At 45.3% G+C, this 215,852-nt stretch overlaps 2 protein-coding genes across 15 annotated transcripts; one reads left to right on the plus strand and one right to left on the minus strand.

The window, feature by feature from the left end:
• Positions 1–52,000: 52,000 nt before the first annotated feature.
• On the minus strand, positions 52,001–67,036 carry LOC144229157 (uncharacterized). Of its 3 annotated transcripts, XR_013334368.1 has the most exons (4): positions 66,712–66,802; positions 64,359–64,411; positions 57,749–57,781; positions 52,001–52,637 (listed from the first exon to the last, which is right to left on the minus strand). XR_013334368.1 is itself a non-coding variant. In XM_077761148.1 (2 exons), the coding sequence occupies exons 1-2, from the start codon at positions 67,034–67,036 to the stop codon at positions 52,579–52,581; spliced, it is 384 nt and encodes a 127-aa protein (XP_077617274.1). In that variant the 3' UTR covers positions 52,001–52,578. The 3 variants fall into 3 exon arrangements, 1 of the variants encoding a protein (XP_077617274.1); XR_013334367.1 differs by lacking the exon at positions 64,359–64,411 and having other exon boundaries at positions 66,712–66,799; XM_077761148.1 differs by lacking the exons at positions 57,749–57,781; positions 64,359–64,411 and having other exon boundaries at positions 66,712–67,036.
• Positions 67,002–209,106, plus strand: PLEKHA7 (pleckstrin homology domain containing A7). 12 transcript variants are annotated; one of them, XM_077761136.1, is made up of 27 exons: positions 67,002–67,085; positions 112,874–112,957; positions 126,762–126,873; positions 127,621–127,725; positions 130,830–130,902; positions 132,281–132,381; positions 140,805–140,980; positions 155,967–156,437; positions 167,327–167,849; positions 168,329–168,415; positions 171,305–171,358; positions 178,024–178,104; positions 181,747–181,815; positions 181,995–182,075; positions 182,995–183,144; positions 183,766–183,867; positions 190,936–191,044; positions 191,211–191,437; positions 194,430–194,618; positions 194,717–194,834; positions 196,834–196,937; positions 197,508–197,708; positions 200,480–200,638; positions 202,853–202,986; positions 203,776–203,918; positions 205,445–205,555; positions 207,688–209,106. In XM_077761136.1, the coding sequence occupies exons 1-26, from the start codon at positions 67,003–67,005 to the stop codon at positions 205,543–205,545; spliced, it is 3,837 nt and encodes a 1,278-aa protein (XP_077617262.1). In that variant the 5' UTR covers position 67,002; the 3' UTR covers positions 205,546–205,555; positions 207,688–209,106. The 12 variants fall into 12 exon arrangements, with proteins under 12 accessions (XP_077617262.1, XP_077617263.1, XP_077617264.1 ...); XM_077761137.1 differs by having other exon boundaries at positions 196,834–196,925; XM_077761142.1 differs by lacking the exon at positions 67,002–67,085 and adding an exon at positions 91,298–91,382.
• The last annotated feature ends 6,746 nt before the right edge of the window (positions 209,107–215,852 follow it).

The raw sequence follows: 215,852 nt of genomic DNA on the forward strand, positions 1-215,852 counted from the left end.
TCCTTGTTGGGGTTTTTTCTCCTTTTTTTTTTTTTTTTTTTTTTTTTCTTTTAGGTAATAACCCTGGTTTCTCTACCAGAGCACTTGATGAAGGACCAGTGAGGGTAGACATGAAGTAGAAACTGTTCTAGAATGCTGAGTCAGAACTTTAATGGGGGTGGGGGGGACTGGGAATCAGCATTATTACAAGTTCCATGGGTGATTCTATGGACACTGAAAGTGAAAACATCTCAGAGCTTCAGCTTCCCCACGATGATGATATTGTCCAATAATGATAATGCTTTCTTTCTCAGTGTGATTGAAAATTTATTGAGAATCTAATGTGATGGACTGTCTGCAGCTCCTGCAGCACATGGTAGGTGCTCAGGTGTTGTGAGCCTTTTCATTTATAGGAGGCTCTTTATTGGAACTGATTGGATGAAGCTGGGGGAAGGGCCCTGAGAAGGTGTCAGTAGGTAGGCAGGTGTCTGTTAGTGCCTACCCCCTTGCCCAGAGGAGGTCCTTGACCCCTGGAGGTCCTCTGGTTTCCTCCATGGAGGTTGGGAATGTGCTGCCCTTTCCTCTGCCCAGACGATGCTGGTGGTCTTAGACACAGGACGTAGGGCTGGGCTTGTGGGTGACCACTGAATGGCGATTACATCTGCCTGGGGTGTGGGGTTGGCATATCCACATTCCAGAGCCCCATGACCACTTAGAGATCCTGCTGAGGGCAGAGGAAGGCCTGGAGTAAGGGGTGTGCTGTTCTGAGTGATTGGCATGGAAAGCCAGAGCAGGCAAGCAATTAAGTTGAGAAATGGGAATGTTACTTTGTGTAGGAGAACAAATGTGTCCCAGCAGACAGTAGTGATGATGAGGAAGTCATAGGGGTGTCTGGTGTTGCAGTCTTCCCTGAGCTGGTCCTGGGGGAGATGGAGTAGAGGCAGGATTGTGACTCGGTGCCATGAATAGCTCGCCAGCTCCTTGGGAACAGCGTTAGGCACAGAGCCAACACTCAACCAAATTGGTGTGGGTTGGTTGATCTGACATTTGGCATGACCTTCTTGACACTGGCAGACACACAAAGGAAAGAGGGCTGATTGGAGCTGAGAGTAAATTGGGGATGGAAACTGACCACAAAATCCATGATCACAGCCCCTAGGAGGGGAAAAGGTTTCCTTCTCTGACCATGAAATTGTTCAGAGACATTTTTTTTCTCAATGCATTTTGACCTGGGGATTTAAAAAAAAATAGATGAATGCTGTGAAGCTAAATATCTATAATCACTGCACCCATTAATGCATTTCTAAATGGAATTGGTGGTACCTGAAATTACATCCATTTACTGAGACTTTGAATAATTACATTTTTTTAGCCTTGGTGTGTGGGTGGGAGCTGGGGCACACTCAGTCGGCTCCTCTCAGCCTTCCTCACCTGAAAATGCGTAGATGTGTTTGTGTGTTTGGCACCAGATGGTTTATAAAACTCAGAGGGGATATTAATTCTTTGGGGGAGAGGAAAGTAATTGGCTTCCTATTCTGTGAATAGATAGATATTTAAATTAGAATCCAAAGCACACTCTTTTTATTTCAAAAGCTCCATGTGTCTGAGGAGCCTAGTGGTTTTAGATGTAATAACTGTGTTGTGCAGTGATCTTGCTGGGCGTTTTGAGGCTACTCCTTGGGGCTGGGAGGACTGATTGGTGCTGATTGCCTTCTTGAGTCCATGGAAAGGTTTGAGCATTTGTTTTTTTCTTTAAAGTCTATGTTGGATTTGGCTTGGTTTTGGGGTTCAGTAAGCTGAGCGCCAGGGCAGAGGGGCTGTCACACTGAGAAGCCAATTTGCTTTTGTTGAGTCCTTATTTGCTTATTTTACAAATGTTTATCTAGTGCTCACCACATGCATTGTTGTAAGGGCTTAACAGACATGAGCTCATTTAATTCTACTATAAACCCTATGAGGTAGGTACTATCTGATCCTCATTTTACTCACGAGGAATGTGAGGTACAGGCAGGTCAGAGAACTTGCAACACAGGTGTTAGGCGGCAGGGCAGGCACCATCCCCTACTGTCCTTAATTGGGAGTCCTCATGGTCCCTCCGAGCCCTGCTCGGCCTTTTTCCACCATGCTCCATGGTGGGCTCTGCTGCGGTAGATAAGGGAACTCTAGGGTTGAGGTTGAGCACAGAGGCTTGGCAGTCCACCTTTGTGGATGTGGAGCTCAGGCAAGTTAACCTCTAAACAAAATGGAGCAAATGCTGGTATCTGCCCTGTGGGTCTTTTGTAGTGATTAAATGAGAATAACACAGATAGTCCCTGACTTATACTGATTCAACTTACGATTTTTTGACATTACTATGGTGGGAAAGTGATGTGCATTCCGTAGACACCATACTTTGAATTTTGAGTTTTGATCTTTTCCCCAGGCTAGCAATAGGCATTGCAACACTCTCTGGTGATGCTGGGCAGCTCCTAGTCAGCTACGAGATCATGAGGGTAAACAACTGATAGACTTACAACTATTCTGTATTCATAACAACCATTTGTGTGTGTGTGTGTGTGTGTGTGTGTGTGTGTGTGTGTGTGTTTTACTTTTGGCATAGTATCCAGTACATTACACGAGATATTCAGCACTTAATTATAAAATAGGCTTTTTTATAAATTAGGTGTCGGACGATTTTGGCGATCTGTAGGCTAACATAAGTGTTCTGAGTACATTCAAGTTAGGCTAGGCTAAGCTATGGCATTGGATGGGTTAGATGTATTAAATGCATTTTTGACTTTGATATTTTCAACTTACAATGAGTTTATCAGGACATAACCCCATTGTAAGTTGAGGAAGTATGGACATGTAAAATACTCAGTTCCCAGGGCATAATATAGTTCAGTAAATTTTAGTAAGTATTTCCATGAATGCTTCTCTCTGCAGTGGCTGATTGGTCCAGCATATTTGGGTGATTCCTTGACTTCTATCTGACAGAGACTCTTACCTTCTGATATACACAGAAGGTAGTTGTGTACTGACCAGTTTAGATTCTCAGCTACAGGCATATTCTATATAGGTCATTGAACATCCTGATGCATTTAAAAAAATTTTTTTAATGTTTATTTATTTTGAGAGACAGAGACAGAGTATGAACAGGGGAGGGGCAGTGAAAAAGCTAGACACAGCATCCAAACCAGCCTCCAGGTTCTAAGCTGTTAACACAGAGCCCTATGTGGGGCTCAAACTCATGAGCTGTGAGATCATGGCCTGAGCCAAAGTTGGTTGTTTAACCGACTGAGCCACCTAGGTGCCTCTCTGATGCATTTTTTAATGTTTATCTTATTTTTGAGAGAGAGAGAAAAAGAGGTTAATGGGGGAGGGGCAGAGAGAGGGAGACAGAGCATCTGAAGTGATACTAGAGAGACCTATGTGGGCCTTGAACTCACTGTAAGATCATGACCTGAGGTGAAGTCGGATGCTTAACCAGCTGAGCCATGCGAACACCCCTGCTTGATGCATGCATTTTGGTGAGGGTTAAAAGTGTCCAACTCTACTTGCTGTTTTTAACCACAGCTATAGCCTAATTATGACCTTGGCTGTTACAACTGATGGATTTAAGCAATTTGGATATAGTTGCAGCAAAGGTTGTATCTGACCCAAGCTCTGACTTGCTTCCCCTTGGCAAGGGGAGAAAGAGCTCTGGTGATAATGGAAAAATGGAAACGGGAGTCTGGATTCAGTTTAACAGTTGTGTATCCATTTTTGCCCTGTACTGGCACCATATTTGTTCTGTTCTGGGGGAACATCAGGAAGCCTCGGGAGCTGGTAAAGCAAGATATCTGCACAGCTTTATGCGATAGGATGGTCAAGTGGTGTGTAATTAAGTGTCAGGTAAGTAGTGTGGGTGCAGCATGGAAAGGAATGTCCAAGAGGACACAATTCAGAGGTTGGAAGAGTCAGGAAAGACATGAAGGGTTTTGTGAATTGGGATTGGGTGGGGACAAGATGGGGAGTGGGTGCCTCAGGGGACCTAGCATTTGTCATTCAGGGGTCCCTTCATTTAGCAGATTTTACTGAGCACTGCGTGTGTGCCAAGCATTGACCTGGACACTGGATACCAAAATGAGTAAGCCAGAGTAGAGCAAACAGTATTGAGAGGCAGAATGGTCCAGTGGTTGGGAGCATGTTCTTGTACAGAATTGCCTAGGTTTGAATCCCAGCCCTGCCACTTACTAGCTTGTGGATCCTGAGCAAGTTATGTAATCTGGAGTGTCGGTTTCCTCGTCTGTAAAATGGAGATGATAATAATTGTGCTGGAGATTAAGTAAGTTCATATAAAGTATTCAGAATAGTCTTGAACATAGAAAGTATTGTCATGTGTTGGCTATTATTATCATTAGAATATGACCTCCATGTGGGCAGGAATTTTCTGTTGTGTTCACTGCTATATTGCTGGGTCTCAGAAAGTATCTGGTACAAAGTAAGCATTCAATCAATGAATCGAAGTGCCATCAGTGTCCTCCAGGAACTGGGGAGGCTGATCTCTTGTGGGAACAATGACTAGAGGATACTGTACAAATGATTTGATAAGGAAAGCATGGGAACTGGAGGGGCACAGAGGAGGGGTGGCCAGGGAGGGCTTTCTGGTGGGGAAGGGAAGCCTGAGCTAGACTTTGAGAAAGAAACAGGGATTTGTTGACAAGATAGAGTTTGAACATTCAAGGAAGAGGAAGCAGAATGGGCAGAGCTATAAGAGAACACAGCATGTTCAAGACATTGTGAGAGGGGGAGGAAGGAGGCTCAGAAAAGGGCTGCTCAGTGGAGCTTGGGCTTCTTCCTGAGGACAGTGTGGATCCAGGGCATAAGCAGGGGTATGACCAGGGCCCCAGCATTGTTGGGGGATAGGAGGGTGGGATATACTGGGAGTTCTGGGCATCCGCCATGGTGGGGCTAGAGAAAGTAGGTTGGAGCCTCTGAGGGATCCTACCGAGCAGGTGAGGGGTTGGCCTCCAAAGGAGAAGGCAGGTAACCCATACTACTGTCTGGCAGCACTCCTGCCTTAAAATAGAAAGAGACAGAGATAAAGAGTGGTTGGTGTGAGTGTCTGAGGGGTGATCTAGTTAAAACCTGACCCCTTGGAAGGGCAAGAGCCACCCTCACCCTCGCCCTGCTTACCTGGTCCTTCCTCAGCTCTGGGCAACACGCAGAAGCCCTGTCACAGGTGACCTCTGCCCCATCTGTCTTACAGGAAGTCTGGTTCCCAGGCTGCCTACTTAGTCTTCTGGGGGAAAGGGGTGGGCGTGGGAGTGCTGTAAGGGGAAGAAGCTAGAGTCAGGTTAATAGAACCTATGTATTTAGCAAGTATGATTGAAGACGACTTTGAGGAAAAACTCTATATTTAGGTTTTTGTTCCTCACAAAGTATCATAATTCCTCATAGATGTAATTGTCTGACAGATAGTAACACCCTTCCCTGTCCTTGTCTCCCAGCCTGGTTCCTGACTTCCCTAAAAGCTACTCAGAGTAGGAAAAAGTAAAAGTGGTGGCTTTCACTTTCTTAGGCCCCATTGCCTTATTTTCCTTTGGTCTGTCTGATTTCTCTGAGGCCTTCAGGACATTTCTGTAGCTGATAATTTCCATGCAGGATCTGCTGAAGCTCCTTGTGCAGGACTTTAAAAAATATCCTGGGGTTGTAGGATGCCTCGGTGGCTCAGTCGATTGAGTGCTGACTTCGGCTCAGGTCATGATCTTGTGGTACGTGAGTTCGAGCCTGGAGCCTGCTTCAGATTTTGTGTCTCCCTTTTTCTCTTCTCTTCCCCTGCTCACACTCTGTCTCTCTCTCAAAAATAAATAAACATAAAAAAGATTAAAATATCCTGGGGTTGTGAGTCTGACAAACTGAAGATGGCATGTGCATATGTGTGAAGTGGAGCCCTCTAGCCATTGCGCCTGGTGGTGTTTTCTGGTCTGCAATCTGATGTAAGGGGATGCCCCACGCTTGTTTCTGTAATCATGTAACCACCACTTATTCAACACCTTCTGTGTGCTCGCCGGCCCTTCATGATAGCCTGTGAGGCTGATGCCACCAGCAGAGAGATCCCCTGGATGTTAGAGAGCAGAAGCTGTCACAGAGGACCCATAGGTGCTGGTTGTTTCTAGTTAGCTGGAGCCTGAGGCCATGTGTAAGAAATCTTGCTGAGCCTGTGGGAGTGGGCGTCCGGTACTGAGCCCGACAGCAGGAGGTGAGTGAGCTGGGGGTCTTTCTGATGCCTCAGCTTCCTCTCATGGTGGGCAGGTGGGAAGGGTGGACAGAGTTGGCAGGGGCGAGGTGTTGGCATGGAAGAGGTTTGCTAGGATTAGATCAAATATCACTTACAAATATCACCAACATTTTTCACACATCATTTGCTTTTTAATTTTTTAAAAAATTTCATTAAAATTTTTAAATGTTTATTCATTTTTGAGAGACCGAGACAGAGCATGAGTGGAGTAGGGTCAGAGAGAGAGGGAGACACAGAATCTGAAGCAGGCTCCAGCATCTGAGCTAGCTGTCAGCAGAGTCCGACGTGGGGCTCGAACCCACTAACTGTGAGATCATGACCTGAGCTGAAGTCGGACACTCAACTGACTGAGTCACCCAGGCAACCCTGCTTTTTATTTATTTATTAAAAATTTTTTAAAATTTATTTTTGATAGAGAGAGAGTGTGTGTCTGTGAGCGTGCGCAGGGAAGGGGCAGAGAGAAAGGGAGACACAGAATATGAAGCAGGCTCCAGGCTCTGAGCTGTCAGCATGTAGCCCGATGCAGGGATCAAACCCATGAACCATGAGATCATGACCTGAGCTGAAGTCAGACACTTAACCGACTGAGCCTCCCAGGTGCCCCTATTTTTTATATATTTTTAAATGTTTTATTTATTTTTGAGAGAGTGTGAGGGAGGGGGAGAGAGAGAGGGAGGCAGAGGATCAGAAGCCGGCTCTGTGCTGACAACCTGACAGCAGTGACCCCATACAGGGTTCCAACTCACGAACCACAAGGTCCTGACCTAAGCTGAAGTTGAAGTCAAATGCTCAACTGACTGAGCCATCTAGGCACCCTCCCCCACCATTTTATAGATGAGGACCTGGAGCCCCAGGGAGACTCTATGTCTAAGGTCACACAACTATGAGTGGTTCGTGTGTTTTGATTCAGCTGTTGGCCAGCTCTTGTGTAGTACTCACTTAAACCTGATTTAAAGGATTCTCATTTGCACATGTGGCTCTGAGACCCAGACTCAAGTGACTTACCCAGTCACACAGCAGGGGGTGCTGCACCTAGAACTTGAACCCAGCTCATCAAGCTGCCTCACTGGCTTCCTTGTGAAGGAGTTCTCCTTCCACCTTGAGAAGCCAGGAGCAGTTTGCCACAAGCCTCCGAGCCCTTCAGAGGCTGGTGGTGAAGGTGAGGGGTTGGGGGCAGGGGGTGAAGGGTGGTGAGTTCTGTGGGGAGAGACCCCTCTCTTTGCACACAAACCTAGAGTCATGTGGCTTCCTGCCTGCAGCTCTGCAGTTGTGCAGTTTCCTGCATGTATGCCTAGACTGGGGCTCTGGAGACCAAATTCAGTTTGTCTTTTGGTTTCTCAGTACAAGCAACTGGTAATGCCCAGGACTAATTGGCATCAGACACATTTCCAGGGAACTTTTGTTTTTTAAATGTTTTATTTTTGAGAGAGAGAGACAGAGCACAAGCAGGGGAGGGGCAGGGAGAAGAGGGAGACACAGAATCTGAAGCAGGCTCCAGGCTCTGAGCTGTCAGCATGGAATCCGATGTGGGGCTTGAACTCATGAACCATGAGGTCATGACCTGAGCTGAAGTTGGATGCTTAAATGACTGAGCCGACCAGGCGCCCCTCCAGGGAACTTTAAAAATCCTGCCGTCTCTACTTTAAAATCTATCTAGAATCAGATTGCACTCATGACCTGTTACCACCTTAGTCTATGCCATTGTCATGTTGCAATACCCTCCTGACTCGTCCCTGTGCTTCTCTCCACCTCCCCCAGTACAGCAGCCAGAGACTTTTCTACACTGGAATTTGGATTATATCACTCCTCTCAAACCAGCTAAGGGCTCCCAGCTTATGCACAGCAGAGTCCAGGTCCTCACAGTGGCCCTTGAGGCTCTGTGTCATCTGTTCCCACCCTGTTACCTTTATGACTTCATTTCTTCCCGCTTTCCTGCTGCTCTACTCTGACCATGTTGACCTCCTTGCTATTCCTCAAACATGTGAGCACAGCCTTCAGCCTTTGCACTCACTGTACTCTTTTTTTTTCTAAGTTTATTTATTTTGAGAAAGAGAGCATGAGTGGGATAGGGACAGAGAGAGAGTGAGAGAGAGAACCCCAAGGAGGCTCCACACTGTCAGCACAAAGCCCCATATGGGGCTCAAGCCTACAAACTGAGATCACGCCCTGAGCCGAAATCAAGAGTTGGACACTCAACTGACTGAGCCACCCAGACACCCCTTTAAAAATTTTTTTAATGTTTCTTTATTTTTGAGAGAGAGAGAGAAACAAGAAATGAGTGGGGGAGGCACACAGAGAGAGGGAGATGCAGAATCCAAACTTGGCTCCAGGCTCTAAGTTGTCGGTACAGAGCCTGACACGGGGCTCAAATCCATAAATCACGAGATCGTGACCTGAGCTGAAGTTGGTCGCTTAACCGACTGAGCCACCCAGGCGCTCCTGAAAATAAATATATTTTATCATGCTTATCCACAATGACCACAGCAAATTAAAATGTGTTGGCTTACCAGCTAACCATCAGGAGTATTTGAATGCTTTAGAGTTTTCAAAGCCATAGAGATACTTGTTGTGGCCAGAGGAGATACCATCCAATACCTCGAGTTCTCCTGCAGAGTTGGATTTGAGCCATGCCCAGGGCAACAATGTGATTCAGAGCTGAGGGTGCAATAGACTGGAAGGAAAGAAATGAAGGTTGAGTGAACACCTATTGTGTGCAGTACACAGACACAATGTTTGTGTAGTTATTTCACATTTAACCATGTTTCAACTGTGAGGTTCACAATTGTATGCCCATTTGATGGGATGAGGAAATAAAGGCTTAGAAGTGATGGACCAAGACTTTCACTGACTTCAGAACCTTAGGAATAACTGGGAAGGGCTCCAAAGGGGAAGCTGCCACCAGGCCGTGAAGGACCATTAGTATTTGGGTCATGGGGACAGTGTGTCATTGGGCAGTGGCACAGATGATGAGATAGGAGTGCTCTATCTGGTGTGGCTTGGATAGTTTTGAGCCAGCCCGCTGGATGTGAATAGATGTATCTTTCTTTTTCTTATTATTAATTATCTGGGAACCAGGGAAGGATTTTTTTTTTTAATTTTTTAATGTTTTTATTTATTTCTAGGAGAGAGAGAGAGACAGTGTGAGCAGGGGAGGGTCAGAGAGAGAGGGAGTCACAAACTCTGAAATAGGCTCCAGGCTCTGAGCTGGCAGTCAGCACAGAGCCCGACGCGGGGCTTGAACCCACAAGCCGCGAGATCATGACCTAAGCGAAAGTCAGACGCTTAACCGACTAAGCCACCCAGGCGCCCCAGGGAAGGATGTTTTTAATAAAGCTCCAGAGAGCTGGGGCTGGAGAAACCCTGGCATCAGCCCTCCTTCACATAGGATTTATGCGTCTTGGAGACACCAGGGACCATCTCAGACAATGTTCATCTGACTACGTGCAGCTCAGCCAGGCTCTAGGAGCAGATAGGAGCAAGCCTTACCAATGTTGGAAGTCTCGTGGTTGGGGAAGGCAGAACATTGCCATGTCTCGGGTAGGGGAATAGCCCAAAGAAAGAACTGGGGACTATGAAATGGGCTTTCTTATATGTCCATGCGGGGTAGTGCTGGCCTGATTCAGTATGGTAAGCCCTTATGAGGTAAATGCTTCTTGCTACCCAGCTTGTGCTGGTGGAGTTGGAGCTATTAAAAAAGGGCAAAAGGGGTGCCTACCTTGTTATCAGTGTAATTAACTTGTTCATACAGTCATTCACTCATCAGCATTTATTAGCTCCTATTCTGTACCTAATCTGACACTATGCCAGATTCTGAGGCTATAAAGAAAGACAAAGATGTCTTCAAGGAATTCACAGTCCAGCGCAGGGAGAAACAAACTAAAGATGATATTGAATGGGTAAGGTCTGTGGGACAAGAAAATAGCCTTTGGCTGTAGCGTGGTGCCTAAGGCCACAAAGCTTTGGGTTGGCAGACTTGGGTTTGACTCTTATCCTAACTCAATCACTTAGAATTTTGACCATGGCACGTTCTTGGTCTGGGCTAGGTGCTTATATACATTGTCTCATTTATTCCTCAACTCAGCCTAGTGAGGAAAAAATTTTCCCCATTTTGTACTTGAGGAAATTAAAACTTGGAGAGAATGAATAATTTGCCTGAGTTGCTCAGTAAATAAGTAGCAGGACTAGGATTCCAACCCAGGTCTGACTCCAAAGTTCCTGTACTTTCTGCTCTATCCAGCTGAGGAGAATGAGTTTTATTCATGCTCCCACATGGCTGGTGCTCTCTGGGAGATGCAGCTCTGGGAAAAAGGAGTTTACTGGCCATGAATTCCATAGGAGTCAACAGGGTGATGTGACCACCCAGAATGCTTATTTTATTTTAGGCTGCATTAATGGAAGTATAGTGCTCAGAACATGGGAGGTAATGGTGCTGCTCTGCTCTTGGAGTAGGGGGGCCTATTCTGGGATTACCTTTCTAAGAGGGATATGACCAGTTGAAGTTCTTCTGAGGGGATGACTGTAATGGGCACTGGAAACCTTGTCTTCTTAGGAATAGCTGAAAGAACCATGGGATTTCGTGTGGGAAGAGGCGACCTACAAGAAAATGAGGGCTGGGGCGCCTGGGTGACTCCGTCGGTTAAGCATCCGATTTTGGCTCAGGTCATGATCTCACCATTCCTGAGTTCAAGCCCTGCGTCGGGCTCTGTGCTGGCAGCTCGGAGCCTAGAGTCTGCTTCGGATTCTGTGTCTCCCTCTCTTTCTGCCCCAATGCTACTCCCACTCTGTTTCTCTCTGTCTCAAAAATAAATAAACATTAAAAAATAATGAGGGCTGGTTGCAAATATCTGAAGGGCTGCCACATAGAAGAGCCTTATTTTCTGGGAAAGCTACAGAGAGAAAGGTTTTGGCTCTGTGTTTACAATAGAACTTTCTAAAATATCTCTGTATGTAGTGAGTTCACTGTCATCAGAGGTAATTATGCACACATGGAGGCAGTGGAGAGTGTGGAGTGAATGCTCTCAACCCTTCCTCTGCCCAGAGTTGCTGACTATGGCTCTGTCTCTGCTGCTCTGAGGTTGGCTCCCAGGAGTGGGTACAAAGTAGGAGGATTTAGATTAGGTCTGTCTCCAACCCAGATCTCAGCAGGGTCTAGGACTGCAAGTGCACCTTCAGGTGTGGCTGGGAGAACACAGGCTTAGGTTTGGAATGAGAAGACCTGGATTTGAATCCTAGCTCAGCTCTTTATAGCCCTGTGACCTTCGACAGCATGTTTGCTCTCTTTGTAAAAGAGGATTACATCAGTTCTTCTCCTGCTGGACTGTTGTAAAGTAGTGAGTGAGTAGGCTCTTTGCCAAGGAGAGAGGGTTCAAACACTGGAGATTAACAGGTGCTGCTCTGGTCACCAGGAGCATAATCAATTTCAAGGAGTTTGGCCTTCTAAACAGTATAGGAAACTTCACCCAATGGTATTGAGGACTTGTTAGGTGAAGAAGCTTTAGAGAATTGGCTCCAGGTTTGTGCAGAGCCTCTCTGAAATATTTTGTGATAAAGTAAGTTCCCCACCGCTAGCAATGAATAAGAGAGTCCCCTGCCCTCGAGATCTGTTGAGTGGAGGAAGCATGAGAGAATGGAACAGGTATTAAGAAGGGAGAGATCCAGGAAGGCTTCATGGGACAGGTAACATTTTAGGAGGACACAGACATTATGTAGGGAGGGGGCAAAGGCCTAGAGGAGGCATAGGCCACTGAGTACAAATGATATGGAGGGAGAGAATCAGATGCTGGGGTGTGGTATTGCCTGCCAGCTGGAAGACTTTTCCCTTCCTGACAATAGAGCTTGAAGCTCTCTGGTAGTTGAACGAGATCCAGGTTTACTGCAGTTTGCTGGTGAAACTTGGGTGATGAAGAGGCAGGGAGAGAAATTCCTGGGAGACTTTTTATATTTTCTACATTTCTCAGAGGAAGGTGAGACCTAAGATGGGAAGAGGGCTCCCTGGCCAGTATAGGGTAAGTTGAGGCTGGAACTCAATGCCTGATACCTCACCTGGGGGCTGTTTCCACTGTGCCGCATGTACGACTCTGTCCAGATTCCATTTTTCCTGGTTCTGCCTCCTGGCAGGCTGTTACCCTTAAGAGAGAAAAGGAGGAGAGAACAAAGTTGTATTTACCAAAGGGGCTGGTTGGGCAGGTCTTCTTGCTGAGGCCAGAGTCTAGGCCAAGGTCTGTTGGGCTGGCTCCTGGTGAGTGGAGGTGGGTGGAGTCAGGTGCTGGAGGGCCACTATCTGCGGGCTTTGGTTGGGGGTGTCTACTGGCAGGAACTGGGGTTTGTCCGAGGCATTGCTCCTGAGCACAGTGGGCTGGAAAGATTACAGCTCACACATTCTTGCTCAGATTAGGGCCATGGGAGATTATGGGATACACAGAAGGCTGTAGGATGCCTGTAAATTTCCCATTTGGGGCAATTAATTTGATGGATTGTAAAACAGCTCAACACTTCCTCTCCCCCTCCCTGTGCTGGGCAGTCAGACTGCCCAGAGAATGTCCCAGAGTCCTGCACTGCCTTCCAGGGCCCCTTGTTTAAATGTTCCCCGGGGGCAGGGGCTGGGTGTGTCCTTTTCCTGCCTCTCCTCTGGTTCAAGGAAGAGCACACAGTAGGTGCTTTATAGAGCCATGCAGAGCTGGTACCTATCTGATTGGAGCTTTTCCAGGATGCTGTTAGGGGTGGGATAGGATGGGACTTGTGGCAACTCTGGTTTATAGATGGGGAAGCTGAGCCCCAGAGGTGAGGTAACTTGCCCGAGGTCACTCAGGTCATTGATGATAGCTGGGACTCGAGCCAGATTTCTCCACTCCTGGTCCAGGGTGTGTTCTCCCCAGTTCCAGTGTGCTCAAAGTGAAAGTGAAATAAATAACACTGTCTCTGGTTCTCTCTCCTGAGTTCCTCCTTGCCCCCAGCCAGTCAGTGCTTTGGTGATTGTGTACAAGGTGTGAGACATAGTTTTACTTCCATCCACCCTAAGCAGTTTTGCAGAGTGTGCTTCTCCCACATACTCACAAGTGCGCTGTGGCACTTGGTGTCTCCCTTCTCAGTGAGGTCTGGCACCTCTGATGGGTAAGGAGTTCTCTGGTGCCTACTAAAGGCCCTGCCCTCACCAACTCACACTTGGGCTGGTGCAGTTGGTCCTGACGGTCATCAGGACTCCATCCTGTCTTCCTTCCAGGGATCCAAAGACTGCATCCTAATGTACCTCCTGATCAGAGCTGTCCCAGATATTCCTAACTTGGGGCCTCTCTCCACATGGTCTGCAAAGAGGCGTCTGCAAAGAGGCGAGGAACACTGGAATAGCAGGCTTGGTGGGGAAGTAAAATGGTCAGAGGAGGCCTCTCTGCAGAGGTAACATTGGAGTAGAGATGTGACGCCTACAGGTGACACTGTTCATCTTGGCCTGAATGCAACCCAACAACATCATATTGCTTATAGCACTCTCCTGCTTCTGTGCCTTTGTTTTTGCACTTTCTGTCCCCAGCAATGCCCCCATACCATCCAATACCTCCTGTGCATCCTTGAGGTACAGACATTACTTCAGGAAGTCTTCCCTGACCACCCTCCACCTGTGATATGCCTTCATTTGTGCTTTCATTCCTTTATTCAGCAACTATGTAACGGTGTTATATAAGTGCTGGGGAGTATAGCAGTGAGTGAAATGAAGGTGCTTGTGCTCATGGAGCTTACCGTCTAAAATTCTCTTTTGCCATGAGTCTCCTTAGTTTATACTAATGTTTCTGTCTCTCCCACATGAGCATGTGAGTTCTCCTGATGTTTTATTCATTCATCTCTCTATCCCTAGCACTTTGCACAGGCAAAGAAAATCTTAAAAGTTAATGTTGAATGCATGAACAGGCTTCCCAGCTCCTTGTCCCCTCTACCCCAGCTCAAGGATGTGCATATCTCGCTGCCTGTGTGCAGCAGCCCCGCCTTCCCCTTTGCACTCCTGGCACTGTGTGTGCTGCTCACATGACCATCCTGCTTCATATTACACCTTTTTGTGTCTACATCTTCTCTCTCTCCCTCACATGGTTGTAAATTTCTTAAAGGCAGGGTGCATCTCTAGTTCAGTTTTGTGTACTCAGAATTCCTTCCCTTCTTCATACTCAATAAAGCGATGAGTAACAGGTTGAAGTGGTGCAGAAAGAAAGAAAAATGTTAAGGAGAGGGGCGCCTGAGTGGCTTAGTTGGTTAAATGTCCAGCTCTTGATTTCGGCACAGGTCTTGATCTCACGGGTTCATGGGATGGAACCCCTGTCGTTGAACTCTGTGCTGATAACACTGAGCCTGTCTAGGATTCACTCTCTCCCTTTCTCTCTCTTCCCCTCCCCCAGTCTCTCTCCAAATAAATGAATAAACATTAAAAAGTTTTTTTTTATTTTTGTTTATTTCTAGAAGAGAGAGAGAGAGACAGCGTGAGCAGGGGAGGGTCAGAGAGAGAGGGAGTCACAGACTCTGAAACAGGCTCCAGGCTCTGAGCTGGCAGTCAGCACAGAGCCCGACGCGAGGCTCGAACCTACGAACCGCGAGATGACCTAAGCGAAAGTCGGACGCTTAACCGACTAAGCTACCCAGGCACTCCTAAAAAGTTGTTTTTAAATGTAAGGAGAGACTGAGTGCCTAGAGGTGAGTCAATTTCTTTAGAAACATCTGGAAGGCACCTTCTGTGTGCAGTCCTGAGCCAGGTGCTGGGCATTTTTATTTTATGGTTTCTTTATTTTTGAGACAGAGAGAGACAGAGTATGAGCAGGGGAGGGGCAGAGAGAGAGGGAGGCACAGAATCTGAAATAGGCTCCAGGCTCTGAGCTGCCAGCACTGAACCTGATGCGGGGCTCGAAACCACAAACTGTGAGATCATGACCTGAGCCGAAGTCGGACGCTTAACCGACTGAGACACCCAGGTGCTTCTGGGCATTTTTGATGAAAGAAGCAGAAACATCTGCCTTAGGAGCCCAGATGGAGGAACATGAGGACAGGTAGGGTGTAGGATGCCCAGATGCTTCCCTTTGGTGCCATCACAGAGTTAAAGGGGAGTGTCAGACAGCCCTGGAATTTAATCCCATCTCTGTCCCTGGGTATCTGGGTGACCTTGGACAAGTGAGTCAACTCTCCTTGAGCTTCTGTTTTGTCATCTATAAGAAGGGACTGGCAAGAACATCTCCTTTGTAGGGATGTTCGTGTGTTCATTCATGAATGATTGCTTATTGAGTTCCTACTCTGTGCCAGGGATTGTTCTAAATGCTGGTGATGGGATGGTGAACAAAAGTGTCTGCTGTCATGAAGCTTCCATCTCAGGGGGAGAAAGACTGGAAACAAAATGGTTAAAATACATAGTATCAAAGGATGGTAAGCACAGTGGAGGAAAAGAAGGCAAAGAGGCGAGGAACACTGAAAAGAGCAGGCTTGGTGGGGAAGTGAAATGGTCAGAGGAGGCCCTTCTGCAGAGATAACATTTGAGTAGAGATGTGATCGGGCATGTGGACATCTGGGGACAAGGCATTCCATGAAGAGGTAACAGCAAATGCAGAAGCCCTGAGGCTGGGGTGCACTTGGAATGTTGAAGGAATAGCAAGGAGGCCAGTCACTTAGTGGCCGGGACTAAGGGAGTAGGAGCTGAAGTTGAGAGAGAGAGAGAGAGAGAGAGAGAGAGAGAGAGAGAGTAGAGTGGTTTGCAGACCTTTGAAGGGACTTTCAAAGGGACAGAGTTAGGTGGTAGTCCTCACTTGGAGTTCTTTGAACAAAGGAGTGACATGATGTATCTTTCAGTTTAGGAGAAGGATAATTCTGGTTGTTGTGCAGAGAAAAGACACATCAGAGACAATGTAAGTAGTGTGCTCAGCACAGGGCCTGGCATGGAATAAAGCTTCATTAAGTGGTAGTGTTGATCTTGATGATAATGTTATTAGAGATTGGCCTGGATGCCTGCTGTCCTGGCCTGGGCTCTCATCCCATCTACACTCTGCCCTGTAGGAGCTGCAGCTTCCAGGATGCTTTCACCTGAGGAGGAGAGCAACAGGTCCTGGGCTTGGGAAAGAGGCGGGAGAAGGTGTCTGGTAATCACGGTGAGGCACGGTGGTGGCAGTGGTGATCATGCCAGTGGTGCAGGAGAGGAGGCAGGACAAAAGTCCTGGCCTCTGTAAGCCTAGACTGGAGAGCTGGACCTGGCCTTTGGGAGCTGCCAGTCAGTTGCATGGCCCACTCTAGGTAACGCCAAACCAGCTGCCCCTGGAAGGTCTGTCTTCTCCATCTCCGCTCCTTTCTTCCCCTGGTGGTCTAGGGTTCTCAGGAGAGGCTGGAGCTCTGCCCCCAGAGCTGCTCCCCTCCTCCCAGGACTTCACCATGAGCATCTTCTCCCTGCCTCCACCCCCAGAATCTCAGGCCTTTCTGGAAAAGTCTGGGTTCCTGATGTCTCCGATGAGGTTTACTGGCTCACTTCAGAATTGCCTTTGGCAATGTTGTTGATCACACTGCCTCTGATTGATTACTTTGGATAACAGGAGGAGTGCACCACCTGACAAGGCAGCCCCTCCATGAGTTATCATATCCTTATTGTTAGGAGGTTCCATTTGGAAGTTGAAATCTCTTCTGCTCTGACTTCCTCCTTTGCCTTTAGTTCTGGAATACAGGGAGTGAATTATGGTTCCCCTTGCCTCAGCTGTTATCCCGTACCCACCCTCCATTAGGCAAAAGTTTACTAGTTTCCCAAGAGGCTCTGTGTAGTTCTGGATCTGTTACTCAGGGATCAACTTGTTGGGGAGGTCAAGGAATGCTTTGTAGAGTACATGGTACAGCAGCGGGGTCTTGCAGGGTGAGGAGTTAGATCAGCAAGAGAAGAAAAGCCCTGAGGCAGAGGGTAAGTAGGTGTCTTTAAATAGTATGTAGGGTTCAGGAATCTTAAGCAGTTCAGTATCACCGGAACAGTAGAGAGTGGGGGGAGAAGGGAAGAGTGGGAATGGGAGGGAGAGGGAACAGAGAGGGAAGGGGAGGGAAGGAGAGAAAAGAGGGGGAGAGAGAGAGAGAGAGAGAGAGAGAGAGAGAGTAAGGTACTGGGTACTGTGAGGGAGGTAAAGCCTGAGAGGTCAAGTCAGAGCATACCAGAGTCAGAGCATGAAGGGCCACCTGTGACTTGCCAAGAGTTGGGGACCTAAGGTTCCATGACTGCCTGGGAGGATGAGTTTTTGGGGACCCACAGGTTTCTCGTTCTTCTAGAACTGATAAATGGGTTTCTGAGTATCTCTGACTCTCCTTTCTGCTGTGGTCTCTGGTTGCTGATTAAACCTGTCCTTCAGGCCTCTGCAGAGTGGAATTGGGCACAAGTCAGCACCCCGAATGTGCCAGTTGCCTTGGATATCCTGTTTCTGAGTTCAGCACACTGGACCCCTGCCTCTTGATTACCCCTTTCATGGGTTGACATGGAGGCCAAGATGCTGTAGCCATGGCTGGTCAGACTCACCTTGTCTCTGTCCCAAAATTGGCTGGACACGGAGGCCTGTCTCTGCCCTGTAGGGTGTCTCATTTATGCAGGGAGTCAGCATGACCAGTGTCTAGACTCCAAGCTCTTGGCCAAACATTCCAGATTCTTTGGCCGTAAACATTTTCTGTAGGGGCCTGGGACCCTTCCAGGGCTTGGCAGTTTCTATTTATGACCCCATGCACATAGCTGTTTGTATCTAATTTTTATATATTTCCCAAAGTACTTTTCCAGCATCCTGGGGGAGGCCCGTCTCTCCGAGCCTGGCCGGCTCCTTGGCCGGCTCCTTGGGAATCTTCTGGCAGACCCACCTCACACTGCCGGCTTACAGAGTGTCCTTCCCACCACTGTCTGTCCTTCCCTGGTGTCTTAGATGCCGGAGGGCTGACGGTGGAGTGGGGCTTTTTGTTTTGTTTTTAAATAGGGGCAACGTGGGTAAACAGAGCGGCATTTCTGGTGCTGTTGGGAGGGCCAGGACCCCACATTCCGGTTCCATGACGACAGCCTGTTTCGTTGCTGCTTGTCAGGCTGTGGGCAGCAGCAGTTTAGACGAAGACAATGGTGGCTCTGTTGAAATGCTGCCGTTGAGCTCCAGCAGAATGCATTTTAATTGAACACTTTCCACCCTGAAATCTGTGGGGATCTGGTGGCCCACTCCTTCTCAGTTGTTCGTTTTCTCTTTGCAACTCAAGAGCTGGGTTGTTATTGCAGTGCCTTTTCCCCTTAATATTAGTAGCCTTTAGGGGGGAAAATGGTGTTTCCAGCCGGGGGGGTGGGGGGCGGTAGTGGTGGTGGTGTGGTTTACCCTTGACTGACTTGGCAATAGGAAAAGAGAGGAGGGCTGGGGGTGAGGGCTGGAGGTGGCTGGGAGACATACCTGTAACCTGGTATGGGTGTCATCACAAGGCAGGGGATAGCAGGTCCTCCAGGAAGCTCTCCTCCCCCAGGACCAGGACTGTCCGGTGTTTAGGAGCACTGGGTCTGAAGTCAGACTGACTTGGTTGGAATCTTGGGGGTAACACTTCCCAGCTTAACCTCTCTGGACCTCAGTTTCCTCATCTGCAAAATGGGCATAAGAATAGTGTCTGACTCACAGGACTATTGTGAGAATTAAATGAATTCAATAATATCAAGTGTTATGGATAATACCTGGCACACAATAAATACCCACTAACTACACTTATCATTATGTCATTTTAATATTATCTCCTGATCATCATTAATATTACATTTTATCCTGTGAGAGTTTTATCTGAGACTACAAGAGAGACAGAGCAATATTCTTTCTAAAATGCTAATTTGATCTTTTCACTCCTTGGCTTAGAAAGCCTCAGTGAGTCCCCTTTGATATCTCTGCATAAGGAGTAAGGAATTTCTGCTTATTGGAGACCTACTGTGTGCTAAGTACTGGACACTTGGTGTACCTCTGCTCATTTACAGTAAGTCCAAAGTCCAGCCTGATATGTAAGACCCTTCTTCATCAATTGGGCCTATCTTTATTTTATTATTTATTTATTGAAAAATAATTGACATACAATATTGTGTCAGTTTCAGGCATGCAACACAGTGATTTGATATTTACATACATTTATGAAATGGTCCCCACAATTAATTATCATATGTTGCCATACAAAATATTACAATATTATTGACTACATTGCCTATGCTGTACGTTATATCCCTGTGTGTTATTTATTTAATATCTGGAAGGTTGTTCCTTTTAATTGGCCCTATCTTCCTTATCTTTTCTCCCCTACTCTGCTAAACCAAACCAAACCAAACAAAAACATAATGCTACCTCAAAGGATGGTTTGTTCTTCTCTGATGTCTCCTTGGCTTTCATCTCTATGCCTTTGTGTGTATTCTGCCTTCTGCCAAGGCATCTGGGGAAGTAGACTTGACTGGGGAGAGTTTGGAGATTCCCAAAAGCAATGGTGGACCCAGCCTGTGAGAGAGCCCACTGGCCAGTCTGACTTATAGGGGGCTGGCTCTGTTGAATCCTGCTCCCAACTGTGTGGCCCTAGATATGCCATACTGGTTGTGCCTATGTCACAGGTTTGTTGTGAGGAGTTAATCCACATTAAGTTTTTAGAATAATGTCTGACATACTGTGAGTGTCAACAGAGGTTAACTGTTCTGCTATTGCAATTCTTTCCACAGGCCTGATGTAATGTTTTTCTGTTTGGAGTATTTCTCCTTCTAGGCTCAACATTGGACTGGTTTTCCTTGGGGGAAAGAATTGGAGAGTTCAGTGGATCAGGGAGGTTTAAACAGGGGTTCCTTGTCCTACTTAGCACTTCCTGGGGCCTTTGGCCATTGCTGTGGGCCAGGGACTATTTGCCTCATTCCAGTCTGTCCTGCCCCTTTCTTCTCAGGCAGTGACTGTGCTCCTCGATGGGGCCATTCTTTGTGGTGACAGCTATGTAACAGACACAAGGTAGACTCACAAGATGTAGAGACCCTGTGTACACAGACCTGCTTGCTTATGGATGGATTTACCTGTCAGTGGATGGGCCACTTGTTAACCAAATGAGGAGAAATCTTTAAGAACCAAAGTGAATTGTTCTTTTTTTTTTTTATTTCTTCTTTCTTTCTTTATTTATTTCTAGGAGAGAGAGAGAGAGAGAGAGAGAGAGAGAGAGAGAGAGAGAGAGAGAGAGAGCGTGAGCAGAGAAGGGTCAGAGAGAGAAGGAGTCACAGACTCTGAAACAGGCTCCAGGCTCTGAGCTGGCAGTCAGCACAGAGCCCGATGCGGGGCTTGAACCCACGAACCGCGAGACCATGACCTAAGCAAAAGTCGGACGCTTAACCGACTAAGCCACCCAGGCGCCCCCCAAAGCGAATTGTTCTGATCTGAAATTAGCCAGATAACCTATTTCTGCTCAAGAAGGGTAGAGTATATGTTTTTTCATCTTGCTGCCTTTATAGGGCCAAGTTCTCAGAGACTGAGTATATCTTGTAGGTACCTCTCATTGAAACAATGAAACTAGTGAACTGCCTTAGAGCAAGGGAAACAAAGAGTGGGGGATTTCACTTCAGAAGCCTTGCTGATGTGATGTGACATTCGTGTCCCCTCGGTTCTCTGGTTATGGGGCTCAACAGTCAGGAGAGCTGGGGCTTTATCCTGGTTCTGTTGCTGACTATGTGACCTTCAGCAAGCTGGGCCTTAGATTTCTTATCTGTAAAGTGGGAATAACCATCTAACTAACTTTACCTGCCTCCCAGAGTAGTTTTTAGCAGCTAGAGGTCTGTGTTCTCGCATATTCATATTTGTTCACTCATTCACTTAACCTTTGCTAGACCTGCTGTGTCTCAGAGCCAGGCATCTAAGGATAGACAGAATATGAACTCCTTGCTCCTGGGGCTTAGAGATGGAGGTGAAGGTGGGGAAAGTGTGTGAGTGGATAGCCAGCATGAACGTGACCATCTGGCAAATGCTTTGCTAGAAGCACATAGAAGGTATGATGATTCTTAACTCTGGGAGGTCAGGGGAGGCTTTCCAGAAGAGGTAACACTTGAGTGGGGCAGGGATCAGAAGGGGAGGAGGTACAGGAGGTAGGCAAACACGGCTTGGCACTGTAGAAGCTGAGGTTATGGGCATGTGGGGGTAGAGGCCACCTGGGGATCAGCCTGGAGATGGGCCAGGGGTTGAGGCTGTGCCCTGGTGGTGTCAGAGGTGGGAGCAGAATGGCGTGAGGCTCTGGGGTGCAGAATCATTTTGGTATTTTACAAATCTCATTGTGGTGGCCCTGTGCAGGGAGACCTGCTAGCTGCCTGACCATGATCTCCCCTGACAGTCTAAGTGAGAGATGACGCAGGCCTGAACTGAGGCTGGGGTGTGGGCACAGGGGAGGACACAGGGCATATTTATGTATTTACGTCTGTATGTGTATTCATGTGTGTGTGTTCTGGGGAAGGGTAAAACCTTCTTTGTGCACACCTTCATTGCTTATCGAGATCATCAAAAGTACAGACACCTAGCATTTCCATTGCTATGGCTCTATCTTTCCAGGCTAGGAAGTAGACAAATTGCAGAGGGTTATGTACAGGAATGGCCACTTGCAGCTTTGTTTATAAAACTAAGAAATTGGAAACAACCTAACTGTCCATGAATTAGGAGTCAGATAACTAAATTATGGAGACATGCAACTGTAAAATGATGCTGCTGGCATCTGAACACAGCAAGATACATCTATCACATGAAAGAATAGAACATATGTGCAGCACTTAGCCTGCTACCCCTGTGGCATTATTTTCCACGTTTCAGAAACCCGTTGAGTTTAGGTTTGCTCTTTTTCCTTGGGTATGACTTTCTGTCTTATGTTACTTGATAACTGTTTTGTGTCTGGGTCTTTGTGAACAAGGACCATGCCTTGTTCTTGTTGCCTTGCTTCTCTTAAGCAACAGGAGTAGGTGGCCACTAATTACTGCAGAATTTAATTGAGGGATGTGAACAAAAGGCCTTGTTATCACCATTAAGTGATATTAAGCTGCAGGCTGATTCTCCCTCTTATAAAAAGAAACAGTGTGTCTGTCTCATAAAGAAGCATTTAAACTAAAGTTGTGTTAACAAAGACTGCTTCCAGAGACCTCCCTGCTTGGGGGGAGCAGGAATACATTCAGGCTTTGTTTCCTCTGTCTTAGAGAGCCAGCTGGAGGTGAGGGGAGATGAGGTGTGCTTGCTGTCCAACCGGTTTTCATGCACAACATCTGAGCTGGTGTGTTTTTGTTGGGGTGGCAAAGGGGCGGGGGAAACTTTGCCTTACGTCTCCTGGGTGCTAGCACCTTATGCTATCTTGTTTCATCTTCACTGCAGCCTGAAGATGAAGGAAAGACTCTACATGGTTTTGTAGGCAAGGCTATTAAGGATCTGAGTTGAGTAACTTGCTTAGGTTGCCCAGTTCGGAACTGGTAGAGAGTCAGGATTTGAACCCAGGTCTGTTTACCTTCAAACTGCTTTGCACTAGGTGCTCGTGATCCTAGAGCAGGGTCTGGCACTGGGCAGTTTGGCACTGTTGCTGTGTGGTTTGGCACTGCTGGTGGGCAAGGGGTGGGAGTGTCTGGGTTGGGCAGGATGAGTGTTAACTAGTCAGGTATTTATTTCATGTCTGCTGTGTATGCAGCATGATGCTGGGTATTGGGGGACACAGAGAAGAGGCCAGGATGACACTGTCCTTGTCTAGTTAGTGATCATTGAAGTCACTCATTCTTATTTGGGGAGATAAAGCAGGAGGTGGTGAGGGATAAATAGGGATGCAGGAAACAAGAGACAGAGGAAGTCTGAAGGGAAGCAGCCAGTGGGACAGAGGTGGGCTGGGAGAAGAGGATGGTGGAGTGTGAGCAACAGTGTAAGAATAGCAGGTCTGGGCTAAAGTGGGGGTTTCTTGGAGTTGAGGAGTGGGGAGCTTGGTTGGGAGGGCTTAGGCACTGGGCTAAGGAGTTTTGCATGATTCTCCAAGTAATGGGGAGCTATTAAAGGCTTTTTTTTTAAAAAAATTGAGATATAATTGGGATACCTGAGTAGCTCAGTTGGTTATGCATTCAACTTTGGCTCAGATCATGATCTCATGGTTTGTGAGTTAGTTCGTGAGTTCAAGCCATGTGTCACGCTCTCTGATTTCAGTGCAGAGCCCTCTTCAGGTTGTCTGTCTCCCTTTCTCTCTGAATCTCCCCTGCTTGTTCTCTCTCAAAAATAATTAAACTTTTAAAAATAGAAATATAATTGACATGCAACATTATATTAGTTCCACGTATACAACATGATTACTTGATATTTGTAGATTGTGAAATGATCACCACAATAAGTCTAGTTAATGTCCATCAGCACATGTAGTAACAAAATTTTTTTTTGATTCGAATGTTTTAAGATTTATTTTCTTAGCAACTTTCAAATGTACAATACAGTATTTTTTTTAAAGTTTATTTATTTTGACAGAGAGAGAGAGAGAGAGAGAGAGAGAATCCCAAGCAGGCCTCATGCTGCCAGCACAGACGTCAAGGCAGGGTCCATCCCACAAACCATGAGATCATGACCTGAGCCAAAACCAAGAGTCTGATGCTTAACCGACTGAGCCACCCAGGAGCCCCTGCAATACAATACAGTATTATTAAATATAGTTGCCATGCTGTGCATTACATCCCCAGGACTTATTTATTTTATAACTGGAAGTTTCTAGCTTTTGACTGTCTTCACCTGTTTCATCTTTCCCTTTCCCCCCACTCCCCCCCTGCCTCTGGCAACCACCAATCTGTTCTCTGTACCTGTAAGCCTGGTTGTTGTTGTTGTTGTTGTTGTTAGATTCCATATATAGGGGAGATCATACAGTGTTTGTCTTTCTCTCTTTGACTTACTTCATTATGTCCTCAGGGTCCATCCATGTTATTGCAAATGGGAAAATTTCATTCTTTTTTATGGCTGAATGATATTCCATTGTGTGTGTGCACGTGTGCATGCACATGCACACCACAATTTATTCATTCATCCATCAATGAACATTCAAGTTGCTTCCACATACTGGCTAGTATAAATGATGCTACAGTGAACATAAGGATGTATATATCTTTCTGAGTTAGTGTTTTTGCTTTCTTTGGATAAATACCCAGATTGCTGGATCATATGGTAGTTCTTTTTTTTTTTTTTTTTTCACATTTTATTTATTTTTGAGAGACAGGGAAAGGCAGAACACAAGTAGGGGAGGGGCAGAGAGAGAATGAGACACAGAATCCGAAGCAGGCTCCAGGCTCTGAGCTATCAGCACAGAGCCCGACATGGAGCTTGAACCCATGAACCATGAGATCATGACCTGAGCTGAAGTCGGACGCTTGACTGACTGAGCCACCCAGGCGCCCCTTGGTAGTTCTGTTTTTGATTTTTTTGAGGATCCTCCATATTGTTTTTCATAATAGTGGTACCAATTTACAGTTTCTACCAAGTAAGTACACAAGGGCTCCCTTTTCTCCACATCCTTGTTGCTTCTTGTCTTTTTTATACTAGCCATTCTGACAGATGTGGGGTTTTCTCACTGAGGTTTTGATTTTCATTTCCCTGATGATGAGTGATGTTGAGCATCTTTTCTTGTGTCTGTTGGCTTTCTGTATGTTATTGAAGGCTTTTGAGCAGAGAGCTGATATGGGGGAAACAGTCTTAGGGCAGTTCACCTGGCCATGGCATAATTTGTGGAGTGATGGAGGGAAACAGGGAGAGTTGCCTCACCTCTCTAGAATGTTTACCCATCTGTGAAAATAATGGTAGGAGGGGTAGTGATGTCCTGGCCGAGGTGGACTGGGTGTGTCAGATCTACTTTGACTTGGATATGTGATAGTCCTGACAGTGAGGAAAACAGACTCTGTGTTAGTCCAGGGTGTGTGTGTGACCACACTTAAAGAAGAGTTAGATTAAAGAACGGTTGGCATGCATGCTGAATGCAAACATTCATTCAGCAGTTATTTATTGAATGTCTACCATTGCATTTAAGCTAGGCATATGGTAGTGAGCAAAGTAGACATGATTCCTTCCTCAGGTCTGGCTTTAAAAGTAAATGTCATGTGAGAGGAAAAAAAAATGGACAGAAAAAACATCTGAGCTACTATAAGAAAACAATTTGCTCCATAGCCCATTTATTCCACTAGAGTGGAAACATTGCTTCTCACTACAGGTGAGATCTTAGAGAGGAAATTCTAGGACAGAGCTTTACTGGAGAGGTGGGGTTTTAGACAGCATCTCGTCCAACCCCCTTAACTTAGAGATGAGTTAAACAATGGGGCCTTCCAGAGGTTGGGGGAATTCCTATGAGCTGCACAGTACATTCCAGAAATCTCTGTACTTCTCAGCACTCCTGCCCCACACCATGCTGGTTCTCCTCCCTGGGTCAGCCAGGCTTTCCAGCCTGATTTGTGTCCTTAGCTGGGAGAAGGGGCTGCAGGAGAAAAGGGGGATAGGGAGGACATTAGAAATGGAACAGGACGAATCTTTCAAACAGGGCAAGCCACAGAGGAGAACCATCTCTTCTTCTGTGGGCTAATGAGATCAGAAGTTCAGAGGCTTTGGCTGGGTTCAATCTTTGCCAGTTGCCCCAGGTTCGATAGCTTATTTCCAAGGCTTGTTTCTGAAGGCTCAGGTGGTGAGGACCAAGACGACACTCACTTCTGAAGACCACATACCTAGAGAAACTCCAGTGGCTTTCCTTTGAGCCTTGGGGCTCAGGCCAAACAACCCCTATGGCTGAGGCCTCAGGTCTCTTTTTAAGTGCCTGAGGGCAAGGCCCAATCTCAGAAGTGCAGGACCTTTGGCTCAGTGAGGGGAGGTAACTTCTTGGAGTCAGTCAGTATGCCCCACTCTGTATGCTTGTAGGCCGGCACCCCCCCCTCCCCCGCAGGGGCTGCATGCATGCCTGCTCCCTGGGCCTGAGTGGCCCAGCCCTTGTGGGGACTCACCCAGATGAAAAAGGCCTTGCTTGTTTGATACTCACAGTGGCTGGGGAGGAAGACCCTGGTTGAGTAACTAGAGGGCAGAGCACTAACATGGGAAGGCTTGGACTTTGGACGCAAACAGAGTGGGCAGCAGCTCCAGCCATACCCTGTACTGGCTGTGAGACTCCAAGAAGTCACTTACATTCACTGAGCCTCAAGTCCTTACCTGGAAGCTGGGGCTAGGGACTATTAACACCATAGGATCATTGGGAGGAGGAAACGTGAGTGTGTTCAAAGCACAAGGTACAGGGCCTGGCATAAGGGGCAGGTGCTCAGTGTAAGTTTCGGGATGGATGTGCCCATGAGTCCAGCACACAGGCTGTAAGTGAGAACCTTCTGCTCTGTTTCCAGTCAGAGTGGAACCTCTCTCTTTTCACTGCTAGTCCACAGTCCACTTTTGTCCCACAGACCCATCTAGGTCCATGGATTCACTAAAGACCTTGGGGTTTTTGCCTCTTTGGGAAACCCTTTGTTTTATTATAGCAAGGTGTATGGTTACTGGCCAGAAGATTTCTGATGTTTCAGGCATTTATGAAAATTAGCTGCTCAGTGATAGCACATGTGTATTGGTGTGTTAATGCCCGTTCATCATAGTGCTTAGGGGTGTTGGGAAGACAAAGAGGCCAGATTTAAAAATATTCCTCTATCTGCATTTTTCCTGGCTTCCAGAGAAACATTTTCAAAAACCTAAAGTATTGGTTTGAACTTGGATATCTGACTGGAACCTGGGTAGTAATAGTAATCATGAGTATGACAGTAATAATAGCTTACATTTATTGAGTATATTCTGTAGTCCTACACTTGGAACTCCTAAGCTCTAAGAGTTGCTGAGGAGATTAACTATTTCTAGATCAGAAATCAAACCAAGCAAAAAACTCCTACCACTCATTGGTGATAATAATCATACAGTGAATTACTATGCATCCATTTAAAACAGTGCTGTAAAATATTAACTAATGATACGGAAAATATTTCCTGTTCCTTACTAGATAAAAGAAAATTACAAAACAGGTTGGCATTTGGAGGTTTTTAATGAATGTTTAAATCTGCATTCATACAAAGCAATACTATCACCTTCCTCATTTTATTGGTAAGAAAATTGACTTGCCTAGGGGACACATAGGATTTGGGGTTTGGGTTTTTTGTAAGAATCCAGCATTTTCCTTACTGTCTTCATCTGTTTCTATTTTAAAAAAATCAGACATCCTATAATCAACTAACTGCTGTATTCAGAGCAAAAAAGACAAATGTGGAAGGGAGACTGGTTTAAGGGCCACAATGCTTTGTTTCCATAGCTCTTAAAATTGGCAAAACACATTATAGTATTGATAGTATATATAACTTATTCCAAAATTTAAAAGGAATATGTATTTATTGCATAATTGGGAAAATAGAGAAAAGCCCAGAGGAAAAAAAAATTTATAATCTTTCAGGGATAGTCATTGTTAACCTTTTTTTCCCTCTTTTTCTTTGCAAATGTGTCATAAACTTTTATACATTTGCATTGTGTTCTACCTATAGTGTTGATTCTTGTTTCTTTCACTAATCTGTTGTAGACCTTTCTCCCAGCATTAATTGTTCTTCTACAGGATCTAGTTTTTACGAGTTATCCTCAAATCTTGGATGATAGTTATTTCCAATTTTTTTTTCATTATTATGCATGATGCTGTTATAAACACCCCCCTTCCTTGTCTTTATTAACATCTCGGGTCATTTCCTTAGGATAAAATTTTGGAAGAGTCATTGATGGGTCCTAGGACATCAACCTCTGATCATTCACTCTCCATTCACATTTTTGCTTTTGTTCCCTGAAATAACTCTCTAAAGCTTGTTTGTGAGGGATTTTTTATCTCCATTGTATAGATTGGAAGCTGAGGTTTATAGAAGTTGCAGTTTGTCACGATAAGAAACTACTTTGGAATGATAAAGGGAATCGCTTTAATCCATTGAGTTAGAGAGAATAGAGTAGGAGATGGGTTCACGTTTATCAGTTTTGTTGTACTATTTAGACTTTCTGGAAATTGCAGGTTCTGTAACTTCACCCATGTCATGGATTTGCCCTCTGGCCCTACATAGAACAAATTTCTTTCTTAACTATTCAAAGAGACTCCCATGTGGCCGTAAATGTGCCTTTTTCTGAGTTAAATCATCCTTGCTTGCTCATGAAGCATGGTTTTTCATTTATTCACTGTCTTTGGTAAATCTCTGGACATATTTTACTTTATCAGTAATCCTCTTAAAGTGTGTATTAGTCAGTACTTCAGGTTGGAGGTGACAGAAACCCAGGTCAAAGTAGCTTAAACAGTAAAGGAAATGTATCAGTTCTAGTAACTGGAAACTCCAAAGGTTGATCTGATTTGGCCTTGGCACTGTTGGACCCCAGAGGTCACAGGGACTTTTGGGGGCTCTGCTTTTTCTCCATCTTTCAATTCTACCAATGCTTTTGTCACAGAAGAGTGGTGCTAACTCTCCTAGGCTCTGTATATCACTTCTTAGAGAAGATTTTGATTGGCCCTGATTGGATTCTGGGCTCCCCCTTGGATGAGTACCCCTTGGGTAGCTGACAGCTGCAACCTGACAATGTGGGGAGTGTCACTGAAGAAAAGTATGTAAACAATGCATGCCTATTATACTGAGATATGTAGGATTGAGTGCTGTGTGCTAGGTGCTGTCTGGCCAGCTTAGAAGAGAGTAGAATCACCATCTGTTTTTCTCGACATTATACTTGTATTAACATAACCTAAAATCAAAATAGCTTCCCTGATGGGGCGCCTGGGTGGCTTAGTCGGTTAAGAGTCCAACTTTCACTTGGGTCATGATCTCACGGTTCGTGGGTTCGAGCCCCGCGTCGGGCTCTGTGCTGACTGCCAGCTCAGAGCCTGGAGCCTGTTTCAGTCTGTGACTCCCTCTCTCTCTGACCCTCCCCTGCTCACGCTGTCTCTCTCTCCTAGAAATAAATTTAAAAAAAAAAACATTTAAAAAAAAATAGCTTCCCTGTTAATGTGTAGTCATATTATATCAAGTGCTGCTGTTCAGCCTCTCTCTTCCCTCTTGTACTATTACTGCTGGGATATTTTAGACTCAACTTTAGATTTTTAAGCTTATCCCTGTTAGATTTCATGAGGCTGAATTGGGTCCAGAGAATCAGCCTATTGAGACCCTTTAACCCTAATTCTGTCAGGTGGCATACTAGTCTCCCTCCAGCTCAGTGCACTCTGCAGTCAGGTGATAGATGTGACTGACATTTAGTGAGGGGGGGGGGAAGAGGGGAGGAGATGAGGGAATGAAGTAGCTCCAGGCCATCAGCTGCATTTAAAGAGCTAGAATCTTCTCTTCCCTCCCTCCACCCCCAAACCTCTACAGATGTTGTTGTTGTTTTTGTGACTTATGAGGTCAGCCTTCAGGTTCATGGTATGTCAGAGCTTCCCAGGAAGGGCATCAGGCAGTTTGCTTTCCTCCTGAGGCCCATATGGACTTAAGTTGAAGTAGGAAGGATCCAGATTAGATATTAAGAACTTGTTGGCATGGAAGGTATACTGGAGAAAGCACAAGTCCATTTCCAGAGGCTGCGAGGCACTAGCAGTTTCCTGAGAACCCTTCAGTGGTGTAGGGTGGTAGCCAGGGGATTGGAAGTCCCTGTGAGCCTTGTGGAGGTGATAGGTTGATTGTGCCAGCCTCCTGCATGCAGGCATTCTTGGTGGTAAGGGGGTGGTATGCTAAGTGCCTTTTGGCCTCTGTTGCTCTACTGAAAGCTCCAAACTGTTGTTCAGCTGCAAAAACAGTTTTCTTCCTTGCAAGCAAGAAAGACAAAGCGGCCCTTCAGAGAGGATGGCTGGGCGTACAGCAGTTCTGGCAGTGTGTTGCATTAATCTGATGCAGCATAGGACGAACCACCCCAGATGGCCGGGCAAAAGCAGAGTTGGACAACAGCATCTGGAAGACCCCTGGAGAACAGAGGGCAGTGGGGGGAGCCTTGCCCTAGAAGGTTTTGAGTCCACAGATAGTGGCAGGCAGGAGCTAATCTAGGCACCTGTTTGCCTGTGAGTTGGGCAGGAATGACACTGGAAAAGAGCTTTTTCTGTGTGGCCCAGCGGGTCTGGTAGAGCCTTGTGTGTTGTGTCTTTGTGTCTAGATCTTAGTCTACGAGCAATTTTCCTTTTGGTTTCTGGGAGGAGAGGGAGGCAAGTCTCTCTGAGAGTGAGCGTTAGGGGTGCCTAGGGTCTCCTCACCTCAAGGTGGGTTTGCCAAACCACTCAATACTTTGGCAGCCTGTCCTCTTGACATCCAGGTGACTTCCTGTGACTTCCTAGTAGATCTCTGTCCCACTGCCTACACCAGATCCCTGTTGTACTTGGTTTTGGCTTGGACTGAATGGGGTTCTGTTTGTTTGTCCTCTCTCTTTCACTTCGTCTGTCTCCCACCCTCCATTCCTTTCCTTCCTTGTTTGTGTCACTTCCTTCCCCTTCACTGCATTTCCTGAGACCCTATTTCACCGCAAGGGAGGGAAGCGGTTGGTTAGACCAGGACCAACTTCCTCATACTTGGATGAGCCCCCCTTTCAGGTTCAATGAAGGGTTCAGAGTCCGAGGATGAGGCTGGCTGCTCAGGAGGGGGTTGAGGCAGCCATCTGGCAAGTCTGTGTGTCTAATGGAGGTGCCTAATCACTCTGGTACCTGGAGGATGCAAGATAAGTGCTTGTCTGGGGCTCGTTCTGGGTTCCTGGCCTGTCACCCCAGGGGAACCTGGTTTGCAGAGCACTTTTGCATTGGAGAAGAGGAACGAGTGGAGGGAGGTGAGGAGAAGTGACAGCTGGTGGGCTGTACTTTTCTAGATCCAGGGTCCCATGAGCCCCTGGGCTCCCTGGCAGGAGGTGAGTTGTAGGTGGACCTCAGGAATGGAGGGTCTTGTGGCATCAGGCAGAGCTGTTTTCTCCCTTCTCCTTCCCCAGTCTGGTGGAGAGGCAGAGTTGTTTTCTCCCTTCTCCTTCCCTAGTCGGGTGGAGAGCTGTACGTTTAGTGTGTATTTAGTATTTGTCCTTGATCAGCACTGCCCAGACCTCAGATACCCAGCTGAGGGTCTATTTGAATTTTGCTTACCTCTGTCTGCCTCAGGAAAACAGAAGGCTGTTTGGAAAATCTGAGTCTGGAAGAGGAGGGAGTTGCTAGTTGAGGTTTGCCCTGATGAAATGCTCTCTGGGCTGTTCTGGGAGTTGCTGGAGAAATTATATGTTAATGGGAATGTTCTTTTCTAAACTTTAACTAGCAAAGCCAAAGAAGTGTTTGCCAGTTAATAATGTACCTGGTAAGCTGTTGAGCTGAACTTTCACAGCCAATTGAAAAAAACAAGGTAAGGAATTTAAAAAATAGGACATCCAGAGCATGCGTGTCCTGGAATGATTTCCATGTTTCTGTTGGAATAAGTGGTTTTGTGCTGACTGGGAGGGTTTCAATGGCCATGTTCTTGTTGGTGGCCTTTCTAGGAGGCGCTGATGTTGGGCTTCCTGTCCCTGAGAAATAATTTACTATGTGGCCCATTCGTAGATGAACCAGGAAGCCATTTTACCACTTTGTGAAGCCATAAAGTTGGGGCAGCTTTTCCCATTGTGGGAAAGCCCAAAGTGGCTGAGGCAGAGCAGTGAGCCCCTAGTCCTGTGCAGGCAGGTGCCCCAGCCACACAAGAGCAATAAAACCTTCTTGGCCCAACAAGGGTGGAGCTGGCTGAAGGAATAAAGCAGGGAGTGGAGTTCCTCCTCCAGTATCTGAGATGACAAAGTCCTTCTGCATAGTTTACTCTGGAAAAGAGAATAGGTTTAAAAAAAAAAAAAAAGAATCTCTGAATGGAAAATTTAGGGAAATTGAAACAAAGACTCCTCTTGGATTCTGAGTGGTGTGTGTTACTGCAGGAGACTGGTACCTTTTGTTAGCGTCCCTGGATCTCAGGCCGTCTCTAAGCTTAAGCTCCCAACTTCATTTTCACACCCCAGCTACTGACTGGAGATGTCTTTGTGCCTTGCTGGCTCTCTCTGGTGCCCCTGTGGGCTTGCGGGTCACAGTGTGGCACCCAGAAATGAGCTCAGAGAGTGGACTCTGCCTGACTTGTGCCTGTATCACTCAAAGTGCCTAACACTAGTGGTTGCTCAGTGGATATTTGTGGAATGCATGGGATGGTTACTTACAGCTGTGTGAAGCGCACACACACACACACGCACACACATACACCATGCCTCCCTCTGATCCTGCCCCAGAGTCTGTCCTATCTCCCCAGTCTCATCCAGAATTCTCCTCTTGTCTCTTGTGGGTCCTCACTCCTACCTGTGTTATTAGAAGACCTAGTATATGCATATGCCAAGCATATACTAGTGCTTCATGTTGATTGCCTCATTTATCCCCCACAGCCACCCTATGAGGTAGGTGCTAGTATTATAATGTCACCATCTTCCAGATGAGAAAATCAAAGTCAAGAGGGATTAACTAATTTGCACAGAAGTTAAAGGTGATACCACAGCTTACCCACAAATCTCTCTGATTCAGAAGCTGAATTTTTAACTTCTAGGCTATAAACCTCTCTTTTTTTGGGCTTTGAGCTGGAATGGAGTAGGTACCTTAGGGAGAAAACAAAATGATTCCATTCTCCCCTCCCCACTGCTCCATTATATGTAGACAGCTGTCTCTCACTTCCCTCAACTGTAGGAACTCCCGAAAGATGAGTTGGCACAGAAAAGTGTCAGGCTCTGAGAGGTTTGCAGTGGTGGGTTTTGTGAGTTTATTTCCCTCTGTTATCATTATCATGACCATCAGTATACTATATAAAAAACCTGAAGGGAAAAATGGCAACAAAGGAAGGGATTGGTCTAAGCTAAGAGTCTCCAGATTTTTTTGATCATGTATATCCCACTAATAGATTAGCATGTACCCTAATGTATGTATACTTGTTTCTAAGTTATATATACAAACTGCTGTGCTAATATACTTTTAAGACACACACATACACACTTTAAAGGAGGATATAAAAATAAACATGAATAGATGTTCTAATATTTTCTTCCTGAACTGCAGTAGGTCATCTGAAGCATCTCAAGGTTGCGTGCACCCCTCTTTGGAGACCCCTGGTGTCCCCCCAGTTACTTAATTGATGCTCTACTACTATAGTGCCCTTGTGACAGAGGGCACATCTGGCTGGACCCTGCATTTTTAGGCGCTCTGATTTTCAGAAGCAGGCAGGTCCTGGCCTTGCAGCCCTCATCGTTTTTGGTTAGAATTTTACCAAATTGGAACCAAGGGGAAAGCTCTTCTAGCTGCTTCTCTGGCTGCAGTCCTTTGCTATTATTCCTGAGCCCTTCGGTCAGTCCAACAGCTTGCAGGTCATCCTAGGGTAAAAGGGAAAGGTCATTTCCTGGGGCTTGGGTACAGCCCAAAGATTGGCAAGGATGTGGAGAAGTTGGGATTCTTGTGCATGGCTGGTGGGAAGTAAATGGTGCAGCCACTGTGGAAAAAAGTTTGGCGGTTTCTCAAAAATCTAACTGATTAACCACATGATCTAGCAATTCAACTTTCAGTTATATACTCAAAGGAATTGAGAGCAGAGACTTTACAATATCCGAAAGGTAAAAGTAACCAAGTATCCATCCACAGATGAGTGGTAAACAAAATGTAGTGTACATATGCAGTGGAATATTGTTCAGCCATAAAAAGGAAGGAAATTCTGACACGTGCCACGACATGGACAAACCTGGAAGACATTCTGCTAAATGAAATAAGCCAGGCAGAAAAGAACAAATATTGTAATATTCACTTGTATGAGATACCTAGAGTAGTCAAATACATAGAAACAGAAAGATTAGAAGTTACCAGGGCCTGGTGGGATGGAGGAATGAGTGTTATTGCTTCTAATGGTTATCATGTTTCCATTTGGGGTAATGAAAAAGTTTTAGAAATAAAGAGTGGTGATGATTGCATAATGTTGTGAATATAATAAATTAAGAAAACTTTTAAAAAGGATGAGGAAGCAAGGAGAGGGGGCTGCAAGTTGGGGTAGAGGGCAGGCGGCTGGTTAGTTCCTTTGTCTGAGTGTGGTGCAACTGTGGATCAGATGCCAGGCTGTCCCTATCCCTGTGGGCACCTGTGCCAGGCATTAGGGCTGCTAGAATAGGGCACCTGTGGCCACACCCTGGCCATTCTAACTGGCTGTGCAAATAGCTCTCCAGGCCCCCAGGGAAATGGTCATCAAGATTTAGGCCACGAAGTAGGTCCATTTGTCCCCCTTCTTGTTCCCTTTCCCCAGTCAGCTGATGACAGCTCTGGTACTGCAGCCCAGCACCCTGTGATCGAGGACACACCTGTCTGGGTGCTCCATTGTCAGAGCTGTCTGATTTTCAGCAGCAGGTAATGGTTTCCCTCTGAGGGCTGGAATCATGAAGTAGGGCAGACAGGTTCCTTTGGAGTTAAATTTAGGGCTTAGAATCCAGGGGTGGCTGAGAGAAGCTGTTTAACTCCTACCCCACCACCAAAAAAGAAAAAAAATGTCCTAAATTAAGCACGGTACATGAAACCTGAAGATACCTCAACCAAATTGGAACACGTACCTCTAAAAATAAAAGATGCTGAAATCTGGAAAATACCAAGTATGGCTGCTTGGTCAGGTGCTTGCTTCTCTGCTTTTCTATTTTTGCCACCCCCATCCCAGTACTGGAGCTGCACAGGGACAGCGTCACCCTCCTCTTGGAGTAGAAGGCCTTGTCTTCCATGATGCATGGTCCCTGAGGTGGGGCATAGAGACTGCCTGTTCTACAGATGAGGAGCCTGAAGCGAAGAAGTGTCATGACCACTGTCCCCATGGGTCACAGTGGCTGCCCCTGTTCCTCACTACTGCTTTTCCCCAAATGTGTGTTAGCCCTTGGTTCTCCTGGAGATGGGTGCCCTTAACTCAGGAACCCCCTTAATATGACCTAGTTCCCAAGGCTCCAGCAGCCACACCCCACATCTTGGGCACTGTGATTTTTTTCCTTGTTGCTCTTGGGCACTGGACAGACCGGGGGTACATGAGAGAGTCTCAGAAACACAGATTCCAGGGACATATCATGGGGCCAGTGTGCACAGGCAGAATTTGTGCTTGCAGGAGAGAGGACTTGGAATTATTTCAGGAAGTGAGTGTTGCATGGACAAGATAATAACTGCAGTGAAAGATGGGCATTTACTACAGTTTGGGCAGTGTCTGAGGGTCTTTATGCAGACGTCCTCACCACAACTCTGAGAAGTGCGCACTGTGATCATGCCCATTTCAAGTGAGGAAACTTAGGCTAAATATTCCATCCAGGGCCACCCAGACAGCAAGAGGTAAAGATGGGATCTGAACCCTGTGCACCTAGCTACGTGTAAGCCAGTCTTTTCTGCCAAAGCCACAGGGCTGCCTCCTTGCCTGAGGCACAGTGTGGGGCTCAGGGCCCTAGTGCTCCTCCTGTGACCTCCTGATTTGGGAAAAAGGACATCATCAAGATTGCTCTGACCCTTCTCCTCCCACGTATTCCTCTTCTGTAGTGGTGGTTGGTTCAGCCTGACTTTGGCATGCAAACTTCTGCTTTCCCACTGGGGCAATTTGGGGGGGGGGGGGGCGGCGGGCACCATGATCATGTACTATGTGCAGATCCTTTGATAAATGTTCACTCATATTATCTCACAGTAACCAAGGAGGTAGGTATTACTGCTCCCAATGTACAGGTGAGGAAACTGAGGCTCAAAGAGGTAAACAACTTGCCCACGCTAAAGAGCTAATTAATGGCAGAAGCTTAACCTGATCTCAGGACCACTTGACTCAAAAGTCTGTGTCCTTTTCACTCTCTTCCATGTGCCATGGGACAACCACGACCTTCCTCACTCTTGTCCCTGCCAAAATCCTATCTCTGGCTTTGATGATGTCGGGGTAGTTCTGAGGGTCAAGGTTGAAACAACACTGCCCTTTCGAGGAAACATGCCGGGGGCAGGGACAGGTGAGGAGGGTCCGCATGATCTCCCCCAGGTGTCCCTCAGATCCCAGGTGTCCTGGGAGAGTAACAGCTAGGATGCCCCCTTGGGCGTGGCCAGGGGAGGGTGCAGGGCTGAGGGCCTCTTTTCTGGGCCACTTCTCCGGTTGCCTGTGGCCCGTAACTGTAAACTCTCTGGAGTTCTCGGCCAAGGGAAGCAGAGGGAGGGTCAGTGCCTTTGAGGGGCCAGCGGAGGTATGAGAAGCAGGTGCTCTTGCCTGCCTGGGACTTGTGTGAAGAGCCGCATGGAAGCTGGCATCGGGATCACCTCGACCTGGGAGCCTTTCTTCAGCCCTTCTTGGCTGAGTTGCCGAGACTCTGTCATTTCCTCAGGAGCAGTGGGCTTCCTGGTAAGTGGCAGAGAAATAAGGTCAGGGCAAGGGTGGTTTGGGAGACTCACTGAGGAAACTTTACTGAATGACCTGATTTTTCTAAACCTTGAGGACTTTGTGTTTTGGGTTTGGAGAAAGCTGTAGCCAGAATATGAGGAGAAATCATTTCAGAGAATCAGGCTCTTTAGCCAGAGCCCCCAAGGGCACACTTGGCAGTGGGCTTCCTGGAGGGGTGCAAGGGCGAGGTGCTGGCTGGGTCTGTTCTTAGGGACCACGGGCTAGAGACATGAAGCGTGGGGACAGAGGTGATGAGAGGAAGCCCCAAGTTTGAGGACAAGTTTGGGTTCCATAACTTGGCCAGTAACTGGAGTAAGAACTTCTTCCCCACCCTGGGCCAGCCCCCTCTGTGCCTCAATGCTCCCATCTGTATGTTGGGGGTGAAATTCTCTCACGGCAGCATTCCCGCAGTGAGGCATTGGAGGCTTCAGCTGCAGGGTGTAGCTGTTACTCAGTTGTTGTTATCATTATTTATTATTTAAGCACCTCTCTTGTGGCTGAGCAGGGGCCTGTGGGTGGAGTATCACCTCAGGCTGCGGGTCCCCTTTCTCCGCTGGACCCTGCGATCACCTGTTTGTAGTTAGCACCTTCTGCCTGCCAGAGTCTGCACCAGGTACTCCACACAGATTAGTCATGGAGGCCAAGGAGCCTTCCTGGGATTTCCAGGGAAGCTCTTCCCTCCTTTTGTGGGCTCCTGCAGCTTTTGTTTCTGCTGGTATAGGTGTGCGTGTCCCTCTCTCTCTGCTCTCTCCCACCCTTCTCCCCCCTTACCAGGGACTGATTCTCACTCTCATGCTGCCTGTCACTCAGGTCTTTGCAACCGTTTACTAAATCCAGGGTCGGGGTGTGTGTGGAATCTAGATCTTCAGTGGCTTCTAATCTCATTTCTGTTTCCTGGCCCAGCTCAGGCCTTGGGTGCCATTGCTTCTGCTCAGGGTGCCAGACACTTGGGAGTTGTGCTGGCCTCTCCTGGGGGGTGGTGCTTGGGGCTGTGATGGCGGTGGGAGCAGGTGGCTATAGCGCTTGGGCATTAGGGACACAAAGGAATAGGGGTCAGCATCCAGGAGAGAAAAGGCCACGGGAACTGAAAGGACATGTGGCCCAAGGTGGACGTGAGAAAAGCTAGTTCACAGCAAGTGGTATGGTGGGTGGAGCCACGGGAGGATGTGAAGCAGTGTGTGTGTGCACAGCTCGAGTGGCAGTGTGGAGGGCTGTGGTGTGGAGTGCACAGGAGTTGAGGCCAGCACACATCCTTGGGTCATCAGTGGGTGTTTGGGGGCGGTATGTTTCAGCTCTGAAACTCTCTTCATGTCATCTGGGCTCTTTCCCCTGGGTTTGACCTGGGGTGAGCTATTTGGAGGTTCCGGCCTCTGAGGGAACCCTCCGCCCACTCCACCCTGTAGCCACATTTTATGGGAGAGCTCAAGCCAGGAACTGTACGCTGATAAAGAAGTGTTTTCATTCTCTGGGATGTTAATTAATCCAGATTAGATTTCTACTGAGTGGGCCTTTTGTTGAAGGACCCTTTCTAACCAAGGTGGTTTCAATACTACTGAGGTTTCAGTGAGCCAACTCAGGTTCATTACTTTGGTCTGTTACCACCTGGAATATTCAGCCCTGATGTTATTACTTAGGGCCCCACTGGGCCTGGTTTTTCAAACTCGGTTTAACCACTGGCCTCTACTGGCCTGGCATCTCCCTCTAAGACATCACCCTTGTAGGGTGCTGAGCCTGGAAAAAGATAACCCAAGCATGTAGACAGGTTTTCTTGGCTCTGTGAATTTTATTAAACATTTACAAACGTGTTTTCTTCGGTTTCCTGAGATAATCTGGTGCAAACAAGATGGGCTTTGAGTGTTCTTTCCAGCTGTCCTGTTTATTTATAATTTCCATCACTTCCCACTATAGTGAGACTGGAAACGAATCAGGCACTGGTGGTGGGGAAGCCAGACTGAACGTAGGAAAGGGTGCAGCGGCCGGTGGCCAGTCCCTGAGTGTGATGACTGGGAGCTCCTGGCTTGGGCATCCACCCGCAGCCTTGACACCTCCATTCTTGTAAAGGGTACAGCTTATGCTTCTGTGAGCCTTCCTGGTCTCCTTTTCCATAGTCTTTGTCTGGCTACAGCTGCTGTGTCATTAAGCAGTTAGCAACAAAGAAAAAAGTCACCCATAATCCTACCATCCCAAAATCATGATAGTCAAGATCTTACCATATTTTATTCTAGATTTTGGGGGGCATTTAAAATACTATTGATGTCTTAAACTCTCCACATATGTCTATATCTTTCACTCACAGAAGGGTTCTTCCTTTTCCTTATTAAAGAAACAATGCATATTTGATTGTAGAAAACTTGAAAAATACAGAGGGAAAGGACAGAATGAAAAGTAAAAATTATGCTAATTATTCTTCCACCCAGGGCCAACCGTTTTTTTTTTGTGACTGTTTGTATGCATATGTTGGCAGTCTTTTTTTTTTTTCCCCTACAAGGATATATACCTCTCTCTCGCCACAAATTGGGATCATGCGTATACAGACATGCTCTTTTTTTAAATTTTTACTTAAAAAATCCCATAAATGCATGTCTTGACATGGTTTTTGAAAAATACTTTATGTAGGTTGAAATTTATGTAATGTAAAATTAACCATTAACATTTTTTAAAAACTATTTATTTTTGAGAGACAGAGCCTTATCAGGAGGGGCAGAGACAAGGAGACACAGAATCCGAAGGAGTCTCCAGCTCTGAGCTGTCAGCACAGAGCCCAATGCAGGGCTCAAACTCACAAACTCTGAGATCATGACCTGAGCTGAAGTTGGATGCTTAACCAGCTAAGCCACCCAGGGACCTCTAAAATTAACCATTTTAAAGTGAACAATTGCCTCGTATTTAGTACTTTCACAGCGTTGTGCAATCACCACCTCTGTCTAGTTCCAAAACATTTCCATCTTCCAAAGTAAGACTCCTCACCCATTAGGCAGTCTCTCCCCATTTCCCCCAGCCTCTGGGGCGAATACAACCGGTCTGTATTCTATCTCTATTGATTTGTCTAGTCTGGATATTTCATGTAAATGGTTTTCAATGGCTGCATGGTGTACTTTTTATCTATTTGGATAGGCCCCAGGTCTTCCACATAAGATCCCATCATCCCGGAGCTGGGATTCTGTCATATGGATATACCATATCTAATTCCTTGCTTTGGGACTGAGGTGGTTTGTAGTTTTTTGGTGCCTACAGGTAATAATGTGTTGAACATCATTGTGCATATATCTCTTTTTGTATTTCAGATTAACAAGGATGTGTATTCTTAAATATATCCATTCCATGTAATTTAATTTGTTGTGAAGTAAAATCTTTCTTTCTTTTGACGGGGGGCGGGGGGGTCTCCTTGGTTGAAACACTCTTGCCTCTAACCTTTGGGCTCCCTGTTGCTTTTTGGAAAGTCTTATCTCTTGCATCAAAGCAGTTTCTTAGCAAGGGTGACTCTTACTGCCTTAAACCCTGCAAGGTGATCATGCCTCACATTGCATGAAGGCAGCACTTAAACCTTCCGTTGGGATCATCTGGACTATTTTTGCAGAATCTTTCTGTTCTTCAAGGGCAGCATAGCTTTTGCAGAGGCTGGTTAAACTGCTTTAGATGGCGTTGACAGGACTGGCCAGTGCTTGCGGAACTTGTTAATTGCCAGAGACCTCAGGTAAAAGTGATTTGCTGCTGCTTGTCTTTTCAGGGGCAGGAAGTGTGAGGGTAAGGCTGGCTGTGAGATGTCCCAGGTAGAGACATTGTGGTAAGGGCACAGACAGGAACAGGTTCCTGGAGAGGATTCAGATCTCCTGCAAAATTCAAGACTGGCACAATTTCCTTTATCCCTATCACATACCTGGATTAGGTGTTATTAACATATGAGCTATCTTTGACTCTTGCTGTGGGATTGTGAGTCTGGGATCGTTGAAGGGTAGTTAGCTGGTTCTGTGGATCAGGAAAGAGAGCCACAGAACTAGCTGATTGGGAAGAACACTGAAGTGAACTCTAATCCTTGCTGTGCTATTACTTAGCTGTGTGACTTAGCTGTGGAATCAGGTTGTCTGTACTTAAGGGACTGCTGACTTGTCCTGGGTGTTAATGCCTCCCTCAGAATTGCACTTGCTGGGCCATCATTGATGACTGTTTTCTTCAGGACTACCACAGTGGCTGGTACAGAGTAAGAATTCAACATGCTTCTAGGTGGTCATGCACATACATACATGCACACAATTCTTTGAGCTGCTCTATTGTGACAGTAGAATATATGTATTTGCCTGGTCCCGACAGGATGTACACAAAAAGAACATGTTCCTACACACTAGATCAGTGGGTGTGGTTCCACCTGCATTGATTTTTTAAGTTTTAAATATTTATTTTTGAGAGAGAGACAGACAGAGACAGAGAGACAGAGCACGAGCAGGGGAGGGGCAGAGAAGGAGACACAGAATCTGAAGCAGTTCCAGGCTCTGAGCTGTCAGCACAGAGCCTGACACGGGGCTCAAACTCACGAACCGCGAGGTCATGACCTGAACAGAAGTAGGATGTTTAACTGAGCCACCCAGGCACCCCACCACCTGTACTGATTTTTAAGTTGCTGTATATGGTTTCCAAAATCTCTCCCTTTTTTTCCCCTCCATGCCTGGGTCTCTAACCATGCCCCACTCATTTTAAACCCCTTGTGTGGGCTCACCAAGCCTGTTTTCATTTAAGGTAACTAAAAGCAGTCCTTAAAATCCCATCCTTCCTCCCCTGTCATTGTAGCGTTTCTTGGAGTAGTCTTTTCTATTCTGTATGGACATTATGAACTGCTAGCTGATGTTTGACATGGACTGGAGAAAAAAACCTTTAGAATTCTATCTAGATCAGTAATTTCCTTTAAGCTTCATTGATTCTGAGCTTAAGTATATATAGATATATATATATATAATCTAGTAGTCTGTAAACAGCTGACTTAGTTAAATCAATTAATGCTAGGGAAATTAAAGATGCCGTGGTCCTGTAGGGACAAACAGATACACAAACAACTGTAATGTAACAAGTGTCCTCATGAGGATTTGTATAGAATGCAGTAGGAGCACAGCGGAGGATGTCGGGCATGGATCCATTCCATGGGATAGGCTCAGTAGGAAGCAACATTTGAACCAGACCTTGAAGTATGAATGGGTAGGAAGTTGCCATATTGATGGGCACAAAGAAAAGTATTCTGGGAAAAACTTTCATTCCACTCATTCATCATTTATTCATTTATTCATTCAACAAGTCCCATGTTTACCTGCTGCATCCTAGGCGCATGGTTTGTTAGGAGTTTAGATTTCCTTTTTGTATTCTCTAGGGTGCTTAGCATAGTACTTTTATGTACCAGTTATTTGGGAAATAAATGAATAAAAAATGCATCTGATAAGGGAAGTAAAAATTATTTTGACATTTGTAGAAACTGACTTTCAAATGAAATAATGTATGAAAATAAAGCATTAGGCAACTGTAAGGCATGCAGTTTGTATTTAATTCTCTTGTTTCTTTTTCAAAGAAATGTATTTGGAGAGTTCTTATTCAAGTACAGTTTCAAGTAACTACAGCATCCCATATTATTAGTTTTTTATTCTGCATTTTGATAGTGCTGGATAAGACAACATTTATGGTAATGTTTTTATCTTATTTCATGATTTGTTGTTATTGATTAACAAAATATACAAGGCCAGAAACCCTGCAACTCTCTCTAAATTTGTGGAATTTACTGTCTTAAGTTTGCTTCTTACCCAGTCAAGCCCTGAACTTCTGTTCTGACTCCTTGATTCAGTTTAGTTTCCTGTGGGCCTGAGGGGTCAGTTTCTGATCTTTCTATAAGTTTCTATTTGGTGAGTCAACTTTCTAATCATGATAAAGGCCAAATTATTCTTTTAGAAACCTGGTGCAATTTGGTGCATTCCTGTCTTACCAGTTCCTTGAGGGGGAAGGGAAAGAAAAACATAAGCACCCTCTGAATCTGCTTTGCATTTTCCTGCAGAGTAAATAATAGACTTTTCATTTATTTGAACAACAAAAATAAACACAAACTAGAAAAACCTTGTCCAATCAACAAGGTTAATTTTCCTTCGGTCGGTAGCTTAAATTGTGCTATAAATGCAGTACTATTTATTCAAGCATTAAAAAGCTAATTAGGAAAGAGTTCTCATGGAAACTCTGTCAGTAGAAATTCTTCTACTTCAGTTTGAAAATATGGAGAGCATAAAATGAAATCTTATATTTCAAATGTGTTGCAGGGTCTTAGTGTATTACCATTCTGAAAAGCTCTGGTTCTCACCATTTGGTCTAGCTTATTTATTTTTTAAATTGGGATGGTATATACAATTGTTCATATATATATGTATATATATTGCACAAAATCTTAGAACTTTAAGGCTTCTTCTAGATTACAGTCATATTAGCACTGAAAAAAGAACTTTCTTATAACTTTTTCTGATTTCTTCACTTTTACTTTCATTCATTCAATCATTTAATCAATAAACTAATATAAGGAGTTTAGCTGATTAAGTTTAAGTCTTGTCTATGGAATATATAATTCAGTAGATATAGGTGTATCATCTGCATGCTTTTCTATATGCCTAGAGTCCTCTTTCTTTGTCCCCTCTTGTGCATCTGGCAATGTAATCCTTAGCCTTCAAGGCATAACTCAGGCTTCCTTGAAGCTTTCCCTGATCTACTTGTGTCTTTCAGGGCAGCGATTCTCCAACCTTGGGCACTCAGGAAATGTTATTTAAAAGGCTAGAAGGGGTGCCTGGATGGCTCAGTTGGTTAAGCGTCTGATTCTTGTTTTCAGCTCAGGTCATGATCTCATGGTCATGAGCTTGAACTCTGCACTGGACATGGAGCCTGCTTAAAATTTTCTCTTTCCCTCTACTCTTCCCTGCTTGCATGCGTGCACACACGCACTCTCTCTCTCTCTCTTTCTCTCTCTCTCTGTCTCTAAAAAAAAATAGTAATAAAAGGATGCTGGGATGTAGTTAAGACTGCTTCCCTGCCCTCAGGGAGCACACAGTTTTGAGAGGGAGGCAGGCATATAATGGGTAATATATACCCAGTGTAAGGAGTGCCAAAATAGAAGTTTTCTGAGTGTTGTGGGTACTCAGAGGAGGGAGTACGTCAGGGAAATGTGAACAGGGAGGTGGGGTGAGGGTTGGGCAGGAGACATTTGATGTGGGGCTTAAAGGCCTGGGAGTTAGACAAGGGTACTCGAGTCAAGGAAAGACGTTTGGAAGAAGGTATTCCATGCAGAGTGGCCCTGTGTACATTGGCCTGTGGGTGTGAAAGGCTCAGGTTGAGGGGATGGTTAGATGGTATGTGTGGTTAAGGTGGGTGAGGTCACACTGAAATGGGTGGACAGATAAGGCTTGCTAAATAGCGATGGAGAGAGCCTAAAGAGACAGCAATTGGGAAGCTTTCTGGGAGGGGGAGCCAATGTGAACAAGGCATGGAGGTGAGAAATCCAGAGTGTCAGAATGACAAGGGATCTGTGTTGGTGGATGGAAATACATGAGGGGAAGCAGAAGAAGATGGACTCCGGTCAGGAGAGCTTGAGCACCATGCTGAGGGAGTGGTGACTTCCTGCAGTATAGATGCTGCTGAGGAGTGTGGGCATCTTTGTGCACATGTTACCAGCAGGGCCTGCTATTCCCGGTGTTGAAGGTGTCCTTCAGGAGTGGGGGTGGTGGGGAAGGGCTTCCTGGAGAAAGCAGTGGGAATGCTGGTGCTCATGATCAAGTTCTAAAACCCTTCCATCCATGTTTGATGTAAGAAAGTATCTTTGTTTGTTTTTTAAATTTATTTATTTTGAGAGAGAGACAGCATGAGTAGGGGAGGGGCAGAGACAGAGGGAAAGGGAGAATCCCAAGCAGGCTCTGTGCTCTTATGCAGGGCTTGAACTCATGAAACCATGAGGTCATCACCTGAGTTGAAACCAAGAGTCAGATGCTTAACTGACTGCACCACCCAGGCACCCCAGAAAGCATCTTCTTGTTTCAAATTTCTGTGCTTTAAAGAATCTCTAGTTCCTGTGAATTTTCTGGAGAACCTGGACAATGTATGTGTATGTATCCTTCCTTCATCCTGCCTCACAGCTTCCCCAGCCATCTGTATGCATGTGTGAGTGAGTGAGTGAGTGAGTGTGTGTGTGTGCCCGCGCATGAACATGTGTATTTGTGCAGATACTGTTTTACCTATCTTTTCTTCCTCATTGCTACCACTGCTCTCACCTTCCTGGTGTGAGGGAAATGGAGGGGGAAGTGACGCAGGACATGCTGATACATTCAGATGATGTGCTTTTACAATCCACTAGTTGAGAAAACAGTAACTTATTCGGTGGTCACCAGAGGGGCTTAATAATGCTACAGCTCCCCAGGTGTGGTGGGGCCGGGGTGTCTGTATTCTCTACAAGCCCTCAGAGGCACTTCCTGATGCTGAGGTACCATCAGCCCAGATAACCCAATCACCTTGTCCTTTCACCCAGGGATTAGAGGCCTGTGAATTCCTCAACTGGAATGGGGGTTTTTGAACTTGAGAATGACTCCTTCTTCCTCCACTTTGATCAGAAGAGAGGAAACTACCTTACAGAGAAGAGAGGTGGCTGAGGGATGTTCCCCTAGGTTTGCAGCTTGTGGTGAGTGTGTGTTGCCAGAGCCGGAGTCTAACAGAATCCTCATTAAGACCCACAGCAAGTTAGGGCCTGTCAGTAATGAGTATTCTTTGCTGTTTTCTACAGAAATTTCACTTCAAAACCTGATTTGCCTTCAAATACCCTGATTTGCCATTCTAATTAGGCACTGGAGTCGGGCTTTGTGGGCAGACTTGTGGCACCCTCTGTGCATCCCAATGCTGTGAACCTCTTGGGAGACACTTGAAGTGAAATTCTTTGAACACATCAAAAAAGTCAACACAAACAAATAAAAATCCCAGTGATTCCCAAACCCTGAAAATTTGGGGTATCCAATTTCAGAGTTCCTGTCCTTCCTTCACTTTAAGGTTGGTGTAATCCTGCCTTGTGATACGAAGTGAGAAAAGAGGGTTTCACACTTTAAGAGGGGAGGGCCTGAGGGTGGGGCCCTCTGGCAGGTGGGGGTGTCCACTTGTCTTCAGGGCTGGTAATTCAGTGACTAAACTGGGAGAGGCACTGGGAGGAAGCCCAGAAACCTCAGTCCCAGGCTGGCCGGACTCTGGCTCACGTGGGTGCCAGCTTCCCTGGCCAATTTTGCTTACCTTTCCATGTCTAGCAGCAGGAGCGCAGTTGGAGCCCACAGCAGAAGTGTCCCCTGGGGAGAGAGAGGGTAGCACCACAGATGGTTCCTGCTGCCCCCCTGAGGAGGACTGGGGAAAGTGGGGAACTTCCCCGAGGTGGAGGTCTGGCTCCCCCTAGGTGAGGAGGCTGAGGAAACCACAGTGGAGGGAATCTGGTGGGCTCCTGGCTGTGGCTCAGTCATGAGCAGCCTGAGATTGCCAGTCAGGAATGATTTTTTTCTTAAAAACAAAACCAAAAGCACGCCTGACCTATGAGAGCAAAGCAGTGATGCCCTTTGAGGCCGGAGAGTAAAAATAGGAGATTCTGTAGGACTTTTGTTTCCAGTCAGGTCCTTACTGGGCCCATGGTCCAGCCTGCTACACCCAGATCTCTGATTCCTTTGAAATTGCCTCTTAATACAGCCTTTGAATTCTGGTGCTATGCCTTCCTCCCTTTAGATAAGCTATCTGAAGGGCCCCCGATTCCCCTCCCACCATGTCCCCTTGCAGTTCCTCACCTCCAGAGAGTGCCAGTACTCCTACCCAAGCATTTTATTCTGTTCCCTGCTTAGAAACCTTATGTAGCTTCGATTTATTTAGCTGATAAAGTCCAATGACCTCTCAAGCTTGTATCCATCCATGCAACACTTACCCAATACTACAGGACTTCGTGAAGTTCCTGGGTACAGAGATACATGTGACAGAGAGAGGTATAATTCTCTCTTTTTTTTAAAAGTTTATTTATTTATTTTGAGAGTGAGAGAGAGTGCACGCACACAAGTGGGGGGAGGGACATAGGCATAATCCCAAGCAGGCTCCCTACTGTCAGCAAAGAGCCCAGTGTGGGGAACTGTGAGATCATGACTTGAGCCAAAATCAGGAGTTGGATGCTTAATTGACTGAGCCACCCAGGTGCCCCAAAAGAGGTACAATTCTTTTTTATTTTAAGTTTATTTATTTTGAGAGAAAAAGAGAGACATAATGGAGAGGGGCAGAGAGAGGGAGAGAAGTTCCCTAGTAAGTTCCACGGTATCAGCACAAAACCCAATTCAGGGCTCAAACTCACCAACTGTAAGATGATAACCTGAGCTGAAACCAAGAGTCAGATGCTTAACTGGCTGAGACATCCAGGCACCCCAAGAGGTACAATTCTTAACTCCCATGCTTCTGGAAAAGGCAGAAATAGCCAAGTGTAGGAGCAAGTTTGGTGGACTGTGGGATAGTAGAGGAGGGGCACCTATGTATAAAGTTGGGCCAGTTCTGTTAATGGTCATCCATAGTGTAAGATGAGAACACATTACATGCTGGAGTGAAACCTAGCGATTTTGAGTACTAGGAGGTATAACGATTGTGAAGCTTTTTATACAGACCTACTTCAAATTAAGCTTGCTTAAAAGTGTTGACTTTTCTGAGCCTCAGCATCCTCATCAGTAAATTGGGTAAGGCATAATTATAGTACTAGCTTCATAGAGGTGTTGTTAAGGATTAAATTAGATAATGTGTATTTGTGGAACATAGTAACTGTTCAGTAATATTGGCTATTGTAATTATTATCAAATCAGGGAAGAAACTTTCTCCAGGAAGTCACTGAAAATGCAGAGGAAAAACATCTCCAAAAATGTGCTCAGCATGAATTCCACAAGTTTTATAAACTTGTCTGTTGTAGTGTGCTTCAGCGTGAGTGAAAGGAATAACACCAACAGTGCAGTTCGGTGAAAGATGTCCACTGGTTGAGGAGTAATACCCTGCTTGTCAAGTGTGGGCTTTTGTGTGTTGGATTTTTTTTTTTTTAAGGAGAGACATTTTAATACTTGAAGATGATTTGGTACAGTCATTCCTGAAGTGAGGCAACCTCAGAATCACCTGGGGAATGTTTTAAAAATATAGATACTGGGTTCCTGCCTTTCTCTCCTACCCCAAACTGATCCAGTGTATCTGGGCAGGACATGGAGGTTTTTGTTTTGTGTATGTATGTATGTTTGTTTGTTTATGTTTATTTATTTAGTTATTTATTTGGCGGGGGGAAGGGGATCCCAAGCAGGCTCCACACTGTCATTACACAGCCCCATGCAGGGCTTGAACTCCCCAATGGTGAGATCATGACCTAAGCCAAAATCAAAAGTTAGATGCTTAACCAACTGAACCACCCCGGTGCCCCCAGAAGTCTGTGTTTTAAATAAGTGCCTCCAAATAATTCTGTTTTGCAGCTTAGTTAGGGAACCCAGGACAGAATCCAAGACTCTGAGGCCAAACATTGGGTTTAGCTCCTCCTAGTTCTGCCTCTGTCTACCTGAGTGACCTGCTGGTTAGCCAGGCCCTCTGAGTCCCAGGCTTATCAGGTGTGGGAATCTCCTGAGATGAGAACACTTATATGTGGGCCCTGCAAATGTAAAGGATTATCATTCCTATTTATTTATTATAACAGTCTCTTCCTCCCAGTCCCACTTCTTCCCCTAACGATTTAATCCAGAGTTACCAATGCGCACATTTATCTTTTAACCCTGTGGTTTCTTCTCATAGGATTTGATGTTGTAAAATAAAGAGCAAGAGCCTGTGCTTTGGCCCAATAGCTTCTTTTTTTTTTTTTTTTTTTTTTTTTTTTTTATAAAAAGGCCTTTTTTNTGTTTTTTTTTTTTTTTATATGCTGTTAAAAGGCCTCTGATTCTGAGCTCAAGTCTGTCTGCATACTTTCTTATATCAGGTGGAGGGAGAGACTGCCAGGTGTTTATGATTAAGGATTTGAAAGCTTGAGGTCTGTGCTGTCCTACATGGTTGCCGCTAGCTACACGTAGCTCTTGAGCACTCGAAACTCGGCTAGCCTGGCTTGAGACGTGCTTCAAATTTGAAACACATCCCAGATTTAAAAGACTGAATGAAAAGAATATAAAATATATCAGTAGTTTTTATACTGATTACATGTTGAAAATGATTATATTTTGGAAATATTGAGTTAAAGTGTATTATTAAAATTAAGCTCACTAGTTTTTTACCTTTTTAAAAATATTTTTGAGAGAGTGCAAGTGGGGGAGGGGCAGAGAGGGCGAGAGGATTTGAAGCAGGCTCTGCACTGACAGGCTGACAGCAGTGAGCGAGACGTGGAGCTTGAACTCACAAACTGTGAGATCATGACCTGAGCTGAAGTCACAGGCTCAACCACTGAGCCACCCAGGTGCTATTTTTACCTTTTTTTTAAATGTGGCTACTGGAAAATTTAAAATTGCATATGTGGCTTGCATTCTATTTCATCAGACAGCGCTGCTTTAGATTTTATTTTTTTTACTTTTTTACTTTTTTTTTTTTTGGTTTTGGTTTTAAGTCCATATTGGGGGCCAGTTCAAAAAGCTTTCAGTGTTTTTCTCTGTTTGCCAATTCAAAAGGTGAGTTTTACATTTGAAATTGACATCCAGAGGGACACCTGGGTAGCTCAGTCAGTTAGGCCTCTGACTCTTGATTTTGGCTCCGGTCATGATCTCAGAGTTCGTGAGTTACAGCTCTACATGGGGCTCCACCCTGGCAGTGTGGAGCCTCTTTGGGATTCTCTCTCTGCCCCTCCTCTGCTCGTTCTCCCATGCTCTCTCTCCCTCTCAAAATAAACTTAAAGAAAAAAAAAGAAAGAAAAGAATGGATATCCAGTGCAATTATTCCAAGTCATTTAACTTGACCTTGAATGTTTGCAGTATGGTTTTTGCTTTTTTTGAAGTAGGGATTTCATGAAATTCTGTCCAAAGGGCATTTGTGGCTCATTTACTATTTTAAAAGAGAGTCTTTTAATGTCTCAAGGAGGAGCAAGAAGAAAGCCTAAGTGGAGAAATGGCTTTGCCCAGATTGGATTTTTATTGCAGAGCTGCAAAGCCCAGAAGACAGCAGTGTGTAGTGGACACTGCAGTTCATTTTTTAGCTGTGGGCTTGGAATGCAGCTGCTGTGATACCAGAATGAAAGCATTGCTTACCCTTTTCCTAATCATTTTTGGCCTCTCCCTGGCCCTCTGCTTTCTCTCTCCTTCCCCTGATGTGGTTTTGTGATTATAGTGTGTGAGACCCAGCCAGACACTCATCGGTGAGGTTGAGAAAAACATATTTAGCAATGGTCAAGTTGGAGCGTGCAGTGGTCACTGATTTTCTCTCTAAATGGCAGCATTCCTGGGAATTCAGAGCATTTTCTTCATCTTTGAAGTGGCAGTGCTAAAAGCTCTTGTGTCTACCTCATGGTGGAATTATGAGAAATAAAAAAGAGAAAAAGGTAGAACATCAGGTGTACAAATAGTTGATAGTAAAAGTTCAGCTCCTTCGCCATTAACTATTTCTGTGGCAAACAGTCTCTCTTCTGTAGGCCTCAGATCTTTCTCCTGTTATAAACTAAGGAACTAGAATGGCTCAATATAGTTAAAAGGGTACAAGGTTGACCCCAGATTGAGTTCCAGTTCTGCTGCCTCCTAGGTGTGTGACCTTGGGAAACCTACTTGCCCTCTCTGTGCCTCACTTTCCTCATCTGTAAATTGGGGATAATAGAACCTCTTATGAGGTTAATCAAGCTAATAAAACCTATAAGATTTCTACAACAGTTCCTGGAACATAGAAATTCTCAGTGAACGTTGGATTCATTCAGTCAGCAATATTTTTTGTCTTTTATATGCCAGGTGCTGTTCTAAACACGAGGCACAGTAGTTTTTAAAAAAGCAGTAAAACCCTCTGTGAGAGAGGTGCTTTTAGTAGAGGAATTCAGAGTGTATTTATTAATTATAATTACCAGAGTATGCCACTGCCTTCAGGAGCCTTCATAGACGGTGCCACTTCATTTTATTTATTGGATTTAGATGATAAGATCTTTTTTTTTTTTTTAAGAGTTCTATTGCTAAAACAAAGCAAATGCAAAACCTTGAGTTTCATTCCTAGCTCCCCTGGTACCCTGTGACCTTGGACAAGTTCTGTTAACTCCCTGAGGCTTCATTTTCTCACTTATAAAAAGTTAACAAGTAATATCTTACTCAAAGGAGGGTGTGAGCTTTAAATGTATTAAGTGAGATAATGCCTGTAAAGCTCTTAGCATACGCTTAACTCCTAGTAAGTGCTCTATAAACATTAGCTATTATCACCATCACTTCTAGTTGTAGAGATTCAGTAGGAAGTCAGTGGTTATGAGTTAAGAGTTCCCCAGGCTGCTGGAAAGGGAAATTAAATCATATTCTCCTGCGGTGCCCACACTATAAGCCAGATTGTTCAGGAATGCCTTGGAAACCATATTCTTTTCCAGAGAAAAGCAGTAGAGATCCAGAATTTCATTAGAGCCGCTCAGAGATGGAGCGGGTTTCTCTGAGAGGATGCAAGTCACTCTTCATTGGTGGTGTCTAAGCTGGGCCCCCAGTAAGCAGGGATGTGTTAAGGGATAGGCCTGTGATTGTGAAGATTGCTTCTAGCTCTGAGGTTATGGGGCCTTTGTTTAGTCCTTAACATGTGATTCAACTATGTAAGGAAAGCCTAGGGAGGGGCACCTGATCATCACAACACCTTGGGGCACCCATTACTAGAGGACAACTAAGGGTAACCTTGGAACTGCTCTGCCCCACTCGGCCCGGTGGGGTACTTGCTGTGATAGACATTGCCTCTAATACTTTTCTTTTCCTGAGCGTAATTATTTCTTGGAGGCAGACATTAAGGCTGAGTTGGGGAGAGGCAGTTCACTCCTTCACCACACTGCTTACCCAGAGAGTAGAGGGCCCCTGGTCTTGGTGCCACACTCATCCTTCAATCTTCTCTGGGAATGGAGTAGGTGGAGATGACCTCAGGGCCAGGTGGCCATTTGATAAACATGCCTGTGTCTGGACCACTGGGCCAGCCCTGGGGAGCCCCAGCCAGTTTTTAATTTTAGTCTCAATCATTCCTCCATCTGTTTGCCACCCTAGACTTACCTACAAGGAGTGAAAAAACAAAGGCATTTGTTTGCTGGATTCATTTGCTCTTTTTTTAAAAAAAATGATAATTATCTTTTTTTTTTCNGCTATTGCTGGCTCATAGGGAGTTCTATTGTTAACTTTTTGAGGAACCTCCACAATAATTATCTTTAAAAAAACAAAATAAAACACATATTGGTTATATCAGGCAGTTTATTTGGTTTTAAAAGAACTATTTCCTGAGCATCTTCCAGTACAAAGTACCTGCTAGCCACCAGAGGGTGGAAGAGAAAAGATGTGATCTTTCTTCCCAAAAGTTCTTCCATTCCCTCAAAGGGCCTACTATGTGCCAGACACTGTGCTAGCTTCTGGAGATGCCAGGCTGAGAAGACACAAGTGGTCCTTCTCTTAGAAGCTGTAACCCAGCAGGGGAGACAGACACTGAGTCTGTCTTTAGGTCCTGGTTGTTTGTGAAGGGGAGACAGACCCACACAGTCTGATTGGTGGCTCTTCCCAGTCCTTCTGCTCCAGGTCCTGGTGGCCCTGGCTTTGGTTTGGCAAACCCAGCATCACTGTCTAATCTGGGTTTCTGACTCACTTCCTGTGGCGACTTCTGAGTCTCAGCAGGTCCCAGGTGTCAGTGAAATGCAACTGGTCTTTGTCGCCTCACCCTCATCAGATACCTTGTTCAGGCAGATCAGGGAAATCCCCTCACCCCCACACGTGTCTTCTCTGCCAGGCAGCCTTTCATCGTTCATAATCTTTGCAGCAAACTAGGAATCCTCTGGCTTGTAAGAGTGACATGGGGATGTGTGTTGCCAAGCCAGCTGATCTGGAGGACACGAGAAGAGGAAAAGGGGGAAAAAGTGCCCTTGAATGAACTGCTTTATGAGGAAAGACTTTAAAAAAATAGATTTTAGGGGCGCCTGGGTGGCTTAGTCGGTTAAGCGTCCGACTTTCGCTTGGGTCATGATCTCGCGGTTCGTGGGTTCGAGCCCCGCGTCGGGCTCTGTGCTGACTGCCAGCTCAGAGCCTGGAGCCTGTTTCAGTCTGTGACTCCCTCTCTCTCTGACCCTCCCCTGCTCACGCTGTCTCTCTCTCTCTCCTAGAAATAAATAAAACATTTTAAAAAAAATAGATTTTATTTTTTGAGCAGTTTTATGTTCTCAGCAAAAGTGAGAATTTACACTCCCATACGTACTCCTTTCCTCATTATCCTCACAGCCTCCCTCCTTATCAACATTCCCACCAGCATGGAACATTTGTTACAATTGATGAGCCTACAGGCCACATGTCATTATGATCCCAGGTCTGTAATTTACATTAAGGTTCACTCTTGGTGTACATTCTATGGGCTGGACACCTGTATAATGACTTTTAGACTGTATCTGTAGGGTTTTAAACCTACATCCCCTAGGTGTATACCCTATGCAGTGCTCCCAAAACTTTGGGTATTGCCAGCTTTATGCATTCTTGTTCCTCTTGTGCATTTTTGCAGTAGCCATGTACTATTTTTCTTTAAACTGGCACACTTAAAACCACTAAAATGAATTTATTTTTTTATTTTTTTAAAGTTTATTTCTTTATTAATTGTTTTGGGGAGCCTGGGTGGCTCAGTTGGTTAAGCATCTGACTTCAGCTCAGGTCATGATCTCACAATTTGTGGGTTCAAGCCCCGCGTCAGGCTCCATGCTGACAGCTCAGAGCCTGCTTGAGATTCTGTGTCTGCCTCACTCTCTGTCCCTCCCCTGCTTGTACTCTGTCTCTCAAAAATAAATAAACATTTAAGAAAAAAAAACTTACGTTTATTTTTGAGGCAGAACATGGGGGCGGCTTGCAGAGACAGGGAGACATAGAATCTAAAGCAGCCTCCAGGCTCTGAGCTGTCAGCATAGAACCTGATGTGGAGCTCGAACTTACAGACCACGAGATCATGACCTTAGCCAAGGTTGGACACCCAACTGGCTGAGCCACCCATGTGCCCCAACTTTATTTATTTACTTTGAGAGAGAGCGAGAACAAGTGGGAAGGGGTAGAGAGAGAAGGAGAGCAAGAAAATCCTAAGCAGTTTCCATGCCACCAGCACAGAGCCCCATGAGGGGCTTGAACTCACTAACTGTGACATCATGCCCTGAGCTAAAACCAAGTCAGCTGCTTAACTGGCTGAGCCACCGAGACACCCCATGAATCTCTCAATTAATTTATTTTGAGAGAGACAGAGTGCGAGTGAGGGAGGGGCAGAGAGGGAAAAGGAGAGAGAGACAGAGAGAGTATCAAGCAGACTCCGCACTGTCGGTGCAGAGCTCAGTGCGGGGCTCAAGTCCCTGAACCATTAGATCATAACCTGAGCTGAAATCAAGAGTCAGACACTCAGTTGATTGAGCCACCCAAGCATCCTGAAGTGAAATTAGACATAATTTCATATTCATTTTTTGTTAACCTTCATAGCTCTTCTTGACATTGTATATAACTATTATTTTTAATATTTATATATTTTTTCAAGCATTCTTGCCACATGTCTTCTTGAGCATCCTTAGTATTTTTTTTTTAGGAGAGAGAGAGAGAGAGAGNAGTTGGACGCTTAACCGACTAAGCCACCCAGGTGCCCCTATTTGCTCTATTCTTAAGGAAGGTACTCAAGAAGTTAATGGGTGGACTTTCAGGAAGTCCTTGAATCCCCTCAGACTGTCCAAAATTGTGTTTATGGGTTTTTTTTTTTTCCCTGAGTAAGATCAGAGTTTTTATCATATAAAGGGTGGGTAGGACCCAATAACAACAGATTCTCAATTTGCGGTTCTTGGATTATGTCTAATTATCATTTACAAAGATTTAATTTTCCCAGGAAGAGGAATGGAGTTTTCTACAAAAAAATGGACCTTTTACTCATAAAACATTCTATTTTTTTTAATGGTGCAGATCAGTGACACACTGAAAATCAGTAACAGCCTGTCTCACTTCTTCTCATCTCTATTCTGTTATCAACCTTCAACATAAACATTTATTCATCACAAGAGAACCATGACTGTTTTCTGATTTAAAAATCATGAGGTATGGACTGTTGAGGGATTTGTTTGTATACATCATGCCTTTCAGAGGCATAAAGGGAATTACTCTATATATTTAATGAGCTTCCTTTATTAAACAAAATTGTAAATAAAAATAAATAAATAGTGGGGAGGGGGAGAGAAGGGAGCTCCTCTGTCCTGGAGTATCCAGAGTATAGGTTCACTATAAATATAGGTCAGTGAAGGTTTCAGGGAAAAAAGAGCTAAAAGAAAGCTGCTTGTTAGGGCAGAAATATAACGTGATAAAGTGGCACTGGGAAAAAGGACCATTGTGCGAGATCACACAATCACAAGGAACGCACTGCTTGTATAAAAGTGGACGAAGCCACATGTCTTTCTCTGCCTCTAGGGTAACATGCCAGGCAGGGACATAAAGGGCACTCTGTTAATTCTTTCCAGTTCAGCCCCTTAGCCTTAGAAAGAGTATTAATAAATCTCTGTATCCTGCTTCCTTCCACCCAGGATCCATGAACACTAGATATGATGATAAAATGAAATAGGAATTTGAAATCAGGATGAGGGAAAATATAAGCAAGTGGAAGAAGACAAACCAAGGAGGATAGGGAGAATATGACTACTGAATAGTCATGCATTAAGGGTTTGTATTATTGTTGAGCTTCACATTTGACTTAGAGCTTCCTGGCACCCAAAACAAAAAGGGGACAGTAGGTTTTCTGGATTTTAATGTTAAAAGTTTTTTTTTAAATGCTTTATTTATTTCTGAGAGAGAGAGACAGTGTGAGCAGGGGGAGGGTCAGTGTTGATAGGGAGACACAGAATCTGAAACAGGCTCCAGGCTCTGGGCTAGCTGTCAGCACAGAGCCCGACATGGGGCTTGAACCCACAAACCGTGAGATCATGACCTGAGCCAAAGTCAGACTCTTAACCGACTGAGCCACCCAGGGCCCCTGGATTTTACTGTTAGAAAGGAAAAGCATCAGTGTTCATAGCAGCACTTTCAACAATAGCCAAATCATGGAAAGAGCCTAAGTGTCCATCAACTGACTAATGGATCAAGAAGATGTGGTATATTTATACAATGGAATACTGCATAGCAATGAGAAAGAATGAAACCTGGCTGTTTGTAGCAACATGGATGGACCTAGAGGGTGTTATGCTGAGTGAAATAAGTCAGGCAGAGAAGGACAGATACCATATGTTTGCACATATAGGTGGATTAGGAGGAAGCTAACGGAGGACCATGAGGGAGAAGAAGAGGAAAAATAGTAGGGGAGAGGGAGGGAGGCAAACCATGAGAGACTCTTGAATGCTGAGAACAAACTGAGAGCTGATGGGGGTGGGGGAGAGGGGAAGGAGGGTGATGGGCATGGGGGAAGGCACTTTTTGGGATGAGCACTGGGTGTTATATGGAAACCAACTTGACAATAAACTATTTAAAAAAAAAAAGAAAGGAAAAGCATCCTGGTCATTAAGAGGAAGCCAAGAGTTTCTTAGTTTATTCCCTTAAGTTAAATATCTTATGTAGAGCCCACTGAGGGTGTAAAGAATGAGATCCTCTTCAACTTCTTTGTCTTTGCCAACCCGTCGTCATCCTGCATCTCCTCAGACTCGGCCAATTTCCTCATTTTAGGTGGCCATATGACAGGGGGCTATGTACCTCTCCTTTGTGTACTCATCACAGATGTATGTTTACATCCCCTCAGGTGTTTATCTTGAAAGCTTGTCATCTTATTAGACTATAAGCCTCAAGAGGCCAGGGGCATATTGTCCTCAGTGCTTGGCATAATCCTGGCACACTGTAAGCTCTTAGTAAATACTTGTTTGAACAAATGAAGAAGGCAAAAGCAGCCAGGGTTTTATGTGACTGATCCTTGTAGCTCTCACAGAAAACTGAGGCCCTTTCAAGGTTGCAATCTATCTTTTGTCCAGAGAGCTTGACCACCATGGTACCCAGGACACCCCCAAGTTCATTTTACTCCACTGTGCCTTTTGGGGGTGGCTAATCACAACAGCACCAGTGTGTTGCACACTTGCTAGAAGTCCAGCCCTGTAGGAGGCACTTGGCACACATTCCTGTCAGTCCTACCATACAACGGTAACTGAGGTTCTGGGGAGGGAAACAGCTAGTCCAAGGTCGCAGAGCTGGTTAAAGTCAGAATGTTGATCTGTCTGACTGCAGAGCGCATGTTCTTTCCTTACTGTCTGCTGTGTCTGAGCATAAGCCACAAGTGTCTGTGTGAGTTATGGGTTCTTATCTCTTGGCAATTAGAGCTGTGCAGCTAGAGTATTTCTGGCACAGGCCATTGCTGCTTTCTAACAGCTGTTACATTCCAGTCTCTCTTGAGTTTGGGGAAGGAAGGCCTACACCTGGGGTTGGCAAAGGCAGTCTCAGATCTCATTTTCCCTGGTTTTTGCACACAGAGAATATGTTTATATTGCACTTGTCACATAGTCCCCTGAAGTGCAGGAGCATTAAAGTTGAATATTATTTTTATAAAAGTCACCAGGGAGAAGAGGAGAAGAGATGCACAGTTGGGTTGTCTCAAGGAATAATTGGATTTGCCCAGTGATGGGTAGAGTGCAGGTGAGAAATGACAGCATGCCAGGAAAGTACATTTTATGGTGCTTTTGATAACAGATTTGTCAGGCATGTATTTTTAATGACTTTGTGCCTGTTGCCATTATTTTAATAGAGACCTAATTTTTATTTTTTAATTTTTTTTAATAGTTTATTGTCAAATTAGTTTCCACATAACACTCAGTGCTCATCCCCACAAGTGTCCTCCTCCATGCCCATCCCCCCCTCCCCCCACATAATAGAGACCTAATTTTTAGAATGGAGTTCATTATTACATTAAACTTTCTCTGTTCAAGGTTGCCAAATGGAATAGTCTCATGGCTCAGTGTTGCCACCTACCGTGTTCTGCATGGAGTGTCAGTCTTCAAAAACCTAGAAGGGAATAAAGCACATTTCAAACTACAACAAGGAATAATTTGATCTGTCTGTTCTTCCACAAGGTTGCAAGTCCTCAGGGTGAACATTATAAGCATCTGTCATCACTGTGAGCTCTAGAGTGCCAAGACACTGGTTCCAGCAACTTCTGGTGATAAAAATGTTAGTCAAAAATACCACTTTTCCTTTGCTCCCTTGAGAATGAGCCTCCTCAGAAACATTTGCTGCCTGCACATGGGGATCTGAATAATTGCTACATTCAGGTTTATGTTAGAGTGTTCATGAAGAAGGCATTTAAGGGGATGTTTGTACGTGTGATGAGGCTTTTGGTTCTATCTTTGGCCCACTAGTCTCAGTAAGGATTTTGGCTCATGTCAGTGATTTAGAAAACCTAATAATTTTTATGTCTCCAAAGTTGTGTTCCCAGGCTGCTGGCTATTTCATATTCTTAAGCTTGTTTCTGCACTTAGGAGGACACCAGAGAATAGCAGTAGGCATTGTCATGCTTTTACCTCCCAATGCCAGGAAAGGACTGACATTCCAGCTTTGTTTATGGATAGATTTAGGTTGAGTCTTATTCCAATCTCCTTCAGTGGCTTTGACAATTTCTTTTGCAGAAGAAGCATCTTGGTTATTGACCTGGCACCCTATTGTTCCCAGTTTGAATGGTAAGAGCCACAAAATCATCCGTACCTATGTAGGACATAAGATTTAAATTATTGTTTAGACAATGAGGAACAGAAAAATATGCAAAATACAGGTGTTAATTATTATCAGACTGTTTTTTTAATGTAAGGAGATCAGAATGTTAAAGTTTTTTACATACTAATTTGGGTATTTTCTCCCTCTAACCTCTAATTAATATCCACGATAAACAGCCTTTATTGATTATGTGGTTCTGTAAGTTTAAATCCAGGATGGTCAAGACTGCACTATTTGTCTATTCATCTATTGCTTTATCCTCTTCCACAGTGGGTTTGAGGCAGCTTATGAGAAAGGGATAAAATATAAATAAAAAATAATAAGCACCAACCAGAGTTGAGTATAAATTATGTTAGGAGATTAAGCCTAAGGATACAAGGAGAATGAGGGCAGCCCAGGTCTATTTCTGTTAAACTAAAAAGCCATTTCATTGGACAAGTTGATGTAGCCATTTTTTAAAAGCTACTTGGAAGCTGGTCTCAGTTTTGGAAAGCTCTGTGTAAACATGAGCTGCTTCGTGTTCCTGACATTTCAGCTGAACTTTAAAAATTGCCATTTTTTTTCTTTCTTCCAACCTCTACCTGACCCCTAGCATACACCCATTTCCTCTGAGCCAAGGAGGTGTCAATACTGAAGGTATTTTATCAAGCAAGATTGCTATTTTTCTGGGAATGCTCTAGTCTGGATGCCAGCCGGGGATTTGGAAGCCTGAAAGTGGGAGGCTTATTTTGGAAACCCTTTCATTATCATCACACTCAGGCCCTTATGAGCAGTTCCAGGGATTCACACCCGGATGGGCTTCAATGATAGGAGGACTGAAAAAATGTTGAAGTGGAAGAGAGGGGTTCAGAAGTCCCCTTCTCACAAGCCAGCAGGATGCCCAATAATCTTCCTTCCACGGTTCCTATTTCCAGCCTCTCCTCCTGGACCTCCAGGCTCTGTGTTGCCTCTCAGAGATCTGGTTCCCAGGAAGCTGGCTCAGAGAATGGAGCTGAGATGCAGACTTCCCTGGACTACAGAGGGTGGGCTTCACAGGGTGCTTTCAGCCTCAGAGCAAGTTGTAAGCCTGTGTTGACAAAAGGCTCTGCCCTGGCTTGTTACAACCAACCAGAAAGGTCTGTAGCTGGGAGAGCCCTCTTCCCCCATCTTCACCAACACAGACACTAAGGAGTCACGTGATGATGAGATTCCCAAGTGGAGATAAAACCACAATTTACTGCTGTATGGACTTCTCCATTTGGACATCTAATAGACTCCTCAGATCTTATGTATCCAAAACAGAGTTCTTGGTTCATTTTAATGCCTCTCCCCACCCCCCACCCCCCCGACTTTGGATTTGTTCTTCTCCCAGGCTTAATCATCTCAGGAAATTGGCACTGGTATCCACTCTGTTGCTCAAACCAAAGGAGTCAGCTTTGCTTGTCTCTTTCCTTCACCTCTGTCATAAATCCTGTCAGTAGTGGAATTGGCTACTGCCACTGAGACATTTTGCACAGCGGAAACTCCCTCAGCATTGATGACGTAGTCTTGCCAGCCTTCTCTCTCTTGCCTGTACTCCTCCAGTGGTGTTTTTACCTAGTCTCTCTGGTTTCCCCCACTTCTTTTCAAGGCTTTGGAGTGGCATTGCAGTCAGACCATCTGGGTTTGTGTATTGGATCCTCTACTTACTGGGATGGGCAAGTCACCTAATATATTATGACTATATATTGTCATCTCTAAAATTGGGAGAATAATTTTACTCACATTGCAAGTTTCCATGAGGATTAAATATTATACATATAAAGTTCTTTGGACAGTTCAGAGCACATAGTTTAAACTCTAAGGAAATAATTAGGTTTTTATTTATTGTTCCCAATTCTCAGGCCATTCTCCATATAAATGCTACAGAAGTCTTTTTTTTTTAATTAAAAATTTTTTTAAAGCTGAGCATGGAGCCCAGTGTAGGGCTTGAACTCACCACCCTGAGATCAAGACCTCAGCTGAGATCAGAGTCAGATGCTTAACTGACTGAGCCACTGAGGCTCCCCTACAGAAGTCTTTTTAGAAAGGAAATTAGATCATGCCTCTTCCATGGCACAGTCTTTTCTTTTAACCCCTTCCATGGCTTCCTATTGCATCTAGAAGAGAATCCAAATTCCTACCAGGTATGACATGGCCCTCCATAACTTTTGCTATCTCACTCTTCAGCTTCCCTCTTACTGTCCTTCCCACTGGTCACTGACTTCTAGCCTCATTGTCCTTCCTCCATCCCAGGAATGTACTTGGTTTGTTCCCACCTGCTCTTGTGCCTGGAATACTCTTCCTCTAGATCTTAGTTTGAGTGACACATCTTAGGCCTTTTACTGATGTATACCCTGAGCCCCCATTTTACTTCACTTACTACTGTGTCTTCTGTGCCTACTAATGCTGAGGTGTAAAAGGCCCTAATAAATGTTTAGCCATTGAATGTTGATAGCCATTATTTATTTAGTACCTACTATGTCCCACTTACACAATTCTGTTATTTCATCCTCATAACAACACTGTGGGGGTGGGTATTTTAAATCCCATTTTAGGGTTGAAGAAATAGTCACTTAGGGAAGACCAAGTGTATCCGAGGACACCTAATTGGTATGTGGGTGAGCCTAGATTTTAAATGAGATCTGGCTGAGTCCTTGGAGTTTTTAGGTTTTAACACTAGTGAATTCAGAGGGTTCATACCTGGCTGATGAGTACAAGGTGAGATTAGACAGATATCAAAAGTATACTATCCTCATCCTTTTTTTTTAAGTTTATTTATTGTGGGAGAGAGAGCACAAGCAGAAGAGGGCCAGAGAGAAAGGGAGATAGAAAATCCCAAGCAATCTCCACACTGTCAGCACCGAGCTCAAGGTGGGGCTCAATCAGGGGATCAATCGAGATCGAGCACGAGCTTGGACTCCGTGCTGAGTGTGGAGCCTGCTTAGGATTCTCTCTTTCTCTTCCCCTCTGCCCCTCTTCCCTACTTGCATTCTCTCTTTCTCTAAAATAAATAAATAAAAGATAACAGTTTTAGAGCGTCTCTTATGTGCTAAAGTGCTTCTGTGTATTTCCCCGTTTGGCATTCTTTTTTTTTTTTTTTTTNTTCTGAGAGAGAGAAAGAGACAGCGTGAACAGGGGAGGGTCAGAGAGAGAGGGAGACACAGAATCCAAAGCAGGCTCCAGGCTCTGAGCTATGAGCACAGAGTCCGACGCGGGGCTCGAACCCACTAGCCGTGAGATCATGACCTGAGCCGAAGTCGGATGCTCAACCGGCTGAGCCACCCAGGCACCCCTGGCATTCTTTATCATGCCCTAGTTTTGTTGTAATTTTGTTGAAGTTTGACAAGAGGTATTAATTGGATTCATTCAGATTCTGTTTTGAATTGATTCCAGCCTACTTGGGTGATGCCTGCTAAAAGTCAAGGGGGACAGGTGTGTTAGGCCCTCCAGGCCTTTTACATCAAATATCTCCAAGAATGAGCTCCAGACTGCACACTGCCTTATCACCCAAGTGCTTGCAGATTCCTGGGCTCCGTAGACTTTTGTCATAAGATTCTCTAGGGGTTGGCCACTGGAATCTTTTTTTTTTTTTTTAATGTTTATTTTGAGAGAGAGAGAGTGCGCAAGCATGAGTGGGGGAGACAGAGACAGAATCTGAAGCAGGCTCAACACTGAGCTGTCAGCAGAGAGCCCGATGTAGGGCTCAAACCCACAGAGTGCAAGATCATGACCTGAGCTGAAGTCGGATGCTTCACCAGCTGAGCTACCCAGGCACCCCAGGAATCTGCTTTTTAAAAAACAATCACTTGGGGGTTTTTCTGATTAAAATGGATGTATGAAGATCACTGGTCATAAACATGTGTTCTAGCTAATTAGCTGTTTTGTGATTTGGCTTTCTTGATTTAAAAAAAATCTANATGTTTAGTCATTTTATCAAAACTCATTTGGGTGGCTTTGGTCTCTGATCATGGAGCAAGCAGGCTTTTTTCTCCCATCTTAATGTTCCTTAGACTTCAAGTCCCAGGTCCAAGTTGGCTTCCTGGGTCAGTATGTTCAATATTTCCCACTTAGATGAAGTAGAGTGCCTTGTTTCTGTCCCTAAGCTGTTACCTGGCTGTGGGGGGCTGGTCTGTTCTCAAGAGGGCTAGATGGTTGTACAATAATGGACCTTCTGATACATTTGTCCCTATTAGAGGTATTTTTAAAAATCGGGTTTGTTCTTATTCCTTCCCAGAAACAATTCTGGAATGATCAAAATTCCTAGTCCTTGTTGTCTTTGCTTTCATCCCCTCTGTTCACTCTCTAAACAAAGGCCCCGTGTTTAATAGACACCATAACAGTAAAATTAGCTTTATTAGACTCTAGGTGGATTTAAAATGTAACCTAATGGCAGCTCTCTCTGGCTTGGAAGTCATGTGTTTTATTTTGAGCAGAGATGGAGAGTAGTTACAATGCCTGGTAGAGGATTAAGTGATTATTGAATTTAAGTGGCCAAATAACACAAGCATCCCTCATCTTTAGATCTTGCCCTGGTGGTTTTTGCCCATTGTTTTCTTGAGAAACCTGGGGTACCACCTGCCTTCTGTCCTTGACTTCAGAGTTCCTGAGTTGTGCCCTAGGAGAAGTCAGCACTGTTGTCTTATCCGCTTCCACTCCCACATCCAGTGTATGTGCCCCAGCTTCTCAGAAAGCTTGAATGGTGAGACCAGTTGAAGTTTACCAGCCTTGTGTCAAAGGACTCACAGCTAGCCAACTCACTTCTCCCCCACAAAGTCCCAGCATATACTTTCATAAATAATAATATCGTACACTGAGGTGCTGCTGTTCACTTTGTCCTAATGCTTTTATACCCACCTCCTGGAAAGAAAAGTAGAGCCTTTATTAGGCTATTTAACAGAGGAGAATCTGAGATACAGATCACCCAACTAGTTACTGACTAAACCCAGTCTGATTTATGGCTTGTTCTTTTACTACTGGTCCTTACCAGTGTGCTTGGTGGCATCACTAGGTCTGTGAAAAGCAGACTGAACAGTTTTTAGTCCTGAAGACAAAGGGTATGTGCCTTACATGTTCTTGGCTTATTTATTTGGTAGAGAGTATCAGGGGTAGAGGACAGCTCCATTAGTGGATGGTCATGGCTGCTTCATTTTGGACCCTTTAGTCTAAGCTTCTAAGCATCATTATAAGCACAGCCTAGGAGGTAAATGTAAAAATAATCTTCTTGCCAGGTTTTCCTGCATGGTATCCTAGCGACCATGTACTGTCTGTCCTTGAGTGTTGGGGCACCAACTGGGGCAGTATCAGAGCTTACAGAGGGGAGGGATATGAAGGGCATGGTCAGAGTCACCCTCTTAAAGTCCAGGCATGGTTTCTTTTTATGCTTTGGAGCACTTTTAACCTACTTATTTTCAAGAACCATTTTATTTCTGATTAAAAATATGTTTCTTGTCAGACAACTTGGAAAACAAAATTCCAAGGAAGGAAATAAAAATCGATTGAAATTCCAACATGGTTAATATTTTGGTAAATATCCTTTTGGTCATCTTCTTTCTTTCAGAGAGTGCTTAGGTTGTAAACTCAGAGTATAAGGGGAAAAAAGTCTCATAAAGTCAAAATTACTCTAAACCACCATGGACAGCAGTTTTTACGCACTCCAAAGTTTGGAAACCACTGAACTAGACTCAAGGAAAGGACAACTGAAAAATCTATATGAAATTAAAAGTCTGGGGGAAAAAAACTAGTCTATTTAATTTTACTATCAAATCCCTGATGATGAGTGGATGGTTGCGGAGAACTGAATTGTGTTCCTACCTGCCTCATTTCATTCTGTTTTAATATTAAGCTTTTGTAAGTTATGGGTTAATAGATTTACCTGTGAGGATGACATGCCATAGTCACATCACGTTTTGCTCCAGGGAGTAGGTTCTGAGTCAACAGGTAAGAAAAACGAACACAGTGAATGCCACCTTAGATACCTATAACCTCCACCGCTGCCCCAAAATGCACATGCCTGTGCACATACAGTTGGATCATTTGTTTTGTAACCTTTGTTTTGTTTAATTTTACAGTAAATATTCTGTTATTTTTATTTATTTTAAGTTTAATTATTTTGAGTGAGAGCATGCATGTGTGCACATGTGTGTGGGGGAGGGGCAGAAAGAGAGCGGAAGAGAGAGACTCCTAAGCAGGTTCCACGCTCAGTGCAAAGTCCAACACAGCTCCATTTCACAAACTGTGGGGTCATGACTTGAGCCAAAATCAAGAGGTGGGTGCTTAACTGCCACCCAACTGCCCCTCTCTGTATCTTTTCTAAAGTTGCATGAAGTTGCATATGTATATTCAATTGTAAAGATATTTATTAACCAGTCTTATTGTACATTTAGTTTATTTCCAATTACTTGCTGTTCTTTTTTTTTTATATATATATATTTTTATTTATTTCTAGGAGAGAGAGAGCAGGGGAGGGTCAGAGNTGGATAAATCTTTGTGTTCATTCATAATAATGTCTTGAGGATAAATTCTTAGCTGTGGAATTGATGGTTCAAAGGAAGAACATTTTTAAGTCTTTTAGTTCATATTGCTAAATTGTCCCCAGGAACATTGTATGCTTCTATCAAAGTGTCTATTTCCCAGCATTATTGGAAATTAACATTCAAGAGAGTTTTACATAGCCTGCCTTTGTTTTCTTGATATGTTTCGTTTTGTTTTCCTTTTGGATGACCCAGGGCTTCTCTTCATTGTGTGGTCAATTTACCCTGGAAGGAATGAGGCTAGAGATGATAAGTGCTGGTGGCCAGGTCTATGTGGAAGGGACAGGGACAGATAACAGGAAAGGGGTGAGCTTGGAGACCATTTCTTTACTACTGCTACCAGGTCTTCAGCAGATATCTAAAGATAGAATATTAATATTTAAAGGGCATATGTAGTTTTAAAAGCATATTTAATATTGTAATTTTTGATTTGGAAATGATGTGATGTCTTGTCATTATAGACACTACAAGACAGGAATGATATTTGTGTATCTAAAATGGAGTATGGTTTTAAAAAAAAAATAAATGGAAAAATACTGTCCTAATCCAATACCTCATCTTAGAGAAAGTGAAACTAGAAGAGTAGAAGCTAGGATTTCTGTAATTTGCCACACAGCAAATTGATGATAGAATTGAAGCCAGAAGTAAAGGTTCCCGGCTGCCTGTTCAGAGCTCTTCTGTTGAGGTGGGACATCATGGTTCAGGAGATGAAAAGCAGACATAACATCCCTTTTGGATAGATGGCCAGGCTTTCTTCCAGAGCCTGTGAGCTGCCCCATACCCCTCCTGGACAAAGACCCAGGTGTCTCTGGGATGGCAGTTCACTTCTGCTTGAACATTTCTACCTGTGAAAGGAGGGAGCTTGCACTTTAATAACCAGGGTGTTTGCCTGAACATTCCTTCCCCTTGGATAACTTCTAACTTCTCTTCATGCCTCAGCATCTTGAATGTCACTTCCTCAGGGAAGTCTTTCCTGACTGCCAAGATAGTTTAGGGTTCCTGTGTGCATTCTTATAGAATGTCTTACCTTTAACACATTTGTCACAATTATACTTTGCACTGTATTTAATATCTCTCTCCCTGACTAGACTATATGTTCCATGTATGTAGGAATGTTGTTTATCTTCTGTTGCTCCTGGCCTAAGCATTAATAAATGCTTGGATGTTTGACTCTCTAGATGGATGTTAATGAGTGAATTGGAAGTGTGTGTGGCTGCTGGGCGGTGCTGTTTCTGATTGCCTGCAGAATCAAGAGAGCTGTCCCTCATTGCCAAGGGCGTTGAAAGGAAAGAAAGGAGACTCCTTTTTAGGCTGCTATATAGAGACGAGCCAGAGGGTATGATCTGATTTGCTGGGTGCCCCATGGTGGCTTCCTGGGTGATGGGGTCAGCAACCTAATCCAACCAAGCATTCTTTCCTGGCTTGTCAGAATCAGCCCCAGCAATTTAGTAGGGGTGGTTGGAGAGGAGCCTCCTTGATTCATTCTGGGGAAGAGAATTCAAGGTCAGGGCTCTCCTTGGTAGGGAGAAAACAGCAACCCGGGTCACCTGCAGCCTAGTCTTCACAGTCAATGGACACTTGCAGCAACTGCTGTAAGGTCTGCTGGTAGCTGGCTGGGCGCCAGTGCAGCGCCGCTGTTAGGCGGCAGGTCCTGCCCCCTCTGCCGGTTTCCCTCCCCCTCCCCCGTCTCCTTACCCACTCCAGCTTGCAGCATCCTCTGCAAGGAGAGGAATGTGCCGCGCTCGGACGCGCCGTCCTGGCGGCGCGGCGGCACTCCGGGCGAGCTCTGGACCGCTGGGGTCCGCCGTCTGGCGCTGCGCCACGTGCTTTGATCCGCGCTGATGTCAAGTGGGTGTGGGCTCTTAGGGAAGGCCCAGGCGAGGACGAGGAGGGCGCGCGATGCACCGCGGGCGCGCTGAGGCCACAGCGCGCTCCGCCGCCCAGCGCTGCTGACCGGTGGCCGGCCTGGGCTCCAGGAGCGGGCGCATGGAGCGGCGGCGCTGTCCTGCCGGGGACGCATGCCCCGCCGCCCTGGGGGGCTGGCGGGGACCGCCACGGGGGGCCTGCAGGTGTGTCCGCGCGCTGTTAACTTTCGGGGGGCTGCGGGCCAGCAGGGAGCAGGGGCCGGGTGGGGGGTGGNCCGCGGGAGTTTCAGCGAGAGAATTCGTGGGGCGGGCGCCGGGCTAGGGGCGCCGAGGGAGCTGCCTTGTTGTTTTGAGAATTGGGTCTCCAAGTACAGCCTGCGTTCATGTAACAGGATTAGGTCTCACCAGACCGCTCTGCTTCTTGAAATCAGCTGTGGTGGGGGGCACTGATGGGGGGGCGGGGAGGAAGACTGGGCAGAGGCGATCTCTCCTCCCCTTATGTACTCCCCCCCCCTTCCTGCTGGGAGCCAGCTAAGGGGGAGGTAAGGGGGGCAGCTTCTCGCCGTTTGACAGGTCTGGTTTCAGACACACCTTCCCAGAGGAATGCGGAGGCTTTGTTACAAGCATCCGTCCCAGCCCTGAGCCCAGAAGCTTGCGGGCATGGGGCCGGGGCTCCGGTGCCATTACTCATCTTTTATGGCAACGCGGGCGAGCTCCCGGGTAGGCAAGTTAATTATTAATGTGTCTAGCTGGAGAGAGGGAATCTGGAGATGAGATTGGTGGGTTGCAGGTTTTTCTTTCCCTTTTTTGGCATTGGCACTCAAGGTTTAAGCCCAAGGTATTGCAGCCAGTTTCCTGAGGAGGATGTGGGTGTTCCCCTAGTGACCGGTGCTCTGCGGAAGGGAGCCAATGTCTGTGGGACAGCACAGTCACCTCCCCCCCCCCCACACACACACCTCAGGAGGGCAGAGAGGGAGCAGCTCTCCGTTTTTATCTACTTTTGAACCAGCCGTACCTTTCCTCCTTTGCTTTATGAAAGCAATCACCCTCCCACCCGTGTCCCAGCGCAGCTTCCTGATGAAGCTTCCAGGCCAGGTGTGTGAGACCTGGGTCCTCTGCTGGCCATCTGAAGCCTTCTAGAAAGGGTTGCCCTACCACAGCCCCAGTACCTGCAAATATCCGCACCTGATCAACAAGTACCTCTGGGTCTGTTTTCAGGTCCCGGGTCTGTAGGACTGTCGGCCAAGGCAAAAGGGTTTGCCAGGTTGTTATCTGGCCCAGTGCCCTCAGTGCCTACTGGAAAGAGGAGGTCAAGGTGGGGAAGAGCTGAGGGCAGAGTGCGCTTCCTCCCTCAGATGGTTTCAGTTTCCCTCCCCCTTGGCTGGGGAAGGGTGGATTCTAAAGCTGGTAGTCTCATGAGATGTGCTCTGTGTGTGCTGGGCATTTCAGGTGTGCCCCTATTGAGTGGGAATGGAAGAATCCAGGTTTAAATCAAAGGCTGTGGTTGGGGCTTGGTTCTGGGAGTTGGGCTGGAGGGGACCAGTTGGAGGCAGGCCTGAGGAGATTTTGCCCCAGCTGGAGCCTGTGGAGAGTCACCAAACTCAGCCCTCCTGGCAGCATGGTGCTTTAGAGACCTGAGAAACTGTTTTTCTTGTCAGCTGAGGATAGAGTACTCATCCTTGTAAGCTGAAGGGTTGACAAATCTGTAGAGTTAGTGTGAGTGGAAGATGAGCATGTCTTGGAAGTTGACAGTCTTGGGAGTACAAGAGGGGCCGGGCCTCTGGGGCTAGGTGTGGGGAGGGGGATTGCCCTAGGGGAGTAGAAATTGTGTAAAGGGAGGTGGGTTTATTGGGGGTATGGAGTGCAGGGAGGGAGATTTTAGCTCTGGTTGTGGGCTGTGCATGGTGTCAGAGACATTCTGCTGCAGTAGCCCACATCTCTCCCTTCATTTTTCTGTCCCCTACGTGAGTGACTTGGCTTGCTGGATTCACCTTGCTCCTGGCTCTGGTCTCTAGGGCTGGACTGTTTTGATGGCTGCCCAGGGACACATAGTCACCATCTCATTGCATCCTTTCAGAGAGGCTGCTGACCCTGCTACCTGGGTCGTTGGGGAGTCCGTGCCATGTTTCCTTCCACTAGCCTACGTATACTCAGTGGCACTCCTCCCCCAACATACATGCTTTCAGAGTGCCGCCTTCTCCAGCAGTGCCCCGATCTGCTGCTGATCTGCTGGTACTCTGCAAGTTGAGGGTTTGGAGATGGCCCTGATTAGGAGCACGTTTTTTCTATCATGGGAGGCCTGCCCATGGCTGCCATCTAATGTCTGCTCGCCTTGCAGCCTGCTGGTCATGGCTGAATATTCATTGATAATGGCCAGGCCACTGCCTGGGGAAGCTACTCAAGGTGATGCCATAAAGAGTAGGTGGGTATACGGTTCCTGAGGGCACTGTGAAGTAAATGGGAGGTCAAGGGGTTGTGGGGGAAAGTGAGGCAGTTATCAGAAGGGCTGTGGGATTGTGGGGTTAGTAGGCAGGAGCCAGGATCCTCACAGGTTGTAGTTTCAGAGGACTGAAGAGGGCTGGTTTAGAGAGTCCCCTCTGTGTGCTTTTCCTAATGTCTGTGCTGGATACAGGTTGTGGTGAGTTCAGCAGTAGCTAAGGCCTCTGTCCTGGGGCCTGACTGCCTCTCCAACCTGGGAAAAGAGCCATTTTGTTTATGTATGCCAGCCCCTAGGCGTGTCTTCTCCCTTCACTCTTAAAGGAGGCACTGGGGCTGATGGTTGCTGTGACTATTCTCAGCCTCAGTTGTATGTAGCAGGGAGCCTTTTCCTGGGATGGACTGCAGGGAAACAGTACCCAAGCTAAGACAGAGGTATCCTGAAGGTTTGTTCTGAGTTGGAAAATATCAAGAGGAAAAACAGAATGAAGACCCTGGCAGCCTTTGCAGTCTTGGTTTGCAGAAGTACAAAATACTCCCTAGGTTTCATACGGTTTCTGAAAAGAGGCCAGTATTCCAGGCCTCTGCCCTGTGGGTATCCAGGATCAAGGGGAGCAAGAATGAGGGTTAATTGAGGCAGATGGTGTTTGATTTCCTTGCCTGTTAAAGAGGGATAAGGATACCTCTCTTTAATACCCTCTGCCCCCCAAGGATAATTGTAAGGATTATGAGATGTTTGTAAAGGATTTAATACAGTGCTTGTTAATTGGTAGCTATTATTTTTTATTATTAATTAAAGGTAACCGGAGGATCCTTGGAGCAGCTGAGAGAGTTTTATGTAGAAAATGCGAATGTCAAAAATGCCTTTTTTTTTTTTTTTTTTTTTTTTTTTTTTTTTGCTTCCCCCAGAAGCCATACCCGGGCTCCTAGGGTCAGATGTGAAACCTGCTCTGGAAGAGTTTCTTCTGACCTTCACATCAAACCTGTTTTCCAGCCTCAGGTCATTCAAGGAGGCCTTGGAGACCCGTGAGTCCCTGACTTCAGGCACACAGCACAGTTGAACTAGAAAGGTGGCATGTTCAGACTCTTGCTAAAGCAGCCATCTCTGGGCCGGCCATGATTATGGAATGTTAGTCCAAAGAGCAACCAGATACCTGGCACTTTTTAGCTCTGTCACTCTAGACAAGTCCTCTTATCTCTTTGAGCCAGTGTCCCATGAGAATAGTGAAACCTGCCTCACACAGTTCTTATGATCCAATGGGATCATGTATATAAAATTGTGATGTGGTGTGCAAAGAATTGATAACTTTGTACCACTCTTCTAAGTGGTTTCATGTGTTATCTCATTTAATTTTCAAAACAACATATGATGCATTTGATTACCGATTAGGAAGTTAATGAGGAAGTTGAGCTGTTAGGAATTGTAATTATTGTTGGCTATCTGACCCCCTCTGGAGATCATGTATCTGAAGACCTGTCGCCTGCAGTAGGAATAAACCAAAGTTTCTGCAAATGTTTGCACTCTGCCTTTTTTCCATTGACCTATTCTAACTTCCTAGGGTAGTTCTCAACATGTTTGTAAAATGAGTAAAAGAAGTCCTTATTGGTCAGTTTGGTTTTTTGGTGTTCCTCTCTTGTCCTCTTTGTTCTTCATCCGTAAGCTATGTGGGGCTCACAGACACAGCATCTTCTTGGCTGTGACTTTTAAGTGTCATCTGTGTGGGACTATAACCCTCTTGTGCTCATTCACCTAAATGGTCCTGTTTAAGAATGAGGTTGCTGGTGGATCAGAGCTGATATCAGCCGTGATAATGCAAGGTGTGTTAAAGAGATTGTACATTAGCTTGCCTCAATGCTGCGCAACACTTAGATGCTGAGGGTGAGTTTTAGAATCCTTCTGACTGGAGTGTAATTCATATATACAAGCCAAATATTTATGGAGAAAGAAAGAAAGGGGTTGCTAGTTTCATCTGACTTTAGGCAAGAGAAATGTTTGGTTTAGAGCCAAACATTAGACTGAAAGTTTTCAAGGTCTCATCATTCTTTCTGATGGCTCTAGTTAGCTGTTTTGCCTCCTTCCTGCTGCTCCAAACTGTATCTGCTAGTGAGCGCTCAAGTTTGAAGTTTTAAATGTGTTCGGAAAAATAGAAAGCAAGAAACACCCTGTGAAAATAAGGGCTCACGGCTGGTGGTGTTTCCAACATGGGTGGTACTCATTAACAGAGTTATGATCACAGCCTCGAATTCATCCTCATTTGTTTTGTAGCCCATTTATAGGATAAGGAAAAGGCTGTCGCTTTGTGGGTTATCTCTCGTTTTATGACAAGAATAACATTTATGAGGATATGACACAAATAAAGGAATTAAGGACTGGTTAGGAATGAAAAGTAGAAAGCAAATGGTGGAGTTCCAGGCATGCTCAGGAGATTCTAGAGCTCTCGTTAGCAGAGGTAGGGTTTTGGTGGTATGGACTTGAGTGTCCTGGCTCCCACAATAGTCTGGTGATGTTGTCAAAGTAGGTATTGTTGTTTTACTGGAAAGTGGAATGACTTGCCTGAGGGCAGGTAGCCAGATTTGTAAGGGCAGATACTGGACCTCCTGTCTCTGACTCTCTGTCCCTGAGGCAAGCAGCCTCATTTATCCTTGTAATAAGCTTTTTACTATTATGCATCCATTTTGGAATATTTAGAATATTACAAAGGAAGATTGAAGGGGGCAGGAAATCATGGCCCAAAGACTGAAGACAGCATTGCTTACATTTCAGTGGATTTCTCAACTTTTTTTTTTTTTTTTTTTTTTTTTTTAAGGAAGAGGGAACATTTGTTTTTGTCAGGGAAGATTTGCTTGTCATCTCTATATCTCTGGGAATATTCAGTTTCCTGTCTTGGACAGGAACTCTTTCTGTAAGGGTTGATTCCCTACATATTAAAGTCAAGTTCTTTCATTTTGTATACAACACTGCTAGGCACTGTAGGGGAGAAAAAGATGACCAAGGTATTCCTGCCTTCAGAGAGTTTATAAGGACATGGAGAGGCACATGTGTACTTAGTCCAGGCCTCGCGGCGACAGCAAGTGGTGATATTCTCCAGCTGTGTTGCAGGTACCCAGACACATTACTCACACTTAATCCCCAAACAGCCTCGTGGAGGAGGCATTACCCACTTTACCCATTTTACAGCTGTAGAAACTGCGAGGTTGAATGGCTTGCCTAAGGTGATAAAACTAACAACCACACAAGCTGAGATATACCACCAAGTGCCCTCTCATGAAGAACTGATACAAGAAGTTCCATTAAGGAGCAGTGCAAAGTCAGAGGCATACACCCCTTTGTCATTCTCTTTAATCCTTTTCTTCTCTCTGATATTAAGATCAATGATTCTAATTATATTGCATGGTATTCATTACCTTTTAAAAGGTTCCCTGCCCAGACTTTTTTGCTTATTCAGACCACTTGATAATAAATCTCAGAATCTTGGAACTGGAAGAAAATGGAAAGGTGGGCTAGAACTTTCTCTTTATTTTCTAATTTGGGAGAAACTGAGTCTCAGAGAAGGGAAATTACCGGGGCGCACATAATAGTGTCTACTTAAACCAGGTTTTTTCACTAGAGTTTCCCAAAGTGTGAATGCATATGAGACATACAGGGGTGAATGTTTTAAATTTTAATAGCTTTGTACATGAGTATATAATTTTTCATGTGTATTCAAAGAGAAATATAGTTACAGCATCAAAATCACTATTTGACAGCTATTGTTATCTATGTAGTGTATTTATTTAAAAAAAAATTTTTTTTTTAATATTTTTATTTATTTCTAGGAGAGAGAGAGACAGCGTGAGCAGGGGAGGGTCAGAGAGAGAGGGAGTCACAGACTGAAACAGGCTTCAGGCTCTGAGCTGGCAGTCAGCACAGAGCCCAATGCGGGGCTCGAACCCGCGAACCGCGAGATCATGACCTAAGCGAAAGTCAGACGCTTAACCGACTAAGCCACCCAGGCGCCCCTATGTAGTCTATTTAAAGAAAAAAGTGGAGGTACAGGTTGGGCAGGGAGGTAGCAGGAATCACAGAGGTGGTTGGTGGGTGTTGTGTGGATGACATTAGGGAAACAGTGCGCATACACCAATTTGTACTTTCCAGAGGAGCTACTTGCCCTTCCAACTTGATTATTTCAGGGGCAGGAAAAAGGAGGCCATCTGCTAGTGGAAATATACTACTGCTAAGCATTTTACCTGTGGACTCAGTGTTGTGTATATTGAGAAAGCTCAGAGAGGCTAACTAACAAGCCCAGGGTAACACAGGATGAATTGGAGAGGCAGGACTCAGATCTCAGCTTGGGTTCCTTCCATTGTCAAATCCTAGCCACCTGTCATATTCTGTAAAGTGGGTGAACCCTGGACCCAGCCTGCTCCTCTTCTCAGGGATCCCAACATCTTCTTGTTTAGGTATCACATTCATGTGGAAATACATGTGGTTGGGTTTCTAGGTTGCTACTGTAGCCTGCTAATTTAAAGCCTGATTTAATAGAATTTCAAAGAATATGCTGTGTTTATAATATGTGATATTTATCAAATCTGACTCATGCTGGTAAGTGATAGAACCCTTATCTTCCTGCCTTTTGGCTTCTGTTCACATTGTGTTGATGCCATGTGGATTGTGGGCTCTGGGAAGACATAGACTGTGCCTGTCAGTCTACCCAAAGGGCAATTACCAGATGCTTTTTGAGATTGATTCATCTATGCCTACTTTCAGGGTTCAGAGAATTAACTAGTATATTTTTACCTAGAGTGCAGGTACAGAGATATAAATGTGGGCTACTTCCAAGTTAGCTGAAGAAATCTGGAGTTTCAGGTTATGGAGAGAGGGCCCTTTTCAGAGATTTTGACTGGAATGGAGGGGAGGTGTCAGGCTTTGGGACTTTGCTAAACTAGCTGAATAGATTCTACTTCTCAGTGATTTAGGACCAGATGGAGCATAGCCGCTTGCATGAGGCAGGCAATCACTGCCCATTTGCTGTGTCCTAGATGCTGTGGTAGTGGGGGAGGCCTAGTGATTCCTCTCCACACTCCCAAAGATGTCCATGTTCTAATCCCCAGAACCTGGGAATATGTTACCTTATATGGTACAAGGGACTTTGTAGGTAAAATTAAGTGAAGGATCCTTTAATGAGAGATGATTCTGGTTTATCTGGATGGGCCCAATGTAATCAGAAGGGTTCTTATAAGAGGCTCAGAGTGAAAGAAGGAAACGTGATGAAGGTAACAGGTTGGAGTGATGCAGGACCATGAGCTGAGGGATGTGGGTGGCCTCTGGGAACTGCAAAAGGTAATGAATGGATTCTTCCGTGGAGGAGGAGTGCAGCTCTGTTGATAAAACTTTGATTTTAGCCCAGTGAGGCTGATTTTGGACTTCTGATCTCCAGAACTATAGGACCATACATTTGTGTAGTTTTAAGCCACTAAATTTGTGGTAATTTATTACAATTGCCATAGGAAACCAATACAGGTAGGTACTGAAGGTTGAATATAACCAGAGTCCCTGCCTTCAGTCTAGTCAGGGAGCCAGGCAAGTACACAGCCATTGTGGATAATAGTGGTGAGCATCTGATAGGGCTGTAAGTACAGGAATCTCTAGGACCTAAGCCAGTCTGGGCAGATAAGGGAGGACTTCCTGGATGAACTTGGAGGTGCCACTAAAGGAGGTTTGGAATTAGGGCCTGAGGTGGGACAGAACCTTTTTGGAAAGAGAAAAGTGTGTTCAAAGTCATCTTAGTAAGACATTGGAAATCTAGGTGCAAGCAAGCTACTGGCCAGGCCTTGCAAAGCAGAAAGCTGATTCCAGCGAGGTTGGTGTGGGCCCTCAATGGCCCTGTTTTCAGACAAAGCTTTTTGGGTCTTGCATATTAGGGAGATAAGATGGAAGACTGTTAGTGCTATGCTTTCAGGGCTGTGTGAGCACTTACCTGCTAATTCTTTTACATGTATTATCCCATTTAATCCTCATAACAACTATGCTAAGTAGGGGCTGTTATTTTCTTTATGTTGCAATGGAGCAAAATGAGACTTAGGTTTTAGGTAATTGGCCCAAGGTCACACAGTTTGTAGGTAGCCCGGTTAAGATTTGAATCATCAGGCTTCAGAGCCCAAGTTCTTCATATTCTCCTCTGTGGTAGAAAAATCACTGGGCCAGAAATCAGAGGGATTGAGTTGTAGTGGTAGCTCTGCTGCTTATTAAAACAGGTCAGCCTGTTCTCCAGTCTGTTTTCCCATCTGCAGAAGGGGACAAGAGCCTGCCTTCTTTAGAGATGTGAGCATAAAGGAGATTCTCCTTTATGAATATAGAAATACTCATAAATATTCTCATCAGAGTTTCAGTCACCCCTAGACAGGGTCTTGTTAGTGAGCCTCATTTTGCAGTGCTGGGTCATTCTTAAGGGTCATTTGGCCACAGTAGGTCATTGAGGTGTCCACATGCGGCTAGAGTGTTTGCATCCTTAGGTAGTGGTGGAGACAGAGTGGCCAAGAAGCAGTGAGTGGCCTGTCTCAGCTACCAAGCGTAGGGGTATAAGTCTGCAAGGAAGAAGTGTGCTCTGCCTCTTGTTCCCTGCAAAGATGCTGATGTTAAAAGTGACTGGAGAAGATAACTATCCTGACTTGGAGTTGGGTGAGCAGCATTTAGTCCCAGCCCTGCCACTTACTGTCTGTGATTCGAGGCAAGTGGATGGCAGTTCTGGAGCCTCAGTCTCTTGTATAAAACCGGGGCTAATGATTCCTACCTGGCAAAGTATGTGAAGGCATCCTGTCCAGTTCCTGGCATACAGAGAACATTGAGTAAATAGTGGCCATCTCTAAATCTGGCAGTTCAAGACTTCTCAGGGTTAATACAGGAAATCCCCATTCTTTGCAGGATTCCACCTTTCTCCCTTGCCTTTCAGACTTACGTAGGTGTGTTGTAATTGGATTTGAAGGAAGGGTCTGGCCTTAGAATGAGAGCTCCATGTATCTTTGAGGGGGAAGACCCTGTGCTTCCCAGTGGGAAATGGTGACGAGTGGTTTTCAGGTGGCTGCAGTGGGGGCGCTGAGCCATTTTGGAAGCGAGAATGTGTTTGTCTTGCCAAGTACAAGATTAAGTGTCACTGTTTTGCTTTCTGGGAATAATGGCCATGTAGATGAAGTAGATTTATGGCGCTGAGGTACGTCAGAGGACAGAGTTTTCTTTTCTTTTTTAATGCCTACAGTTTCTGATTATTAAGGTAATGGGCTAATTTTATAATAGCTGGAGAATAGCAATAGAGGAAATAAAAACATTTACTTCCACACTCAAGAGATAATCATCTGCTAACATTTTGGTGTATTTCCCTCCATTCTTTTTCAAAATGCGCATATACTTTTTTTCTAAAATACACAGTTTAATATGCTTTATTTCCTTTATATTAGGTCATGTGCATTTCTCAGGTTATTACGTATCCCTTAAAAACATTTTTATTTGCTATGTAATTGTGGAGTACAGGTGCCATAATTTACTTAATTCCCCATTCGGTAGTTGGGCATTTAGATTGTGTCCACTAAAATACATAAATGAATATTTCCCTAAAATACGTAAAAATATTTGACAAAAGATTTTACCATTTTGTTAGATTCCTGGAACTGGAATTCCTAGATCAAATAATAAGTACATTTAAAATTGCATATTGGTGGGGATTATCAGACTGTTCTATTTATCTTGCACTAAAAAGCAGAAAAGTGATGGCATATTAGATGGCTATGGGTCAGTCGAGTGAGGTCCCTGCTTCTGATCACCGTGCACAGAAGGCTCCCTCTTCACGCGGCTCACTTGCTTCCTGGCGGACAGTACAATCAGCCTCTTGTGGCTACCCACTGAAATTTAAGTAATGGGTCAGCCTTTCTACCGCTTCCCTGTCTGTCAGGAAGTTCATCTGTGAATCTAACCTAAATCTCAACTGCTGTATTTTAAATCCTCACCCTCTGCTGGTTCCCCTCAGTGTAGTGGAGCAGAGTGGAGCTGTGCACAGTCTGCAGGCAGTTTGCTCGTTTCTCCCCCCACTGCCTGATCCTTGCAGCTTCGGCCACCAACCTTATGTTACCCTGGAGGAAACTTGAGGGTCTCTGGCTACTGCTGTCTCGACTGGGAGGGCGGTCCCTGCATCGAGTTGCTGCCGATAACGCCAGGTAGGGTTTCCGAACCTGAGAGTGCCCACGCTGTGAGGGCCAGCCTCTGGGCCTCTCTCGTGCCCTCTGCAGAACCTGTGGGGGCAATTAGCATTCAGAGTAGTGCTCCCTTATTGACACTGCGGGTCTATCAGATTCATTCTCTGGGAAAAAAGAAACGTGGGTAGAGCAGGGATTAATTATGTTTCAGTCCCAAGCGCATTGGCCTAGTGGTAAATGTGCAGTGAAGAAGGACTACGAGGCAGAGAAGGGCTTTGAAGTGCATTCTGGTGATGGGAAAGCTGGCCATCAGTGTGGAGAGCTGGGGTCTTACCCTGGGCTTCCCACCCTTGACGTTGAGTAGCTGCTGTGCCCTCTGCCCAAACAGCCTTGGCCACCTCTCTTAGCTAGCACCCTTTGTTGGGAGCTGACAGCTTATTATAGGGCAGTAGGATGTTAATTTGGAAGGGAAATGAATATAGCTGCAACTTTGCGGGCAGTAAGAGGCCCCTTGTGTCCCTCACTTAGACATTTTAGAGCTGGCTGGCAATAGGCCAGCAGGGTGGACCGAATCATACAGGAAACAGACTGGGAATTGAGTCCTGAAGCACCTGTGGGAGTATCTGAGTGTGGCTGGAAGCCCAGAGAAGGCTGGAGACCGGAGTCCGGAGCCCAAAGTGCCCCTGGGACCGGACCCAGGCTGTCTGAGCTTTTCCAGCTCCTTGCCCTCCCCTACAAGTCAGCACCAGGAGATCCTGCCTTAACATGAGCTGCTTCATGCTTCTAGTTTTACTTCCTTAGAAGGTCTACACTCTTACGACGAGATGCCTAGTTTCACACTTTGCTGTTTCTTCTTTCATGGCCTGGTACAGTTCTAGCACTTGGTTGAAATAAAATAAACCCAGTCAAAACCCAGTGGTTTTATGCACTTGGTAAAAAAGCTACTTCTCTGCTTTTCAGCCCCTATTTAAAATTTCCATGTCAGGGGTGCCTGGGTGGCTCAGTTGGTTGTGTCCAACTCTTGATTTCGGCTCAGGTCATGGTCCCAGGGTCATGGGATCAAGCCCAGTGTGGGGCTCTGTGCTGAACATGGAGCCTGCTTGGAATTCTCATTCTTTCCCTCTCTCTTTCTTCCTCTCTGTCTCTCCCTCTCCTTCTCTCCTCCCCCCTTTCCTTCTTCCCTCCCTCTCCTCTGTCCCTCTCCCCTGCTTGTGCTCTCTCTCTCTCTCTAAAAATTAAATTTCTATGGCAAATTGCTTTTCTTCCTTTTGAAGAGGGAAGCTTTTTTCTTCTGCCTCCTTTTATTGTTTTTCTTTTAAAATTTTTAACTGTTTTTGAGAGAGAGAGAGAGAGAATAAATGAATGAACATAAGCAGGGAGGGACAGAGAGAGGAGACACAGAATTTGAAGCAAGCTTTAGGCTCTAAGCTGTCAGCACAGAGCCTGATGCAGGGTTTGAACTCACGAGCCAGGAGATCATGACCTGAGCCCAAGTCAGTTGCCCAACCAACTGAGCCCCACAGGCACCCCTGCCTCCTTTTACTGTTATCCCAAATCTACTTTGGGGCTGAATGTCACTGGTACTTTTAGTTGGCAAGTTGGAGCCAAGTGTACCCACTGTGAGACCTTTGCCTGGTGGATGCCATCCCTTGCCACACATTAGAATCCCTTTGGAGCTTTTAAAAAATATTGATGCCTGGGATCCAGTGCCAGAGATTCTGATTTATTTGGTCTGGGTTGGGATATTAGCATCATGGGTTTTAAAACATTCTACAGGTGATTCTATGTTAATTATTAATGTTTAATGACTTTCCCTGAATAAAGAGTAAGCTGTGTCTACCATGTCTTATCAGTAATTTCCCTTTTTGAGAAGATCTGTGTTAGAAGCCTGTGATATCTACAGTGGTAGTTTGCGCCATATCCTTTATGGAAGCAGAAAGGGTGAAATTACAAATGAACGATTGTGTTACTTCTGTGCTGTGTGGTATTGGCTTGCTGAGAAGTCCCTATGGATGTACCTCACACCCCTATTACCAGGATGTGCTCTGGCTGTGTCACTCTGCCTGGTAACTAGGCAGGGGACCTGGACAGGATGAGGGTGCTTTAGTGAAGGTTAAAGATAAAAATGAACAAACAGGGTATGAATCTGTTTATATTTGGTTCATTAGCCAAAGCCTGGATTTACTTTTCTCAAACTTGTAGAGCATGGGCACAGGAAAGAGGGCTGGGGAATAGAGCTCTGAGTGAATAGTAGAAGATGGTTTTCAGCTTGGGTCTAGAGGACAAACAGGGCAAAGTATCAGGTGCTTATAATGAATGTTCAACCTTTGTAGGCTGCGATCTGAGGCCTCACTTCTGCCAGGTTCCTCTTGAGTGCTATAGAGATGTCTTTGCAAAGGAGTTAATAAGGGACTGAATTATTACTGTGAGTGAATGAGTCCCTTCTTTGAATGTATTTGGGCTTGACCTTGTGTTCCTTTACGTGATTTGAGAATGGTTATGTTCCTTGTTGGCTAATGCATTTGTCTTGGTGCCCTAAGTCCTATCATCCCCTTCCCCACCCTCTCTGGAGTGTGCATGGCTGGGGCTTTGTTCCATGAGCAGCTCCTCAGGTTAAGGGGGCTGTTCTTGTAGTTTCAGCTGCTCCTTAGCTTGTCTCATGGTAGGGCTGCTTCCCAGGCCCTGGGCCTTAGAGAAGCTGGAGCTCCCTTGAGAGAGCCCCCTTAGTTTTCCCACAGGTAAAGAGGCCCCTGGATTAACCTCTGGGGTGCTGGTTACAAACTCAAACTTACAAATCCTGCATAGACAAAGCTACACAAATTTATTTCATTTTTAAAAATTGTTCTTATGCTATTCAAGCTGTACTTTATTAACCATCTATAAGAGATTCCCCTGGGGGTGCTCATTAAAAATGAAGAATCTCCGGGAAGGAAATCTAGGAATTTTGCATTTTAGCCAGATTCCCAGGCCATTATCAAGTACAGAAATGTTTGAGAATCAATATTGTTAAAAAATGTTCCTCCCCCACCTCCTCCTGCCTTGTTTTACAGGGGAAAAATGACCCAGATTGGTTAAGTGACTTGCCCAGAATCACACAGTGAATTACAGCTAGAGACTAGCCTGGAAGGAATCCAAAGTCAAGTCCAGAATGTTAATACTTCCTGATAGGTATAAAGAGCTTTGTTCTTTGAAAGTATAGCTCATCTTTCTGTTCCTCTCGTTTGCTAAGATGGAGCCTGTCATCCGTCCTCTGTTTTGAGGCAGATCATTCCTTATTGTGGGGACTGCCCTGTGCTTGTAGGATGTTTAGCGACATCTCTTGTTTCTACCCCCTGGATGCCAGCAACATTCCCCAGTTGTGACGATCAAAACTGGCTCTAGGCATTGCCACATGTCCCCTAGGGGCAAAATCACCCCAGTTGAGAACCACTGCTTTAGCGGCAGAAGACAGGTGTCAGGGATGTTCCCTAATGGCATCCTACGACATTAATGTTGGGGACTTCACTTTTAAAATTTGCATTGTTGGCGGGGCGCCTGGGTGGTCGGTTAAGCGTCCGACTTTCGCTTGGGTCATGATCTCGCGGTTCGTGGGTTCGAGCCCCGCGTCGGGCTCTGTGCTGACTGCCAGCTCAGAGCCTGGAGCCTGTTTCAGTCTGTGACTCCCTCTCTCTCTGACCCTCCCCTGCTCATGCTGTCTCTCTCTCTCCTAGAAATAAATAAAAAACATTAAAAAAAAAAATTTGCATTGTTGGCTTTTCTCCAACTTGGCTCCTGTGCTAGGTTATACACACAAATGAAATCATGCTGAATATAAGTGTTCTCCTCTCCATTTTGGCTTGCGGAATGCAGGCATAAAAAACCTGGAGAGACCACTGAATCTGGACTCCAGGCCACGGTTTGCCTGCCAGCCCTGTACTGCCTAGCAGTGGGATCTTGGGCAAGTCACTTAACCTCCTCAAACCCCTTTCCTCATCTGATTATGATAGAAAGAAATGTTTGTTGTGAATGAGAGTTAAGTGACGCCTTGAATGTGTTTGTGTTTATAAAACATTACTCATGTATTAAGTGGAGATGATAAGATTCAGGTCTAATTACCAACACTTGAAGGTTTTCTCAAATTCAAAAGTGCAGAACTCAGTACAGCAATTCTAAACTTGTACTTGGCCAGGTATATTACCCCTGTCATCTTTCCACCCGTCACACCAACCCGCTCTCACTTTAAAGTTCATCTCCTCTTTCTTGGTGGCTATCGCAATACCTCTTTTGGGTCATTGTCTCTGTAAGAGGAGTTGTTAGTTTATCACCTGTGGTTGGTGAGAGCTACTTTCTTTTTATGGTGAGATTTCTGAAGGGCTGTCAGATATTTTATGAAAATCAAAACCAGTGCTGCCACCTTCTCCCTCATTGCCAGCACCCAGAGAGATGCATGGTAATGGGTGCACGAGGCTTGAATGCAGGCTGTGAAGCCGGCAATGGTCTTCAGAGATGCATGCAGACGAACTTGGAGATTAAAGGTCTCTGAGCTCTTGGGCACAGCAAAGCTCAGCTAGTCCAGCACTTGTTTTACAGACAAGGAAACTGAGCCCAGAGGGGGGACATATCGGACGTGTCACGGTGGCAGAGTTTGATCGCTGCCCTGGCTTTCCAGATGCCAAGGCTATTGGTGTGGTATGCATGCATGTCCCAGCTGCTGCCTCAGCTGGTGTACGGGGAGCAGGCTCCACACCGTATCCAGGGTGCCTTCTGTTTGACTTTAGATGCTGCCTTGTAGGTCTTGTGAAATTGTCTCTCTCAGTAATTTATGGATGGAAATTCATCAGAATTCACACAGTGCATGACATGATTTTTACTGATTTTTTTTTTTTTTTATAGCAGGACATCTTGAGGGGGAAAAGGCACTGAATATGAAGGGGCTCCAGTGTCTGTGTGAACATATTGAAGATGAAAAAGAATGAGAAACTGATGGTCCTTTTGTTTCTTCTGTAACCTTGAACACTGTCTCTTGGCTATTCGTGTTCTCCCACTGTGATGTGCTCTTCTATCATGCTAATATTAATTGTTGGTATAATTTATACTTGTTGCTGCCTATTGAGTGGTTACTGTGCTCCAGTGGATGTGAAGTGTTTACCACGATGAACATTTCAGGTGATCTACCCAAAATCTCTACAAAGAGGGCACTATGACCATCTCTGCTTTGTAAATGAGGAAACCGGTTAAGTAACTTACTCAAGGTCACAGAGTAGGAAGGGGAGCTGGGATTTAAACTCTTCCAATTTGTGAAACCTGACTAGGCTTGTTCTGGTCTGTAGTTCCTGACTCTCATGGGGGCAGTTATCGGAAACCCCAGCAGCCAATCTTCTGTAGGCGGTCGATGCCTTCACGGACCTGTTGTGAGTTAGATGGTCTGTCTGAACACCTACGGCTGTCCCCACTGGGTGGCACTCAGCTTGCTAGGCCAACATCTACCCCAGACATGACCTCTCAGGCTGTGCCAAAAGCCTAAATGAGCAGGACTGTCCTTGACTTCAGGATCTAGATGCCTGCTGTCATGGGAGGCACAGCCTTTAGAGACTAAGACCCCGGTTTTGGCTAAATGGATCCATTAAGCTTCCAGAACTTTATCTTTCTCAGCTAGAAAGTGGAGGCGATTCCAGTCTCACTTTTTTTTTTTTTTGAGAGTGTTAAATGAAACACTTCATTTTGAAAGTGTTTATAAACTCTGGGTTTAGGTGGAATTGTGAGACTAATGATAGTAGGTTGCAGAGGAGGGGGAGTGGGAGCCTGGGGAAGAATGTTCAGGGGAAGGAAATACAGGAATAGTTGGAGGAAAAGAAGCAAACTAATCTCTATTGCCAGTCATTTCAAAGGCTTCCTTGTCCAGCCTTAACCTTCATGTAGTACCATGCCATTACGTATGGATGTGTTTCTGCTTCCTTGCCCTGTCTGGAGGAAGTGCTGCCAGGTGTGGATGGGGGCTTGGGATTCCTGCAGGTCCCTCCCTGCAGATATTCACCTGAGGGCTCCATCCTGCCATTCCCTGGGGCTCTGTGGCAAAGAAGGCTGCCTGGGGGGACTTGGTTGTTTAAAGGGAAGTTGCTAATAGATGATACTTCGGTTTATGGTGACTGTGAGGAAAGCTTAGAATTTTTAAAATTATTTTTTTCATCATTAAGATAGTGTAAATATATTACTGCCAAAATTGGATGATAGAGAAGAGGGGAAAAAAGCACTCATTTCATTTCACCTTAATTTTTCTGAATTTTGGGGGGAGGTAGAAGAAGAATAATTTTCATTTATTCTAAAATTTTTTACTTAGAGAACACAAGCAGGGGAAGAGGGGCAGAGGGAAGGAGAGAGAGAATCTTAAGCAGGTTCTATGCTTAGTGTAGAGCCCAACACAAGGTTCCATCGCAGGACCCTGGGACCATGACCTGAGCCAAAATCAAGAGTCAGACACTTGATTGACTGAACCACTGAGGTGCCCCTATTTTATTTTTTTAAAGTTTATTTATTTTGAGAGAGAGAGAGAGAGAGAGCGAGCAGGGTCAGGAGAGAGAGAGAGGGAAAGAAAGAACCCCAAGCAAATTCCATCCTGTTAGCACAGAGCCCAAAGTGAGGCTCAGTCCCATGAACTGTGAGATCATGCCCTGAGCCAAAATCAAGAGGTGGACACTCAACTGACTGAGCCACCGAGGCACCCCAATTTTCATTTATTTTAAGTAGGTATACATAACATAGCACAAATCTGACAGTACAAAGCAGTGAAAAATAAGCCTTCACAGAACATGCTTTTAGTCATTTTGTGTGTACAATTTTGACTTTTTGGTTAACATATTCATATGTTATTTCTCCCCATTTTAAAGATTTTTTAAAATTTTGCAAGCAGCACATGCAAACTGTATTTATGAATTTTTAGTCTTACATGAACAGACAGCAAAGTATCAAATTGGTAACAGTGATGACATGTTACAGTTGACTTTTTATTTTTTAGCTTTTGTTTTCTAAATTTTCCACAGTGAGCAGGGATATTCAGAGAAGCATACAGAGAAGATATTGTTCATAATCTTAAAATTAACATTTCAGCCTATTTTTATCCAGTATTCTTTGCATTCCATAAACATAGTTGAGATTATATTTTATATCCGTGTGTGGGTCCTGCTTGGTTTTCATTTAACATAAACATTTATTAAGCTTAGATTCTTCACAAACTTTGTTTTAAATGGCTGGGCAATATTCTATCAAGTAGAAACACCATATTTTGCTTAACCATTTTCTTACGGTTAGACAGTTTTGTTATTTTACTGTTAAAATAATACCATAATGAACTTAAGCAAAGCATTTAGCAGCATTGACCCTGAAACAGTCAGTCTGTTGTTTGGAGGAACTGTATTCTCAATGGGTGAGCATACAACAGGCACTCAGCAGTTGTTCATGCTTAGTGAATCAGGAGACATATGTGACGGGGTGTTCTGCAGATGACTTCAATGAATGATAACATGAAGAAATAAAGAATGTTTTATGGCAGTTCAGGCCTGTCAAGAGGGGCCCTCCAAGATGGACCTGAAGATCCAAACCTGTCCTGCTCTGGTAGCTCCTGGATCTTTGAGAGCGTTCTGCAGTTTGAGCCATGAAGGATGCTGGGGGAAGATCGTGGTTTGCAAAGCCATACAGCAGGAATGCAGGGGCTTGCTCGGTCTTTGCACTGTGTTAGAGAATCCAGTGGCGGTAGTACTTCTCCAGTCTGAGGGAAGGGGACATGGCAAGGATAGAAGCCTAAGGGGCGGTTTGTTGTCTGTGCACTGCCCCAAATGGCTGCTGAAACCAAATCAATTTGTGGAAGGCTGTGAGGATTTTCTTGGCTTGACTCTCTCTTTCGGAACTGAATAGGAAAATAGATTTTCTCTGAAAAGTGTCTCTCTGTGTTTGTGCCTGGAGCACTCTGTAATTTGGACCTTGTCAGAACAGCCTGTCTTTATTTTGAATTTGGAACCACTGACTTTCCTTTTCTTTACACTGTGAGCTATTTATATGCCAAAAAGCATAAGTGGAGGCCTTTTCACCTTCTCACTCACGACTTCAAGAAATAAATAAAGGAAAGCAGCATTCTCTAAAATCATAATCCCTGAGTATTGGCAATAAAGAGCTGAAAAATATTCTTTTTTTTTAATTTATTTTTAATAGTTTATTGTCAAGTTGGTTTCCATATAACACCCAGTGCTCATCACCACATGTGCCCTCCTCCATGCCCATCACCCACCTTCCCATCCCCCCGACACCCATGAGTCCTCAGTTTGTTCTCAGTTTGTTCAAGAGTCTCTCATGGTTTGCCTCCCTTCCTCTCCCCAACTATGGAGCTGAAAAATATTCTAATGTAGACCTCTGTACAGTGGTGATGGGCTCTGGATGGGCAATGAGAAGCTTGGCTGCTGGGTCTTAGGTGCCGTTTCTCAGCCTTTTTAGGACCTTTTGGGGAAGGGGTCCTCAATCACCCAGCTGAGCATATATCCCAAATACATCCTCTGTTCATTTATTCATGTACTCATTCTATTTGGTTTACTTTTTTTTTTTATGTTTATTTTTGAGAGTGAGAGACCGAAAACAAGCAGGGGAGAGGCAGAGAGAGAGGGAGACACAGAATCTGAAGCAGGCTCCAGGCTCCAAGCTGTCAGCACAGAGGCTGGCAATGGGCTCGAACCCACGGACTACAAGACCATGACCTGAGCTGAAGTCAGACACTGAACTGACTGAGCCAGCCAGGAGCCCCTGGTTCCTTTGGTTATTGATCACCTCATGTTCTTTGTCATGCAGTGTACGAGGCCATAGTAATACAGCTATGATGGAGCCTGCCTTCCTGTTTCAGTCAGGATTAAATGGCAGTAATAGGACACTAGCTATTCTAAACAGAAATGGATTTAATACTGTGAATTAGGTGCTTATATAATTGGAAGGGTGGGAGAACAGGATCAAAGTTGGCCTTTGGCAGTGACTCCTAAAACAAGACTCTGAAAGTGGTCCATTAGTCACTGTTTTCTTTTTTCTCTCTCTCTTGAACTCCCCTTGCCTCCTGTTTTCAGGTTCTCTCTTCTAGATCTTAGACTATCACCTTATGGGAAGAACTGCTTCAACGAGTTAAATGGAATATAAAGTGTTAATGATCAAGTCTGTTAATAATAATAGGTGTCACTTGTGGATTCTGTACTGAGTGCCCAGCTGTGTGCTAAGTCCTTTACATGCTTTATCTCAATTCTCACATTCTCTATTAGGTACTTAGTAGTAATATAGATAAGGAACTTGGAACTAGTAAAAGCTAAGTGACTTACCCAAGATAAGTCCATTAATAAGTAACATTTGAATTCAAGCAGTATCCATGTCCAGAGGTACTTGCAGTTTCAAAGAAAAGCTGAGTCAAAGAAGATACACAAACAAATGGCCATGAACACATGAAAGGATACTCAGCATCATTAACCATCAAGGAACTACAAATCAAAACCATAATGAGATACTACTTCTCACACAGGCACCCACACCCACCCACCCATACCCGGTTTAAACAGATAATGAGAAAGTACTGGCAAGAATGTAGAGTAATTGGGGGGCACCTGGGTGACTCAGTCTGTTGAGCATCTGACTTTGGCTCAGGTCATGATTTCATGGTTCGTGAGTTTGAGTCCTGCATCAGGCTCTGTGGTGACAACTTCAGAGCCTGGAGCCTGCTTCAGATTCTGTGTCTCCCTCTCCCTCTGCCCCTGTCCCCCTCATGCTATGTCTGTCAGCCTGTCTCTCTCAAAAATAAATAAACATTAAAAATTACACTAAGAAAAAAGAACATGGAGAAATTGGAAAACTAATACACTGTGGGTGAGAATATGCAGCCATTTGGAAACCAGTCTGTAGGTCCTCAGAAGGCGAAACATAGAATTACCATATGATTCATAAATTCTACTCTTAGCACATAACTAAGAGAAATGAAAACACATGTCTACATAAAAACTCATGCATGAATGTTCAAAGCAGCATTATTCATAATATCTCCTAGGTGGAAATAACCCAAATGTCTACCAGCTGATTAGTGGATAAATAAAATGTGATATAGCCATATAATGGAATATTATTTGACAATAAAAAGCGAGGTGCACGCTATAAGGGTGAACTTTGCAAACGATGCTAAAGAGAAGCCAGTCACAAAAGATGACCGTGCATATGAAATGTTCAGAATAGAGAAATCTATACGGATAGAAAGTAGATTAGGGTTGGCAGGGGATGACAGCTACAGGGGTATGTATGGAGTTTCTTTTTAGGGTGAGGAAAATGTTCTAAAATTGGGGTTATGGTTGCACAACTCTGAGTATATAAAAGCCATTGCATTGTACACTTTTAAGTGAGTGAATTGCTTGACACATGAATTGTGCCTCAAAAAAGTTGTTATCAAACCAAAAAAAAAAAAAAGGAAGAAAAGCTAGGAAGGACCATACTTACCCAAATAAATTAATGGCTATTGGTCTAACTTAGGGAACAGAACAAAAATCCCATCCAATTCTCTGAAATGTTTGGCTTATATTAGTTTATCTTCACTAGAATCTGGTTGGTGCCCTTAGAGGTGATTTTATTTCTCACTTATTTTTCTAGTTTTTTAAACTTTTTCTCTAAGTGGTGTGTATTACTTTTTACTAAGTAGGGAACCAAAAATACACTATGTCATAAAATATGTATTCCATTGGGTTATGCAAAAAGATCATGACTTCCACATGTTGTGCCACTTGAACTAGTCTGAGACAATTTTTGTCGTAGAAAAGAGATTTTTGGGGGGGGAGAAGAAAGAGGCATCACAAGTGTTTGTTCTCGAATTGAGCTGGTGTCAGAATCCAGTCACTCCTGGAAGCCCACCTACCTTTCACCCTTTCATTTCATTTCTTATTTACCCTTTCTTTGACTCTCTCTAAAGACCAGCAAGTTGTTAATGATCACAATTTTGTGCACACTTTTTTTTTTTGGCAAGGAAAAAAATTATGGGAGACAGTGGTGGTGGTGATGGGTAGTTACATCAAATTGAATATGAGTAAAGAAATGTTGTGCCCTTAGGTAATTTGTTCCATTTTATTTATCCAAGTATAATTACTGATGCCAACATTTCATACTACTTGTAACCCAGTAAAATACCTCATGAAAGTTATAAGTTACAGTTATAAGGCCTGCATGGGAGGGGAATTCACTGTAGCCCCTTCCTTTCCATCTGATGTAAGGGCCAGGTGGACCATACATATGCTTTTCGTTTTGTTTTTAAACAAGATTTACATATCAGTGAAGTGAAATTTATTGAGATTCAACTGTATGTTTGAGGGCAGAATACACTGTCAGGCAGTCAGAATAAAGCTGAGGATTTACAACCCATGAGAGGCTTAAAATACGGAGAGTTCTTTCCCCATTACACAGTAAGTTGGCAACTTGGAGCATGACCTGGATTTCTTGGGCTCTGAGGCCTTCTCATATATTGTGTGCACATGTGTTTGTCTGTAAGTAAGGTCCAGGTGCCTTCCAGATTAAAGCGGGAGTGGGGAATGAGGGTTGTGGGAGTATATCTGCTAGATGCCTCTTCCCCCAACCTCCCCATGAGCCTGTCAGCACTTTCCTGTGCACACCTGGTGCCTGGGCCCTCTGTCTCCTTGCCGATACCTGGGACTGCTAAGAACAGGCCTGGAGCAGCTCACAAGTATGGAAGAAAGAGAAATCCCAGAGAGCAAGTTACAGATCCTTACTCTACCACACACAAGAGGTCTTTGCCTTTGGGAAAATCACTTACTTTTCCTAAGGGTTTCCTAATCTTTAATAGAAATAATGCTAGCCACCTTTCCTGCTCATTATGAATATGAAAGGAAAACACATACGTGGTGCCAGAGACACATTAGGCTTTTGGTTAAGATCATTACCTCTTTCTCAATCTGCTTTGCTTTTTTGCCTACCCTTTCCCTGGCTTGATTCCTACACTAGGTTGGCAGAGAAAGTTACCCAGTTTCTCCACCTCCAGTCAGAGGCCACCTGTCAGTACTTTCATTAACATATTTTCTCCCTGCCTACCTATTTTTGTGCTAAATTTGTCTGTATTGAACACATTTCTCCAAAATCAAACCCACTGAAACAAAAAATTGTTTCCTCTAGAATAACCTTGCCCAATAGAATTTTTCTATGGAGATGAAATGTCCTTGGCTATTCTTATCCCTTTGCTCTTTAACCTAGATTTAAGATGGGTTTGTGAAGCACCCGTGAAAGCCTCATGAGACCTTGATGGGTTTCACATTGAATTTATAGATTAATTTAGGGAAGAATCAACATCTTTACAACATTGGGGTTTTCTAGTTCTTTCATTTAGGCCTTTTAAAATATTTTTCAGTAATGCCATATTTTTCTCTATGAAAATTCTTTCACCAGCACAGTTCTGGTTTTTAGGATTTTGGCTGGGTGGTGAGGAGGAAAATGCACCAGAGAGAGTGGCATCTAGAAGTAGGGAGATCAGTGAGGAGGATATTGGAATAGTCCAGGTGAGAGAAGATGAAGTTTGGATTTAGGCCTGTGTGAAGGGAGAGGAGCCAACACGTGCCAGAGGTGTTTCCTGGGAAAAGAGGACAGGGCCGCCTTAATTCTTCCAGGGCAAAATAAGGCAGGGTGATGATACACTTGTTGCCGTTTACTGATAGCTCACTGTGTAGTGGCCAAAAGCTGGGCCAGCATGTTATGGCCATCATTGCTTCTCTTAATGCTACAAGGTAGCCATTATTACTTCTGTCTTCCAGACAGGAACCTAATCTCAGAGAGGTTAAGAAAATAACCCAAAGTCACCCAGGTGAATGAAGCAAATGTTTAAATCTAGATCTACTCCTGCTCAAAGGCCACTGAACCCCCGTCTAATCTTGGGTCCTCTCAGAGTTTATTGGAAGTACTTTATGAAAATATGCCAGACCTTTTGAATTTTATGACTGAAATAAAAATGACTAAAATCCTGTTCTCAATCATAGTCAGAAAATTAAATTGGAATGTTTACCTAGTTTTATAATGTTTGATAAAAGATCTAGACACATCTGGATTTATGAGGTCTATAAAATTTGAGTTGTGGAAGGGGCAGGAGGGAGGGCTTGGGGAACGTAGACCATGTGACTCAGTGGAAAGCAGCAGAAGTAGTTTTGAATTCCGAAAGTGTTTCCGGTCATGTATTTCTGGGTAACATTTTGTTGATGTTTTTCTTCCATTGGTCAGACCAAAAAAATGAATAGCCTTAATTAAAATTTCTATTGTCTTTGCCACAGAGGAAGGAAGCCTTTCCGTGGTTGTCATGGTGATGTCTGAATGACACCGTTGAAGTGCGTAGTGATTGCCATCCAGAGCCCTGAAATGAGCATTTATCATTTTCCTTGCCCCCTGAGAGGCTTGCAGAACCAAACTGCACATTTCCTTAATCGCCTTTTAAATTCACATTTGAGCCAAATGCGTGTGTGTGCGTGTGCGCCAGGGAATACACTCTGCTGCAGCCATGGTTAGATTTCAGACTTGCTGAAACCCCATTTCTATTTGCTTTGTGCTCCTGAAGCAAAATGGCATATGTGAGGTGCTCATGAAAACTCTCAGAAAGTAATTAGAAACTACCAGCCTTTTGCGTGGCACAGCGGGACAGCTCACAAGGGAGGCCTCCTCCCTGTCCGGCTCTCCTCTCTCCCCCTGCTCCCAGCCACAGCCACGCAAGTTTTACCTGACACACCTTCTCCGCAGGCAGCCCATTTAAAGGGGCTTGCACTTAATGCCTGGCAACTTTAAATGCTGCCACTTACCACCCATCCTCCGCTGTCCCTCCCTACACCTGGCAGGCTCACTGGAGCCATCATTCTGTATGCAGGCACGGTGCAGCTGTTTCTGACGGTAAAACCAGGTTCTTTGCTGGCTTTGGGATTTCTGCACAGTGTGTTTGGGGTATAGAAAGGGGAGTGGGAGAAGAGTGATGTCATACAGCTGGAGAATCTGGATGGATTTTTCATTTCTGTACGTGAGGTTGCCCCCTACCCAAGCCTGAGAGGACAGAACAATGACACCCCTCCTCCCCAATGATGCCATGCCGCTGTATATAATGTGGTTGGATTTTCCAGAGCTCTGTCTGCAGTTGAGATTTCCCACAGGTCTAAAGAAGGCAGTCGTATGACACCTCCAACCCGCAATTGGATACCTGTGCTATAAACTATTTGTTGTGACAAATAGTAAAGACTGTGCCATCAGAGAAGCTGGCTCCAGTCTTCACTCCACTTCTGGGCTAGCCATGTGAACCTGGACAAGAACTTTCAGAGCCTTAGTCTCTTCTGTCAAATGTAAAACAATAACAATGATAGTAACTATCTCTCCAGGCCATTGTATCTCATGAGATGATGCTTTGTCAGCTGTCAGTGCTGTATAAGCTGTAAGTTTTAATTCATAAGGCTTCTATTGTATACTAGGCTGTTTGCTGTAGAATCAGAACAACTGAGAGGCAGGGCAGGAACAACAATCAGAATAAGATGGTAAATGTGTGATCCCAATATTGTGATCAAATATGCACCAAGAGGCACTTAACTCTGCCTAGTGTCAGGGAGGGCTTTTAGCAGGAGATGACCCTTGCACTGACCCTTGAAGGAAAGATAGAAGTTAGCCGGAAAGACAAGGAGACAGCCTTCAAGAAAAGGGAATGGTGTTTGTAGAGACCCTGAGGCACCACTGGAACCCAGGTAACCTCAAGAGAGAGTGGTAAACCATGAGGCAGGGAGTAGGTAAAGAGTGGTGCTTGCCTTTATCCAGAAGGTGAGGGGAGCCACTGGATGATTTTAGGACAAGGAGTGACATAATTTGTAGGTTTAGAGATAGTACAGGTAGCTGTGTGGAGGATCGTTGAAAGTTAATCAGGAATGGGTGGGTGAGTACAGAGACAGAATGATGACCTTAGAGGCTGCTGCAGTTATCCCAGTAAGAGTGCTGTGGGGATGGAGAAGATGGACTGGTTGGTGATAATGGAAGTAGAGTTGATTATCTCTGACGGGGAATGAGAGGAAGAGGTAGAATAATTTCTGGCATTTTTAAAAAAATTTTTTAAATGTTTATTTCTGAAAGAGAGAGAGAGAGAGAGACACACACACAGCGTGAGCAGGGGAGGGTCAGAGAGAGAGGAAGACACAGAGTCTGAAACAGGCTCCAGGCTCTGAGCTAACTCTCAGCACAGAGCCCGACGCGGGGCTTGAACCTATGAACCATGAGATCATGACCTGAGCCAAAGTCGGACACTTAACTGACTGAGCCACTCAGGCGCCCCTAATTTCTGGCTTTCTAAATGGTGTTCCTGTTGGAATTTGGAGAGGCACAGATTTTCATTATGCAGCACAGTGTTGTTTAGCAGCCTGGATCCTCTCCCCACTAAATGTCACCTAATTATTGTGACAACAGAAATGTCACTGCCATTTTTCCAAATGCCCCTGGTTAAAAACCACAGGAGTGGTGGTTTACCACTATGCATATGGTGGGAAGCACTCCATTTTGAAATATGTGGATTTAGTGATGCCCAGAGGACATCTTGGTAGATGTGTCCTGTAAGCAGTTGGATGTAGGAATCCAAGGCTCAAGAGAGTGGACAGCACTGGAGATAATGTTTCAGGAATCATCCCAATGGCAGTGAATGAGATTTCCCAGGGAAGATAGCGTGAGAAGGGGGAGGTAGGTGGCAGAACCTTGGGGACTGTCGTGTATCTTGCTTGATCATGTGAGCTGGAGGGGGAGTGAGTATTTTAGGGCCCATAGGAGAGGGGAAACTGAAGCTCAACAAGAGCAAATGACCTTTCCTAGTTTCTCTTTTAATCAGGTTTGGCACAGTTGGTGTCCAGATGAGGTTTAGGAGGAGTGAATTTTGCCCCTTCAGTTGAGGACTCTTTTAATGTCTTTATAGCCAATTGGGCCAAGTATCCCAATGACTGGGCTGTTCGTATCACTGCATCACCTTGGGTTTAGAAGGCTTTGTGTCTTAGTAAGGAGGCTTCTCAAGATTTGCGTTTTCCCCTGCAATGGCGGATTTTTCCTTGGTGCCCTCTGTGTTCTTGGTTCACTGATTAATAGACACTTGAGGAATTGCAGGGAGGCATTTAACATGCATCAGATACCATCACTAGCAGAGAAAGTGATTCACTGAGCTGTCTGCATCCCTCCCTGCCGACAGAGTTTGACGTTAGGGAATTGAGTCTGGACCGGGAGAAGCACAGTGTAAATGGTGATTCAGAGTCAGCGGGCGTGGCGTGCAGTTATGGCCAAAGTAGTGGGTGCTCGGGAGAGGTGGATGAGGAGGCTTCCATTCCCATGTCCTTCAAAGGTAGGAATCATTCTGGGTTAAAGAGAACCACAAGCAAGTTCTAGGCTCTGACCTTTAGGCTTTCTGCTAGTTTCCATATTTTCAGCTAGAGTGTTGGGACTTCTGGACAGCGATATAGAGGGCTGGTGGTTTATTTTCAGAGTGTGGAGATTCTAATAAGAATGACTTTTTCTATTAAGCCCTTATCTAGAGGCAAAGTTTTCTTCTTGCCATGGAAAAGTAAGAGCTGGTTTTGCTATGTTTGTTTTCATGGGAAGTGGCCCACCCTTTGACTCCAGCTCTACAGTTAAAGACCTACATTTGAATCTTGGCTGTGTCCTTACTTAGCTGTGTCATGTTACACAAACCCCTTAAGCTTCCTGATCTGTAAAATGGAGATAATAGTACCCACCTCCTAGGATTATACTAAAGAATGAGATAATGCCTGCAGAGTGCCTAGAATATGATATGCTCATGGAAGCTACAGCTTGGGATATCTCTTTTATATGGTTCTTTATCTGCTACCCCTCCTTTCTGCACACATTTTTGGCTCTCAGAAGAAATCTGGCACTCCAGTATAGTGGGCCCACTATTTAGGGATGTGGAGAGGTAGTAGGTTTTCTTTTCTTTTTTTTTTTTTTTAATGTTTATTTATTTTTGAGAGGCAGAGAGAGAGAGAGAGAGAGACAGAGCATGAGCAGGGGAGGGGCAGAGAGGGAGACACAGAATCAGAAGCAGGCTCCAGGCTCCGAGCTGTCAGCACAGAGCCTGATGAGGAGCTCAAACCCATAGACCGTGAGATCATGGCCTGAGCTGAAGTCAGACGCTCAACCAACTGAGCCACCCAGGTGCCCTAGTAGGTTTTCTTTAGGGAGAGGGGACCTCAATAAGACCAGCTACCCTTGTTGTTTGTCTCCTTGATGCCAGACGCCTTGTAGAGGTCTTCCACAAAGCTGTGGGGCTACACCTGGAGCCCAGCTCTGGCTTCAGACCCACACTCTCTTACTGTCTCCCCTCTCTCAGTCCTGCTTTGCCCCCTGCCCTAAAAAATCAAAAAGAAATAACTAGAATAAAGCTAGAAAAGTCTGTCAGGATGTTCTCTCTGGGTTCAGTGGTTTGCTCACTGGAAAGTCTGGGCACGCTGGGTCCTGTGGGTCAGGCACCTTTTTCCTGCTGTGTTTCTTGACCTGAGGCTCCCTTCCTGAATGGACATCACTAGGAAATTAAGAAGGAAACTGGTGTGGGTGGGGGGTTTCCTAAATCATCCCATTTTGCCCTTTCCTAGAAGTGAGATAGGCAGAGACAGCCCCTCCCTGACTGGGCATCTGGAGTCCTTCTCCCTCCCTCTACTCCCTGCACTGAGCATGGAATGGTTCCTCCTTTGTAGGGTCTTGGAGGGATGCTGTGTGACTGGAGCTCCGGAGTCCCTTTGCTCTGTTAACACCACTGCTAGCAGACCCTTAAAGGGGCAGGAGTAGCCAACTGAGAAAGCAGTCCTGAAGCCTGGAAGGGTGCCCTAACCCAGACAGCTACAAGAGGCTCCTCCCACTGGAATGTGGCTGGACTACTTTACCTCTCACAACCCACCAACAGCTTTATTTTTTCCAAACAAAGATCCTGTGCTTTAATTCCTCATGGACATCCCCTGGGCTCTGGACACAGCTAGCCCTCAGATCTGTGTGCTGATACTTTACAGCACACCCTTGGTTTATGGAGTAAAGTACTAAATGTTCAGATTTATGTGGGTCCTTCTGTGCTGCACACCTGTGAGTGAGCTCATATGGCTGACTTTGTGCCTGTTCTTGGTTTCCTCCTTTCATTACTGCTCTGACCTCAAAGCAGCATGGGAAAAGTTGTTGGCTGTGTCCAGTACCAGAGAATTACCACTTCCCCTGTCACCACTGCTCAGCCTTACCAATGTGGTAGTGACAAGGAAAAAAGGAATCTAGTAGAGCAGCACCTAGGGATCCCTGTGTTAATCACCTCCTAACTTTTTCCATGTTACTGATGAGGGGACTGTGAACCAGACAGAGAAAGCCATGTGTTTGCCTTCCAGTTGACTGGTATTGTTATTTACCTTGAACAAGTCAAATGCCCAAATTAGAGTGCATCACATCATGATACAGGAAAGGAGTGTGGCTTCTGGACTTGGATTCCACTGGGAATCCTAACTCTTTCTAAAATGTATGGCATTGGACAAATGACTTCTCTTTAACTTCAGTTCCCTAAGATGATAATACCTTGCAGTGTTGAAGTGACCATTAGAGGTAATACATGCAAACATCCTAAGCAGTTACTCACAATGATAGGTATTCAGGAGACAGTGACTGTTACTTTTAATATAGTCTCAGTGGCTTATTAATGGATACTGGCCACATTGGACTCTTAAAGCTGTGTATCTAAAAGAAGAAGCTTGACATAGATATTGTCCGTCTCAGTGTAAGCTTCCTGTGAGAAGGGTCATAAGGAACCTAGCCCAGCCTCCACTGTAGGGCTGTGACCACCTGCTCCTGCAGCTAGGTTCCTGGGAGTAGGCATAGGTTCTCAGCCATACCTCTGTACAGAGTCCTGTTTCTTTGTTTTCCCACCAAAATATCTCCTAATGCTTAGGATAGCTTCATTTTACCCATATACTTCAGATTTCACATAATTGCTAAAATGTATGTTTCATGGGTTTATAGATTCATAGAGCTGGGAAGGAGCATAAGGTCATCTTGGCGGATCACAGACCTGAGGTTTGTGTTCTTTCTTAGCATCATCATGCCAGATGGTTTTTGGCCCAGGCCTGAGAACTTCCACCAACAGGAGGCAGCCAGCCAGTCTGATGTTCAGAAGCCACTCTGACTGACATTGTTAGACACATAATTCCTAGAAAAATATGCTTCCCAGTGACTCCACCCACTGATCCCTTGTTCTAACATGTTGGCCCTCAGGGAACAAATCAAATTACTCCTTATGATAGCTCTTCAGAGATGATGACAACAGTCTTGTGCCCTGAATCTTCACAGACCGTGAAAAGACCGAGAAAACTCCTGCTCCTTTAGTGACGTGGCTTTGACCCCATATGTCCTTCACAGTTCTGGCTTGTCTCTCCTGGACACGCTCAGCTTTTCACTCTGGCCTGTTCGTGTGGTTACCAGAAGTGAACCCAATATTCGGGTGAGATCTGATCAGTTCGAGCTAGAACATTTTTATCCCCCTTATTTTAGACTCTGTACTATTATGTGAGTCCCAAGGTCCTAGTAGCTTTGTGACAGCTTTCCACACTGTTGACTAGTTGGGTTTGTAGTAGATCAAAGCCACTAAATTAACACAGATTCTGTATTGTTTCTGAGGGTGGCTGTAACAAGTTACAGCATCAACAGTATTGGTTGGAAACTCTGAGTGAGCATCTGTTCCTTGCTTCTCTCTTTGCTTCTGGTGGCTGCTGAGAATTCTTGGCATTCCTTGGCTTGTAGATGCTTCTCTCCAATCTTTGCCTCTGTCTCCACATGGCGTCCCCCCATCCCCGCCCTGTGTGTGTTCTATATGCCATTTGAATCCAGACCAATGGCTCTTAATTTCTGTGCAAGATCTTTTTATCAGATACAAGGATTCCCAGCAAATATATTTTTCATGTTTGTTAGTAGATATTAGTCACTGGAAAGATGGATTTTGTGTAAAGCCAGGAATTAATTTTAAAACAATGTATGATGCTTTTCATAATTCTTGTTTCCTTGTTTTCAGGAAGCTAGTGTTAATTTATAATAAGTAATAACTATGACCTTGAGCAATTCTCTGACATCCTCAAACCTCAGTTTTCTCATTTGTAAAACAAAGAGATTGGATGAGGCAAACTCTGTCATTTTTAGCACTGAAACTCAATACTGTGATTTCTGGAAAGCAAGGGTTACCCTTTGTGATAAAAGGTTTCAAGCTGGCTTAATAAACTGAAAATTTATAGCTCTTGACTAAGAAGACAGATTATGATTCATGAATCTGAAAATCTGAAAAACTCTACCCTTTTGTTCACCTTTGATAGGATGTAGAGACTAAGTTATTTATTACACGTTTCCACTCTCTTCTTGATTACTCACATAGTATAATGTGGGATTGGCATCTATTTGGGTCTCAAATATTTGTTACATGAATGAATGACTATCCTTATGTCACATACCATTAGTGGGAGCAAGTAATGAAGTATCATTCTGGTCTCTTCTAGTAAGTGTGGGCCTCTTAAGATTCCTGAAGAAGATGATGATGACATCAATGACGATGATTAAAAGGCTCTGTGCCCAGCATGGGGCTTGAGCTCATGACCCCAAGATTAGCAGTTGCATGTTCTACTCCCTGAATGTTATTTTTAAAGGATGGTGGCAATGTTTCAAAGTTGCTTCCTGGAGCAGTTTCCTTATCTGTGATGTGGGTGACTGTTGAGGTCTGGACTCCAGAGCTTATGCAGAATGTGCATTTTTCAGGTTGGAAGAGGTCCATGATCTTGTCCCAGGCATCACTTGGTCAGATGCCTTTCTGTTGCAGGAGCCCCACCTGCTGTCATTGGCCCTATGGGTCTCCGTAAGGGGTTGTGGTCACTGGTACCTCTCTTCCTTAGGATTCTTTAGGGACCTTTATTGGCAGTGCCTCTTTGGGTTTTTCACTCTGTGGAAAAAAATAGTCTGTTGGCTGTCTTGGGTCTTACTTTTTTCAGTAGACCCTACAGGGAAGATTAAGGACAAGCTCACTTGCCATTAAATTTGTTAGGAAGATTCTTCTTCTAAATGTGAGACGGACATTTTGTGGCCTCTGTTTGCCATTTTCTTTTAGTTTTCACTCTTATGCAAGAAATCTTCATTCTTTAAAACAGGTTTCCTTCCTGAAAGGAAGATCTTTTCTAGAATCTGTAGTGATGGTACAAAATAGATGCAAAAACTCAATGTCCATAGAGGCTTAGTGGATAACAAAAAAGTTGATTATGTTTATGCTTTCTGATTTGTTTTTGGGGTATTCAGCCTACTCTGTTTCTCTTTGGTTTTCCCCATTTTCGTTGAAATATGGGTACAAAGAAATGTCTGTCCTGTAGGGAAATTAGAAATATAAGTGTGGGGCTCCTGAGTGGCTCAGTGAGTTGAGCATCTGACTTTGGCTCAGGTCATGATCTCACAGTTTGTGAGTTTGAGCCCTGTGTCGGGATTTGCACTGACAGCACAGAGCCTATTTTGGATTCTCTGTCTCCCTCCCTCTCTGTCCCTCCCCCAGTTGTGCCCTTTCTCCCTCAAAAATAAACAAACATTAAAAAAAATACAGGTGTGATGATAATTAGCCCCAGGTGTACCCCCTCAACATTGAGAAGCAGTAGGGAGTGGTGGGGACTGCGTGAACTAGAAGGGCCATTCCATCTCTCATGGTGGCCCAGTGTTGCCACAGTTTTGCTAGATTTTTATATGAAATGTTCATATTTTTTAATACCTTTTAAAAAGTTTATTTATTTATTGGGGTGGGGGGAGAAGGAGAATCCCAAATGCAGGCTCTGCACTTACAGCACAGAGCCCAATGCAGGGCTCAATCCCATGACTGTGAGATTATGACCTGAGCTGAAACTAAGAGTTGGACACTTAATCAACTGAGCCAACCAGGCACTCTGAAATGTTCCTACTTTTAAACTTTGACTCAATTTAACTAATCTGTGTGGTTCAAATAAAATTAGTTTTGGGGACAAATGGGTTTGCAAGTCATCAATTTGAAGCCTCTGATATGTGTTGGGGGAATGTGACATATGAGATGGGCTGCTAGGTCATCTCTGCCTGTATGTGTCTGGTCTGGTGTAGGGGTCCTAGGGAAGCTGTGATGTGAGGGATTTCTCATTTCATCCTTGCATATGTATATGGAGGAATCCGAGATATATATAAAAGTCAGTCTGTGGAATAATACATACAATTTTATTCTATTTATGTAATTTTTTTTTCCTAAAAAGACGTATATAAAATTTAAAATGCGTAAAAGTTTCAAAAAGGCAAACAGGATACTCAGGAAACTGGTTAAGGTATTACTTCTGAAAGTGAATTGGGGGGAAGAAAGGAAACTTCTGCTTTTTTATTTTTATTTATTTAAAATAAATTTTAGGGGCACCTGGGTGGCTCAGTTGGTTAAGCGTCCAACTTCGGCTCAGGTCATGATCTCACAGTTCGTGGGTTTGAGCCCCACGTCGGGCTCTTTGCTGACAGCTAGCTCAGAGCCTGGAGCCTGCTTCAGATTCTGTATCTCCCTCACTGTCTGACCCTCCCCTGCTCACGCTGTCTGTCTGTCTCTCTCTCTTTCAGAAATAAATAAAACATTAAATTTTATTTTTTAATTTTTAATGTTTATTTTTGTGAGAGAGACTGTGAGCAAGCAGAGGAGGGGCAGAGAAAGAGGGAGACACAATCTGAAGCAGGCTCAGGGCTCTGAGCTGTCAGCGCAGAACCCGATGTAGGGCTCAAACTCACAAACCGCACGGTCATGACTTGAGCTGGAGTTGGATGCTTAACTGACTGAGCCACCCAGGTTTCCCTGAACTTCTGCTTTTTTCAGCCTTCCGTAACACAGAGTAATTTTTGGAAGATAAAATGAAAAGAATCATTGGGATGTATAATTGCTACATAAAGACTGTGAGCCTTCAGTGCTGATAGTGTTGAGGAACAAAAGAAGCAGTGTGGCTCAGTGTGATCAGGAAGGACTGTTGGGAGGAGAAGGGGCCTTGATGGCTGGGCAGAATCCACTAGGGAAGACAGCAGCAGCCAAAGCCCAAGGGTAGTCCAAGGGGACTGGGGAACAGTTGCATTTGGCAGGGGCAGAAGCCAGAGAGAAGTGGTAAGAGGTAAGGAAGCTTTAATAGTGAGGAGGGTGGTGTCTAGCAGGAGATAATGGAATGTTTGCTATGCTCCAGCATGATACATCTGGCAACAAGGACAAGGGAGTCTGTAGGCAGGGCCATAGGGTCAGAGTCTCTCATGAGGACTCTTCTGGCTCCCAGGTAGCTGTCACTGGTCACTTCTAGGGTGTTGCCTGGCAAACAGAGGTTATACCTATATACCTGATGAATAAGCTCATGGCACTTCCTGTTCCTCCATTCTCAAGAGTGTGGACTTTGGAAGCTTGCCCATCTCTGCTGCTGCTTGATGTGGTTCCTCTACCCCTGAAGCCAGCGTGTCTCTCCAGACATTTTGGAGGTTCTGTAGAGCCACTGGCCATTGATTAGTATGTAGCCACTGAGAAGAGGGGCACTCCATCTTTGGAGTCAGGTAGTTCAGGGCTTGAATTCTGACCTTGCCAGTTACTTGGCAGCTTGATACCTAGCAAACAGATGTGCCTTCCTTTACTTTTATATTATGGTACCTAGTCTGATCTGTAATTATAGACTTGTAATATTTATGTTTAATATATAAGATATATACTTATTTGTATCTAGTTATGACCATATCAGTCTATTCTGTTGGATTGTAAGCTCCTACTCAGTGGGGGCAATTATGTTCTAATCATTGTTTTACCTCAAAGCACTCAGAGTGCTAAGAACATAGTAGGGCTAAATAAATGCTGGATAAGTGGAATTTGTGTTCTTTAACCCACTCCAGTCTTTACAACAATTGACTTGTGATTGATTAGGATGTGTCTGTAGGCTAGGGCATATCTCCTGTGTAGTTAAAACAAGTTTTGTCAAGCCAAATGCCCTTGTTAGGATGATGTATCAGGATGGCTTATGAGTCATTTATTATTTCATTCCACAAACTGGCACATCTACAGTTTGTGGGCACATCTACAGTTTGTGGGCCTTGATGTGGGCCATATAATTTAGAAGGTGGTCTTTTAAAATGTATAAAACTGCAGGAGCACCTGGGTGGTTCAGTCAGTTGAGTGCCCAATTCTTGATTTCGGCTCTGGTCATGACATCATGATCCATTGAGATTGAGGCTCCACACTATCAGCATGGATTCTCTTTCTCCCTCCCTCTTTCTGCCTCTCTCCTGCTCAAGTTCTCTCTCTCAAAATAAACATTGCAAAATGATTAAAATATATAAAATTGCAGAAGGTATGTTAACACACCACTAGGGCCCTTTCCATGGCCTTAGAAGGGACTTGTGGAAATGAGAGGTGCTAATGCTTGAGCTTCATTAGTTTCAAGGAAAGATTCATTTAAGGATTCGTAAAACACTCACTGTAGGCACAGTAGGAATTATGAAGGTTAAGGAGTTTTCTAAAAAGGAAAAAAATGGTGGCAATGATTACAGGTTTTAGTAAAACTGTCATCTAAGTAGACTCAGAATAAAATCCCCTGTATGCATTTGATATATATTGACTATATATTGAGCACCTACTGTGTGCCAGGCACTATGTAGGCATTGGAACATAGCTGTGAAAACAGTCCTTGCCCTGTGGAGCTTATATTTCATGTGGTCACCTGCATCCTGACTTGTAGACCTACTTAGGCTCTAGTGAAGAGCCAGTGTTGATTTGAGGCTGTGGCAGTAAAGCCACAGGCAGTAAAAGCACTTTAATTCCCTAGTTTCCCTTTCTGACTCTTCTCTGTTCTCCTTTCCAAGCCTGTTCTGAGAGGGAGAGCCTCATGGTTAAACCTATGCTAAGAGGAGTTCAGCTGCCCCAAGCTGTGATGAGACAATCCTAGACTGTTCCCACGGGGAATGGGTATGGTGGCTTGTAACTGCGTGGCCCCTTCCCTGCCCTGACTATGGGATACAGTGATAAAGGAGCCACCATTTCTCCACCATAGGCTCTGTGTTGGGGCTGATTTAAGCCACAAAGATAGAGCAAAAGTGAGTGAGCAATTCATTCAGATTCCAAAACTCCTACATGGAGGTGTTTCTGCTTCTAGAGGGGCAGCCAACCCCACAGTTTCCAAGAGGAACCGAAGAATCAGGAGACATCAAGTGCCTGCCTCCCTGTTTACCCCCAGCCAGTGCTCCGCTTGGCCACAGCGGGGCGGTGACTCAGAGCTGGAACTGTGTTCCTGTGTTGTTGCCAGATACTGCGTGGGGGCTGGGGAGGAAGGAGAATGAATGAGTAGGAGCAAGTGGCTGCTGGATTTGTAACACCTTGCGAAGCAGCTGCTCCAGAACCGAAATTGAGAGTAGGCGGGCTGTGAGCCTCCACCTCACCTCTGCAGGCAACTGGGTCCTCCTTCCCTGTCTGACTGGAACCCAGGTTTTCATAAGGCTGAAGCCGGGGAAGAAGACGCAGTCCCTCTGAACATGGAGCTCAAGGAGAGAGTGGATGTGTCTGCCACCTTTCCCAGTGAGATTGGGAGAGCAGGTTAGTCCTGTACGGGTTCCACAGGCACTCAATTCACTGCAGTGTTTTCTGGTTTATGAAAGTCAAGTAATTACTAAAAGGGAGATTTTGATGGCTTGGTTGGGAGTGCCTGAAGTTAAAAAAGAAATCCCCAAAACCAGACAGTCCAATTTAATTGAGAATAAATAGGACAGACATATCACTAAGTACACCTCCCCGATGTTATTACAAAGGATTTTCTGTTGGCAAGTGAGATTGGGGAGGATAGCTGTTCTGCCTCATTCCTTTGTGTTTCAATTCTGTGTAGTGTTGTTCCAGTTCGGTCTGTGTCTCGAGCAGTAGTCAGAGATGAACCTCAGCATCTCAGGATGTTACATTTGGAAGATCTCTATAATATTCACCTGGTCCATCCTTCTCATTTTACATTTGAACCTTACACTTGAATATTAAACAGAAGTATAGAGCTGGGTGTTCTTGGAGGCCAAAAATGTTTCCTGTGAAGTTTTAAAACTTCTGTAGTGTGTCCCTGACTCAGTACAGCTTGCTGGGGAGGTAGTTTTTCTTGGACTGTGTTTTCTGAATCTTGGGACTTGACCCAGTGAGGGACAGAAGTGGGGCTGAAGGCAGCACCTACTGATCTTAAAGTACTTTGCCTGGCAGGCAAGTTCTTTAATAGAAGTTTAAACTGGAGGGCAGGTAGTGTGCCTTAATTTGAAAGGAAGAAAATGTGTTTTTGAGCCGCTGTCCTATGGCAGGCTAATAATGCTAGAGTTTGCAACACGGAAAAAGGCAAAGCAACTCTATTAGTATGGAGTCTTAGAGCTAGCAAAAGAAAACTATAACAGAAACTAAACATTGAGTGCTGCAGACCAGGTCCATTATCAGTGCTCTTCACAACAATCTTGCAGAGTTGGAATTGTCTTCTCTTTTTTGCAGATAAAGAAACCGACACTCAGAGAGGTCACTTACTCATTCAAGGTTGTGCCCTGCCAAGTGTGCAGTGGAGCTGGGATATGAACCGCAGTCTGAATGACTCTGAACAGCAGCCTGGGGTTCATGCTCGGCAGGCCTCGTGGCCTCTGCTGATGCAGAGTCTAACCTCATTGGACAGAGAGGAAGTCAAGACCCAGAGAGGCTGAGTGTTTGTAGGGGTTGGAGGGGTGTGTGTGTGTGCCTCTGTTTGGTAGTCATAATGCTGGTACCTCAGCCTCTATTAACATTGCTTCTTTGCCAGATTTCTTTAAAAATAGAGCAGAAGGCTCTTTGGGTTTGATTTCCTCATTCTGTCAGGAGTTTGGCTTTAATATTTTCATGGTTATTGAGGTCCTGTGAAGTCAAAATTAAAAACTCCCTGTTAACCAAGTAGCAACTCTAAGTGCTGGGGCCCCATGTGGGAGCTCAGGAATAAGAGCTCAGGCAGGTCTTCAGTAACCCAATGGGTTACTGGGTCAGAAGAGATAACTTAATGGGCCGAGTTGGCCATTGAGTGGATCTGAGAACATCTGGAGAGTCTAATGAAATATAGAGCATTTCAAATCATGCTGGAAGACTTCCAAACTCTGGATTTAACAGACTGAAGTCTCTTTGCAAGATACGTGAGCTTTGAGTTTGCTCAGTTAGTTTACTGACTCCTTTTATGCCCAGGTCTGGCTATGCCAGGCTCTGCCCCTTTAGCGCCTTTGAATGAGGAGAGCAGGTACTGACTGCTTCTTCAAGTGGTAGGTCTGGGGTTTGTCTGGATTTCAGTCTGTGCTTAGTTGGATATGCGAATAAAAGTCAGGTATGGACAGTGTGGGAGTGGGGAAGGCTGTTGCTTGGTTGCCATGATCCCCAGGGCTGGTGAAGTCTCTCAGCCTGGATTTAGGAGTCTTTATCAGGGCCTGCAGACCCCTATCTCCCTGACTGTCTCTGGGAGAGCCATGATAGGTTGGGCTGCTGCAGTCAGAAAATGAGGTGGGTTTTGCATAGCCTCTCCCTGAAAGAGTGTGTTTGTGCTCAGGGTATTGAGATAAAGGAGTTCAAGTGCCTGCTCCATGAGAATAACTGTTCTGTGCTGCAGGAGATCTACGATAAATAAGTGAATGATGTCTCCCAGCCCTCCAGGAACTTAGGATCCCACTGGGGTAGGGAGAGAGAGAGAAGAACAAATACTCATGAAGTAAGTAGAGAGCAATATAAGAGATAGCATATAATCAGTCACCAAATTGTAGGTTTCATACCAAATACTCTCCTAGTTCACAAAAGGGAGATACAGGTGATGCTTGCATTATCCTCCTGTGTGTTTTTAATCACTCAGTAATTTCCTCTCGGGTGTTTGCATTCCGTTCTTTGATTCTCTCTGTTGAGTGTATTAACCTCCTTTGCGGGGGTGGGAAGGGGGTGCAGGGGAGGGCTAATTTCTCCAAATTATATTGTAACACATTGGGAGAGAGCCAAGGATGAAGCGTTCTTGGCATGTTGGTGTCTCCTCTTCCTTTCCTCTGTCACTAAGAGCAGAAGCCACTGCCCTCTGATGGCTTATGATTCTTTAGATTCTTGTATCTTTGTTACTTTTGTCCCAACTTCTGTAGGGTTAGCTGGTCTGTTTGGAGGCATGGCTTCACTTTAAGGTATGAATCTCCTTAGTCATTTCTCATTCATTCATTAATCAAATGTAACAGTGCCAGACACTGTTATAGGCCAATAAGGGCAGTGAAAAGACAGACAAGATCCATGCTCTCCTGGAATACACAAATTAGTCAGAGAGACTGACAATTGTTAAAACATATAAGAAAAATAACAATAAGTAATAAAAATGACAATAATTAAAATAGGGTGACATGATATGAAGTGACTTGGAGCGTACCTCAGTGGGTGGCTGGCTGGGAAGGGCTCTGAGATGTTGATAATCCTGCCTATGTCTGAATGACAAGGAGCCTGTTATGAGGGTATGAGGGAAAGAGCTTCCAGGCTGAAAAGATAGCTAATATAAAGGTTGTTAAGTCAAGAAGAGCTTGGTATTCAAGGAGCAGAAAGGAGGCCAGTGTGGCTGGGCCAGAATGGGGAAGGAGGAGAGAAGACATACATTGTACAAGAAGATGGTGCAGCTCATTAGGGTTCAAGTCACCTAAGGTCAAACTAAGGTAGAGAGCTTGAATTTTACTCTGTGATGTGGAACCATTGTGGGGTTTAAAGGAGAAGTGTGACATGATTTAACTTCCATTTGAAAAGACCCATCTGGCTTCCAGTGAGGAGAGTGGGTGGTCCAAAGGCCAGGATGGAAGCAGAAAGAGCAGTTAGGCTATTTCAGTGTCTTATCTAGAGATGATGAGGTGTTGGCTGTAAAGCTGGGGAGAATTGGGTGCATTCAAGGATGTCTTGTACATAGAGGCCGCAGGGCTTGTAATGTATGTGTGTGTAGGTTAAGGTAGAGCAAGAAATGGAGAGTGACTCCTGGGTTGCTGGATAGTGATGGTGCTGATAATGGAAATGGGAAAGACTGGAGGAGGACTACCCAGTTTGGTGGGTTGGGGAGAGGAGGCTTATTCTGGTTTTGCCCTGTTAAAATTTGATTGCCTGTTAGTTGTTGCCATAGTCAAGGCACATGTCCAGGGTAAGCAAATGTTAACTGCGAACCTTCTGTATACCATTCATTTTGTAAGGCTCTTTCATGTATGTCCCTTATTTATCCTCACAACAACTTTTTGGAAGGAAATTATTACCATTCCCTGTTTTCAAAAGGAAGAACTCAGGCTCAGAGAGATGAGGTGGCCTGCTCTGGTTTGAACCCAGATCTTCTGACCCCAGGGCTCAGGGTGGACATTGAAGGAGGCTGGTTAGTGAAGTGTTGATGGCTTTCACTTGGAGAGAGGTTATGTTGGCTCCTCAAGGCCTGATTCCTATGATTCTCGAACAAGGGCCTATCAGAGTAATGCCCATGTGTAACGAGCTGTTGAAAATCTTGACATTTTCAAAATAGTGCAAGCTCTAAAGACCATTTCAATAAGATTCTCAGTCCCCTTAGGAAACACTACATGAACAATGGTGACACTTTATACTAAATGAGCAATTTTATAAAAGTGTTCAAATAAAAGGAACTTAGAAATGTTGAGGGGATGTAAGGATGCTGTCTGAGCCTTTGATTGCCACCTCTTTACTCTGTGGTCCCGGTAGGAACTGAGGAAGATGAGGAGACAATTTCTTGTGTTTGAGTTTTGGTTACCAATTTTGGGACCTAAGTAGGAGCATTATTAGGTTACCCACAGTCCTTGATTTTCTTGAGACATTGGGATTCAGAACAAAGACAGCAAGTGCCTTTAACAAGCCTGGAGGCAGCACTGCATGTGGCATCAGACCTGCAAGGTGACACTCTTACAGTATTGGGGGAGCCACACTGAGGAGCCAAAGGGGTCTGAGTGGCAAATGCTGCCAAGCATACCGGTGAGAAGAGCCTTGATAAAGTCCCTCGTTAAGCTTTGAGGCTGGATACTCTTCTTACATTTTAAGCTGCTGCTTCTGTTTTTAGCTGGGTCAGATAAGAGCCCATGCTGACAGTGCAGATTTGTCCCACACTCAGCATATCAATCCGACCACTGTCAGAAAACCAGATTGATCAGGGTGCTTTGAGGACCAGTTGCCTAATTCCAGAACTTCTTGCTATGCCAAAAGAAATTGCCATGCTAAGTAGTTGGAACCTTTATGTTTAACAGACCAGAGTCTGACTGCTCACATTATAGTCAAAAACGATATGAATAGAAAATTAATCTTGCAAAAAACTGTAGGACCTGCTTACATTTTGACTAGTCCTGTCTGTGCTTGGAGGCAGGCTCTTCCTTATATTGAGCTCAAATCATTTTCCAGTTCTCCCGGGTCCTCCCTCTGTCCTCTTGTCAAATGTCTCATGTTTCCTGTTGGACTTCTTTGGGGCCTAACCCAAGCCCTTTCAGGTCCAGGGCTTGTGAAGACGTGCTTATTTATGTGGATGGTTACTTATGGCCCGCCTTCAGGGGGATCACACTTCCCTGCAACCTTCTGTGCGCCCTGGTACTCTACCAGGTGAGACTGGCTGCCACTCAGCTTGGAGGGGCTGTTCCTGGGAGGATGAGCAGGGTCTGAGGATAAAGCCTAGCTTGTGTTTTACCTCATTTGCCAAGTTACTTTCTCAGTAGCCTGAAGAGAGACAGAAGCCCTTGAATGGAGGAAAGAGTTTCTGTGCTCCCTTGAAACTGGCCACCTGGCTCCCAGCCGGGCCATCTCCATCACTACCAAAGAGCAAGGTGGCAATTCAGGTTTAAGAACAGGTATTTCTGGGTATTTGTCTGTGCCTGCTAAATGTGTCTTGAGACAAGGTGATAGGACATGAGACTCTTCATGGATTTTAGAAAATCAGGAAATGCAGCAGGGTGGGGGCTTTTGGGCTGAGGTTGGGGGTAGCAGGTAAAGTCAAAGGACTTTGCAATCTCCAAATGGGTGTGAGGATCCAGCATTTAGCAACCTTTGTTTGGTGAGGCTGAGCCTGGGTTGGTAGAAGGAGACCAAAAGGGTGGTAGTGTACAGGAATTCAGGAGTTGGCTGGCATCGTGGGCAAGTCATCTACCTTTCTGGGCCTCACTTCACCTGTGGTCTGGTGTGATGAAACACAGCCTGCCTTACTGGGTATTTGGGAAGATTAAATAACTCAAGTACCTAACACTTCTTTTGCTCAAAAAGTCTGAACCAGAAGCTCTGCCATTAGCAAGCTGGGCGAGTTTGATCAGAAATAATCATATTTTAAGACCTCAATATTCAGGAGGTATTACTCTGGTTTATCTCTTTTCTCAATGTCTGAGCTCCTTTTTCCCTTTAATTCAGTGTTCCAATAACATCACATAACCGAGATCCTCAGTTTCCTTATGTGTAGCATGGGAATAAAAATATCTTCCTTGTCTACTTCCAGGGGGTGGGGGAGACAGGGAACTGGGAGGGTGAGATATGATGAATATGACCATACTTAAAGCTTCACAGAAATTCAGGAAATGGTAGTGTTGATGCTGTGGTTGATAATTTTTTTCGGGGGGCGGGGAGCAAAAAGGCCAGCATCTATATCAGGGAAGAATGATTGGGGAACTGCTTCTAGATCTGATCAAATAACAGCTATATTTTTATTCACTTGAAAAAAAAATCTATCTTTCTTCTAATGTTGGAATGTAAACTTCATCTTAGTGTCTAAACCTTTCAGCTCCAGATTCATTCACCCAAAACTCTGGGCTTATTTAAGCTGGTACAAGTTGTGTGTGGGGAGCCCAAGAGTTGCTATTAAGGTCATGCAGCATATATGAAGTGGTTGCTGGCTGCTGCTCCAGGCATATAGGAGGTTCATTCTTTGTGTGTTTATCAGAGATCCACCTAGCTGACCTTGGAGTAGGACCAAAGGTTTGGGGGCTACTGAGCGCCACACAGGTGTTGTCATTCAGAACTTTGGTCCTGGGCACAACAGAAGGAGGGAAGTGCAGAGGAAGAGGGGGAAGGAGTAGCAGTGGGTAGTATTGTTTTTCTGATGCTATGTTTTTAGGGATTTCTGGTCTGCCCATAGGCTCCTAAGGAAGGAGACAGCAGGTTATCATGCAAAGAGTACCAAATCTAGAAATAGAAGACAGGGATTTACATCCCAGTCTTATCACTTACTGAAGAAGTTATCTTGAACAAGTCACTTAACCTCTCTGAGCCATTTCCCATTTATAAAATGGGGGTCAATGCTGTTAATAGCTAAGAGGGATAAGGAAAGGTTTTATAGACTGGAGAGCCCTTGAGAAGTAATAGTGGGCAGTGCTGTTGTTGCTTTATTACTACTCCCATTGTGAACAGGACATTTTTTTTCTCCAGGTGAAAATGAGGTCAGGGTACTTAAAATTCCCTGGTGGATGGAGGTAACTCTTTAAAAGAAGCTGGATATTAAAAAAAAAAAAAGAGAGAGAGAGAAAGAAAGAAAGAAAAAGAAAAGAAAGAAGCTGGGTGTAAATAGAGCCTAACGCTTGAACATGGTGCAAGTGTTTAAGTTCATTTTTTAAGTTTATTTGAGAGAATGCATACATGTGAGTGGGGGAGGAGCAGAGAGCAAGGGAGAATCCCAGGTAGGCTCTGCACTATCAGTGGAGAGCCGGAGCCTAATATGCTCAAATTCATGAAACCATGAGATCATGACCTGAGCGGAATCAGACACTTAATTGACTGAGGCACTCCTTTTTTTTTTTTTTTTTTTTTTAAATGGTGCAAGCATTTCTGAATCAGGTGTTACCTGGGCCTGCTTCTCATCCTTCTCTAGATGCTCATGCCTTAACTCTGCTTTTTCATGAAGATCAGACTGTTATCTGCCAGCTGGAGTCCTAGGATTCTCAAAGGCTTGCTTCAACCGAGCAGCTGGGAATTTGCAAGCTGGAGTGGTTGGGAGGGGTGAAAGGGTGCAGGGGGTGGTGCACAAGCACAGTGTTGAGGAGCAACCTGCCCTGATGGCTTTGACTGTTTCACATTCGGCTTATTAGAATTCAGGCTACTCTGAACTTAGTGCCAGCTTACCCCAGACACCAGAACACAGGACACTGGCCAGGCCTCAGGGAAGAGTAAGAAAAACTTTGTAGGCGTAGAGACTTTTTTTTCCCTTTTTAACTTTTATACTATGCTCATTAAACCTACTAATCTGTGGGGTAGCCCCTTGGTCAGTTTGGAGATGGGGCTAATACCTCAACACTAGCAAACTGAGATCATATATTGACTCTGACAGTGAAAGCATTTTAACCATCTGTGTTAGGAGCCTTAAAAAATGACCATGCCCTTTGATTAAGTAATTTTACCTGTGGGACCTTAACCCAAGGAAATAATTTGAGTTGCGGGAAAAGCCTGTACTAAAAGATGTATAGTGCACCTAAAATGTCCAGCAGTAGAAGAAGTAAATCTTTTTAGAATATAAGCACCATGGGGTAAGGAGTTTCTGTTCACTCTGTATCTCTAGCACCTAAAGCAGTGAGTGCCTGGTGTGCACAGATGGCCAATGAACATTTTTTAAATGGTTATAGAAAAAAAAATTTACATCCATATGATAAACTATAACAAGTTTAACCTACTATCTGGAAGTATAGCATTCCTGTGAAACCTTTTGTAAGACAGAATGGTGTTAAAGCAGCAATTACTGTAAATTATATGGAAAACATTTTGAACATTCCCAGATTCCCCAAAATAACCTCTGAGGCTTTTTTCTTTTTTTAATGTTTATTTCTTTAAAAAAATTTTTTTTTCAATGTTTTTCTTTTTGAGAGAGAGACAGAGTGTGAGTGGGGGAGGGGCAGAGAGCAGGAGACACAGAATCTGAAGCAGGCTCCAGCCTCTCAGCTGTCAGCACAGAGCCCAACGTGGGGCTCGAACTCACTAACTGTGAGATCATGACCTGAGTCAAAGTCAAACACTTAACCTACTGAGCCACCCAGGCCCCCCTCTTAGGCTTTTCTGGTATCTTTTCTGGACACATCTTGTTAATAGATGCACGAAATAAATCGAGATAAAAGACAGATGCTCACAGACACAGTTCAGAGTGGTGGCAGTTTCAAACTGCAATGCTCAGTGTAGTTCCTAGGTAGGGAGCTTGGTGGTGCCACTCGATTCTGCCTCTATGAGGGCTCCCTGCAAAGCAAACACTGAATGCTACTTTTGCTTTTCAGTTTGTTTCGTAAGAGCCAAAATTATCTTCGGATTTCTTTCAGTTAGCGAAAACAGGTACTAATGTAGGTCTTTCCTAAGTGAAGTGGCATAACATGAACTTTCAAAAAGCAGGGGACACCTGGATTCAGCTATTTCAAATGAAAATGTCTTAAGGACACAGGAAATTTTCTACGTTCATAGGATGTGAAAAAAGCAGGATACAGATTTCTAAATACAGAAAAATCACAGTTTTTTTAATAGGGAAAAAAAACTAAGGAAGGAGAAGATACCCAGGTTTATTTCTAGGTGGTGAGATCATGAGTGACATTTTTTCTTTTTCTAGTTCTAAAATTCCTAAAAGAACAGTGACGTTTTGGTTGGAGAAACGTTTTAAAATATATTCTTTGAGAAAGCAGGACACTGGGCTAGTTTATTCATTCAGCAAACCAGCAGACTCGAGCCGGCTCCTCCTCCCTTACAAAGAACCAGGCAGCCTTTGTGAATACACAAAACACCTACACACTTTGGTCGTGTCTGTCAGCTTGGTGTGGAAGCTGATCCCTCCTAACTTCAAAAGGGTGATAGAAACTCTGCAGTGTTGAAAATTGTGCAGGCCATGTTGCAGAGACATGCCCATGCATTTATATCCCATCATCGAAGTGAAGGCATTTTATATTAGGGAAAAGAATTTTAAGAAGATAGTTTTTCTGGGTGAGTGGTTAATTCTTGGAATTCTTTCCCTGGTTGATGGTTTTGGGAAGCTGTTGAAAGTACTGTCTGGTTTCCTTCATTCTTGTTTTAGCTCATGCCATCCTAAAGTAACTTTTTGCTCGGCAGTTCAGTTTGTTGGAGTAGGTACTTTAGGAAATGTCTCTCTAAAATGCAGTGCTCTCTTGGAGCCAAGACTTTCCTAGAGTTAAAATCCCCGCATCGTAGGTGGGCTTTGTTTGGCACTTGAGCTGGAAAAGTTCTTGTTTTTTAAATGCAACTGAGTTCTGACAAATTATGCGTCTCAGAAGAGAGACCCACTCTCTCACCCTGGGAGGAATCTGATGATCCAGGGGTCTTCAGACATTACTGGCCTGTTGTTTTGTCTGTAATGCTTTCCATTCACATGATTTCTCATTCATTATCTCTCTTTCTTTCTCTATAGCCATAACCAACAGACCACAGCATTCAGGCATCCTGTGAGTGGGCAGTTTTCTCCAGAAAATAGCGAATTTATTCTTCAAGAAGAGTAAGTACTTCTATATATTCTACTTTTCCAAGCAGAGTTTGAGAGCTTAAAGGTGTTTGCTGAAAACAAAGCTTGTTGAACTTTTTTCCTTTCTCAGATAGAGGAGCTTGGAGTGGGTTGGTTGATACAAGGTGGAATGCAAGGATTTTGTTTTCTAATCTCTGGACGTCTCTAAAGGGAAGGTGTGGAAGTGGGGACATGATACGGGCTTGTGCCATGATTGGTACTGTCAGAGCCTGTTACAGACTCCTTTCCCTGAGTGAACCATCCCCCATCAAGTATCATCTAGCACACTACTGTGCTCTGAAGGGACCCACTCATCTGGAGTGAAGTTGCCTTAAATATAGCGTCACACCATACTGAACCAGCTGCCCATGGACGTCTCAAATAAGAGTCCGAAGCCAGGGCTTAGAAGGGAGGAGGGCTGTGGCATCCATTGTCCCTAAATGTCTAGAGTTCTTTTGCTTTTCCAACATCGGGACTTTCTTGCTCCTCAGTCCTAGTTCAGCAGGGTCCCTGGGATGCTCTGAGGTAGGTGCTACCACTGAGGGCTTGACTACTTAAAAGCGCATGTACAGCCCAAGCAAGATATGTTCTTCTCCCAGAAATGAAGGAAGAGCAATGTATGCAAGTGGCTTTGTTCCCTTCTGCTCATCTGAGACCATTCTGTTTGAAGAAAATGATCCTGTTTGAGAAAATAATAGAAACGTTGACTTCCCCCCTTTCTATCATTTCTGTTCAGTCTCTAGACCAAATTTAATCTTAAATTATCAGTATTCATATTTTTACAGCATTTCCCTTCCTCAGTACTTACACCTTTAAACTTTGGGTTATGGAAAATTTCAAACCTATGCAAAAGGAAAGAGAGAGAAATAAATCTAATGTATTCATCTTCCATCTTCAACAGTTTCCAAAATATGCCTGATTTTATTTCATCTATAGCTCCCCCCCACCACCTGGGTTATTTTGAAGCAAATTTCAAACACATTATTTAATTCCTACAGTATTTTCAGCTTAGAGTCATTATCTTGCAGAAGTTTTAAAGCTAGAAATCTTTAATTATGATATGACATTCCTTACATGTTTACTCTGTTCTGAGGGTTTTACATATCTTATTTAACACAATAATCCTGAGAAATAGATCATCATCATTGTTTTGGAGATGAAGACACCATGACTCAAAGAAGTTAAGTCACTTGCTCAAAGTTGCATGGCTGGAAGTATTAAAAAGCCAGGATGTCACCCCCACTTGATCTCTTTAGTTGGGGCTAATCCTTGGCACTAGTCAGAGACTACTTACTAAAGTATTGTTATTATTATTATTATTATTATTAATTATTATTATTATTTTAAGCAGGCTTCATGCCCTGTGGGGAATCCCAATGTGGACCTTGAACTCATGACCCTGAGATTAAAACCTGAGTTGAAATCAAGAATCAGATGCGGAACCGACGAGCCCCCCAGGCACCCCTACTTGCTAAATTATTTTGATACTGGGGCCCATGGGGCATGATGGCCAGTCTGGAGTTGGGGTTTGACTTTGAAAATATTCATACTACTAGAGAGTGGATGGAAGGTAAAGATGGTCTTGTCTCCTTCATTGAGATAGAACTGGTATGTAAAGACAGAAGCAGAATGTGGATTCTCCACATTCCAATTCAGAATGAGTTTGTTTATAGAATCCTGAAGGTCAGAAGCTCTTGGGAGGTCAGTAAGTTTAGCCGCCTTCCTTAGGCAGCCTAGAGACACAGGTGCCTGTCATTTTTAAAGGTCTGGATGGAGAATCCATTAGAACACCTAGCTTGGGAAGTTGTCAACTTTCATAACAGCTTCTGGAGAAATGCAGATTTCCAATCACTAAACACTCTTGTCTGTCTGTCTGTCTCTGTCTCTGTCTCTCTCTCTCTCTCTCTCTCACACACACACACACACACACACACACACACACACACACACACACNAACACCTAGCTTGGGAAGTTGTCAACTTTCATAACAGCTTCTGGAGAAATGCAGATTTCCAATCACTAAACACCCTTGTCTGTCTGTCTGTCTCTGTCTCTGTCTCTCTCTCTCACACACACACACACACACACACACACACACACACACACACACACCTCCTTTTCCTCAGGGTTAAGACTTTGTCTCTGGCCACTTCTGAGATGGTAGCCTCTTTTCTCCTCCCCAAATATCTCTATAGCTAATCTCAATTCCATCCAGTTTCCAAAGAAAAGATACCCCTTTTTCCCAAGGGTCACTTTCTCCCTCTATAGATCTCATTTTCTGAATGTTCTAAGGACTGCTTGCTTGTCTTAAGCAGTGGGTGCAGTGTTGGGGTGGCCAGACATTCCTGGAAGCAGGTACAATGTGCTTTAGGCATTGAGAGGAAGCGAGGATTCCTGTGAATTGATGTGATGATTCCTGCACTTATTAAAAACTTAGTAAGTGCCTGTATTGTGTCAGAGGCTGTGCCAGACTGCAGTTACAGCAGCAAGCAAGATAAATGTGGTCCTGTCTGTGAAGAGCTCATGGTTGTGTAGGGAAGATAAATAATTAAACAAGAGCTTACAAATGTGATAAATGTTCATGGTAGAAAAAACACAGGGTTCAAAGAGAGTTGAAAGAAAAGTGTTCTAACCCGGCTTAGGGATTGTGTGAGGATTCTTCATCCTGGAAAAGGATGTTGTTTAAATTGAGACTTGTCCAGTCAAGGCGCCCCAACCTGAGCAAAGACCTAGAGGGGAAAGAGGGTAGAGCACGGAGGATCTATACTAGTTGAGTTGGAATGAAAAATGAAGCACACCAGATGGATTCTGGAGATACTTGGGAGGGAAAATTGACCGGACTTGGTGATTGATTGGCTGTGATGGGGATGAAAGAGAGGGAAGACTTTCCTGAGGTGTCTGGTCCTAAATTGGAGGAAGGGGAGATTTAGATAAATGTAGATAAGTGTGCACGTGTGTGCGGTCTTTCACAGCTGAGGGAAGGGTGACTAGCTTTGATGGGGTCAGAGAGCAAGAGGGACTGACTTGTAGCAGAGGTTTGCGAAGGGGAGTATGGTGATAAGGTGGGAGAGGGAGTTGCAGCCAAGGATCTAAATTGCTTCCTCATGAAATACACCCAGATTTATCCTCTGGTGGAGCTCTGGAGGGTGAGTGAGGCATGATTTCACCTCACAGAAACCCAGTTTTAAACATGCTAACAAGTAAGGTCCCTGTTTTATTTCATTGGGGGAGCTTAATTTTGTTGTGTAGTGTGTTATGTGGTGAGGAGAAAAAACTGAGATGACCATTTGTGTGTCCTTTACGCATGAGCTCTCAGATTAATGTGGTGGGTGGAAAAAGGAAAACTGGCTCTTTTTTTTTTTTCTTCTCTACTGGAAAGAGTGTCTGTTAAGGCATCATTGACTCCTTTTGCCAGAGCCTCCACTCTGGGTTCTTCTTCTTCTTTTTTTAAATGTTTATTTATTTATTTTGAGAGAGAGAGTGTGTGAGTGTGTGAGCCGGGTGAGGGGGAGCAGAAAGAGAGGGAGAGAGAGAGGGAGAGAGAATCCCAAGCAGGCTCCACACTGTCAGTGCAGAGCCCAGTGCAGGACTTGATCCCATGACACCGGGAGCATGACCTGAGCCAACATCAAGAGTCCGATGCTTAACTGAGCCACCTAGGTGTCCTCCTCCCCACTCTGGGTTCTTGAACTGAATCCTTCCAGAGCAGTGGTTTTCAGTGTGGTCTCTCAGCCAGCATCACCTGGGAACTTGTTAGAGTTGCAATTTCTTGAGCCCCATTCCAGACCTACTAAATCAGAGTCTCTGGAAGTAGCACTCCATAACCTGTATTTTAACAGGCCATTAGGTAGTTCTGATTCAGGTAAAAGTTTAAGAACCAGTGAACAGCTTGCTAATCCCTCCTAAATTACTCCCAGATTCTTCCTTTCATCTTTAAATCTCCTCCAGATACCTATCATTCTGGGCTGTGGTGACAGTCTTAGATGGATTTTAGTCAAATAATCGTGGGCTCCTTCTTGTGTGGGAAGAAAAACAAAAATGGTGGCTTCCTTTAAAGCATTACTGTGCGAACAGGTAACACCTCTCCCCCAGTGTTGGCAGGTGGGGTCTACCTGAGCTGCTTGGTGTCACAGGTACATGCCCATCGGAAGATGATTTCCCACCTCATAGATTGGAAGCAGGGAGAAGAGAAATAATGTAAAAGTTATGATCAGTGCATCCAGAGGACATGAGCTCTGAGCATTCTAGTTTCTGTGTCAGTAATAAACAAAATCTCAGTGATGTGAAACAATTAAGGTTCATTTCTCACTTGTGCTCCATGTCCATCACAGGTCCCCTGAGGGACTCTGCTCTATCACCTTTACTGAGGGAAGCTCCATATCTGTGCTTCCATGATTGGTAAAGGCAAGAACAAGGGAACTTGTGAAGTGTGCACTGCTCTTTCACGTTTCATTGGCTAAAGCAAGTCACGTGGCCACCCCTAACTTCAAGGGGCCAAGGAAGTGCATTTCTACCATGTACCTGGGAAGAGTATCGGAAATATTTCTTGGCCATCACTAATGACTACACTTAATAATCAGTTTAGATTTATTAAGGGAAGCAGGACCTTTTGAGTCTGTCACTGACAAGTTTATTTTGCTGCATGATTAGAGGGTTTGCTTTCTCATTTCACTTTTTCTCTTTGTCAGAACCTCTAAGGCTGACAGTTATCAGCCAACAGGTCCTACAGCCTTGTTCCCCAGGGGACACTTCTATACACCCAAGCCAACAGTCATGTGGAAATCCCACTTGGAAGAGCTAATATGAGGGGCACCTGGGTGGCTCAGTTGGTTAAGCGTCTGGCTTTGGCTCAGGTCATGATCTCACGGTTCATGGGTTTGAGCCCCGCGTCAGGCTCTGTGCTGACAGCTAACTCAGAGCCTGGAGCCTGCTTCAGATTCTGTATCTCCCTTTCTCTCTGACCCTCCCCCTGCTCACGCTGTCTCTGTCTCTGTCTCTCTCTCCCCAAAATAAATAAAACATTAAAAAAAATTTGGAAGAGCTAATATGAGCTCAGCTGCATTAATAAAAGTACAATATGTAGAGAAAGGAAGACAATGATTCTGCTGTATTATGGTGTTTGTGGACTACTTCACTCAATCATTCCAAATTCGTGGAGCATCAAGGACATGCCAAGCCCCAGACATTTTGATATGAGCATTAAATTTTAAGAGGGATGTTGAACAGTTGAGATTGCCCTGAGGAAGGTGGACCATTATTGGGAGGGGTCTGGAAACCCTGTCCTGTGACGTCTCATATTTAGTCTGCATGAGAGAAGATGAAGGAGGATGTGCTGTAAGTCTTCAAAAAGAGCTGGCATGTGGAACCGAAGTACATTTATTTCATGGCTTCCTAGGCAGGCATCAGGTCAATGAGTAAGAGTTATAAGCAGGCACATTTTAGCTCAGTTCATAATTTTCTAGGAAGGAGATTTCTCAACATCCCTTCTTTCAGGATCTAGAGTTTCATCTTTAACTTGAAATGAAATAATCTACCACCTAAAATAAGAGTTGGCCTTTTCCATTAATAATAATATTACTTTTTAAAAAAAATATTTTTATTTATTTCTAGGAGAGAGAGAGACAGCGTGAGCAAGGGAGGGTCAGAGAGAGAGCGAGACACAGACTCTGAAATAGGCTCCAGGCTCTGAGCTGGCAGTCAGCACAGAGCCCGACACGGGGCTCGAACCCACGAACCTCGAGATCATGACCTAAGCGAAAGTCGGACGCTTAACCGACTAAGCCACCCAGGTGCCCCAATAATATTACTTTTATAGTGAGCACTTAGAGCCCTTATTATTTATTACCAGGTACAATTCTAAGTGGTTTACTTATGTTAATTTCCATAATAATCTTATGAGGAAGATACTGTTATAGTCATGGATACTGAGGCACAGAGAGGTTAAGAGTCTTGCCAAAAGTCACACAGCTAGTAAGTGGCAGTTAGGATTTGAATCCAAATAGTTTGGCCCCAGATGATGTGCCTCCAGCCACTCCAATACTGCCTCTCATTTGAGGGGTTTTCAAGAGACAGTCCTCTTCTTTGGCTGTACTTAAGTGTTGGTGTGCCAACCAAGTAAGCTAGAGATTTTAATTGTATCTGCAGTAATGAAATTTGATTTTATAACTTCATGCTTCCTTGAAAGATGCCAGGCCTCCTCAGTCTTTTCTCCAGAAAATGTTCTTAAGCCTTTCTACAGGGCCTCATTTCCAGTGATTGGATCATTTGAGCTTCTCCTCTTCAGTCTCTTTTCCTGATTCTCTGTAGTTTTCTTGAATCGGGGCTTGTGGTTGGCCTTTGTGGCTTCATGGGCCACAGATAGGAGCCCTCCTAAAGAGACAGCCCTGGCACAAGCAACTTCCAGGCTACAGCTCTGGTGGTTGGTGCTCTGCACAGGAGTGTTTTCTCCTCAGAGCCGGGCTGTCCAGGAAGCCGCTGACAGCCGCCTCCGCAGCTCTCAGGGAAGAGGAGAGAAGCATTCCGGAGCCGTGACGCTGGCAGCTGACTGACAGCAGGCTGTGTACACTGATCCCCAGGCTCTGTCAGGTGTTTCATGTTGAGGTGGGGCCTAGTTGAGAGTATGTGCTATGGAAGTTCAGAAGCCTGCTGCTATGCTCAGAAGCCAGCTGTAAGGCACCCCAAATCTCCTAGATTCCTTAACCCTGGGGACACCCTTGCCTGGCCTACCTCTCCTGGTATCCTAGTGAAGCCAGCTTGTTCCTTCTGTTGGGAGTCTGAGCAGCCCTGTTTTCTCATTGGATTGTGTGGAAAAGAAACTGGAAGTTGGAATTGCCTGGAATGTCGTGAGTGGTGTTCGGAGGATGCCACTCAAAAAGATATCTTGCTGAAGGTAAGACTTACCTTCCTGACGTTTGACTTCTTCAGGGGTTCATTTTGCAGTTGCAGGGCAAGACTAACCAAGGCTTATGCAGATGGTGGGCCTAGGGGTGGTCTGTCTCTGCTGCTAGGAGACAAGAGACTGAATCCTGTTCCTCCTGTGGTTACAAGTTGGTAAGAATTTGCAGTGAGAGATGAAGAGCACAGGATGGGGGTAGGGGCACACCACAACTCTGAGCTTAGAGGAGTCTTTCCTGTCGGTCATCTGTTGAGCCCTGGACTATGTGGCTAATATAACCAGCTCCTTGTCTCTCCTGACTGGCAGTCTTGGGCTAGCTTTGCCTGTTGCATTTTGTTGCCATGGCAGCCAAAAAAATGAGGAAAAATGGAAACACCTGGCAAGCAGATGCAGAAACTTGACTGTTCAGTTTTCCTTCCTGATCTAGGAGTCGGCATTTGTGACAGTCACAGGTAGGGGAAGAGGTGGTGATGGTGTCCTTAGTTCATTCAAGCACCTGGATGTTGACTTGGCTTTTGATGTTGATGTTCCCAAGGGCATTGGCACCGGGGATGCAGTCATTACCATGCAGCAATCACATCTCAGGCTCTGTGCCGGCTGAAAATGCTGCAGTGGTGGCTTGGCTGTGTGTGGAGGGCAAGCTGCTGCTTGCAAATAGTCATTTTGTTCCTTCTTGTGACTACCCTTCTTGTCCTCTTTTACTTCCTGAGTCTGGGGAGCACCCAGATCTAGACAGATTAGAAAGCGCTTTTTTCTAGTGAGGTAACTGACTGCTCGGTAAACTAAGAGGAATTGATATATAGGCTAGATGAGGGCTTGCCAGTGGCTTGGGTTAGAATTGTAGCATCTCTGAAATAACAAAGCAAAGGTGGAAGGAACAGTAGAGGTCAAGGTCTAGTTCTTCCCTAGCACATGAAGCCTGGACAGTGGACAGCCCAGTCCAAGTTCCAACTTGGTCCAAGGTCCAGGTTCACAACTGCTGAGTGGGGCTCAGGCTGAATTCAGAGCAGTGCTTAGGTTTGGGGATGGGGAGGGAAGCCCATGAGGCTCACTGGGTTATTTTCATGCCAGGTGAGGGGTGCTCTCTGGGCTAGTTTCCAGCTCCTGAGGTGGGGTGGGGTGAGGAACTGGAGCCTGTGTTCCAGAGGTGAGTTGAGGGAAGGGGAAGGAACACAGAAAGCCATAGTTGAGTAACAAGGCCACAGTTGCTGAATGAAAACCTGTGTCAGACAGCCTCCCCCAGGGTGTTGGGAGTATACAGTGAGCGTTGGCGGTCTGTCTGTGTGTGTCTCTTTCTCTGAGAGGAGGAGGTGTGGAGGTGTCTGCCTGCTTGGGACAAGAACTTTCTTTTATTCCTGCTTTTCATTGTTCATTGCTTTCCCCAAACCCCTTAGGTGGTGGGTGTGAGCACTTTAAAAAATTTGCTGCTTAGTGAGTGTGCCTCTTCTCATACACCCTCCTCTCATTAATTTTAACTGAGCTCTCTGTGTGGAATACTTGAGGACAGAACATGAATTTGGGGACCTATTTTTCCCCAAAGAATTGATGGGATACAAGTGACATGTAATAATGTCTTCTCAGTAAGGGATTCCCAGTTCCCAATAACTTTCTAACCTCCTGGGGGAAGAATAGGAGCCCAGTCCCTCACAAGTTTATTGTACTTTAAAGGAGCCACACCGGGATAAGGTGTTCATAGAGGTGTTTATAAGCAGTGATTGTTTAGAAGTTAATTGTTTGGCACCTTGAATTTTCTGGAGAGAAGTGCCTTGGAAATGAAAATAGAATGCACCTGAGATTTAAATTCTGAGGTCTCCACTGCTAATAGCCATGACAGTGCTTTTCATTTAGTGCTGTGCTTCATAGTTTTCAAGACGTTCTTTCAACTCACAACCACCTTGTGAGATGAGAGTAGTTTCCATCCCATTTTGTAAAAATGGCAACTGAGGCCCAGAGAAATGATGTGACTTGTGGAGTGGTGACTAAGCTGCAGAGCTTTGTTTAGACCCAATTACTCTGGGTTCCTGGGTTTTCCCACCACCCCAGGATCCTCTTGATTTGGGGATTGGTCCTTGGAGTTGAGAAGAGCCTGCTTCCATCAGACTTGGGACTTGCCATGGGATGGTGTCTCTTGGGAATAACAGATTTTGGAGTCCAGCTTCTATCTTGGGCAAGTTATTAATGTTTTAGCCTCACTTTACCTCATCTGCAAAAATGGAGATGGTAAAGCTGGCTTTTCAGGGTTAAGTGCAATAATGTAGTCTAAATGCCTGGCACACAGTAGGTGGTGGACAAGTACAGCCCAGTCTCTCTGCTTGCTTGACTTTGTGTATTGACCCAAAGGGTTGGTGATTCTTGGCTTGGTGACTTACCTATCATGACAGCAATAGGGTAGAAAAGGGTCTTGCTGTGATCCCACTTCAGCTTGCTCCTATTCATTCATAATGTTAAATGAGAGACAGCCAATGATCCCATTAACCAAACTCCCCTAATTTTGGACCCAACAGGAAAAAAAAAAAAAAAGACTTCTGAATTGATAGCCTCCCTCTTACTACATCTGTCAGTGTTCTCTGCATTTGCTCCTGGATATATAGGTAGCAGAAGCAGTTGATTTTTTGAGGGGGAAATTGAGGGACATAGAAGGTGATTTCCTGTCCAGGCTCACCTGACACATCCTTGAGGAAGTTTAGAGTAGAATGAAGTCCCTTTCCTACTGGGCTTCTCCAGACTGACTTTTGTCTAGTCCTAAATTCTTCTGTTCATTTCAGCTGGGAGGCAGCTAAGACTCTAGCTCACTGTTTTGAACTTCAGCCCACACCCCTCCAGCAAAATAATCAGCATTCATGTAGCCCAAGCCAAGGAAAGAGATGTCTTTGTTCAAATCGTCCCACTGTACTTTGGGAATCCAGATAGTACAGAAACCTGGCAAACAGGCTTTTAAGTTAATAGATTTTATTTAATGACACCAAGAGTCTGTCTTCCCATAGCGTATGCAGGTTTTTCCGTCTCCTCTCTTGAGATCTGTGTGACTCAAGTGCCTGAGGGCATGCTGTTAACTGAACCAACTTTCACAGCTGCTCAGCTCAGGGGCACAGGCTCTTCTCTGGGGGAGGGGATGGTTCTTGAGTGAAACCTGTCAGGAGATACCTCAGTCTGAGGAACTGAGGACAAGTCAGTGTCTACCCCACCAGCCTTTTAAGTGGGGAACATGTCTATAAGATGATTCAGTATCTCCCTTCAGGAGGCTTTACACATGACGCTATTGATATTCCTGCGTCTCAAAACAATGTGGTAAATGACTTCCAGAACTTTCCATCAGAGCCAGCTTTTCAGTCAAGTTAGATAATTGTTATTGAGACTTTTTTTTTAAGTTTATTTATTTAGTTAGTTTTAGAGGGGCTGGGGAGCAGGGGCAGAGAGGGAAGGAGAGAGAGAAGCCTCCCAAGCAGGCTCCATGCTGCCTGTGCAGAACCTGATGCGGGGCTCAAACTCATGAACTGTGAGATCATTACCTAAGCCAAAACTAAGAGTCAGACACTTAACCGACTGAGCCACCCAGGCACCCAGAGACTTTTTTATAACTTTGTTGTTGGGTACCAAATGGTGTCCCAAGCCTGACCACCACCTGTTTTTTGTTTGTTTGTTTGTTTTTTAAGCTAGTTGTAATGCCAGATAACATTTAGAGATTTCACAAAAGTCATATTCACCCTTGTGGGAGACCTGGGGGATCATTACTGACACTGAAGAGATTCAGGGGAACATCCTCTGAAGTCAGATCTTGCTACTTGGCTAAGTAGCTGTGTGCACCTCGTTCTTTCAGAGAGTAAGGTCAGGACTGCCAGCCAGGTGGAGATGGAGACTCCTGCTCCAGCTGGGAGCTGCCTCCGCCCATGGAGAGCCCTGATGAAGACACTGTTTATAGAGACAGCATGGTTCCCTCTGGGGCAGATTTAGTTTAGGCTGTTTCTCCTAATAAGCCAGCTTTCTCTGAGTGTGACTGAGTAGAGGTCTCTGTAGAATAAAGAATGGAATTGTCTTCGTGTTTTTCCTCCTCCTCCTCCTCCTCCTCCTCTTGTACTCCGCTCCCCCACCCTACCCCTGCGGTCCACTGTCCCTCACCAATGTTCAGTGTTGGGACCATACCCGGTCCTTGTCCAGCTGAAATCTCTTTGTAATTGGCTCCCTAGGTGGTGGTTGTAACCCCTTCCTCATCCACCAAATGCTATAGGACAGCACTGTTGTCTGGAGGAACTTCCTGGCCACCCAGCATCCCCGAGTGGGACGGGGACATGGGAGTAGAAAGCAGGAGATGCTTAGAGTCAGAGCTCAAGACTGTACAGAAGTGGTGCAAGTGGCTGTCCATCCTGGGTTTTCTGGGCCAGTCACACATCCAGATAGTCTTTTCTTTGTCTTGTGGAGGAGCATATGACTCTTGATCTTGCGGTTGTGAGTTCAAGCCCCGTGTTGAGCATAGAGCTTATTTAAAAAGAAATTAAAATAAAGAAAAAATAAAATGATGTGGATGTGTTTAAAATAATGGAGGAAATGTTTCCATTAAGTTTCAAAAAATCAAAATGCAAAATCATAAACACAAGCAACATGGATGGACCTTGAGGGTGTTATGCTGAGCGAAATAAGTCAGGCAGAGAAGGACAAATATCATATGTTTGCACGTATAGGAGGATTAGGAGGAACTTGACGGAGGAACAAGGGGGAGAAGAAGGGTGGAAATGGTGGGGGAAAGGGAGAGAGGCAAACCATGAGAGACTCTTGAATGCTGACAAAAACTGAGGACTGATGGATGTGGGGGGGGGATGGGCATGGAGGAGGACACTTGTGGGGATGAGCACTGAGTGTTATGTGGAAACTAATTTGACAATAAACTATTAAAAAAAAATCATAAACACAGTATGATCACAATTATATAAAAACAAAAAAGCACTCCTCTCCCCCACCCCTAAAACCCAGACATGAAAAAGAATGGAAATATATATTACCAAGTGTTAAAATGGTTTTCTTTTAGGTAACAGGACTATGGTGATTATTTTCTTTCCTTTTAGCTTTTTTCTTATATTCCCAAATATTCTATAAAAATCCTCCGTCAGTTTCTTAAATGGGAGCAAATGAAACTTGATAAACTCCCAAACAAACCTATTTTATTGTCAGACTTTGTGTCCTGAATTTTGGCTTAGAGGTACAGCTGACATAACTGATGCAACCCGAGAACTCCTCTTTGTCTCAACCTCTGGAAATTTGTAAGTCAGGCAAGACTAGGTTCCAGGCAGCCGTTTTGGGCATGGTTCTGCCTGGAGGCAGGGACTGGACAAGGCAGCCTCTCAGGGCCCTTCTCACCCCCCGGTTGGCGATTATCCTTTTTGCTGCCTGCAGCCTCTGCCAGCAGTGAGCTGAGTGCGGTGACATTCTCTGAGTGGGGAGCAGTAACAAAAGTCTGGCTGGGATGGAGGCCGTGGGCGGGGAGTCTGGAGTGAGTGCCGGAGCCCATAAGGAGCCAGTGATCTTTCTGCCTGGTGGGACTTGCATCCGGCAGAGCTCAGCCCCTTGGAAAGCCAGTGCCACTGCTGTGGTCCTGCTGCTGCACAGCGCGGTGGTTACGGCTACTTCTGGGAAGAAGTAATGGTGCAGGGTATGGGGCTGTGTCTTGGGGCTCAGGAAGGAAGGACACTTACCCTTTGAGCAGTAGTGGTTTTGAAGGAAGTAGCACATCTTGAAGTTGGACACTAGGATTTTTTCTCATAGCACCTCTGTAAAAGTGAGCCTGGCGAACCGACATCCAGAGTGCTTCTTCCTGGCTGTGTCTTATCTGGATCCTCCATCTCTTCAGGCTCTTGGCCCAGGCCTCCAAGTCAGATTTTCTCCGCTACTCAGGCAAGAGAGCCTCAGTTTACTGCAGCTGCCTGGATCGTGTTGCCTGTAGAGAAACCAGCCACAAAACAATGAGACTTACGTCCTGAGGAAGGCTTGCCGATCCTGGAGTTAGTAGAGTTTGGGAAGCAGGCATCAAGCTGTTTGAGGATAGGCACTGAATTTGTTGGAGGCGGTTGCTGCTGCCCCTGCTTTGAAAGACTTTGGCAAATGCTCGGGATCTGTGGAGGCAGGTGAGAAGGGTTCTCTGTAGTGTCTCTTCAGTGTCATACAGTGATGTTTCCAGAGTTCTGGCTCTCTCAGGGCAGGTGGAGCTTCTTGATGGGAAGCACGGTGTCACTCGCTTCTGTTGGGGATGCACTGAGGGGATATTCATTGTGGACCCAGCCGTGTCTCATTGCTTCCTGTTCCCAGGCATGGCACAACGAGTTAATATCTGTAATGGTTCTATTTTGGGGCAAAGGAATGTTCCCAGAATAGGACTCTTTGTTGAGTGATCTATTTTGGGAGGCAAGCCCCACTGGCATTTATGTAAGTGATTTTCTGTATGTATCTGGGGGTGTGGATGTGTGCGCAAGTGATTTCTTGTTACTAATTATAAACAGCTTCTTTTGGGAACCAGGGAAATAGAGGGGTGTGTGTTGCGTGTGTATGTAAGGAGTATGGGTTGTTTGTGTAAAAAGTGGTACAACTGTGTGTCCTCATCTGATGGGGCAGTTGCCACAGATACCTGAGTAAAAATGTAAATGTAGAGACCTTAGGACAGCAGGCAGGAATGACGAACTTGGCCCCTTAGTGGGTTGTCAGGCCATGGAGGTGTGACCGTCTATTATCCTCTAGACTCACTGAAGCATTTGGGCATTGTGGTCCTCTGGATGCAATCTAGAGTCACGTGGTCTCCAAAAGATCAGTAGTGGGTTGTCTGAGGCATATCAGCCAGTTCTAGTCTGTGATAAATCTCAGCTTCCACTTCCACTCCAGCCTGGTACTTACTCATTGGACTTTCCTGTGTTTTCCCACAGGCCACATCCTCATATGTCGAAGCAAGAGAGAAACCAAAGACCATCCAGCATGGTCAGTGAAACGTCCACAGCTGGAACCACGTCGACCGTGGAGGCCAAGCCTGGCCCCAAGGTGAGCTCCTGGCCACTTATTCCTTCCTTCCACCCTTTAGAATTTTGTGGGTGCACATTGACTATCACTATGATTTTGTGAGGGAGGCTTGTAAGAAGGATCCTCCCCAAATGACAGATCAGGAAATTCAAACAGTTGGGGTTATGTCAGTTGTGCAAGAAAACAGGTAATTGCTGGAAGAACCAGGATTGATACCTACATCCTTGCATGCATTCTTCATTTTCCTGGCTTGTCCCAGGAGGGCCATGCCTCTGTTCACAGGTGTGTTAGAGACTGCCTGGTAAGATTTGTGACAGGTGGGCCTGAGGAAAGGTGAGATGTGGGAGCACTGAGGAGCAGGGAAAAGAACCAGCATTATAGAGGAGGGGTGAGTGCTAAGGACTGAACCAAGATAGGAGGAGTAGATGTCTGGAAATTGGCAAAAGTCTGTGACTGCAACGTACCTTTGCTTCAGAAGGACTAGGACATATTAGGACCAATAGCTGCTGGTGAAAGTTGATTGAAAAATCTCTTAAAATTTTTTTCTCTGTGAGCCAGATGGGAAGCTTACTAGGTCTTGGATTCATCTTTTAATTAAAATGCTATGGCCATGTGCCCACCTGTTCCAGTCTCTATGCTATTCTCTTAATCAACGGGCACTGACGCTTAGAGTAAGGCAGAAGAGCCCGCAGCTCTCTTATCATGCAGGTACCTTTTGTGACTCCCTAAATTCCCTCTGCTGCTAGAATTCGAGTTGCTTTTTCCTAGATCATGAAGTCCAGCAATAAAGTCCACAGCTTTGGGAAGAGGGACCAGGCCATTCGGAGGAACCCCAATGTCCCAGTGGTGGTGAGGGGGTGGCTGCACAAGCAGGTGAGGAGACTGGGAAGGGAGAGTGGGGGAGGGGGATGACCCTTGCTGATTGCCTTCCTTATGTTGGCCCCTGGGAGCTGGGAACAGACTCCTAATGAGCTCTCTCTTCCTGAGTTTGTCTAAGGCAGGTTTGTCTGCTCAATGGCTACACCTTGCCTCCCTAAACACACTTGACCACATGGACCCCTGGTGCTACTGGCTGCCCTGAGACCCAAGCACGAGTGTGGATAGTTCGCACGAATCCAGCCTTCCTGCCAACCCCTCTGCCATCACTTGCCCTCCAGGTGTTAAAGAGCCTTTGTTATCATCTGCTGAAAAACCCCATTTTTTCCCCTCCGCTGGTCTAGAACACATATCTAGTTTTCCTAGCAGCTCTGATTCCAAATCTGCCAAATCCAGCTCATTGCCTCCTTACCCCAAAATAGATACATCTCTCACCTGTCCTATTATTGCCCTCAGTGTCTCACATATCATACCATCCAGAAAACACACATCAAACACCAAGAGCAATGATGTGAAATTTTACTAAAGACTCTATGAGAAGACAGAGGAAGGTATTCCATTGCACATCACACAGAAGAAATCCCTAGAAGTCCCCTTGAAATCTCTCTCCCTCAGTCTCCCCTGGGCAGCTCCCATAGCTCTCCAGCCTCCTCCATCAGACACTGTGCTGGCACCTCTCTCAACAGTACCCTTTTCCCTCATGACTGTGTCTCTTTCTTTGTCTCTCTGCTCATCTCTTTTACCTGAGTAACCTTCTGACTTTTCCATTTGCATCCTCACTCCCATCGAACAAAAGTATGCTCCTTTCAAATGTGGAGGGAGAGGAATGGGGCTATCATTGATTCTTCTCCCCAGCCCCCACTGTGGCTGTACATTCACGGAGAATGTAGCTGTCTTTGGGGGAGTCCTGAAAGGTTTCCCAGAGGAGGTGACATTTATACTAGATGTGGAAGGATGGAGAGGAGTTTTCCAAATAAAGCAAGATCTTAGAGGTAGTATGGTTAATGCAGAAGATAAAACCAAGAAATGTATGAATTCAACAAGTTAATTTGTTTTTAGCACTTGAGTAAGTAGACAATGAACAAACTTCATCTTGTGCTTAGGTTTAGAAACTGTCATAACTTTGTTTTTGTTTTTTTAAATGTAAACTTGTTGAAAACTTTCACAGAAGGAAAACAGTTTTAACAGTTAAAAGCAGCTCTGGAAGTTTCCTAAATTTTGGAGAAAATGGACCCTGCAACACTACTACTTTCCTGCAACACTACTACTTTCCTGCCCTGGCCTAGTTCTTTAGAATTTTCACATTCACCTAAAATGTTTTTAGTGAATGTATTGGTTTTTGTTTTATTTTATTTTATTTTAAAGTTTAGAGAGAGAGCACAAGAGTGTGTGTGAGTGTGTGAGAGGGGCAGAGAGGGAGACAGAATCCCAAGATAATCTGTGCGCTGTCAGCACAGAGCCTGATATGGAACATGAACCCATGAACTATGAGATCATGACCTTACCCGAAACCAAGAGTCGGATGCTTAACCAACTGAGCCACCCAGGCGCCCCTTGATTTAGATTTCAGATGAGTAAAGATAGATTCATGGTATAAGACAATTAGATAGCAAGATAGTCCAGGTCTTTTTACACTGAATGGAAGGCAAATTCATGGCAAAATCAGCCCCTTATGATCAAGAACTGAACTTAGTCATATGAGAACTTTGCCTCAGTGATTAATTAGCTAACTTAAGTTCCTTGTTCCATACTATGTAAATAAATTTCCTCATCAATACCCAAGCACCCAAGTAAATAAATACCATCCTTTTCGTTAAAAGCTGATTTCTTTTGTTTCTTAATTATTTTTATTTTTTTAAATGTTTATTTACTTTTGAAAAAGAGAGACAGAGACAGAGCACAAGTGGGAGAGGGACAGAGAGAGGAGATGCAGAATCTGCAGCAGGCTCCAGGCTCTGAGCTGTCAGCACAGAGTCTGACGCGGGGCTCAAACTCACAATTGGTGAGATCATGACCTGAGCTGAAGTTGGACGCTTAACCGACTGAGCTACTCAGGCACCCCAAAAGCTGATTTTTTTTTTTTACAGATAGTTTATTGTCAAGTTGGTTTCCATATAACACCCAGTGCTCATCCCCACAAGTGCCCCTCTCCGTGCCCATCCCCCCTTCCCGCCCCCACATCCATCAGTCCTCGTTTTTGTCAGCATTCAAGAGTCTCTCATGGTTTGCCTCTCTCCCTCTCCCCCACCATTTCTCCCCTTCTTCTCCCGCGTGGTCCTCCGTTAAAGTTACTCCTAATCCTCCTATACATGCAAACATATGATATTTGTCCTTCTCTGCCTGACTTATTTCGCTCAGCATAACACCCTCAAGGTCCATCCATGTTGCTACACATGGCCAGATTTCATTCTTTCTCATTGCCATGTAGTATTCCATCGTATAGATAAACCACATCTTCTTGATCCATTCATCTGTTGATGGACACTTAGGCTCTTTCCATGTTTTAGCTATTGTGGAGAGTGCTGCTATGAACATTGGGGTACATGTGCTCCTATGCATCAGCATTTCTATATCCCTTGGGTAAATTCCTAGCAGTGCTATTGCTGGGTCATAGGGGAGTTCTATTGTTAATTTTTTGAGGAACCTCCACACTGTTTTCCAGAGGGGCTGTACCAGTTTACATTCCCACCAACAGTGTAGGAGGGTGCCCGTTTCTCCACATCCTCGCCAGCATCTCACGTTCTCTGATTTGCTCATTTTAGCCACTCTGACTTGTGTAAGGTGGTATCTCAGTGTCACAAAAGCTGATTTCTTAATGGAAGAATTGTGTTTCTGAATCCATATCTTCCTTTCTAGAAGAAGGATACTTACATTAATCTGTTTCCATGACACACATAAAGCTTCCTTGGGATAAACTATCACTAAATCTAAATTTTCATGTCCTATAAAAAAGCCATGCAATAAAATTTCATTAATTCATTACTTTATTGGATGAAAGAGTGGATATGGGTAAGTCTTTGTTCCAGTATCATGTCATGCATGATTGGGAAGGGGGAGCAGTGTGTTCACATATTGTCTGACTAGTTTTCTTTGCTTTTCAGGACAGTTCTGGGATGAGGCTGTGGAAAAGGAGGTGGTTTGTGCTTGCTGATTATTGCTTGTTTTACTATAAAGGTGAGCTGCGGCTCAGGCCACCAAAGGCTCTTTGTGCTGGAGGCGGTGGTGAGGTGATACAGGTGGTTATGTTCTCAAATCCAGTGACTGGACTAGTGGCCTGAGCTAATTTATAACCCATTTACTTGTCAGGTGTTCACTTTTACATATGTGGGTGGTCGGTCACTTTATTTTATACCAGTACTGCACTGGAAGTGCCATCTGTTGAGTTAAAATAAATAGAATCCAGTTTGTCTGCTACTTAGGATCTTCATGTCTGGAATTGTCTTAGCTTCTACCCGTTTTAAGACATAGGTATACCTTTGATACAATCTGGAGAGGTGGGAAATAGAGATACATCATTGTATGTTGTAACTTGCTGTCTGGATCTATCCCCTACAATATTGGATAGACAGTTGGTGAGTTGAGTTGACCGCATAAACATTTATGGAGCCCCAGCACATAGAGTTAGGGGCTGTACAATAGTGAGAAAGAAGTAAGGCTTGAAACATAGAGAAGAGAAAGTTTTAAGACAGACTAGTCTGTGTTAGGTGCTTTAGAAGACATTCAGTGTACTTAAGCAATTCAGGGGGAGCAAGAAATTCCATACTGGAGAATTTAGGGAGGCTTTTTAGAATAGATGGGATTTGAGTTGGGCTTGTAAAGATTGTAGAGCTTTGCCTCTGTGTAGGGGGGAGATGGACATTTCAAGCAGAGGAGACAACTTGAATAAAGTTCTAGAAGCAGAAGAAAGTGGAATGACAGACTTGTGAGGCCCTAGACATACTAGGAAAGAAGGCTCAGGTTGTTGGGTAAGGGTCAAAATGCAAGAGGGCTGTGACACCAGGCAGAAGAAATTGGGTTTCATTTTGCATCCAGTGAGCAGTCAGCCAGAGCCTTTGAGTAAGAGAACGACAGGACTAACTCTGTCATTAGGAAGTTACCTCTATAATGAAGATGCTTTGGAAGAGGAAGAAAATAGATGTAGAAGGTAGGGTATTTCGCACATGCTCTATCTAACTTTGCCTGTGAGGTTTGCTCCTCCCAGAATGCCCTTCCCCATCCTTTAAAAACACTATAAATATCACCTTCTGAAGCCTTCTCCACGTCCCCAGACTGTGTGCCTCTTCTGCCTCTGTGTTCCCACAGCACTTTGTAAACTGCTGTATTTCAGGAATTAGCAGGTGGTGTGAGCATGTTTACATGCCTGCCTCTGCCCCTGTCTGATTCACCTGTGTCATTCCAGCATTAGCGCAGAGGTCTCCAGAGAGCACCTGAGTGGACAGTGATTGAAGTAGTCCTGGGAAGACATTTGGGGCCCTGAACTGGGGCAGTGGGATGGACCAACCCAGAGAAGGTGCCACAGAAGGTTATTCTGATGTGTTTTTTCCATTCAAAGACAGCCGAGAAGAAGCTGTCCTTGGGAGCATCCCTCTGCCCAGCTATGTGATCTCGCCTGTGGCCCCTGAGGACCGCATAAGCCGCAAGTATTCCTTTAAGGTACTGCCCCCTCCCATCTAGTGCAGCAATTGCACCCTAAGAAACTTTGTGTTCCCAAAAATGGCTTCATAAAAGCAGTTGTTTTTTGTGGAGAAAAAGGAGAAGAAGCTAGAACATTTCAGATGCATGTTAACAAAGTTATAAGTTCTTTAAACAATAAAATCACAAGTGCTTTCATTTGTATCTGAGCTTGAGTCCTCCACCTTTGCTCAGGTATGCAGACCCCTCTTTTCCTCTCACTACTAGTCCTATGATTAATATGGGTTCCTCCTTATGCTTTCTTTTGACTGTAATCAGCCAGTCTAACTAGTATCCAGCCACTTAGTGCAAGTGGTGGTCCCTCATACTGGATTTATATCAATTATATTATGAAAACTTACACTGGGTTAGCAGCTCATGTTGAAGAATTTTCAAGTTTGTCCGCTTTCTTTATCTTATCGAAAAGCGAGTAGAATCAAATTTGGATTATTTCTGGATCACTGAAGATTCTCAAGGGAAACTCCTTCAATAGAACCCCCTTTCTACTTTGTCACCATGCCATGTGGAGAGAGTGTGGCCATGTTAATTGATGGCCGTCCTTTATTCCCTCTAGCATCTTCAGAGCCAGGTGTGGAAGCTCCAGGTAGGTGGCGGTCAGGTCCAAATTTGGGAAATCCTGAGACCATCTCCTTTGGCAACCTCCGCACATTCCTTCAATGCTGCTGTTTCTTGGGTCCTCCAGGAATGGAGGATTTGGGGGAGGAGTTGAAGTTCTACTGACAGCTGAGTGGAAGTCTCAGCACTGAAGCAGCAGTCTTTGGTGCTAGTAGCCATGGGGAATGCCCTCTCACATTGCTCAGGATGCAAGGCAATGATGAGCCTTTTAAGAAGCGTAGGGGCTTCTGCCCCCACTACTCATATAGCCTAGCTACATGGGTACTAAAGCAGAGGTTGAATAGAAGTCAAGTTTGCCAGCCATAGATAGTTGAAAGATTGTGGAAAAGCACAAGATAACACACGCACTATCTGTAAGGGTTAAAGAAAGCATTGGTATGTGGTATCATGGTATCACTAGAAGGTGATAGTCTGTATTGGTGCCTTGACCTGGAGTCCATTGTGGGGGTGATGGTTGGAAAATTTGTCTCATCTTTTACATTTCTTTTCTGGGCTGATGCTTTAGCTTTGTTCATTGCCAGGTTTGCGCTGTCCTTCTGTTTTCCTTGACTGTCACTATCCTGATGACTCAAGAGTTGCTGTGGGTTGAAGATTCTGGGATTTTTCCCTGTCTCCTGTTATATGATGTAGTATTACCTTATATTTGTAAAACCTTTTATGACTGGAGAAGTACTTCTATCCATGTAAGCTCATTTAATGTTGTGGAGAGTCAATGGGTGAGGCCAGTATTATTAGCTTCATTTTATAGATTAGGAACATGAGGATTAGAGTGCTTAAGATACTTGCTCAAAGTCACAAAGCTGGGGGATGATGGTGACAGAACTTGAACATGAACTCTGTGCTCTTTCAATTGCATTATAAAGAGAGGGATGACAGTTTCTTTCTCTTTCTCTCTGCTTTTCTTCCATGTCTTATTTTGGTCACCTCCTGCACACACATTGCAGGAGGTGGAAAGTGATTTGAACTAATGCTCATTGTTGTCATTTTAGGAATACTCTTCTGTTTAATAGTTCAGAAGCCTCTCCTGCTGATGGCTGGCTGTGAAAACATTGTTCAGTGGTCCTGTGCAGCCTAAAAGTCTTTCTCAGAAAACCTTCCTTTCTAGAGTTCAGTGTTTTTGCTATTGGGCCAACAGTGGGGATAACGTATGTAATTTTTTGGGACAGCGTTTGAAATATGGTCAAGACGTAACTGATTGTAACTATATATATTTCATCTTAACACTTCACTGGGAGGTGTGAAAACAGATTTAGAAGAACATCTTTAATGTGTCATAGATTCTTTTCTTTTTGAAAAAAAAATGTTCTTAGAAAGACTTCACCAAGAGTATTCCCTAAATCTTTTGTCTGAGAGATAGAAGGCATGCATGTGTTGAGGAGGGGGGAATCCTCAGGGTCTGAGAACAGAGAAAAACTACTCCAGGCAAGTCTGGTGGTGTTCAGCTGGTTCTCCACAGAGGGCTGTGGCTTCCTGAGTATGAAAGAGTTCCCTTTCCCTTGGGTTGAAGCATTGTTCTTTTAGGGGCCAGAAAGTGGGCCCCTTGGACAGTACAAGATCCATGTTATTGGGTATACTGAGGAATGCATAGTGTTTTGTGCCCTGGGCCTTACACCTGCCTCTGATACCAATTCTTTCCAGGTCTGAAATTCTCTGACTGTTGCTAGGGCATCTTGCTTGAGATTGTTGAGAGTATTTGCAATGGTAGATAGGCACACCCTGAAAAGTTATATGGTCCTTTCCTTGCCTTTCTTTTTCAGGGCAGCCTGACAGCCCTCTCTGTTACCAGGAAGGCTGGTGCTAAATGGACATGGGCCTTTTATGCCCTGTTGGCTCACCTGGGGCGCCTTCCCAAACAGTTCCTATTGGATGTACAGCCACCCTTGGCCTGCTGATCACTTCTGAGCAAGCTTGCCCCTTGGATCCAGGATCTAGAGCAAAAAACATCCCCATGCAGCCAAGGGTCCAAGGATCTGCAATGGGGAAAAAAGCCTTTATTACTCCCCTTTGAGCCATTCTTCCTCTCTCAGACCAAGGTTTCCTGACCTGAGCTCTATAGACTCCAAGGGTCAATGGATAAATTACATCTTTCTTTTTTTTTAACCTATAATGTTTTCTTTGATTAAGAAAGCAAGCTGGGGTGTCTCAGTCGGTTAAACATCTGACTTCAACTCAGGTCGTGATCTCATGGTTTGTGAGTTCGAACTCCATGTCGGTCTCTGCTAACAGCTCAGAGCCTGGAGCCTGCTTTGGATTCTGTGTCTCCCTCTTTCTCTGCCCCTCCCTCCCTCCCTCCTTCCCTTCTCTCTCTCTCTCTCTCTCTCTCTGTCTCTGTCTCTGTCTCTCTCAAAAATAAACATTAAAGAAAAAATTAAAAAAAAGAAAAGAAAGCAGGCAACAACAAGTATCCATAGCACCTGTGCCTTGGTCACCATAGTAACCAGAGAGATCTTCATATCACATTACTACCATTGTAAATATCTTGAAATAGCGTTATGCTCATTGTCACATTGAAATGACAATAATTATTACTATATTTCTTATATAATGAGTTATTAAAGAAGTACCTGTATCACTATCCCACATTTAAGAAAGTTTTGGTAACTGTAGTTCAGTATAGCATATTTCCTTTATTTTATTTGCATACTTAGAAACATTCTGAGAAGAGTTCTTAGGATTTATGAAACTGTCCAAAGGGTTCATGCCCCCCAGAAGATTAAGATCCCTGCTTTAGATTCTGGCTAAAGGCCAGCCAAGACATGTGGTTTTTAACTTATTTATATTCAGCAAACTTTCACTGTGCTTCATTGTTCTACTTGGTAGGATATAGATACTGGGGTGTTAACAATGAGAAGGACAAAGTCCTTGCCTTCATGGAGCTTATATTCTAGAATCTGCATGGAGATTATTAGGGGATAAGAAGAGAACAGGGAAGAGATGCCCTTTTCCTCTCCCAATTCAGTTCTGTCCTCCATCTATTCCTTTCCACTGCTCTGTCTATTCTGTCTTGGTTGCCATCATCCTTCCCATAGGTAACTAACTTACTGCCAGAATAGTGCCTAGCACATGGTAATTGCTCTGTAGGTATTGGCTACCGCTGCTTCAGCCCTTAGACACTGCAGCCTCCAATCAGTCCTCCCCACTGTTCCTGACTTGCACATCTGTTCAGGCTATGCTCCCACCATAAACCCTTGAGTGGCTCCCCCTTGTCTGCAGGATAAAGCCCAGTCTTGGTTTAGCAGCCCGAGCTTACCTCTCCAGTTCCATTTTTAGCCACTCCCATGTTAGGCTTTCCCTCTGGCCATGTACAGTTGCCTGGGGCCCCAGGATATTTCATGCCCACAGGCCTTTGCCTGAACTTCAGCCACAGCCCAGAATGCCCTTTCCCCAACTCTTACTAGTCCATCAAGTCTCTGATTGGGGGTGACCTCCTCCAGAAAGCCTTCCATGAGCCCTCTGGGAAGGTTCGGTGCACTTCTTCTGTACATCCACAGATCTTAAGTGGTTGATTTGCCCGTCTAGAGCTTTTACTAGGAAAACTAATGCATCATCTAGTTCTGCCTGGGTGAATGGGGCTAGTCCCATTCTGCAAACAGAGACTGCATAGAGCAGTCAGTTTTAGTAGTAGTTGTGGTTAGTTACACTGATTATACTTTCCAAGTTATGGGTTCAGGCTTACTTGTAGTTCATGTTTAGTCCTCTGTATTTTTTTTTTTTTTTTTTTTTTGAGAGTGTGAGAGGGGGAAAGAGATCAAAACCCTGGAAAGGGGCAGGGAGAGAGCGAGAGAGAGAGAGAGAGGTGGGGGGAGGGAGAGGGAGGGAGGAAGAGGGAGGAAGGCAGAAAGAAGGGAGAAAGAAGGGAGAGAGAGAGAGAGAAGGGAGAGAATCGAGAGAATCTTAAGCAGGCTCCACGCTTAGTGAGGCTTGATCCCATGACCCTGAGATCATAACCTGAGCCAAAATCAAGAGCGATACCTTAACCAAATGAGCCACCCAGGTGCCGCTAGTCCTTTGTATATTAGCGATGGGGAGAGGGCAGAGAAGGGTCTTTCAGAGTCTCTAGAAAGTTCATTCAGTAAGCCCCCTTAAATTACTTAAGTGATTGGTCCTATAATAACATCAGCTAACATCTTTTGAGCCTTAAAAGTGGTAGGCTATGCTGTAAGTTCCCTGTGTGCATTATCTCATTTAGTGCTTACACAGCCTTAGAAGGTAAGTACCATCACCACCCACCCATTTTAAAGATGAGGAAACAGAGGCCTGGAGAGGTTGAGCAGCTTGCCCAAGGTTGCTCTAGGGTATGAAGGCAGGCCCACCATGCACGTCAGGCTAGCTCCAGGGCCTACGTTCTTACCCAGTTCACTGTGCTGCTCATAGTCAACCCAAAGGTTGGGCATGAGGAGTTCCTAATGTCAACAAATGGTCACCGGTCTGCGTAAGGCATAAACCTGACAGTCTTGTCCTTTACAGTTGCCGTTCTCAGCTCTCCTGTCTATTCCATCACCAGGTCAGGCTGATATTACCTGCTGGTTTTGTGCAGACACTGAGTGCTTCTCTCCTTCTCAGTCCCCACCCCCCACCCTCTCTCACCTGTACTCCTATAGGGTGTCCTGCTCATCTCCCCTCATCTGCCCCAGCTTGACTCTGACCTCTTCATACTGCAGACAGAGTGGTTTCTCTGGACAAAAATCTGATCTTGCCAGCTCAAACTCTTTAATTGCTTCTCCTTGTTCTTATAAATGAGACAAAACCCTAATGTGACCACAAGGCCCCGGTGACCTGGCCCTGCCAGCTCCAGTAGCCTCATTTCATCCTGCTCTCTCCTTTTGTCTGTGCCAGGCCTGTGGGCCTCATCCTTGAATGTATCATATTGTCTGTCTTGGGGTCTGACACATCCCTCTGTGCTACTCCTACTAACATATCTGCTTACTATGTAGAAGACAGCTTAAATGTCACGTCTGTAGGTAAGTCCTTCTCCAGGTCAGGCCAGCTGCCCCTGATATCCTCTCTCATAGCATCCTGAACTTCTTGATAATGCTGACAACAATTGTAATTATTTGTCCATAGGCTTTCTCTTCTTACGTAACTGTCAAGTGTCTTGACCTTGATTAAGGCTGTTGCTTCAATTTCTGTTACAGTGCCTTTCACATAAACAATCAATGCTAGATTGTTGTATGAATAAGTTAGAGAATGATTCAGTCAGTTGATGGGCCCTGGCCTTTGGAATGCTCCTACATTTCTTCACGTAGGCCTCTGTGTTCTAAAGGCTAATGCTTGGGGTATGAGCATGCTAGCTTTTATCTCTAGTGCTAGGTCAAGACCAAGGTCCTAAAAGCCTGGAGAACAGTCCTATCCTAGGGGCATTAAGTTTTTGGGGTAAAATCTTCCTTGCAGACATCTCCATTTCCTTCAGCTATAGCCTGAAGTTTTCCATTAGGTCATGCAAAGTTGCCTAATAGGACTGTTATTTGGAAAGTGAAGAGCAGAGGGGAAGGGAGCACCTCTTGAGATGAGACTAGGGAAGGGGTGAGGAGGAGACTTCTCATTATCTTGGCTCTGGCATCTTTCTCTGGCTCAGGGCACTTTGGACTTGGGTCACGTGGCCAACTCCCTGCATTTCTCACATTCACAGTAAATACATCTTTTATGCCCAATCACAGGCAGAATGTAGTTAAGAACCTGCTCTTCAAAACCAAGGGCAGCTGGACACAGCACATATTGGCAGTTTGATTAGTGACTGAGGTTGTTTGTGATGTTAGCTCCTCTGTGATGCTGGATCTAACTCCCAAGGTCCATTTGCAGGCAGACCTGCTAAGTCCCCATGTTCGAAGGGTGTCCTGTGTTGATTTCCTAGACCAGGCTGGCTCCACAAACACTAGTATGGCAGGAACCTCTCTCTATCATACTCTTGAGGGCTCCCTCTACTTGTGGGTGGCCTTGTGTTTGGTGGGATTGGTGCCTGTCCCAGAATCCTCTGTGAGTGGGCACAAAGTCTGGGAGGAGGTATCAGAGATCTATTGGGGTCCTTATGCAGGGGACCTTTTCCAAGAATTTCTGCTGATTCACAGCAAGACACAACAAGTTCCTTCTCATTCTGTTTTCACTGTCGTGTGTTCATCTTGCTAAAACAGGAGGAATCCTTTCTGGGACAGTGGATAACCCTTTATACATGCAAGGAAGGAAATCAGGTTTGCTTTGGTCCCTGTAGGGACCCTTAGCTGCAGGCTAAGTTTGTTTGTACTCTCTTGGAACTAGCTGGATAGATTCAAGTATGTCAATATCAGCAGACCCATAATTAATAAGCATTTTGGACCTAGATGTTAGGGTGGGTCACAGAAGCAAATGTTGACAGTTCATCAGAGACTTTTCATTTGTGACCATTAGTGATTCTAGAAGCATGTCATTTTTCAGCCCCTAATTGGTTCTTTCATTTTGTTTTCTCTGACTCATCCTTTCATGGAGTCTGCCTTTCATTCTGGATCCACATTATCAGACCATTGATCTGTGTAATCATACTAATATCTGGGCAAGACCTGGGAGCATTGTATAGAGAAGCTTGGGCTTGGAGTCAGATAGACCTTTGTATAAGTCCTGGTTCCAACTCTTCATTTATTCCACAAACATTTATTGAATACCTACTACGTGCCAGGCACTATTTCTGGGGATACCATAGTGAACAAAATAGACAAAGTCCTTGCTGTCATGGAGTTTATATTCTGTAGGGAAGAGACAGATGACAAGCAAACTAGTATGGAAAATAAATAGTGCCAGATAATATTAATTGCTGTGAGGAATCCATTACTGGGCGTGGAAACCTGGGAAAGTTATTTAACATCTCAGACTTTATCTGCCACATTTATAAAATAGAGATTCTGTCCCTACCTCTGAGGGCTGTTGGGATTGGAATGAGAGTAAAGTCCTGGAACAGGCAAATAAGATTTGCTGATCTGCCTCCTTTTTTTTTTTTTTTTTTTTTTTTTTTTTCTTTTTTTTCCCTTTTTNTTCTTATATAGATTTGGCAAGGGTTTTCATTACAACTTTAAGACAGGCTTGTACTTATCAGAACACAGCTGGTGTTTCCTCTTGTTTGCACCCAACCTGGTTGCTTTTCAGTGGTCATTTCTGGTACCTCTTCACAGGGTCTTTGTAAGGATACATTTGAAAGCATCTTGAGGCTTCCTAGCACATAGTGGGTGTGCAAGGATTTTCAGTCATATGTTAGCTCTGTCATACTTTGTGGCTCTTTGGAGAGATAAAAGAGTAGCAGCATTGATAGGTGCACATCACATGTCATACAAGTGGTATGCCAGATAATACTGGCACAGTGATAAGTGGTAAGGCACAGTGAATATTTGCACCAAGCTGCTTGCTGTTATTGCTGATTTTTGGCTCAATTCCAGTAATCGCATGCCTCAGAAGAACCAAAACAGGGATTCCAGAGAGTCTGCTTGTACAAAACGTGGGTTTTGAAAAACTTTTTCACATTAGCCTTGACTGCATGCCCCTCCCTAAGCAGGAGGAAGATAAGTAGGAACAGGTGCAGCTGCAGGGCTTGGACCGTGGAGACCAGACACAGCCATCACTGGGTCTAACTTCACCAGGAAAGGGGATTCCAGCTGTGATGTTTTCCAGGTGTGGGAATAAGCTGGGTGGTACTTGTGCTTTTATTCTGGATGAGAGGAGAACATGGTCAGAGTGTCTTCTTGTTTTTGCTCCCAGAAGTGAAATGTGTGCTGACCTCTCTGACCTGGGTTTCTGCCTCATGTTTACAGGCTGTGCACACAGGGATGCGAGCACTCATCTACAATAGCTCCACTGGGGGTTCTCAGGGCGAGCAGTCAGGCATGAGGACCTACTACTTCAGTGCCGACACCCAGGAGGACATGAACGCTTGGGTCCGGGCCATGAACCAGGCCGCACAGGTGCTGTCTCGATCGTCACTAAAGAGGTCAGTCCCAATGGAGGGTCCTTGTCCAGAGCACTTCTCTCACTAGGGTGGGGACCCAGATAAGAACTCTTGGGTGCCCCCAAATTCTACCGTTCATTCACTCATAGTAAGCCCTGCCCTTTCTCTCAAGTCCTGTTTAACAGTGAATTCTCTCGGAAAGATAATGCATGCATGGTAAGGTCCCCCAGAAGTTATCTGGTCCTCTCTTTGTTGGCAGAGACATGCATGCCAAGGCCTGGGAGGGTGAAGTGGCTGCCTGAGATAGAAGCCTTGGAACCTGGTGTGTGTGTGTTTCTCATTTTCCCTTCTCTGATGTGTGGTGGGACGGACAGCCTTGGGGCAACAGATTGGGAAAGAGGGAGAAAATGTGCCAAAGAGTGCCCACCATGTTGCTGAGTCCAGCCGCCACTTCCCTCAAGTGGACAAACCAAGGGTACAATTAGGGATCTTGAAATTATTGAGTCTGTTGTCTGTGGGTTATTCCCTGAGAGAAAGCACAGGAGGACTGTGAGTGGATTTAGGGGCTCAGAGAGGGTAGGGTGGCCCTGGAAAAGTAAGGAAGTGCCTTTTTAGCAAGTCCTCATCTGACATGGGCCCGTTTTTCTTTTTTTAAACATTTATTTAATTTTGAGGGAGAGAGCATGAGCGGGGGAAGGGCCGAAAAAGGGAGACAGAGGATCTGAAGCGGGCTCCATGCTGACAGCAGAGAGCCTGATGCAGGGCTCGAACTCAAGAACCGCATAATCATGACCTGAGCCAAAGTTAGACACGTAACCAACTGAGCCACCCACGCACCCCCCATTTTCCACTCTCTGAAAACCTTGCTCTGTTCAGAGGCCTCTTTGACTTTCAGTGAGGCCTCAAAACAAAAGGTTATTCTCCAGTAACCTAAACATGTGATTTTTTTTTAGTGACTGTAAATGGATTTCACATGGTGTGTTATAGTTTGCCAACCTTTTCCAACTCCTGTGTATGTAACTTTTGGTATTAGTGGTACATTTTAGCTTCGTGCTGTCTTTCTTGAAGCAAACCTGGTATAATGTGAACTCCTTCACGTTATAGGACTCCATCCTGGCCCTACCTTTGAAACTTCCATAATACCTCAGTCAAGCATTCCCCACACTGTTCCCCCCCACCCCCCCACCTTCTGTCTACTTCTCAGTATCCTAGATTTCAGGGAGGGATTGTCTGTATCTTCTGCACACTTGACACAGAGTAAGCTGTTAAATGTCTGTTGAATGAGTGAAATAGTGAATGAATATGTTAGATAGGACAGGCTAAATGACTATCCTGGAAGTTCCTATGTAGACCCTGAATCAGTAATTGCAAGGGTTCTGACAAATCTGACTCTCTTCGTGGCATTGTCATGCAGCCTGCATTTGTCTGTTGTGTCCATGATGATGATGATGTGAAAGCCTCTGCCATTAGCCTGTGGCACTCTGTTGAGAGTGACATCGGTATTTCTTCTTAGTTTTTTTTCTTAAGTTTTATTTGAAAGAGAGAGAAAGAGTGAGCAAGCAGGGGAGGAGCAGAGAGAGAGGGAGAGAGAGAAGCCCAAGCAGGCTCTGTACTGTCAGTGTGAAGCCCAATGTGGGGCTCAAACTCAAGAACCGTGAGATCATGACCTGAGCCAAAACCAAGAGTCGAACACTTAACTGGACACTTAAGTGACTGAGCCACCCCAGGTGCCCCAACATTGTTATTTCTTTGGCACATCTTATTCCTAGTGCACATGCTGGTCTCTAATGCTCACTGTTTCTTAGTCTTTGTCTTTCATCCTTAAAAAAACACAAGTGTGTGTGTGTGTGTGTGTGTGTGTGTGTGTGTATAAAATTATAAAATAAATGAAGACTTTTGTTATAAAAAATGAAAAAAAGTAAAGTCCAAAATATCCTTTATCACCTTCCTAGGGTAATCTCTCTTGTCAGGTTAATGGGAATCCTTTTTAACTTAAGTTCATGTGTATATATATATATGCACTTATAGAAATATATATAAGTTTCTTCTGTGTTTTTTTAAAGCATGAATGGTAACATCTTGAGAATCTTTATCAGTATATATGGATCAACATTATTTTGGACTGTTGTATATGGTATTTTATAAGACCATAACACTTCAAACCTTAGGTGGTTTATTTTTCCTTTTACTATTATAAATAGGCCTATAATGAAAAACCTTCTACAAACATCTGCACGTGTGAGTCTTTCAGATTGCTAGGTCAAAATACAATGTATTTTAAATTTTAATTGATATACCAAGATGCCCTTAAAAGAAAGCTGTTTCGTCCACTACCCACATCTTTGCCAGTAGTTGATATATATTTTTAATGTTTTATTTATTTCTGAGGGAGAGAGAGTGTGTGAGCAGGGGAAGGTCAGAGAGAGAGGGAGACACAGAATTTGAAGCAGGCTCCAGGTTTTGAGCTGTCAGCACAGAGTCTCATGCGGGGCTTGAACCCATGACCCTTGAGATCCTGACCTGAGCCGAAGTCAGACACTTAACCGACTGAGCCACCCAGGCGCCCCTACCAGTAGTTGATGTTACCAAGATTTAAAATATTTTGCTGAGCTGCTGTGTAGTTAAGTAGTATCTGGTTATTTTAGTGGATGTCTCCACGATGATAGGGATCTTTTCTGCTTATTGGCTACTGGTATTCCCCCTTCAGTGAACTGCCTCTGCCTCTCCTCTGCCCATTCTTCTCCTGAGTTGTTGGCCTTGTCTCGGTGCTTCCTTCCCTGTGTGCTGTGAGATCTCTTCAGGTTAGGATGAGGCTTAGCCCCTTGCAGAGGCTGATTGTAAGCTGTCCAGTCTTGTGGTGAACAGAATCTAATTTTCCCTTCTTTGGAAAGTCAGGATGCTGTTTGCTAATCTCTAACATTCTGGCCTTTTTCCTGTTCTCTTTGATTTTTCAGAGATCACCTGAGAGATTTCCTGAGCCCGTTTCTGAGTTCCCTTAGGGCCCTGGGGTCCTGATGGCTGGCCCTTTCCCATCTTTTTCTCCATCTTGGACTTTCAGTCTCTTTTCACTAAGGTTGTTTTCTTTTTCATGAAGAAGATCATTCTTCTTGATGAAGTTATGGAACTCAATCTAGAAGTTAAAAAATTTGGCTTTATTTACACTACATCATCTATCCAAGGCAGAGATACTTATGTCTCATATTCTTTTAAAGCTCTCCCCTTCTTCTTTTTAATTCTTTTTTTTTTTTTTTTAAGAGAGAGAAAGAGAGACAGTGTGTACATGCAAGTGGGGGAGAGAGGCAGAGGGAGAGAGACACTTTTTTTTTGGTATGATCTTATTTATTTATTTATTTATAAAATTTACATCCAAGTTAGTTAGCATATAGTGCAATAATGATTTCAGGAGTAGAATCCAGTGATTCATGCCCTACGTATAACACCTAGTGCTCATCCCAACAAGTGTCCTCCTTAATGCCCCTTGCCCGTTTAACCCATCCACCCACCCACAACCCCTCCAGCGACCCTCAGTTTGTTCTCTACATTTAAGAGTCTTTTATGTTTTGTCCCCCTCCCTGTTTTTATATTATTTTTGCTTCCCTTCCCTTATGTTCATCTGTTTTGTATCTTAAATTCCATGTATGAATGAAGTCATATATTTGTCTTTCTCTTACTAATTCCACTTAGTATAAATCACTCTAGTTCCATCCATGTTGTTGCAAATGGCAAAATTTCATTCTTTTTGATCGCCAATACTCCAGTGTGTGTGTGTATATATTATATATATATATTATATACACAATGTATGTATACACATACATATATATATATTTATACACACACACACACACTGGAGTATTGGTGATCAAAAAGAATGAAATATACGTGTGTGTGTGTGTGTGTGTGTGTGTGTGTGTACACACATACCACATCTTCTTTATCCATTTATCTGTCTATGGACTTCGGGCTCTTTCCATACTTTGGCTATTGTCAATAGTGCTGCTATAAACATTGAGGTGAATGTATCCCTTCAAAACAGCACACCTGTATCCTTTGGATAAATACTTAGTAGTGCAATTGCTGGGTTGTAGGATAGTTCTGTTTTTAATATTTTGAGGAACCTCCATACTGTTTTCCAGAGTGAATGTACCAATTTGTATTCCCACCGGCAGTGCAAAAGAGTTTCTCTTTCTCTGCATCCTCGCCAACATCTGTCATTGCCTGAGTTGTTAATTTTAGCCATTCTGACTGGTGTGAGGTGATATCTCATTGTGGTTTGATTTGTATTTCTTTGATGATGAGTGATGTTGAGCATCTTCTTACGTGTCTGTTAGCCATCTAGATGTCTTCTTTGGAAAAGTGTCTATTCATGTCTTCTTCCCATTTCTTCACTGTATTATTTGTTTTTTGGAGTGTTGAGTTTGATAAGTGATTTATAGATTTTGGATACTAACCCTTTATCTGATATATTATTTGCAAATATCTTCTTCCATTTCATCGGTTGCCTTTTAGTTTTACTGATCGTTTCCTTCACTGTCCAGAAGATTTTTATCTTGATGAGGTCCCAGTACTTCATTTTTGCTTTTGTTTCCCTTGCCTCTGGAGACCTGTTGAGTAAGAAGTTTCTGTGCCCAAGATCAAAGTGGTTGTTGCCTGCTTTCTCCTCTAGGATTTTGATGGCTTTCTATCTTACGTTTAGATCTTTCATCCCTTTTGAGTTCATTTTTGTGTATAGTATAAGAAAGTGGTTCAGGTTCATTTTTCTACATGTCGCTGTGCAGTTTTCCCAGCACCACTTCCTGAAGAGACTGTCTTTATTCCATTGGATATTCTTTCCTTCTTTGTCAAAGATTAGTTGACCATATATTTGTGGGTCTATTTCTGGGTTCTGTGTTCTGCTCCATTGATCTAAGTGTCTATTTTTGTACCAGTACCATATTATCTTGATGATTATGGCTTTGTAATACATCTTTAAGTCTGGAATTATGCCGCCAGGAGAAAGAATCTTAAGCAGGCTCCACACCCACCACGGAGCCTGATGTGTGGCTTGATCTCATAACCGTGAGATCACGACCTGAGCTGAAATTGAGAGTTAGACGCTTAAATGACTGAGCTACCCAAGCATCCCTCATTTTAATTTTTAGAAAAATAGTTTGTTTTTTGTTTTGCTTTGCTTTAAATAAACTAACCTCAGCTCCTTCTAGACTCTCTCTGCCCTTTTTGCCGTCATTCCTGGGCCCAGTCCACTGTAGATCTGTGTTTGATTTTGTGCCCCACCTTCCATTTCTTGTGCCCCAGCTTCCATTTCTTGTGCATGTCCTTTTATAACTTGAGCTCTGGCAGGTATCTATGTTGTTATACTGGCCTCTTTATTATTAAATTTTTTTGAATGTTTATTTTTGAGGGGTGGAGGGGCAGAAAGAGAACGCCACAGATCTGAAGCAGGCTCCAGACTCTGAGCTGTCAGCACAGAGCTTGATGTGGGGCTCAAACCCATGAATTGGGAGATCACGACCTGAGCCTAAGTCAGATGCTTAACTGACTGAGCCACCCAGGAGCCCCTATACTGGCTTCTTTAGACCAGCAATGGCAAATGGGTTCTTGTGTTCCATCTTTGTTCAGTTCATCATGACTGACTAGGGCACTGGGGCAAAGATAGCCTGAGAATGAAACCAGGCTTAACAGGAAGAAGTGTTGTGATTGAAAAATAATGACTTCTTGAACTGATGAGAATTAATTTGCTGCCTGAGATGTGGCTTTTTTTTTTTTTTTTTAACCTTTTCCTACCTAAAGATTTTGTAATTAACTATCAGATTCCAGTTTGGGAGGAGCTCCATCCTTTATCTCTTGGGCTGCCTTCCTTCCCTCTTAGGGTCTCAGATCACTGTACTGTCTCTAATTTTTCTCTGAACTTTTAACATTTTTTCTTATTCCATTAATAAATTCTTAAAATCCCATAATCATGTTTTCCTAAGTTTCCTTCCTTAAAAAACAAAACAAAAATAAATTGTCCTGCCTTCTGAGTCCGAATAAAGGTAGAATAATGTTTCCTCTTAACTTTCTAAGAGATTGTCGGCTAAGCAACTCCAGATTCACTAAATGTTCTTTTTCCTCAGAATAAGATGTTCAGACATTTGGTTAGTTAGAATTATTCATTAGGCAGTACTAAGTCTTCCCTTTCCTCCAGTTTTGTGATCTGCATTGGAAAACTTCCATCTGTATTAAGTGAAGGGCCCCAGTGGTCGTGTAATGGTCTCAGTCTCTCCCTAATTTCTCACCAGGTGCTTCTATCCTTATCCACATAGGCAGATGCTTACATATGTGGTATAGTAGGACTCCTGATTGTAGGTAGCAGAAAATGCAGACAAATTTACCTTAGAAAGGGAGGACTTTGTTGGTTGCTTCACTGAAAATTTCAGGACAGATCTCGCTTTAGAAACAGCTAGGTTCAAGGCTCAGACAGTATCACTACAAGTCATTCTCTCGGGCTCTGTCTAAGCAACTATTGTCCAGGCCAGCTGATTCCCCCCCACCCCCATCACTTCCTACTGTATTGGTTTCTTTTACCTTATGTTCTTCTCCCACAGCTTAGTGTCTGAAGTCAGATAGACATGGGCTCAAATTCCAGCTCTACTACATTCTAGCTGTGTCACTTGTACAGATTGGGAATGCTTTAAAATTTTTTTTAACATTTATTTATTTTTGAGAGACAAAGCACAAGTGGGAGAGGGGCAGAGAGTGAGAGGGAGACACAGAATCTGAAGCAGGCTCCAGGCTCCAAGCTGTCAGCACAGAGCCTGATGCAGGGCTCGAACCTATAGACCATGAGTTCATGACCTGAGCTGAAGTCAGACGCTTAACTGCCTAACTGATCCACCCAGGCCCCCCAGGAATGATTTTTAAACCTCAGTTTGTCTTAGTTCATAGGGCTATTACAAGTGTTAAGTTAAAAATAGGAATGTATAAAGTGCCTACTCACTAGGATCCCTAAGATATTTGTATTGGATATGCTGCCTTCCGTAGGACTTGGTTTGACAATGTCATTGGCTTTTTTTTCTTTACAACCATCTAGTTTCATCGACCATCCTCTGGATCACATTGATGATGAGTCTTCTGTGAGCAAATTGCACTCTTCCTTGTTAGGATGTGCTCATCCCCTAGCAGGGTCACTGTGGTTCTGCTCTGCTCAGGCTCCTGCAGCACTCTCTCTCCACCTGCCCCTCACCTCCTTCCTCCTCCCGCCTCTTCTTACATCATTCCTCTGACCCAGAGCAGAGTTGAACACTCTTGCTGCCACTCCTGTCTTTATCCTTTTGTTTCCTACATAGGCTTCAGAGACCTTTGATAGAAATTCATTCATGTATTCTTAAGATCCCATGCCATACACTGTTAGGAGCACCAAGCAGTGCTGCCAAATTCTGCTCTCTACCTCCTTCTGTTGATAATTTCTTCCCCCCATTTCCATGTTCTCCCACTTGCCAGACTTTGGACTGGTTTTTGATTCCCTACAGCCTCCTTGAAATCTGTCCTCCCAACTCCTGCCATTGGACCGCTTTTTGTCTCTAGTCTAAGGATGTCTTGTCCTCTCCAACAAGCTAAAGCACTAAGCAATGCGGTCAGCTTGCCTTTACAGCTCACAAAACTGACAAGCAGCTCAAATAGGAGGGCCCATCAGAAGACAGCTTATCTCTTTTCTCAGTTTCCGAACCTCCTTGGTCTCTGTGTAACTGGTAGTCCTGTCTTTGGACTGTAGGAAATTACTGTCTAATCACCTTTAGAGTAAAAACCAATTTCCTTAGGGCTTTTGAGCACTGTATGAGTCTAGTCCCTACGACACCTTTGGGCTCGTGTCTCACCATTCCCTATTCTCTTTGCCCTAACCATACTGAACTTCTTGAATTGGGTGCATCTGTACTCATGCATTCATCTATTTAGTCTTTTATTCTACAATTGTGAGCATATTGTATATCAGACACTGTTAAAGATGCTGTGTTCAAAGAAAGAGGCAAAGTCCCATCCATTCTTGGGTAGGGATGGTGGGTACAGACCATAAACAAGTAAACAACAGGATGATATTCTATCATAATCTGTGCATGAAGGCAATAAAATAGGGTGATGGGATGGGAGAGGTGAGGGGGCAGGGAGTAACTAACTTTTTTTTGGGTGGTCAGTGAAGGCCTCTGTGGGGAGTATATGTAGGTGAGACCTAACTGATATATGAGGGTTAAGGATGCAAAACTGAAGTGGAGTGCTTTAAACAGAAGGAATGGACCCTTACAAATACCCTGTGGCAAGAATGAGCTTGGTTTGTTTGAGAAACAGAAAGCCAGGGAGTGTCGCTGAATCTAAGGGTGCAAGGGGGGAGAGCAGACTGTGATGGGATCTGGGTGAGAGATAGAGGTCCATCTCATGAGGCACCAGGATCCATCTGGGCCTTGCTCATCTGCACACCTCCCACTGCCCAGTCCTTACCCTTACTAGGAGAACTTCAGCACATACTTCAGGCCTTAGCCTAAATGTTATTCCCTCCTTCCTTGACCGTTCAGTGTGATAGATACCCCAGCTTGTAGCAATGTGTCATTCCTTGTGCAAAGGACTTTCATGCTCAAGGTATGTTGGCCTGCTTTTTCATTGTCACCCCTACTAGTCTGTAAGCTTCTTGAAAATGGAACAGTGCCTGGAACATGGTAAACAGTCAGTTAATGAATGGGTGCACGGATGTTTGGCTGGCTGGGCAGGTCGGTGGATGGTTGGATGAACAACTGTAAGTTGTTCAAATAAGGATTTGGGATGTCAGGGGGCAGTGGACCATTGTTGTGGGATTGGCGTGTGGGGAACCAGCCTGCTCAGAAACAGCCCATACATTGCTGGGTCTTTGCACTCTCTTCAGAGAATTAAATATTTGGCTTTCCAAACCCTTGATCACTTTGAGTAAAGGGTAGCAGGAACACCTGAGGTTGGACAAGCCCCTTGGATCCTGAGCAGAAGTAATTTGTGGAGATGTTTTCAACCAGGTACAGGGCTTTGGAGTCATATCAGATGGGGTTTGAAGCCTGTGTATGTCACTGATTGCATAATTCAAGGCAAGTTGGTTAACCTCTTTCAGCTTCACTTTATTACCTGTAGTGAAAGAATAATAATGTCCCTAGCTTTGGAGGATTGTACAATGATAAGAAGAGGTAATCTATTTAATTTGCTTAGCTCAGGGGTTTAGTTAGTGCTCAATGATAACTGTTGCTGCCATTGTCCCTATTCTTCAGTAGAGAAATTATTGTTTGTAATCTGGTACTTACTGAGTGCCCTCAGCCTCTCTGGGCCTGACAGTACTGACCTTGCATGATTGTTGTAGGGATTAGAGATGGTCTAATTTCTAATTCCTGGCACATAGGAGGACCCAGCATATGGTAATTATAACCAAGCATTGACACACACACACACACACACACACACACACACACACACACACACACAAAGAATGACCTAAAGCTGTCATTGCCATAGGGAGAGGGAAAGTGAGTGAACTTGGCCAGAACTCCAGACTGTGTTGGGTTAAATTGTGATGGTTGAGCATGACTTACTTGGTAGAAAGAAGAAGGAAGGATTCTCCAGGCAGGAATGAATAAAGTGAGGAGACCCAGAGTGACCAGACCTCCTTTGTTTGGTTTGTCAATCCTTAAAACTTCACAAGGGACTTTGCCAGTAGCCACCTCTCTGAGGCAAGAGGCATCTCGGCTTGGCAGTCTGGTGTTTCCTTTATTCTTTAGCCTCACTCTTCTTTGGGGAGGGAGAGCCTGGAGAACTGGAGAGTGTGTCGTCAGAGCTGTCAGACCCTCTATTGTTAATTTAGAGCAGAGCGTGAGAGGGAGCCAGATATCTGCCCCCTGCCTCCCAGGGGTACTGCCCTAGTTAACTCTGGGGGAAAGAAGAAACAGATCGTGTCTCCCATTTCTCACCAGCCATTTCCTTCCTCAAATGCTAGGAACTAATTCAAGTGAGCAAGCCTGCCATAGGCTCCCAATATACTTTGGGCCCCTTTCTCTTCAGCCTTTTGTACAAGTCTATGGAGTGTGACTATAGTCAGTTCTAACTGAGCCCACTGTCCTCCTGAGACTGGGGTCAGTGCTCAGGACTCAGCATCCGTCAACACAGGCTGAGCTGGTTTCTTTTCCCAGGGCAGGACTTCTGCCACCTGACCTGGCTCGGACCAGACTCTAAGAATATCAGTGGCCTGGCCCTTGTTCTTGGGCTCTTGGTTGGGTCACTTAGGTGTGGTAGTAGGGAGAGATCTTCCAATGGAATTGTGATAAAAGGGCTGTGTCTGCCACTGGACCAAAGTCCAACCAAGGCCCTACAAGCTGTCATTCCTCTTCCCATCCAAGTCTCTGAGTGAGATTTAGTGTGTGTGTGTGTGTGTGTGTGTGTGTGTGTGTGTGTGTGTGTGTAGCATGAATACAGAGGGAAATATTCTTATTTCCAGGTGAGATGAAGGATTTAGAGGCAGAATAAAATAATAATTAGTGCTTTGTATGATCTGTTAACTTCCAAGTTCTTGTGAAGAAAAGCAATAAGAGAGAAGTATCCCCAGACTGAGGTGAATGCTTTTCCCACTTGCAGGAGGAAACAAGAATTTGCTCTAAGCAGACACATAGCATTGCTGTGATATGCTAAAAATGGAGGGACCGAATCCCAGATAATGATGTTTACCCCCCTTTAACAGTTAGGGATTGTGTTTGGTGGCTACTAACAGAACAGCCTAACTTAGAATGGCATAATCAAGTTGGGTTTGGTAGTTAGTCTAGGCTGGTATAGTAGTTCCCTGGTGCTATAAAAGCGGGTGGCTTTTATTATATGTGTCACCTTGTAGTCCAGCATACAGTCTAAATTCCAGGCAGGAAGAAGGGAAGGGTTAGCTAAGCCAGTTAAGTGTGACTTCTTTTAAAGACTTTCCCAGAAGACCCACCCAGCAATTTCTGTGTATATCTTAACATCTTATTGGCCAGATCTAAGTCACATGATCACCCTTAGCTCCAAGGGAGGTTGGGAAATGTGAGGTTTTTCCTAAATACATTGCCACTTAGAAGAAATTGGGTCAGGGAACAGGGAGAGAATAGATGTAGTCAACAGATTTGTATTTGAGAGCACAGTTTGCCAGGCACTGTGCTGTGCTCTTTCAGTGCATGCTCTCCTTTACTCCTCACAACCACCCAGCGAAGCAGCGGTTGTTGTCCCCATTTTACAGATGAGAAACCGGAAACCAGAGAGGTCATGGACTTGCTCAAGGTTACCCAGCTTGTATTGGGTGGAAGCAGCTCTTGAATCTGGATTTCACTGGCTCTAAACTTTATGCTCTCTAGGTTTGACACATTTGGCCAAAATAGTCACTGAATGCCAAGAATTCCCTATGTTTTTGAATAGTCACTGCATCCAGGTACTCACAATGATAGTAATAACTTGCACTGGAAAGGCTTGTGTCATCTTAGCTAAACATATGTGCCCTGAATGGCCAACTTCTCTGAATGACACAGTCATTGAGAGCTGAGGAGTGCTTCATTCTTTCCCACCATTGTGCTAAACTGAGCATTGCAAATCTATTTTGTGACAGGTCTTCTGATGTGAGTTGTGTGTTAAATTGTAGGGAATACGGGGGAAACAGGGAGAAAACCAGAAAACATTTTTGCCTTAAATCCTATAACTTCATTAAGTTAACTGTTTAATAAGTCAGTTAAGGTGGGGGAGTAGAGGACATTTCCTTCGCCTTTCTTACCTGCAGCCATTGCCTGAATATTTGGGCCACAAGCATCTTATGTAAGGCCCAGCAGTCAGAAATCAGGAACTGTTCATAATCCCAAGTTTGAGAGTCTAGAAGGCTGCCAGGTAGCTAGCAGACTTCCATTCTTTTAGCTACTCTCTTAAGGTTTTCCAGTAAATGGTGGTATTAATCTGATAAAAGGATTTGTCATTCTCTATCAACTTTATTATCAGAAAGTACTGGCATATGTAAAGGTGTGTCCATCATATGTACACAAACAGTAAAGACGAAAGTTTATAGTTATAAATTGAGCTCCAAGGTTAGAAAAGACTGGAAACTTCCGTGGTTTGGGGTCAGTTAATGAGAACAGGATTAAATGTGGTTACCATGATTAAATCAGGCTTTAGGGTTATCTGACTTTGATGGCAGAGATCATTTTTTTGTGCTATTTTCTTATCTCTCCAAGTGCCTGCCCCAGTGGGGATAGATAGTTGATCAGTGAATACATGGAAGTTGATTGGTAAAGAAAGGAAAATCCCCATGACAGTTGGTTGGGCTGAGGCATCGTACTCAGTCTTTGGTTTCTGGAGTTGAGAAAACCCCCTTTTCCTTTTGGTTCTAATGTCATAACATGTAGATGGCAAGTTTGTTTTGCAGCCTGGTTTTTGTGATAAAGTACTGTTTATCTTTGGGGTGGGAATATCAAGGGGGTACAGTTACTTAGATCTCACAATTGGAGTGACCAGGTTATCAAGCTTTGGTGACTTACCTGGGGTCTGACCAAGAGGGCGGCCAGAGCTCTAGTCCTCTAGGAGGCAGCCTTAGCAAAGCCTGCATGCATGGGTGGTTTCCTGAGTTTGAGAAACAGTAAAGAAGATAAAGTCTAACTCAGGCAAGCCAAAGACTCCTGGCTGGGGTTACACTGATGCAGTTATGGAAGATTAGAGGAAGAAAGGAAAGACAGAGTTTAAGTCTATAATATACCCTATGGAACAGAGTGGTCCCTGAAAGAACGTAGAGTAAGAATTGCTTTCTTGAAGGGTAGTCTCCAAATATTTCCTATATATTCCCACTACTGGAGCTTATAGACCAACTGAACATTAGGAATGCAAGAGCCCTCAGAGATCACAATGTAAATATGTCATTATAAAGTGATGTAATAGGACTTCTTCCACTGAGAGAACAGAGACCAAACTCAAACTAGCTTAAGTGAGAATGAGAATTTATTGGTTCACAACCAGAAAATCCAAGGATATATCTGGTTTAGGTATGGTTAAATCTCAGAACTCAGGTTTAATTTTTAGGATTGTTTCTCTCCATCTGCTTTCCTTGGTATTGGTTTCATTCTCAAATAGCTGATTCCCATATAGTTTTGCAGCTTGAGACCAGCTCTAACCAAAGCCCCAGAACTAACCCTGACTGGCCTGGAAGAGGTGATGTGTCAACCTCTGAACTGATTACTGAGACTTGGAGCCTCAACTGGACAGGGACTAGTAGAGTCAGCAGCACTCAAGCTACATGGATCGAAAGTGGAGGAGGGTGGTCCCCAAAATGGAAATTGAAATGCTGAAATTGATTTTTTTTTTTAAACAAAGCTTTGTGTTTTCATGGGTAAGTCAGAAGAGTACCTGTGCAGTAAGATTTGTGATCGCTTTCCTTAGTTAAAATGTCAGTGTAAAGTAACTATCCCCCAGACTGGATCGATTCTGCCCTGAGTCCGTGCTGATAATTGGTAGCTGAGGTTGTTAGGTCTTTGCAAGGATGTCTGGGGTCTGGCCACCAAGATGTAAGTGTAGCAACATTTCCATTGTGTGCTTTTATGTGGAAATAGGACAGCCGTCTCAGTTGGTCATTTGAGGAGTGATGGATCTCCAGGCCAGGATCTTTTCTTCCTTTCCCTTTTTTTTTTTTTTAATTTATTTTAAAAGAGAAAGAGTGTAAGCACGCAAGTAGGGGAGAGGCAAAGGGAGAGAGAGAGAGCATCTGAAGCAGGCTCACACCCAGCATGGAGCCTGACATGGGGCTCCATCTCACAACTATGAGATCGTGACCTGAACCAAAATCAGGAGCTGGACACTTGACCGACTGAACCACCCAGGTGCCCCTCTTTTTTCAAATTTTTATTTAAATTCTTGTTAGTTAACATACAGTGTAAAATTGGTTTCAGGAGTAGAATTCAGTGATTTGTTAGTTAAATACAACACTTAGTGCTCATCACAACAAGTGCCCTCTCTAATTCCCATCACTCATTTAACCCATCCCCCCACCCACCTCCCCTCCAGCAACCCTCACTTTGTTCTCTGTCTTTAAGAGTCTGTTGTGGTTTGCTTCCCTTTCTTCTCCTTCCCTGCCTTCCCATATGTTAATCTGTTTTGCTTCTTAAATTCCACACCTGAGTGAAATCATAAAGCATTTGTCTTTCTCTGACTAATTTTGCTTAGCATCATACACTCTAGCTCCATGCACATCACTGGAAATGGCAAGATTTCATTCTTTTATGATGGCTGAATAATATTCCATTGTATATATACCACATTTACTTTATTCATCCATTGTCCATGGATATTTGGGCTCTCTCCAAAGTTTGGCTATTACTGAAAATGCTGCTATGTACTAGGGTGCATGTATCTCTTTGAATATGTATTTTTGTATCCTTTGAGTAAATACCCAGTAGTACAAATGCTGGATCATAGGGTAGTTCTATATTTAACTTTTTGAGGAATCTCCATACTGTTCTCCTAAGTGGTCATACCAGTTTGCATTTCTACCAACAGTGCAAAAAGGGTTCCTCTTTCTCCACATGATCAACACCTGTTGTTTCTTGTGTTGTTAATTTCAGCTATTCTGACAGACAGGTATGAGGTGGTATCTCATCATGGTTTATATTTGTATTTCCCTGATGATGAGCTATGTTGAGCATCTTTTCATGTGTCTGTTAGCCATCTAGATGTCTTTTTTGGAAAAGTGTCTATTCATGTCTTCAAGGCCAGGACCTTTCTTCCAGGGATACTGGCTGCCCCACCCAAGGGTCCTTGGTAATTTTCTGGTCTGGCTGGGCTGGGGTGTGTTCTTCTTCCTCCCTAATTTAAATTCTGCAAATTCGAGTCCTAAAGGACTAGAAGTCAGGCAGGAGGAATGAAGGGCTAGGTGTGAAAAATGTTCCAGGCAGAGGGAACAGTCCATGCAAAGACCTAGAGGAATTTGAGTATAAAGTATGTTCTTTGGGGCATCTTAGCTGCCACTGCTGTGTCTGGAATGGGCTGAATGCCTCTCTCATTGCAGGGACATGGAGAAGGTGGAGCGGCAGGCAGTCCCCCAGGCCAATCATGCAGAGTCCTGTCGAGAGTGTGGCCGTGTGGGACCTGGACATGCAAGGGATTGTCCTCATCGCAGCCATGAGGATTCCTTTGGCTTCGAGAGGCGGGAGCAAGAGGAAGAACGTTACAAGTCCCAGAGGGACCCACTGGAGGGCAAGCGGGACAGGAGCAAGGCCAGGTCCCCATACTCACCAGCTGAAGAGGATGCCTTGTTCGTGGATTTACCTGGTGGCCTGAGAAGCCAGCAAGCACAGCCCCAACGAGCAGAGAAGAATGGGGTGCTTCCCACCACATATGGCCCAGGAGAGCAGAATGGGACTGGCGGGTATCAGCGGGCCTTTCCTCCCAGGAACAACCCTGAAAAGCACAGTCAAAGGAAGAGCAGCCTGGCCCAGGTGGAGCACTGGGCGAAAGCCCAGAAGGGGGACAGCAGGAGGTCAGTAATAGACTCAGGATGGCTGCTACTGATGAGCATAATAATGTAATAATGGAAGCCATTTTTACCCAGCATATGCTGGCCTTAAACTCTCCACCTCCATTAGCTCCGTAAATTCATGTAACAACCCTGCAAGGAGGGGGCAATGTCCCCAGTTTGTAGACCAAGAAACTGGGGCTTGGAGAAGTGAAGGAGCTTCTCACACAGATAAGTGGCAGAGCCAGAGTGCAGACCCGGGTCTGTGAACCTGCCACGTTTGTATGAGATTATATCAGGTGGCTTCTCAGTTCCCCAGCAAGTGTGTCTGGAGACAGCATGTAGGTAGTAACTGATCTTCTCCTTTTACTCTGCTACTTCTCTGCATCTGGGAAATATTTGTAGAAACTAGAGTAAATACAGATTCATTTTTAATTGCAGGCACACAGAGAAGTGCTTAGGCACTGTTGACAGGAGGCTTTATCACACCTATTCCTTCAAGAAGCAGTTTTAATGATTTAGAGGGCATGTATCTTTTGCTATTTGCAAAGCACTATTTGCATTTTATTATAATTTTAGATTAATAAGGGCACTTTTCTGAATGTGAAGAATTCAGAGTCACCCAGCTTCTCCATTTTCTCCAGAGGCCACTGCGTTTTGTCCTCTTATGAAGACAGCAAATTGTGTCACCATCCCCAGGCTTCAAAAACAAACCACTGACTGCAGAAGAGTTAGTGAGACCCTGATGCATTCAGAAAGCTCCTCAGGGACTAGAGGGGCTGCAGTGATGTGCCAGACTCAGGCCAAGTCTGCCACAGACTTATCTGCCTGTGATAAACATGTTTTAAAATGCCACACTGCATTCTCCCTGTTGGTGGGGCCCAGATTCCCGGCCCTCCCCCCACCCCTGGGCTGTGGAGGCAGGAGTGCTCCCAAGCGAATAGCCTAGGCTTCCTTCTAGGTGTGTGCGTGTGGTGTGTATGTGTAGATTGTGTAACCTCTTTAATCTGGTCTAGGTGGGCAGTTTGTGAGGATAGATGGTGGAGAAATTACAATGGAAATCCCCCAAGGAATTGGTAGGCATTGTTGTGAGATAGACAGAAAAGGAAGGCCTTTTGTGTTGTAGCTAAGATACCTTCCCATTCCCACCTGGGACTGGCCAGGTGTCAATTCCATTTGTTCGAATTTTGGGTCTTGTTAAAAACAGAAAGCTGCTTCCCAAGGACACAGGGGTGGGAAGCTTCTATTCTTGGTGCTGGGCTACATAGATGCCCCCTGGGAGGTGATTCTAAGTGCCCTCCCTGCTGAACAAGGTTGGAAAGCTGGCAGGCGTCGTATCATGCAGGGCCTCCTACTCTAGGGTAAAAAAAAAAAAATTGGATTTTATATGAGACAGCAGTAAGGGGGAGCCACTGGAAGGTTTAAAACCAGTAACTATTTTTTTTTTTTGGTCTGGCTTATTCTTTAAGATGGAATTTTATTTTTTTTAATATAGTTTATTGTCAAGTTGGTTTCCATATAACACCCAGTGCTCATCCCAACAAGTGCCCTCCTCCATGCCCATTACCCATTTTCCCTTCTCTCCTACCCCTCCACCCCCATCAACCTTCAGTTTGTTCTCTACATTTAAGAGTCTCTTATGGTTTGTCTTCCTCCCTCTCCTTAACTATTTTTTCCCCTTTCCTTCCCCTATGGTCCTCTGTTAAGTTTTTCCTGTTCCACATATGAGTGAAAACATATGGTATCTGTCTTTCTCTGCCTGACTTATTTCACTCAGCATAATACCCTCAAGTTCCATCCACGTTGCTACGAATGGCCAGGTTTCATTCTTTCTCATTGCCATGTAGGATTCCATTGTATAGATAAAGCACATCTTCTTGATCCATTTGTCAGTTGATGGACACTTAGGCTCTTTCCATGATTTGAAATTGTTTGGCTATTGTTGAAAGTGCTGCTGTGAACATTGGGGTACATGTGCCCCTATGCATCAGCACTCCTGTATCCCTTGGGTAAATTCCTAGCAGTGCTATTTCTGGGTCATAGGGGAGCTCTATTGTTAATTTTTTGAGGAACCTCCACACTGTTTTCCAGAAGGGCTGCACCAGTTTACATTCCCACCAACAGTGTAGGAGGGTGCCCGTGTCTCCACATCCTCACCAGCATCTAGAGTCTCCTGATTTGTTCATTTTATCCACTCTGACTGGCGTGAGGTGGTATCTCAGTTTGACTTTGATCTGCATTTCCCTGATGATGAATGATGCTGAGCATAGTTTCATGTGTCTGTTGGCCCTCTGGATGTCCTCTTTGGAGAAATGTCTGTTCATCTGCCCATTTCTTCACTGGATTATTTGTTTTTTGGGTGTGGGGTTTGGTGAGTTCCTTATAGATTTTGGATACTAGCCCTTTGTTCAATATGTCATTTGCAACTATCTTTTCCCATTCCATTGGTGGCCTGTTAGTTTTGTTGATTGTTTCCTTTGCCATGCAGAAGCTTTTTATCTGATGAGGTCCCAATAGTTCATTTTTGCTTTTGATTCCCTTGCCTTTGGAGATCTGTTGAGTAAGAAATTGCTGCGGCTGAGGTCAAAGAGGTTGTTTCCTGCTTTCTCCTCTAGGATTTTGGTGGTTTCCTGTCTCACGTTCAGGTCCTCTATCCATTTTGAGTTTATTTTGGTGTATGGTGTAAGAAAGTGGTCCAATTTCATTCTTTTGCATATTGCTGTCCAGTTCTCCCAGCACCATCTGTTAAAGAGGCTGTCTTTTTTCCATTGGATACTCTTTCCTGCTTTGTCAAAGATTAATTGGTCATACATTTGTGGGTCCAATTCTGGGTTCTCTATTCCACTGGTCTATGTGCCTGTTTTTGTGCCAATACCATACTGTCTTGATGATGACAGCTTTGTAGTAGAGGCTAAAGTCTGGATTGTGAGGCCTCCCATTTTAGTTTTCTTCCTCAATATTACTTTAGCTATTCGAGGTCTTTTGTGGCTTCATACAAGTTTTAGGATTGATTGTTCTAGCTTTACGAAGAATGCTGGTGCAATTTTGATTGGGAGTGCATCGAATGTATAGATTGCTTTGGGAAGTATTGACATTTTAACAACATTTTTTCTTCTAATCCATGAGCACAGGATGTTTTTCCATTTCTTTGTGTCTTCTTCAGTTTCCTTCATAAGTTTTCTGTAGTTTTCATCATACAGATCTTTTATATCTTTGGTTAGGTTTATTCTTAGGTATTTTATGGTTTTTGGTGCAGTTGTGAATGGGACCAGTTTCTTGATTTCTCTTTCTGTGGCTTCATTATTAGTGCATAAAAATGCAAGTGATTTCTACATGTTGATTTTGTACCCTGAAACTTTGCTGAATTCATGGATCAGTTCTAGCAGACTTTTGGTGGAATCTGTTGGGTTTTCCATGTAGAGTATCATGTCATCTGTGAAAAGCAAAAGTTTGACTTCATCTTTGCCAATTCTGATGCCTTTTGTTTCTTTTTGTTGTCTGATGGCTGATTCTAGGACTTCCAGCACTATGTTAAACAACAGTGCTGAAAGTGGATATCCTTGTCATGTTCCTGATCTCAGGGGGAAAGCTCTCAGTTTTCCCCCATTGAGGATGATATTAGTTGTCGGCTTTTCAAAAATGGATTTTATAATGTTTAAGTTCCTTCTATCCCGACTTTCTCAAGGGTGTTTACTAAGAAAGGATGCTGTATTTTGTCAAATGCTTTTTCTGCATCTATCAACAGGATCATATGTTTTTTATCTTTTGTTTATGTGATGTATCACATTGATTGATTTTCAAATATTGAACCAGCCCTGTAACCCAGGAATGAATCCCACTTGATTATGGTGGATAATACTTTTTATATGCTTTTGAATTCGATTTGCAAGTTATCTTGTTGAGGATTTTTGCATCCATATTCATCAGGGATATTGGCCTGTAGTTCTCTTTTTTTGCTGGGTCTCTGTCTGGTTTGGGAATCAAAGTGATGCTGGCTGCGTAGAATGAATCAGAAAGTTTTTCTTCTATTTCTATGGAACAGCTTGAGAAGAATGGGCATTAACTCTGATTTAAATGTCTGGTAGAATTCCTCAGGGTGTGTGTGTGTGTGTGTGTGTGTGTGTGTGTGTGTGTGTGTGTGTAGGGGAGAAACAGGTAACTGATGTTGATCTGATTAATAATTCAGAAAGAAGAGCCTAGGAAAGATGCTATTGTAATGGTCCAGAATGGTACAGTGGAAATAGAAAGAAAGGGAAAGATTTGAGATACATTTTGGAGGTTGAAACAGCAAAGCTTGTCAGTGATTTGGATGCTCAGGATGAGAGAAAAGGAGCAACAAGGATGATCCCTAGAGTTTTGACTTGAACAACCAGGTGGTTTCTGAGACAGGGAAGGCTTAGGAACAAGATCAGCAGGATATCAGGGTTCCAAAATGGGAATAGTTTGAGAAGCCTATTAGCTACCCAAGGGGAGATATCTGTCCGGTAGGCAGTTGGGTATGGATTGTGGTGTTGAGACCTGGTTGGGAGCAGTCAGCACATAAATGGTACCTCAACACTTAGAAGTTAGCAGCAGAAGGGGGATCCAGCAGAGGAGACAGTGTGATTAAGAGAGGAGTTACTCATGGTAAGTCAGCTATTTCCTCTTACATGCTGCAACTCCTAGGAACTGAAGTCCATATGGGGCAGGCTAGGGGAGGTAAAATCAAGAGAAGCTGGAGCTAGTGGCAGATAGGAAAGGTAAGGATTTAGCCCAGATGAGCCTGTATATCTTGTTATAGAGTTTGGTTTTAGTCTTGGAGGCCTGTGAAAGCTATCAGTGGTTTAAAGGTATTGGCAGGAAAGAGGCATCAGGATCACCAGTGGAGATTTTCTAGCCTAGATGGTCCATACTACATCCCAGTTCTAGTACAGCAGTTCCATGTATATGGTGAAGAAATCAGCCACAAGATTCTGATGTGCCCCACCCAAAATGAGAATGGTAGTTTTAGTTACCCCTTACTCTAAAATGTTTTATTATTAAAGCAGTGTATGCACATAGTTTAAGGATTTAAGTAGTATGACCCCCATCCATCCCTACTTCTGATTTCTGTCCCTTTGAGGCAGGCACTTTCAATTCTTTCAGTAGTTTTCCCAATTCACCTTTGTATTTCCAAATAAGATATTTACACTGCTCTTTCTTGATTTTTCAATTTTAGTTATCAATCTACATTCTACTCTAGAAGATAAAGATTGAAGTCTCTTATATCCCACTCTGCCTTTCCAATGGACATACATTTACTCATATCCTAGCTCCACAGTAGAGCATAATTTTTGTACAGATCACTACTAGTCAGTTTTTACATTATTTTGACACTATAAATATTCACAGCTGGGCCATATAGTATACTGTTATTAAATTTCATTTGTTGTACAATTTTTGTTTTCTGGTATTGATAATCTTCATGCTTATAGTTTTTTTTTTTTTTAAGTTTATTTATTTTGAGAGAGACAGTATGAGTGGGGGAGGAGCAGAGAAAGAGGGATAGAGAGAGATAGAATCTCAAACAGGCTTTACACTGTCAGTATAGAGCCCAATGTGGGACTTAAACTCACGAACTGTGAGATCATGACCTGAGCTGAAGTCAGATGCTTAACCAACTGAGCCCAAGTTTGCTTTTTCTTTGTACCAGTTACTAATTCATCACCAAATTCATAGTTTCATGTGTAAATCTCCCTTTGTTTAGTATCCCCAAATAATCTGTAATCCACTCACAAAGTAAAAAAAAAAAAATTCAAATACCAAAGGATAAATAATGAAAGATAAATATCTTTTATTTCAGAAACCTACTTTCATTCCCTAAAGACCAACCACCATGTGAAGAAAAATAAACCCTGTCCTTCACCTTGCTTTTTTCACTTAATGTATCAGTGTATGTGCAAGTCTATATGGAGCTATTTGAATGTATCTTGGCTGTTTTTACATATCAGTGCATATAGACATATTTCCTTAATTTGGAATAAGCAGCGTATTCCATTGTATGGATCTGAAATGATATTTATACAATCCCCTACTGATGGAAAGTGAGGTTAGTAACATTTGCTATTACAAACTATGCTGCAATGCATATCCCTCCCCCAATGTCCCTGTGTACCAATGCATGTACTTAAAGAATACTTGGAGTGACTGGGTCAAAGGTTATATGCCATTTTAATTATGGTCGTTATTACGAAATTTCCCTCCAAAAATGCTATTTCAGTTTATACCCCACCCAGTGTGTCCTTGTCTGTCCACCCCCACATCAGCACTGAAAACTACTGTTTCGATTTAACTCCATGCTCTGGTGACAATATGGCAGCTGGTTTAGAGGCAGAAGAGCCTGGAAAGAGGAAGTGATAAAGTGTAAGGGGGTCATAGCTTGGGTAGGAGATGGGGAAGACCTAAACCGAAGCAGTGAAGATGCTGAGGATTGTGAGGATGGGGAGGAGGATACACAGATGTTGAGGTTGAAGACTTGGGAAACTGCTTCATCAAGGCCTGGAAGGTGAGGAGGGCCACAGGTGGAGCTGACGTTCCCGCTTGGCTAATAGGTAGATGCGGTTCAGCCTGGATGTCAAAAATTTTAATAACATTCCCTTCCTCACCCATTCCCCTATGTGATTCTAATGTACAGCCAGGCTTGAGAACCCTAGCTCAGAGTGAGCCATAGTAGAGGGCCACAGGTAGAATGAGGAAGACTTCCAGCCTAAGGGGTGGACAGAAGCAGTCTCCATGAAGGAAATGAGGAGGAGATGAGGAGATGGGGGGAGGCAAACTGGAGTGTGATGAAGGGAGTTTCATTTTGAATGAGGACCTCTCCTTGGCGGTGGTGCCTTCCTAGGAGGCTGGGAGCCAACTGAAAGAGTGTCTGGAACCTCAAAGTCTCTGCTCAGCACTGGGGCTTTTGATTCCATTGAGCTTCCCCCTTTTTTTTTTGAGGGAGGATTGGGGGGAGAGATTGATCAATTGATTGGGTGCAAGTGAGGGAGGGGCAGAGAGAGAGAGAGAAGCAGGGATCACCCGAAGTGGGGCTCAAACTCATGAACCTTGAGATCATGACCTGAGCCAAAGTCAGATGCTTAAGTGACTGAGCCACCCAGGCTGAGCCCCTTCACTGAGGTGCTGGATGAGCTTACATGGGCAGACTTGACCTTCCCTTCTCAGTAGAGGTAGGATCTTCAAGTTAGGTCAGGAGGCAGAATACCATGAGAGGAAGACAGGAAGAAGCCAGAAATGTGAAGAAGCCAGTGAGAAACCCTTTGTGGCAGGGGCACAGAAAGGACTTTCAAAAGCTGTGTGACTGATACACAGTTATAAGTTCTCAGTTGACTTGTCTCTACATAACTGCTTCTGGCAGCCCACAAACCTGTCATTCTGCTACACACAATGGCCTATACTTGGGGCCGGGGGCACACAGGAGAGCTAAAGAATAAGTGAGTTGCAAGGAGATGACAGGGTTGGGGAAAGTGTCAGGCTTTCCTTAGATATGAGCTGAGAGTTTGAGCATTTCTTATCTATGGGGCAAGGTGACATCAAGTCTGTAGATGAAAATAGTTCATTGGCCTTGGAGGTCATTGAGCACACAGTGAGAGGAACTTCAGTCTAGTGATGGAAGCAGATCTCAATAGGCTGAATGGTCAAAGTGAGGAATTGAAGACACCCTTTTGAGAAGAAAGCTGTTAGTCTCTGAGTAAGTGAAGTGTACAGTCTCTGATCATTCACTTGTATGTGGAAAGGACTGCATCTTGCATTCCCAGCATTGTTTTCCTTAAAGGTATATTTGTAATCTCTTACAGTCAAGTCATAAGTAGATCTAGTTGCTTAATAAAAGAGCCTCCTCCATTTGAAAAGACAGAAGAGGGATGTCTGTGCTTTGTATGATTCAGACTGTGCTAATCTCGTTAGATTGAGTACATTAGACATTGGAAAGAGGGTTATTTGATCTATAATATGATCTCATATTCGTGGCTCTAGACCACACAAGAAATTATTTCTAACTGTTCTTTTAGTACTTGGAGATGTGTATTGTGTTTCACATCATTAGACTCCTTTAGCATGATGTCTTTTGAAGATAGGCTGATATACCCTTAGAATTCTATGTTCTTAGAGATTGTTTTGAAATTCTAGCCTTGCATTTTTTTCTAGGTATTTAAAATAACTTACAAACTCATGAAATAAAAAGGCAGAGGTAAGGTTGGAATCAGGGACTCAGATCTTACAATGAGAACAGTTGAAAGTCAAAGTCCTGCACAACTGATGTGGAAGTCAGGGTGAGAAATATCTGTTGTGTAAGTAATTGGTTATAAAAATTGATTTTACATGTCGATATGACCACCTTGTAGTGGCTGTATCAGAATATCCTGTTTAGTGCCTTTTGGAACAGGGAGGCCCCATGGCACAGAGCAGGGTATGAGGGCAGGAGACCTTGAGCTTTCTTTTTGGGTAAGGCTGGGATTGGGGGCCAGCAAATGGATCTGCTGTCAGAGGCAAAGCTGCTCTGCATGCTCCTGCCTATTTCAGGGGGGATCTTTGCCGTTTCTTACAAACCTATCTCCTGCGCCCCCCACTCCACCATTGGCTAGTTACTTTGATTTGGCCTCTGGAGCTCACCATTGCACTGAGGTCTTTGAGGTTGCCCCCAAATGGCCAGCCCTGAGGAGTGGGGTGGGAGATGGCAGACAGAGCATAAGCAGAGTCCACAGGCTAGAGGAACAGCTGAGGGCTTTGGGGCCATGCCCTGTGGGGGGACCCTGTCTGGGTGACATAGGCACTGAAAGCAGGCTGCAGAACCAGACCAAAGGCTTTTGCAGGTGGGAGCACAGCAAGGACATACTTTGCATAGTCTGAATTTTGCTTCAGCCAGAGTGAACAATGGTTGGTGGAGTCATGAACTCCCCAGGGGAAGCCCCTAGCCTGGTTTCTGCCACCACTGCCACCAACGCTGTTTGAGGGTTCAGCCACTGCCCTCCGCTCAGAGACACATTCTCCTCTGATTTTGGGAATTCAGTAACAAACCTGCCACCTAGTGGGCAAATAGACACGGTAGATGGATACACTAGACAGGTCTGGGCTGAAGAGATCTTAAAATTACCTTCTGTAATTGCAAAGGTAACGATGAAAAGAGAAGAAAGCTACCATTTTTGAATGACAGCTACTTCTAATCCCTGCAGTAATCTATTATGTTCTTAGTATCCCCATTTTGTAGTAGGGAGAGTGAAGACATAAACGAGGAAGTGCTTAAACAAGGTGAATTTAAGATGAAGCTAAGAACAACTAGAACAGTACTTCTCAAACTTTGGCCACCCCGAGGGCTTGTTAGAACACAGGAGGCTGAGCGCTACCCTAGGGTTTTTGATTTGGCAGGTCTGAGTGGGGCCCAATAACCTGCATTTCTAACAAGTTCCCAGGTGGTCCTGATGCTGCCTGCCTATCAGTGACCATACTTTAAGTAGCACTGGTTTAGAACAATGTCTGGGTGGTTATGCATCAGGACTTTCTCAGACCCTGGACAGTACCACTAAATGTGAGACCTAGTTCTGCCTTCTGAAGATTCACAGCTTGGCTGGGGAAGAAATGCCTTAAGAGGATGAAAAGGTTACATCAAAAAAAAAACCTTGGACAAGTTTCCTACCACATAGTCACTAGGGCAGAGCAGAGCAGTAGCCCTGAGGGCTGCAGTATTGCTGAAGACCTCCATGTAAGGGGCATGGGACAGTCTTGTGGAAAATGAGTGAGATTTGGATGAATAGGGCAAGGAGAACCCATACAGGTAGGGGGAGGAAAGAACAATATTATGAGAATAAGGAAAAGTGGGAAGGGAGGACCCATGGAGAAGTAGCCTCTGTGCATCAGGGTTGGTGTCTGCATTTTCTTACTTGTCTCATTTACTCTTCAGAACAACCTTTTAGGGAGATAATTCTGTCCTCATGTTACAGGTGAGGAAGCTGAAGCTCAGAGCAATCTGGTAAGCTGCCTAGGGACACCTAGCCAGTGGATGGTAGAGCCAGCATCCAAACCCAGGCCAAGCTATCTCTGCTTTTTCCACTTTGATAAACTGCCCAGGTGTGTAGGAGGCCAGATGGGATTAGAGTGTGGCTCTTATTCCCAGGTTCCTGCAAGTGCAAGGATATATCTGAGAGGAAGTACCTCTTTAGCTATTGGGCTCTAGGTGCCTGACTTTCCCCAGCACAGTCCTGGCCCTGGTTGGAGAAGCAGTGAGAAAACGGCAGGACTGCAAGATGGGTTGGGATCAGGTGTCAGAGAGCAGTGAGTACTAAAGTGTTTAGATTTTATTTTGTAAGCAGTAGGGAGCCGTTGATGTTTTTGGAGCGAGAGAGTGATTAGACCCAAGCAGTTGACTGTGTACAGTGTGGACACTGGTTGTGAAGCCCTGAGTTGTCTAGGGGGAGATGATTAATCAGTATCTGGACTAGAGTAGTAGGAAAAGAGAAGAACTGATACCAGCCACTTCCTTTAAGAACCTCCAGAACTTGGTGTGATGGTACCAGCAGTGAGTAAGTCTTGATGACCCAGAGAATTAGGAGGCATTTCCTAGAAATAGGGACACCTGTTTGGAAGAGCTGATGAACAGCAAGTGGGAGAGGAGGAGGCAGGCTCCATCATCTTGCACTTGAAGTGATGAGTGTGGGGCAGCCAGATGGCTTGGTAGAGGGTTTGATACTCCAAGGTTGTTGAAGAACAATGGTTTTGGCATCCTCTGCAAAGGGAGGGAGTGACTGAGGTCCTGGGTGTTCACTTTGATTGTTCTTTGGGGTTCTTACTGGGCTCCCTTATGTGCCTGGCATTGTGGATTTACTTAACTGTGTTTCCAAATACCTGGCAGATCACATGATGGTCATCGTACCCATTTTTTTTCCTTTTTCCTTTCTCCTCAGCCTGCCCCCAGACCAGACCCTTCCTCGCCAGGGTCCTAGCCAGTCCCTGTCCTTCCCGGAAAACTACCAGACCCTTCCTAAGAGCACCCGACATCCCTCAGGGGGCTCCTCGCCCCCTCCCCGCAACCTGCCGAGTGACTACAAGTATGCGCAGGATCGAGCCAGCCACCTGAAGATGTCAAGCGAGGAGCGCAGAGCACACCGGGACGGCACCGTGTGGCAGCTCTATGAGTGGCAGCAGCGCCAGCAATTCCGGCACGGCAGCCCTACGGCCCCCATCTGCTCTGGCTCGCCAGAGTTCACCGACCAGGGCCGGAGCAGGAGCATGCTGGAGGTGCCCCGCTCCATCTCTGTGCCTCCGTCCCCTTCGGACATCCCTCCTCCGGGCCCCCCGAGGGTCTTCCCGCCCCGGCGTCCACACACGCCAGCAGAGAGGGTCACCGTGAAGCCGCCAGACCAGCGGAGGAGTGTGGACATCTCCCTGGGGGGTTCTCCCAGGAAGGCACGGGGCCACACCACCAAGGTGAGGCTCTGGAAGGCTGCCCTGCAGCTGGGGTTCAGCATTAGGGCACCAGGACATGGTTTGAACACAAACTTGAGCAATTTCGATTAATGATAGGTGACACCCATGTAGTACTTTTAGGTGCAGTACTAAAGGCTTTACTTTAATGCTTACAAGAAACCTATGATGTAGATGCTGTTATCCTACCCATTTCACAGATGAAAATAAGAGATGAAGGATCATAAACTAGAAGTCTGCTTCTTTGCAGCTTGGAAGGCAAGAAAGATACCTGTGTTCAGTTGGTTCAATAATGTATAATAACCCAACTTCAGCTTTATCTCTCCAAGGGGCTTTCCCAGTTTACACTGTTATATCCCGGTGAGAAAGATATGGAGCCCCATTTTACAGATGTAGAGGGGTAATGCTGTGTGGCAGCCTCTTCTGGTGGAGAGGGGCAGAGGTTCTGGACCACAGGGTGACTGCCTGTCTCTCCACCATAGAACTCTTCTCATGTGGACCGACGCTCCATGCCCTCCATGGGCTACATGACCCACACTGTCAGCGCTCCCAGTTTACATGGAAAATCGGTAAGCCGCTCTTCCCATCCCCCTCCTCATGAACGTGATACAGTCTGCAAAGTGCCATCTTGTCAGGTTTGCTCTCCCCACTCCTACCCCATGCCAGTCAAATGCAGTCTGCAGTCGTGCAGGGGGCACCTGTCAACCCCCACTTTAGAAATGAGGAAACTGAGGGGCACCTGTGGGTGGCTCAGTCGGTTAATTATCCAACTTTGGCTCGGGCCATGACCTCATAGTTCTTGGGTTCAAGCTCCACATCGGGCTCTCTGCTCTCAGCGCAGAGCCTGCTTCAGATCCTCTGTCCCCTTTTCTCTGCCCCTCCCCTGTGTGTGCACTCTGTCCTCTCTCTCAAAAATAAATATTAAAGATGAGGAAACTGAGGCTCAGAGAAGTTGAATGACTGGCCCCATGTTATCCAGTTGGCATGGGTCCTGCCCAGATCAGAGGAAGAGCGTGGGAGAAATGGAGGAGGTTGTAGGCTTTTCTTCTCTTTCAAGTAGCATTTTTTTTTGCCTGTAGCATTTTCCAGCCACCTGACTTTATGCCATTTGCTCCTTTCCTCTCGTCCTGGTCTTTGCTTAGTTAACTTTGTCTTCAAAGCTTGAGTCTGGGTGAGGTTGCGCTGTTGGTTGCTGTTTCCTGAAAAGAAAAAAACAAAACAAAAAAAAAGTGCTTCCTGCAGCCTCTTTTCTGCCAGTGCCTTTATTTGTCCTGATGACAGAATTAATGCAATAATTACTTAATGGTGTCACATCATTGCTGTCCCGGCACCGGGGTGAAGAGTAATTATAGCGTCGTGCTCCTGCGGTGGCTAATTTCCTTGTGATGTGTCTACACACCAGCAGCTGGAGGAGCTCTCACTGCTTCTCACCCGGTTACGGCGGCACCAGGCCAGGCTGGCCAGCGTGCGAAATCTCGCCGTCGGCCAGTTACTGCAGCACCAGCTGACCTTTCCCACCTGCCAGGTCAGCACTGGTGGGCTCTCGCAGGGCCGGGGCCACCCTGGGGGCAAGGGAGTGACATGCTGGCTTGTGTTTTCTCGTGCCCACACTCTAGTCTGTATTTGCTGTCTGGCTCTTTCCCTTGTTCCCTGCCTGTTTGCTTCTGGATGCTACTGGCAGACACTGTGCAGTGGTGGTGGGACCCACACCTCTGGTGCTGGGGAGGAGACTGCATGTGGTATGAGGGACCTGAACCTCTGTGGCTTCTCTGGCTCTGAGTAGTTAATGCCAGGCTGGTGTGCTGGTCCTGTCCAAAGAGCTGTGCTGGCTGTCATTCTTGTTGCCACCTTGGGCACTCCTGGGGATGCTGAAAGGTGTGCTTCATTGGTGTCGCCTGGAGGGAAAAAGGCAAGTGTCTCACCCAGACAGTGTCCTGCCAATTGACAAAGCATCTTCACATCTCTTATCCTAGTGAACCTCGCCATCAGCTGGGAGACGTTAGGCAGGACAGGAGTTACTACCACACACCAGGCACTGGATCTAGAAGGGAAAATGACCTGCCTGGGGTCCCTCAGCCAGAGGCCTACAGGCTGGAGCCAAAATTCAGGTCCTTTCTGGCATAGTGTTATAAACTTCAGAGAACATGGAGGTTTGCTGGCAAGCTTCCAAAGGAGGGACCAGAGAATTACTCTCCCAGGCATCCTGAGCAACTTAAAGAAGACGTTCACATGAGTCTGGTCCCTCTGGGCTGCAGAATAATGGGCAGAGGACAGATGAGGGAAGTGACAGGATTGTCAGCTTCCTTAACTCTCCTGTTTTAGTGAGACCTGAGGGACTCAGGACATGTACTTGGAAAAACGAATGTAAGGGAACACATGCAAAACCCCTAAGTTCTGAATGTGGGTCATTTTAAATAATATTCAGCCCTCCATATTGCTGTCGAAAGTGCATAGGGACTGGGCTGAATGGGGAAGTAGGGATGGATAAGGGGACAGTTTAGGGACAGAAATAGCATCTTGGAAGTCACTTATGACAATGGCCCTTCAGGTCTTCTCATGCTTAAAAGCACAACCTGAACATCTCACATTGCTTACTTGTATTACATCAGAGACGTAACCAGGGCCCTCTCCGCCTGCCTTGGCTTGCCTTGGTTTGCAGGGAGGCCTCTTACCCTGCTGAGAAAGGACATTTTTCTTAAGCTTTTACAGCCCTCTGCCTAACAGTTAGCTTCTGTGATCTGTTACATGGGAAACACAAGTTCTAGAAAATCAGTCTTATACTTATTCTCACTGTTCCTGGTAATTCCACTAAAGAACCCAACAGATTGTCAGAGACAATGCAGACAGGTCTGACCCTGGAACTTCCTCAACTAGCTCCTGACATGACCCCATGCTGAGCAAAGGGGGGCTGAAACTTCCAGCAGCTGCTGGTACTTATCATCTTGGAACCCAACGTCATGTCAGGACCTACCTGCATCCCCACATCCTCTCCCTACTCTTTCCAGGCATTAGGCTGCACTAATAAGAGGGTAATTTTTGATGACAAGGATTGGAGCATTGGTGATTCATGGGACCCTAATTCAGGTGTTGCATGCTGTCTTCTACCTAGACTATAGTTTTGTCTCGAGCTCACCACTGGCCTCAGCTGCACTACTGTCTTAGTGTATATGTGCTGTGGTGGTATGTGTGCTATCTTCCTCTTCCCCACTGAACTGTCCCCCAGACAACTGGTAGACTAGCTGGCTTTCCCCACAGTGACCTGCAAGTTCCACAGTGCTGAAAGAGGGCTTTCAGCTACACTGAGACATTTGCGCTTCCTTTATGGCCCCAGATGTGTTGGCCTGCTGTAGTTCTTGACCCCGAGGCTGTTCAGTGTAAATGGTTCACACATGAAGCCCCAAGGTTTAGAAACCCTCGGTATTCATAACTGGCTTTTTCTCCATGTACTTCTTTTGAAGGCTGATGATACCTACCTCCAGCTGAAGAAAGACCTGGAGTACCTGGACCTAAAGGTGAGTGACGACGCCGGGGGTCTTGCCTCCCTTGGACACACGCCTTTCTGAACATGTCAGCCTCATTGGAGCCAAGCCCAAAGGCAAAGGCTGTGCGGGTCTTATCAAATCTGGGTCCCAAATGAAGACGTCTCTCATCTGAATGAGAAGAGTTGTATTTCTTTCTTTTTTTTTTTTATTTTAATATTTTTATTTATTTCTAGGAGAGAGAGAGAGACAGCGTGAGCAGGGGAGGGTCAGAGAGAGAGGGAGATACAGACTCTGAAATAGCCTCCAGGCTCTGAGCTGGCAGTCAGCACAGAGCCCGACGTAGGGCTCGAACCCACGAACCGCGAGATCATGACCTGAGCGAAAGTCGGACGCTTAACCGACTAAGCCACCCAGGCGCCCTGAGTTTTATTTCTTATTGCATCAAACCCTGGGTGCAGTTCCTTGATACTTCTGCAGAAAGATTTCTGACTTATGGGATGAGGGCATAAGATCTTGATCTCTTCCTATCCTTGGTAGGGACCCAAAAGTCCTTTTAGATAATAACTGGTTGCTTCCTTAGAACCTCCAGTGTGGGTGGAGTTGAGTTTGGTTCACTGGGTGCCACTGATGTGTGTTATCAGCTGCGAGTAGTTTGGTGGATTTGTTTTTTTGGTTTTGTTGCTGAAGGAGTAGGTTCATCCCGGAGTTGTGAAGCTCTGAGGCCCACCATGGTCTCCATATGGATAGTCTCCCATCCACATTCAGGAGTTGAACACTGGGTCCCTCCCTGTAGGTGATGAAGGTTCGGTCTCTAAATCAGCCTTCATAGCACAGAGAGCCGAGAAAACTGGTGTACAAGTGTGAGAGGCATTCTGCGTGAAAGAGAGCTGCTATTGTGTCGTTCCCACAGCTCTCTGAAAGCTCCCACTGTGAAAAGCACTTCTTATGCCTAAACCATGAAATAGACTGAAGGAATGTGACCTTTAATTAACTGTGGGTGTGAGAGAGTGGGAGGGCCTGGTGGAGGACACCCAGGCGACCGCCACAGGCCTCCCCTCCCTCCACCCCCCAGCACCTCTGTGGACCTGGCTTGAGATATTTTTAACATGGGGATTGTCATCAGCCTTGGAGAAGCAAGGAACGTTATGCCCCATGGCAGCAGATGAGGGACCTCCCTACACTGAGACAAGATCAGAGCCTTTGGTCAGGAATCAACTAGTTAACTTTTGTATCTGTGGTTACACAGCTCTGGAGAAGCCTAAGGGAGATGCAAGAGAAAAATTGAGACTCTCTGGCCCTGGGAAACTCCCAAATGATCTGGGTTAGAAAAGGAAAATCTCCCAAAATAACACAGACTTGTTTACAGTGAACTTACAAAGATCTGTCTGGCCTAGTGCTCAGAGTTGAGATCGTCAAGATCACTGTGGGCTGCGATTCTGGGCAGGCTTCCGGAGGAGGTGGCATGTATGTGGCGACTTGAAGAGCCAGAAGGTTTGACTTGGTTAAAATTAAAAGGAAGGGAACAGTAGAGTCCAAGAGAGCCAGGGTGGGGTGGTATGGCTGGGGCTGGAGGAGGCAGACTGTCCATGTTACTGATGTATTAGGAAGGAAGGTGCAGTAAACAAGAGTCAGACTTTGCTTTCTGACATGAGCAAAACCAAGAGGGTTCTCTCAAAATCAGGATATTTTCTAGCATATGTGTCAGATCACACAGAGCATGAGTATTTTAAGTATGGTTGCAGTGTTTCAGGATGCTAAATGTGCAGCCCAGCCTATCCTGCTGTGCTCGGATCCTGGGCACGGTCCTTCTACCATGCCTACCACCCCCACCTGACCTGGAGAGAGATCCACCCACCTTCACCTGCCCTGTGTACCACCTAGTCTCCATTCCCCGGTCTTCCAGAGAGCCAGTCACCATGCCATCTGCTTGGTTCTTCTACCCCTTCCTGGGGGCCAACTAGTCAGCCAGAAATATCTATGGAGTATTTATGATGTACCCTGCATGGGTTGACCCTGATGCGTTCCTCAGAGTGCTTGGTGCACAGTGCAAGAGAGAGCTTAAAGTGCCTGAGCCGAAGTAATAGGAAATATTTGTGTCCTGATTCCTGTTTGTACAGGATAGCAGAAACTCACATTTGGTCCTGGAAGGAAGATTGAGTTCGGGTCTGTTTTATTTCAAGATCATAGAATTGGAGTTAAAAGGAATTTAAAGAGAGAAGCTGAGGTACAGAGTAGCAGAGCAGAGCCAGGAGTTCTTGGATGTCCTGACTCCAAACAGAAGCTTAATAACAATAGAGGGTACGATGTATGACAGTCACTGTGTTTTGCTTTTGTTAACTTATGTAATTCCTACGGTAGCTTTGGAAGGAAGGTAGTTCTTATCTTTTTTTCACTGACTGATGCTCAGAGAAGAAAATGACTTTCCCACGGCCACATAAGTAGTTACTGAGGAGTTAGTATTTAGGTATAGCTCTGAATCTGAAACTTGTGCTCTTAATCACTTTGCCTCCTAGCCTCTCTTATTTTTTTTTTAAAATGTTTTATTTATTTCTAGGAGAGAGAGAGAGAGAGAGAGAGACAGCATGAGCAGGGGAGGGTCAGAGAGAGAGGGAGTCACAGACTGAAACAGGCTCCAGGCTCTGAGCCAGCAGTCAGCACAGAGCCCGACACGGGGCTCGAACCCATGAACCGCGAGATCATGACCTAAGCGAAAGTCGGACACCCAACTGACTAAGCCACCCAGGCGCCCCTCCTAGCCTCTCTTAAAATGCTGCTTCTACCACTGTGGGCCCAAAGGCATTCAGTTTCTGATGAAGCTGAACTAGGGTCATTATCCCAGGAAATTCATTTGATGCAATAGAGGCAAGATGCATCCTTGGGGTGTTTCACTAGCTAGGGGCTATCTATGCCTAGAACATTAGTCCTTCTGGAAGTTGTCATGTCATAGAAAACAGCTGTGTTGATACCAGAGTTCTCCAGTCTTATTCCAGTTGCTGAGCTCTTCTCAGAGAACTTTTCCCCCAAATGAGCTGCACTAGCAGCAGGGAGGTGCTGGGGTTTGTGCTGTGTGTGAGTTGTCTATCTGCCAGAGCTCCCAGAAAGGTTCGTACTACCTTGGCCTCTCTCCAAGGTAGAGGGTGCTCACATCAGAGAAGCAGTGGGCCTGCTCTGCTCTGCTCAAACTCAGCTGGGGTATAGGGTTCCCAGGTGGGCACCTCATTTCGGGATTCAGATGAAGAAAGGGCTGGAAGCAAGGCAGAGGTGTTGAGAGCCTATAGAACCATGGCTGAGGAGAGTATTAGGCAGGATGCTTTTGTTTGCAGGTGTTTGAAACCCAAATTAACCTGCAAATAAGCCAAAAAAGGAATATACTGGTTCTTTTAGCCAAGGGGCTCAGGCCACATCATCACTGTTCTGCTTTCCCTGGTATGTGGGATGCTTCCATATGACCAGGGCAGGTGACCACCTGCAAACCCAAGTTCACTTTTTTCCAGCTTAGTATCCCTGTGGGTGGCCAGTTGCAAACCTAGACTCCCTGTGGAGTGAGGGAGGGGTTCCCTAAAGGGAAAGCTTGCTGGGAAGAACCAAGAAACAGCAGCAGTTAGCACAGCTGAAGTACAGAGTCGTGGAAAGGGTTCTGGGTAATTCAGGAGACATAGGGATAGTCTACAAAGCTCTGAAATGTTACCATGTGTCTTCTGTGGCTGTAAGGGAAAATTAAGACAAATTAACTATACTTCAGTTTAAAAAAAGAGAGAGAAATGGATAGGAGCTATAAGGAGAGGGGTTTCTAAAAGGGCCTGCTCAGGTTGTGGTGAAACACTACCCCTCCATCTCTAGGGTACAAGTGAAGCTAGATGAACACTGCGAGGCAAGAGGGATGCATGGTTGTATCAGGAAAATGCTAAGGCCCATTGGCTCTTGAGACTGAGACATACTAGACAAAATGAGGTGATGCTGAGCTCAGCTGGGGTCTCTGAGATGAGGGCCTCTGTGGACAGAGTTGAATGGGCCCTGTAGCCCAGCCTGGGCGTAGGGATAGCAATGAGCACAACCCCACTGTGACCAGCTGCTTGTGAGAGGTCCTTGCAGGGAGAGGAAGGAGGTGAGGCCCTCTGAGGAAAAACAGCCTCCCTATCCCCAAATAGTTGGCCTATGCTCCCCCATGGCCCTGTTCCAAAGGCCAGAGACTTAAGGATCCAAAGCTCCTGCCGTCACCAGTCGGCTGATGCTCAGTTTTCAAAATCAGCATTTGCTTCCCCACATGTCGTGGAGCTTTTTGTCCATGAAGTGAGCATTTCTGCTGTGGTACCAAGTGATCAAACAAAGGCGTACTCTAGTCTTTTAGAAGACGGTCTATATTAATGCTCTTTTTGGAAGATGTTTACTCCTCTGGCATTTTACTTGGTAGTGCCAGGGTGGAAAGGACTCCACCTTGATTAAGCATCTGTTCCTGCCTGGCAGTGTTTGGGCACATGTTATTCATTATCTACCCTAATCCTCTAAGCAGCCTTGAGCAATAGGAATTATTATCCCCACCCACCTTACTAACCAAGAACCCAAATATCAAGAGAAATCACTTCCTCAGTAATATGTGTGGAATTTGAACCCAGTGTCTAATTTTACACCTGCCTTCTTTCTTCTGGGTACTAGGTACTTTGCCTACTCTAAAGTTGTATTCACTGAATTTTATTTCTAGCATCATAATTCTGTCCTTCAGAACCCTATACTTCAGCTAGGTCTGAAGAAGCAGATGTGGTGGTCACTGTTGTTGACAGATTAGATTGCTTTTATGCAGCTGTGAGGCACATCTGGGAAGAGGGGGTGGAAGGGAGGGTATCTGCTGCTGGTCAGGTGGTGCCTTTGTAGGTAGAGTGGGTTGCAGTCAACCCCACAGAGACTGTTGTCCCCGATTGAGGGATGTGTCATCAGTGACTCCGGGTGGTTGGCCTCCAGACTCTTCCTTAATGAGCCTGAGATTAGGGCTTCTCTGTTCAGGGTCTGTTTCCAAAGTTAGCTTCTAGAGCAAAAGTTCTAGAGCAGTTTCTTAAGTTGTGGTCTGGGATACCACCTACCTCAGGATCACCTGGGAGCTGGATTTTTTTTTAAGTATAGATCTTGGGGGTTCTGTTGAGTTAAAACCTCTGGAAATGGTGCCCAGAATTCTGCATTTTTAAAACCAAGCTCTTGCATGATTCTTGTACACAAAGAAGTTTGAGGTCTGTTGTTCTGGAGCAGAGATTATTAACCGTGGCCATGAACTAGAATAACCAGGGGAGTTTTAAATCAATATCAATGCTTTGATCCTACCCCTTAGAGATTCTGATCTAATCAGTAATACTCAGGTATCATTCTTTAAAAACAAATAAACTCTCTAGGTGTTTCTAATGTATGGCCGGGGTTGAGAAACATTATTTCAAAGCAGTGGTTCTCATTGTGTGATCCCAGACCAACAGCATCAGCAACACCTGGGAATGTGTTAGAAATGCAAAATCTTGGGTCTCACCCCAGACCTGCTCAGTGAGAACCTCTGAGTGCAGGGCCCAGCAAATCTGTATACAGTTGTCTCTTGAGCAGTGTGAGAGTTAGGGGTGCCCAATCTGTGTGCAATTGCAAATTCAGGTATATCTTGACTCCGCAAAACTTAACTATTAATAGTTTGCTTTACTGATAATATAAAAAATTGATTAACACATATTTTGTATGTTATATGTATTACATACTGTATTCTTATAATCAAGTAAGAGAAAAGAAAATGTTAAGAAAATCATAGAAAAAAATTTATAGGACTATACTGTTTGTTTTTTTTTTTAATGTTTTTATTTATTTCTAGGAGAGAGAGACAGACAGCATGAGCAGGGGAGGGTCAGAGAGAGAGGGAGTCACAGACTGAAACAGGCTCCAGGCTCCGAGCTGGCAGTCAGCACAGAGCCCGATGCGGGGCCCGAACCCACGAACCTCAAGATCATGACCCAAGCGAAAGTCGGACGCCTAACCGACTAAGCCACCCAGGCGCCCCAGGACTATACTGTTTTTATTGGAAAAAATGCATGTATAAGTGGGCCCTCATGGTTTAATCCCATGTATTTCAAGAGTGCTGTATTTAAAAAAAAATTTTTTTAATGTTTATTTTTGAGAGAGAGAGAGAGAGAGAGAGAATGATCCAGGAAGGGGCAGAGAGAGAGTACACAGAATCCAAAACAGGCTCCAGGCTCTGAGCTGTCAGCACAGAGCCTGATGCAGGGCTTGAACCCATGAACCATGAGATCATGACCTGAGCCGAAGTCGGATGCTTAACCAACTAAGCCACTTAGACGACTTACGGGTCCACTGTATTAACAAGCCCCCTTCCAGGTGATTCTGAAGCATGCTGAAGGCAAGAAGGATTTTGCCTTCTGCAGGAGAAACAGGAAGGAAATGGGCACTGACATTGGCTCTCTCAATGAGACTATCCTGCACTAAGACCCTTCAGGCAGAGCTTATTGTCTCCCATTTTATAGCTGAGGGATAAAGTCTGGAAAGGCTCAGCAGCTGGGAAGCAGCACAGCCAGACTGAGACTCGGTCATTTGAACTGCACAATGCACGTCCTCCTTAAAGTTTCCCCTTACCAGTTCCCCAAATTCTGTCTCTTTCAAGTGTCCTTTGATGTCTCACCTGTTACGTTTTGTTATATTTGCCTTTTTGTTTGAAACAGATAAAAAATAATGAACCTTTGATCAACGTGCTTTACAAAGTGCTGAAGAAGTCAGCACGGGGCTGTCGGCCCAGGAGAAGCGTAAGATGATCTGATCTGTGTCTCCCAGCGGGGCCATTCCATTGCTTTTGGCTCAGTGCCGACTTCATCACTTGCTTAACCAGGGGCTCTCCTGACCGCCCCCAGGCTTCCTGCAAGTCATTTCGGTTTATTTTTTTCTCCTATTGAAGCTCCCTTCAGTATTTTGGCTGGTGCACCAGGCTGATCCTCTCACATGCGGTGTTTTGTGACTCCATCTTTTGTGCTGCAGCGGGGGTGGGAGGGGCTTGCCTGGCTTGCCACCAGCTTGTGTTGTGTTCCCATTCTCTCTCTGCCTCCATGGTGAGGACTGACCTAGACAGAGGCCAGTGTGGTCTGTGGAGTCAAGCATGAGTTCCTTGGGAAGGAGTAGCAGTTCCTGGTCACCTTGGAGGAGCTAGCATATCCTGAGATTCCACCATGACTTGTGATTAGGGTGGCTCCTCTTCAGGGCAGGGTGTTGATATTTGAAAACAGTGTAGAGCTGGACTAGAACAAAACAGGCTACCCCCTCCCCCAGGTCTCCCCATTGACTGATGCAGGAGTGCCTGAAATATGGCCAGCTTTGGTAGCATTCTAAGGGAGGCTGCAGGTTGTGAAGCAGGTGCTATGTCCAGTCATCCTGAGCCCTGAGACCAGGTGTGTTGGGATGTGGTAGAAGGGAAGTAAAATGCCTGAGTGGCCTTCAGTTCTTTCTGGTGCGCAGACTCTTTCAAATGGATGAGTTCCCACTGAATTTCACTTTTTCTGGTGACAGAAACGAGACACATAATTGATATTTTAAATGGATTTAAACACTGCTATCACAAAACACAGTTTTAAAAGTAAAATTAGATGTAATCTACTACTTGGGGGTATTTCATAGTAGCCTTGACTCTCTAGAACAAAGTTAAATTCAGAAGTTTAAAAGGCCTTTGAGCTGTGTAAACACATTCATGAAGCCCATGCTCTAAAGCCTATAGGAGTAGGAGCCAACTCACAGGATTTTGATGCAGTCACAGGTTCACTAAGCAAACATGCCCCAAATATCCTCAATGTGGTGGGCCCTGACTGGACTTTGAGGATACAGAGAAAATACGTCATAGTCCCCACAATCCCCTCTCATCAGGTTACTATCTTCTGAGGGGAGACTGAGCATATCATCTGATATATAAGGTCCATACTGGTGGGAGATACCAGGTATGAGAGGATCTCCCCTGAGCAGCACCAGATCCAGTTGGAGGTGAGTTAGTTAGGGAAAAGCAGCAAGTGTCACCTCTGTTGAGTTTCCAGTCCTAACCAACTCAGTCATTTCAATTCCTAACTCACAGCACCTTAACCACAGCCATTAAAAGGGAACAAGAGAGAGTTACTTCTTAGAAAAGAGGGAGTAACCTAATATCCTGAGAGAGAAAAATGTTATGTGTCCATCTAAAATGGAAATGAAAGCACAGAAATTTAGAAGCATTTAATCAAGAGGCAAATAGTCCTAACACACTTAACTTCTAAGAAATTCTGTATTACTGATTTTTATAATGACTGATTCATTCCCCAAAAGGATGAATTTATATTCAGTTCTGTGAAGGCAGCGTAGGACTTACTTTTAGAAACCTTTCCGTCAAAAAGTTTAAAAGGTTCAGCTTTCTCAAAATGCCTTTTTTTTTTTTTTTTTTTTTTTTTGGTGTAGAATACGTCATTCCTTTTCTGATGGTGCTGGATAAATGAGGCATTGCTCAATTAGATTCTCTGCCTTGCCATTTCAGTATCAAAAAGATATCATCTGTTAAAAGCTTCAGTGAAATCAGGGGAAGAGTTTTGCTAGGAGGAAAAATCCCCACAGCATATCTCAGTTTGAAAATGATTTCTTCCTAGGAAGTAAGCCAAGGGTCAGCCCTTTGAAGAGCAGACAAACTCATTGTCCTGTGCTTTAATGAAGGACCGTGACACAGAGTGACCTCCTTACCTCTACCTGCGGGGTTCCCCTGAGTTTAGCCCAATTCCTGCCTGCGAGGTCCAGCTGTTTGTGGCTCACCAGATTCATTCCACCCCTCCTCCTCCTCCTCCCTCCCCTTATTCTCCCACCTTTCCTGCCTCTCTGTCCTTGCAGGAGCCAGCAGTGTGTTTGTGGATTGTGGCAGTAGTCCATGTGTTCCGTGACTGTGTGTATACATGTACGTACACATAATCTGCCAGTCTGAAGAGCAGAATTTGGCTGGAGTTCTACTTTTTCCAGGATGCTATAGCACTGACCCACATGTGTTTACCTTTGACCTACCTGCAATGCAATAAACATCTTCCCAGTGCCTTCCAGTGTGCCAGGCTTTATGTGCAGGGCTAACTTGACCAAGATAAATAAGATGGCGGTCCCTGCCATCTACTCTGTGACCAAAGAGAGCATAGGAATGGGTGGGGGTGTGTCTGCAGCCAGACTAAGTCCTCAGCCCAAGGCATAGAGAAGGCATTGTCCCTTGACCTTGACCTTTGCATTTGCCGATGATGAGAAGGAGTGTAGGACAGTGGGGCACATGAGTGGCTTGAGTTTTACGGGGAATGTTTGCCAGTATATTTCTGCTTCTTATTCACATTCACAAACTTACTGGACCTCTTAGATGGAGTAGGGAGAAAGTGAGGGCCATCTCTCCAGCAACTGTCTGTCCCCCCACACTGGAACCCTCTGCACAGGATACACATCACCTGTCTCAGCTATGATTGGTTCCACCCTGTTTCCCTGGTCACATCTGCAGAATGGAGTTCAGCAAGATGCTCATCCCTGCATGGGGCATATTTGACCTGGCTCTCCCTGACAATGGCTTGGTCATGGAGGGGTGCATCTGTGGAAGAGGACCCTGACCCCATACAGCTTTTGGAATGAAGGGGATTAGGGGAAGTGAAAACATGGGCTAAAGAGTTGAGTTTAGCTTTGTAGGGGTTAGTGGAATATGGCAGCACGGTGCCCACGTGGGGTCAAGGGAGGGATGGACAATGTTCTGAATGCCCCCTGGCTCATAAGTTTGGGTGATTTTTGTCTACTGCTTTTTGGTTTCCTTTCTTGAGACAACAGGGTAACTTGTGACTTACACAAGTATGACCTAGCCTCAGTTATTTAGGGATCAATTGAAAACCCCAGCCAATAATTATCTAGGTTCCTTCATCCCTTGACCAGATTCTCTTCCCAAATGGTGTAGGGTGAGATAGACTAACCTTGCTCATGGGGAAGTAAGCTGCTCAGAGGCTTCCTTAAACTAAAGCTTGACAGTGCCCCAGGGACTAGCTGTTTCCTCCTGATTCATCTCACTGCCCTGGGTGGGGGCAGGTGGTGTCACAGATTCGATAGCTAAACTCTGTCTTTTAAATCTTCCAGGATTCATACTGGATTCATTTTGGGCAAATTTAAGCTTCCACAGTCCTATACAGTAGTGTAACTTGGACATCTACTTTTTCCTTAGTTTGAGGAATTTACAAATGCTGCTTGGATCACAAAAAGGCTTTGGTTTTTCCCTAAAATGATACAGGCATACAAATGAGGTAGCGCCTGAGTTTTTGCCCCTTTCATGCCATGAGCCTACCTGCTAAGACTTCCACACTTGTCCATTTGGGGCTAATTCTCCTTCTCTAGATCTAATCCTGAACCTGTGGTTAATCTCCTTTAAATTGTTCACCTCCCAGATGACGGGCCGGGATCTTGTCAAGGATCGAAGTCTGAAGCCGGTGAAGATTGCAGAGAGTGACATCGACGTGAGTGAACAGGGCGACAGGCTGACCCCCCGGCTGTCTGCTGCCCCAGACCCAAGGCGGGCGGGTAGCTTCAGGCTGAGTTTGGAGGGATTGGAACGCCAAAGGCCTTCTGATCACACTTCAAGGCTGTGCCCTTTTCTCATCATCCCAGGCCTTCTCCAACCTGTTCTTGCTCACAGGTCAAACTGAGCATCTTCTGTGAACAAGACAGAATCCTCCAGGACTTGGAAGACAAGATCCGAGCCCTCAAGGAGAACAAAGTATGCATCAGTTTTGCATAATCTTGGGCCGGGTGGCAGGGGGTTTTGTCATCCTGTCTTTCCACAGATACTGATTGGACTCTCATGTCACAGGTATTCATTTATCGAGAACAGTGTGTTCAGGTTTAAAGGGAGGATTTCTGCCTAAACCTGGAGGAAATCTTTTGGGGAGACTTCAGCCTGCTTTTTCCAAGTGCCACCTATCCCTCCTCCAGCTTAATTTTGCTCTGGCCTACTTCTCCTTGGAGGCCCTGTAAGGTTAGCCTGGGAGAGGAGAGCTCCACTGGCTTGTATATGATGACCCCAGGCTCCTGAACTCCATGGAAGGGAGATGCCTTGGAGAAAGTGCCCACACTTATAATAGGACAGAGGCTGTCACTTTCTAAGGCTCCTTTCTTCCAAGGAGTCTGGGCTATGGAGGAAGCAAGTCTGGATGAGATAGGAGCGACAGGCCAGCAGCTGCTGATGTTTGGTTTCTTGGACCCTTAGTGTGATTGGTTGGTTTTGGTTTTTAGTGGTTTTTTTTTTTTTTTTTTTTTGCACTTTAATAAGGCATTATATTTGTGATGCTGAAGGTTTATAACATGCCGTAAGAAAACTTAAGAGAACTTTCCATCTACTCTTTGATGTATCCTCAAAGAGGATTCTTTATGTAGTTTATACGCTAAAGAATGGATGACCTTATACCCACTTCATAGATGAGGAAGCTGAGGCAGAGAGCTATTAGGTGACTTGTCCCAAGAGGCCCCCCAATGGGCAGAGTTTGAGCTAGAATCAGAGGCCCTGACTCAAGCCACAGCTGGGCAGTAGGTCTTTCAGCCTTAGATCCAGCAGGTTTATTTAGTTCCTGGCGTGGTATGGGGAAGCCTTCAGGGACTGTCCTGCTTTCCCCTTGCCCTTTGGCCCTTGCCCAATGTAGGACCAGCTAGAGTCCGTGCTGGAGGTATTGCACAGACAGATGGACCAGTACCGAGACCAGCCCCAGCACCTGGAGAAGATTGCTTACCAGCAGAAGTTGCTGCAGGAAGACCTTGTCCACATCCGGGCGGAGATCTCCAGAGAATCCACTGTGCGTAGAGGGTGTGGAGGATGGCAGACACTCCCCTGCCCCCATTCCTCCACCTCACTCCTCCACTCCACTCCCCTAAGATGAGCTGGGCAGGGGGCTACTTCTCCTATCTCACAAGCTGTAGTTGAGTTGTTGGCCAAGGACAGGAGTCTTGGAGTAGTAGAAGTTCTCCAAGCTGCCTCCTGATAGTAGCTCACCTTGTCTGGGGGTGACGTGTCCGTCTCTGCTGGTACCTCAGAATGCTTTCCTTCAGTGACTCCTGTATGGCTACAGTAAAACACCAAAGGGACCAGATTTCTCAGAGCAGCCTGCACCGCCCTTCCCCTGATCTGTGTACAGTTAATTCCAAGATGTCAGAATTTCTCCTTTTTTATTTGTCCGTCTCATATGTGGTGCAGGCGCTTTCTGCCAGGGCTGGGGATGAAAGCATCTTCAATGGTGGGAGAGGGAACAGTGCAGGTGGCCTGGGTCTCTCTCCTGCCAGGCCTGCCTGAGACCTTCTGGGTCCCCCTTTTCCTCTTCCCCTGGCTGGGTCAGCAGTGGTCAAGAGCACAGGTGCTCATGGGGCCATCTGGGGGACAGGGGATAACTAAGAATCAGAAGCATTTCCTTGGCCCACAGGAGATGGAAAATGCCTGGAATGAATACCTGAAGTTAGAGAGTGACGTGGAACAGCTGAAGCAGACCCTGCAAGAACAACACAGAAGAGCCTTTTTTTTCCAGGTAACCCACAGGCTTTTCATCCCTTCTGAGCTCTGATCTCTTCTGAGAACCTTCACCTGTGGGGCTGTGAGCCCTACCCAGGGGCTTTTTCCTCTTCCACTGGGACTCAGCCTCCTTGCCCCCCCCAGCCAGGCTGTGATGAGAAAGCTCACCTCAGCACCCCCTGCTTCTCTCCTCTCAAACACAAGGTCTTGGGGGTGTTTTTGTAAGTGTTTTGCTACGGATCATTTGGGGGAAATGGCCCTGAGGGGAGAGAAATATCGATCTTGAGAACCTTATAGACACTTGAGAATAATCTATGTTCCCATGAGTCTTGGCTTCATCTTAGAGCTACTCACTTAGCAGCAGAAAGCCCCACCTTCTTCCTTCCTTCCTTCCTCTGGTTTCTGAAGATAGATGTTATCAGTCCTTCACCTGAGGGAGGTAGTGTGACTCCAGGTCCATCTAGGTGCCTCTGGTCTCCAGGCAGTCATTTGCATTTCTGGAGCCAGGCTGGGAGATACCCATCGCTGTGGCCACTGCCCCACTCAGGAAAGGCAGCCTTAGAGCCCTACCTTCTCTACCCTTAAAAACCAGACCACTCTGTTGATGGCTGCCTCTGCCCCCAAAGGTGAAAGAAAAAAGGCTCTGTGTGGTTTTTATTCTTCCAGGCTGGGTCCTCCAGCTGCCCAGTGTTTCCCCACCATGGTGCCCGATCAGGCTTCTGCCCACCCTCAAATTTTTAAAAAGGGAAAATAACATGCATTCGAACCCAACTTCAGATCTACTGTATCTCCCATCAGCACTCTGACATAAATTTATTTGAAATCAGCAAGTGTTGAGACATCTTGTGCCTGAGGCGCCATGCTAGACCAATTTTTGCACTAAGCTTGCTAATCGATGGACTATTTCTAGCCAAGGCTCTTCCTTCAAGTGAATTCATGTATATATTGACTCTGGATATTAGTGAAGGAATACAAGAGGGGAGTCGATTTGTTACCCCAGGAGAAGCCTGTTATCCCTCCACTCACCATTGGGAGCTGATTCCCAGAAACCTGGTCCAAGGCCATGTGGAGAAGACTCTTGCCTGTAGCTCAGGGCTGACCTCCTAGGTCTCCCAGAAGTTGCCTGTCTCTTGCTGTTGTTGTTTTTTTCCCCCATAATTTCCCTGCATCCAAGCTAACATTTTCCTGTTATTTTTTGGTTCCCCAGCACTTGGCATAGTGGCTTGAAAATACTAGTGACAATACTGTTGACGAAGTCCTTCAAGTAATTATTTCTAGTTACTAGCTCTTTAAAGTGTTCTGTCCCATTATACTTATTTTCTTGGATCTTTTTCAAAGATCTACATTAATTTTAGCAGTGATTTGTTTAGCTTTTCATTCCTTGTGTTTCTATAATTATAAAAATAACACATGAATACATCTCTCTGTAAAGGCCAAACAATAAGAAGCAAAAGCAAAACATAAAATAAAAGCTCCTCTTCCCTCCCTTCCCTTTTTGCTCTAGCCCTGTCACCTTCTCTGTATGTAACCATTACCATCAGTGGGTGGTATTGTCTTCCATACCATTTTCTGTACATTTTCAGACATGTGCCTGTACATAATATAATTTATTTGGGAGTGTGAATTGGGTTTACTTAGGAATCATACTTACACATTGTTCGGTAACTTGCTTTTTTGTCATAACTTTATGTTATAGAAATCTTTCCAGGAAAAATACCCCCGAGTTTATGTTGCCTGATACAGTAGCTAGCTATTTAAGTGTAAACATAAAGTAAATGAAATTAACTAAAATTAAAAATATATTCCTCTGTTACACTAGAATCATTTCAAATGCTCAGTAGTGACTCACATGTGGCTAGTGGCTACTATATTGGATGGCACAGATTATAGAAGATTTCCATAACTCAGAAAGCTAAAAGAAAAAGTAAAAGAAATTAGTTCTTTTTTTTTTTAATTTTTTAATGTTTTATTTATTTCTAGGAGAGAGAGAGAGAGAGAGAGACAGCGTGAGCAGGAGAGGGTCAGAGAGAGAAGGAGTCACAGACTCTGAAACAGGCTCCAGGCTCTGAGCTGGCAGTCAGCACAGAGCCCGACGCAGGGCTCGAACCCACGAACCGCGAGCTCATGACCTAAGCGAAAGTCGGACGCTTAACCGACTAAGCCACCCAGGCGCCCCATAAAAGAAATTAGTTCTTAACTGCTACATAGTTTTCATAATCTAGGTATTCCATACTTTAGCCATTCTTTTTTGATGGACATGTAAGTTGTTTGCAGTGTTTTGCTTTTATTAATGGTACCACAATAAGTATCTTCATAACTGCCTTTTCAAGATCATTTATAAGCATTTATCTAAGATAGGCTTTTAGGAGTGGCCTTGTTCAATTGAAATGAGTGTACATCTTACATGTTGATGGAGGCTGCCTCTAAAAGGCTGCACTCATTTGCCCTCCCACCCACAGTGAATGAGGGTGCTGAACCCTGTTAACCCACAGCTTCTCCAGCACTTAATGTTATTAGTCTTCTTAGTTTTTGCCAGTCTTTTGGTTGAAAAAAGGTCATCTTGTTTTAATTTGCATGAATTTAATCACTAGTGGGTTAAACATCTTTTTATGTGATCATTGGCCATTCGTGTTTCTACCATGCCTTATTTCATGGTGATTTAACACACAGCAGTCCCAGAATCCCTTTCTCTGCTCCAAAAGACAGACTCCCTGGAGAACTTAACTACATAAGTTACAAGAAGCTAGGCTACATTGAAGCCTAGCCCCTGCAGCTTGATTTCTACCTAGGCTGGAGGCATTGCTAATGCTTTCCTTGAGTGCCATAGTGACCTCGGAGGCTTACAAAGCCCTTCTTTGAACAGGCTTTGTGCTCACTTCTTTGGTGTAATTCTAGACAAGACAAGCTTTTAGAGTCCTGATATTAGACTCCAGAGTCATTAACCCTGGAGATATGCTTGTAGCCCCATATGCAAATTCTCAACAGTGGAACTTGGAAACCTGCCTCCCTTTAGCCAGGTTTGGCTGTGAAAAAATTCATAGGTTTTTCAGTGAAGATGAGTGGATGAATTTATAAAGATCCTCATGACCACCACCTATGCAGGGAAGCCAGAGGATAAAGAACATCCAGATATGTTATCACACTGTGTGAAAACTGTGTGATAGTGAGGTTACCTGTATGTGTTCTTACTTCTGGACAATAAACTCAAGCCTTTGCTGAATGCAGTACATAGGAGTCTTCCTGCCCATCATGGTGTGAGGATACAGGAATGAAAACCACCCCATGCTCTGCAAAAGCTTCCTTGACTTCGTCCTTAAGTTCTGAAATTCCATCATCCTTGGAGAACCTTAGAGATTCTCTGGCTTTTGCTTGTCATTGCTCTTCTTTTACATGCGAGGGTGACAGAAAGGCAAAATGGGGGCAGGATTGTAAACTGACAGGTATGTATGCCAGGGAGACTGCCAAAGGAGAGGGGAGAAGGTTGATTTTAATCTGACACACTCCCTTTACCTGTTCCCAGCATTCTGCTTGGGGACCTCCACTCTAGAGATAATCTGTTAGCTTACACACACACTCTGGGCTCAATAACATGTCTGTTTTAGGGCACTTGTTCTTTGGTGTGGAGGTGAGCATCAAGCCCGTTCCTTGTTTATCAGCCCTGAGGATGTGCATTGGTGTTGGAAGGGTGGAGAGAGTATGAGAATGTGAGCTCCCTTATGAGAGAGGCTCCAGACATCTGTTGTCACAGCTGTTGGACAGCATTTGGTCAATAAATTTTATGTGATTGGTCCTTTTTTCACTCAATATACATGTACTGAGAACCTGCTGGGTCCCAATCCCTGTGGGGATTTACCAAGGAGCATATAGTCTACTTGCAGAATCAGGCAAGTTCTTAAGTATCACACATGCAAGAATTCTTCCACTTGAGGGTGACTGGGTACCTTGAGAGGAGATGTGGTGTGAAGTCTTTAAGTCCATGGGGAATGATCAAGACTAACTTCTCCCATGATAGTTTAAAAATTAAAAGAATACTGGGGTGCCTGGGTGACTCAGTCGGTAAGTGTCCAACTTTTGGTTTCAGCTCAGGTCATGATCTCAGCTTGTGAGACTGAGACCAACATTGAGCTCTGTGCTGACAGCACAAAGCCTGCTTGGTATTCTCTCTCTCCCTCTCTCTCTGCCCCTCCCCTGTCTCCTCCTCTTTCTCTCTCTCTCAAAAATAAACAAACATTTAAAAAAAATTAAAATAATACTTTCATGTTTAAGAAACTCTATTAAAAGTTGCCCACAGGTTAATATCCAGAATATATAAAGGACCTACACAACCCAACACCAAAAAAAGGAGGGGTGCAGAAGACCCTGATAGACATTTTTTGAAAGAAGCTATACAGATGACCGGCGGACACATGAAAAAGTGCTCAGCATCACTAAACATCAGGGAAATGAAAATCAAAACCACAATGAGATATCAGTTTATACTTGTCAAAATGGCTAAAATAAAAAAGATAAGAAGTGTTGGTGAGGATGTGGAAAAAAAGGAACCCTTGTGTTCTGTTGGTGGGAGTGTAAATTGGTATAGCCACTATAGAAAACAGCATGGAAGTTTTCTAAAAAATTAGAAATGCTGTATGATCCAATAACTCTTCTATTGGGTTTTTACCTGAAAAAAACAAACACTAATTTGAAAAGATATACACACCCTTATATTTATTGTAGCATTATTTACAATAGCCAGGATATGGAAGTAACCTAAATGTCCATCTGTAGACAAATGGATAAAGAATATGCTGTACAGACACACAATGGAATATTACACATCTATAAAAAAGAGCTCATGCCTTTTTAGCAACATGGATTTCATTTATGCTAAATGAAATAAGTCAGACTGAGATAAATACCATATGATTTCACTCATGGAATTTCACAAAAGAATAAGCAAAACAGATGCAGGGCTGTAATACAGAGAGCAAATTGATGGTTGCCAGAAGGGAGGGAGTTGAGGGGGGTACACAAAACATGTAAAGGGGAGCAGGGGGAGGTTTTGGCTTCCAGTTGTGGAATGACTAAGTATGGGAATAAAAGGCACAGCATAGGGAACATAGTCGATGATATTGTGGTAGCATTGTATCATTGTATCTTTTTTTTCTTTTTTTCTTTTTTTTAAAGAAGCAAGTTCACCAAAGGAATATTTCATTTCCTTGTTTTGGTCAATGGCTACATTTGAATTTTTTTATGTTTTATTTATTTTTGCGAGAGAGAGCGAGCGAGCATGAGTAGGGAAGGTCAGAGAGTGACAGAGATACAGAATCCAAAGACGTGCTCCAGGCTCTGAGCTAGCTGTCAGCACAGAGCCCCACATAGGGAACAAACCCACGAACCGTGAGATCATGACCGGAGCTGAAGTCGGACGCTTAACCAATTGAGCCACCCAGGTGCCCCTGTATCATTATATCTTGACAGATGGTAGCTACACTTGTGGTGAACATAGTGTAACATACAGAGTAGTTGTATCACTATGTTGTACACCTGAAACTAATGTAACATTGTTTGTCAACTATACTCCTTAGAATGCCCACAGTCCTTTAATCCTGATAAAGTCTGCTCACCTCTTTTTAGGATCTCTCCCCATCCGATTTCTATTGTACCTTGTCAGAGTGTGCATATGGTCGGTAGCCTGGCCCTTTTCCCATTGTACTTTTTTAAAACTAATGGTTCTATCTTACCATAAAATTCAACCTTTTAAAGTATACAATTCAGTGGTTTTTAGAATATTCAGAATTGTGCAATGTCACCACAATAAATTTTCGTAACATATTCATCATCCTCCAAAAGAAACCCTCCATCCATGAAGAGTCACTCCCCATCCACACCCCCACCTCATCTACTTTGTCTGTAGATTTACCTGTTCTGAATATTTTGTGTAAATGAAATAATACATGGCCTTCTGTATCTAGCTTCTTTCACTTGGCATAAATGTTTTCAGGGTTCACCCATGTTATAGCATGTACTAATACTTCATTTCTTTTTATTACCAGATAGTCACTGCCCATTGTACTCTTAAATAAACCCCAAATCCCAGGATTCAGTGCTGTCTTTTAAAAGATGTTCTTGATGGGGCACCAGGTTTGCTCAGCTGGTAGGGCATGCGACTATTGATCTTGGGATCATGGGTTCAAGCCTCACATTGGGTGTAGAGACTACTTAAAAAATAAATAAAATAGTTTTTAAAAAGATGCTCTTTTTTTATTTTTTATTTATTTATTTCTAGGAGAGAGAGAGAGAGAGAGACAGCGTGAGCAGGGGAGAGTCAGAGAGAGAGGGAGATACAGACTCTGAAATAGGTTCTAGGCTCTGAGCTGGCAGTCAGCACAGAGCCCGATGCGGGACTCGAACCCACGAACCGCGAGATCATGACCTAAGCGAAAGTCGTACGCTTAACTGACTAAGCCACCCAGATGCCCCAAAAAGATGCTCTTTATATTCTGGGTATAGTGTAACTTCTAGTCCTCACGGTCTCTTCCCTTTTGCCATGGTTGCCTAAAACAGTCTTATTTCTTTTTAACTGTGATAAAATATGTATAACAAAGTTTATTACCTTAGCCATTTTTAACATACAGTTGAGTAGTGTTAAGTACATTCACATTGTGCAACCCATCTGCAGAATTTTCTTCATCTTGCAAAACTGGAACTCTCTACCCATTAAACAACAATCCTCATCCCCCTCTCCACCCCAGCCTTTGGTAACCACTCTTCTGTCTCTGACTTTGATTACTCTAGATACCTTACTAGTGGAAGCATTCAATATTCAAGGCAAGCTACTTTTAAATTTGGGAGAAGTAGGCAAGGTGAATAAGTGAAAGATCATCTGAATTTCTCCCCTAGATCTTGAGCATTCTCCATATGTGCCATACCCTATGAAGCTTTGAGGCAGTCTTGGCTCTAGCCCTGGTGGGGTTTCCAAAGAGGATGCCCCCACCACCACCCCAGGGTGAGGAGCTATATCTGAAATGACAGCATAAATCCTAATGAGAAACTTCTGGAGAGGAGCTAAGAAGGAAATCAACCACCACCTTGTCTTTCTCAGGAGAAATCACAGATACAGAAGGATCTCTGGAGGATTGAAGACGTCATTGCAGGCCTGAGTGCAAATAAAGAGAACTTTAGAATCCTGGTGGAATCAGTCAAAAATCCAGGTGAGTGGGCCATCTTCCTGGGGGAAGGAGGTTGGAGGCCAACACCCAGGTATGTGGGCTGGCCCTTGCAGAGGTCGGGTCTTTGTGGCATAAGCCCCTCCCCTTGTCCTCCCAGGATGAGGGTCTTTGTTCCATTCCATCCTCTGTTTCCCTCCACACCCTTTAGAGAGAAAAACGGTGCCTTTGTTTCCTCACCCACCTGTGCCTTCACTCTCGACTTCTGAGAGCAAGCCGCCCCCACAGCCCAGCCCTCCCACCAGCCCCGTGCGGACCCCTCTCGAGGTTCGACTCTTCCCCCAGCTGCAAACCTATGTGCCGTACCGACCTCATCCACCCCAGCTGAGGAAAGTGACATCCCCTCTTCAGTCACCAACCAAGACAAAGCCCAAAGTTGTAAGTATAGATGACCAGTTGCTGAGCGCTCTTGTTTTCCCTCTGGGAGATGATTGTCCCTCTCTGTCCTCAGGTCAGCTTCTGCTAGGAGAGAAGCTTTTGGGGAAACCTGGGGAGACAGAACCAGCCAGAGTCCTGAGCTATGAACAGTTAAGAAGTGGTAGGGCCCTGCCATTGTGCTTTAGACTCTCAGAACTGGAAAGGGCCTTAGAGAGGATCTAGCCCAACCTTCCCATTTTGCAGTCAGGCAAACTGAGGTCTGGCAAGAAGTGATTGTGCTAAGTAGGGTGGAATTTGTGATATGCATCATGCAGAGGTAGGTAGCCCCACATAGAACTCTTTGCAAACCTGGAGTTACATAAGCCTTTGGCGATGAATTCCTCTCAGCAAGAGTATTTGTATTCATTGGGTTGTAGAATACAGTTGATCTTCACAATAACCTCATGGAGTATTGACAAGAAGGTCTGTATTCCATTCTTCACATAAGAGAACTGAGGCCCAAAGGTGTTAACCTTTGCTTAAGATCTCCGTATTAGTGGATCCAGTCCACATCTCCTGACTGTTTTTTGTGCCACCTGCCATCCAACCCAGCTCCTCAGATCAGTTTTGTGGCCTGTGTGGTTGCTTGAGCCAACACCTTGGCTTGACTGGCAAAGAGAAAGGCCAAGCTTTTGACAGAGTCTGGGAGCAGACTTTAAGGAACTAGAAGATGTGGTCAGGTACTGTGATGGTTCATGTCTCCAGGGCCAGGCCAGCCTTGGCTGGAGAATACAAGGCATCTGGCCCAAGTGACAAGAAAGTCATAGTAGAGGGAACCTTGGAACGGGGACCTTCAGGTTTTGCCGACAAAGGCTTAGAGGAGCTTTGCCGGTCGCTGGGTGTGCCTAGGACCTCTGACAAGGTTGGTGTGCAGTACTGGCTAAAACACACAAGTTCCCAAACCCTGGTCCTCACTGTCCACCTGCTTCCAACTATAGCCCAGGACCCAGGGTGGAATGACAGGTGCTGGGACTAAGTTATTGTGAATTTCTTCATGTTGAGATCTCCTTCCCAATTTTATATCTAAGAGGCAATGGGGATACCAGCCACAAAACAGAAAATAGCACAGCAAACATGATTGGGGCAGATGGCTCCTGACTTAAGGCAAGGTGCCTGCTAGCCAGGACGAGGAGCAGAGGAGGAAGGTAGCAGCCTGGGAGCTGTGCTGGATTCCAGTTCCCGTTCTGTCACTGGGCCCTTGGACGGTGACCACCCCCTTCTGGGCTTCTTCAGTTTCCCCTGGTACAGAACAAGGAGCTTGGAATAGATGGTCACAGAGGCTCTTCACAGCTTGGTCCTCTGTGGCTTGCAGGCAGGGCTTTTCAACTTGGTTGAGTATCAGGGTCACTGCTTGGGGGGGTGATCTTATTTCCTTTCATTCACCAGGTTTACCGTATTTTATTATTGTTTGTTTATTTATATTTATGAAGCAGTGATACCCTAAAATGTACATAAAACATGAATATATAATTTAACAAATAATGAAGAGGACACCTGTTTATACCAACATCCAAACCAAGAAATAGAACTTTGTCAGCGACTGGAGCCCTCAGGCCTGAGTCCTTTTCTGCCAGAAGTAACCACTATCACTATCTTGACTTGGACAATTTCCTTGCCTTTTTTTTCTTTTTAAAAATTTGCTACCTATGTCCTATACACTTCAATTTTTCCTGTAGGTGATACTGTATTCTTTTGTATCCTGTACCTTTTCAAGATACAAAAAAGATTCTCACATTATATTTGTGAGACTTACCCACATTGTTGCGCATAGCTATAGTTCTTCCATTTTTATTTGGCTTATTTTCTTGAGTTTAATATCGCTTACTTTTATATTTAGGTAATACTCTCAAAGGGCACAGAATCAAAATATACCAAAAAAGTATATAATAAAGTGTCTCCTCCCACCCTCCATCTCTAGACATTCTATTCCCTTTGATCAAAGGCAGTTTTGTGTTTGCGTCAGTGTTTTGTGTTTATCTTTCCAGGGAGCTGTTTAGAAATTGTCGATTCCAAGACCTTGTCAGAGTTGGGACACACTGATGCTCAGAGAGCCTAGGGGATCTGGAATAGGCAGCTTTGTTTTCACACAATAGTGAGATGTGTCGCTTTACTAGAATGTTGACAAACCTTTGTAGAGCAAGCTTCAGCACCCTTTCCTGACCACGCCCAAATCCTGAAAAACAAAGTAAAATTAAACTAATAAAGGGGGCATTTAGGAAAGAGCCCTGAAGGTCATTGATTCCAGGAGTGGGTGTCCATGGCAGTCAGGGGCCAGGCTGATGGTCTGGGCAGAAGCCACAGCTCTCAGTAAACATTTATTGGGGGGGGGGGGGGGGGTGGGATTTGTGGGTCATTTTCAAGGAAAATAGTTACATTCATCACTGCTTAGGGAGTGGGCTGATGGGAAGGCAGTGAGTCACCCATGCTGACTGCTTGTTCAGTCCCTGAGTCAGGAAGGAGGAAATACTTTGTAACCACGCACATTTCTGGTAGAAAGGGCTGGAGGATGTAGACTGTCCTTGCTTAGATCCCAACCTGTTGAAGGATCCAGAGACCATGTGGGGACAGAGAGCCAGCAGGAGTGGGGTAGATGTATGGGGGGGGGGGGAGGAGTGCTGTGAAACATACAAAGAAGCATGGAGTTACCAGCCTGCTCCTCCCATGGTACACTTCTAGCAAGTGGAAGAAGACCATGGATGCAGGAAACCGGAGTTCTGGATTTTGTACAGGTTATGCTTTGAAGCACGGAAAATGAGTGAGTGGAAGGGAAGAACAGGATCAGAGCAGAGGCATTCCCCTCCTTCACAGCTCATCCAGGGGGAAATGTTGGCATCCCTGGGCTGAAGCAGTCTTGCTCTGCAGCCCTCATGGGGCCTGCTCTATGCCTGACAGGGAGGCATCCTCCCTCCAGCTCCCTCTCACTAGGCACTGACTCTGTTCTTTTTCTGAGCAGGAAGATGAGGCACCTCCCAGGCCCCCACTCCCTGAGCTCTACAGTCCAGAGGACCAGCCCCCGGCTGTGCCACCTTTGCCCAAGGAGGCCACCATCATCCGGCACACTTCAGTGAGGGGCCTTAAGCGGCAGTCGGACGAGAGGAAGCGAGACCGGGAGCAGGGGCAGTGTGTGAATGGGGACTCCAGGGTGAGCAGGGAGGGCCCCTGGGCTGCCCCACTGTGTGCGAGGGGAGGGAAGGTGACATGACACTGGGCAAGTGTGACAGCCTCAGACTCTGCCCACAGGTAGAACTTCGGTCGTACGTGAGTGAGCCCGAGCTGGCGACTTTCAGTGGGGAAATGGCCCAGCCCTCTCTGGGACTTGTGGGCCCTGACAGCAGGTACCAGACACTGCCAGGCAGAGGTAAGGCAAAACTCCGTGGAGGCTTTTTGGGAGCCCCCACTTCTACCATACCACTGCTCCTCAGCCCTCACCTGGTACCTCACAGCCTTCTGCCTACAGCATTGGGCCTCTGCATGGATGGCAGCTGTCAGGGAGACTCTGGGCTGCAGGGAGGGCCTGTCCTTTCCTCTGGACCACATGATTCTCTTTTATTACATCTGCCCCCAGAAATAATGACAAGAGCAATTACTATAAAGCACAGCACTGTTTTAAGCACTTTATGTTCATTTAGTTAATATTTATAATAATCCTATGAAGGAAGTACTATTAAAATCCCCATTTCAGAGATAAAAAAAAACTAAGACTCAGAGAAATTAACTAACTTACCAAATAATAAATAAATGATAGAGCCAGAATACAGTCCCAGGGTTGTGGCTCCAGAGCCACTGTACCCTGCAGGCTGGGATGTTGGGTGACTGCCTCCAGTTTGGCTATCTTAGACCTTCCAGAGGGATTTTCCTCTTCTTTGTCGCTCTAAAGACTCCATGAGTCCTTTCTTTAAACAAATACTGTTCTCAATTGGGCCATGTCCTCATTGTCTTCCCCTATCCCTTCAAGACGGAGATGGGAACAGACTTAGGCCTTAGGCTCACCCATCCCCCTTTTTCCCCATAGCCAGACCCTCTCCTCAGAAATCTCCTTCAAGGGAGGTCTCTCCACCTTTTTGCATCTGGGTTTCCTGGAATCCCTGAGCAGGCTGGCCATACCCCTTCATCTGTTCCTCCCCTGATCCTTTCCTGTCTGCTTCCCACGGTGGGCAGTCAAGTGCTTTCCCTCTTTGGCCAGATGCAGAAGCAGAGGGAGACACAGCTATGGTTCTAGCACTTGTGGAGTTATGGGATTCCCGGCCCACCTTGCTGCCTAGGCATGCAATGGCCCGAGCTGGTCCTGGAGGGCATAGGCTCTGGATTTTGCAACCTTTGGCACTGTGCGCAGGGACAGTGTTCCCTTAATTCATTGTGGCCTGGAGATATTTATCAGTGGCAGTATTAGTGGCACTTGGGGCAGGACATTTCTTCGTTGCTCAGGATTCTTTTTGCACCGCAGGACATTTATCGTTCTTTTCCCTACATGCTAAATGCTAGTGGTGTCTTCTGTCAGTGTGATGTCCATTTCCAGATGTCAGGGACCACCCCTGATAAGGACTGGTGTTAGTGAAGAAAGCATAGGCAGTGGCTCCAGCCATCCAAGATATGATTTCTCTAAGCTCTAGGACCCTATGAAAAACACATGGTTGATGATATTCCTACCATGTGACCTTGGGCAAGTTCCTTGACCTCTCTGAGTCTTAGATTGTGCATCTCTACAATAGTCAGGTAATGCTTACATAGTAAGGCCAGTGGAACAAAATCTATATAAAACACCTAGCACAGTACCTGCCTGTTACATAGTTAAGAGTTCAATAAATACTTGGTGCTGCTGCTTTCCATTCATTCATTCATTCATTCAGTCAGTCAACCAACCAGGCATTGTTGAATTTGCTGTCTAGTTGGACAGATATGTTGACATTGTGGTTAGTGCAGTAACCAAGGAATAAACTGAAGGATAAAAGGATAATGGATTCTGCCTGGGGCATTTCAGAAGGCTTCACAGAGGTGGAGCATCCAAGTTGGGCCATGCAGGATGCATAGGAGTGCATCAGGAAGAAAGGATGAAGGACATCCCTTCCCCTTCATTCTTTCTACCTGACAAGCTGCCCAGGTCTTCAGCATGTGAGGGAAGACTAGAGTAGTCTACAGGTCTCCAGGGACACTGTTCCCTATTGGGGATAGAGAGCATCCCTGGGCTGGCTCCTCATCCTCTATCTGGGCCTGCTCTTCCTGGCCCTAAGGAGGAAGAAGAATGGGTTGTTGGCTAGGTCCTCATGGCGTCCCTCACAGAACTGGGAGGTGATTAGGGAGGGGCTGGTGGCCTGTCCACCCCATCACAAATACACTTGCACTTCTCTTTCTTCATCAAGGGCTCTCAGGGTCCACGTCGAGGCTCCAGCAGTCATCCACCATTGCTCCCTACGTCACACTCCGGAGGGGTCTCAATGCCGAAAGCAGCAAGGTGATCTTCCCTGTGAGTTACCTTGAGAAGTTAGGGAGCGCACTGCTCCATCACCCACAGAGGGAAGAGCTCTGAGGTGGATGGTGACTGGCAATCCTGTGAGCCCCGGGGATGGCCTCAGAGATGACCTCAGCTGAGGTCAGGGTCCCTGTCCTCATGTGCTCATTGATACCTTTCCCACTGCCCACCTAGAAGAGCGTCATATAGCTCTCTCCATTTCCTGCGAACCCTCCACCTTTCTCTGCAGCCTTTCAGGCTCGCGGGAGGGTACCCAGGAAGTCTGCACCCTGAGTTCTGGTCCTATTACATGCTGTATGCGTGCCCATCTGGACTGACCTGGGCCTCAGCGTCTGCATCTGCAGAATGAGGTGCTTCCCAGAGAGCCTGTGAGGGTCAGGGATATTGTGTCCATGAGTGTGCTTAGAGAAAGGGGTTCTCTACGGCTAAGAGGAGCCCAGCTAGTGCATGTGTGCGTGCGTGCGTGCGTGTGTGTGTGTGAGAGAGAAAGGGAATGAAGCTGCAGGGTGGCTGTCCCCTGTGTCCCAGCCTAGCTGCCCTGTCTCTCACCCCCCTGCTCCTCAGAGACCCAAGAGTGCCTTGGAGCGTCTGTACTCAGGGGACCATCAGCGGGGCAAGATGAGCGCAGAGGAGCAGCTGGAGCGCATGAAGCGGCACCAGAAGGCCCTGGTCCGGGAGCGCAAGAGGACACTGAGCCAAGGAGAGAGGACGGGCCTGCCCTCGTCCCGCTACCTCAGCCAGCCTCTCCCCGGAGATCTCGGCTCAGTATGTTAGGAGGGTCCAGGCAGGCGGGGCTGGGACAGGGAGCAGAGCTTCCCCGAGTTCCCCGAACGCAAGAACGTCACCCCCCGGAGAGAGTAGGCCTTCAACCGGGATGGTTCAGAAAACACCCCACGAGGCTGTTTGTCCACAACCCAGGCCACATGTGTCACCTGGTCAGAGGGTGATCCAGAACAGAGAAGGAGTGAGGATGTCACGGCAAGAGCCTAGGAGTCAGAGAAAATGTCCCAAGTTTGTTCTCCAAGCTGAGCTTGAGAGAGGCCCTGGTAGCATCCCGTGTCTCAACTGGGTCAAGGACTTAGGTGTACAGAGTTGAGGAATGGAGGAGGAGGAAGATGATTCGATGTGATGAGGAGGAGCCCAAGCCAACCTGCCTCCCAAACCTCTAAGCGATGCCCTATGGAGCAACTGAGCACAGGGTGGTGCTCCACAACCCTGAGGGCACGTGGTCTCCCACAGCTTATGGTGCTGGAAGGCCTCATGGGGTCCCTGGAGAGCCAGGGTCTCTGTGCTTCCCCCTGGTGGTGCTTCCCGGAACTGCACCCTGCCCACAGTCCCCTTCAGTCCTTTTGGGAAACATTCCATTTGACTTTTCCCTGTTGTTTGAAATCACACGTTTCCCTAGACCTCTAGCCAGACTGTTCTTTCCCTAATTCATTGCACAAGCTCTTTTGCTTTTAGTGTTACCGCTCATTGCCTCTCTAATCCTGCCTGATTGTGTTTACAGAAGCTTCTAATTTGCATTGAACATTCTCTAACTGGCCTGTGCTCTTTGTTACCAGGCTTGTAATAGCAGCTCTTGTCTCCATAGCCTAGCTAGCACTCCCATGTGTGACTCACCTTTCTGCTGCCCCCTTTGTACAGGCGTACTGACTCATAATTCACTTAACCCAAAAGCTGCCCCACAAGGCTGAGCCAACCCACTGCCTGAGGGCAATGATCATGGCCAGAGGTCTGGGCATTTATCAAAGTCCATGCCTTACACCTGGACAGTAGACACAGCCTTCAGAGATTGCACGTTTAAATAAATTCTACCAATCCTAAGGTGGTTCAGTTTTAATTCCTCCAGTCCTATCGCACAATTTCTTATGGAAAACTTTTTGTGTTTCTAGTATTTAATAGTTTGAATGGATGGCAAGATATATTATGTTCTGTATTCAGAGGACCTCTCTGCAGCTGTTAGCACAGACACCAAAGGGGTAAGACCCAGGACACTCCTATCCTGAAAAGCTGCAAAGCCGGTAACTTTTAAACCTTATAAACAAATGTCATTTGGGGTAACACTGACCTTTTACAACCTGATGTCTCAAATGTAGAAAGATTATTTAAAAATCGTAACTTGAATATCTTGTAATTTTTCTCTTAAAAACAGACTTGTGTAAGTCTCTGCATCAACGCCAATAAACGTGTTGCTTAATGATAATGGATTGGCGTGGTTCTTCCCCAGGATACATCGTAGAGTCTAGTGAACTTTTTCTGTTTGTGGAAACAATCAGGCTGGGTTTAAATGAGGATTTGTCTCTATTTGGGGCACTTGTGAGCGTGTAAGAAAATTTGCATTTTCTTTGTGAATCATTAAATTAATTTTTCATCCTTGAAACTTCAAATGCCTAATTCTTTCATACTGTAATTGTAAATCATCACCTAAGAGCAATTACCCTGGCTTGGAGTCCATATTGAGAGCTTGTGCATGAATGGGTGAAAGGTGCTCGTATAGCAATGGGTTTAGGGCTCTGGGGGGACTTGAGGAGGCATCAAAGATAATCGTAACCATTTGGGGCTCCGTGAGATGGGTGGGAGGGAGGAGGTGACATGGGATGGAGAAGCATCTGCTTGGTGTCTGCTCAAGAAAAGAGAGGCTTTGAGCCTGTTTCCTCCTCTCAGCAACCTGTCTGGTGTCAAAGATGGTGTGTAGGCCTCCGGGATGATTTGAAAGGTGCCTACAGACTTGCATAGTTGTGCTTGGATCTTAAAATGGCCACTTTAGTTTTCCCTCTGTGAAGAGATGATTTGTTACCTAGTTGATAACTAAGGAATAGCCTTGGAAATGTTGCGTTTGATTTAGCATTTCAATTTTACATAGTTTCATTTTCTTCTGACTTAAAATATCTGCCCCAAATAGATGCCTGGGTAAATAGAAGTTTAGCTCTTCCTGCTTGGACCTTCCCCGGCCCTCCTGAGGATGCGATATCCTCATCCCCTAAGTGTATCCTCTTGGGAGTACCCATTAGCGAGGGTCTTGGCCATTCTACTTGCTTACCAGGGCCTCACAGGGCTTATTTTTTCCATCATTTCTGGGCTGGAATGTATGGCTCCTGAACCAGAAAAAGTCTTCCACAAGCTATGTGGCAGCAGAAGGGGCAGCCCCTTCTCTGGAGCTGTATCCCAAGTTCTGTTTTGGGGTCACCCTCTTGGACCTGGAAGCTTCCTGTATCCCTGGGGACCGTTATGAGTCCAAAGTCATGTGTCTTAGAACTGGACCCTGGAGGTACATGTGTGAATTCCCTGGGGGCCCAGTTCGGCGAGAAATCAGCAGTCTGGAATCAGGCCATATCAAAGGGGCAGAGGCTGCCTCCTCCATTACACAGGGTTACAGAATCCAGCGAGGTGCCCATGATCACACAACTTTTCCCTGATAGGTCACAGGCCCTCTTCCCAAGGACCTCCGTGCTGCAAGCCTCATCCAAAAGAGGTCAAGCATGGCTTTTTTAGCAGTCAGGAAGGGACTACAATTAACCTTCTTGTTCTGTTCCCAGTGGAAGCGTGAGCAGGACTTTGACCTGCAGTTGCTGGAACGGGCCATGCAAGGGGAAAGAAAGGACAAGGAGGAGAATGGCTGGTTGAAAGTACAGGCCATGCCAGTCACTGAGTTGGACCTGGAACCTCAAGACTATGACTTGGACATCAGCAGAGAGGTGAGGGCAGGGGCTTCCTTCACGTTCCCCCAGGAGAGCTGGCCTTTGGGTTCACAGCCTGATCAACCCTTCCAGCGGCACTGGGGGGAGTTGTCCTGAATGGGAACAGGGCTCAGCTTCAGAGCAGTCAGGAGAATATATGAATGGCAGCTCAAAGCAATAAAAGGAGCCAGGCACTTTGATGCAGATCCAAAATCTGCCTCTCCATAATTTACGGCAAGTCACCTAACTTCTCTGGGCCTCAGCTTCCTCGACAGTGAGGTGGGTTGTGGTGAGGAGTAAGGGACTCAGCATGTTACCTGGAGGATTAGCAATGGTCAGAAAGCTGTGAGCACAGGGCCTGGCACATAGTAGGCATGTAATGAGGTAGTTGTTATTGTTGGGAAATGTTCCCTGGAAAACTAGGAGTTGGCCATGCGACTGGCAAGTCTGGCCAACTTGAGCAATTAGATGTGGTGTGTGGGTGGAGGGTGGGAGGTGAGCAGGTCTGAAAATCCCAGGTGTAATTTTCAGCCATGGCAGAGCCTAGGAGGCCTGCATAGCTTTGGTCTGAGTTCTTCTAGTGCCCTCTGGTGGCACAAATGCATCATGACTGGCCAGGCCCAGGAAAGCAAGTAACCCCTGGGTCTTCTATCAGTCAGGACTATCTCTTACCTAAGAACAGAGCAAGGAATCAGAAGGTGACAGATTCAGGGTCTGCAAGACATGGGAAGGTCTTCTGTGGCCTATATAGTGCCATTTGTAAGCTCTGTAGAACAGTGTCTATGGCTGTTTGGTTCACCCCTGTGCACTTAGTACTTCGCACAGAGCCTGGCACATAGTAGGTGCTCTGTAAATATTTCCTGAATGACAACTCTGTTGAATGAAGTGCACAGTGGCCCACAAATACCCCACAAATATTTGTATGAGGACTTGGCCTGCACTGAAACTACACAAGAGGAAATGTTTTCCCCACATGAAGGATAGATTTAGCAGGGTGTGGACAGATGGACACCTGTGGAGTTGCTGAGTTCTGGGGTCAGCTGGAGCTCCAGGGGTTAATGAAGCCAGTCCCCTGCCTTCAGACCTTTTCCCTTTGGCACCTCTGAAATGGCCAAAGGTCTGTGCTTTCTCAGATTCACACAAGAAGCTTCTGCATGTTGCTTTGGCAATGGAAGTATGCTTTATGGTGTCCTAATTGGCCTGCCAGCCAGGGGAAAAAGTCCTTTCTTATCTCTAACCTAAATCCCTCCTGTTACAATGTAATCTACTTCCTTCCTCTGGACCTGTCCTCATTGGGAATAACAGAGAACAGCTTACTTCTTGCCATCTTTCACCAGAATGAAAGGTCTGCATGGGTTTTAATTCAAGTCCAGATTTGCCCTGGATTGGATTTAGCTTGTTTTTAGAAGCATCAACCAACCCCATTTTAGTGTCCCTTTGTAGTTCAAGGAGGAAGAAATTCCCTGGGGTGCAAAACTTGCCTTTACCATTCTTAGTCTAAGCAAGGTTTCATCAGGCTGAGGTTGCTACTAGGTTCATGTAAGAGACCGGTGGGAGGGAGTCGGGGGACATTTTCCTCTTACAAGCAATAAATACCACATGGCTGCCTCCTGTCTAGATCAGAGGAGCTTTTGTAGGCATAGAAAAGCATTATCACTTTCTTTCATCCACCCATCCATCCACCCATCCAAGGAGTATTTGCTGAAGGGCTGCGGAGTGCCAGGTCCCTGCACTAGACAGTGGAGAGGTATCAGGGGTGTCAGTAAAGGGGTGGGTGAGGGACAAGGGAGATTTCTGGAGATGAGGTCCGAAGGGTCAGAAAGAATGGAGCAGATGGAAGAGCGTCCCACACAGAAGAAAGAGCAGGGGAGGAGGCCACACGGTAGATGAGTGTGGCTGTGGAAGTGGGCAGGGATCAGCTCATATTGAAGGCGACATTAACAATGATCATTTTTAAATCAAGAGGGTTTCCAGTCTAGCTGTTTTGCCTTTCTTTCCCCTTTCCTTCTCTTGGCCTGTAGGAGGTTGTCTGGTATGGTAGAAACAACACAGGCTTTGGAGTCAGATCCAGGTTCAGATCCTGACTCCACAGTGGACTGGTGTTGATCTTAGCAAGTTGCTTAACTCTATGGGCTCAATGTGCCTCCTTGAGCTAGGGGACAGGGCCAGAGGAACAAGTCCCAACCCAGTATCTGAGCCCCCACCACCACCACTGCCTGGTCCTTTCCTCAGCTGTCCAAACCAGAGAAGGTCTCCATCCCCGAACGTTATGTGGAGCTGGACCCCGAGGAGCCGCCCAGCCTTGAGGAGCTGCAGGCGCGGTATCGGAAAGCCGAGAAGATCCGCAACATCCTTGCTCGCTCCAGGTCAGCTCTTAACGATGCCCAAGTCCTGACAGCCTCCTAGGCCGAGCCCAGGGGTGTTTCAACTGCATGGGCCCTGGGCCATGCTGACTAGGGTGCGTGTTTTGCCAGGCCTCTGACTCAGGTAAGCCCTGTTTATTGTGAAAGTCAGGCTGGCTCTGAGTATGGCACCGATGGATCTGTGAGGAAGCTTGCTAGGTCATCTGGAAAGTCCTGAAATACTCAATAGAGGGCCATCCTTGTCCTTTGCCCCCAGATCTGGGTCTTGTGATCCTGGCAAAGGTAGGAAGTGGAGCCAGGTGTGACAGTAAGATGGACACGGTTGAAGATCATCCCCAAGGGTGGCCCTCTCAGTGTCTGGGTGTGTGTTCCCTCACGCAGATCCCTAGACCAGAGCCAGCCTTGTTCTGAGGTGCCAGACGCCTTGCCTACTTCCCTAGAGGCCAGGACACAAGGCTTTCCTGTCCCCTCAGCCCCTGGGGCTTCAGAAACATAAACCTGGTATTTGATAGCCTTTCTTTCAGAGCTAGCTTAGCCTTTTCACTTCAGGATTTAATAGGAACCCAGCGCTGGACCTCTCTTCTTAAGGTCCATGATCCCCCAGAGGAGGAACAAAGCTGTGAGAAGGCATTTGGGAGAAGCACATACACCTTTGTCTGGAGAGAAAGTACACTATGTTTATCTGATGCCCCCTCAAAGGGTGAGAACCTCCAGGCCAGGGAGACCCTCCTCTCCTGAGGCAGATGCCAGGGATGGTGGGGGCCTATAGCTTGCTTTCTGGCCCTCCTGCAGCATGTGCAACCTGCAGCCGACATCAGGCCAGGACCGGAACAGCATGGCCGACCTGGACTCACAGCTGCAGGAGCAGGAGCGCATCATCAACATCTCCTACGCTCTGGCCTCCGAGGCCTCCCAGCGCAGCAAGCAGGTAGCAGGTGAGGCCATGGATGCCAGCCTCCAAGTCCCTCTCTCCGTCACTGCTTCCTGGCCTCAGAGTCCAGCAGGGCCTGTCAGGGAGTCTGCAGAAAGCCAGGTGTCAGGCGTGGTGGTTGAGAGCCAGTTGGAATGTTCTCCTGTCCCTCAGGGCTTGGGAGGTGAGATGGGACAGCACAGGTGGTAGAGAGAACTGGAGCTCAGGAGTGTCAGATGAAAGAGGCCTGCAAGAGGGTGCCTTTAGCTCATAATTAAATCTGGGAGCAGTGCTGCTATTCAGCTTTCTCTGCAAATGTGGGCAAAGAACAGGTTTTTCAGGCCACTGAGCCAGGGGCCCAAGGCTAAGGTTTCTGGCCTCACGGGGGCAAGAAAGCAGTGGTGCTTGGATTTCTTGCTGGGGTGAGACAAAGGGAGCTCCTGCTTTGGTCCCCAAATCAGAGCCACTGTCCACTTTATCAGGGTGGCCTGTGCCAGTGAGCAGGACTTGGGAAATGGACTTTGCTGACCAGTGGGGAAAAAACACCGCGGGATGGGAAGGTGTGTGTGTGCACGTGCACACATATGTGTGTAAAAGGCTTTCTTTCTCAGCCAGGAAAAGAGGCTCATGGCTTCTCCCTCCACCCACATCTCCCCTCCCCATGTGTGCCCTCCCAGATCACTTAGTACTATTTGTCCCCAGATGCGGAGGCCACTGTGTGTCTTGGCTAGGTGTGCTCCAGGCCTTCTGGGGAGGAAGTGATCATAGAGTGTGAAGTGGTGTCACAGTCCCGCCAGCCCTGGCCAGAGGATCTAGACGTGATCAAGGGTGGGGCCTGCTGAGCCCTGAGGTGACTGGCCCTGGGAGTCTGGTCTGGGGGCCAGAGCTTAAACAGCACTTCAAGAAGCCATGGGAGTGACCTTGGACAAGGGGAAGACTGTTCTCCGTGCCCCCCCCCCCCATGCTCTGATCCTGCACAGAGTCCCTGAAATCCCTGCTGTCTTCACTCCCTTGAAGACCTGCTCAGTGGGCTGAGAGGTGGTTGGTGAGGCATCTGTGGCTGGGGAGACAGTAGATGACTCACCCAGACCCCTCCTCCAAATGATCCTGGGGGCTCCATGTAGCCCATCTTGGTAATTTTGACTCCTCTCCATGTTAAGGGGTCCAGCAGGGATACTCTCCCCCAAACCGCCATAAGGTACCCTCCTGTCTGACCTGTGCTTGCCTTACATGGATCTCTGCTTCCTCACTGCCAGCAGGCAAGCATGCCCACACACCCTGCAGGCAATTAACAGGGCCTCCCTCACTTCCCCACCGAGTGGCCACCTTGGCCACAGCCTTTCCTTACTCTTGCTCCCTTTCTCCAGCTCAGACGCATATCTAGGCCAGTCCCAGCCGGGGCCCCACCAGGCCCCAGGGTGTGCCATCCTGGCTGTTAGTGGTGGGTGGTGTGGCCCACGCTACTCCAGCTCCACCAAGTGTGGGGCATCTGTTGCTGCAGGAGCAGACAAGGAGCCTAACTCCCCGCTTAATTCCTGTGTGCCCGTCTAGCGCAGCAGCTGGCCCTCCTCCCGCCTAAAGGCTCCCTGTCCTCCAGGACGGTGCCACCTTACCCCCCCTTAAGCAACGGACTCCACTACACCTTTGTCTAACACCTTCCAAGTAAGAGCCCTGCCTGTCCTGCCCCTCCCCTAGCGCCGAGCATGCTCTCCCTGCTCCCTCTGCTGCTGAGATGATTACAGTGCCTTCTGCTGACGCTTCCTTCCGCTGGTAAGGCGGCCGCTGGGGAGACCCACCTGGACTGGCAGTGGGTGGGGATGGATAGTTTTTAAGAACTCCATTCTCAAGTGGCTTCATCTCAGTTGAGAGTGATCCGAGCCCCCTGCCTCCCTGAAATAGAAGCCAGAACTGTACCGCTTCTTCTTTTTTTTTTTTTTTTAATGTTTTATTTATTTCTGAGAGAGAGACAGCGTGAGCAGGGGAGGGTCAGAGAGAGAGGGAGACACAGAATCTGAAACAGGCTCCAGGCTCTGAGCTAGCTGTCAGCACAGAGCCTGACACGGGGCTTGAACCCACAAACCGTGAGATCATGACCTGAGCCAAAGTCGGACGCCTAACCCACTAGCCACCCAGGCGCCCCAGAACTGTACTGCTTCTAACCAGCTCTCTTTCCCATAGGGAGCCCCGTGCAGGCCAGGCTGCAGTTTGAGATTGGGGGGTTGGAAAGGAAGAGTTAGTCTCAGCCTTTCGGGGCTTTAGCCAGAGAATTAGAAGAACTGAGAGACTAGAAAAAAAATCCACGTTTACAGATGAGAAAACTGGGACCCAGTGAGGAGATAGGGCCTCACTCTGGTGTCAGGGCAAGGATTAGGACTGCCCTTTTCATCACTTCAGGAAAGGGAGAGGAAGGGAGTCTTCGTGGGAAGGCCTCCCAGGGCAATGTGAAGTTGGCCCTCAGCTATTCAAAATGTTCTTGCACCACCCTCTCTGGGTCCTGCCCATGAGAGCAGTTAGTGATGAGAGGCAGGGAGGGATTTAGGGAAGGAGCCCCTAAGAAGAGTCCAGAGGCCCCAGTGTCTGGTCCAATCTTGTGGTGAGTTTGTGGCCTGAGCCCAGTTGCCTGACCTGGACAGGGGAGGGTCTGACCAGAAGTCTCTTTAGTCCCCTTCCTGACATTCTATATCACTGGCATTTTGTAGGGTTTCCCCTCTCTTTCTTGTGGTTTGTGTTGTTGAGTACCTGCTGTGTGCCAGGCATTGTGCTAAGCATCTCCTTTGATCCACACCACCACCCTATGAAGATACCCATTTTATAGCTGAGGAAATGAAGCTCAGAGACCTTGAGGGACTTGCCCAAGGAGTTGAAGCTGTAAGTGTCAGAACCAGAGTTTGAACTCCTACAGTGCAAGTTCAGAGCCTTTGTTCCCCATCACCACGGACTCATCTGGGCCACCCCCAGGTGCTCTAGTTGTCCAGAGAAGGGAGGGATGGAGAGTATGTGTGTTGGGGGTGGGGTCGTGATTTTCAGCAGCTGTCCCCCAACCTAGGTGCCCCACCAGTCTGAGGGTGGAAGGAAGAGGTTGGCCTACGTGGGCCAGGTTCTTGAGAAGTGTGCATTCGAGACCCCATGACTGAAGAACTACAGGAAAATACTTCACACGTCCTTTTTAAGGGCCACAGGGACCTGTCAGGTCCACAGTAGGGTGTGTAGATTTTTCCTGGAGATCTGAGTTTGGTGACACCACCCCCAGGCCACAGAGAGGTGGGGGAGAGGCTCTGTTCCTCCTGGCTTTTGACACCCCCATTGTTGTGAGATAGGCCTTTAATGCTTTTTTCAGAACACATCCACATTTGTGTTTACCCTCATGTTAGGGTAAATCCTCATTAGGAGGTGGGTATGACCACTCAGTTTTTAGGTTAAAAAAACAAGACCCATGGAGGCAGAGAGTGTTATTCAGAGTCAGTCACTCAGTGAATGAAGGGCAAGGCCAGAACTGGACCCCAAGGTTCTCTTTGCTTGGGCCTTTTGCCCTGTCAGAGCAGGGGTCAGCATGCGTCTGGCAATCTTTCTAGAAGTGGTAAGGGTGGAGAGAGGGTGAGGCCAAGTGCACATGAGTCCTAGAAGCTGAGGGTCCCCCAGCAGCGGCCGCATTGCCCCATCCCCTGCTCTTGCTGCTCTCTGTCTTGTTAGCCTGCCATTCCCTGTCTTGTGTGTGCAGACATGCCCTCTGCCTGCTCCCCAGATGTGGGCTGGGGTCCTGCCACACTCTCACTGTCTCCTGTGCTTTTTGCCAGCCCAGGCAGTGACTGACCCGTGACCCAACGTGCAAAGAAGTCTGGAGCCAGGGGCCCAGTGGAACCAGTTTCCTCCAAGAAGATTGATCTTCCTTCCCCCAAGGAAACCCCCTCCCAGCCCAAAAGCGTTTCTGGTTGGAGGAAGGAGAAGCCCACCACAACTGCGAGGCATTCACTATAGGGCTAGGTCCTAACCCCCTCCCCTCACCACCAACTTTAGTTCAGACTCCTTTTTACATATGACAAAGGCACTTTTGATACACACTGTAAAATACTGATGCTGTATTTTAGAATCAGAATATATTTTATAATGTTCACCTCAAGGGCTGAGTGACTGGAAAGGTGAGGATGCAAAATTTTGGAGCTGCACATACAGATTCAGGTACCACTTGGGTGGTAGGTATGGGTAGGGGAGAAGGGTAGGCAGAGGCCAGTCCAACATCCAGTGAACTCAGGTGAAGGTTGCATTTGAAATGTGCTTCCAGGGGAGCCCAGTGTTAGGCTTGTTGGCATGCTATCTGGGGGAAGAGGGGCCCTTAGCTGCAGAGGTCAGCCGTCCCTGACCTGACCTGATGACCAGCTCTGGAGGGAGAAACTCCACCAGGGTGGCATGTGGAGCCCAAGTCTGTGCCTTGGCCCTTGGGTTTGGTTTAGGGGCAATAGTGTATTCAAGAGGTTTGGTTCCGACCTGTCCATGGGGTTTTCTCAGCAAAGGGCTCTTCTTGGGAAAAACAGAACAGTTTGCTTTAATTAAAAAAAATTATATATATATACACACACACTTTGAAATACAGAAAAGGTGAGAGGAAGCACCTTTTATTGTATCATAAGCAATAAACTTCACACTGGGTGGTGTTTACCTAAAACTCCCTGACTCCACACTGGGCTGTGATAGGGCTTTGCTGCCTGCCCTGGAGAACCTAGGTCAGCTTCTCTAGGACATGGGTCTGGTGGCCAGAGGGCAGGCAGTGTGTCCCCACCATCTCTGAAGGCCAGCAGCAGGATTTTGACTTGACTTCCAGCCTCAGGTGAGGCTGTGCCAAGCCAGGCACAGTGTTTGTGGCCCTTTATTTAAATCATGAGCTCATGATATTCTGCATACAGAAAATGGGGTTTAAAGGAAAAAAAAAAAAAACCCTCCACTGGATGTGTCCACTCTTTAAATGAAAGTTTGTCTTTGACTATGGTCGGGGGGAAAAAATCTTAACTATATTTAGAAATTGCTGTCTATTTTTAACTAACTCCATATGCTGCCAGTATCAACTTCATGACATTTGCCAAAATAAAATTTTATTTTTGCCTTTATAAGATTTTGTTGGAAAAATGAAATGAATATTTTGCAAGAAAAAGTTAATTTAAATAAAGGTGTAATGGTTTGCAAAAAAAAATTGTGATGAACAGATTAAAATATTAACCTGATATGCTTCCTGCTTCTTGCTGGCTATATATTCTCATGGGTGGCCTGTGTTCATTTTTTTCCATTTCTTTGGAAAATCCCCAGTGTCAGCTCTTGATCCGGCTTGTGTGACCTATGAAAAGTTTCTCCTGGTGACAGTTCCTTGACACTTGATTGACTTTGGAGGCCCGGCAGGGAGGGGGGCATTGAGGGGGAGAGACCTGTGTTTGGGACCCTTGGCTGGGCTTCAGCAGCTGCTCACAGTGGCCTTCCACCCCACCTCGGTTGAGGGGCCGCTGGGCTGCGGACTCCCACGAGGGGTTGGTTTGGCAATCCAAGATAGCAGGAGTGACGCCACGGGCCCCCTTCCAACCCACACGCAGCCGGCTCATTCCAATGAAGCGGGTTAGTGACGGACCATTGCAAACTGGATTTGTATTTAATTCGTTCTGACTTGTGATGTAGGAAAACAGAAGCCAAGGGGCCAGTTCAATTTAGGGATGTGTGGATTTCCAAGTTTGTTGTTAGGACAGTTTTCCTCTATTGCCAAAGAAGCGCAATAGAAGGGTTTAGATTGACGTTCCAACTATTTAAACTGGGGAAAATAGATTCCAAAGCACTCTGAACAGGGGACACTGCTGCTTTTTAGCTACTGATGTCTTTTTGAATTTTAAAATAAAAAACCCTCTGGTTTTAGGCATTACTTGAAGATATCCTCATAACAGATGAAAGAGGTTGGGTGGGGGAGGGGGAGGCAGGGGAGAGCAGAGATTCTGCAATAACTGAATGCAAAAGTTAAAAAAAAAAAAAAGGTACAAAACACACAGGGTGGCCGTCTGTAGACATAGACATTTTCTTTTTAATTCAAGTTAGTTAATATACAGTGTAGTATTGGCTTTAGGAGTAGAACCCAGTGGTTCGTCTCTTACATATGACACCCAGTGCTCATCTTGAAATGTGCCTTCCTTAATGCTCATCACCCATTTAACCCATCCCCCTACCCACCTCTCCTCCAGCAACCCTCAGTCTTTTCTCTGTATTTAAGAGTCTCTTATGGTTTGCCTCCCTCTCTGTTTTTATCTCATTCTTCCTTCCCTTCCCCTATGTTCCTCTGTTGAGTTCCTCAAATTCCACATGAGTGAAATCGTATGATATCTTTCTCTGACTGACTTATTTTGCTTAGCATAGCACCTCGAGTTCCATCCATGTTGTTGCAAACGGCAAGACTTCGTTCCTTTCCATTGCTCGGTAGTATTCCATTGTGTATATATACCTCATCATCTTTATCCACACATCAGTTCCTGGTCTCAGTTTCTGTCTCACACATATAGTCCTGTGTAGGTGTGAACGTGGTGACTTTGTTCTCTCCAGCTCCAGCCAGGAGAAGGGGTGGTCTCTTCTCTGAGAATTATGAACCAAATTTCCATCTACAGAGAACATGACAGGCCTTCAGCTCAGACTCCATGAAGAGCACATGTGGTTTAGAAAAGGCATGCTCCAGCCACAACATGTGTAAGCAGGCAACATGGCCTGGCCCCTTCTCAACCCCTCAAGAGGATTCGTTACTTGAGGTAAGATGGGGCCATTGGTGCAAGTATGTGCTGACTGGGACCCTCCAGGAGGGGACCACTCTGGAAACGATATCAGCTTTGCTTCTTACCAAGACCTCAGGACCTGAGCAGAGTTTTAAATGCAGGGATTGTGATTGATAGTGTGAGTGTGCTGCTCCTGCATCTGTGTGTGACATCCTCTCCTGAGTTGTAACTTTAACCTGGGCCCAGGCTGAGCCCAGGAGGTATCTAATTTTAGCAAGAACCAGTGGGAACACTTTAGGATCTAGTCTGATATGCGGGTTGTAATAATACCCCGTTTAGCCTCCTGAACTATCCAGATTCTCAACATGTCCAGGGCATTGTTTCAGTGACTAAAGCTGAGATGTACATACATTTATGAGTACATGTGAAGTAGATGCACCCAGGCTGATGTAGATGCTGAAAACTTTTTGTTTGCTCCCTATCATTGACTTTTGACTTTTCTGCCTGCCTTCATGTCTGGCTGTGAGAATAGAAACTCCACTTAGCCTATTTGCCTCCCTCTACCCACTTGGCTGTGGTATCCAGTTAAACCGGGTTCTTTAGGATTTTCCTGCCTATTCTAGGTTGCAGCCCAAGGCCAGGAAAGCCTCTATATGCCCAAAGTCAGTTTGGGGATGACAGGAGTTGGGGGTGAATGTGGCCCCTGGCTCAGCTAGACAAGAGCCCATTTTGGGCTTTGGAAGTTTTCCCCAACCACAGTCCTTTTGTGTTTGCACCAAGGGTGGGAAAGAAGCAGCAAATTATTTGTCTAATCCACAAATCACATTTCTGAGACATAGTAGGCAAATTCTGGGAGCCCTCTGCTTCTGATTCAGCATCAGACGCTGGGACTTTGCCCATGTGGGTTTCAAGCCGTTATGAAAAGAACAAAGAGACCAGGCTGGGGGGCTGTGAAAATGACAGCCCCTCCCAGCCCTATAAACACACCATTGCTTTGCCGCCTCCACTCCAAAGGCTATCACTTTCATTGCTCTCCGAGCAAAGAAACCTTTCTTCAGAGCGAGTAGCAGGGTACAAAGGCAGAGTACAAAATGTGTGCACATCACAGTCCCTGCAATTCTGTTTGAACAAGCATATTGATTGGGTCTGACCCTGTTACATTTTTTCCCTATTATTTGAAAAGGTGCATCTAAGTGAAGTGAATTGAACCCGCAGAGCTGAACTTTCCATGAAAACTTCTCGAGATATTTCTTTAGTTCAAAGCTTTTGAATTTTAAAGGGCATTTTTAATATGAGTCAGTTGAGTATTCTCTGCCACAGCCCAACAAGGGATGTTAAATGCAGATGAGGCTGGAGCCAGGACACGTGGGGGTGGACCTGCCCGCACAACAGAGGGTGCACGTCATGGTTGGAGGGTGTGGAGTAGCCCAGGAAGGGCTGTGCTTTGGAGCAGCACCCTAAAAAGGACCTCTCGAGCTCACTGGAGGCAGCTCAGGGGACAGAGAAGAGGCTTCCCAGCCAAGCTTCCCAAAGGCCTTTGAGAGCCAGTAAGCATTTGCTAAGAGCTCCTGATAAATGAGGGTTTTGGCCTCATGAATAAGGGGCTCCTTACTGTTCAGCTGCTAGCTTTCTCCAACACTTTAGAACTGAGGAGAAACGAGACACGGTCCTTTGGCTGAGTCCACAGAGTCAGACATGAGGCTGCCATTGTCCTCAGTCCTTGGGGTTGACATCACTAATCAGTCACAGATGCTTTCCCACTGAGCCGCATCTCAATCCTTAACTGACTTGATACCTTGGGACGTTTTTATAGTCAGTGGTCCCTCTTGCCATTCTGGTCCAGGGCCCTGGAAGCTTCCACAAAGTCTTATTTTCCCTGCACATAGAAGGGCTCTCCTGGCCCACTGAAGGCACCCAGCCCCCTTTGACTAAGTCCCTGTCTCACTGTTGGTCCAAGTCCCTGTTTGCCTCTAAAGGTCTCTTGGATCTAGAAAGCACCTCCTTCCTAGACCTCAAATCCAGGTTCAGAGACAGAATTGTCTCTGGGAAGAGCTGGAAAATTGGGTTCTTTGTCAGGAGAACATAGACTCTGAGCATCTCAGCAAAACCCTTTTAGTGTCCCTGCCAAATCCCCAGCCATAGAAGACTGCAGCCTGTGGAGTCAAAAATAGGGTCAGAATCACAGTAGTAAGCAGTTCTTTGGGTATCTTTTCTGCCTAAAGTCTTTGGAATACCAGCCCTCCTTAGGTTCCTCTTGCCTAATTCTGGGAGCCCCCAAAGGTGTTTCACATACACTCTTGACATTTTCTTGGCTATCACTTTCAGGCCTTCTTGCTGGTACCTGTGTTTCCTGGGACCATGCTGGACAGGTGGGCAGACATGAGGTCCCAATGACCATAACAGCGTAGGTTCCATGGCCTCAGCCCCCTTCTGCCCACAATGGGGGTCCTCTGCCCAGGTCTTTCCTTGTCATTTCAGGGAATCCCCAGGCATATCTCACATGGGCTCACAGCACTCCTGTCAGGTTGGAGCACTTCCACTTGCAGCTTCTTGATGCCTTCTGGTCCCGAGGCCACCACCCCTGTGCTTGCAGCTCCCTCTCCAGGCTGGAGACCCCTAAAGTGCCAGATGAGCGCTTCTCTCTACAGAGCTCTCTTTGGCCAGCTCTGGGCTACAGTCTATACAAGAGTGCGAGATCTTTTGTTCCTTAATTTTGTGTCTCGTGGACCTCAGGTAGGGCTGTGCATGCTCTAGTTCACTCTGGGGAGAAGCTGCTTCAAGCATTCTTTGACTCCTCCCCCTGCCTCAGGGGCACACACCCCCTCTTTCTATTGGTGTGTAAGTAAACTGGCCCCAGACCACCTCCTGTTTCTCCTGATTCTACATTCTGGACTGGACTTAGCTGGGCAGATTTTCTACATGTGACTGCAGGCATGGGATATCCAAGAGGAATTAATCACTCACATGCCTGGAACCCCAGCTGGGATGGCTAATGAGCTGGGAACTGGCTGGACATCTCCATCCTTTCACACAGTCTCTCCAAGTGTCTTTTGGTCTTTCTTATAGCAAGAAGGTCTCAGGGAACGTTGGGCTTTGAATGTGAGCTGGCTTCTAAGGGCAACAAAGCTGCTAGGCCTTTTGAAGAGTAGGTTTGGGATTGGCATGGCATAGAGTCACTTTCTCCACATTCTCTTGAACATGGCAAGGCTCAAGGCTAGTCAGATTAAAGGAGAGGGTAATAGACTGTGCCTCCTGAAGGGTGGAGTGGCATGCATGTACCAGAAGGGAAGGAATGGACAGTGTCCATCTTTGGAGACTCTCTTCTCACTCTCCTGCAGCCACACTGAAGCATTTAAGAGCTAATGTACTCCCTCCAGCTTTCTCTTCCCCTGCAGTGGCCATCTGGGAGTCATATGCCTCTGAATAGTGCAGCCACAACATGCAAGGCAACTGGTCCTAAGTCTCCACTTGGGACAGACTGCCCAGGAGAGGCCACAAGGTCCACAGCTAACTTTGCAGGAATGAGAAATAAATGCTGATTTATCCATCCCCTGGGATTTTAGGCTTTCTTTGATCCTGTCACATAATCTGGCCTACTTAGGTTGCAGGTATTACAATTCCCGTACTACACATGAGAAAACTGAAGCACAATAGTTCCGCGACTAGTAAGCAACTTCTCGAACTAAAGTTTGAGTTTGTATCTGACTCCAGAGAGCTTTTAACCACTACATTGGCTGCTGTTACCTAGCAAAGAGGAGCTTTTCTGTGGCCCTGGATTCTGGGTCACTTGAAATAGAATTGCCTCTGGTAAGAACTATGAGCTCATGGACATCCTGCAGAGAGGCCTACAGGAGAGTGCCTCACACATTGCCTAGTGAGTAATACAGCTCAGCAAGTGGAAGCTGCCATCATGGCTGTGATTTGTCAGTGAGCATCTTCTGGGGATCCCATGGAGAAGTGTTGCTTTGGCATGCATGACCTGGTCATTGGTCCCTGGGTTTTGGGGGCTCAGAAACCACATTTGTCAGCATCAAGAGTTGGGCTGTCTCTCAGGGCTACAATCATACTCAGTGGGCTCAGAAACCAGATGGAGAAAATTGGGGGAGAACCCAGTTGCCAGGCTGCTGGTGTTCATTGACACACACACACATTGACTTCTCTAGGCCAAGTCTTCCCTGGAAGGTTGTGTGGCAGTCTTGGCACCAGGGCAATCTTGGACTGTCCTGGTGTCATCAAGCAGCATCAGCTACGGTCCTGTCTGTAGGATACCCCCATCCCACAGACCCGATGCCCATGTTTCTGGCCAGGGCCTCCTCTTATGAGACAGAATAAGATGGCCTCACCCCTCAGGTGCTTCTTTTTTATGTAGCCATGACTTAGCCAGCCTCCTATTAGTAGGTTGATACCATGGAAGGGAGGCAGTCAGGAGGCAGAGGTAACACACAAAAGCCCTGGAGCCAGACTGCCTGGAATCTAATCCTGGTTGCTCCGTTTTGCCAGCTGTGACCTTGGACAAATTAGTTAACCTTTACATGCCTTAGTTTTCTCACCTGTAAAATAAAGATTTATATTGGGAGTTATTGTGAGAATCAAGTGTTATTACACAGAAGCTGCTAAGCACAGTTTCTGGCCACATAGGAAGCACTAGAAAAAGATGCATGTTAGTTACCTGCATTTAAGTTATAATCATGTAATACATATCACACTCGTATTCTTTACTTGTTTGCTTATTGCCTGTTTCCCTCACAAGAATATATGCTTCACTATAGCAAGGACATTGTCTTGTTCAAATTATCCATAGGGCCCAGAATAATGTTTGCCATAAGGGGCTAAGAAATGATTTGTTGAATGAATGAGCAAATGAAAGAAGTCAAAGTCTTATTGGCCAGGGACAACAGACACATGAAACGATGCTCAGCATCCCTCCTCATCAGGGAAATACAAATCAAAACCACACTGAGATACCACCTCACGCCAGTCAGAGTGGCTAAAATGAGCAAATCAGAGAACTCGAGATGCTGGCGAGGATGTGGAGAAACGGGCACCCTCCTACACTGTTGGTGGGAATGTAAACTGGTACAGCCCCTCTGGAAAACAGTGTGGAGGTTCCTCAGGAAACTAACAATAGAACTCCCCTATGACCCAGCAATAGCACTGCTAGGAATTTACCCAAGGGATACAGAAATGCTGATGCATAGGAGCACATGTACCCCAATGTTCATAGCAGCACTCTC

The sequence above is a fragment of the Crocuta crocuta genome, unplaced genomic scaffold, assembly GCF_008692635.1.
Source record: "Crocuta crocuta isolate KB4526 unplaced genomic scaffold, BGI_CrCroc_1.0 scaffold233, whole genome shotgun sequence".
Classification (NCBI taxonomy): domain Eukaryota; kingdom Metazoa; phylum Chordata; class Mammalia; order Carnivora; family Hyaenidae; genus Crocuta; species Crocuta crocuta.

Coding starts and splice junctions, on each gene's coding strand:
- PLEKHA7 (XM_077761136.1), top strand. CDS start 67,003: ATGGAGCGGCGGCGCTGTCCTGCCGGGGACGCATGCCCCGCCGCCCTG. Junction 156,438..167,326: donor CAGAAGGGGGACAGCAGGAG/GTCAGTAATAGA, acceptor CTTTCTCCTCAG/CCTGCCCCCAGACCAGACCC. Junction 168,416..171,304: donor CCAGTTTACATGGAAAATCG/GTAAGCCGCTCT, acceptor CTTCTTTTGAAG/GCTGATGATACCTACCTCCA.
- LOC144229157 (XM_077761148.1), bottom strand. CDS start 67,036: ATGCGTCCCCGGCAGGACAGCGCCGCCGCTCCATGCGCCCGCTCCTGG. Junction 52,638..66,711: donor GATGCTGCAAGCTGGAGTGG/GTAAGGAGACGG, acceptor CGTGTCCTCCAG/ATCAGCTGGCTTGGCAACAC.